The sequence below is a fragment of the Tamandua tetradactyla genome, chromosome 6, assembly GCF_023851605.1.
Source record: "Tamandua tetradactyla isolate mTamTet1 chromosome 6, mTamTet1.pri, whole genome shotgun sequence".
Taxonomy (NCBI): Eukaryota; Metazoa; Chordata; class Mammalia; order Pilosa; family Myrmecophagidae; genus Tamandua; species Tamandua tetradactyla.
The window spans coordinates 62,282,589-62,559,641 of NC_135332.1; the positions used below are offsets into that span (position 1 = coordinate 62,282,589).

At 39.8% G+C, this 277,053-nt stretch overlaps 2 protein-coding genes and 1 non-coding gene across 14 annotated transcripts; 1 reads left to right on the plus strand and 2 right to left on the minus strand.

Annotated features, from left to right (window-relative positions):
- Window positions 1–6,823: 6,823 nt before the first annotated feature.
- On the plus strand, window positions 6,824–65,665 carry NDEL1 (nudE neurodevelopment protein 1 like 1). 9 transcript variants are annotated; one of them, XM_077165949.1, is made up of 10 exons: window positions 6,824–6,991; window positions 15,187–15,284; window positions 18,457–18,610; window positions 19,645–19,793; window positions 21,727–21,863; window positions 24,607–24,780; window positions 28,423–28,514; window positions 33,734–33,885; window positions 41,709–41,779; window positions 65,425–65,665. In XM_077165949.1, exons 2-10 carry the CDS (start codon window positions 15,199–15,201, stop codon window positions 65,604–65,606), a joined length of 1,197 nt encoding a protein of 398 aa, XP_077022064.1. In that variant the 5' UTR covers window positions 6,824–6,991; window positions 15,187–15,198; the 3' UTR covers window positions 65,607–65,665. The 9 variants fall into 9 exon arrangements, with proteins under 9 accessions (XP_077022064.1, XP_077022061.1, XP_077022063.1 ...); XM_077165946.1 differs by lacking the exon at window positions 41,709–41,779 and adding an exon at window positions 64,621–64,797; XM_077165948.1 differs by lacking the exon at window positions 41,709–41,779 and adding an exon at window positions 64,621–64,764.
- Window positions 50,986–227,545, minus strand: MYH10 (myosin heavy chain 10). 4 transcript variants are annotated; one of them, XM_077165945.1, is made up of 42 exons: window positions 227,166–227,418; window positions 220,610–220,985; window positions 200,245–200,401; window positions 172,449–172,476; window positions 151,959–152,061; window positions 146,344–146,436; window positions 136,059–136,122; window positions 134,095–134,193; window positions 133,091–133,234; window positions 132,749–132,844; window positions 130,300–130,418; window positions 129,460–129,612; window positions 116,610–116,783; window positions 110,416–110,589; window positions 110,068–110,182; window positions 105,620–105,682; window positions 95,400–95,593; window positions 95,185–95,306; window positions 90,645–90,714; window positions 90,392–90,552; window positions 86,818–86,926; window positions 86,580–86,711; window positions 85,653–85,859; window positions 81,674–81,811; window positions 81,093–81,216; window positions 79,567–79,738; window positions 78,603–78,815; window positions 74,542–74,686; window positions 73,020–73,226; window positions 70,641–70,745; window positions 69,287–69,439; window positions 68,624–68,872; window positions 68,131–68,343; window positions 66,277–66,489; window positions 63,354–63,515; window positions 60,022–60,150; window positions 57,126–57,214; window positions 56,099–56,222; window positions 55,809–56,017; window positions 54,242–54,350; window positions 53,637–53,809; window positions 50,986–52,667 (listed from the first exon to the last, which is right to left on the minus strand). In XM_077165945.1, exons 2-42 carry the CDS (start codon window positions 220,952–220,954, stop codon window positions 52,523–52,525), a joined length of 5,994 nt encoding a protein of 1,997 aa, XP_077022060.1. In that variant the 5' UTR covers window positions 220,955–220,985; window positions 227,166–227,418; the 3' UTR covers window positions 50,986–52,522. The 4 variants fall into 4 exon arrangements, with proteins under 4 accessions (XP_077022060.1, XP_077022059.1, XP_077022057.1 ...); XM_077165944.1 differs by lacking the exons at window positions 105,620–105,682; window positions 227,166–227,418 and adding an exon at window positions 227,434–227,545; XM_077165942.1 differs by lacking the exon at window positions 105,620–105,682.
- Window positions 202,588–202,694, minus strand: LOC143689128 (U6 spliceosomal RNA). The gene has a single exon (XR_013178595.1). It is a non-coding gene; the product is annotated as a U6 spliceosomal RNA (small nuclear RNA).
- Window positions 227,546–277,053: the final 49,508 nt, after the last annotated feature.

The following is a 277,053-nucleotide window of genomic DNA, read 5'->3' on the forward strand; positions in this document are numbered from 1 at the left end:
CAAACCCGGGTCTCCGGTTTGGCAGGGGAGAATTCTGCCACTGATTCACCGTCTCACTGCCCCACGCATCCTTATTTTTAAAAAAACTTTTTTTCTTACATTTCTGGTAAAAAAAAAAAAAAAAGAAAAAAAAGTAAGAACAAATGAAAAAGAAAGACAGAGAAAGAGAGGATTATCTGTGGTCTCACTTACCAGAGATGGAGACTGTTAATGTTTTAGTATTTATCTTTCCAGGCTTTTTTCTAACCACAATTATGCATGTTTTTTAATTTTACAAAAACAGGACCATAGTATACCTATTGTTGAGTTAATGGTTTTATTCACTTAACCAGATGTTGTGAACATCTTTCATTGTTCAAGTTCCTTTGCAGTGTCATTGCTAACAATCACACGCTATTATATATTTGTGCCGCTGCCATATAATTCCATTTAGCTGATCCTCTCATTTGGGTTGTTTCTAAATTTTTTCTGAACAATGCTCTGCTGGGACAGCCTTATGGATAAATCTTTGCATACATCCTGAATACTTTACCGTGGAAGCAGAAGGAGAGCTGCTGGAGCAAAGGGGCTGCACATTTTTAAGGGTTCTGATACATGCTGCTAAATTGCTTACCAGGAAACACTCACATCAAATGACATCCCTCTCAGCACTGTACATGCAAGTGTTGGTTTCTCTGTGCTCTTGTCTGTGCTTTGTAGTTTGCTGTCTTAAAATCTCATAAATTCACTGGACAAAATGTGGCATCTCTTCTTTACTATTCTACTTTAAATTACGAGCAGGGTGGAATATGATTCATATGTTTGTTAAATGCCTGTATTTAAATTTTTTGTCCATTGCTTCTTGTATATGTGTGTGTGTGTTTATGGGGGAGTTTCTTTATTAGAGCTCTAATCTATGAAGGTGCTTAATGAAAGAAAGAAAAAGGGCAAAGAAGGAGCAACAGAAGAGAGCAAAGAGAATACTCTGAGTTAAAGAACTTTCACTGAATTTTTTTTTATTTGTTCAACAAACATTAAGTGCTTACTACCTGCCAAGTGTTAAGGCTAGAGATTAATGAGTAATGTACTGCCCTAAATGTCACCCTAAGTGTAAAATAGTGAAAAGTCCTGGCTATTTTTTTTCTCTCTAGAGCTCCAAGATACCTGGCATTAAGATAGGTTTTTTTGTTTATTTTGTTTCCCTTCTTTTCTGTGAGATCCAGGAGGGTAGAGCCTTAGCTTCTTTTTTCTTTTTGTTTTGCATGGGCAGGCATCAGGAATCAAACCCTGGTCTTGGGCATGGCAGGCGAGGGCTCTGCCTGCTAAGCCACTGTGGCCCACCTGCCTTAGCTCCTTTTGATAACTGCTCTATCTTCAGTCTAGGACCATGCCAGACACTCCATAAATATTTGCTGAATGGCTGAATACATTATCTTTTAGTCCTGGTAAATTTGACTCATTGGTTTACTTAATAAAATCAGCTCAGCTTGGTAAGAAATATTCCATTTCTTTTAAGACCTGTCATTTCGAAAACTCATTTGATTTGGGAGTAGCTAAGACGGGTGCCGCCTTGTCTGCATAAAGTTCTGGGAGCAGATTTTTTTTTTTCCAGGTACAGTCATACTGTTTATGTAGGTGTGACACCAATAGCCATTAGGGTTGCTAGGAGGTAACCAAATTAGCAATTAAAACTGTTGTGCCATCCTTTTCTGTGCAGGCACTTGTCACCCGGAGGTGTGGGCAGTGACTGGCAAGGGGCCGAGATGGAATCCACAGCTGACTGTGAAGATCAAAGCTTGGGAGAGCAGAGGCTCTGAAGCCAGGGAGACCACAAGGCCACAGATCATTCCAGAACCGGAGGTAGTTCAGGTGGGCTGCTGGGAAAGAAATTAGGACAAGCTCCAAAAGAGTCCATCAGGTTCCACTGGTAGTGAGAAAAGAGGCTGCACATCTTCAGGTTACCCCCCAGATAAGGATGAGGGCTCTTGCCTTCCAGGTACCAGCATATCATGTGCCCCAACCTAAGTTGTCCACATTTTCCTCACCTCCAAGAGCCATCTTTAAGAAAGCTTCAAGGCCTGCTAAGGGTGAAAGCACCTGGCCAGGGCTCCTGAGGTCAGGAGCAGCTGCATTCTCAGACAGGTGCGATGGGAAGGAGGCTTGGAGCCTACAATTCCTCAGCGCAAATTCATCTCTACCCAGTTCCTGAGGTTCTGTTGTACAGCCAACCGGAGTTTGAAATTTATGGGACAGATTCTGCTGGAGGAACCGAGTTTGGGACCCTCGAGGAAGTCACTGGTGAGCGCCATTTGCTCCAGAAGCTGCCGAGGATGCAATAAAGACAACAGATGGAGCTTTGCTTTCTTTTCAAGGTGGTGCAGGGGCAGCCCAGCCTGGGGCTGTCTGGGCCGAGCAAGGGTCAGGGGCCAACCAGAAGTGGGCATTTTAAAACCAAACATGAGGGCGTTGTGGTGGTGGCTCAGTGGTAGAATTCTCCCCTGCCATGCCAGAGACCCCCACTGAAGGCTGTGGCATTCTGTAGCCCACCTACACTCAACAAATATTTGTTGTTGGCCTTCTCTTGACCTGTACTATGATAGAAAGTAGGATGAACCTCTCTATTTAAGGCATCTGCACATATTTTTACATTCTTATTCAATTCCACATTTCTGTTGTATTTTTTACAGCAGACTTCTATTTTAAGGGCCTCGATCCTATTTTTACCGAGGGAGCCGCCCCCATTGGAGCTTAACATGGTTATTTTTCTTCATAGCACTTTCCATGACCTGGCAAAATATATTTACTTATTGCCTGTCTTTCCCTAAGACTCTAAGCTTAGTGGGGTGCTTTTTATGCACCTACAATGGTGCCTATAGCTGTTGAATGAAAGATTTTCCTCTTTCTGTAAAGCTCTTCACACTCACGCCAAGGTTCAAGGTATACAGATTTTTTAAATTAGAAAGAAACCTATTAATACTATCTCTTATGACAAAAACAAAAGATGCTGCACTGGGGACATGGGTTCCGATACTGTAGACTCGGGTTTAGCTTTGGGCTGGAGAAAAGTTGTAATTGCCTGTGACTCTAATGCCTGCCCCTCTGTTACCTGGCATCACCCAAGTTTAGCCTTTCCTACCAGTGAAACCTCATCTGTCTATGGTGATTGTTTTCAAGATTTGGGGCATTCCCTGGAAAGTTCCATCAGTCCTGTATTTGGACTTATAGGCACTAAACCTTCGAGTCATTCTTTTACTTTCATTGAGGCTTATTAAGCGAGTGTTGGCTACATGCCTGTTTCTTGGGGGTGGATATCAGAACAATCAGCACTGTCCCTGCACTCAGTGAGGTTCCTTGGGGGAGAATGGACACCTCCAGGACCAAAAGGCTGTATTCACGAGCCTCCTGTAAACTGTGCAAGGCTCTACTTGAGCTCAGAGGGCTTTGGATATCAGGGAAGTCTTCCTGGAGGAGGTGGGATATGAGTGGGATTTCAACAGGCAGAGGGGGTGGGAAGGGCTAGCCAGGGTGGCAATCAATAAAAGACAGGCCAAGAGAGGAAGGGAACCTCTCTTGGGGAAGGAGGCTGAGGGTCTGGTTGGGCCACAGAGGTGAACTATAGGATGTAAACTGAAGAAGTGGGTTAGTGTCGCTCTGGGTGAGCCTTAAATGACCGACTGTGTGGTTTGTACTTTTTCACAATGGCATCAGGATACCAAAGCAAGTTTTGGAGCCAGGGATGCTTGTTGCAAAGTGGGATTTTAGGAAGATTATTCTGAGGGTTGTTGGTGGACTGCTTGGGTAGAACCCAGAAATTCAAAGAAGAAATTTGAGGGAGAGAAGTTTTGGGAGGGAGAGAAAGAAATAGGAGACTTTGGACTGGGAAGACATGGGGAGGGGGAAAACACTGACAAATGAATGGATTTGTTTGACAGAGCTTATGAAGGGCATTTGGTGACTGTATGAATGAAGTGGGAGCTGGGGAAGGCGATAATTTGGGGCAATTTGACAAGGGCTTTGTGCCTCAGTGACTAGAAGGATGATGCAGTGGCAGAAAATGAAAATCATTTTGGAAATTTTGGATAGGGCAAAAGGAGGATCTGTTTGGGTTTTAGACACAGAGAACTAGAGATGGTGATGGTATAATAGGTGGACATATCCAGCAGGCCAGTAGCAACCAATCAGCCATCTGGTCCCTTGTCCATTCTGATCCCTGCCCTGAGCTGAGGGCTGGAGGCCCTTCAAGCTTAGCAGAAACTACTGATCAAAGGAATATGGAGAGATGAGGCTGAATCAAGCCCTTGATGACTTTGAGGTGTCTGGTTCATCTGACTCAACAGAGAGTTAAATATGTCCCATATCTTCCACGTTTTCCTAACAGGCCTATGTGCATCCCATCACCATTTGGGAATGTGATGTGGCCAAAAGTCCTCATTTGGAGTTTGAGGTTGTATCCAGGCCCAGTTGAGCCCTGCCCCACTCGGGGGTAGTACCTGGCCTCTGTTTCCTATGTCTCAGAATTTGGGGCGGGGAAGATATTGGGGTGCTCATGAATATTCTGAGAGGCTGTACCATTGACTCCCTTGGTTCCAGCCAAGAAAGACCTTTTTCTGGGACCCATGCCTTTGCAACCCCCTTCATAATGGTTTTGAAGGCAGAAAGGTGAGGCAGCCCACTTCCACATTGGCTGATTTTTAACTTCTATTCCCTTTTGAGGCTGTCTTCAGTGTTCATTTCCACTTTATTTTCCCTGGATGGGCATACTGGAGGCAGGGGTAGGGCAAAGGGAGCTCGCTGTTACTGGTCCTGCCCTGCCCCCTGGGTCCTCCTCTCAGGGAGAAAGTCAACCAGCAGGGACATGGAGATCAGTGCAGTGCCTTCGGCATCTCTGAGAACCCTGCCAAGCAAAGCCCTTTAATTAAGATGGGGCCAACACAGCAGTCCTGGCAAACATCAGTTCTGCATCCAGCTAGGTGGGAGGGGCGGTGGCTGGAAGATGATGCCATTGTTTTCTGAGGGGCCTGGCCTGCCATTAGGTGACTCAGTAAGTTTCCCAGCACCTTGGCCAGGAGGCAGGGACAAGACTGCAGCTTTATCTATTTTTTTCCTTTTAGGGTGGGACTGCTCTGCTTTGGCACTTGGTTCACAGGAAAGTGTTCAGTAATCATCCCCATGCCTGTGATCCCTGCAGAGACCGATAGCCTGCATGAGCTTCTATGGTGTCCCAGGCCCCAGACCTTGGGGGTAATACCTGCTTAGGTTTAACCCCCAGCTCCTCTTTACCTCTCTGGACCTCGTTTTTTCCAATATGTAAAATGGATGCAATAAGTCCAGCCTCACAGGCTTGTTGTGAGTGCAAATGAGACAATGTGTGTAAAGTGCTTAGCTCTGTGCTCTAGCCCAATAAATGGCAGTTACTATTATTATTATTATTCTCCTTTCTTGAGCTATTAGATAGTGGTGGTTAATGGTGAGGTTTCTGGACTGAGATGATCCAGACTCAGTGGGTTTGAATCTTGAGTTGTCCTCTTTCTAGTTGAGTGACCTTGGGCAACTTCACCTCGCCGAGTTTCAGTTTCCTCATCTGTAAAATGGGGATAATAACAGTCCCCATTTCACAGGGTCATTGTGAGGATTAAATAATGCAGGTCTAGTGTTTAGCACAATTGCCAGCACATAAAGATTGCACCAAAAAAGTGAACTACCATTACTATGATTATCATTTTTTCAACCCTATATCTGTCAGAGTCTAGATTAAGGTGTCATCTTTCTCACAAATTCATTAACCACTTCTCTGATCTTCATTGATTTGGGCACTTCTTGCAATCCATTTTGCATTGTTTCTGTTCATGTCCATCTCCTTCAAAAGGGCCTCCAGGATCACCTTGCCATTTCCTTGAGGCTTGTCTTACAAATAATTTTTTGGGTCCAAAAAACCTCAAGAATCCAATCCCCAAAGCACTGAAATAAGAATTACACTGTATATTACACAGCAAATGTTACTAAAATTGTTTTTAAAACAGTTCTCTTCCTCCAAATTTTCACTCCCTAAACAGCTGACCATCTCCGTTTTTCCCCTGTCTGAGCTACCTCTCCCTGCAGAATATATATATATATTCTGGGTTCTTTTGGGATCTGAGAGAGATGAATACACATTCATACACACATGACTCAGCACATATTTAAGTAAATATGTGCCCAGATATATACAATATAAAAATAAACATATATATGAATCCTCATGGGACCCCCAACAAATCCATTCATTCATTCAACAAATATTTGAGTTCTCATTGTGTCTGGGACAAAGCTATCAGTTGGGATAAAGAAGGCATAAGAGGTTTCATTTTTCACGGAACTTAAATTCTATTTGAGGAAGAAAAGGACAAATACACAATTTTGCCAGTGGAAGTGCTGGAAAGACAACACAGAGCTTAATGAGCGCGATTACGGGGAATTAGAAAACTATTCTGTTCTATTGGGTGATCGGGGATGGTCTGGGAGGTGAAATATGCGTCGACCTTCATTTTATAAGTGGGGACACTGGAACTTGGGCACTTAAAGGCCTTGGAGGCTAAAAACAGGAAGGCGGCCTCCCAACTGCTCTACAGTGGTGCCACTTCGCCGAACCGCAGATTGTTTCGGTGAACCTTGTCAAGTCCAAGCCGGGTTCCCTGCGGGTCCGAAGCGCTTGCGCAGAAGGACACCACCTGTCTGACGTCAACGCGCCGGGTCCAGACCCGCCCCCCTGTGACGCCCTCCTTGCCACCGCCCAGCCCCGTACGCTCTTGCGCTTGCGCGCATGCTCCGAGCCCCGCCTCCGAGCGTCACAGAATGGCCTCGGACACCCAGGCAATCTCTGACGTGTCGGGGAGGAGCCGGGCGCCGAGGTGCGCGGAGTGGAGCTCAGGGCTGTGGAGAGGAGCGGAGCTGAGCGGCTGGGCGGGCCTGGCCAGGCCAGCGGAGCAGAGACGCGGGTCGAGCGGCGGCGAACATGCGCTTTTGACACATTGAGGTGAGCCTGCTGTGCTCGGGGCGCTCCCGCGGGGGCCGGGCCAGGCTGACGGCGCCGAGGCCTGTCCCTGGGGATCCCGCGGCACCGGGAGCTGCGCCTGAGGCCCCGCCGGGCCGGGCCGGGGCCGGGGTTCGGGACGGCCAGTCCGGGGGGTGGGCAACTGTTTCAACCGCTCTAACTGTCCCCTCCTCGCTCTGGACCGAGGTGCGGCCCGCTAGGGACGCCTGAAAGGGAGCGAGCACAGCGGCCTCTGGAGGAGGTGCCGCGGTCCCAGGGTGGGGTGAGGAACGGAGACCGGACGTGGCCCCGTGGGCCGGGGCGCTGGTGGCGCAAGGAGTAGCCCTGTTAGAGGTGGCAGCGGCGCGCCCAACCCTCCACCCCCCTTAAGAAAAAAAAAGAAAGAAAGAAAAACCTCATCTGGGAGGTTTGGAGCCGGGTTGGGTTTGGAGTCCTCAGCGCAGCTTTCCCGCGGGGGGCGGGGACGGAAGCTGCTTCGGGGCTCGGATGGCATTGCCATGACTCCCCCCCGGATCTGCTGAACATCTCTTTCGGAGATCAGGAAAGTGTTATCATATGGGTTCGAGTTGCTTGTGCTCGTTCCTTTCAGGTTGGTAAGCAACGAGATAACCCTTTAAGTTTTGCCAAGGAAGTGAAGGTTCATTTTTCACGACTGATTGTTACGTTCCATTTCCGTGGCTCGTGTACACCCCTTAGAACCCTCTTGCCAACATCCTTTGATCCTCATCATCCTTTGGTTGTGACTGATTCTGTTAGCGCCTTAACGGATGGGGAAATGGAGCCTGCTGGGGGAGAGATGTTAAGTGATTTATACTTGGGTACAACCAGCTGGTGAGTGGCTTAGCTTGGCTCAGAACTTAGGTCTCCAAGCTTGGAGTTCTGATTTCTTTTCAACTGACTTTGATACCCTTCTCGGCTAGGAAGCGAGGCAGAAAATTTGACTTGTCAAAAGATGGAATACCAGAAGCTAGTAGATAACTTACTGAAATATTTTTGAGCGCACTGAAATGGCTAGTATAAAAACCGCCACTCAGTTATGAGAAAAATCCTACTCTGAGGCTTATTCGTAGGTTGTTGGTTAGTTATTTTGTCTGATTAATTGTGTTGTTTTAAATCGATTTATGAAGTAGGGTAGTATTAGCTGAGTCTTGAAATGAATTAGTTGGTGGGGACAAAATGCAGCTTTAAGTTATGAGTTGAAGAGAAGTAAAGGGGAACTGAGTGAGGTATCTCTTCTGAATTATTATAAAATTATTATTTAAGCAAAAAGACACTTTTGGCTGGCTTTGGTTATAGGTTGGTCAGGTCCGGATTCTATATAGAATTTGCTCAGTCTTTGAAGCTGTAGTTCTGTTTTGACTTTAAATAATTGAAGTTGGATAAGGAATGCTTAAAATAGCTAGATACCTTGGTAGAAATTTAGTTCGTACTTTGGTGACATCTGCAAAATTTATTCTCATTTTAAACCATGCTGAGATAAATTTGATTACTAAAGCTTAAAATTACTTCTGACATGAATTTCTAGCACATCAAACAGTAATAAAAGAAGTTTGATAGGACCGAAAGGGAGGCCATATTTATAATCAACTTGAAAAGTTAAAAATTCTCCAAGAATTCTGGTAAAAACTCACGTATTACCTACAGTGAACTCCAGAAGTACTCTTTCAGCCTCAATAATTCATTCTACAACTATTAGCAAGAAGATAATATGCAAAATAGATTTTCTTACCATTGTGCAGAGTAGTTTCCTTGTAAATATAGCATTGTAGACAGAGTGTTTTATACTCGAATGGGTTGATTTGAGTCACTGAATAGCTGAAGGTCATTCACAGGATGGTAAAGCCTGATGTAAAATTTGTGATACTTTTGCCATCCGTTGAGACATGGTACTAGTGGAAGATTGGGGGGAAGGGTAAGTATATAATTATCTGCCTTCATTTCAGTGTCAGAACATTGTGGATGTACCATTAAAGCATTTCTTTAGCAGTATATTTTTCTGTATTGGCTAACTTTCTATAGCTTTACTATCTCTAGTTACATAGATTCAAATAACATGGTGAACACATCCTCCCACTGTAACTTGAAGCACTTTGAACATTCTGTTTTTAAAGCCCCTGAAACATTCCTTTGAATATCTGCCGTCATAGCAAATTTTTGTCATTTTATGAAGAGTCTAATTTTTAGAAAGGGTAAGTCTGATGAATAAAATTAGAGTGATAAAGCTATATAATACCAGTCAGGAAACGATACAAATGAAATCTGACCGCAAAGTAAGAACTTTTTGTTTAGTTCTTAACATGGCTCTTAAAAGCTATTTCAAAAGGGAAATTTTTAAAATGTTTTCGCTAATGGTAGTATCACTGGAATATGCATATAGTTTCCTGAATTTTAAGGAATTATTTCTATGTTAGAATTTTGAAGCATATTTACTTTGTGCTTACACTTCATAGATTAACTTCTGAATCATCAGTCTACTACTTAACGTACATTTGTGCTGTGTTTACTATGTGCCAGGCTCTATTCTAAGTACTTTGCAAATATTAACTCAGTTTTTAAATTAATTTTAATTATTCTCATTTTACAAGTGAGGAAATGGGGCACTGAGTGGTTGAGTAACTTTCCCAAGTTTGTTGAACTAGTAAGTGAAATCTGAATTAAAACTCAAATTAGTTTTAGAGTTTAGTCGTGTAACCACTATGCTGTCCTGTACCTGTGGTTCCCGGTCAAATGTTTTTACTGGAAAAGAAGGAAGTAATTTAAGTAAAATTTTCAGATGTAGTTTATAATACTGTTTGAGTGGCCAGTAAGCAAGTTTACAAGATTGACTAGAAAAATTGTAGTCAGCTTTCAATTTACATAATAAGATTCAGTAAGAAAATAAAGGAACTTGTGTGACATATGAACACATATTTAAATAACTTTGCTAGAATTATTCAATCTGGGAGTAAGTAGTTGGACAATTAGAATACAAGAGACAGAACTAGAATCTCAAGAGGAAACCTAGGTCACTAGAGGACTCTGATGGAAAACTTAGCTGTATTAAAAATATGGCCTGATTCAAGAAGCAAAAGCCAGGGACAAAGGGATGCTTTGCATTACACCCAGAGGTGTAAACAGTGAGTTCATCAGGGATCACCACTTAGCTAAGTATTCTTCAAAATGACTGCTTGTAGGTCCTTGGATACTTTATAAATGGGTCAGCAAAAAAAGCAACAACAATAATTAAATACCCCCTCCCAGAAAAGTTTCAAAGTGGGCATGTAAATGATAACTTTTATAGATAAAAAAACCCTAAACCTCTTCGAAAAAGGATTGTCTCCACATTCTAATACAACCGAAGAAAGTTATCTAAAGTCTTGAACTTCTATAAAATGAAACTGGCCTATGGACCTTACAATCAGCATTATCATCAAATCCTGCACAGTAACAAAATTCTGAAAACTTAAAAGAAAAATCATCCTGCCAGTGAATGAACTGTCAAAGTATTGAAATAGCACCAGTCACTCAACTCCAGAAAGGCATCTTTGTAATCTGGGAAAGATGTGAAGAATAGCAACTAAAATATTTAAGAAATTGAGATGACTGACAAGTGATCATAGGTTAAAAAGAGAAGAAATGGAACTCATTTTGGGAAGACCAAGGCTGTGAGGTATTTTCGTCAAAGTCTAAAAATCAGAAAGGCCATAAAAAAGGAGACTACAAGCTTGTTTATCAAATCTTGGAACCTTACAAGGGAGCAACATGTGAAATTTATGTGGTAAATTTAACATAAAAAATAGTAACATTGATGGTCATAAAGTTATGGACCTTATCTCAATTTCTTAAAATAATATAAAATCAGTAAATTATAAATTTTAGACTTGCAATCATTGATTTTAATAATGTTTCAAATAAGGATCAGAATTTTCTTAAACTACTTTTTAATTTTCCTGGAGTCTTCATTTGCTTATTGACAAAAGAGTAATGAGCCTTTGCCACAATTTTACCTTTATCCAGCTTCTCAGTCATGCTATCTTTTATGTGGGATTTCCTATTTTTCTTAGGAAAATAGTTTTTCTCTAGGCCTAAAGAGTTAGGCTTTATCCTGGAACTTCTCTTAATTGCAGTCCTGGGTTGGAACCACTATTTCTTGTATCCTGTGCTGTCCTGTTTCTTGTTTCTTTCTTTTTTTTTTTTTTTGCCTTCTTTTGTAACTATTTTAGGAAGTATGTGGGAGGCAACCCTCCTGAGTTCTCCTATGAGAAAAATATTCTCTCATTTCTAGAATTAAATATATTTTGCCTTGGTTCAGTAGATCATGGGATTTTCTTACTCATGCTGCTGGGTTTCTCATTTGTCTGATGGTTCTTGTTTGTCCATCATATTTAAAACTGAAGGACTGGATGATTATTATTTTAGGTAGCTAGTGTGCAGTGATATATAACTGCGAATGTGAATTGGCATATCACACTGATAATTCTGCACAACCAAGAATGATAGATTTAAAAAAAAATTTTTTTTATTAATTTTTAAATTAAAAAAAGACAACAAAGAAACACAAACATTCTGAACATGTGATCATTCTGTTCTACATATATAATCAGTAATTTACAATATCATCACATAGTTGCATATTCATCATTATGATCATTTCTTAGAGTATTTGCATCAGTTCAGAAAAAGAAATAAAAATACAACAGAAAAAAATTTATATATACCATACCCCTTATCCCTCCCTTTCATTGATCACTAGCATTTCAATCTAAGTTTATTTTATCATTTGTTCCCTCTATTATTTATTTTTATTCCATATGTTTTATTTGTCTGTTGATAAGGTAGATAAAAAGAGCATCAGACACAAGGTTTTTCACAATTACACAGATTGTGAAATCTGTAGAATGATAGATTTTTTAATCCTGATTTAATACATGGTGGTGCATTGTGATGAAATCATCCACAAATCTTTTTGCTTACTCCATTCCTGAAATAGGAACTCAGATATTCAAAGTTCAAAGAAATTTGAACTTTAAAAGTAAAGGTTTTTTTTGAAAAACTTTTTTGAAAGAAAGATTGTAAGTCAATTCGACAAATATTTGTCAAACTTCTGCTGTGTTCCATGTTTCTGGTGATACAGAAGGGATTTATAAATAAGACAGAGTTCCTGCTCTCCAGAAACTAGTTGGAGAGACTTAACCTTTTATTCTTCTTCAGATCTTTCTTGAGGTAGTGAGTAACAGCAGAACTTTGCTTCTTGTGCCACTTCTGGTCCTTAACATTTCGCGATACCATAATTTATTGGTTTATATATCAGAGACCCTAAAAATTTGAGCTGCGTATGGATAGTTAGTTGCCAGTGTTTAAATGGCAGTATCTGTCCAAATTTGAGGGCCAGTTCCTGTGAGGATGTAATCAGCTTCTTTAGAGGCTGGGGTTTCAAATGTAATTACAATGATTTTTTTGGCATTTCTGATGAAGACCTTATGTAGAGCATTCAGGGAACACAGGGATTGTTGCCTCACCTCCAGATGTTTTTCTTACATGTCCTGTAATTCTGTCTTGATCAGAGTTGTTAATATAAAGTATGTTCCTCTTCTCAAGGGCTTAGGCAATAAAACAGGAGTTATTGTTACCACATGGTGATTCCTTTAAGGGCTTCTCATCTTCTTTTGAAATCGTAATACCTCTTGCTGCTGGACTAGCTTCATCCTCATTCACACCTTACTACAAATTAAATTACAGTTACAGATAATATCCTTACATTTGGGAAAGTGGATGAGAACCAGGAACTTTGATGGAGGAAGGATATTATAAAATTAATCAGTGTATTTACTAATCAGCATACATATTTGAAGAAACATATGTCATCTAGTATAGTCCTAACCTTATTATATGAAAAAAAACGAGACCCAAAGAGATTAAGCAGTTTGCGTAAGAAATTTAGTGGCAGAGCTGGAACCCTAATACCCAGCCCTGACTCCCAGCCCTATTACTTTACATTTTAATGTGCTACCATATCAAGAGTAGAATAATACAATCAGAAGTGTGCTCTAATCAGATTAGGGGAGGGCATATTTGGTTAATATTTCATTGCTTAGCAGTGTCTCATATATAGTAAGTGCTTAGTAAACATTTGCAAACAGTATATGTTTTCTCTGAGCAAGGCATTAATTATACCTGGTCCCATGAAGGGATGCAATCATGTCAAGGATCCATCTCCTTCAAAAACCTTTCAAGCTAATTGGTATAAGTCAACTGAACAAATGACTTAATAGGTAATAGATGGTGTGGTCAGAAAAGAGTTGGCCAAGAAAGAAAATTTTGCAGTAGACCTCAGAGAAATGAAACTAAGTATAAAAAGTTACATTTTAATTTTATTCATTTAGAGATAACTCTTGTACCTCTTTGGTATACCTGCCCTGAAATTGGAGTACTGAATTTGTTTGTGTCTTTTGACTTGAATTTTTGCTAACCAAACTTTCATAAATAGATTGCACTAGATGAACTCCAAGTTCTCTTCAACTCTAAGTTTTTATTATGTACTTTTATTAAAAAGTACTGTATTAATTACTTTTAAAGCTAATCTCAACTGGTTGTCCAGTATGGATTAGGTTGGATCAGTTTGTTTAATTTAGTAAATAGTATGGCAGATCTGCTATGCCACAGATGTTATGCTGGGATACAAACGAGTAATAATAATGTACAGCCTAATGGTGTTACACAGGTGTAAGACAACGCATGACTAAGTGGGAAGTTTATTAATGAAAGCATGTTTGGGGGTTGGGGTAGCCAAGGGGGGTAGTTTTTAATGCCATCTGGATGAAGGTAGGAAATACTTTCTGGAAAAGATGACAGCTTGATTTGAAAGAATAAACAAGAGCTTTCCAAGTGCACGAGGAATGGAGAGCTATTCCAGCTAGAGAAAGCACTTGCTAAAGCCTCACACCTAGGTTAGTGGGGGTGGGGTGGAGACAATGAATAGGAAGTTAAGGCTTAAAATGTACAGAGATCCTATTTGGAATGATGGAAATGTTTTGGTAATGGATGGTGGTGATGGTAGCATAGCATTGCAAATGTAATGAACAGCCCTGAAATATATATCCGAATGTGGCTAAAAGGGGAAATGTTAGGAAGCATATATGCTAACAACAACAACAAAAAAAATCCATGAAACTGCATTACACAGTGAACCCTAAGTTTAAGCATGGACTGTAGTTAATAGTACAATTATAAAAATGTGCTTTCATCAGATGTAGCAAATGTACCACACCAATACAGTGTTAATAATAGGGTGGCGTATGGTAAAGCCATGTTATGCATGATTGTTCTGTAAACCCACAGCTTCTCTTAAAAAAAAAAAAAAAGCCGTGCCTTAAATAGCATGGTGTGTTAAGATGGTTTTGAACATTATTGCTGGAATATAAAGTGGGATGAATGATTGGGGAGGGGAAGTTAGAACTAAGACTGAACTGCTAGGCAAGAATCTAGACAGATAGTTGGTATTTCATCTGACCTAACAGTCCATTGGGAGTTTTAGGGAGCCAATGTAAATTCAAGGTTAACTAAATTGGTATTTTTCCCCCCTCTCTGAAAGCCTTGGGAGAAGACCCAAGATGAAAGTTTATTGAGTTTGGGGTGTTGGTGGGTTTTTGGAGAAAGCTTTGGACTTAAAAGATAATTGACAGTGGGTTTTTAGAAATGTAATAGTGGGTTAGTGGGAATTTGGTGCCTGATTTCCTAGTAGGGTCACCTGTCATAAAACTTCCAAGCTGGTGTTTTGAAGAAATTGTACATAGCAGGGCATTCAGTGGTACAGCTCTGGCAGTATGCTTGTTTCTGTCACCTGATTTCCAGAAGACCAGTTGGCTATAAACCAACTGCTGGAGCATTGTGTATGGAATGGCTCATCCAGAAACTAGTGCCACAATCAAAAGTGCCTCATTTGATTTTATACCAAAGGATTTTGTTGATCGCATCTCCTATCAATACTGATCCACAATATTGGTGGTCTCTGAGAATAGGGCAGTGAAGGAATTTTACTCCAATTGTATAAAAGAGTTAACCACTATTAAAAAAAAAACCTTTATTTTTAACTTTCTCTGAAATGCTGCACAGTGAATGTTGTCCCAGATTTCATCCTTTAACTCAGACGTCTGTGTTCTTTTTTTAATTTATAACAGTTTGTCTTTAATATTTTATAGGCTTTCTTGATCATGGATGGTGAAGATATACCAGATTTTTCAAGTTTAAAGGAGGAAACTGCTTATTGGAAGGAACTTTCCTTGAAATATAAACAAAGGTAATGTTGAAAAGCACACTAAAATTAGGAGAGGGAATTTGGAATACACTGTGTCTAGCTTGTGCATTTTTTTTTTTTTAAACATAAAGCTAAATTTAGAGTTTCGGTTAGGATTTGGGATTCTAGAAATAGTTATAACATTGCTGTGTTTAAATAGTATAACAATGCCATAAATCTGTGTATTATTCTAATGATTGAACTTGTAAGACAACTACTTAGTGTCATTTGTGCTTTCTTATAGTAGTTTACCTCCTTTTATGCTCATTGTCCATCTTTGAACTGCTGCGTGTGCCCTGATTCTTCCTTATCATCTTGGTCATTTGGGTATTGATAAGCTGCTGGAATGCAATATACCAGAACTGGAATGGCTTTTAAAAAGGGAAACTTAATGAGTTACAAGTTTACAGTTCTAAGCCTATAAAATTGTCCAAACTAAGTGTTGTAATTTGCAAGCTGCCGAAATGTGATACACCAGAAATGGAATGACTTTTAAAAAGGGGAATTTATTAAGTTGCAAGTTTACATGTTCTAAGGCTGTGAAAATGTCCAAATTAAAGCAAGGCTATAGAAATGTCCAATCTAAAGCATATAGGGAAAGATACCCTTGTTCAAGAAGGCCAGTGAGGTTCAGGGTTTCTCTCTCAAGTGGAAAGGCATGTGGCAAACATAGCTTTCTCTCCAGGCTTCTTGTTTCATGATGCTCCTTGGGGGAGCATTTTCCTTCATCTCTAAAGGTCTCTGGCTATGTGGGCTCTGGTTGCTCTTTCCAAAATGGTTCCCTCTTAAAGGGCTCTAGTAAGCAATCCCACTTTGAATAGGTGGAAACACATCTCCATGGAAACCACCTAATCAGAGGTTACAGTTGGGTGGGTCACATCTCCATGGAAACAATCAAAAACTCCCACCCAGCAATATTGAATCAGGATCAAAGAACTTCACTTTCCTGGGGTACACAATAGATTCAAACAGGCACCTAAGGCACCAACAAGAGGTTACCTTCTCTCAAGAAAGGCTCATGGGTCAGGAGGTCAGAAACACCTGTCAGCTGGGTAGTCACATGGCTGGCACCTGCTGGTCCGTTGCTCCTGGGCTCTGTTGCCTTCAGCCTCTGTTCCTCTGGGGGTTCCTCACTTTGCTTCTCCAGGGCTGGCTTTCATCTCTTGGCTTCCCTTGGCTCTCTCCAGGTTCTGGCTTGCTTAAAATCTCATAGAGATGCCTGCTGGGCACCAGGCATCTCCAAACATCCATGTCGCTGTTCTCTGAAGCAAATGTTCTTCAGGTGTCTCCAAGCATCTGTATCTGCTCTCTCTGTTGGCTCTGAGGCTTTTGTCATTATTGTAGACTCTGTTATTTCTGGTTCTCTCCAAAATGTTTCCTCTTTTAAAGGATTCCATAAACTAATCAAGACCCACCTGGAATGGGTGGAGTCACATCTCCCTCTAATCAAATGTCACACCCACCATTGTACATGACACATCTCTGTGGAGATAAATCTAATCCAAATTTTTGAACCTATAGTATTGAATTAGGATTAAAAGAAACATCTGCCTCCACAAGATTGGGTCACAATTAAAACATGGCTTTTCTGGGGTACTTAATACTTTCAAACCAGCACACCATGCAATAGACTCTAGTTCTCCTAAGGCAAACGTCCTCAATGTCTGGCGCCAGTAAAGTTCTGAGGGAGGGAGAAGAACTTAAGAGGTATGGAGCAATTTATGAAGTATAAATTATTTTAGTTAGTTGGGAAAACTTTTGGATAATAACCTTTTAATAAGCACCTTCTTTTTTTAAAGTGGAATCTTTCTAAAATATTTATACATTTCCTACTTTAACAGAGTTCACTAAGCCCTATCAAATCTTTATTGCTTTTTCGTGGTGATCACTGAGGCCAGTTACTATATTGTGCCAGTAGATAAAGAAGGTACATGTCTGTGACAGGGGTTCTTTTTTTTTTCTAATATTTTTATTGAGGAATAGCCACACTCATACAGTCCAACCATATTATACAATTAGCCGCTCACAATGTCATCACATAGTTGTGTATTCTTCACCATGATTATTTTTAGAACCTTTGTCTTACTCCAAAAAAGGAAATAAAAAGAAGAAAAAAGAACTCTTACATCCTATACCCCTTACTCCTCCCTCTCATTGACCCATAGTATTTCAGTTCTATCCAGTTTTTACCCTTTATCTCCCCTTATTATTTTTTTAACCTTATTTTTTTATGCATCTGTCTAGATAAAACCATCAGATACAAGGTTTTCACAATCGCACAATCACACTGTAAAAGCTATATAGTTAATACAGTCTTCTTCAAGAATCAAGGTTTCTGAAACACAGTTCAATAGTTTTGGGTACTTCCCTCTAGCCACTCCAATGCATGATAAAATAACAGGGATATCTATATAATGCATAAGAATAACCTCCAGGATAACCTCTCAACTCTGAAATCTCTTAGCCACTGAGACTTTATTTTGTGTGACGGGGTTCTTAATCTTTTTCTGCTATAGAAGACTTAATAGGTTGGTGAAGTCTATGGGCCTCTTCTCAGAATAATATATTTCTAAATGCATAAAATTAAATAATAGAATCAGAAAGGAAACCAGTCATATTGAGAACAGTTATTTAAAGGATAAACTTATTTGTGGTATAGTAATATGTGTTTCATTATTAATGCATTAAATATCTAGTGGCGAGTGTAATAACTGCTATAATTTTGAGATAGTGCTGTGAATAAATGATATTTAGAGATATCTTCAATAACAATTGTGATATGAAAATATCTGATTTCTATTGAACACAACTGAAGGAATGTCAAATTTCAGTTGTTTTAGTGAAAAAAAGTTGTATTTTTTTTCTCCCTTCTAAGTTCACTGATCCCTCTGAATTCTATGGGGGATGAAGTTAATGATATTAAACTATATAGATTTACTTTTCAAAACTATTGAAGTCACTGATTTGTGAGTTCTATTGGGGCTAACAACTTATTTTCATTGAAACCAAAATATGTAGGGTAAGAGATTCAGAACAGATTACCTTTATTGTTTAGCAGGTATTATAGTAGCTGTTAGCATTCAAGTAAAAATAATTAAATTGGTAAATAATCATCATCAGGATGATCCTTGTGGTTCATATTATAACTCATTTTTCCTACCTTGTTTCTGATTAGCTTCCAGGAAGCCCGGGATGAGCTAGTTGAATTCCAGGAAGGAAGCAGAGAATTAGAAGCAGAGTTGGAGGCACAGTTAGTACAGGCTGAACAAAGAAACAGAGACTTGCAAGCTGATAACCAAAGACTGAAATATGAAGTGGAAGCATTAAAGGTAATTGCAGCGATAAAAGCTGGTGTGTTTTATTAAAATAAGAAATATATTTTTCGGTGGTGCTTAAAAGTAGTAGGTAACAAAAATAAATAAAAAAGAGGATTAAAGTGAATTTTTGAACTAAAATGTATTTTTTTTAATGGAACCAAGGGAAAGGTTTAGAGTTAGAAGTTTACTTAAGAACTTCATAGTTGTCAGTTTTTTAGTTATAATGTTGCTACTATAATATCATATTGAAGTTCCTTTAACTTTCAAAAATGCCTGCTAATCTGTTTTGACAGATACATTGTCTCATTATATAATACTTTAAATTATATTTATATGAACTGCGCATTTATTGTTTACAGACCTGTTAGGTTTAGAGTCTAGTTTGGGTTGAAAATTTCCCTTTTAAAAGGAATTTTTCAGTTGTAAAAGGATTAATGTTTTTTACTATTCTTTACCGCATGCCTTAGCCAAATGCTAAGGGGTGGCATGGGAGTGGGAGTTTCTGTGTCTGGAATGTGGCTGGGTTTGGGAAAGGCAGAGAGAGAGCAGGGAATTTGAAGTCTGAGTGGCAGTCTCCTTCTCTATGCTCAGCCTGATAACATAGAAGTTCCCCTACCAAGTTTGGGGTTTTTGAAATAAGGATTTAATTATTTTACTCCCTTTTTTTTTTTTTTTTTTTGACATGGGCAGGCTCCGGGAATTGAACCCGGGTCTCTGGCATGGCAGGTGAGAGTTTTGCCACTGAGGCACTGTTGCACCACCCTATTTTACTCCTTTTTAAGAGAGCTCTTTATTAGATTTTTTTTTCTGAAACGAAAGTGGTTGACTATCTAAATTTGTAAGTCAAGGCTTTAGAAGGAATGTATCATTTAACTGTTTTTAAATATTGTAAAAAGGATTAGGTGTATCAGCAACTCAGATTGTGTGTGAGTGCCTTGTTTTTATTTTTTTCCCCCTTGAACTTGGGTTACATGCTTTAATGCTTTCTTAAAGAGGAAAGTATATATTAATGACACCTACATTCCTCCCTATCCTCATTCCTTCAGGAGAAACTAGAACATCAATATGCACAGAGCTACAAGCAGGTCTCTGTCTTAGAAGATGATTTAAGTCAGACTCGGGCTATTAAAGAGCAGTTACATAAGTATGTGAGAGAGCTGGAGCAGGCCAATGACGACCTGGAGCGAGCAAAAAGGTGAATGAATGATGTGCATTTGTTAGAATTCCTGAAGTCGGCAGTGAGTGATTAAAATCTGTGTGGTTAGGCTTAGACATTTCCTTTTGGTATGGTATGTCTTGTCACCTGAAGCTCATTGAACTGAAACTAACCAAAGATCCTTTTTTCTCTAGATCATGTTCTTTCAAGCTTTTTTCTTTTCATTTTTCCTTTATCCCTCTTCTTTCATGTATATTTGTTGCTCTTACTGGTTTTTCTTTAAAACATGAGTCATTTATTTCTCTATCTTTCTTTCCATATTCTTAATACTACCTCACTTTTTGTAAGTGCTCATTTCTTATATCTGAATTCTACAGTTATCTTTTAGCTGATTTTTGTCTCTGATTTTTTTCCTCCTTTTTAATTTTCTTCTATTTAATGCTGACAGTTGAATTTTCTCAAAATATTGCTTTCATTATGATTTTGCTGGACAACCTACAATGGCTGGCTGTTACTGTTGCCAAGTTTTCAAGTATCTGTAATTATTTCTTAACCATTTCAAACTTAATTCTTGTTACTTTAGAATTACTCCCTGGTATTTCTTTCTTTAATAGTTGTTGAATGACTCTAAAGTACTGGACGGGATTCTTGAGGATACAAAAATAAGCTCGTCACTACCCTTCAGGGATTGAAGTTATGATTAATGCTCTAGTAAAAAGTGTACAAGCTATCCAGGGTATCAAGAAGGGAGCAGCTAAATTCCCATGGGGGAATTAAAGAAGCCTTTGCAGATATTGGAACTGGGTCTACAAAGAAAAAAAATTAATCACGTGAAGAGAGAGTCAAAGACACGGGGCAGGAAAGTGCATAATGTAATAATATTTCACTTCGAAGTGTATAGAGACATTGTAGCTGAAGGATATGAAACAGGAAGGTGATTGGGTCTTGTGAAAAACTTTGTATGCCATATTTGAAAATAACTCTATAGAAAATAAGGAGCTCTTTAAGATTTTTTAAACAAAGGAGTAATATCAGATTTTGATTTGAGAAGATTAATATTGAAGAATTGGACATAGGGAGGAAGAGTTGTGATCATTTGTATGTAATCCAGATGGTGGGTGAAGAAGTCAGTGGCGGAAGTTGAAGAAGAGTAAATAGATTTGAGAGACATTTTGGCAATTGACAGGACTTGATAAAATTGGGCCTGGCATGTAGAATTCAAATTTGAGGGCAGGGAATTTTTTTTTCTGTAGCAGATAGCACATAGTAGGTGTGCAGCACACACTAGGTGCTTGTTAATGTTTGCTGAATGAATAGGTTGAGAAAGGTAGGAAGTAGAAAAGTAAATGAGTTTACTTTTAATTATGAACTTGAGGTACTAGTAGAACTTTTAAGATTTAGGTTCCTTCCAGGAGCTGGAAACACAAATCTAGTAGTGCTCAGAAGGGAGTTTCCAGTTAGTGGTACACAGTTGGGAGACACCAGTATATAGGCTCATATTACTAAAATACAGTCCACAGAATCGAGTTTGTGTATGTTAGGTAACCTATTAAAAATGCACAGTTCTGGGCTATATTCTAGAAACTTCGGAGTGGGGTCTGGGACTTTGTTGTTTTAAATTCTTAGTTAGTTCTTACATACCAAAAACTATTGAAAAATTTTTACTGAAAATGTGTAACCTTGGTATTATTGTGTTTAAAATCCAATAGAGATCTAAATCATTTAATAAACGGCGTTCTTTTAAGGAACTTTAAGGAATTTAGATGAGGAGATAAGGGAAGAAAATATATTGAATAACCCCAGATGATAGGTTGAGGCACTAATGCCACCGAGGTCAGAAGGGGGTGAGATTATCACTGGGCGAGGCTGGCTAGGTTAGGAAGTGACATGAAAGAAAATAAAAATTTCCTTTTGTATAGCTATTTGCACATGTAATTCATTTAACTCATGGACTCTAATATGTATTTTTTAGGGCAACGATAGTTTCACTGGAAGACTTTGAACAAAGGCTCAATCAGGCCATTGAACGAAATGCGTTTTTAGAAAGTGAACTTGATGAAAAGGAATCTTTGTTGGTATCTGTACAGAGGTTAAAGGATGAAGCAAGAGGTAAATTTATGACTTAAAAAATATTTATCGATTATTGTCCCTAAGACAGTGTTCTAAGTAAGCTTAAGTATCAACTGTTTTTCAAGTTACACATTTATAAACTTTTGTCAGGCACTGTTCTAGAGCTTTAATCTATTAACTTATTTAATATCTACCTCATCTCTGAGAGGTAGGGATAATAAGCTGCTTTTTAATTATATAAAATAATTTTATAGATGAGAAACTGAGGCATAGATGAGAAACTAAGGCACAGAGTTTGAGTTTGTCCAGGTCATATGGTCAGTTTGCTGGGATTCAAACTCTATATTTTTTCCAAAGCCGTAACTACTATCACTGTGTATATATTGCTTGGTTTGTTTGGGCTTTTTTCTTATTTCTTCTACCTAAACGATTTTGTGTTAGGAACAACACTGTATGTGTACTTATTGATATATACATATTTTACATATAATGAATATAATTTTCTTTAAAATTTCTCTTCCCCTCCCTTTTTGCTTATACCTGGTAGAATATCAAATATTATACAGAAAAAAGAGAAATCATTGCCAATCCCTTTATCTAAGGAGAACCCCCTGATAGTTTGGTCTTTTCTATGAGTATACATTAACACAGCTGTGTATTTATTTCTTTTATATATGTGTGTATATATATATAATTGAGACCATTCTATATATATATATATGTTTTTTAACGTACAGCTTTTTATCCTTTTTTCATGCTCCTTAATATAATTAATATAATCCATGCCATTAAAAAATCTTTTCAAACTTTTAAAAAAATTGTATAATACTCTGTTATATAGTTATGTTTTATTTAATGAGTCCTTTATTATTGGTTGTTAATTTTTTGCTATGAGTAGTACTGTGTAAGGTCCTTGTGCATAATATTTAGGATATATTCAATTTCTGTAATAAAAGTTGTTAGAAGTGGCAAAGGATATGTTTTTAATGGTCATAATACATGTTGCTAAATTACTTTTTAGATAAGTCGTTTCTTTATATTCCCTATAACAGTGATTAAGACTGTCCTTCTGACACTCTTTACCAGCATTGTTAATGTAAAAAATTATTTAAAAATCAGTTTGAAAGATGAAGATTGCGCTCTCATTGTTTCAGTTTGTAGTTCTTTGATTACTATTTGTGATTTAATTACTTTTGCCCAATGTTTACTGCCTCTTTTAGAAGTTATTCTTCATGTGCCTTTCCTTTTAATTTTGAGGGAGATGATTTATTCATCTGAAGAGTTGCTCATAATTTATTTAATGCATGGAACATTAACTTTGTTTGTTTTTTTAGCATAAGCAGATTTTCTGTAGATCAGTTGTATACCTGGAAAAAACCCATTAAGTATTTGAAAAATTTTTTCACTGTCCTTACTACTTTCTAAATAGAATATTTCATAGTGATAATTAATTAAAAATATCAACCCATTTAAAATTATGAAAATGCACTTTGATTTTGCAATAATCTTTCCAGACTGCATTTCAAAATAAAGGGAAATGAGTTGATAAAGAAAATTTTTGCATTGCCTGGGTTCATTATGAGTTCTACTTTTCTGCCCTACTTCTTTTTGAATATGAATATTGGCAGTTGTTCTCTTAAGTCATAATATTTTCAGTTTCTAGAAGATCATTTAGATGGTAGGATTGTCATTTTATTTTTTTAAAAGATTATGGAAAATTAAATTTTTGTAACATATCATAAATTTGAGTATTTCCTAGGTTTCTTCTGGGAAAATTCCTTTTTGTATTCAGGAAAAATCTTCACATTTGTATGAAAAACAAAGAGTCAACTAAATTTTTTAAGAGTCAGTATCTCGTGTTGTAATAAATCAGTGTTTTCTAATTGCAAAAGCACGCACTCTCCCACATCTGAAAGGTTTCACTGTCATTTGTGCTGAAGGTGCATCTGTACTCAGGTGTTTTTTTTAATTTTGTATGCAGGTGTTTTTATATTCAAATATTTCCCTTATCAATATTACCTCTCTGTTCAAAGATACAAACATTTTAAGATTCTTTTTTTTTTTTTTAAAGTAAATGGCCTCTTTATTACTTACATATCACAAAGGATCAGAAAGAGCAGATCAGAAGGATCCCATCCTGTCTGGTCCCCTGGGAAAACCAGTTGGTTAAGTCAGGGTTGGTGGATGGCAGCTCCATGTGCCCCACTTTGCATCAGACTTAAGATTACTTTAAAAATAAAATCAATTTACTAAGACAGCTTACAAGAAACTACAAAATTTTTGTGATTTAAAGTTTGGGGGTTTGCATCCATTATCTATATATTTTTAACAGTTTTATTCACACACCATATAATCTATCCAGAGTGTACAGTCCCTGGCTCTAGGTATAATCACCATCATGCCACAGTCAGTTTGAGAACATTCTCTTTGCTCCAAAAAGAGAAATCCCATACTGTTATACCCTCCCCCATTATTGACACTTAGCACTGGTATAATATCTTTGTTATAATTGATGAAAGAATATTACAGTATTACTGTTAACTACAGTACATTATTTGCAGTAGTTGTATTTTTTTCCATATACCATCCTATTATTAACACCTTGTAAGGATTGTCATTTTTATTCCAGTAGACAGCTATGTAAATGAAAGCTATATAGGAAATTATATTTTGAGAAATAGTGATTTAAGGAGAATGTCTTTATGGTATTTCACATGGACTTTTCTTGATCTCTCTGCTTCCATTAGTGAGTATTTATGTCTTTGTTTGCAACGTTTTACAGATTTAAGACAAGAACTAGCAGTTCGGGAAAGACAACAGGAAGTAACCAGAAAGTCAGCTCCCAGTTCTCCAACCCTAGACTGTGAAAAAATGGATTCTGCTGTCCAAGCATCACTCTCTTTGCCAGCTACTCCTGTTGGCAAAGGAATGGAAAACAGTTTTCCTTCACCAAAAGGTTTGTAATATTTTTTCTTCTTGACACATGGTGGTTATCATCTTAAGGTTTATTGATGAAGCAGGGGGTGCTAAGGTTTAAACGATAGCTTTAGTTTTAAAGGTGGTTAAATCTAGCACTGTGTGGAACAGGAGAAGGGATTGTTTTCCTAGGACACTGGTATGTAGGGAACAATGAAATGATGGTTACATTTAAGACAAAGGCAACTTAATAAATTGAGATTTTAAAAAGTTAAAGGCTTTGAAGGGAAGTTTATTTATTTTGTGATTATAGCAGTAATACATGTTCATGTAGAAAAATTTAAAAATAGGAAAGATGGGTGATTTTATGTTGGAATGCTTGCCTGCCATGTGAAAGACCTGGCTTCAATTGCTGGCTCATGCACCCCTCACCTCATCCCCCCCCCCCCCAAAAATGGAAAAAAATCTAGTCATATCAAACTACCTTTAATATTTTATTTTTTCTATTGTATGTGCTTGTGTGTGTATGTGCATACCTCCTTCTCACACACAAGTTTTGGGATCATATTTAAATACAGTTTTATTTCTTGCTTTTACCACTTAACATATCATGAGAGACCATAGGACAGTTCTGGATCTGCCATAGGCTTTCCGACATAGAATCAAGTTACCATTTAGACTCATGTAGGATTGGCTTTGATGAATGTGCCCATTTTGTTACATGCATTATTTAGCTGCCATTTTCAAAGATGACTGAGGAGTAGCACATAGAGAAAACTCCTTTTGCCATCAGCCAGTGTTTTTAAAATTGAGATGAGGAAAAGAACCATTTAGTACCTACTGGATAAAATCTTAGAATGGAGAATTCAGTTCATATTTAGTTTAGTTTTTGTAGCTTGCAGACATATTTTAGCTACTCCCACTCCTCCATACTTCCCTCATCCCCAGTCTCCCAGACTGAAGTTATCTTTCCTCCTGCCCCCTTTTAAAATATGTTCCTATCTTTCACAGTGGTATGAAAAGGTTTTCTGTCTGGGCAGTTGGTGCATTAAGCTGTTTGTATCTGTGCTTCTGATAGGAGCTGCTAGCCACATATGACTATTTAAATTTAAATTTATATTAAAATTAAATTAAAAATTCTGCGAGTTGCATTTAGCCACATTTCAATAGTCAGATATGGTTAGATGCTACTATATTGGACAGTACAGGACACCTCGGTTTTCACAAAAAATTGTATTGAGTGGTAACTCTAGATAATCTCTACATGGAAGAATTTTTGTTTTTTTAGTTGAGGTTAGAATTAGAGACCTTTGATACTGGGACTCAGAAATGAAGTGGATGAAGAGGCTAGAAGTAGAAGTGTCAGAAGTGGTAGAATTCTGTTGAAGGAAGGCCTATTTGTACTTTCAAGATATATGACTTTGATATTTCCATGAGCAGAGGCTAGTGCCAAGTGAACAAGTAGAAGCTTATCAGAATCAAGTGAGAGACGATGTGGAGAAAGAGGAGTTAAAAAATCTTGCAGTAACTGTCCTAAAAGCTGCTCTGTACCAAATCATTGTAGTTTTATGACAAGAAAGTCAGCATGGAAATGATGAAAAGCAGGTTAGAGAAATCAGTGGCCAGCTTGAAGAGCTGATCTCTCTCTGTGAAGTGGTTTATTTTTAATTGCATTTTATTTTTATACCATGTCTGCTTCCAGAAGGCATTTAAAATGAGTTACCATAAAAGCACAGATTTAGTAATACCTAAAATAGAAAATTTGAGGGGAATAGGGAAAAAATGAGATCCAGAAATCCCTGACAAGGAAAGTATAACTGTTTATATCAAATTGAACCCCTCTTACATACCATAGATTGTTCTAGATGTTGGGGGTATAGTGGTGAAATAAGACAAAGTCCCTGCCTTCATGGAGATTGTATTCCAAAGGAGAAGGACAATAAACAACAACAACAACAAAAAAAAACAAAAGTATTTTTGGCACTGACTAGTACTCTGTAGAAAACAAACATAAATAATAATAGCTAATATTTATTGAGTACTAGGCATTTAAAAAGTATATTAACTAATGTAACTTTAGGATCACTTTATGAGATAAGTGGAGTGATTAGCCCCCTTTTTCATAATGGCAGAGTCAGATTTGCATCCAGCAGTTTAGCTCAAGAGCTCTTAAATACTATGCTGTACTATCTTGAAAGTAAAAAGAAAAAGGCTGGCCACGGTGGCTCAGCAGGCAGAGTTCTCGCCTGCCATGTCGGAGACCTGGGTTTAATTCCCGGTGCCTGCCCATGTAAAAAAAAAATAGAAGAAATGTGCATGATTAAAAATATGTAGGATGTGAAAGAAGAATAAAAAATCTTGGTACATGATTCTGAATGGAAAGACTTAATTTTGTTACAGTATCCATTCTTCTCAAGTCGGTTAGTCTATTTTTTTTGTATGCTGTATGGTGGGCTTTATATTTCATTCTTTTTTCCATGAGACTATCCCGTTATTGCAACACCATTAATTGATTTATTTTTTTTTGAAAGTCCATGGGCCGGGAATTGAACCTGCGTCTCCTACATGGCAGGCGAGAATTCTACCATTGAGCTACCCTTGCACCGCCTCGATCTATATTTTAATTGTAATAAATATCTTGGTAGTATTTTTTTTTAATGGCAGATTGATATTAAAATTATTCTGGAGGAGTAAATGTGCAAGAATAGCAGGAAAATTTTCAGATAGACTAATAACAAGAAGTAGCTTTGTCCTTCAAGATATCAAATATAATTTCACTCTAATAAAGTAACATGTATTTGACAGGGTAGACTAGTAATTCAGTAGAGCTGATATGTAGTAATGTATTTAAGGACTATAATGTATGGTTTCAGTGTCATTTCAGCTGAGGTGAATAATCTTCATTAAATGGTATTAGGATAATTAACTATCCATTTGGAGGGAAAAAAATTAGATATCTACCTTATAGATAAATATACATTCCAGATGAATAAATAATCTAAATGTAAAAATAAATAAATAAAAGTATTAGGAGAAAAGATGGGGAACACTTTAATAATACTGACATGGATGCAGGGTATGTATGTGCGTGGAATGAGCAGATGATTTCTACAAGAGATTCATATGACTAGTTATCATGAAAGTAGATAATTAAAACAGCATGCCTGGGTGGGCAACAGTGGCTCAGTGGCAGAGTTCTCGCCTACCATGCCATAAACCCAGGTTCAATTCCTGGTGCCTGCCCGTGTAAAAAAACAAACAAACCAAAAAAAAAAATGCTTTATCAAATTGGAAAAACGATTTTATCCAGTATTATTGAGGGTACTACCATAAAGGTTGCTGATATTGGCATGATCTTTTGGAGAGCATTTGGCAGTATCTATTAAAATGAAAAATGGGCATATCCCCTGACCCAGCAGTTCTGTTTTTAGGAGTCTTCTCCAGAAGTACTTGTCTAGTAGATGTTTAAGGAAGTATGTCCTTGTAGCATCATTTATAGTGATGAAAAATTTTTGTAATTTCAATATCCATCAATTGGAGAATGGTTAACTGTACTTATTGTAGCTCCGCTCTACACTTTATCCATAGTTTGGAATGCTGTATTGTTTTTGTAACATCAACAACAAAACCCATATGTAAAGGGACCTGAAAGTGTAATCATTCACCTGTTATTTTTCTCTAGCTATACCAAATGGTTTTGGTACCAGTCCACTAACTCCTTCTGCAAGGATATCAGCACTAAACATCGTCGGGGATCTCTTGCGGAAAGTCGGGGTAAGCATTCAATTATTTAACCCTAGGTATAAGTACCTAGGTATTATTTCTTGGTATGAAGTGAGGGAAGAAAAAAGGATACCTTCCTGTGATAAAGGCTATAATTAAGCTGAGAAGCAAAAGTATCCACTGATTTGGTGAAACACCTTCAGGGCTTGTGCTTGCCTCTGTCTCTCTGGGAGACTTGTACCCTGAGCTTTTAAGTTATGACTTGGACATTTTTTGTGTTTCCTGTTGCTATTCCTACATCATGATTCCTCCATCCTTATCTAAAATACTTCCTATAAAGCCTGCTATGTGTTTTATATCATCTTCTAATCCTGTTTTTTTTGCAGCTACCTGCCATTTTCATTGTAATTCCCTGATTTTTTTGGTAACATAGTACTTTAGATTTTGGCTCATGGTATTACTTTCTACACTTGGTCTTGTCTTGTACTGTTCTTTGGCCACCTCAACTTCAGTCACTTTTCCTTGGCTCTAACTTTGTATCTTAGAACAATTTGACTTTTGAGATGGTAAATTTGTTTTTCTGCTTATTCACATTTTTACTCTGAATATTACCTACTTTTTGACCTCACTAAGAGTAGTGCTGTTTTTTTTTTTTTTAATCTGCGCTGTTTCCTCCTTTTATGTTCTTCTTACTCACCTATGATTACACCCATCCCTTCTGTCACTGTTGACTTCAGTGGTCTCTTAGGCTATGATGGAAACCTGCAGTCTGGATCAGTCCAGCAATTGGACTTCTCCTTTCTTGCAGCTAAATCACTGGAAATAAGTCTATAGCTATGTGGACTTAAACCACTATAATGTCAGCATTTTAGCATTATTCAGCTTCCTTTCCTTCTTCCTCTCAGTTTTTGTTTTCTAACTTTTTTTTATTGTATAATATAACATATATACAAAGCAAAGAAAGAAAAAGACAATAGTTTCCAAAGGACCCCTCGACAAGTAGTTACAGGACAGATCCTAGAGTTTGTCATGAGCTACCATACCATCCTCTCAGACTTTTCCTTCTAGCTGCTCCGCAACATATATATATATATATATATTTATTTATTTATTTATTTTGTTCTTTTTTTTTGGATGGGCAGGCACCGGGAATTGAACCCAGGTCTCTGGCATGGCAGGCAAGAATTCTGCCACTGAGCCACTGTTGCACCGCCTTGAATATTTTTTATCATTACTTTTTTTTCTTTTTTTTGTGAAAAGTAACATATATACAAAAAACAATAAATTTCAAAGCACAGCACAACAGTTAGTTGTAGAACAGATTTCACGGTTTGGTTTTGGTTACAATTCCACAATTTTAGGTTTTAATTCTAACTGCTCCAAGTACTGGAGACTAAAATAAATATCAATATAATGATTCAGCAATCACACTTTTTGTTAAACCTACCTTCTCTGTATAGTTAAACCCTACCTTCTCTGTATAACCTCTAAGTTAATTTTACATCTCTTTTCAGTAACCTATTCTGCTGCAACTTTCCACTCACCACTTATTTTTTTGAGACCTGTTCTGAAAGAAGTGGAAATTGTACTTTATGTGAAGAAGTGAGAGGTTAAGACATAAAATCTTATGTTTACCTTTTCTGGTTCATAAAATTGATTATTTTCTTACCATCAGATTAACTCTAAATCTGCATTTTGAGGTTATTAAAATTCATTTGCATAAATTAATCATGCAGTACATAGAGTAATCTTTCTCTACCCCCAAGATACCCTATTTTGGGTCCTTTTTGTTTTAAGAGTTGTGGTATTTGCCTCTGTAATTTAAAATAATGTGGTTTTTTTTTGCCTATTGGTTTATCAGTATTACGCAAAAATGAGGAATTTAGCTTACCTCTCAATTTCCTCATCCCATTGGTTATTTTTATAACTTTAAATAACATGCTTAAACTTCTGTTTCTGAATTTATTAGACTATAGCTCAACTCGCTATACTTTCTCTCTCTCATATCCTTTCTTTCTTGTAGTCCCTTAAATTCTCTATTGGTTGATTCTGAGAATAGAAAATTAGTTAACAGGATTTACAATATTATGCCCATGTAAATAATTTTTATTGCATAATCATAGAGGAGGAATTGACATCTTAGATTATTGTATTTCTGCCACTGAGAAGATAATTGTTGCAAATATTTTGTTCCTTATCACTTAGTCAAAATCACACCAAGTTTTAGTTTGCTTCTTATTTATGTCATAGCTGACTGTGTGCCTTTTTCTTTTCCCAGTGTTTCTAATGGTCTTTCTTGTGGAGAGAAATAGTATATAGTTTTTTTGCTATTATCACATTTCATGTCATTCAACTTCTTATTTATACTCTTTATGAATGCTCTAATATGATTCTTGGGCTGTTGCAAAGCTCTCACTTCTGAATTTTTCTTTACTGTACTCTTTTTCTACTTTTCCTTATTCTTGGACCCCTATCATCTTTCTTTGTTCCTTGTTTTGCTTTTGTATATCCTTAAGTAATTTATTCAGAAATAGCGCCATTTGGGGTCCTTGTATAGTTTGTCCGTTCAGCTGACAGTCTGCTAAAATTTCATCAGAATCTTCAGTCTACTATTATCTACCAGCTCTTCCAAGCTTTTATGAATATTTTTATACTTCTTTACAATACTTAGTCCACTGACTTGAACTGGAATCCCTATCCTTATTCTTCCATCCTATGCTAAATCAAGGCCCTTTGATTTAAACTTCCTCTCTCACCTTCTGTCATTGCCCTCCTATTTTCATCATTGTTTGTAGCCATCCTACCTTCTTGTCTCATTGGTAAAAGTATCATATTCCCTGCCCATGGCTAATTTGTCCCTCTGTGCTTTTAGATTCCATTTTTTCTGGCCTTCTCATCCTTATTTCACCTGTGTCATCAGCCTCTCTCTGATTCATTATTTGTATTTATATAATATGTATTTTAATGTTTAATGTAATATTTATGTATTATACATTATATATTATATGCATAATACATATAATTTATATGTAATGTTTACATATTACCTCTTATATGTTACAAAATTTTATCTTAAAAGCAAAAATAAAAGCTCCTTTTCTTTCCTTTTATGCTGCATTTCTCTTTGGCCATCATCCTCTTTCCCTCTTCTCTTCATAGCAAAGCTTTTTGAAAACATGTCTACATTTGTTGTTAGCACTTTTGACTGCCTGTGCCCTCCCCAGTCAATCTAGTTTGGGTTCTATTCCTGCTCACCCCACTAAAACTGTTCACTGATGATCCTAGTGCTATGTAATCCACTGGATCCTGTTCTGTCCTAATTTTGCTTGAAATGTTTAACACTGATCTTTTTTGTTTTTTTTTTAATGCATTCTTTACTCTGCTGTCGGATGCCAGGTCATGGTCTGCTTCCTCCCTTTAAGTTCATTTCTTCTTAATCATCTTTGTTGGTTATCTACCACTACCACCCTCCATTCCAGTATTGGTTTTACTCAGAGTCAGAGTTTTGTCCTTGATTATCTAATTCATTATTTACAACCATGAATTGGCATGGATTTCTCCTAAATCTTTATTTGTAGACTACCCTTTTCCTCTGGGTGCTAGAACCGCTATTTGTACTTGGATGTCTCACTGATACCTTAGACATAATTTATGCCTTCTGTGTGGTAGATACTCAGCATATATTTGAATGAATGAATGACTGCCTTGACTATAGCAAATGAGTAGCTTTCACTTTCCACTATACATGTATATTTAACAAATTGCTGAAATAAATGCTTATTCAGAGGCTTGTCCTACAAGGTCATTATCTCTCTTCCTTCTTTCTGTAGTTATTTTCCTAGCTCATTATACCTTTTGCATAGGAAAGAAGGAAAAGGGAAAGAACTTTCAGTCTGTCTTTGTTGCCATTTCTTAACAGTTCTTTTTGAAATTCTGGGAGAGGAAGGGGGGTTCAAATAGATTTTCAAGGTGAAATACATATTATCTGTGGATTTAACTTATGCATTCCGAGCCCCTTAGTGTCATGTATAATAGGAATGGACTATTTTTTTGTCATATTCTTTTATTTTTGCCTTGATTTGGCCAGAGTGTTTATGGGAAAGGGGGAGTAGGTAATGTCTGTGTATGAGGGAAGTAGATGAGAAACTCCTATTTCTTTGTAGCGCCTGGTTCTAGCATGGTGTAAGGGTGACAGGTGCTGAGTAAGGACAACCAGTTTAGAGGTTGATGCTCAGGGGAGAGTGTCGTTTTCAGGTGAAATTATTTAAATATAGACAAAGGGTATTGGTTAGACATTTTACAGTGTGCTCTTAGAAAGAAAATAGCTTTAATTTTATTTGAGGTACTGTATTAGCTAGGGTTCTCTAGAGAAACAAAATCAGCAGGAAATATCTGTAGATATAAAATTTATAAAAGTGTCTCACATAACTCTGGGAATGTAGAGTCTGAAATCCCTAGGGCAGGCTGTGAAGCTGATGACACCAATGCAGGGTCTGAAAAACCCGAGGCTCACCGGCCAAAACAGGAAGAGATATTGTCTCTTCTGGATCCTCCTTAAAAGCCTTCTAGTGATTAGAGTAAATGTCACTCATTGCAGAAGAGACTTCCCTTGGCTGATTACAAATGTAATCAGTTGTGGATGCAGCTGACGTGATCATGATTTAATTCTATGAAATGTCCTCATAGTAATAATAGACAGGCCAGCACTTGCCCAACCAGACAAACGGTTTGGCCAGGTTGACACATGAACCTGACCATGACAGTTATTATAAATGTTCTTATCCATTCTGATGCAACAGAAAAAAGTAAACTGAAGGACCTCTACAAGAATTGGCTGCACTAAAAAAATTCTTAAGTGATGTTTTGGATTCTTTATAAGTCTTTCCTTGCAAACATACATGGACACACACACACACACACACACACACACACCAACTAGCAAACCAATGAACAATCACAACTCAGAAGGAAACAGTGGATAGGTCCAACAGACCTGGGATCTTTTTTCTAACTATGCCACATTTTTCTTAGTTGTAAGATGAGGGTTATATCTGCATCCATAGTAATACTGAGAGGAATAAGTAAAGTATTCTGAGCTTGTTAGAGAGGGAGTCAGTATAAACTCCCTTTTTTACTACAAAGGTGATTGATTATGGCCAAATAGGCACCATTGTCTAACGATGGTGAAGTTGGAGTCTTGAAATAGAAATGCAAATTTTCATGTGCAACTACTGTTTTGACAACCAAATCATTCTTTCTTCCTTTCATAGGCTTTAGAATCCAAATTAGCAGCCTGCAGGAATTTTGCAAAGGACCAAGCATCAAGAAAATCCTATATTTCAGGGAATGTTAACTGTGGGGTTATGAACAGTAATGGCACAAAATTCTCTCGTTCAGGGCATACGTCTTTCTTCGACAAAGGGTAAGTCCTGGAAATTTTAAATAATTTTTTGAGTAGTAAAGTTGCAGATTATTAAGTGAGTTTTTTGAAGCTTTGAACATGTAAACTCACTGCGATAAACATACTTGAAGCTTGTTTTCATTCCGGGTCTTAGGGGACATGAAATCTGTTGTTGTCTTTGGTCCCTGTGGAGTCTCTTGCCCTGGGAACAATAGGTCTGAGCTGACCTGGGAAGCAGACTCTTGAAAGGCAGTTTAGGCTCTGGAGATTAAAGATGAACCCCACGTAGTCACTGTTCTCAGGGTGCTCTCAGACTAGTAGACTTTCTTGGCAAATATCTTTCAAGAGTAGAAGAGAACACTGCAATTATGTGTACGTGAACTCTGCAACAAATCTTCTGTCTGAAAATTTTAGAAAGATATGAGGCACTTAATTATTTAGATGCTGAGTCTATATTATTTCTGTAAGATATACAGGCGTTTTTCAGGGGAATTGAGAATTTTTAAAAAATGTCTTAAGATTGAAGCAGTCACACATCCTTACTGCAAAAATTTCAGTTGATACAGAAATACATAAAGTAAAAAGTAAAAGTTTTCCCATTCTTCTTGCATCCTTACAGTTTTTCCTTGGCATGTAAAATAATGTTTTTCCACATTTGCTAGAGGCTTTTTAAAAACACAGGGGATTGTACTTTAAATATAGTGCTGCCACATGCCTATCATGCTTAATAACTTTCCATGTCTGTGCATATTGTTCTACCTCATTTTATTTTAATACTGCATGGTTAACCTCGTGCATGGGTGTGCCTTAATTTAGGTTACTGGTTAGGATCTGTGTCTGGGAACACTGTCCTTGTCACCAAAGGTAGCTGTTATTAGAGCAGCAACTGAGGCATGTGAGCCCTTCCAATATCTGTTTTGATTAGTACAGGCAGTTCTTTTTTGTTTTTCTGTAAAAGCAATGCAGATACAGGTTTGGAAATTTTCATAATTTTATAAGGGAGCTTATATTTTCTGCTTTCCTCACTAATTATGACGCAGTCATAGAGGACCTGATTTGATACACAGCTTACTCTAAAAAAGTTCTTTTTTTAAAAAATTAGTTTATTAATTAAAAAAATTAACAATAAATGAACTAAAACATTAACATGTGATCGTTCCGTTCTACATATGTAATCAGTAATTCACAATATCATCACTTAGTTGCATATTCATCATTTCTTAGAACATTTGCATCAATTCAGAAAAAGAAATAAAAAGACAACAGAAAAAGAAATAAAACGAAAACAGAAAAAAAAAAGATTATACATAGCATACCCCTTAACCCTCGCTTTCATTGATCACTAGCATTTCAAACTAAATCTATTTTAACATTTGCTCCCCCTATTATTTATTTTTATTCCATATGTTCTACTCTGTTGATAAGGTAGATAAAAGGAGCATCAGACACAAGGTTTTCACAATCACACAGTCACATTGTGAAAGCTATATCATTATTCAATCATCCTCAAGAAACATGGCTACTGGAACACAGCTCTACATTTTCAGGCATTCCCTCTAGCCTCTCCATTACATCTTGAATAACAAGGTGATATCTACTTAATGTGTAAGAATAACCTCCAGGATAATCTCTCGACTCTGGAATCTCTCAGCCACTGACACTTTGTCTCATTTTCTAAAAAGGTTCTTATTGTCCTTCCTCGGAAGACAGAGTGTTTGGTTTTCTCTGTGCCCTGGAGATTATGCACATTTCATTAAGGGGCTATTTAATTAAAAGCACATTTCTAAAATATCAATATATAATATAAGAACTTTTTTCTGACCTTTGGAGTTCCTCAGATGGGGTAAGTATAAAATGAATTTTCCTCAAATTTAGGAGTTTCACGCAAACTTGAGGACTTGGCCCTATTTTTCCCTGTAATAGTAAATGGAACAGCTATAGAGAAAGTTTAGAAGAGAGTTGTTATGAGTGTTGGAAACAGGGCCTAATTATTTTTCTATGCAACTTATAATCACTTCCAGTGAGTGCATTTGTGAACCATAAATGGATTGGTGGGGCAGACAGCTTTGCATTTAGAAAGTCCTTAAGAATAGTCATGGGGGTGGGGGTGGTGGGAGGGATACTTTGTCAGTTCAGGCTCACTGCTCCTGTCTTCCTTGGAGACTGGCTTCCACTTGACTCCTGATGCAGAGCACTAGAAAAGTGAGTGCCTAGAGATAAACCCATCCTTGGGGAGATGTGGAGAATTCATTGTAACCTGGAGTAAGGAGGGTCTGCTCCAGTCATTTGACTAAACCTCTGTGCCCTGAGCAGCATCCTAGATGCAGGGTAGGCTTTATTTCCAGAACTGAAACTGGAGATATACTTCCCAGTAGAAATAGTTGTATGTATATTTAGGTTTTGCTTTAATAGTACAAATATATTATACTGTTGTTGACCTTTTCCCAAGTGTTTATATAATAATTGAATAATGCACACTGAATTATTAACCTACTATTGCTTGAGTTATTTGTGTCTAGTTGCCGTGTTCTTGAAGATAACTTTTGCTGGGTTTTGTTGCTTTGCTTGGTCTGGCTTCCCTGTGGCCTTCTTGGCTTTTTACTTCTTCCTGCTGACCTATGACTAGATAAAAACCCAGATGGTATGTACTAGCTGCAAAAGGAAATCAGCTTCAGTATGAAATCTGATAGGTTGAAAAGAAAGATAGGGTGGTCAGAGTTCTTGCCTGCCATGCCAGAGACCCAGGTTCGATTCCTGGAGCCTGCCCTGCCAAAAAAAAGGGTAGTTCTTATAGAAATGTGGCTTATAGTTTCAGCATCAGAAAAAGCACTCCATTTACAAAGGCCTTTGGCTTTAGATCTTGCCTGCCCTACCTCTCACTCCAGAGGAGCAGTCATAGCTTTACTAGTACTACTAGAAACTCAGAGGAAAATTGTTCAGGGGAGAGAGTTAAAGTAGGTTAGGGTATGTGCACATGTGTGAGAGTGTACATTATATACCCCATCCTCTCACCCCCCTCATCATCTTCAAATGAAAATGAAACTTTACTAAATATAGCAAAATTACCTTAGTTAAGTTTGTTACTTCATGGGTTTCAAAATATTCTATAAATCCTGGTTATTTGAAAGTTTCATGGAATCAGGATTTTATCTAGTGTGATAACTTTTGCCAGTCCCTAGAAAGTAGGGTTGCTGTGCCTGCTTCCCAGATCTTGCTCTTTTTCTGTCAACCACTAATAACCTTTCATATTGTTCATCTAAAAGGATACAAATTTGTATCACTTGCCCTATTTTTTGTGAGCCATCTGATTTCTTTTGAGCTGTGTGTAGGTGGGCATGGAATAATTTTAGGGCACAGTGTGAAAATACTATTTGCGTTACTGTTTTTTAATGTTTTTTCCTTTTTTTTTCATTAGGCAAGAAAAAGTCATATTTCCCACGTTGTTCATGGGTAACTGAATTTATTTGCTGTGTCCTTTTTTCATTCTTTCTCAATCACGGCGTGCGGTGGAAGACACATTAACTGGCACTGATTTTACTAACTGCATGGGGCTGACTCAGCTTTAACTAACTTACAGCCCATGAGTGAGCTTTCAATTTCCTGTTTGACTTGGGTTTATATCGTTATTATTAGTTCAGTTGTTCAAAACAGAGGCGGATGAGTTGCAGTGGTCCTGGGTCAATTGTGAATAGCATGCTTATTGGCATCCTGACATGAGATGGAGGCTGCAGTGATGACATTAGGAGTCAGGTGGGGGTTGAGGGTCAGTGTCTGGTCCCAGAATCTCATGTGCCTTCTTCATGGGACTGGAGTTCTTCTTGTTACCAAGTCCTTTTTCTTCTCTCAAATCACGCACTAGTGATGGTGGAAATCTGGCTGTGTGGGGTCACCCTCACTCTGCACTCATCCTTTTATTCCCAAATTGGGACGGTAGATGGAGACATGAGTATAAGAACTACCTTACATATCAAAAGTGTTTTCTGGCTTCCAGAACCTGGACCTAGGACTGTACCTGGCTGGAAATGCTCTGTGCTTCTGTTTGTCCATCTGAAAAGGGAGACTGGGAGGTTATTCTTACACATTATATAGATAACCCCTTTTTAGTTTAAGGGGTATTAGATCTGCTAAGTTCTTTTCAGTTAAAATCACCACAAGGAAAATGGGGCTGTTGGTCTTTCCACTACTAGAGCACTGAGGACCCTGCTGAGAAATTCATTACTTTGCCTTCAGTTGATTTCTCATTCCTTTACTTTTTTTTTTTTTTTTAACTTTTTATTGTATAGATAACATATATACAAAGCAAAGAAATAAAAAAGCACTAGTTTTCAAAGCACTCTTCAACAAGTAGTTATAGGACAGATCTCAGAGTTTGTCATGGGCTACCAGATGCTCCTCTCAGATTTTTCCTTCTAACTGCTCAAGAATATAGGAGGTTAGAAGGCTTAAGTACTTTTTTATCTTCACAATCGACTTTCTTTCTTTCTTTTTTTGTGAAAAATAACATATATACAAAAAAGCAGTAAGTTTCAAAGCACAGCACCACAGTTAGTTGCAGAACATATTTCAGAGTTTGACATGTGTTACAATTACACAATTTTAGGTTTTTACTTCCGACTACTCTAACTTCCTTTGCACTTTTATGACAGACCTTAGCACCTTTTCTTAGCTAGATTCTCTATATTTTGGACTTTTTAGGTAGATTTTGGTGGTAAGGCCATGGAATTTCATATTTCTGGGACCTCTTTTACTAGATGATTCTCAGAGCTGTATCTCCACTCCTGCTTATTCTCTCTCCATTCAGTCCTGTGTTGTCCACTGGGACCTCTTTTACTAGATGATTCTCAGAGCTGTATCTCCACTCCTGCTTATTCTCTCTCCATTCAGTCCTGTGTTGTCCACTGGGACGTTTTCCTTAACTGTTCCCTGAAATCAGATGTGGTGAGCATGGAGGTGTTTCTTCTCTCGGAAACCTTTTCCCATTGCACAACTTTATGGTCTCCTGAGGTCTTCAGAACCAGACTTTGGGGTCAGCTTTGTTCTCCCTCTAATCTTTTACTTGCTACTTCTTGATCCAGAAGAGAGGTTCTGTGTGGGACCTTAGCAGATTGTTTATTCTCTCTCTCTTCCACCAATTTTCTAATCAAGAGTTCCCATTTCCATCCACACAGAGACATTACTTATCTAGTTTATTGTTCTTCCTTTGTATCCTGGATTGTACCATTTATTTTTCCCACTAGAGCTTCCTTGTGGAGCACCAGAGTGGCTGCTTGCTAAGGGCTGGTGACCTCCTGGTGACTAGGAGTCTGGGGAAGGGTAATGGGCGTGGGATCTAGGACAGGCTGTGGGCCTTACTCCCTCATTGATAGGCTCAGTGGGTAAGCTCAGGTTCATAACTAGGTTTTCTCTTGCCTTCACTTCCTTATTAGTGTAACAGTAGGAATGAACGTGATGTTCTTTAAAGGTCCATTGATACTGAAATTGCCAAAATCCCAACCCCAAACCCACATATGGAACCATCCTCACAGTTGCTGCCTTGGCATGCCTCTGTGGAACTGGTGCCAAATTCTTCTTGGCTCCCAACAGTGCTCCTTTCCACCGAGCTTGGGCAAGGTGAGGGCATTGGGTATCTGTAGTACAACTTGCAGTGCTCCCAGACTCTGTGAGGGCAGGGAATTTGGATTCACAAGTTGACAGCAGAGGGCTTTTGTGAGGCCTGCCCATCTGCCTTGGGATTTCCAGAAGTAGTAGACATAGAGACTGTGGGACTAGCCAAATGACAGATGACAAAGGGGACTCTATTTTATGAGGGCTTCAGGGGCAACACCTGGAGAGGCACAGGCATGTAGCCTTGGGAGACTTGGGGAGGATGATATAGAGTTTTTAACGTGATAATGCTCAAAAGTCAGACCCCCCCCCCCCCCCAGGTCCGGAGGCAAAGGGAAAAACCTGTGGAATAATCCAGGATGTTCATCCCTGAGATAAGCAAATGTACCACAGGAAAAAATTACATTTGTCAGAGCCACCGTCCTATTGCTCTTGGTCTGTGCGTGGCTTGATTTTAAACTAGAAATATGTACTTTGAGGTTAGTTTTTTCACCCCAGGTGTTTTAGTTTCCTAGATTGCTCAGTGCAGCACCATGAAATGGGTTGGATTAAACTATGGGAATTTACTTGCTCATGGTTTTGAGGCTGGGGAAATGTCTAAATCAAGGCATTTTCTTGCCTAGCTGCTGGCAGTCCTTAGCTCCCCTGTCACATGGCAAGGCACGTGGTGTCATCTGCTGGTCTCTCCCTTCCAGGTTTTGTTGATTTCAGCTTCTTGCTTCTGTAGCTTTCTGCTCATGTTTAAACTCATTCTGTTTATAAAGGACTCCAGTAATAGGATTAAGGCCCAACCTGATTGCGCTGGGCCATACCTTAACTGAAGTAACCTCATCTATAGGTCCTACTTGCAATGGGTTCAATACCTATGCGAATGAATTATACTTAAGAACATATTTTTCTGGGATACATACAGCTTCAGACTACCACACAGGACTTCTGAGTCCCATAGATTTAGACATTTGTTTCTTTAAAATAGGGGTCAATTGTCAGGTCTCTTTGCATGCTTATTTCTCTTTGAGATGGCACTTCCCTCTTCAGTGTACAAAATAGTTGTCTTTGTGGAATATATATATGGCTTTGCTTATTTATTTATTTTTTAAGGGAACCTCTCTATGTGAGTCTATTCAACTCCCTGGACCCTTCACTGAGCAGGTGGGGGTGGGTGTGGGTGGAGGCAGTGATGGGCAGGTATGTTGAAGTGCCACCCTTGCAATTTGCTGCAACCCCCAAATGGCTGGTGGGACAAATTTCCTAGAAAAGATTTCAGTATGGAAAGGCTAAAGTGGTCTCCTGAGAGGGGTTCCAGGGATCATACTCATGCTGTCGCTGCTTCCTGTGGCTGCACTGCCAGTGGCTGGAGCAGGGTGGGGCTCTCCACATTGCTGGGCCCTGAGGTACTGGGTCCTGGCTGCAGGCTCTTGTGCTGGGCTGGTTTGATTGCTCATGACTCTGCAGAGAAGTATATCCATCTGACTTTGCTTGCTAAACAATTCTAAAATGTTATTTTCCCCCTTAAGATATTCATGTAAATTGTATAGGTGATTTGTAAAATAATTAAAAACGTATAAAGAAATAAAATTTACCCACAGCCTAGAGGGGAGAAAATATTGTTAAATTTTCCTTCTGGGATATATATGATTTTATGTGTGTGCACATACTGTATGTGAACATGTATGTATACATACACACCTCCTTTACCCCGTACATTATAGAGATAATAGTAATGTCTGTTTAAAGAAGGGTCTATAGTGTAGAATCTAGAATATATATAACTTTTTTCACATCATTGAACATATATAGTTAGGTAAACTACTACTTTTTCTCCTTAGCATTAACTATGTTCTAAATGTTTTCCTGTTATTAAAAAATTTCTGAGAAATGTGTTTTTAAATAGCTATGCAATGTGTCATCATTTAATTGTACCAGGTCCCTTACTGTGAGACATTTAGGTTTACTCTATAGGAAAAAAATCAGGGCTGTGGCGGCAGTGGCCCTCCAAGTTGCTCAAGTTGCCTAGGAGGGATCACATAATCTTATTTCCAAGGGTTACTAAATTTTCAGTTGTCTGACTGACACTTTCTAGGCAGCCACTCACCCTTGGCTAATTGAATTCTACTGTAGGCCAGGAAGAGGCATAGTTTTAGAAAGCATATGAATTTCTTGCTGTTTGTAGAGTGACTTTAAATGACAGTCTTTTTTTTTCTCCCCCTCCCTTCCCTCTGCTCTGGTCATCCCCACAGGGCAGTAAACGGCTTTGACCCAGCTCCTCCTCCTCCTGGCTTGGGCTCCTCTCGCCCGTCATCAGCACCGGGTATGCTGCCTCTCAGTGTGTGAGTGCCCGGCCTCCAGGTGGGGGCTTTTGCCCTCCCCCAACCACCTAGGACACCCACGCCTCGCCCCAGTGCCTGGGCCCTGCCCTGTGCCCCTCGTCTGCTCTGCCATGGTGGGCAGGTGGTAGGCTGCATGTGGTGGTGGCTGCTGGGCCCTGCCCAGCCCCAGGATTCTGCGCGATATCAATACTGGCTATTTTCTCTTCTCGCCGTAGTGCCGTTGGTTTCACATGATTGCACTTTTGTGGGTCACAAGGTGATACATTCCTGTATTACTTGGTCACTGGATGCAGAAGTACCCATTCATCACACCTGCCCCATAGCCCTACCTTGCTGTACTGATAAGATTTAGTTGTGTTTAGGACATTGCAAATCCTCTAGAGGTTTTCCCCCAAATCAGGTTGATGTGTGCCTTCCTGAGCTCCCACCCAGTATCTTCAGTGCTTATGATCATGTGTTCCCCAACTCCATCCCCCACAGTTTGGGTCTGTTTTTGACAGAGTCAGGAAGCTCACTGAATTAGGGAACATTTTTTGTACCTTCTGATTTTACTTAAACATTTATCATTCCTTAGACTTTCCTCCCATAGCAGCACAGCAGCAAATTCCTATTGAGCCCCAAGATAGCAGGAGGCCCTGTGGCCTGGGCACACACTGGGCTGTGCCACTTGTTTTGTTTCCTCCTCCATATGCTTCAGATTCAAGGGGAGGGAGGTTGGCAACCTCCTCACCAGTTGTCCAGTCCTTCAGTTAAAATGACATCTTCAGAACACTTTTGTTTTGTCTTCTGAGGGCTAGTCCAGTTGTGTTAGGAAGGGTTGAGTGGCCTGATTCTAGGGGCTGGCTGGTGCCTGGCTCCTGGGGGGCAGGCTGACTGTAAGTGGTTATCCCTGTGCATCCTTTGATTACTCTCATGCTGCATTTACTGTTTACATTTGTTTTATTGTACATAGATTTGTAAACATTATTGCCTAAGATATTTGTATATAATACTTGGGCTTTGTAGCTTTTATTTATTCAGAACTCATATGGCATGTTAATGACTTATGATGGTGTCCTACTCTGGGCAGCTGTATAGGATCATCATGTGGTTAAAAAAAAAAGAATACTTCCCTCAAAAAAAAATCTTTTAATGTGGAAACAATAAATTTCACAGAAAAAAATGTTTGAGGTTGCTTTTTTTGGGTTTTTGCCATCCTGTGAGAAACAAGCTGGAACACCCAGAGCCAGATTCAAATATCACATCTGCTCTGACATTGGATATGTGATTGTACAGCAGCTGTGGAAAGGGGCAAAGAAAATTCAGGTGGCTTGAGGAGATGTCTAATGCCCCTCATTCTATGTAGGCATTCTTAGGGTTATTCTTGGTGCTGGCTTCCCCAGAAAATCTCTGGAAGGAAGGTCCAGGGCCTTAGGGGAGGGAGCTTGTGCTCTGGCTGTGCTGCCGTTCATGATTTTTGTCATTCTGGAATTGAGGTTATTTGGATCTGGACTTCTCTTCATACTGCAGGTGAGAGAAGGTATGGATGTTTGGTAGCAAGAAGTAATGTATACTGGTCTTGTGGAATGTGTTAATTGGGGAGTCTGTGTAAACACAGGTTCTTAATACTGTTTGTTTATAACATACAGATTGTTTATATTTTTAAAACTATAAGAATAAGTAGATGAAAATGAAGTAAATGAATTAAATTCCTAAGGGAATAAGAAACAAAAAGTAGGATACATTTCCAAAAGTTTCTTCTGTTAGTTCATACTATCTATTATTAGTTGTTTGTGGAGATTTTAAGCTGACTCACCAAGAGACATGTTGCCTTGGTGTGTGCTGTGCCCAGCTGGGCTGCCTGAGCAGTCAGGAAAGAACCTCTAAATCTCTCAGGTAGCAGTGATGTGTAGCAACACCCAGCATATTTCCTAACTATCATCTAAAGGATTCGGTTCAATCAGACCATCGGAAATAGTCTGCTAACCATTTTGGTCAAATGAAATCTTATGTGAGAACCCCCAGTCTAAGATAAGCAGATCTACTAAAGCAAGGATGAGGTCTGGTTTTGTCTCTGGCATCCTAGTGGTTTCTCCATTTCTTTCCAGCTGAACACTCCTGGGCTCATCTCATCAACACTGTTCTATCAGTTATTGTACAAGCAGTTGATGGCTGGGGAGGGACCTGGTAGAAGGGGTCTGCGTGACACCACAGTGTGTCCAGGAGAGCAGGGGCCAGGCCCATGAAGGGACATCAATATGCAGCAGGGTTCTTTTCCAGACCTTTCATGAGGAGACCTTTTGATTTTTATGGTTGTAGCAGCTCTTGGCATGTGACCCCAAGAGGAAGCTGGTTGACTCCTGGGGCCTCCCTTTCAGCCATGTTTGGATTATCTGGTCAAGATGCTTTGTACTTGCTCAAATGGAGCATTTTCTACCTGGCATACTGCTACACTACGCTGTACTCCTTGCCTGGCTTTTGCTCAAGTTTGCCCATCACCCTCCTGCCTCTGAGTAGTTTTCTTAGGGCTACCCATTGCCAGGATTTCACTGAAACTTTCAGGAATGAGCCCTATCCTGAGCTAAACTAGGGGCTGTCTCCCCTACCTGAAGGGGGCATATCTGCTAGGTGGTGAAGGACGGCCTCTTGTCTCCACGTGTTTTCATCTCACTTACCCAGTCCCATCCTTTCTCTCCTTTTTTCTATAGTCAACGGTAACATTGTAATACACTTCCACTGAATGTAACCAGTTCATTTATTTCTGCTTTAATCTTTGTTATACTGTTCTGTTTGCTTTGTGGTTAGTTTGTTGTTTTTTCTCTAGTTCCTCCTTTATTTTTGCTTTCTTTTTAAATTTAGGCATTTAAGGCAATAAATTTCCCTCTCAGCATTGCCTTTGCTGCATCACATAAGTTTTAACATGTTATTCTCATTTTCATTTGTCTCCAGATATTTACTACTTTCTTTTGCAATTTCTTCTTTTACTTAAGAGTGTGTTATTTAACCTCCAAATATTTTTGAAATTTTTTTCTTTGATGATTATTGATTTCCAGTTTTATTCCACTGTGATCCTAGAAATGTTGTGAATAATTTCAGTCTTTATTAAGACATGTTTTGTGTTCCAGCAGATAATTTCTCCTGGAGAACATACCATGAGCATTAGAGAAGAATGGTGTTTTGGGGTGTAATGATCTATATATACCTATCAGGTCAAATTCATTTATCACATTGTTTAGGCTAGTTGTTTGATCTATAGAATAGAGTCATGTTTCGAAGTCTCCCACTTTTTATTTTTTTTAACTTTTTAAATTGTGTAACATAACATATATACTAAGCAAAGAAAGAAAAAAGCAATAGTTTTCAAAGTAGTCACAGGGCAGATCCCAGAGTTTGTCATGGGCTACCATACGGTCCTCTCAGATTTTTCCTTGTAGTTGCTCCAGAATATAGGAAGCTAGAAGGAATAAATATTTTTTTATCATCACAATTGACTTTTTTTTTTTTTTTGTGAAAAATAACATATATACAAAAAAGCAATAAATTTCAAAGCACAGCACAACAATTAGTTGTAGAACAGATTTTAGAGTTTGGTATGGGTTACGGTTCCACAAGTTTAGGTTTTTACTTCTAGCTGCTCTGAGATACTGGAGACTAAAAGAAGTTATCAGTATGATTTAGCAATCGTACTCATTTGTTAAACCCTACCTTCTCTGTATAACTCCACCATTGCCTTTGATCATTCTATCCCACTCTTTAGGGGTATTTGGCTATGGTCTTTCTAACTTTATCATGTTGGAAGGGGCTGTCAGTAACATGGGATTGGGAGATGGAACTAGCTGATGTTCTGGAGGGGCTGAGCCCTCTAGGTTTCAGGACTTATATGGTCCAGGGACCCACCTGGAGGTTATAGGTCTCTGGAAAGTTACCCTAGTGTATGGAACCTTTGTAAAATCTTGTATATTGCCTTAGGTGTTCTTTAGGACTGGGTGGAATGGTTTTTGAGAACTTATGATAGGTAGCAATGTCTAACTGAAGCTTGCGTAAAAGTGACCACCAGAGTAGCCTCTTAGCTCTATTTGAACTCTCTCAGCCACTGATACTTTATTAATTACGTTTCTTTCGCCCCTTTTGGTCAGGATGGAATTGTTGATCCCACGGTGCCAGGGACAGATTCGTACCTGGGAGTCACCTCCCATGTCACCAGGGAGACTTTCACCCCGTATGTCAAGTCCCGTGTAGTGGGGAGGGCAATGATTTCACTTACAGAGTTGGGCTTGGAGAGATTGAGGCCACGTCTGAGCAAAGGAGGTCCTCCAGAAGTAACTCTTAGGCATACCTATAGGTAGGCTAAGCTTCTCCATTACCTATATAAGCTTCACAAGAGCAGACCTCAAGAACAAGCGCTTGTCCTATTGATGTGGGTGTCCCTAATGTTTGATACAGCATCAGGGAATTCCCTGATGGTAAAGTTTAATAGTTCGTATTTTTTCTCCTAACCCTCCAAGGGACTTTGCCAATACTTTTTGATTAGCTTCTTAATATATTCTGGGATATATCCAGGCATTACATTACGAAGTCTCCCACTTTTATTGTTGAAATTTCTTTTGCTTCCTTCAGTTTGGCCAATGTTTGCCTCATGTATTCTGGAGTTCTTTGATTGGAAGCATCAACATTTATGACTGTTATTTCTTCTTGGTGAATTGGCACTTTTATTAATGTCCTTCCTTGTCTCTTAATGACATCTTCTTAAAGTCTGTTTTGTCTGATATTAGTATAGCTACTCTTGCTTTTCTAAGAGTTACAGCTTGCATGGAATATATTTTTCCATCCTTTCACTTTCAATCTGTACCCTTGTGTCTATAGATGGGTCTCGCAAACAGTGTTTAGATGGATCATGTTTTAAAATTCATTCTGCTAATTTGTATCTTTTTAAAAAAATTTATTTATTTATTAAACATAACCACGTACAAACACATATTCTTACCATATGATCATTCTGTTCTTGATATATAATCAATAACTTACAATATCATCACATAGTTGTATATTTATCATCATCATGATCATTTCTTAGCATGTTTGCATCAATTCAGAAAAAGAAATAAAAAGAAAACAGAAAAAAAACTCATACATACGATACCTCTTACCCCTCCCTTTCATTGATCACTAGCATTTCAATCTACTAAATTTATTTTAACACAAATTTGTTCCCCCAGTCTTTATTTTTAATCCATATGTTTTCCTCGTCTGTTGATAAAGTAGATAAAAGGAGCATCAGGCATAAGGTTTTCACAATCACACAGTCACATTGTGAAAGCTATATCATTATACAGTCATCTTCAAGAAACATGGCTACTGGAACACAGCTCTACATTTTCAGGCAGTTCCCTCCAGCGTCTCCATTACATCTTGACCAGCAAGGTGGTATCTATTTAATGCGTAAGAATAACCTCCAAGATAACCTCTAGACTCTGTTTGGAATCTCTCAGCCATTGACACTTTATTTTGTCTCATTTCAGTCTTTCCCCTTTTGGTCGAGAAGGTTTTTTCAATCCCTTGATGCTGAGTCTCAGCTCATTCATGGGATTTCTGTCCCATGTTGCCAGGAAGGTCATGTCCCATGTAGAGAGGGGGAGGGCAGTGAGTTTGATTGTCATGTTGGCTGAGAGAGAAAGTCCACATCTGAACAATAAAAGAGGTTCTCTTGGGGGTGACTCTTAGGCCTAATTTTAAGTAGGTTTAGCCTGGCCTTTGTGGGGTTAAGTTTCATATGTACAAATCCCAAGAGTGGAGGCTCAGCCTAATGCTTTAGTTGTCCCCACCGCTTGTGAGAATATCAAGAATTCTCCACTTGGGGAGAATTTTCCCCCTAATCTGTATCTTTTAATTGGGGATGTTAGCCTGTTAATATTCAAAGTAATAACTTTTTAAAGGTAGTTCTTGAATCTATAATTCTATCCTTTGTTTATTTGTCAGATCTATTTTTTTCCTCTTTTTATCTGTTAAGTTGCCCTTATTAATAACCCTTCAGTATGTGTGCTCTTCAAGACCTCTTTCTTTTGTTTGTTTGTTTCTTTCTTTTTTTTTAAAAATCAACTGAACTCCCTTTAGTATTTCTTGCAGGGTAGGTCTCTTGTTAAGAAATTCTCTCAGCATTTGTTTGTGAGAATTTTAATCTCTTAACTATTGAAGGTTTACTTTGCTTTATAAAGAGTTCTTGGCTGGCAATTTTTCTCTTTCAGAATCTTAAATATGTTGACCATTGCCAGAACTCAGTCTAATGTGGCTTCCTTTGTATGTGGTGAATTGCTTTTCTCTTTCTCCTTTCAAGGCTTTCTGCTTCTCTTCAGCATTTGACAGTCTGATTAGTATGTGTCTTGGAGTGGGTCTATTTGGAGAAGTTCATTGGGCTTTGATTTGCAAAATTATGTTCTTTGAAAGGCTTGGGAAGTTTTCCCCCATTATCTCATCAAATAATCTTCCTAGCCCTTTACTCTTCTCTTCTCCTGTTGGGACACCAATGATTCTTATATTTGTGCTCTTTGTGTTGTCTGTCATTTACCTGAGATCCAATTAAAAATTTTCCATCTTTTTTGCCATTAATTTGTGTGCTTGAGTTCAACTGTCATGTCTTCTGTTTCCCTTATTCTTTGTTTTACCTCTTCAAATCTGCTGTAGTGTGTCTCTAATATATTTTAAAGTTGATCTACAATAGCTTTCATTTCATAAGATCTGGTATTTTTGTTTATTCTTTCAAACTCTTCTTCATGCTTTTAAAATGTCTTCTTGATATCCTTTATGTCTTTAGCCAACTTATTGAAGTTATTTAGGAGATTTGTATGAACCTCTTTGATAAGTTGTGCCAAATTCTGTGTCTCCTCTGGCTTTTTAATTTGGTTATTTGGCTTGGCCATATCGCCTTGCATTTTCACATGCTTAATGAGTTTCGTTGATTTTTTAGCATTTGATTACCTTATGAGCTTATTTTAAAAGTTGATTTCCCTCACTCGTCTAAGATTTTGTAGTTGCTTGAGTTTGCATTGATGTTCTCCTTTTGCACTTGGTTTGTAATTCCCCACCAAACCAAGGCTGGGACTTCATGCAGGAGCTGCAACTCTAATTGAAGATCAGAGCTATGGTCACCATTGTCATCTTGTTTGTCCCATCCCTTCTTACTCCCAAAATGTCTTCCTGGATGAGAGGAAGGGCTAGCACTCCACTTCCTTTTAGCCCAGAGTGGCCAGAAACTATACCCCAAAAGCCAAAGTTGGAATCTGGAGTCAGCCAGCGAGGCATGTTAGGACTAGTATGTAAGTGACTTGAAAGCAGGATAAGCTAAGTTTAATACCCTTATTTACAGAGGGGGAAAGTGGGCATAGAGTCTGATTGACTTGCCTGAGTTAACACAGCTAGTTAATAGCAAAGCAGGATTGGAAATGCTTGGTGCCATTTTCTGTTATAACCTCCAAACTTGAGGTTGGCCTTTACCTCTGTTTTAGTTTTCTAGGCTTTTCAGGCAAAGACCATGAAACAGGCCAGGTTAAACAATGGAAATTATTTGCTCATGGTTTGAGGCTTGGAAAAAGTCCAAATCAAGCAAGGCATCATCAGAGTGATGCTTTCTCTCTGGAGACTGTGGCATTCAGGGGCTGGCTGCTGGCGATACTCAGTTTGTATCTCAGCAAGGCACATGATGGCGTCTCTTGGTCTCTCCCTTCTTTGGTGAGTTCTGTTGATGTATAGGCTCTTGCTTCCTGTGGCTTTCTCTCCTATGTCTGAATTTCATTTTACTTATAAAGGACTCCAGTAATAGGATTAAGATCCATCCTGATTGAGGTGGGCCATTCCTTAACTGAAGTAACTGCATCAAAAGGTCCTCCTTACAGTGGATTCACAATCACAGGATTGTATTAACTTTTAAGAATATCTTTTTCTGGGGTACAAACCACTGTAACCCCCATGGTTTGTCTTGTACCTCAAGCCTCACTGAGGGGCATCACGTGAGATCAGCAGAGTTGGAATGCTTGGGAATGGTGAGCTGAGGGGAGAAATCCAGTCTATCTACCCTCCTCTCTTCTCCAAATCCTGTGCTTGTTGGATGTATCGACTCTGCCTGTCTTACAAGCTGTCCTAGACATGGCATTAGCTTCTCCCCAGAACCAAGGTGGAAGTTGGTACCTCTGGAAAAAGGAGGTGCCATGGGGTGCGTCACAGCTTCAGGGAGCTTCCTATAGCCAGTTCCATCCTCCTTATACCACATTAACAGAACAAAGAGAAAAAAAAGCCACATGATAATTTCAGTTGATGCAGAAAAGGCATATGACAAATTCCAGCACTTCTTCTGGATAAAAGCACAAAACTAGGAATAGAAGGAGACTTCAACATGATAAAAGGCATCTATGAAAAATCCACAGCCAACACTATACTAAGTGGTGAAAGACTGATATTCAGCATGGTACTGAAAGTTCTAACTGGAGCAGTCAGGCAAGAGGAGCAGTTAGGCAAGAGAAAGAAATAAAAGGCATTCAAATTGGAAAGGAAAAAGAAAAAGTTTCCCAATTTGCAGATGACATGGTCCTATATACAATAAATCCTGAAAAGTCCACAAGAGTCATTGGGTCTAATAAATTAATTTAGCAAAGTAGCAGGCTATAAGATCAACATGCAAAAATCAGTAGTACTTCCATATAATAGTAATGAACAACCTGAAGAAGTCAAGAAAAATTCCATTTACAGTAACAACTAAAAGAATGAAATATCTAGGAATAAATGTAACCAAGGATGTGTAGCTACGCGTAAGAGTTTTACTTCCAGAAAACTTCTTTTGTTGCTCAGATGTGGCCTCAGAAGCAGGGTCTCCAACTCTTAGGCAGTCCTTTCCCTTAACAACAACACATCCACACTACTTTGAGGCCATTGGGATTTCAGAACTTGTAACCATGACTGCCCAGAGTATTGTTCTGTGGTTTGACAGTTTCAGGAAAAGTGGGCCTGGTGCTCATGATGGGACATAGAGTCCCATCATTTTAGGACTCTATCTATAAACATCAAATCAGAGCATAGCTGGGAGCTGAAAACAGGTGAGAAAACAGATTCCACATTCACAAAAAATGTCTGTTTATTGAGTGAGGCCTGTTTATTGTTTACTGAGGCCTGTTTATTCTCAGCGGGTGCTTTTTCTTCCAAGTAAACAGAGCAGGCATAAATATCTATAATGAATAAATTTATTGTCTTACAAAAATCATTGTCTAGAAATAAGGGAATACAAGAAAAGATATTTGCAGTCAGGTGTCTGGTGGTCAACAGCCAGTACAATTCATAAAGGGGGGAAAATCAAAGATTCCAAACCCACATGACAAATTCTTCCTAATAGATGTTAAAGCTTTTAACCCAAAATGTTTTTTCAAGCACATTGCAGAGGATCAAGGATTTATAATTAACACTGATTCATTGTCACTGAATGTTTATAATACCACTTTGACTAGAGAGGTACATGATATGAAGCACAGTCAAAACTTAATACATTAAATTGTTATAGAGGCAAATAATATATTTAACATTGTCTTAGTACTGTAGTGTCTAAGGCACTTTCTGTAATGTCAGTTTGCGTAACTATCAACCCAAAAGAGAATGCTAAAATATTCACTGTAACACTGTCCAAAGGGAAGGGAAAAGGAAGAATGAAAAAGGATTCACATCCACTGGCATGTCAACATTCAGGCAGATGGCATCTGTTCCTGAGGTTCTGAAAACCTCATTGACAAACTTGGAACAAGTCTCGGACACAAAAGCAGTATTCCCATTTTGGGCTCAAAGCAGCGGCTGAATTTGCAAGGTCAGCATGAGCGCCTGGCTGGCGAAGGAGGGTTTTCCATTGCCTCCTGCTTAGGGACCCAGAGCTGTGTGCTTCTGTGAAGAAGAGCACGAGGCAAAGCTGGAGCATTCAGGAGATCAAACCCGGAGTTAGTGTGACAGCTGCCCCGGGGCCTCAGGTGCATAGGCTGCCACTATCCTTTCTATGCACAGACGGGTCCTGGCCAAGGGCAGCTCACAGGCAGTTCACATGAATAGATGTGGGGGTCATCACCAATGCAAGGGGCAGAGCCACCCCTTGGAGATGTGCTTGGTAACCCCCAAATGGATGCTGTTTCCCCCAATCCAACCCACCCCTGCTAATCTTTCCAATGTCCCTTTCACAGTTTGCTCACTGAAAATAGTGTTGATCATTATTTGAAGAAATGAAAGACACAAGTGCAGTTTAGGTTCCACAACGTTTTAAGAGACTTGATGTGGCTGAGGCGGCAGGGGCACATGAACACAGAACTAAGTTACCTGCCTGTACGACAGAGCATGCAGAGCGACTGAGCAACAACCACGGGCTGCTCCAATGACCCAGCAATGGGGAGCGAAGGAAGGGTCGGGAGTTGACTTTTTTAAAAAGGGTTCTCTTCTTAATGTGTTATAAAATGGTCTCTTGATGAATATATGGAAAATAGATGCAATGAAGAGACAATCTGTTTAATATGTGTCTTGTGTATGTGTATATATCTATAAAAGGGAGCAATTGTACCTAAATTTGAAGCAGGATACAGTATGGGTAGGCTGGAGCCTTAAGACACAGTTGATCTTTCCATAAGGAATCCCATAGCTTGCCAATTTCCTCAATCTGTAGGAGGCCCCAGGCAAGCTTGGTGTTGGTGAGTTCCTGCATGTCCCACTGTATCACCTTCACTGGCTTCTTCAGACTATTCCGACTGGGGTGGCTGCGTCTCATTGACATCACTTGTCTTGCTTTCTGTGTCATCGTCGGACAGCTCTAGGGAAGCCCCCTCAATGTGCAGCTGGCGCCGGCCAGATCGGCTTGAAGAAAAGCTGATTGGGCCACCGCGCCTGGAGAGAAGAGTGTGTGGGGATAAATACGTAGGAGCATGTGGGATAAATAGGTAGCACGTGACTGTCAAGTTGTTCAACCACCTGGATGATTGTGAACTTTCCACTTTTACCCCTTCCTGGGATCCATGACTTTGGGACCCATACACCTGTCTGCATGGTAGTATCCTGGCTGACATACAAGCAAGAGGTCCTTGGAGAATTGGGGATGGCTTGATTCAATGTAGGACTGTGACAGAAAGTTCAAGAATTAAGACAAAACTCTACCTGCCAACCCGGAGGACAGCAAACTTTCTATAAAGGGCCAGATATAAAATATTTTTGTTTTGTGGACTATATAAGATCTCTGCCATGTACTTTTTTATTTCTTAAATCCTTTAATAATGGCTGTACAAAAATAGGGCATGGGCTTGTTTGCTGACACCTGTGCTTGATCTTTGGGGGAAGAAAGTTTAGCTTTAGCTCTACTGTGGTCTGCCTTCTCACTGCTGCATGTCTACTCCACTGTGGAGGTGTGGAGGGCTGAAGGTGCCAGTTCATGCAAGCCTTTTCTTTTTGGTGCATGGGCCGGGAATGGAACCCAGGTCTCCTGCATGGCAGAAGAGCATTCTACCACTGAACCACACATTCAACCCTTTCAATGGAGGCAGAAACTTCTCCTGAAGGTGGATGGGACTAGCTCTTGAGCCTCATGCTTTTTATTAGCATGGTCCACTCGTGAATGGCAAGGAAAATGAGTGGGCCTGTTAGTCTTTTGTTCTTCCCATGAACTACAATAAAGGTCAAAAACCTTGAATGATAAATGGGAAATGTTTCAAGAGAAAGAACTGGCCACTATATACGTATCTAAGTAAAATTATCTTTGGGCCAGTCAAACTCTAAGTAAAATTATCTTTGGGCCAGTCAACGCCACTGCATGCAAGCTTTGGGCATGGGCTCCATGAGGCCTGGGGCCTCATGGTCACTCACCTCAGCCGGTTCTTCAGAGTGCTGACCTCACGGCTCAGGCCCTCATTGGCTTCGGTAGCATCATCCAGTTCCCGCTGGAGTTTACGCCGAGATGCATTGGCACGTGTAGCTTCTTCTTCTGCTTCCTCCAACTGGCGTTTCAGCTGCTTCATCCTGGCATTGGCCTTCTCCATCTTGGGGAAGTTATATGAAGCAGAACAGAGCAAATGGATGAATCCAAGTTCAGCATCACTGAGTCAGTCGTGGGAGAACATGTGCATATGCATTTGCACATACAACATGGAGGCTGTTCTAAAGCTCTTTGCTCTGCCTGCTCCTGCAGAAAAGCCAGTATCCACTTAACAGCTACACTAAGAAAACTTTAAAAGGATGTAAACTCCAATTTCACCTGTGAGTTTCTATAGGAAAAGACACCCAAAAAAGATACTCCCATGTACGTACTGGGGGTTCTCTGAGGGATGGGGCTACTGTCTTCATCACCTGTGTCCCCAGCACCAAGGAGTAGCTGGCAGGAACATGGCAGTTTCTTCCCTTAAATTATAACACTTGGCTTGTTTTTCCTCAGTCTCTTTGTGGAAGTCATCCGCCCTGCTTTCTTCACTCACCTGCTCCTTATACTGATCTGCATGTCGACGTTCATCTTCAACCTGCATGAAGATTTCTTTCAGCTTCTTTTCAGTGCGACGGACAAGTTTGTTGGCAGCTGCTCGTTCCCTGTGAAAATGGTCAACATGTTAGTTCTGAAATTCTTGAATTGATATCTTGAATGGGGAAACATGTTTTAAATTTTCTTCAGAGGATTACACATGTTGGTATTAGGACCTCTATGACCATAATAATAATATAATTACTATAGCCCAGAAATTTTTTCCTTTTGGTCAGGACAGAAACTGCCTTTAACATAACCTCAATGCTGACAGGTGGAAAAGGGGCATTATTCCTTTGCACACAGCTACGAATCACTTTATTCGTTGCCCTTCTGAAGAGTAAATGTTACATATAGGCTACCTGCCTGTCCTGCCAGAGCACAGGCTTTTTTGAAGACAAAAATCTTAACTGGTTAGTCTAGCCATCTTTAATAGCCCAGAAAATAAACAAAAAAACTCAATTTATTAAGTGATTATATCAATTCAAAATTTACTGACCACCTTCTAGGATGCTAGGGACTCTATATAGCAGTTAATATTGGGGAAAAAAAAGATTTTTAAGTTAGAAGTCAAACAAATCACCCTGTTTCTAGCTACACCTACACTGTTCCATATGAAGGAGAGAGAGGTAACTTATGGAGAACTTCATGGAAAACAGAAAATAATTTTGTTCCTTCACAAATGTTAAGCAAAAATGGATGGTGGGCCATGGTGGCTCAGTAGGTAGAATTCTCGCCTGCCATGCCAGAGACCCGGGTTCGGTTCCCGGTGCTCGCCCATGGCTGGGGGGGGGGGGGGGAGGATGGCAATGGAGTCAGTTGACCTGGCAAGTCATGTTAATTATACCTAAAAAACCTTGACAAACCCATAGTTGTTTTAAACCCATCAGAGTGCAAAGAGAGGAGTCAGAAGTGCTAGAATGTTGGGTTCTAAGCACAGGTCCTGCTGCTTCTGGGCCTCAATCTCCCCCAACAAGAGGTTGAACTTGAAAGTCCACTCTAGTGCTGATGTCATATGATTCTAATAGTTCTGTATATGGTAGCCAAAAGCTGTATTGTGCAACTCCCCAATAACAAAAGCAATTATGGAAGCTGTCCCTTCCTATGGATAAGAAAAGCTTTTATTTTTCTCATATTGTATTTCTTCTTTGCCCACAAACTGCTTGTTCACACGATATTATCAACTTGGGAAAGTGACCTTGGGTAGTGTTCGGTGATGCAAACCCAGAACCTAGGAGATCAAATCATGGGGCCTGGGGTAAGCTGACAGTAACCCAGCCTTCCATGACTTCTCACCAGAGTCCATATTGCTTCTTCACCTCGGAACACTCTGAGTACTTTGCTTACAGCAAGTACCACTTTCTACCTCCTGCTCTGGTTATTTAGGTTCCTGTCATCTTTTCCCCATGCAATGGGAAGCTGGCGCAAGGGGAGTGTGTTTTGTCTCTGAGTCATGGGCTGAACCTGGAGCCCTGGCTTTAGCAGATGTACGGTAAGTTTTGGTTTACAAAAGCAAAATCTCTTACTTTGCTTCCTGCTCAAGCTGCTCCTCCAACTGCCCAATCTTGGCTTCCAGGGCCGAGATGGTGGCCTTGAACTTGGACTTGACAGTGCCCTCGAGCTCCTGCAACTTGGCCTTCAGCTCCTTGTTCTGCCGCTCCAGCTGCTGGCGTGCATTGTCACTCTTCTGGGCAGCACTGCGCTCGGCTGCCAGCTCTGCATTAAGTGTATCCACCTGGGGAGGACATGGGGTTTAGTCACTTGTGCTGGGCAGGCAGCACAGCCCTCCCCAGTGACAGGTAGCTGTGTGGGTCACCTGCAGAGTAGTTTTGCGGAAGCGGTCATTGAGCAACTCCATGTTGCTCTGCTCCTCCTCCAGCTCCTCTTCCAGCTGTGAAATTCGTGCCTCCAGACGCCGCTTTTCATCCAGAAGTGCAGACCTGGTAGGAACGAGGGGAAGCAAGAAGTGGCTCAACAGCTGCTCAGTACACAATGGGGAGACTAGGGGAGGGCCCTAGTTGCTGTTGGAAACCTGAAACCATTCAACTTCTTTCTCTTCCCTGCACCTCTCCCCCAATTCACCCATAGGCCCTACTGGTTCTGTTCTGACACTCCTACCTGCTCCTTTCCATCCCCATGTCTACCTTTAGTCCAGGACTCATCCATTTCTTGCCTGGACTACTGTGGTAACTTCCACCTGGCTTTCCTGCTGTCTTCCCATTTGTTCTCTCCATATAGCAGCCATAGTCAACTTTTGAAAATGCAAAAAAAGGATCATGATGCTTTAATGGCAAGTGCACCGAGCATAAAATTCCAGCTCCCCATCATGGTTTGCTAGAAAATGTGCTTTGGCCTTCTGTTAATATATTATGAATCCTTAGTATAGTAATTAAACGGAGACATCTTCTTAATGGGGAAAAAAAAAGATGATTCTTAATGAAAAGTTAAGAGGAAAGTCAGGTTGCAGGAATATGCTTGTTAACCTACTGAATTTTAAATTGAATACTTATGCTGGAAGGTTAACCTCCAAGACAGCCAGGATTGGTCCCAGGTGTGGCACACCTATTTTAGGCAAGGCTGCTAGTACTGGCACAGAAGATGGGACCTTCCTGGATTGTGAACTAGTTTGGTGGCAGAGGTGGTCTGGAGACTCAACACCTTGGCCCATTCTTCCAGGACCCCAGATGGCTAAGCAAACCATCTATTCAGTCCTAGATATCCAGTGACACCCTTAGTCTTCTCAGGCAGAGCAGGGGAATGAACTCCAGGCTGCTTGAGAAGAGTGGTGGGGCTGCCACTGATTCGAAAACCCTGCCCCTCCCACCTGTTGCCATGATACTCACTTGCCAGAAGCACTGTTGGCAATCTCGTCAGCCAGCTCATCTCTTTCCTGTTCAGCATGTCGGCGGGATCGCTCAGATGAGGCAAGTTCCTAAATAAGTGTAGGCCATCATTAAGCCCTGGCTCTTAACAGTTTCCTCAAATGTGAGTTCTGACAATGCCCTTTATAGACTGCAGTGACCTGGCTCCATCCAGTCATTCCTTACACGAACAAATTACAACTTAAAGTTGCAGAATTTAAGGTGGGAAGTTTACTAAAGAGGATCTGTGTGTGGTGGATCAACGAGGGGATGTGCTGTGTCAAAGAGGGGAGGCCTACTCTGCATAAGGGTTTTGCTGCTGTTGTTTCCAGTGTAAGTGGCAGCTACAGTCCCAGCCTCCTTGAAAAGCTGGTGTTTTCTTACAAACTGAGCTCAAACTTGATGTAAATCTAGAGCTCTGAAGAAACATGAGCTGTCTCAACTCTTGGGTCTGAAATGTCTTTCTCATATAGCCTAGCCAAAATAATGAGTGAATCTCAAGGCACCAGAACATAAGGTAGCTGTATGTTGTGACAAGGATCCTAGCTTCTGTGGTAGATGGTGGGGTACAGCATGGCCTTGGGGTTGGACCTCTGGGAAACCAAGCCTAACTTCTAGTGACCTGGGCAGAGCAATGGGGATAGCCCTGGGGCTCTGAGGAAGAACTGCCTGATGGATGCTTCTGCACAGATTTCCTTAGAAAGGTGATTTGCCACAGAAAAGAAGAGCCCATTTCTTACCCCAGTTGGGTAAAGACAAATCTTATTCTTAGAATTTGAGAGCTGGTATACCATCTCCCTCCATGTATGGATGAGGCCTGCATGGATTCAGTGATTTGCCTAAAGTCCCAAGGTTGGTCAGCAGTAGGAATTCAGTTTTCTGACAGGGCTCTTCCCACCAGCTGCCCCTTCCAAAAGATGCCCCATTTGGCAAGTGCATAACTTAAAGATTGTGCTTAAAGGCCTACGTAAAGGATGTTCTGGCTTGTGTATATTAGTGCAAAAGACATAGGTCCTCTGAAAGGCATGAGTGCTAGCACATAAGCAGGCAGGAGAGGACATGAATCCAGGAGGTGATGGCAGCAGGCAGAATGCTCTGGGCCTGAGCCCAAGGACTGCTGATTAAAGAACACTGTGTGAACATTAGCTCTGCCTGCTGGCTCCTGGTGTTCTTTCCTCTTGGACCCAGTACAGGGCCGGACATGCTGGAGATATGCTCTGATCTCCTGTCCACTGGCTGGGTATGTTGCAGGCAGAGTAAGAGAGAGAGACCCATAGGAGGAATCTGGGGCCTATAAGCTGTTGAACAAACTGTCTGGGGGAAGGAACAAATAGCAGAGTAACAAAAGGGCAAAGAGACTTTGTCTCTTCTCCCTACTGCAGTATGATCCCTTACCTCAGGGCAATGGAATAGATACTTCCAACTTTCAGAAAAACCTAACCTGAAAGGAGAGTGCTGGGCTGCAGGGAGTGCCACTCGGACACTCAGGTAATGCCCCAGGCACCTCTCTAGTAGGTGGACTCTGAGAGCTGATGTGTTCCTATCACCTTTGGGGAAATGAGCATTTTGGGATATCTCAGGTCAACTATGTGATGAACTACATAGAGCTTGAGCATTCTACTTGAAGAATACACATTCTTCTTAAGTGCATGGAACATTTATAAAAACTAACCAGCCATTTTCTAGGACTTAGAGCTACTCTCAGCCTTCTCTGACCATGTGATAATGTCAGAAATCAATAAAAAATAAAATCACATACCATATGTTTGACAATTTAAACTACACTTTTAAATCATTTGAGCTCAGAAGAAACCATAGCAGAAATTAGAAAAATTAGAATTAAATGACAACAAAATCACTGCACATCAAAACTTATAGAATACAGCTAAAATAGTACTTAGAGGGAAGCTTTAGGCTTCTAGCAAGAGCTCTCTCTTCTAGGACAAGAAAAGAAGAAAACTTAAAAATCAATGAAATAAGTACCTCAAGAAGTTTGAAAAAGAGAAAAAAAAATCCTAAGAGAATAGAAGGAGGAAACAAAGACTAAGAACAGAAATCAATGGAGTAGAAAAAGAAGGTAGAAATGAAAAGCTGGCTCAAGGTAATCTCAGGTGTTTGCTCTGGTTTTCAGTTCCTTCTTCATTCCTGACACCCAAGGAGTTCCTTTCTTTCTTGCAAGTACAAGTTTGCATTTATAATTGTCTTTTGGTAATACTTTATCCAGCATTTCTAGGTGTTTGTATTGGGAGTTTTTTCATATTAACATTTCAACTTAATTCTTATCTTTTGAATAAATTTTCATTGTCCTTTCTTTATATAGAAATTATTTATTCAAGTGTACTTTGCATTGATATAATTCCATACTATAAAGCAACCCTCCATCATTCCCTCCCACCTCATGAGAATTTACAAATAAGAAAACGGAAAGAATAATTGTTTGCTTTCAAGATGATCACTTAGGAATTCAATGAAACATCTCTCCCTTTAAATATCACATATTTAACAGTGCTTCTGTATCAAACAAAGTAATCTTAAATCATCAAGGTTAGAGTTAAATGCTCCTGATGCTTACTGATTCTAAATAAATAAACAAACACAAACTCTTTTCTCACACATCTGAACAAGGTCTGGATGGTGGCTTGAAAAGTTACTAAATGAGCTCCTTTGTCTTCAGCCAGGTAGAGGAATATATATGCACTGTGTCAAAGTATGAAACTCTATTTGCCAAACTGAAGCAATGAGATAGTTCATAATATATATATAAATGGATATTAAAATTATACTAGGCTAAAAATAGTAAAATATATTTATCTGACCCTGGAGAAATTTCAAGAAGAAAAATTTGTTGAACAAACAGATAAATGAGTAAGCAACAGACCTCTTGCAACTGAAGTATTTCTGCTTCTAGACTCTTCAATTTCTTTTCACTTTCTTTGGACTGAGCAAAAATCTCATCCCGGGATGCACGAGCTTCTTCTAATTCACGTTGGTAATCTTTCATCTGAGCCTAAAATTAAACAGGAAGGTTTTGGGTTAGCTTTCATTCTTAGATTTTAAACATGCTTTCTTTCTCCCCTTACAAAAGTAATACACTGTCATTGTAGTAACCATGAAAGTATACAGAAATGACAAAACTATCACAAGAGAAAAAAACTAATAGACCAATATCACTTATGAATTAAGCAACATATGAAAAGGACTATATATCATGCAAACAGGAACAAGTTTGGTTTAACTTCCCAAAAAAAACCAGTCAATATAATACACATATTAATAAAGGACAAAAAACATATCATTTCAGTGACCAGAAAAAAGCATCTGACAAAATCTACCACCCTTTCATGATAGAAATGTTCAGTAAACTATAAATAAAAGGGAACTTTCTCCATGATGAAGGGCATCTATGAAAAACCCACAGCTGATAGCATACTCAAAGGTGGAAGACTGACTACTTTCTCCCTAAGATCAGGATACAAGATATAAGGATGTCAGATCTCACCACTTATATTTAACACTATAGTGAAGAATCTAATCAGGACAATTAAGCAAGACAAAGGAAAAAAGACATTCAGATTGGAAAGGGAGAAGTAAAATTAGCTCTATTTGCAGATTATATGCTCTTTATAATACAGTTTATAGTGGGATCTTTAAGGAACCCACTAAAAATTATCATAACTAATAAGTAATGATAGTGCTATTTCTATACACTAGCTTTAACATTCTGAAAATGAAATTAAGAAAGCAATTACATTTATAATATCATTTAAAAAGACTTGTACACTAAAAATTACAAAACACTGAAAAAATTAAAGATCTAAGTAAATGGAAAGGCATTCCATGTTCATAAGTTGAAAGTCAAGATGGTAACAGACCCCAAGACCCCAAGCTGACCTCAAATTCAGTGTAATCCCCAACAAATCCTTATCAAAATCTGAGTTGGACTTCTACAGAGATAATTAGGGAAATAATAGTCTTTTTCAACAGATGGTTCTGAGACAACTGGGTCTCCATATCCAAAAGATAAAAGTAGACCCTTATCTCAAACCATCTAACAAAAAATTAATCTAAAATAGACCAGAGACCTAAAAGTAAGAGCTAAAAGTATAAACTCTCAGGAGAAAACACAGGAGTAAATCCTTATGACCTTGGACCAGGTAATGGTTTTATAGCTTTGACCACAAAGGACAAGAAACAAACAACAAAAAAACTGCATTTCATCAAAATTAAAATCTTTTGTACTTCAAAGAATATTATCAAGAAAATGTAAAGATAACTCACTGAATGGGAGAAAATATTTGCAAATTGTGTAGCTAATAAGGGACAAATATCCAGAATACACCATGAACTCAATAATTAAGGGACAATTAAAAAATGATTTAAATAGACATTTTTCCAAAGATGATATTCAAATGGCCAGTAAGCATATGATAAGATGCTCAACATCATTAGTCAAATGCAAATCAAAACTACAAAGACTATATCTGACATGCAGGATGGCTATATAATCAGAAAGATGGACAATAAATGTTGGCAAGAATATCAATAATTGGAACCTTCATATATTGCTGCTAAGATAATAAGTGGCGAAGCCACTCTGTTAAATAGTATGGCAGGTTCTCAAAGATAAAAACAGGTTTATCATATCCAGCAATTCCACTCCTAGGTGTATATCCAAGAAAATTGAAAATATGCAGCCATGGCATACACAAATATTCACACAACATAATTCACAATAGCTAAGAAATGTAAACGACCCAAATATCCATCAACATATGAATGGACAAATAAAATGGTGTATACCCATACAGTGAAATATTCCTTGGCAATAAAAAAGAATGAAGTATTGATTCATGTTGTAAAATGCATGAACCCTGAAAACTTGCTTGTAGGTGAAAAAGCCAGTCCCCAAAGGTCCCCACATTGTAGATTCCATTTATAGGAATGTCCAGTACAGGCAAATGTATAGAGATGACAAGCAGGATGCTGATCGATTAGCTCTGGGTATGGCAGAGTGGCGGATGGGGATTTTCAGCTAACAGGTACAGATTTCCTTTAGGGGCACTGAAATGTCCAAAACTATATTGTGGTGATGGTTACAAAACTTTGTGAATGTACTAAAACACACTGAAAACATGTTAAATGGGTGAATTGTATGGAATTTGAATTATGCTGACTGAGCTATTAAAAATAAATCATATCATGCTAAATGTAATTTATATCTTTGTAACTGGCTTAATAACTTTCGTAATTAGCTAGCCTGAATAAAGACTAAATAACGTTGTATTTAGTTTAACAGAAAAAGTATGAGGGAGCAAATAAAAGTTAACTCATAAACTTATTATTCAGTGCTGACCACCTTGTAATAAGTTGATGTATTTCTTTCTAAACTTTTCCCCTTAGTATGTATGTCTACATGTCTATACATAAAAATATTCACATACATACGTGTATAGTTAAAAATTAAATAGGCTCTATAATGTATCTTCCTTTACTCATTTTAAGTCCTACTGTAATTCCTAAGTATCTCTATCACTTTAAATGTCTAGCAGCCCATTTATGTTGTTTCCATTTTTAAGTAACACTTCAGCTAAGATTTTATATATAAATATTTCTTCTGATCTTTATATTTTGCTATAATAAATTCTCAAGACATGACATCACCAAGGTCAAAATGGAAAAATTTTAAAGCTTTTGTTATATAATTGTCAAACCACCCCATCCCCATCCTGCCCTGGAAAGCTGTGTTTGCATATATGGTATATGAGAGAATCTGTCACACCTGCCAATATTGCAAATTATTACAGAAGATACCTATTGTCACTGTGATAGCGAAAAGTTGCACCTCATCTGGACAGCAAAAGCAGTGATTAAAACAGACTGAAAAGACTGCTAGAGCTCACAGCACTAAAGGACAAAAAGTCGACAGAACCTTCCTCTCTAGATGGCTTAGTCAAGCATCACAGAGGCTGCTCTGAGCCACAAAAGCATGTTCCATCAGATAGTCCACCTGGGGACTCTGTCCCTAGCTCTGCTGAGACTCTGTAAGTGGACCAGGCATAAACTTTGAAATCTGTACGTGTCACCTTTAAGGCCTCCTCAGTGCATTTTCCTCCTCATCTTCACAATGTGATTTTGTGTACAAGCCACATGCTCATGTAGCGTCTGGTCTCAGAAGGGTCAGATTAGAGCATAAAAATTGGCTGCACGTACCTGAAGTTTGCGAAGCTGCTTGATCACTTCATCTCTTGCTTTATTTGCAGCCTCAATCTGAGCTTCAAGGTCCTTCAAATCTATTTCCATTTTCTTCTTTGAAGCAACAGCAAGAGCCCGCTGTTTACGCTCATCCTCCAGCTCTGCCTCAAGCTCCCGTACCTAAATGGAAAGCACTGGGTTACGTCTGCTTAAATCCAAACAGGCTCTTGTTATCCATGGGCTCTGGCTACTTGAGTGAGTGGGACCTTCTGTTACTCTGCAGACATGCTCTCTGCTCCTGAGAAGTCATTATTAACAGAAAAACTGCAGTAGCTGTTCAACGGAATTTTAAAAAAACATCAACAATACATGGTACAAAACAATTCCACTGACTACTGTGAGGGTGCATATCCTCATAAATTTATGATCCAGGTGGTGCAAGGAGACTGAAAGCAGGCAAAAGAGAACAATTTAATACACTAAGGACTGAGATAGGCACAGAATGGGGTGGAGTACCTCCTAAGAGGCCCTGAGGCAAAAATGGGCGTGATTGTTTTCAGGAGCCCTGAGGAATGAGGCCTACCGACTAGTGCAGAGGGCTTGAGTCTGGAAGTACTTGGGAGTACCTAATGCACAGAGAAAGAGAATGGTGCACTGAAAGCCGCCCAATGCAGGAGTGACAAAATGAAGGCCAAGTGTAGAATAAATTGACTGTAAAGGGAGGATAAAATGAAATGAGAGAGATGTGAGCTGGAGCCTCAGGATCTCCTGACAGAACGCCAGCAGTCCCTCACCTTGCAATGTTCTTCTTTCTTGAAGCTTCCTATCCATGTAATGGGATGGAACAATATTGTTTTCTCATGTCCTGTGTGAAGGATGTTAGTCACTTAGACCATCTACTAATGCCCAAATCACCGATGAGCTAAAGATAAGGACCAGACATGAAGTTCTTAAGCTCTAAATTTTATCAGCTCATGAGTTTATTGGGACTGTTTGCCAACTTCTTGGCATGGTCTCCCCAACCTTTCCTACTCCATCCATTCATTCAGAAAGTATGTATTAAGGGCCTACTAGGTTCTGCTCTAGGAGGTGGGGCATGGAGAGCGAAGAAGGTCCCTGCCTTCACAATGCTGACGCTCTCCATGAACTGGATGGTAGCTGCTGGAGGTTGCAGTAAGGGAGCAGGCATTGCACTGCAGTGTCCTGTAAAAGTGCTGGGGTGAGGGGGATGGTACAACTGGTCTTCAGAAGAGAAATAAGGCCCTCTTTGCTTCTGATTTTTCAGGGGGTTAGGTGACGAGAGATGGCAGAAGAGGAGCATGGGCAACTGTTTGCACATAATGCAAAGAGGAATTCATCATCTACCTGCTTTATTGTGCAGAGACCAGGGTCTACACTTCAGGGTGCAGGAAAGCAACAGAGGCTCACGGTGTATATCCACTTATATGACATTTATAATCATGTAAGGTTTAGAGTATTTCCATAAATTCTTTGACACTCTTCCCTTCAAAAAAGAGTTAGAGCCTAATTTCTCTCCCTTTGAATGTGAGCTGGACTTAGTGACCTGCTCCTAACAAAGAGAATTAAAAGGAAGTGGAAGCCCAAAAGAACACATTTTTGGGTCGACTGAAAAAATGGAAATATATCCTGCATGCTTAACATCAATGTTAGATTTCTTAGAGTTGATTTTTGTACTTAATATGGTTATATAAGTGAATATCCTTGTTCCTAGGAAATATACATGGAAGTATTAAATAGTTAAGGAGCATGATGTATGTAATTTACTTTCGTATGTTTAAAGAATAGATCAATTGCGGATGGTTAGGATACAGCAAATACGACAAAATGTTAAAAGTTGGTATATCTGGGTTTCTGGGTGGCGGGTATATTGGAGTTCTCTGTATTGGTTTTCAATTATATTTCCAATTTTCCTGTACATTTGAAATTACTTCAAAATAAAAAGTTAAAAAGAAGGAAATGAAGCTGTGTGACTTTGGAGTCTAGGTCATAAAGGCACAGAAGTTCTCTCCTTGTTCTCTTTGCTCTGTCTCTCTTGGATCATTCGCTTTCGGGGCTGGTGCTTCCACAGGACACTCAAGCAGCCGATGCACAGACCGCGCAGCAGGGGAGCTGAGAACTCCTGCCAGTCCTATGTGGGAAGCCAGCTTGGAAGCAGCAACTCCAGCTCTAGTCAGGCCTCTGGGCAGTGTGGCCCCACCCAGGATCCTGCTACACCCACGTGAGACCCTGCACACGAACTACACACAGTGAAGCTCCTCCCGATTCCTGCCCCCAGAAACTGTGAGATCAATAAATGTTTGCTATTTTAAGTCACTAAATTTGGGATAATTTGTTATCCATATCCAGCTTTAAATGACTAATATAATAAACATCAGAATGAAGCAAAATAAATATATCCCAAATCTAAGATTTGATACCATGAACACCAAAGAACTGTCAGAATATTCAGAGTAAGTTTAGAAGTTTAACACATTCAGAAAAGTATACAAATCATAAGTGGCTCTCAGCTTTTTTAAATAAGAAAATTTAAATGTCTTTCTTTCTTTTAAAGAGTGGTTTAATGAAGGAAGGCATGTGATCTGAACTACAGAAATCTGCTGAATCACCTTATCAGGTATGCATCAATTCTTTCCTGTACTCACACTTTTGAGACTCAAAGAACTTGAACCTAACTACATATCCCTTGAGGTTCCATTTAGGGCTTTTCAACTGGTAAGTTTCCTGCCTTGTAAATTTGTCTGAGAGATAAAAAATCAAACCCAATTATAATAAATTTGAAAGGATAAAATTCTCAATTGACCAAGTAAGTTCATTCTACTCTAGCTGATGTGTCTACCTGAATGAACAAGATACTGACCCATACCTGGGCCTTGAGAAAAGTCAGATTCTTCTTCCCAAGGCCACACTTCCTCCCACCCACCTGTTTAATCAGCAGCCGCTTTTTTTCTTCATTCTGCTCATCTCTGGTCTGCAAGTCTCTCTCAAACTGGGCCTTCATGGCTTGCATGTTGACCTCCAGGCGAAGCTTGGCATCTTCCGTGGCCTGAAGTTCATCTTCTAGCTCCTCCAGTTGGGTCCTCATTTCCTCCACCTGCTGTTCTAGGGCCCGTTTGGATTTTTCAAGTTCATGAACCTAAAGCATGGGAAGTATGAGAGCAGGCCCTTGGCTGAAGCACAAGTAAGGACCGTAGCTACCCGTCATATAGGCCTGCCCACGACATGCTGAGCATTCAAGGTGACCCCAAGATACCTCTTAACGCACACCCATCTTTTCCTTTGCCCTCCCTAAGGCAAAGGAATGCTCATCGTCATTTCAGAGCATGCCATTTAAAATGATAGTACTGATTCATTTATTTCACAGGTGCTCTGAGAAATCTTAAATAGCCAAAGAACAAGGGAAAGAGCAGAGTCAGAGGACCTGTCTGTTGCCTGGCTGCCTGCCTGCTGTCTGTTACAGGTATCCCAGGATATCCCTTCTTGCCATAGAAAAGATAATTTGTATTGAAAATGTGTATGTGGAAAGTTTTCAATATTAAGGTGTGTACTAGGCCTTAGAAACAAGCACAGCTACAGAGAGAGGCCTTATCTTTCTCTGAACGAAGATCCTACAGCAAACATTTACCTGGTTCTACATGCCAAGCACTGTACTGAGGTCTTTGTCTCTCTCATATGCCATTTGATCCTCATAGTAACCCTTGGAGATGGGTGCTCTTCTCTGTCCCCTTTGGAGTTCTCACAAAAGACTTGGACCATAAAGAGGTCCCGTGTCTCTCAGCAGTGTCTACCACTTAATAGGCATGACAGAAATGTTTGTGGAATGAAAGTATGGTGACTGATTATTCTAGAGAAAACTAATATAGGACAAGAACTCACCATCGAGTTCTCACCCTACAGTAACTATGTAATCATGGCCACTTCTATTCTAGGTGGCCTCTTTTCAGTTATGGAGCTGGGCCCCTGGGTACCAGGCTGTAGGAGAAGACCCCTGTTGGATGGTAGGAAAGTCTTTCGTCCCTCCTTTACTATGGATAACATCCATTTGACACATGAAGAAACTCAGGCTTAGAAAGGCTGAATGGTTCCCATGGTCAGATGGATGCTAGTGAAGAGCCAGGCCCATAATCTGTTCTCTTAATCCGAGGCCTGGGCTTGTTGCACCTTCATGTACTAAAAGGAGGGTGAAGGGTAAATAAGACCATCACGGTTCTTTGTGTATAGAGTAGAAGGATAGATGTGTGACAGAAATTTCCAGAGTGAATAATTCCCCAAAGAATTTGAAACCTTCAAAGAAAACAGTGATGACTTCTCAGGAATACCCAGGTCAGAAAGGGCTTCATTTCCCACCTTACTCCACTCTAGGGCCCCATCCATGCTGAGACAGATCCCACTATTCTCAGTCTGAAGGGACTCTGTGGTACTTAATGCTTGACAACTACCCGTGGCTGTAGGAACAACGAAATCCTTTTGAAGGCCCCCCTGCCAGGATGTAGGTTGGGGAAGGGAGGGCATTATTATCACCTACCAATGCTGTTTTAAGAATCCTAAATTTGCCTTTGGCACAAATAACTGAAAGCCAACTTCAGAATACCTGGTAGCTTATCCCAGAAGACTTTAACCCCCACTTCATATACAGAAATTCCTAAACATGTCTGTTGTTGAGCTATGCATTCCCAGGTCCTTCCACCATCTTCAGGAACATCTGGCTCCCTTTTTGAAGATACCAGCCACTGGGATAGCCCTTCCATGCCAAATGTGAGCCACAGAGATAACTTACATTCTTTCCCACGTCATCTTTGGAACTCATCAGGTCTTCCATGTCTGCCCGTAGCTGCTTATTCTGCCTTTCGAACTCTTCCTTGGCTTCCAGGGCTTCCTCAAGGGCCCGGGACAGGGACAGGGCTTTGGTTTCTTTCTCTCTGGCCTCTGCTTCAGCACGGTCCCGCTCTTCTGCACAGCGAGCAGAGATGGTCTTCTCTTCTGCTAACAGCTATCCAGAATGGCAGAGTGAGCATTAAAAAACAAAAACCAAACAAACATAAAAACTCTTCCAGGTCACTGCACATCTATTTGAATACTACCACTAGATTACAGGTGCTCTTATTTCTCTCTTTTATTTCTGCTTTTTCCAATTGTACTATAAATATGTATTGCTTTTTAAATAAGAAAAGATTCTTCTCAATGATAACAAAAAGAAGAGCCTTGCTGCGAGGGAAACAATATGTGGTTTCTGGCCATCGAGTTTGGAAGGAGGGACACAGGAAACCCACCTGGTCAAATTTCTTCTGCTTTTTCTCCAAGTTGGAGACAATCTGGCGTTGATGATCCAGATCCACCGTCAGGTCGTCAAGCTCCTGCTGCAGGCGGTTTTTGGTCTTCTCCAGCTTGTCATAAGCCAAAGCCTTCTCCTCCAGGCGCTGGCTCAGTGCCTCTGCGTCCTTCAGAAGCTTCTTTTTGGCTTCTTCCAAACTTTCGATTGTTCCCAAGTCATCATCTACTTTCTTCTTGGTATCAGTCAGCTAGGTTTTATATAAGGAAGAAAAGATCAATATTAAAGAATTCAACTGGATTTTGCATTTGAAGAATAAAGAAAAGACTTTTCAATACTTTGTGAGGAGAAAAAATATTATAAGTCAAACTGTTTGATTTAATTATCAATGAAGTTTTGACTGTGACTTACATTTTCTTAGTTATCTGTAAAATGACTGGATTGAAAACTTTTAGTCTTCTGTCTCTGAGTGCTTCCAACATTTTAATCACCAAAGTATATTAGCATTTGCTTGGTCAAAGAAAGAACACTTACAGGATTAATTTAGTATAACCTAATTTTTTGTTGTCCTAAACAGAGTTGAAACAGTCCAGCAGAGCAGGGATGGTAGCTGGTAAATGCCTACATCTAGGCTCCCGGAGCTTCCCACCAAGGGAGCACACACCTGGGACTGCAGGGCCAGCACTTGTTTCTCCAGGTTCTTCCTGGCCTCTTCCTCCTCCTCTTGTTGCTCCTGAAGACTGTTTTTCTCCTCTTCTAGTTGCCGAATCCTACTGCTCAGATTCAGTTTTTGGCGTGTCTCCTCCTGAAGAAGCTCCTGTTTATTTTTTTAAAAAGCAAACACTTATATTCATCAACAAAACCCCTTCAATAAAACAAAAATTCATATCATAAAAAGAGAGGCTTAGTGTAGGAGAGACAGTGAGTGACATCAGTAAGCACAAATGACTTAAAAACACTCATGATAATTCTGTAAAAGCTCTCCACACAAATACAGCCTCACACTCCTCCTTGGGGACTAGCAGCACCTTCCCTCCACAGGGGGACTTCCCGGGCAGAAGCCTGAGAGTCATCCGAGGTGCCTCCCTTCCCTGCAGCCCCCACATCTCAGTCACTTCTGGAATCCCTTATCTTCACTACCTTAGTTTAAAGCTCTCGGTGTTTCTCACTAGGATTACCTTCAGTCTTGGGCACCCCTTCAAGTATTTGTCCTTTATAACTTCTGCCTGATTAATTTTTTAAAATAGAAGTACCAACATTTCCTGGCTTGTAAAAAATTCAAAGTCATATATAAAGTTTTCTGCAGTGTGGCACTTTCCCTCTTCCTTTAGTCTCACTAAGCAGGACAAATCTTATCATAGCGCTCACCCCAAGCACACTGAACTTGTCCCCCCACTGCCTAATTTAGCCATTTTTTGTTGGTCTGAGGTTTTTACCCTTGTGTCACCAGCACCTAGTATAGAAGCTGACAAATCAACATTCATAAATATATGCAAATTTAATAAAAATAAGATGTAAAACTTCAAGAAAAAAGTGCTTAATTATTTTCACATACCGAAGTCATTAACCTAACTTCTACCCAACTTAAAAACATCCCTAATGAATGGCTTAGCACAAGTCCTAACAGTATGATAAAATCAGACTTCAACCCAGCCTCTAAAACGGACTGTCAGCATAATGAAATTCCAGCCACAACGAAGCAATTTTATTTAAAATGGCCAGCAACACACATGTGGCAGGTCCATCGCCTGGGTAAGCCACAGCTCAGGCAGTGCCCACGGTGGCAGCCAGAGCCATCGCCTGCAGGCCTGCCAGACACAGGGGAAAATGCACTTCAGTGGAGAGTTCCTGAGCACCAAGGCTGGGCTCCAGGACGAGATGGCTCACAATACAAGTACGGTATAAAACTAGAAAGAGGTGATACAGAAGGTAATTTAGGGACTAGCATATCCCACCAATTTATGTATTATACAAATGTTAGAATTATTATTGCAAGCCCCTTGATCCCACTAGAATACCTGTGTATCCTGTAGTTGAGACTCAAGACTAGCTGCATCTTTAGCAAATTTAATACCTTTCTTCTCTGCTTCTTCCAGTAAGGCTGAGATATTATCCAGCTCATTCTGCAAGGAAGAGTAAAAGATTAAATCCAAATCCACAGTAAGGAAATAAAAAAGCGTCCAGAATCATTCTCAAATGCACACAAATGACCAATACTTGGGGATAGGGGGAAACTCCCAAATTCAAGGAAGACGTTTTGACACTGAAGTTTATATGCCTCCAGATGGTGCCCAGACAGGTCAGGCACTACGCCAGCTGTGGTAGAGAAGTTAATATGGTCTCCGTCTTTGGACAGGAAGAGTTATACAGACCCCATACAAGGAGGAGTTCCCAGACCTTAAACATAGCTTTGGGGGCAAGTATAATTCATATTTGTACAGAACTTGGGACATTATTTAGCTCATTCTTAAAGTCATATTTTATAAATTATATGGTAAATTTTTTCCTCTTCTTTTTCCTCAGTTAACAACAGCTTTAAAATATTTTCCGAAATAATCCCTAGGATATAAATTTTTTGGTGGGGATAGTAGGTATTAGAAAGGAGTAGTGGGGCTTGGAAGGGATAGTAGGACCCCCCCTCTGTTACTAGTTTGTGCTCCAGTCATGTTAGCGAAGGAGGGTATAGAGAAGGCACAACTATACACATAACACAAGTGAATGGCGTTTCTATTTAGCAACATTCTTCAGAGCACTCACAATTCATCAGTCTTGGGGATAGTATGATATAGGAGGGCTCTGGACCTTGAGTCATGAGAGACCTGCCTTCAATTCTAGCTCTGGAAATTGTCAGGTTTATCACCAAAAGGAGGAAGTTACTTAGCTTCTTTGAGCCTGAGAGTCCTCACTTATAGAATGGGGATAATACTCAGCCCAGGGGACTGACAGAAGGACTAAATGAGAAAGCATACATGTACATGAGGAGCTTTCGGATCCTTGGTGCAGGGGCTTAGGGGCCCTGTAAATGTCACTGTCCTCCACCCACCGTATGATTTCTAAGACTTTCTCTTTTAGGAATATCTTTACATATTTGTTAGTGTGCACATACACAAACACACTAAACAGAGTATTTCAGTACAGGCATGTGCTGAAAAGGGTTAACACAGGAGTCCTAAAGCTGCTGTCCTTGGGAAGGCCTGCCTGCAAGGCTGGCCCTTGGCTGGTGTCTGGGCATTTAGATTTGGGGCAGGTTCCCGTCATTTACTGAATGATACAAATGGCTCCCTGTGCCTAAATGTGCCTGTGTGGTTTATGCTGACACCTGCTTGCCTACTGGGAGCCTGAAATTTTGGTACGTGTCAGGCAGAGGGTGTCTATATGACCAGCTCCCAGTAAATACCGGGGCGCTGAGTCTCTAAGGTGCTTCCCTAGTAGAAATTTCCTACTTGTTGTCACGATTTCTTGCTAGAGGAATTAAGCGGGTCCAGTTCAACTCCACTGGGAGACCAAGGAAAGGACTCTTGGAAGTTTGTGCCTGGTTTCCTCAGGACTTTTTTCCCTTTACTGACTTTGTTTTGTATACTTTCACTGTAATAAAGCATAGATGAGTATGATTATATGCTGAGTTCTCCGAGTCCTCCTGGTGAATTGCAGAACCTGGGGGTGGCTTTGGGGACCTCCAGCCAAACACTGCTCTGACATTTTTTTCAATGTAGTAAACATACAACTTTTAAAATAATAAATACTTATCTATGTCATTTTTACTGTTGCATTTAAGTCTATTATTGAATATTGAAGTTATGTCCAATTATATGCCTTTATACACCCCTCTGCAATGTATTCTTAAACTCGAATCTGTATGTACATCCTTAATTATTTCCCTAGGATAAATTACTAGACATGGATTTATTGAGCACAAGAAGGGTATTCCATATTTTTGAGGCTTGTGAATGAAACAGTCACACTATCCTCTAGAAAAGACCGTACTTTGTAATTCATATGTTAACCAAAAGTGTATTAAATTTTCATTCTCAAATTTTCTTCAATACTAGGTATCATTATTTTCACTCATTGTTCCTACTCTCTTATTTGCTAGGTCAGTGGAGAAGTTGAAGTTGTTCTTATAAACTACATAAAATCACTTATAGAACTATAACCATCATTCAAAGTGGAATTTATTAGGCTTCAGGCCAGTTCATCCTGTCTTATTTTTAAGTAGTAACTTCATCAAAGTGCTGAGCATGAGGGGCCTAAGATCTGACGTACCTGCTTGTGATGGTAATTTTCAGGTACTAAAAGTACATCAGAGTGGGTCTTCTGTGGCCACGGAGGATAAAGTGGGTATAAACTCTAGATGTGTTACTGGGGACAGTGTCCAGGTAGAGGTATCCCAGGCTTACCTGTAACTTGTTTGCTTTCTCAGCCAGTTCCACCCTGAGTCTATCTCCCTCAGAGACCTTGGCGTGGAGTTCCTGGACCTGGGCATCAAGCTTCTTCCTCTTGTGCTCAGACTCGGCCTTGACCTGCTGCAGGACCTTCACCTCACACGCCAGCTCCTTATTGTCTGTCTCAAGGCCCTGCTTGTTCTTCTCCAGATTTGCTTTGAACTAGGAGAGGGAGGGAAAAAGCAATTTATTAGTATTTCTATAACACTTTGACAGCACCAGTTTTTGCATCTGTAAAAGTGTGCCTGACACAGTGAGTCGGCAATAAAACACCTGTTGAATGAATGAATGAAAACAGCTGTTCTCTGTGTGATGATTTCTACAAAAAGAATAAACCTGTACACACCGAGAATCTTCTCAAGATTTTACGCAAAGCGATGTTTGGCACTGGCCACACTGCTTGGGGTTGTAGACAGAGAGATTTCGAGGGCTCATTGCACTGTGTAACTGACCCTAGCCTATGCAGGAGGGAAAGAAACAAACTGAGAGCACACTGCCTGAAGGGGAAACCATTCACAGAGTCTTTCATATAAAACAAAGTTTCTTTCTTTTATGTATTTTTGAATGAACAAGAAGCCAAAAAGATTAACCCAGGGGACATACGTGAGTGACACCAGGCTAGTGTGTGACATATGTAGGTTCTTTCTGTTGGTGTTAGGCTGATCATGATGGGATAGCTCTCTGGGCTGCCTTAGGGGATGGTGGGACTCAGGATGGGCTCCACGCAAAGCAGAGCAGTACAGGGCCGCACAGAGCTCTGGGTCCAGGTTGCCCAAGTCAACCTGATTCTTCACCTACAAGCTGTGTGACCCTGGCTTAATTGCCTAATACTGCTGGACCCAGGGCCCTTATCCTTTAAATGGAACTGACAGAAACTAGCTCATATGAAAGAAGGCAAGGTCTGTAAAGGACTTTGCAGGGTGATCGACACACCTGAATGCTCCGTGTCAATAATGCCATTATATAAACAATAAGGTGGCTTTGGACAGGCAGAGAAGAGAAAGAATACTTCAAGATGGGGAAATAAAAGCAAGAACAAAAAGCCTGAAGGTGAGGACAGTTATGGGAAACATGCCCGGGAGCATGGTTTGAATTGGAGGATAAATGAAATCAGGATTATCAGAATGGAAAGCTTACATATGAGACACAGAAGAGGGAACAATTTAAGGCTTTTTAAGGAAGTCTCTTGAAGAATGATGTTATTAGTGAAAAAAACTGGGGAGGAATGATGGTTAGATTCTTCCAGTTCTTTAAAATATACACAGATCAAGGGTAAAAGACTTATCCATCAAAGTGGGGCATGTACTTTAGACAGCAGATCCTATGTTATGAACAACTGGCTTCCTACTTAGCTCAGAAGTATTGTTCAAAGGCCAGAATTAATCAGTACTTGAATGAATGGAAGGGTCAGGTAAGAAGTTATCTGTCTGAGGGCAGTTTTCTCCAAGACGTGGCGATATGAAGGTATTTCCTTTACCCTTTTAGCCTGTTCCAATTGTTCTGAGAGCTCCTCCAGAGCTGTTGCGTGCCTTTGTCTCATGTCCTGGATTTGAGCTTCATGGTTCTTAGTTTCTTCCTCGAGAGCCTTCTTCAGCTCTGCCACTTCCTGTTCACGTTTTGTACTAGAGAAACACGTTTAAGAAAGAAATTTAGAATTTGTCTGATCAAGTAAAAAGTACATTTTTTTAAGGTGCTGTTCTGTTTTCAAAGTTACATCAGCTCCCTTGATAAGTACTAGATGTGCTATTTTCCATAAGGCTGGTGTGTCCATTATTGTGATTTCAGAAAATCCATCTTGAACCAGCACAACTTCCATTCACTAGCTGACTTCTGATCAAAACCAGTGTAGTATCCCTGCAGGTCTTTAATCTGCTGAGAAGTCTAGTTTCATTGTAGATCAGGAATTGGTTAATACAAGGAGCCAAACTACCTCTGAGAACATCACAGCACCAGCAGAGATTTCAATAAAACTTAAGAAAGGTAAGTCCTTTAGAGCTTTCCAAAGCTAAGGGGTGCAAAACCCCCAAACAAAAAAAGCCTACAAAAACCGGTGGTTCAGTGGTAGAAGCTGCAGGAGATGGAGACCGGGGTTTGATTCCCAGACCATGTACTGCCCCCCTGCCACCGCTACCCCCCAAAAAGCCTAAAAGCTAAGGGGTGGTAAGAGCCAAATATGTTTTTGTATCAGAACAAAAGTAAGGCTCTTTCTTTTTCTCATCACTCATGAAATAGCTACTTTTAATATACTCCCAAAACCCTAGCAGGAAATGTAGGTAGTATGGGGGTGGGAGGGAGTTAGTTTTTGGATACACAGGAGAATGAGAAGGCAGGTTGAAGGGCTGCATTTCAAGCCCAACAGGTACAAAAGACCAGAGAATTTGCATATTCTGAGATAAACCACGGTTTTATCTAACCTGCAGGTAGCATATGAGCATCACATTTGTGTTAAACATCTTTTTTCTTTTTAACATGGGCAGGCACCGGGAATCAAACCAGTGTCCTCTGGCATGGCAGGCAAGCATTCTTGCCTGCTGAGCCGCTGTGGCCCGCCCTGTTAAATATCTTTATGTAGAGTTCTAATATCTTTATAAGTTCTTCTAACATATACAGAGTAATGTGAATAGCCCAAGTTATTTTCACTAGGTAGGAGAGCTCACCCCTATGATCAGTCATTCTTGAAATTTGTCAATTTTAGCTCCATCTTTAATTCCTTACAGAAAAAGCAGTAAAGGTAAAAACCTCGCTCAGAGCTGTATTAACAGTAAGAATTTAACCTTGCAGGAGTCCCAAAGCACCGTGAAGGCAAACTTGCTTTATGCTTTAAAAGATATAATCTGTCAGAACAGTGACTCCCATGCTGATTCCCGCACAGGCACATTTCCTCTCTTTACCACTGGAGTCATGAGACCTGGAGGGCTGAGATAAGATGCTAGGTCTGTGGTCAGCATGTAGCTCCAGCAAAAGGAATCATTAAAGTTTCTCTGAGATGAGGTCCAGCCTAGCTAGGGCCTTGCGCTGGGCAAGTCCTCCTAGAGGAACCAGGTTGGACGGGGGGGCTGGTGCAGGTGCAGGGATCCTGGAGCTGGCAAGCTGCCACCAAGGTTACTTCTGTTGACCCTAATGACATTAAACAAGTTCTGCCATCAGCTCTTTCTCTTTTGGATGCATGCTTCTGTTTACAATCCTTACTTGAAACTAATAACCAAAGGAACCCTTCACTTCCCTCCAGGCTGACCTTTTGTCTTTCACTGTTAAGTCCTAAAGAGAACTGAAATGTCACCGAGTCTGCTGAAGAATATTTTTGATTAGTATAAAAGCAACAGTTCCTCTAAATATGTGATACACAATTCAGGGAAGTACCAGTGGGGATCCCTGACTTTTCTAACAGTCCTTAGCAAGTGCCTGGTACACATGAGTGCTAACACACTGGAGTTCACAAAGCAGAATCAGTGTGTGCGGTATCTGAACATTCATATGACCTCTCTGACCACGAAGAAAACGGTGTGACCAGAGGCTCACAGGAACCTAATCTTTTTTTTTCTTACATTTAAATTTTGTTAATGTTTTTTCTTGAAACTAATATATCTTAAATTTTCAAGTAATGTTAAAACACTTGTAATATTTCACACCCATGAGAATGGCTTTTTATTTATTTATTTATTTATTTTTTATTAATTAAAGAAAAAAGAAATTAACACAACATTTAGAAATCATTCCATTCTACATATGCAATCAGTAATTCTTAACATCATCACATAGATGCATGATCATCATTTCTTGGTACATTTGCATCGATTTAGGAAAAGAACTAGCAAAACAACAGAAAAAGATATAGAATGTTAATATAGAGAAAAAAATAAAAATAATAATAATAGTAAAAAAAAAGACACAAACAAACAGACAAACAAAAAAAACCCTATAGCTCAGATGCAGCTTCATTCAGTGTTTTAACATGATTACTTTACAATTAGGTATTATTGTGCTGTCCATTTTTGAGTTTTTGTATCTAGTCCTGTTGCACAGTCTGTATCCCTTCAGCTCCAATTACCCATTATCTTACCCTGTTTCTAACTCCTGCTGGACTCTGTTACCAATGACATATTCCAAGTTTATTCTCGAATGTCGGTTCACATCAGTGGGACCATACAGTATTTGTCCTTTAGTTTTTGGCTAGACTCACTCAGCATAATGGAGAATGGCTTTTTTATGGTAAATAATAAGTTTTTTTCACTTCTGTTTTACTTCTTCTGTTTTACTGCAGGACTTAGCACTAACTCCTTAGAGTGATGGGCTCCCCTACTGGAGTGGCTGGCCAAGGCAATTAAGGCTCCCTTAATGTTGGAAGGTCACAGTCGAGTCTCACTATTTCTAGTAGTTAGGGTCAGTAAATGCTGACCTAATGCACACACAGATGGGAATGAGTCCTCAGCTACCAGGGGAGATAGAAGATTAGGTTCCTATCAGTGTGCAAATACCTGTCTGAGTCCCGGCTTTCAATTATTTGAGGTATAACAAGTGGAATTGCCAGGTCATACGGTAATTCTATACATGGCTTTCTGAGGAAGCAACAAACTGTATTCCACTGGGGTTGCACCATTTTATGTTCCCATGAACAATGCATGAAGGTTCCTATTTCTCTGCATCGTCTCCAACACTTATTATTTACCATAAAAAAGCCATTCTCATGGGTGTGAAATATTACAAGTGTTTTAACATTAGTTGAAAATTTAAGATATATTAGTTTCAAGAAAAAACATTAACAAAATTTAAATGTAAGAAAAAAAAAGATTAGGTTCCTGTGAGTCTCTGGTCACACCATTTTCATCAACCAATCAATATATAAACTTAAATTATGTTTGATTCTGTTTAAAGACACCTCATTCAATAAATATTATTGATTCATTAATGCTGACCTCAAACCCAACAGTACTAAAACTCATGCCTGAACAAAGCTTATCTGACACACGTATTTTCTCCATAAGGCACATCACAGCCTGCGTAAAGAACACTAGACTTTAGCACTATGCTTGGGGGCCATTTTAAACAGTGAAATCACCAATAAACCCCACAAAAACACAAAAAATGTGGCACTAACATACTACAACAGGAAGGCAGAATGTGGCCTTCTTTGACCTCAGCTGGAAACATGCATATTAGGCAACAGATTTTTTGCTACTAGGAGCCTGTCAGCTAGTGACTGTGAAATCACTGGGAGTATTGTTTTGGAGTTACAAATAGGAAGTAGGCAAATTTGCATATATGGAATTTGTAAATACTGAGGATCAAATGCATTTCTATGTGTAGGCTGGTTTCTAACCATTCCCATCTCATCACATTCCACCTGCCCATCATTTCCAGGAGGAGAAAGGATACTAAAAAACAACACAAAGAAATACACACCCCCTCCCAGAAAGGGTAGGCACTTCCAAAGCATTTTTGCCAGACTTTGTTGGAGAAATCATTAATATCACATGATGATATATGTACCTTTCCTGAGGAGCAACACGGACAGCGTCTCTAAGATTCAGACTCACTCACCGGAGCTCCTGCTGGGCTGCAGTGGTGTCCAGGGTGTCCTCCAGCTCTGTCTTCAGGGCTTCTAGTTCCTCACTCAAGTCCCTCTTCTGTTTTTCTGCCTTGTTCCGTGATGCCTTCTCAGATTCAAAATCTTCCTGAAGTTCAGCAATTTGAGCTTGCAGTTCTCGTACAACTTTAAGTGCATTGTTCTTATGAAGCGTCTCATCGTCGCCTCTGTTGAAACATCCATTCATGAGCAGCACTCAGAGAGGGGACCCGATGGACTGTGACCACCCCGTGGGCCCAGCTCCTCAGGAAGGAGGACACCCCCGTGACACCGCCCTCCTCATGTGCACGAGGTGGGAGCAAGCACTTGGGGCGGATGGGGCAGGCGAGAGGCGCTTGGTTGGAGGCCACCACGTCAGAACTGGAACCCAAAGCTATTTTATCTCAGTTCAGCCCCCCTTTCCAAATCATGGCAATTAATTCTCCATTAAAAGACAGGAGACTCTCATCCTAACAATTAGAGTATAAAAACAGTTCCTTTGCAGTATAATGTTATTATAACACCGCTCAAAATAGCATCTGGTCCATCAAATGGGCCCTTAGCCTACAGTGATGAAACTGGGTGGGGGGATGGATATCATTTCTGAAAACTGTATCCTCTCACCTTCTAAAAACAGGCTGGAATTAATCTGCAATGTACAGAAACCAAAATACTTGATAAAATTTGTTCTGGGGTAAATTTCCAAGTGCTTCATGAGCTAAGTACTGATTTTAAGTATAAATATTGAGAATGGTTTATGAGGTTTTTCTGCTCCCTGACACGAATTATACAATGTTGGTTTTCACTTTTTACATGTCATACTCAATAACTGAACAATGTTTCACGCTCCCAGAGGTTCCTTTCTCCTAGACATGAGGAATTCTTTAAAGACTAAACCCCAGAGTGACACGTGCAGTTGGCAGCCGTGCCACGGCAGACCTGGCCAGGGCGCCCTGCAGCTCCTCCTCCTTCTTAGCCAGCTGGATCTTTAGCTCATCTATCTGCGCCTGCAGCTCAGCAATTTGGTCTTGCAGGTCAGTGGTTTCACCGTCAAGTTTCCTTTTGGCCTTTTCAAGTTCTTGCCGAGTCTTCTCCTCCTTCTTTAAGCGTTCTTTAAGGCAAGATGTAAGAAACTCTTCAACATAGCGAATGACACGCCATATGATAAACTCCAAGTTTTATTTTTTTTATTAAAACTTAAAATAAGCAATCTTATTTAAAAGTATGCCATTGCCTTGATAACATGGGTCAGATGCATTATTATGAAGGTGAAATTTTCAGAAAGAAATTGGGCAAACTCTAAAGATGTCCCTTCCTGGTTAGTGAGACCACACGACTTAGAGCCAAAGTGGTTTGGACCCTCCCATGTCAAGACCATTGCAGGTTTTGAAATCGGCTCAACAAGGATCAAGGCAGTGTTTGGAACTGCCTAATGCTCTGTTCCCTTTCAGCAAGGAACCCCCATTTTGAACCACGACTAGTTCTCAGGAAGGAGGGAAAGGATAGCAGGGCTGTATATCTTTCCTACCCTCTCCACAAACATTTTGTAGTGATTTCTTAATTAACACCAGTGACCCATTCCTCAAGAAAAGTGCTCAAATGCTTTCTGCATGGCAGTGTGACATGTGTCCTTTGTGATCTCCAGCAGGAACTGATCTGCTGAGAGGACCAGAGAGTAGCTCAGGCTGATTAAGCAGGTGGGAAAAGTACAGGCACACGCTACTCTGTGGGTACTTCCCTGGCAAAAGAATCATACACTGGTTACAATGCCTTAAAAACATTTTATACCGGCTTTCCCTGTGTGGTCTATAATAATAAAAATAAATAACAAACACAATAAAAAATTCTTTTTTCCCTTCCATTAGAAAAGTAAATGCCTTGGAAAGAAAGTAGCCCCCTTTGGGTGCCAGTCCAGAGCTTTATGACATTGGAGAGTTATTTGAGAGCTGTGCCTCTAGCAATGACACCTGTCTCTAACAGGAATGGCTTCATATGCTCTTTTCAACTTCCAACTTCTTATTTCTTTCGCAGAAAGCAATCACTGTTACCCTTAGCAGTTTCTTCCCTGTCCCTGCCTGTTTTGATCTCTGTATCTAGTCCCATGTGAAGTAAAACCTCTGCACTGTAATACGGTTTGGAGATTAAACACACGGAAGGTCCAATGGCCCATACAACTCTAACCTAATTTAGATCCTAACTATGTCCAAAGGGCAGTAACTTCTTCCATAGTACCATATTTAAAAAAGTAAAAGTTTAAAGGATATTTTAATGTCATTCCTTCATAAATGCTGAGTATCTAGGCATTAAAAAAACCACTTCTTACAGGTCTGTTTTAAATAACTGAGCCCAAACAGAAAGCCCTCGGTAGTTATCACCATGTACACTGTTATTGCATGTTCTGATTCAAGTAAAATCTGAACATTTGCATAACCTAATCCTGTGTTTTTCTAGGCCCAAACACTAACCTTCTAAATCTGAGATCATCACTTCTTGCTTATTCCGGATTTTGGCTAAGTTTTTTGCCTTTTCTTCCTCTTCAGCCAGCTGAGAGGAACACTCAGCAATGCGATCTTCCATGAGTTTCTTTTCCTGAATAGAAAAAGTTGACTGCTTCAGAAAAGAAATCCAAAATGACAAGTTTGGTTTGGTATTACTTGTAACAGTCAAATTTCACTGACTAGAGAGAAAACTAGCAACATTGGCATTGTCTCCCCCTAAAAGGCAGAATGAGCATTCATCTTGGCACTGGCTCCTAGCTCCTGGGTCCAGCTGCCTAACATTCAGAGCTACACAATTAGTACTGAATGAAGTAATGCATGCACAGATGGGAATGAGTCACTAATGCACATGGGACATATAGTTAAAGATTTAAAAATTAAATAGTTTCTGTGTCTCAGAAAGCTGTACAGGTAGAGAGTTAAAGGAAAAATTAATTAAGTGAACCTGAAATCTTGAGAATTTTTTGATGTAAACTACTTTAGTGAGTGCATTGATAAAAATACTTCCCATATTTTAAAATCAATTTTGTATGCTACTGTTCTCTTACCTTGATAAATTTGGAATTTTGGTCCTCTAGAAGCAGAATCTCCTCTTCCATTTTCTTGATTTTTGCCTCTGCGGTCACCTTCTCCAACTGCAGTTTCTGCCTGGCCCCTTCCTCCTCGTCCAGCTGCTCCTCCAGGTCCTGGGGGAAAAGGAGTCAGTGACACCCAGCACCCCCGCCTCCTCGGCCAGACAACCATATGCTAAACACCAAGAGGACAGGTTAAAACAGGATGCCAATTTTTTTTTTTTTTCACATGGGCAGGCACCAGGAATCGAACCTGGGTCTCCGGCATGGCAGGTGAGAACTCTGCCACTGAGCCACCATGGCCCACTCTGGGATGCCAATTTTTTTATTTTCAAAATGAAAGGATATTTTAAAAGCATGAAATGCAGTTATGGGAAATGGGCATTCTTATCCACGATGGGGTGAGGTACAAACTGGGTCAATCTTTCTGGAAGCCAAAATGGCAAACATTCTGAGCTCTGAAAATGACTTATCTTTTAAACCAGTAAGTTTCTGGAAATAAGCACAAAGATGCGATTTATATAAAAACAGTTCCTATTGAGAAACTATGAATGTGCTACAAAAAAGTATTGGTAGTAAAATTCTGGTATAATCGTAAAATGTTGCATAGTAATTAAATGTTATTGGGGAATAATAATTAGTGACATGGAAAAATGAACAATACACTAGCATATCAAAGACATTTCTCTGAATTCAAGTATAAATACTTGGCCAAAAGAGAAGAGAAAGAGAATAAGAAATAATATTTAAACAGCATACAGATCAGTGAGAAATGGACAGTCTCAGGCCAAGCATGTCTTTCACAATATGAGCATGTCACCAAGCTGGGGGCTTCCTAGTGTTCCAGCGGAGTTCTTACCGTAGCATGCTTATCTGTATTTCACATCCTACACTAGTGTGTGTCACATACATAGATAAATATTATTGAGCAGGGTGGTACAAAGAAATCAATGTGTACTATTTTATGGTCAACTTTCAACATAACTTGAGCTAAATTTGTTATGGTTGATTTTAGAATGAAACCCTTGCAAAGGGTGAACTTTTTGTTGTCAGAAAGTTCAAACATACATGTAAGAGTGGGTGAGAAGAGAATAATGATCCCTACCCAGACAGACCCATAACCCCAACCTGAAGCATCAGCTCATGGCCAGTAGCATTGCATTTACACCCTACTTTCTCCTTTCCCCAGATTATTTTGAAGCAAATCCCAGACTATCTGTATTCCTTCCACTTGTAAAGTTTTCAGGCTATACCTCTAAAAGATAAAGGCTATTTAAAAAAAATACATTTGTTTGTTTGAATCAGAACCAAAATAAGGGTCACACATTATGACTGATAAGCCTCTCAAGACTCCTTTCTTCTCTGGGTTCCCCCATATTTCTTCCCACTCACTCTTTCGCTATTTATTTACGAACAAACCAGCTCATGTGTCCTATAGTCTCTATAGTCTGAGCTTTGCTTAGGGCTTCTCTGCACACATCTGAGGTGACAAAAGCAGGTAACATACCACTGTGATCAGTATAATTTCAATTAATAAGTGAATCCACTCGGTCTGTATAGAATAATGTGCAAGAAAAAAGAACAGAGGCAATGGGGATGAAGGGTGGGAGGAGATTATAAATGCTATTTGATACTTTCTAGGCTTTCCATAATAATCATTTAGTATAATACTGTAATCAGGAAGTTAACTTCAAAAATCAAACCAAACCAAAAATAGCTGTAGTGGTCTTGGTTGAAAAGAGCACACCAGAACTCCTCCAAGTCTCAAAGGCAAACAACAACAACAACAAAAACAAGGGACCAAACAAGGTTGGCTTTTCCCAAAGGCCATGCAGATCATAAGAGAACAAAAATAAATACTTAATAATAATTTAATAATGTCATAAATATTTTTAGAATGTATTTGAATGAATTTACCCTATCACAAAGGGAGGTAATAAATTAAGCTGACAGTGCAAAAATTTAAAGTGAAGATAAAAGCCTGGAAAAAGCAAACTGGGCAAACAGAGAAATGCAAGCATTCATGTGAAGCTGTTAAAATCTGGAGCTTAAAACAATGAGTTTTGGAGAATTGAAGATGAATTTGGGCATCCTTTTCCTACCTGAGTAAAATATTCTTAATGTAATGAGCAAATGTTTTGAACAAAGAAAAGAAAATGAAAACAACTCACAGTAGCATCAGGATAACTTAGTGGTGTCTGTGAACAACCTGCTAGAAGAGTGTCTGGACATTCTCATATAAAATCATAGACATAAGTATATAAGTTGTACAAATATCTCCAATTTCACCATATTGTATACACACTTTCACAACTATTTTAGTGAATACATTATGAATAATCATGAAAATAAACATCTTTTTATTTATAATAGCTGTATAGCCTCTCCATGGTTTAATAACCCATATTGCTAGGTAATTACATGGCTTCCATTTTGTTATCCTCAGACTAAAGTCCTAGAATTAGACCTGCTGGATTAAAGGGGATGCACTTTTTAAGGCTTTGAGAATATTCTGCTAACCTACCATGGGATAGTTGAAAGCTGTGTGCTTTGAAGAAGAGAAGAAAGGTTAAGCGACAGGGAGACTTATGGTGTGGGGTGTTTGCTAAGGACTAATTCATCTCTGGTAGTTCTGACAAACATCTGAATTGTCTGTGTTTTGTAATGTTAACCTATAGAGTGAGAAAAATATTAAGGGAGAGACATGGAAGAAAGTTTGGCATTGCACCCATGAAGCACCGAAGCAAAAGGTGGTGGTGGAAGAAAAGGAGGAAAAGAGGTGGGTGTCACTAGTGTGCAAAAGAATCACTACTGTCTGTGTTCTGTGTCTGGGAGCTCAGCCACGATACAGTTTGTGCTTATGTGGGTACAGCTTTTATCAGTAAGAAATAAGTAGAGGGAGAAGCTAAGATTTTTATTCTGATTCTTGGCCACCTCCTATTCAGTGCTGAGCACAAACCTCTTAGTAGAGGCCAATCTGGTAAAGGGAGTGAGCAACAGAATTATTAATGACAACCTAAGTTAAGTCTCCACAGAATGCTACACAGCCTGGGAGGCTCCTGACTTTAATTCCTCTGCATACTGAAAGTGCCTGTGCTGGTTTGAAAGGATGTATGTACCCTAGAAAAGCCATGTTTTAATCAAAATCCCATTTCGTAGAGGCAGAATAATCCCTATACTGTATGTAATTAGATCACCTCCCTGGAGATGTAACTTAATCAAGAGTGGTTGTTAAGGTGGATTAGGGGAAATGTGTCTCCACCCATCTGGGTGGCTCTTGATTAGTTTCTGGAGTCCTATAAAAGAGGAAACATTTTGGAGAATGAGAGATTTGGAAAGAGCAGAGAATGCTGCAGCACCATGAAGCAGAGAGTCCATGAGCCAGCAATCTTTGGAGATGAAGAAAGAAAATGCCTCCCAGGGAGTTTCATGAAACCAGAAGCCAGGAGAGAAAGCTAGCAGATGACACCGTGTTCACCCTGTGCCCTTCCAGCTGAGAGAGAAGCCCTGACTGTGTTCACCATGTGGCTTCTCACTTGAGAGAGAAAACCTGAACTTCGTCGGCCTTCGTAAATCAAGGTTTCTTTCCCTGGATGGATGCCCTTGATTGGACATTTCTAGAGACTTGTTTTAATTGGGACATTTTCTCGGCCTTAGAACTGTAAACTAGCAACTTATTAAATTCCCCTTTTAAAAAGCCATTCCGTTTCTGGTATATTGCATTCCAGCAGCTAGCAAACTAGAACAGTGCCACATCAGAATGCAAAAAGATCCCTATTCAAAATAATCATCTGCATTTGAAGAAGATATATTCTGTGTGTGGTTCAAAGGAGGGCCACCTTTCTAAGGATAAGTATTTATAACTGAGACAAAAGAATCCAAACACAGAACTTCTATTCATTCAATGGATCTTTTGGGAAAATACAATCCTAAACAAAAGCTCTCATTATCATACCTGAATATGTGCTTGCATTTTTTTCTTTTCATTTTGGAGGATTTGATTTCTTTCTTCTTCTTCTTCAACCCTAGACTCCAAATCATGTAGAATCTCTTCTAATTCCTGCTTTTTAGCAGCAAGTCTTGCTCTCATCTCTTCTGCTTCAGCAAAGAGCTCTGTCTCTGCTTGAAGTTGCTCTGCAAGGATGTTCTTTTCTTCTAAAAGCTGCAATCATAAGAAAGTGTCTAGTACTATGATTTGCCCCCAGGGCACAAAGTTATATTCACCATGATCTCAACAATCCATGCACCAAGCATGCTACCAAAGCAACAGGGAGTTAGAAATATACATCCTTGCTGGAAAAACTTTCAAATCCATTTTTAGCTACAGCAAAAGAAACTAGATGAAAATTTTTCTTGGCTGTTCCTGTTATCTTGAGTAATATATATTAAATTTATTCTATTTTAAGAACTATAAGGTACAGAAATATAGGTGGGTAAATATTCAAATGTTCTAAAGCTAATGGTCAGTACTAAAGTCTGGGAGCAAGTGATATTTTTGGCCCAGAATACTACAATTCTGTTACAGTCGCCACAGACATTTCCCAAACCTCTGCCTGAGAAAGGGATGCTGATTCAGGACCAGTGAGGACAGAAAAGAGGCAGGTGGTGGCCTGCACTCAGTATCTCCTCCCTTCCTTTTTCTCCCTTTCCCCTAACAACCTCGGTCATCTACAGCCTGAAGAATGACAAAGGCCATAATGGAAGAGGTGGGGCTTTGCCTGGCAAGAGGAACCTGTTCCCTCTGCTGTCTCCTGAGGACAGTGACTGAAATGACTGAAAATGCCCCTCATGTAGCTATTTATTTATACTGAGAGTTCCTATCAGTGGCTGATCTCACAGTGATTCCGGGCAATGCGTGTATTAATGAAGTCAGTGTGCACACCTGCTGATGCTTCCTCTCCATCTCCTCAAGCTCTCCTTCCACTTTTGTCTGCTTCTCCTTTACCTTCAGAAGCTCTTCATCTTTGGCCTGAAGTTCTTCCTCTTGGCGGGTGACTTGTAGAAGAGGCTTCACCTATGACAAAGTCAACAGTTTATCATCACATCTCTCTCCTAGGGGCTTCTGCTGACCAAGCCCTGCTATCCGGAAAGGCATTTAAAAACAAACAGCGGAAGCCGACCTTGGTGAAGACTCGCCACCACTGCCAGTGCCTTAACTTCAGGTAGGCGGCACAGTTCCGCTGCAAGACTTTTAAGGCACTGAGTTGCTGTTGCTTCTTGGCAAAGGCCCTGAAGAATAGTAAGAAAAACTTATTCTGTAAAAAAAGCATGTCTTAAGACATGGTTATAGCAAGACTTTCTAAAACAGATGTTCTTATTTGGCTGGGACAGGGAATGGGGATATTGATCAGTCCTCAGGCAAACCCAGGACATGGCCTGCTCTGCCACCTCCAGCACTCTCACTGGGGGCCCCACACTTTCTTCCCAGGTGCTGTCCTGCACATGCCCCCTTCTGTCATTCACTCAGACATGTCAGTGAGCCAAGCACCCTACTTTCCCAAGGCAATTGAAGACAATATGACAGAAAGCCCCTCATCTCTTCCCTGTGCTGGGTTCTCATTAGGTAGTGACTCTCTTCTTTTTCTTTTCATCTGTCACAGGGGCCACATTCACACCCCTTTCTAACGTAATTTTTCTCCTCCTTCCCTCCACACGGTCAAAATATAGGATAACATCCTGCAGCTGGGATGGACTCATTTTACAGGTGACGGCTCAGAGAAGTCATAGGACTTCCCCTAGGACACAGAATTGTCTGTGAGCTGTGGGGACCTCGTCTCCTCGTTATCTCACTCGGGCTCTTCCACTACACTGCGCCATCTCACCCCTTGAGGTGGTTCAAAGCCCACTTGCTGTGGTACTTTCAGTTCCTCACTCTCCCTTTCTGAAACCCCTACCCACCTTCCGCCTCATACAATCCCCAAACCCAAACAAAGTTCACCAGCCTGCTGTTCCTTCTTCCTCCTGAAAGACAATTTATCTATTTGCTATCAGACTTTCAGGATCTGGACAGCTTTGTTGTTACTACGGCCTGGCTACCAGCAGTGTGGTATCCACCCCATGGCTACCAAAGCTGCATGCTCCATATCCACAAAGGACTCCTTAAATTCTGAGTTGAACAGCTTTCTCCCCAGGCTTTGCCTTCTGTGCTGCGTAACTCTGGGTACCACCCACTGCCCGAATGCCCCTGGATATGAGCAGTGACCTGCGTTGTGCCCGTCTTGTTCTAGCACCTGGGCTCCGCTGACAGGACTACCTTCCCCACCGGCCTGAGAGCTCCTTGGGGGCCAGGTCACATCCTGTTTGTTTTTGTGTTGCACCCAATCAAGTGACCAACTAACTCAAGACCGCCTCAAAATATGTTTGCTGAATGAATGAATGAACAACGCAGCCCTTCTACATCTCTGATTATTTCTCCTGCGCCCTTTTAAAACCTGCTTGCAGGAGTCTCCTGGGAAGAAGTAATTGAAGGAGATAGAAAAGACAGCAAAAAAAAATTAGAATGATTCACTTACTCTAGCAAACATCCAAATCAGGATGCATATGGGAGGGTCTTGAGAAAAGACCTGAAAGCTATAGTTTTAGCCCACAATGGCTTTCTTTCACCTTCTGTTTCCTTGCTGATCATACTTTCTTACAGGAATCCCAGATCCTTCTGGCTGTTTAGACTCTGACCTTAGTTTACTGCTTCACAACTGACATTCTTCTTGCTCCCTACGGAATCTTCTACCTTCTCACGTGTTCCTACTGGTCAAGATTTGGCCAAGCCTTAATTCTGTAGTTTTTACTATAAAAAACAAGTTTCAAAAATGCTTTTTGAAACAATTCTTGTAGTTTCCTTCAGGAATGCTGTGAAAATGCACCCAATCTTCTTATTAAAAACCACTGCCCTATTTGTTTCCTTGACCCTGTGGGAGACAAAGCTGTCAGCATGATAAGCCAAGAGCATGTCAGGCAACTTGTTCAGCTGGTTGGGGTGGCTGGCTCTGCCTTCTCTATAATAGTTAACTGTTACTAACCACCAGGAGGACCTATCTGTGTCAGGAGCTGGCCTGGATGTTTTCGTGGGCATTCTGTGTCCTGCATCTGAAGCACAACGTCCTGTCTACAAGTATCCGGAGAGCATAAGTGATCATGATCACTGTTCCATCTTTTGATGTTTATCCAATGTCCTCTAGAGCACTTTGGCCTCAGGTTCATGGATTTCCATATAGACAGGTATCTTCTTTACTCTTCTAAGCTCTGCTCTGCCTTCTTCCACATTATAAGCTGGTTCTTTTGAATACGTTATCTTTCCTTTATTGATGTATCCTAATTTTAAGCCCCATCCCACCATATATATAGTGACTAAATATATGGGGGAAGGGGCCTCAAATGACAGACATGTTGGCGTGCACAGATGAGATAGTGTGGGTGTCATATCTTTGTTTTTGATTTTCTAATGCAAAGAAAATTTTGCGTGGTATGGATGTCAATGAAAAAGCTGCATATCCTTGCACAATTTATATACCTCATTTCATGGACAGTTGGAAAACCTTCTTTTGGCACTGAGACTTAGAAGGGCGCACGTCCACACCCACTCCTGTCATATAGGCATGCCACTGTCCAGTGGATACAGTGAGGATCTGGCGTTTGCTATAAGCAGGTTTGCTTTATCATTGAAACATGCTGTAAACCTTAATATAAAAGATTTATCTTTCATTCTTCCTTTCTTAGCAGGAATCACCAAGGATAACATCCTTTCTTTTTCAAATTTCCACGCTACTCTTTTTCCTTGGTGTCCTACACTATGTGCACAGGCACCCAAGAACTGCCCCGGCCTCCTTTGGCATAAAGCCCTAGGGACCCACACCTGGGCTGCTCTCTGACCCATGCCCGGAGCACATTACTTTAGGCTTCCATATCCTGTTTGTCACACTGTCTGCATGGCAAACCAGTCACCTGTCTCAACTCCTCTTCCTCCTAAGGTCCAAGTCTTCTGTAGGAAGAAGTTAAGCACTACCCTCTAAATTAAACCATTTTCTAAGTTCTTTTGTCCTATCTCAGACCCAACGTTTCCCCCCATCTCCACCACTACCTTCTTGGGCCCATCTGAATCACTACAGCTTCCCAACAGGCCAGCCCACGTCCACTCTTGCCCCATTTCCAATCCACTACGTGCACGGCAGCCAGAGGACTTTAGAATACAGACAGCCCTCAGTGTCGCCCCACAGACCTTCTAATACCCGCCAAGGGCCTGTTTATTAAGCTGCTTGCCCCCTAGGTTGGCCCCACTCACAGGCTCCAGCCACACGGGACTGCTTCCGCTCCTCGCCTGATATCGTGTCTCTGCACCCCTGCTAAGGACCCAGGTTGAAGGGTCCTCCTAATTCTTCACGGGCCAGTGCCTTCTGATCCTGGAGATTTTGGTCTCAAAGAAGCCTGCCCCAAGGACTCAAGCTGAAGTAGGACTCCCGACCTCTTAACTGTCGGGGATGGCCTATTTTTGTTTCCTTATTACAAAACATGTCATTATTTAGAATGTGTGCCCTTCACTTGACTGTCTCTTCCACAAAATGCAATTCTCACAAGGGCAGGGGTCTTATATGTCTCATGCATTCCTGCAGACCTAGCAGAAAACACAGTGCTCAGCACATGCCACATGCAGAGCACATGCCACATGCTCAGCAGGTATTAAATTCAGGATTACCCACTTACTTTCTAGCGAGATAACCTCTGCAAACAGCCTGGAAGAAGATAATGATATCGGTAATTTTTAAATCTCTTTCTTCCTCTAAGTGTGCCAGAACTCCAGCTCTGAAAAATATCTTGCTCTGTCCAATTCTATACAAGTTAGGGTCCAATTCTAATGCTCGGATCTAAGAGAGAAAGAGTCCATTTATTTTTTGCTATAAGAAAGCTCATATCTATAGTTCATATAGTTTATATTTCTGAATATAAAGAAGCTTACCATTCGTTCACACGCCTGTTTGCCATCCATAAAACCTTTAGGAATAGCATTTGGAGTTAAGATTTCATACCTGTAAGAAAAGCATCCAATAAATCTTTTCTAGAAGCTTGGGAACATATTTATCCATTAACTGTGAATATCATTTTTAGTAAAATGACTAGGTAATATACATTAAATAAAGAGAAAAGAAATGGCCAGGTTATAACTCAAAGTTTTCTACAGATTTAGTTTCTATTTCTCATAAGAAGCAACGTGAAAATGAAGTTAGTTCACCCAAGTCAAAGACTAGGAGGCTGGGGCAGAAAACACTCAAAACCCATTTGTTTTTCCTCATTTCCCACAAAATATTCACATCCTTAAACTACAAGGAGAAACCGGCTTCTCGTGCTTTATGTCACTGCTAACTTGCAGGCATGTATGAGATTACAGAAAAGGGTGTAAGAGTAGTTAGTTTTCACAGGTTTCCATTTAGAATATTCAAAATAACAGTCAGTCATGTTCAGCAGAGTGAAGCTCAAGGTGATCCTGAGTCTGTCCTAGGTCTTGTCTGCCTCCTTGGGGCTACTGAGTACTTGCTATGTGGCTGAGCTGACTGCGAGGCAATAAAACTACACACCAGATTTCCAAGATTTAGCATGAAAAAGAGGTGAAATGTACCTTGAATTAATTTTATATGGAATAAATGTTGGAATAACGATTTTTTTTATATAATCAGGTTAAATTGCTAAAATTAGTTACACCCAATTCTTTTTATTTTTTTGTGTGGCTTGCATTACACTTCCGTTGGATGGTGCTGTACTTGACAGCTGGCCAGTGGCCAGCCAGGCCACCGTTGCCCTAATCTCTCTACCACTTGGGGGATCCAGACAGCATTGGCTCAGCACGAGGTGACGGTAATGTGAATACTGCACCAGCTGTGGAAACACACTGCCAATGGAATGCTAATGACTGTTTGTCGCCATATTCCCTGACCGGAAATTGCCATGCCTAGACTCATTTCTTTGTGTTACATAGCTACTATCCCAAGAATACATGGGGCATCGTGGAGAAAAAGGGCTGGGCTTGCCTTTTCTAACGAGTTGTAAGAGGAAAGTATTAGTTGCCAAATGATTATCTGGAATGCAGTCCAGTCCAGTGGTTTAGGCACCCACCGTGCAAGCCTCTGCCTAGGTTCTAATCCTGGCTCCACCGCTTCCCAGATCAAAGTTGCCAAACTCATAGTATACACTAAGTATAGCTTCTGAATTGGTGGGAATTAAGTTGTAGAAAAGGAGTAAAGGTTATTCCTTCCACATTTATGGAAGGGAAAAATGAGGCACAGATAATGAAGGAAATAAAGTGTGGGTGGACAGAAGTTTAGAAGAATGAATCTCATTATCCATACTCTCTCCACTAGAGAAAAAGATACCCCTTAGATTAAGAATGGTGCTGTAAACTATTGATTTTATCAACCCTTCTGTAAATTCAATTCTGAGCTGAGTTTACACAAGCAGAGCAGTAAAAGGCATGGGTCATGGAGCCAGGATACCTGGATTCCAATCCCAGCCTCACATCTCACCAGCTGTGTGATCTCAGGAGGTTTCTTAAACCAACTCTTACATATTACTTCATGATTCTGCCCAGGGGCCGGCTCTGGGAGTGAAAGATGAAAAGTCCAAGACAACGACTAATACAATAAATGCTGAGTGGAAATGCTGAAAGTGGCACCTCTCTCCAGTTCCCAAATTCAGGGGGAAAGCCATTGGTATTTCACCTGTAAATATGATGTTAAGTTTAAGGTTTTTTGTTAGAAAATGTATATCTGATAAAAGAAGTTAATTTGCTGAGAGCTTTCAGACTGTTCAATTTTATCAAATGCTTCTTCTGCATCCATTGAGTGGATCATATGGTTTTCCTCCTGTATTCTGTCAAAGCAATGAAATTATATTAAGTTTCTGCATTTGTGTTCATGAGAGAAATGTAGTTTTGTTTTTCTCTAATGTCCAGGTTTGAGATGAAGGTTAGGCTGGAAATGTTCTCTACTTCAAACTGGGTGGTGGTTACGTGGATGTACACATATGTAAAATTTTACTGAGGTTTAGATAAGACATCAAAAGCACAAGCAACAAAAGAAAACTCATCAACTGCATATTATCACAATTAAAAACTTTAAAGGACACCGTCAAGAAAGTGAAAAGATAACCCACAGAATGGGGAAAATTTTTGCAAATCAGATATCTGATAAGGGACTTGTATCTAGAATCTATAAAGAAGTATATATATTCCAACTCAATAATGAAAAGACAATCCAATTTAAAAATGGGCAGGGTGGCTCAGTAGGCTGCGTTCTTGCCTGTCATGTTGGAGACCTGGGTTCGATTCCTAGTGCCTGCCCATGCAAAAAAACAAAAAGGACAAAGGATCCAAATAGACATTCCTCCAAAGAAGATACACAAGTGGCCAAAAAGCACATGAAAAGATATTCAATATCACTAGCTATTAGGAAAATGCAAATCAAAATCACCGTAAGATACCACTAGGACAGCTATAATAAAAAAGATAACAGCAAATGTTGGTGAGGATGCGGAGAAATGTGAACTTTGGGTATTGCTGGCGGGAATATAAAATGGTACAGCTACTTTGGAAAACAGTCCAGCAGTACCTCAAGAGGCTAAACACAGAATTACCATATCACCCCAAAATTCAACTCCTAGAACTGCAGATAGGTGTTCAAACACCTGTATCCTAATGTTCATAGCAGCTTTATTCACAATAAACAAAAATTAGCTGATGAATGAATAATTAAAATGTGCTACAGCCATTCAATAGAAAACTATATGGCAATAAAAAGGAATGAAGGACAGATACATGCTACAACATAGGTGGACCTTGAAAACATTTGCTAAACGAAAGAAGCCAGAAACAAAGGACCACATATTATAGAATTCCACTTCTAGGAAATGTCCAGAATAAGCAATGCAGAAACAGAAACTAGATTAGCAGTTGCCTAGGGTCGGAGAGTAGGTATGGAGGGCTGGGGTGACAACTAAAGGGTTTCATCTTTCTGGGCTGATGAAATGTTCTTTCTAAAACCGATTGTGATGATGACTGCACAATTCAATGAATATATTAAAATCCAGTGAATTGTACACTTTAAACAAATGATGCAGGTGAATTAGATCTCCATGAAGCTGTTACAAAAATTCACTGAGCTGTACACTTGAGAATCCTGTGCACATTATGCACAAATAAATTTTAGCAAAAATAAAATTCTCTAGTGGCTATATTACAGAATGCATCTTTGTTACATCAATCAACTTTGTATCCTAGATGCCAATTATGTCCCTTCTATACCTGTCAACAAAAAGTGAAAATCTACCAGGCCATTTAATCATACAATGGCCCACAATGAGGCTTTCCCAAAAACCCACGGGGAATGGAAGAGCTTCTCGACTGGATTCCATCTGGAATGGTGGGGAAAGGGAAAAGGGCCAGTCTTTGACCTGTTGTCCTATTTGTTTCATGGAACAAATGCTGTCATACTTTGAAATCTGATTTCCAGGAAAAAGAAGACAAAATCAAACCCAATTAACTATTAAAGAAAATAGCGGGCGGGCCACGGTGGCTCAGCAGCAAGAACGCTTGCCTGCCATGCCAGAGGACCCGGGTTCGATTCCCGGTGCCTGCACATGTAAAAAAAATAAATAATTAAAAAGAAAAAAAAAAAAAAGAAAATAGTTCAACAAACTTTAAAAATAATTATTTCCCATCACTTGTTCTCATTCATTTTTTTTTTCCTGGCATGGGCAGGCTCTGGAATCAAACCTGGGTCTCAGGCATGAAAGGCGAGAATTCTGTCACTGTGCCACCATTGCACCACCCTCTCATTCATTTTTATTGCACTCTGAACGTCTCTCTGTTTTTCTTAATCGTTCTGTTCTAATCTATCCTAGCCCCTATGCTTTTTTAAAGAACACATGTGCACAGTTCTTGCCTGCCATGCTGGAGACCCAGATTTGATTTTCAGTACCTGCCCATGCAAAAAAAAAAGAACATACGTGTATATATATATTAGGAATATATGTAACACCTGCACACACATACATATATTTATAGAAAAAGCAGGAAAGAAATATCCCACAAATTTTCAGGAGTCACTCCTAGATCATTTTTATTTACTTCTTACATCTCTCTATGTTCAAATTTCCTAAAAGGAACATACATTACTCATATACTAAAAACCAGTTTTTAAAATAACTATGTTTAAATGCCAGCTAGAATTGTCTAAATGAGTAAGTCTTCTGCTTTGTATGCTACTAACATATCAGCGCCTTGAGGACAGGGGCTATTTCTCTAAAGCACCCACAGCAGTTATTCGCATACTGTCTTTTTATAAAGCAGACACTTAATATTCTTGACTAGTAATATTTTTTTCCCCTAAAGTATGGAAAACTGGATTATCCAGGGAATAGGAAAAATCCTTCCTCATTAGCTCACCATTTTGATTAACATCAAGATAAGGTCTGACACATATCCAAAAACACCTGAAAGTGAGAGGTACCTCTGCCTGAACTCCTGGAAGACAATGCGGTTGGGGAAGCCCTGGCGGCAGATGCGGATGCCCTCCAGGACGCCGTTGCAGCGGAGCTGGTCCAGCACCAGATGCGGATCCAGTTTTCCAGCCTAACCGGGAACACGACAGTTTTACAGTCTAATCTTTGTAACCCAACACAGATTGATTTTATATACCAGCCAGACATTTTGCTTGCCACGTACCCGCTTCTCATGATTTGGAATGATGCAGCGAACGAAGTTTGGGTTGGTGTTCCGGAGAGTTGCCATCAGCTTGGTGAGGGATTCTTTGTAGAGCTGCCCGACGGTACGGAACATGCCCTTCTTGGTCTTGTAGGCGGAGCCAAAGGCAGTCTCAGTCATACCAGTGACTTGATCTAGACCCACAATTCGGTCCACTGGGGAACATGAACGAGAAGAGGGAAATAAGGCCAATCCGACTCATTCGCGGAGAAAGAAAAGACAGTGATAGTGCAGCAGCACAAGCTTTGTGGGACAATGATAAGAAGTGCCATCTAGGTAAGGCAGTCAGCATATTAGACACTGCACAAGCCGTGGAACCAACAGCCAAACACTCTTATGGCAAGATCTTGTAGTGCTTTGATAACTTCAAACTACACATACCAGCAGATGACTTCCACTGTGCTAGTTACAGGAATTCACTGGCTTTGATAACCCTTTGGACTGCTACATATACAGTTACTTTGTAAATGAAAGATCACTGGCTGGCTTTACTGATACATGGACTATGTGACAATGTGACAAAGTCTCAAAATATGCATAAAAATATTTGAATGAACAAAGTAAATCCACTTAATGAATATGCCCAGGGATTAGGGACCAGAGGAATCTCTAATTAGTCATTAGATTTTCAATAAGAAAAGGCATTAAACATTCAGGAACAAATGCTGGAAGATTAGATTATATCAGCTCAGAGTTTTTTTTAGCAGTATGTATGTCTTCTGCTCTTTCCTTAAAGCATGAAGAACACTTATGAAAGGGCAGGAACACAATGCAGGGGGAACTTTCTGCAAAGAACAAATGCCTAGGCTTCCTATGTGTTCGTTCAATGGTCAAACTTTTCAGATGTTACTCTTTTATTAAAGCAGCTAACATTTTACATTATCCACATAGACCGAATTCTTCAAATGATGAGATAATAAACAAGGCCAGCCCGGCGCACGCACCAGTCACACATGTGGTGCATAAGAGGCTCTCATTAAAAAACTGTGTTAAATGAATGAAACCCATGACTGAAATATTTTTAAAACAATCAGACTATCAGCTGAACTATCCTTATTAGTGACTTTTCTACCTAACAGCCCCTCCAATCTCCATTGGTTCTGCACAACAGAAAGCACATGGGGACCTGGCACTGTGTGGAAGGTTTTAAGAGCAAGATCTCATTTAGTTCCCAATAATCAATGAAGTTTCAACCGTGGTCCGGGCAGGTCTTAAATGGAAGTTGGGACAAGGTGGTGCAATCTGGCTAACTTCCAAGCACTGCACTCCCCTGCAACACATTCTATAACAACCTCTCTCCAGCAAAGACATAGCTCAAGGGTTTAGGCCAAGCTATCTCCTGCTTGTACTCCCATCACCCACCTCACTGACCATCGTGCTCTCCTGTGCCTTCACTTGCTCCGTACTTCAGCAGAGAACAGCACCAATCCCATGCCTGCCCAACCCACAAATCAAATGAACTTCCTTTAACCCTGCATGCACCCAAACTTCCTTCTGCTGTCATCTACACTCGCCATTCCATATCCTCACCCACTAATTTCTCCCTCTGCAGCTAACTGGCTTCCACCCTCTCCTTCTGTCCTGCCCAATACTACACAGGCAATGACTAGCCGATTGCCAAGACAATAACACCATCCAGTTCTTATTTTTCTAGACACCGTACACATAACTGATGACCATCACGTCAGCATTCTGAGAATTCTCTCCACTCCTGGCTTCTGTTATGAACCTCACCTCCCTGTTTCTCCATCTTCCGCTCAAGCTACTCTAGTCACTCCTCGGTGACTGCACTTTGGCTCTGGACATATTGGCACTCACTAAGGATCCAAATTCAACTCATGAAATACTTTCTAGAATAAGGGAAGATGCAAGTACAGACATCCATCACTTGACTGCTTGCTTTTTCTCAAATGGTAGTCTCACCCTGAACGATCTTGTTTATGACTTTCACTAGATACACCTGACTATATCCTACTCTCTACAAGCATCTCCACCCAGATGTCCCCAAAGTGCCTGCCTTCCACAAATTCTCATCATGTGCCTAGTGTGTCGTTCTTCGCAAACACTGCAGCCCTTGCATCTGGCATGATGTTTGGCAGGTAACAGAGGCTTGATATATGTATGTCAGTGAATAAATGAATTAAACATGAAATATAACTTATAACTTAAGGTAGCGAGAAATGCCCTGAAAGAAGAGAACAGAATGCTGAGAGACAGGTGGGTGACTAGAGAGCTCCCAAGGGAAGTGACATTTAATACCTAAAGGATAAGAATAAGATAATGACACAATCTAACTCAACCTGTCTGGAGTTGAGTTAGATTTAACAACCCAAACACATGGAGCCCAGAATGGAAACAAGAGCTTGTAATTCTGTATAGCTTAGTGTAATACCCAGATACATCCCAGTGTATGTTTGGCAGATAAATAAAAAGTATTGGCAAAGTCCCTTGAGGGACTGGAAAAAAATATGAAACTATTAAACTTTCCCACCTGGAAAACCCCTGATACTCTTTCATATGCTAGGGACTCCTAAGTTAATTGGCCAACCCTGTGATCTTTAGGCTTGCTCTTATGAAGCTTATTTCTGTAGCAGAGAAGCTTAACCTACCTATAGGCATGCCTAAGAGTTACTTCTGGAAGACCTCTCTTGTTGCTCAGATGTGGCCCCCCTCTCTCTAAGCCCAACTCTGCAAGGAAAATCATTACCTTCCCCGCTATGTGGGACATGACATCTAGGGGTGAAAGTCTCCCTGGCAACGTGAGACATGATTCCCAGGGATGAGCCTGTCCTGGCACCGTGGGATCAACAATGCCTTCCTGATCAAAAGGGGGAAGAGAAATGTAACATAATAAGGTACTAGTGGCTAAGAGAGTTCAAATAAAGTTGGGAGGCTAATCTGGAGGCTACTCTTACACAAGCTTCAACTAGATAATGCTAATTACCATGGTTTGCCAAGCCCCAACCAACATCATCCCTGTTAACCTAAAGAACACCCAGGGCTCTATGTGCGATTCTACAAAAGTCTCATGCACTAAGTTTACTTTTCAGAAATCTAAAACCTTCAGATGGTTCTGAGGCACAATAAGTCCTGACACCCAGAGGTGCCAGTCTCTCCAAGAACATCAACCAGTTCTATCCCCCTATCCCATACTGTCAATACCCCTTTTCAACAAAAAATATCAGAATGGGCATAACCCAAATATCCCTAAAGACTGGGAGAAGGAGGAGTTATAACAAAGAAGACAAGATTTAACAAATGAGTGACACTAAATCATTATATTGGTATTTCCTTTTAGTCTCCAGTGTCTTGGAGTAGCTAGAAGGAAAAACCTGAAATTGTGGAACTGTACCCCATACCAAATTTTGAAATCTTTTCTATAACTACTTGTTAAAACGTACTTTGAAATTTATTGCCTTTATATAATATATATATGGTATATTTTGCAATTTAAAAAAAAAAAGGAAAAAAATAAAAAAGAATGAGTCAGTGGAAAGCAGACCAGTCAGTGTGAAGGGACAGGGGTAGGATGAAGTGAAAGAAGGCTGGTGCCGATGAAGCAGCAGGAATGAGGAGACAGCGTAAGGAGGAAGGGTGGGGGAAGAGATGAGGGGAGAAAGAGTCCCAAGTGGGATGGCACTGGGTTCTCATGGACCAACCTGGGGTGACGAGAAGGCACAGAAGGTGGAAGCTCACGCTGGCTGGACTGGGTAAGTGAAGGTAGGAAACGGACGGACAACCACTGCTGTGGTCCAGGCTCTAGGACAGATGGGGGGAGCTTGAACTAGTGAGATTACTGAGAAGACAGAGTCAAAACACGGTTTGATGTGGGAGAATCAACGTGCTTTTCAAGAATAACTCCCAGGATTTTGGCTTCAATGACAGAGTGGCCAGTAGAAGTGGGTTTTGTGGATGGGAAGACAGAATTTGAACTCTAAGTTTGGGATGCCTCCTGTGAGATACTGAAGTGGAGATGAGATGAAGTCGATGACTGAATATTCCAGTCTGTTGCTAAGAGAGAGCTGAACTAAACAGACAGTTTGGGAGTTGTTGACTCATGGACAGTACTTGAAGCTATGGGATTGGATGGGACCACCGAAAGGAAGAGAAAGAGATGAGGGCCTGGGACCAAGCCTCAAGGAGCTCAAGAGAGAAGGAGCTGGATAAGGAGGAGGAGAAGCGACCAGAAACAGGAGGGAGGTAGAATGGAAGAAGGGACGGAGGGTCCGCCTCCTCAAGCAGAGCACATTCTTTACCCCGCCCTTCTTCCTGGACCTCCTCCTGGATTTCCTATCCAAACACAACCCCTGGCAATGCAGGCCAGAACCAGGGGTCAGCTGGGCCCCCTGGCTCATGTCTCAGTGATCACCACACTGGCCAAGCTAAATTCCCAGATGCCATCACCTCCTCTCCACTGCCCTACTGTGGGCTCCTCCTTCCCACCTGGATTCTGCAATAACCTCCTCCCTTCCTCGGACCCTGCTCCCCCCACCCGAGCCTTTGATGCGTGCCTTCTGCCCCAGGGTGACGATGAGCAGCTCTCACTTTCCCCTCGGAAATGTCTCAGTTAGGATGATAAATTATAAGGTCATCCCATTTCTGGAAGATAAAACTAAGAAGTCATTTATCGCTATACTGACAACCTTTTGATTTCTCCCAATGTTAGTGGGTGGCCACTCATGCGCTCATGAACTGTGAGACCTGGGGCAGTCGCCAGTCCTCAGTTTCCTTCTCCGTGAGATGGAGCCAACATGACCTCCCTCTGGAGTCGAGGTGCCTGAAAAACGGGCTCAACAAACGTACCTGGTACACCACTTATCCACACACACGCCAATCATACAAAAAGTCGTGTTTTCTCAGACATAATAATGCCCTCCATCCTCTCCTTTTTGTCAGGAAGGCCCACCCCCCAGCCCCAGTCACCCCAGTAAACTCCTTTTAAATTTCCATTCCTTTGCTTCACTCTCTCAGGGAAGTCTTCCTAGGCTCTGGTTTCTTCCCTGTCCTAGGTCAAACCAGCCACTAAAGATTCCATGATAACCTTTCCACACTCCTGTGGTCTCGTCCCCACTGGACTGAGCTTTTGCGGCATCTGGCAGGCGCAGGGCCTCAGGGGCTGTTCCCATGGCTGCTAGCCCCTGCTTACCCTCAGCACAAAGGGTATGTACGGCCTCCCCACCTCCCAAGACCAGCCTGAGCACAGGACCAGGCACACGGCAGCCATGTAATAGTCATCCACTGAAAGAACACAGAATTTACCAGAAGAACAATCATGACCACCACGATGGAGAGGGCAACATGTTTACTCTGCAGGGATTCGGCTGTGTGGGGTTTTGAGGACCCTGGGCAGCAGGGGTGGTTGTGACACACGACTCTGCATCTGTGACTAATGCAGTCCCCGGCAGGGTTTTCTGGGTAATAAACAAAAAAATGTAATGACTCTGATCTTCAGGTTCAATTTTAGTAGGGTAAAGTTAAATTTCCTATTTTTTTTTAAATTAGTGCTTTAGACTTTCAGCTTCCTAAAAAAATTAGCACTTTTAGTTCTTTTAGCTATCATTCAAAAATTTAATTTTAAACTCAGGGTCAGGTTGCACTAATGAGCAAAACCGGTAGGTAAGAGAGAAATGCTTTGGGAAATTAATTAAATGATTTGGGCTACACTAATAATATACATGATTTTATTCGATAAAAATCAAAACACAGGAAAATCTCTAAGAGGGTATTTTCCTCTTAGAAACAGTTAAAGCAGGAAGCAGAGAAAGGCAAAAAAATGCAAAGACAAGACTCCAACAGTTCCGAGAAATGAGCAGTGCCACTCCTTCTAGGATCTGATGTGCTAAAAATGAAAGTGTCTTCAAGTCATGGTTTTGGCATACAGACTGGCTCTTTATCCTCTGGTTGTTACAAACAGCTTTTCTCCAAAGTGTTAGGAAAACCTTGTTAGGGTTGTCAGTAGGCATTTAAATTTATGATTCTGTTCCCTCCCCCACTCCCCCCAGCCTGAAAAGAATTCAAAGTATTTTATGCTAATAGCCAATTTATGAATCTATAAAATCTGATCAACTAATCTGAACAGTCAGAAATTAGTTGTGCTCCACAGACTGGAAATCTATAAGTTACAGAGAAAAGATCCAATTTTTAATCCTGATTTCATCTAGCCATTAACAGTTTTCAAATAAAGAATGATATCATCTAGTGTGAGAATGTTTACTTGGCTCTTGTTCTAGGGAACAATCGCAGGAGACAAAGGTCTACGAGGTTTTTATGGTTGTCAAATCTGCATATGGGCCAAAATACTAGTACTAGTCAATTTAATTCTGAAGTATTTAAGCCAGTTCTACTGAAACTCACTCTAGTTAATACAGCTAGAAACCGGAAGAAAGGGGAGAAACCTCACAGGTTAATTGTGACAGCCTTGCAAAAGGCCTCCAGCCGTACCCCCTGTGCCCAGCAGATGGCGGGCTCTCCATCAACACCCATTTAAACAAATCAAGACAGCTCTACCCTCACCTAGACAGAAATGCTAAGGGATAAAAAAATGACTTGGAAATGAATGTGTAGCTGCTATGAATTCCTAGAAACAATCTTAACTTCAGCTAGTCCATCTCCATGCTACCCCTATCACAGAGTAAAAAACAAGGACAATGGGTACATAACAGCTGGTAGAACCAAGCTGTTTAACTGTTTTGGAATATCTGGAAATTCTCAGAAAAATTCCAGGAAGTCCAGAGGGTGAAAGGAAGCATGTGATTTAAGAGGAAAAAGCATGTCCTTATCCCAAGCACTTGGCTGAATTTGAACACTGTGCCCTTCCCTGGCCCTCACCTACACGCTCCCATCCCTTCCAGGGGCCACCAGGAAGCCACTCCTGGGGGCTTCCGCTGAGCTCAGGCTCTTGTTCTCCTTCTTGGCAGGTCCCAATGATTCATGCTGGCCTTGGACAGCACAGCACAAATGCACATCGCCTGGTCTGTGGACTTACACTAAATAAAAATCTAAGAAATACACACCTGCTAGGTTTCTCAGTAGCACCAATGGTGCAGGAGTGACACCAGTGGCGGAGGTGGTCGTGGCCACCGCAAATCCAGATACCACGTTTGAATGGTTCCCACACACCAGGGACACACTCTCACTGCCTCATCTAAAGCACACAAGAACCCAAAGAGCTAAGTACCATTGTCTCCCTCATTCTCAGAAACTCAAGTGGCAGACACTGAAAGCTGCTCTGCCTTGAGCTCCCAGGCATTGGCATGGCTCATTTAAAAAAAAAAAAAAAAAAGTGAAGAAACAGAATACTTTGCAAGGACAACAACAACAACAACAAAAAATCTACTGAAAATGTTGACAATTTAACTAAGGATATAAATGGTGTCAGACCTAAACCAAGGGTTCTAAAACAGCACTTAAAATTGAGCTATGACCACTGGGTTATCATCTGTAAGGAGATCCAATGGTTACTTTCAACAGTCATGCTTTTTGATTTTAAGTGGAGCTACCCTTAATGACTTACTGGGAACCACAACGACGACGACGACAATGACAAGAACAAAACCATGGTTCAAAGTTTCTGTGGCTAGAACAACCTCATTTCTATGCTTCCCCTATACCATGGCAAGAAGGGACTTCAGTGGTTATGGGAGGGTGACTAGAGAGCACTGAGTCTCCAGCTAGGTGCTGCTGTCCCAGGGGCTGCCTCTAAGAAAGACTGAAAGTTTGGTGATGGGGTAGAATTTCTCTATCAACAATGAAATTCTCACATTTTCCTTTTTCTTCTAAATTTTTCAGCTGCAATCTGGCACTCACGGAGGTTCAAAGAACCTAAGTGGTACTACTCTGCAAAGGAAAATGCAGAGATAAGCTAAATAGCATTAAGGCAGTCTGTACATAACTCCCCCCCCGCCCAAACACATCTTGGATCGGGTCGACAGCCATCGACAGTCCCTGTTACCATAGGCTAATCTTCAGTGCAAAAGCCCTGACTGTAAACCGAGGTTACAATCCTTGCGTTCACCCTACTTGCATCTTCCCTGACTGGTTTATCTCACAGCTCTAGACTTTGAAAATATATTTGGAAGAAGACAGTCCTTTTGTGTATAACAGAAACTGGTATGAACTCTATTTTCTGTCTCTAGGAATCTGCTTCTCCTCCTGGTCCCTTCTCTTCTACCCTGGTCCTTTAATACTTCTGGAAACCAATGTTTATCCCAGCTGTTAGTTTTATTCTCAAAAACTGCATGCCCTTCATAATGCTATTTTCCCAACATTAATGTACCTGGCACAGCATGCAAATGAGCTTTGTGTTATCTCCTTTAGAGAGATGCTCATTACATATCAGCATGTCAAAGGCAATCAAAATCTGGATCCCTAAAAACTCCTTCATCCACTGTCTCCGGAGAAATCACAGAAAATGCTGAAGCCCTGACATTTTTAGACACTGCCCTTTCCTGAGACCTCCTTTGAATCCATATGTACACTGTGAGGCAACAGACATTCTGCTGTAGAATTAATGTACATCATTTCAAAGAGCAGATTATTTCACCATGAGGGATGGCTGGACCCCTAAGGAGAAGAAGAGATTGAGACCCCTGAGACTTGCTTCAGCTGAATGGCTCAAACAAGGGAGCCCTCACCAAGAAAGACGGCACCAGGGACATTTCCAGCGCTGAGGTGAGGGAGCTTGCTCCTGGACAGACTGACGTCACCTAAGACATCATCCAAAACACCTGCACAAGATGCTGCTGTACAGAAAAAGACCTCTTCTCTACACTCAAAAGACAGCAATCCCACGGGGAAGAGTATATGCTTTGCAAGAGGGAAAGGCAGGTGAGAGCGTTAAGACAAAGCTACTGCATCTGAAAACTGGGTGTACGATGCCACCTACCCAACCATTCCCTCACTCAGCAACTCATTCCTGCTGAGCCTGTTTGTGTCAGGTGCTGAGGAGACAGTGAGCAAAGGCAGGGACTGCCCTTCTCCCGAGCTCCTAAGAAATCAGAATTTCAAAAAAGTTGAGGGGAATTAATCTAAACAGGGCACCAGATAATCTATTTAGGGAGAAAGTCCAAAGGACCAAGTGCCAACCTTACAGAGCACGAGTCCCATGGAGACTATAAAATTTTTCTTTCTCCTTGATTTCTCCCCAAGCCCAAAGATGACTGTGTTTGAAGATACCTTCCTTTGGAGTTCTATGAAATCTTCATTCCAGCTCAGGCTTTCTCTGGCATATTTCTTCTTTTTTTTTTTTTTTCCTTAATCCTCATGCTGGCAACCTACTTTTGTAGTATGTGAGCTAGAATATGATGGCAGGAATCGTAACTTGGGATTAAAGTGGGCACATTCCTTTAAAACTATACTTTTGTGATGGATTTGGATCTTGGCATTTTCATGTTCCAAATCAAAATATGAATTTGACATTATCTTTGAAATCTGCTACCTGCCAATTTCACTGAACAGCTAGAAGGTTGGGTGACCTTCATTTTTAGGCTGAGCTTTTGGGGCCTACTAACCGTGGCTGGGCTAAGGATTTAGACCTCAGGGTCCAAACCCCCTGAGTTCAATGGGCAAATTCAAACAACACTTCCCTTTCTCTTAGCATGCCTTGTAGATAGTTTCAGTACCTTCAGTTCAAAAGAAAAGACCAAGTAGCTAGATATATACACAAATTCCAAACAAAAGGTACAATGATGAGACCCACATGCCTGAGATAAATTATGTAATTGTTTGTTCACAACATGTTAGTGTTAAAAGAAAAAAAATGCCTTGGAATTCCTTGGAGTTGAAAAATTTAAAGGTGACTCAAAGACAAAGGAAATATTTAGCAGATCAATTCCTAAATTCCTTTAGAGAACTGTGTATCAAAAAGGTATTCTCGGGAAAGGCAATGACGTACCTTCTGATGTGCAGTGCTGTAAGTGCTATGCATAAAGAAGCAGCAATGTGTAGGCAGTAGCGAGTGAATTGTTTATGCACTAAACAGTTACCCTGAAGAATAATAAAAGTGAGCATGAAATGAAAGGTTCATGCAGGCCTGTGAGCAAAACAAAACAGAAACCAGAGACCACCCCACCTCCCCACTCTACCCTGCCCTCCCCAGCCCCCCGGCCAGCACCCCACACGGCTTTCTTGTGGGCTTAAAGCCCTTCTCTTTTGGAAGACCTACAGGCTTTCCATACATTCACCTGGTGGCTCATGAAGACCAGAAACACTGTCATAGAAAGAAGCTCTCTGAATATTCTGAATCTCTAAAGCAGAGAAACAGCAAAAACAGAAGGACAGAAGAGCAAATACACAAACACTTCAGTTAGTGTGCAAGACATTCGACATCACAAAAGTAGTCCTGAGCAGATCCCATGCAAACATTACTGTTTAGATAGAGAATTTGCACATTTGGACAAGGTTCTTTATAAAACAAATTTAATCTGGCTCAAAAGAACACACCCCCAACTTCAGGTATGAGCAATATGGCGTATCAATGTTAAATGATTATCCCCATGTAAATGAAAGATGAAATCTAAGAATAACAAGTTACTATTTGAGTTATCTATCATAAAATTATCTTGCAATCAGCAAATTAGGACAAGACTGCAGTAAGAGCACTTTGATAAATTTAAGTGTAAGTAGCTATTATCATCAAAAATTCAAACTGCTGTGTAATTTTACTTCCAATATAGATTCTGTAAGACAATTTACTTCAAATATGAATTCCTGTAAGATAGGTTAACTATCATTAAGGAAGCCAAAATTCAAGTCTGTTACAGCAAAACGTGAAAATCTGCAACCAGATATACAGTTTTTTTTACATGGTTTTGCCAATTAAATTTAAAATAATTTCAAACTGTAAGTACATGATACTTATCGATCATACTGTAACTCATGAAAAATCCTAGGAGGCACATTTACATGAAAATGCAGTCTTTAGTTTTTGCTTTACATAAGCCTCAAAAAGTGGTAAGAAGTCCTTTGCAACTAGTAGAGATCCCCAAACAACATCTTTTAGCAAAAAGTATGGCACTATGAATCTCTAGGGCAGGGCTGCCACCAATAAATTGTATTTTCCTGGTTTGGCCTTGAGCAAACTCTAAACTCTTAGCACAATCTCTATTTTAACACAAACTGTTTTATATTCAAGATATTACATCTTCACAGGCAAACTACATTAAATTAATTGTCTACATGTCAGTGGCTTTTGCACTTAAGTGTATAAAAAGGGGAAAATAATTCCATGATTTTTAAGGGCTAATTTATTTCCTAGAGAGAAAGCTCCTCTTTTATCAAGGGATCTCTATATCCAGAGTGAGCAGTGAAGACTTTTCCACCTTAGAACCCTCTTCAAACTTCTGTGCCTGCACTGACGTCATGTATGAAACATACAGTCCTTGAGACTGGACAACAGGGGCTCAGTCTCCCTGCCTGCCTTCCGCTCTGAAGGTCAGCCCTCCTGACAGAGGGACCTGTGAGATCCTCTCTGGAGCTTCAACTGAGTCCCTGTCCAAGTAAGCAGAGGGACCGCAGTGTTTCCTGGTGTTAGCAACGTTATCAGGATGGCAAACACATAGGGCTGTTTTAGAGCAGAAGCCGGAAGAGTCAAATCAAACGCAGGGTGAACAGGATTTTTCGCAGTCTGTTTTGACAAAAGTGGGCATATACCCCCCCAAGCTGCATATCTTTAGAAAGCCAGGGGCTATAAACAGTGGAGTCTGAGGGTCAGTGTTGTGGACAGGGACAGATGGAAGGGCTCGTGCCAGGACTGAAGCTTGCAAGAATGTCCTCTAAGCACACATATAATGGACTAAATAACTTTTTGGTATCTAGTAAGTGGAAAGCACAGAAATTCAGTTAAGGAATCTGCTTACGTGCTTCTATTTGTAAGACATCTCATCTGAGATACAAAGCTGCCCAGCCCCCACCTCCACCCTTGCCTGCTGAGTCTTCCATTCCTAAAACTCTGAACCACTGCTGTTGAAGGCTTCTCTGATATCTGGGGATAGTGAAGTGTGAAGTGAGAGAAGAGTAGAAGAAGCCCAGGAATCTGGGAGCCAAGATGAAGATCCCTGTGTGTGCATACCCTGATTTCTCAATGGGATTACAGGCTCTTGAAGGGCAGGGATATGTCTTTCATTGATTTTAAATCCATCTCACAGATTATTACAGTGGTAAGCACATGATTAGACACAGAGCATTGAATGAAGGGGTCAAGTGCTCAAGATGTGTTTCTCACAACACTATTTTTAGTTAAGGAATGAACAAAACAAGGCAGTCGAAAAGCAGTAAGTCAGAACAAGTGTGTAAACCCAAGACCTAATTCCCTTTATCATACTCTCAGTACTCTCCAAATCCCTGCTTTTCTTCTCATTCAAAACGAAGTTAAGAGGAAACCAGTTTTTGAGCCATCAATGGCCAAACTCCCAACTCTTCTGCTCCCTTTTCTCAAGAGTTCCTTCCATCCCCCTGGCTGTCACCTCACATGCTAGCCCATGAACTCAACGCCCCCTTCTGGAGTCTCTCATGCTCATCCACTGGACAAACCACTGTCAGTTTTACTTCCTTGAGTTCAAACTAGGTGCCCACCCTAGCTCACAGACCTTCGGGGAGCTTCACACGATTTAGTTACCAATGTCCAAGTTAAGCTTGAGATGGGCAAACAGGGTTTCTTACAGTCTGGTCTCAACCTACAATCCCAGCCTCATTTCCTACCCCCATCCCCTTTGGCTGTACAGCCAGAAAGGCACGTCACATCACCCTTGGGGGACTCCTTGCTGGGTAATCCTGGGACCACGCTGGGGTCATTCTGCTGCCCAGACCACCCGTCCCCTCTACCCCCATCAGCTGCACTTACGGAAACACTCTCATTGCTCAGTGACGTCCTCAATCGTGCCTCTCACCCCCCCTAGGGCTGAGGGGTGATCACCAAGTAAATGCTTGTCAACTGGGGCTTAAAACACTGGCTGGGAGTCAGTAAGTGCCCACGAAGTGTGACTTTTATTCAATATCCTTCAAAGATACGAAAAATCACCTTATTTTTCATGATATTTTACTTGAGCACCTTAGGAAAAAAAAAAGGTCAACCCTTCCTTTGTTGTATGTCTGGCACCTCCAGAAACCTCTGGCCCTCAACAATCTGTCTATGTCCCTTACTCCCTTTCCTGCATTTGAGGAGCTTAAAAGAGACCTGGAAGGGACTGAGTACTGTGTTGACCCTGTAGCCTGCAGACTGCCCCAGACACTCTGAATTAATTCCTAAAGAAGGTAAACATCCGTCACTGACTACATAACCCATCTCCTCTTTTGTGACATGTGCTGCCTGCATTCACACTGCTGGTCTTTCTAGCACTGTTGTCTTCTGGCATCCAAAGCTCAGAATCTTTTCTGCAGCTTTTGTCCTGTGTCTATATCCCATTCTAATGTTTCCTAGCAATAATGGGGAGAGAGGACTTCATCTCTGAAGGACTGCAAACTCTACATGGGGCCTGTTCCTCTCTTGGAGTTCAGGAAGCATCACCAGTAGCAGGTATGTGGCAGGCAGCTGAAAGTTCGCATTTACAGGTTCAAAGATCAGAAGTTTCTGCTTCACCTGGTGGAACCTACCCTTTTTGCTTACCCCTCCCTTTCAATCTCAGGCACACAGTTTCTTCCTAGGACACCCACCTGTCTGTGTGCAGCACCCTCCAGCACCCTAACGTTTACTTGATCTCATGCATGTGGCCAGTCTGGGGAAGATTATCTTTTGGTGGTGACGTCTCCTCCGCTCATTTTCTCTGTGTTTTTTTTTTTTTTTAGGTCTCTCTCTTTTTGTCCCAATTGCCCTAACCCCCTTCTTTGGTGCTTTCTGTGTTTCTTCCCCTTTACCTCTGGAGAAGGCAGCCAGATTAGAAGGTCTAGAGATGCTACATTAAAAGCAGAAGTGAGCCAGGCCACCAAGACAGGCCTGAGGCCTGGGCAGAGGCAGCTCTAGGGCTGAGGGGCCTGCGTGGTCGATGACCATAAAGAATGTGACGGGACCAGGACGATATGGAGCAGGAGCGCTGAGCTCTACCGGAAGGTACTGGCTTCCACAATGCATGAAAACACAGACATTTTGTTTTTCTGCTACTAGTAAAGCCTGCTAGCCTAAAACAAAATCACTGGACTTTTCACTGGAGGTTGATGTAACCAAAAGAATGACAGAGTGATGGAAATAAAAGCAAATGATGTGTATGAGCGTACCTGAGAGTCACCAGCCACTCTGTATGAGTCCAGGGGGCCAGGTGTGGGGAAGGGGATGCAGCTGAACTGGGTATCTTCAATACTGGGGAAATGCACACGTACGGCCTTCTCAGGCTGTGTCCCGGCACCCTTAGACTCTAACTGCATGGGGGTAGGGTGGTCTGAGGCCTGCGTAGTTCTCTATGGCCTGGGCTCAGGACATTCCCACACTCCCTGTAGCATCTGACCCAGAAGGCAGACTATCTCGCTCTCCCATTTCTCTACCCAAGTATACTTAAAACGGATAAATTCCGATAAACCGGCAGCCCTGCTCTAGGGAAAAAAAGTTTTTAAGTAAAATATACACATACATAGGAACCATACGTAAACATTAATTGTAAAGGATTCCAGCCAAGCTGAGTTGCAAACATGAGCGCATTCTTACCATCCTTCCAGAGCTCGGCCACAAACCGGTCGGAGGACTGGTGCAGGAGGGTGGCCACGTTGTCGTTGAGGGGGTCCATGTTCTTCATGAGCCACTCGTCGGCCTTGTAGTCCACCTGCGCGCTCAGCCAGGCGGGCGGGAAGCAGAAGCAAAAGCAAAAATGGTTTAAGCCTTTACCAAAAACCTTCCTAGAATAACCCCCAAAACTGGTCGTCTTAAAAGTGATGCAACTGTAAGGCATTTAAGCAGTTATAAATGCTTATCAGCCCTTTTGTAACGCTTTCATAAGATGCGGTAAAAATGTCAAACAGCAATTTTCATGCAGCTCTTTAGCACAAGGACTCTCACCTTCCCTGCGTAGTGTATGATGCAGAAATCAGCTTTGTCTTTCAGTTGCCGAGGTTTCTGGAACTTGGAGTGGGAACCTTGCTCCTGAACCAGTTTTTCAACGAAGGTTTTATCTGTAGCTTTAGGGAACCAGCACTCTTCATCCAGAAGGGCCAGGACGCCAGGGGGGTTGGCCTGATAAGGAGAGGTGAGAGGGGTGGACACATTTTGCCTGTCACTTAAAATATGAGCTTTCCCAAGGGCGTTGGAAACTTAACTTCGTAAACGAGTTGAGTTTTATGAAGATCCATGGTACATAAACTGCTAGGATGAAAGGTGATCTCCAAGCAATAACTAGTTATAATTGGAAGACTGAGCTCTCAAACTGCTGAGTAAGTACTGGTAAGGAAATGAACAACTCATCTCATAAACTTACCAATATGTGGGTTCTAAGTAAACTAATTTCAAGTAGATGGACCCACAAAAGCAAGTAAAAGAAGCCAGAAAGGAACTGGGGGAAGAAGCGATGAACTTGAATGTTTCTATTCATTGTCAATGACTGGCTAGATAAATTAGAATAGAACCTCAACTAACTGGAATGCTTTGGACATTTTATAGCCTAATTAACATTTTATAGCTTAAGTTTTTGTTTCAGTGATGATTAAATAAAATGTCTCACTTCATATTTGGTGAAATAATTCATCAATCACTTTATATATTTGTTTTAACAACCATTAGTGAGTCTGTAACGTCACTCCATTAGAGCACTGAAAAAAGCCCAGTGATATTAAGTAGATTAGTGGGTGGGTCAGGAGCTGGAGGGAGTGACTGCTAATGGGTATGAGGTTTCTTTTTGGGATGATAAAGAGTTCTAGAATCAGGAGGAGAGTGTTTAGGTGAACATGGAGTCAAGAGGTGCGAGTGAAAACAGTGGGACGGGGCACAGCTCTACATCTTCCCCTCCCACCCCGGAGCACTTCCGGGGCTGCTCCAGGCATTCTGGAGGCCAGGGCATCTCTATGGTCCCTGGCCCCCCCCCGTGTCTGGATGGCCCCAGGATCCGGGTCCCCTGAGGTGGGCCGGGGGCGTGGCTGTGGATGCAGCTCTGTTTAGCAGCTTGGCTCAGCACTGGTAATGGCATCCAGAGCGGTCACCCAGCCCGGGTTTGGCCCTATACAGATGTGCAAACTGTGTGTGCTTCTGTACCCAGAGAGACCTTCTCCCTTCCACTCCCTCATCACTGCAGAACAGCTGTGGGACCCCTGCAGCACTGATGAGGCCATCTCAGTACTTGCCCACATGAGTTTTTACAAGAGCCCATGTGTCCAATTCTCAGACTCTAGGAGCAAAGATGACAACCCCATCTGCTGCTCAAAATTCATCATGACTTCAACCTTAAGACATACCACTGCTAAGTGAGAGGCACACTCAAAGGTGAAATCCACTAAGCTGCCTGAGTTTCTCAATGCTGTAAATGAAGAAGAGTCTGGCAATGACGGGGGGGATTTTCATCTCGCCTCCTGTGAATGCTGCAGGGGACTTCACCAATGAGGATGCAGGTGATGAAGATGGCCAGCAAGTCGCTTACCTGCCTGCAAGCCTACTGCATGCCTCTGTTGTGTCTGAGGACTCTGGCACTTGGGAAAACAATAGCAATCTGGAGTTGCAGCCAGCGAGGAAGAGGCAGAAGACAGGCATTGGATCTCACAGCGTGTTTGGACCAAAAGGGATATCTGACCAGACTTTGGCAGTTGGACAGTTTCAGATCCTCATATCAAGTGTCTTAAAAGCCAGAACTGAGCTTCTCTAAATAGTTTTTTTGACAAAGGAACCATTAATTTCATTGGTTATGCTTGGCAGAAAAATTTCAACCTGGGTCTCACAGCCCAGGAGTTAAAGTGTGTTTTGGGCATTCTAATTTTAAGTGTACATCTGCTATCCAAGGAGAAGAAGAAGAATGTTTTGGGACATATCTCCTGATTCACATCACCACCTTGTGGCTGATGCAATTAGAAGGGACAGATTTGAATCGATCTTCTCATAGCTGCATTTTGCAGATAATGATGAACTGATGGGTATGCCAAGGCATCCAGTTCATCTGGATACACTGCAATTTCCAAAAGCATGCACGCTTGGAAGAGTTCTACAGCTTTGCAGAGCCATGTGTGATTACTTTGAAGGGGTTGGGAGGGTCCAAGGAGCTGCACATGGGAAAGCCTTCCCACTTGCCTACAAGACCTGGTGTGTGACAACCAGCAGAAGCTATTTAGTGTGATTCTAGCCTTCTCAGGGCATGTTGTTCACCAAGCCAGATAAGGGTTTGGATTTAGGAGGCAGTATGGTGATAAAATTTGTGGATGCACTTCAGCAGCAAGGCTGCCTGCCATACCACATATCTTTTGAATTTTTTTTTTTTTCCCCGCACGGGCAGGCCTTGGGAATAAACCTGGGTCTCTGGTATGGCAGGTGAGAAATCTGCCTGCTGAGCCACCATGGCCCACCCCATACCACGTAGTTTTTGACAAGGTTTTTACAAGTGTCAAGCTGATGTCCCTTTTGAGGAAAAAGAGGGTAAAGGCCACAGGAACTATCAGTGAGTACAGGACTAAGACATGGTCCCTTCAAGATTCCAAGAAGCTGAAAAAAATGAAGAGGGGCTTATTTGATTACAAAGTGGGTGAGGGTGAGGAGATCACTGTGTGCTGCTGGCATGAGAGCAGTGTGGTCAACATCTGCTTCAGTGCAGTAGGCACAGAGCTGACGAAGCCGATGAGTCGGTACCAGGGAGCAGCCAACACATGGACCCAGGTCTACCAGTTGTCACTGGGAAGGCTGTACCGGGAAAAGGTGGGAGGTGTCAGCTGGATGGATCAGAACATCGCCAACTACTAGGTGAAGATCCGGGGCATGAATCTGTACTCGAGCTTCACTGGCTATGTCATCAATGCCACCCTTAATAACATGCGGCAGCTGCACAGGCTTTGCTGCCAAGACGCCCAGGTAGACCTCCCTGCATTCCGGAGATACATCGCCTGTGTGTATCTGGTGAGCAGTGCTGACACCTTCTCAAGGGAGATGAGCAGGTGGCTGGAAACTGAGAGCTGCTTTGATATGATCAGTTACTGGACCATCCACCAGGACAAGAGGCCCCAGCGTGCACTCTGCCACTCACAGACCAACATGTGTTGTGAGAAGTGCCAGAAGGGCATCCACGCCGAATGCTTTAGGGAGTACCATACCCAGTGATGTCTCAAGGGAGGGTGTGGGGCAGGACTGCCTGGAGGGGACACTGAAGGGCTTCTTCGTTCATGCCCAGTAGGGTATTTTGGTTTAAAAAAAAATGCTTACAAACTAAAAAAAGAAAAAGAAAAAAAAGTTCTGGAATCATTATTTAGATGGCTGAACACTTTTAAAAGGTGAATTCTATGGTATGTGAATTATATCTCAATCGCAAAAAGCTAAATGAAGTCTTTAAATGGTGTGGTCTATTTCATAGTGCCTTTGGGCCCTGTTTATTGCCATATTGCAAACACGGCAAGTTTGTGAGATGAACTTGCACCAATTTCAGGCCATACCTAGGAAGTCAGCTTTTTGAATAAATCTCTAGGATCAGTTTTCTATATCTTACAAAGCCTTTATATTTATTGAAGAAGACATGGCTATGGACAAATATGGCTTAAAAAAGGAACTAGTGGTTTTAGTTAAAAATAAAGAAAATATTATAGTAATGTGGTCAGAGAAAGGTGGTGGCAGGCAGAGTTCCAGCAGGGAGAAGGTAAGAGAGCTACAGTGAGCCCAGTTGAGACCCTTATTGCATGACCAGTCCTGCTGCGGCTCCTCCATCTAAAAGAACCTGAACATTTTGGTCAAAGGTAAGTAGGATAAGGTAGTCCTAGAGGAGGAGCAAATGTTCAGAGTGGCAGATAGCTCAATATACCCATTCATCTGACAACTTTGAGAAATTAAGTTCCATATTATGACAACTGAAACTTTCATCTTTCTATCACAATTTTAACATTTTCATCTTTCTATCATTATTTTAACCTCTTTAATGAAAATATTCTGTATAGGATTTCAAATACAATTTAGTCTTTTCTAAATGACTCAGTGATGGCATGATTATGAATGTCCTTTATTACATGGTGTCTCCTTTTCAGTTATTCTATCTTGCCCTTCGACGCCAGGATCTCAGCTAACCATGCACCTTTAAACTGGGTACTTTTAAGTAGCTATCTGCTGAGGAGACTGGCTTTGCATAAACTAATTCATAAATGAATTAGTTCTATTTACTGTTCTAAATATCCAGGCACAAATCAGATGCCCCCCCATTCCAAGTCTTTCCTAAGATCCTGGTGGAATCATTTTCCTAAAACACCATTTGCAATGTGTTGCTCATCTAATTTCTATTTCTAAAACTTAGCCCCGGAATGCTCCAAAAACATCCACGTCTTCGACACCTTCTATGACACTGCCATGACCGGGCCAGGCAGTCCCTTCCACATCCCCCCACTGTACCCCTAGTCTTTGCATTTCCAGGTATTTAATAAATTCTTGCTGCCTCGATCTTTTCTTGCATCAACAATTTTTAAACTTAATGTCTGCAAAATAATTGAAAATGTACACATCAAATCCTTTTGGCCTCATTTGTTTTGTGAACTAACTATTAAGGATAAAATTACCAAGTGAGAGGGAAGAGTATGAAAAACAATATATGATGTATTTTGTCCTAAAAGATAAAGCCAAAGAAATGCAATGAGACTCATGTAAAGGTCACAAAAACTTGAGATTTTAAACTTTCTAAAAATATATTTAAAAAATAGGGTTGACAGTCTTCCATTTGGGAGAATTTAGGCACAGTGATGCCTACAGACAAACAGAATGACTTAGAAACTTGAACGGGTTCTCTTCTACCCTAAAATATCGGTTGACACACAGCCATCACCTTCTTCCACTGCGGGACTTCCAGTGTTACAGGGACACACAAACACCCATCTCAAACAAGTCACAGTCACCAGCATATTCCATCTCCACATTTATATAACTCCCAGACAATTTTTTGTTTTGGCAACACAGCAGCTAGGAGATGTATTCACGTGTTTGTGCAGCAATGAAAGTGAACTGGAAGTTCCTACTGGTCTGCCCTGAAATGCTGCTTCTAAATAATACCACAGGTACCCAGAAGCAGGTCTCCTCCCAACTGCAGGCAATGTGAGAGACTCTGTCTCTAAATAAGCAGCCACAGTACCTTGAAAGGTAAAGTGATCACTTAAGCATGAGTCAAAGGAAGAGGACCTGTTACTTCCCTTAAATCCCACATTTCTAAGGTGGTGGAACTATACCTCGAACAGCAGTGGGTACCTTCTAGACCACTCTTTCTCTTTCCAATCCGCCTCCCTTCCTTTCTACCTCCATGTACTGATTACAGCCAGTACTTCTAACACCTTCAAATATGTGAGATGTAGGTGAGAACCAGAGACTGAGTAGCAAGAAAAACACCTGAGAAGACAGCCCTGAGCTGTTGTGGAAGCATCACTGATGTGCCCAAGATTAGACCTTTATGTAAATCAAGCACAGCAGTGCTTAATTATGCTTGAGTTTTCACTACATGTCTGCATACAGCAAAATAAATGAAGCTAACACCTTGCTGAGCAAAAGCTAAGCCAGGGAACACACAGCCAAATCAGCAATGTTTGTTTGAGATCATTTAGGGTTTCACATGTGAATGAATTACACAGTTCTGTGTTTTTCCAAAAACACCTGTCCCTAAAATAGTAAATACAACCGAAATTTCCAGTTAAAATCATTTGTACTTATGAGGTGTGAGGATTTAAGTGAAATGTCTTTGCACTGCCTTAGAAATGTGGCTGGTTCCCCCAGCACCAAACCCCATGACAGGTGCTGGGGGAACGGTGCCTGTGACCGCCACGTGTACAAGTCGCCCCGAGAGGCGAAAGCCCATTCTTCAGTCTGTCATACATGCAAATATCGGAAGAAAGCTGAAAGAATGGAGAGCTAGAGAAGACTCTTACTGGAGTGCTACCTGCTTTTTAAATAGTTATTTCATCAGAGTATCACCTTCCTAGAAAACTTACACTGAAAAATCATCTTAACACTGATTAGGCAGGATGGTTTCTGTCTCAGATTATGCCAAGGAATAAAGGACAGGCACTACTTGAAAGGGAACTGGGAGCCAGATATCAAGAGGATATTCTTACGGGCCTCTCTATGAGGTCGATGCAGGGCTGCAGGTCGAGGCCAAAGTCGATGAAGTTCCACTCGATGCCCTCGCGCTGGTACTCCTCCTGCTCCAGGATGAACATGGTGTGGTTGAACAGCTGCTGCAGCTTCTCGTTGGTGTAGTTGATGCAAAGCTGCTCAAAGGAGTTCAGCTACAAAATGCAGAGAGGGCCATTTTCCACACATGGAGAGAGAAGAGAAAATAGGGATCGTTAGTCATCTAGTTATCAAAAAGAGTCCATTGAAAGTATTAATTGGGTGCCTACTACATTAGTGATTCTATCGAACGATGGTGACTGCTGGTTTGAATCTGTGGTGAACCCCAGATAAGCCATGTCCTTTAACCCTCATTCAGTATTGCTGGGTGGGACCTTTTTGATGGTTTCCATGTGATCCACCCAATTGTGGGTGGTAACTTTTGATTAGATGGTTTTTAGTTAGTGCTTTAATTTGGACATTTTCATAGCTTTGCCTTTATTTGGACATTTTCAAAGCCTTAGAACTGTAAACTTGCAACTTAATAAATTTCCCCTTTTAAAGCTGTTCTGTTCCTGGTGTATCACATTTCAGGAGCTTACAAACTAAAACAGTGACTAAACATACCCCTAAGTGTTTTGGAGAGAAAGAGAACCATGTGGCTGGGTCACATGACTGACATGCTAAAAGGAGCAAAGAATAAACATAGTATGTTTTAACTGAATTATCTACAAATAAAACATAATTCAATTTTTATAGTGAATGGTGAAAGAATAGAAATGAGAGGGGAAATGAGACAGAGACAAAAAGAAGAGAAAGGAAAATGGGGGACCCAGGCAGGTGGGGCAAGGGGAGGCAGGAGTACTGGAGGGCAGAGCAGCCAGCCAGCTCTGGTGGCGGCAGAAACACACTCAGCACAGTCGTCCCCCCCCCCCCCCCCCAATCAGGTTGCTGGTGAGCCCGCAGCACAGCCTGATGCAGGCCAAGTGTAAGACTCCGGGAGGTTGGTCCACGAACTCCTTTCCTCCATCAGATTCCTGACCTTGGCCAACTCCCAGGAATACTATTCTGTTCTCGGGAAGCAACCTGGTCTCTCATGCACAGGAACCTCTTCTGTTTTCTTCTGTGAACTCTGCCCTTTTTACTATTATGCTGCTGATTGGTTGAGCAGATGGATGGATGATGAGTAGGTACAATTTTCTGGAGTAAATGTCCTATGTACTAGAAGTTCTCGACCTTTTTTCTGCCCCTATGCTGTTCACGTGCCTAGTACATGCCCATAAATAGCATCCTACATAACCTCTTTATAAAAAGTGATTTCAATTAAGGAGTGTTTAAGCAATCTCCAAGGAAGACGTGTACAGTCTGAACAAGCCACTCCCACATACCCCCCCCACACACACAGGTGCTGGACTCACTATTTTAGAACGAGGCCATGCTAGGAGGCAAGGGCAGTGTCTGCCTCATTAGCACTGTATTTCTAGGGCCAGCACAAGAAACACTCGTAAACTTCCTGTTTTATTTCTGTTTATATAAATGGGTTTTGCTTTGCCTTGAGATTATGAGATTTTAGTGCTCTATTTAGCCTGGACTACCATTTATAAACAATGATACATTTAAAAAAATGAATTTCTACTTGTCTCCCATCTTTAAACCGCCAACTATATTTTTAAATAATGATTGGTAACAATATAAAATTCAAAATACACAGAAGCATTGAAAAGTAAATCTCATCTTAACCTTCTACTGGTTCTCTTGATAGTCAACCACTATGACCTATTTTTTGTAATCCTTCCAGAAATATTTTATACATTTACAAAGTATTATTTTATACATTTACAAAATATGTTTGGGATGGGGAAGGGGATGCTATCTTCTGTTTTTTTTCGTTTAGTTCACAATATATACTGGAACCTTTCCATATCAGTATATAAAGACACCTCATTCTATATAGAGGCTGCACAGTACTCCACCGTTTGGCTAAAGCTTAATTAATTTAACCAATTTTTAACAGCGGACATTTAGGCTTTCCTCATTTCTTTTCAATGACAAATGTTTACAAAACTACTTTGCATGCTTAGCAAAACACATTTTCTATTGTAACATTCATATGTCAAATCCTACCTCTTGAAATTCAATAGTATTTACATTTAAAATTTTCTACTACTCCTTTAGTTTCTTTTTTTAGATTTTACTGATTACTTTTTATTTATTTTTACTAATTTATTTTTCAAACTAATTTTAGAATGAGGTTGCCTAGTTCTCCCTCTCAAAACATTTGATGGTGGGAAGATGGCAGAGGAGGAAGCTCCAGGAATCAGTTCCCCCAGCAAAGCAACTGCTGAACTGGCAGGAACTATCTGAATCAACTATTTTGGAACTCCAGCATCTCGTGGAACACTGTGCAGCATCCAGAGAAGACTGGAGGAAAAGGCTGGTAAACTGCAGTACATATTGGTGCACTTTCCCCTCTGTGCAGTGGCACCACCCCTACACCCCTCCCCTATATGGCAGGCAGCAGTGGGGACTGCTACCCAGGCTCCTGGTGCAGCTTGCTCATGTCAGGGTGGGCTATAAGGACCTTGTTCTCCAAAATCCCAGAGTGTGTGGTCTCATCACAGACCATAGTTTTTGATCAGCTACTTCAAATCTCTGAGGGGCACACACTGTAGGTAGCAACTGTGCCAACTCCCCTCAGGCAAAAGTGGCAGAGGACTCTTAAAGAGCTGGTACTTATTTATTTTTCTGTTTTCTCTTTCCAGCCCCTGTTTTGGGAGCAAAAATAATTTTAAAAAGTAAAATTGATGGTTCCAGCCCTCAACAACAACAAAAAACCCAGCAATTCCAGAAGAGTGGGAGAACTATAGTTCCAGAGTTATAACAAGATAATGTTCAGAATGTCCAATTCTCAACAACAAAAAAAGAATTTGCCAGAAGCCATCCCTGAGGAAGCTCATACACCAGAACTATTAGTAAGATTTTAAATCAACCATCTAATATTTGTTCAATGAGCCAAAGAAATCCACATACAACAAGCTAAAGGAAATTAGAAAAATGCTGCCTGAATAAAATAAAGAGATGGAAATTATAAAAAGAAACAGAAATTTTTAAGCTGCAAAGTACATCATTTGAAATGAAAACCTCAGATGGATTCAACAGTAGATATGAATAGGCAAAAGAAAGGATCAGTAAACTTGAAGACAAAACAAATAAAATTATCTAGTACAAGAACCAGAAGGTAAAAATAATGAAGAAAAATGAATCAAGCCTGAGGGACCTGTGGGATACCATAAAGCATACCAACATACATATCACTGAAGATCCAGGAAGACAAGAGAAACAAAAAAGGGACAGAAAAAGCATATGAAGGAACAATATCCCAAAACTTCTCAAATCTGATGGCAGATATAAATATATACATCCAGAAAGCTCAATGAATTCCAGTCAGGACAGATTCTAAGAGATCTACACCAGGACACATTATAGAGAACTCATCATAATCCAAAGACAAAGGGAGGATTTTGAAAGCAGCACAGGAGAAGCAACTTGTCACAAAAAAGGGATCCCCCCTAAGAGTAACAGAGGGAGGCCAAAAAACAGTGGGGTGAAATGTTTAAAGTCTTTAAGGGAAAACAGTCAACCAAGAATTCTATATCTGGCAAAAATTATCCTTCAAAAATGAAGGAGAAATGAAGGCATTTACAGAAAAACAAAAATTGGAAAGTTCATTACAGGATGACCTGCTCTACAAGTAATGCTATAGGGAGTCCTTCAGACTGGATAGTAACTCCAAGTCATATGAAGAAATAAAGAACATTGGTAAAGGTAACTACATAGATAAATGTATTATACTTTTGGTTTGTAACTGCTTTTTACCTCCCCTATATGATAACAGGCAAATGTGTAAAAAAAAAAATTTAAAATCTATGTTAATGGGCATACAGTGTATACAGATGTAATCTGACACAATAACCATAAAAACAATAAAAATGGGGAGGTACAGAGGTATATAGTAGTAGAGAGCTTTAATACTACTGAAACTAAGTTCATTTAGTCGAATGAGGTTATCAGTTTAAAATGTTCATTGTATTTACAAAGGTAACCACTAAGAAAATAACAAAAAGCATGTAAAGAAAAAGAAAGGAGGGAATCAAAATGGCACACACTACAAAAAAAAATAATACATAAAAAGGCAATAGTGGAGTAACTGAAGAACAAAAAATATATAAGACATACAGAAAACAAATAGCTAAATAGCCGAAGCAAATCCTTCCTTCTCAGTTATTACCTTAACTGTCAGTGGATTAAATACATCTATTAGAAGGCAGAAATCGTGACTGGATGAGTAAGTGTGATTCATCTTTATGCTATCTGTGAGAGATTCACTTTAGGTACAAAGACACGAAGAGGTTGAATGCAAAAGGGTGGGAAAAAAGATAATGAAAAGAGAGCCAGAGTGGCTATATTATTGTCAGATAAAATAGACTTTAAGTAAAAAAAGATTAAAGAGACAAAAAAGGATATTACATGTTAATAAAGCATTCAATCCTGAAAGAAGATATGATTATAAACATACATGCATCTCACAACAGAGTCCCGAAATGTATGAAGCAAAAATGGACAGAATTCAAGGAGAAACAGATAATTCAATAATAGTTGGAGACTTCAAAACACTTGTTTCAAAAACTAATAGAACATCTAGACAGAAGGTCAATAAAAAAACAGAGGGCCTGAACAATGTTATTAACAGTTAGACTTAACAGACATACAGAGAACTCTCTACCCAATGACAGCAGAATTTACATTCTTCTCAAGTGCACAGGGAACATTTTCTAGGATAGACCATATATAAGTTCACAACTGGAATCTTAACACATTTAAAAATATTGAAATCCTACCAAGTATTTTCTCAGATCACAATAGAATGGTTAGAAATCAGTAACAAAAAGAAAACTGGAAAATTTACAAATAGAGAATAGGAAAATGGGTAAATGAAATAAATTAAAAAAACAATAAAGGATCAACAAAACTAAAACTTGCTTTTTTTCTTTTGTAAAGATCAAAATCGCCAGACTGACAAAGAGAAAGATGACACAAACTAAAATAAGGAATGAAAGTGGGGCTCATACTACAAAACTTACAGAAATAAGAAGGATTAGATGATGGCACTATGAACAACTATATGCCAACAGACCAGAAAAGCTAGATGAAATGGACAATTTCTTAGAAACATACAAATCATCTAATTAGAAAAAAGTAGAAATAGAAAATCTCAACAGATTAGAACGAAGAGATTTGAATCAGTAATCAAAAACCATCTCCAAACAAAGAAAAGGTGGTTTCACTGCTGAATTCTACCAAACACTTAAGGAAGATTTAACATGAATGCCAGAGCAAGCACGCAAGGGAAAGAAATAAAAAGCATTCAAACTGGAAAGGAAAAAAGTCAAATTATCCCTATCTGCAGATGATATTATCCTATACAGAAAATTCCAAAGCATCCACAGGAAAGCTACCAGAACTGATAAAAAATTTAGCAAAGTTGCAAGATACAAGGTGCTCTAGTTTGCTAGCTGCTGGAAAGCAATATACCAGAAATGGAACAGCTCTTAAAGGGGGAATTTAATAAATTGCTAGTTTACAGTTCTAAGGCCGAGAAAATATCCCAATTAAAACAAGTCTTTAGAAATGTTCAGTCTAAGGCATCCATGGAAAGATACCTTGGTTCAAGAACGCCGTTGAAGTTCAGGGTCTCTCTCTCAAGTGAGAAGATACATGGTGAACTAGGGTCAGGGTTTCCCTCTAATCTGGAAAGGCATGTGGCGAACACAGTGTCATCTGCTAGCTTTCTCTCCTGGCTTCCTTTCACGAAGCTCCCCGGGAGGCGTTTTCCTCTGTCATCTCCAAAGGTGATGCCTCTCTGCTGGTAGACTCCCTGCTTCTCGTGCTATGTCATTCTCTGCTCTCTCTGAATCTCTCTCATTCTCCAAAATGTTTCTTCTTTTATAGGACTCCAGAAACTAATCAAGATCCACCCAAATGGGTAAAGACATGCCTCCACCTAATCCAGCATAACAACCACTCTTGATTAAATCACATCTCCAGGGAGATGATCTAATTACATTTTCAAAAATACAATGCTGAATCGGGATTAGAAGAAATGGCTGCCTTTACAAAATGGCATTAGGATTAAAGCATGGCTTTTCTAGGGTACATACATCATTTCAAACTGGCACACAAGGTAAACATGCAGAAGTCAATTGGGTTACAATACACCAGTAAAGAACAATCTGAAAAGGAAATAAGAAATATTCAATTTACGATAACATTTAAAAGAAAAAAGACATAGGAATAAATTTAATCAAGAAGGTTAAAGATTGTACACTATAAACTACAAAATACAGCTGAAAGACATTAAAGACCTAAATAAATGGAAAGATATCCCATGTTCATGGATTGGAAGACTTAAGCTATCAATACAGCCTAAGGTGATCTACAAATTCAATGAACTCCTATTAAGAATTCAAGCAGCCTTTTCTGCATAAATGGAATAGCCTATCCTCATATTCATATGGAATTTAAAGGAGTCCCAAATAACCCAAACAATTTTGAAGAAGAACAAGTTGAAGGACCCACACTTCCTGACTTCAAAATTTAGGACAAAGCTACATTAGTTGCTCCAGTGTGGTATCGGCGTAAGATTAGACATATAGGCCAATGTAATATCAAGACTTCAGACATAAATCCACACATCTATGGCCTGCTGATTTTCAACAAGGATACCATTCAATGGGGAAATAATAGTTTCTTCAGCAAAGACTGCTGGGACAACTGGAAATCCACATACATAAGAATTAATGTGGATGCTTATTTTTCACTTCTCATATACAAAAATTAATTTAAAATGGACCAGAGACCTAAATATGTTTAAGAGCTAACAAGAAAACATAGGAAAATATCTTCTGAACCTTGTAGTAGGCCATGGACTTTTAGATTTTACACTAAAAACACAAGCAACAACAACAAAAAAACATACAAAATGGACTTGATCAAAATGAAAAACTTTAGGGGTGCACGGGTGGTTCAGTGGTAGAATGCTTGCCTTTCATGCGGGAGACCCGGGTTCAATTCCTGGACGATGCACCGCCCCACTCCCCGAAAAAAGTTAAAAACTTGTACATCGAAGGATTTTAGCAAGATAATGAAACAACAACCACAGAATGTGAGAAAATATTTGTAAACAACGTATCTGAAAAGGATTTAAGTCAGAATTATAAAAACAGCTCCTATAACTCAACAAAAAGACAAATAACCCACTTAAAAAATTAAATTTTAATTGAACAATCCAATTAAATTATGGACCAAGGATTTGAATAGACATTTCTTTAAAGATGTTCAAATAGCTAATAAGCACATGAAAAGATGCTCAACATCATTAGCCATTAATAAATGCAAATTAAAACTTCATACGCACTAGGCTGGCTATTATTAAAAATCTGAAAATAACAACTGTTAGTGAGGATGTGGAGAAATAGGAGCCTTCATACATTGATGGGGGGGATGTAAAACGATGCAACCACTGTGGAAAAGTTTGGTGGTTCCTCAGAAAATTAAACAATTAGCATAGGACCCAGCAATTCCACTCCTTGGAACATAACCTCAAAGAATTGAAAGAGGGGACTTGGACAAATATCTGTACACCAATGTTCACCACAGCATTATTCCCAGTAGCCAAAAGGTAGAAGCAACTCAAAATGTGATATATCCATACACTGGAATATTATTCAGCTGCAAAAAGAAATGAAGCGCCGACACATGCTACAAAGGGGATGAAACCTTGAAGATGTTGTGTCTAGTGAAATAAGCCAGACAAAAAAAGGACAAATATTGTATCATTTCTCTTATATGAAATACTCAGAGTAAGCAAATTCATAGAGACAGAAAGCAGAACAGTTGTTACCAGGGTTGTGGACAGTGGGAATGGGGAATTATTATTAAATGAATGAGTTTTAATTTGAAATGATGAAAATAGTCAGGAAATAGACAGTGGTGAAAGTCACAGTTTTGTCAACATACTTAATGTCAAAGAATTGTCCACTTAGAATGGTTATGATTTTTATATATATTCGACCACAATAAAAAAGAAATTTTAAATATTTATTAATAGATTTTAAATTATATTCAATTTATAGATTAATTTTGGTGAGATACACATTATTATGGGGCTAAAATTTTCATTGGAGAATAGGGTGTTTATTGTTTGTTCAAATCCATTTCTGTTTTTCTCAGTAGCATTTTGAAGTTGTCTTTGTCTAAAACTTCCCCATTTTTTTATATAAATTTATCCCTAAATACTTCATCTTTTTTTGTTGTTGTTGCTGCTGCAGTTGGAAATGGGGGTTTTTATTTTCATTATGCCCTCTGATTATTTCTATAGGAAGGCATGGATTTTCTTAAATGCAATTTGTGCCCAGCCACCTTTCATGATTTCTTAAATTCTATATAAATCAATCAGTTTTAAAGCAATTTCTTCTAGTGGTCAGTTAATGGATGAAACTGTCTGTAGGAGCAACAGTTGAGATTCTGAGAGTAGATTTATAATTTTTTTATTATAACCATCCTACTAGTGTGAAATGCTATCTTGTTATAGCTTTAATTTGCATTTCTTTAAGGTTAATGATGTTGAGCATCTTTTCATATACTTATAAGCCTATTCAAATCCTTGGCCACTTCTTTTTAAAAATTTTTATTAATAAAACCAATCAACATACAATATGAACATTCTTTTTATTTCATCACACAATTGTATATTCATCATGATCATTTCTTAGAACATTTACATGAATTCAGAAAAAAGAAATAAAAAGAAAACAGGAAAAAAATCATATATACCATACCCCTTACTCCTCCCTTTCATTGATCACTAGCATTTCAATCTATTAAACTTATTTTAACATTTGTTTCCCCTATTATTTATTTATTTTTAATCTATATGTTTTATTCATTTGTCCAAAAGGTAGATAAAAGAAGCATCAGACACAAGGTTTTCACAATCACACAGTCACATTGTGAAACCTGTATCATTATACAATCACCTTTAAGAAACATGGCTACTGGAACACAGCTCTACATTTCCAGGCAGTTCCCTCCAGCGTGGCCCAATTTTTATTTTTCAACTTTTTTTTATTAATTAAAAAAAAATTAACAAACAAAACATTTAGATATCATTCCATTCTACATATATAATCAGTAATTCTTAATATCATCACATAGTTGCATATTCATCATTTCTTAGTATATTTGCATTGATTTAGAAAAAGAAAAGGACAACAGAAAAAGAAATAAAATCATAATAGAGAGAAAAAAAAACTATACGTACCATACCCCTTATACCCCTCGCTTTCATTTACCACTATTTCAAACTGAAGTTATTTTAACATTTGTTCCCCCTATTATTTATCTTTATTCCATATGTTCTACTCTTCTGTTGATGTAGCTAAAAGGAGCATCAGACATAAGGTTTTCACATTCACAGAGTCTCATTGTGAAAGCTATATCATTGTTCAATCATCATCAAGAAACATGGCTACTGGAACACAGCACTACATTTTCAGGCAATTCCCTCCAGCCTCTCCACTACATCTTGAACAACAAGGTGATATTTACTTAATGTGTAAGAATAACCTCCAGGATAACCTCAACTCTGTTTGGAATCTCTCAGCCATTGACACTTTGTCTCATCTTACTCTTCCCCCTTTTGGTCGAGAAGGTTCTCTCAATCCCTTGATGTTAATTCTCAGCTCATTCTAGGATTTTTCTCTGTCCTTTGATGCTGAGTCTCAGCTCATTCCAGGATCTTTGTCCCACGTTGCCAGGAAGGTCCACACCCCTGGGAGTCACGTCCCACGCAGAGAGGGGGAGGGTGGTGAGACTGCTTGTCATGTTGGCTGGAGAGAGAGGCCACATCTGAGCAACAAAAGAGGTTCTCTTGGGGGTGACTCTTAGGCCTAAATTTTAAGTAGACCTGACCTATCCTTTGTGGGGTTAAGTTTCATGTGAACAAACCCCAAGACTGGGGACTCAGCCTATAGCTTTATTGTCCACACTGCTTGTGAGAATATCAAGAATTCAACTTGGGGAAGTTGAATTTCTCCCCACTCTCACCATTCCCCGAAGGGGGCTTGCAAATTCTTTTCCAGTCACGGATCAAATCACTCTGGGATTCATCGGGGGATCACCCTGGACAAATCAACAAAATCTCATGTGCTACCTGAGATTCCAAGTACTTATGACATTCAATCAAACTATCTGCATGAGTTATATTAGGAAATGCTCTAGTCAAAATCTAAATTTTGTAACAAACATTTTTTGCTTTAGTCTCACATATAAGGTGACATTTTAAAGTATTGATCAGCATCTATTTTCAGCACCCTGCAATAATGACATTCCTTTGTTCTTCCTTATGCCAAAACATTTTAAAAATTTGTACATTGTACATTTCACTATTATTATACACTCTAGGCATTCCTAGATTATACCATCTTGATCTTTAACATCTATCTTTCTTTCTGATTTCATTTATGTCCCCAGCCCTCTTCCCTCTATCATTCTCACATGCAGCTTCACTCAGTGTTTTAACATAGTTACATTACAGTTAGGTAGTATTGTGCTGTCCATTTCTGAGTTTTTGTATCCAGTCCTCTTGCACAGTCTGTATCCCTTCAGCTCCAATTACCCACTATCTCACCCTATTTCTATCTCTTGATGGTCTCTGTTACCAATGACATATTCCAAGTTTATTCACTAATGTCAATTCGTATCAGTGAGACCATACAGTATTTGTCCTTTAGTTTTTGGCTAGTCTCATTCAGCATAATGTTCTCTAGGTCCATCCATGTTGTTACATGCTTCATAAGTTTATTCTGTCTTAGAGCTGCATAATATCCCATCATATGTATATACCACAGTTTGTTCAGCCACTCATCTGTTGATGGACATTTTGGCTGTTTCCATCTCCTTGCAATTGTAAATAATGCTGCTATAAACATTGGTGTGCAAATGTCCGTTTGTGTCTTTGCCCTTAAGTCCTCTGAGTAGATACCTAGCAATGGTATTGCTGGGTCATATGGCAATTCTATATTCAGCTTTTTGAGGAACCGCCAAACTGCCTTCCACACTGGTTGCACCATTTGACATTCCCACCAACAGTGAATAAGTGTGCCTCTTTCTCCACATCCTCTCCAGCACTTGTCATTTTCTGTTTTGTTGATAATGGCCATTCTGGTGGGTGTGAGATGATATCTCATTGTGGTTTTGATTTGCATTTCTCTAATGGCCAGGGACATTGAGCATCTCTTCATGTGCCTTTTGGCCATTTGTATTTCCTCTTCTGAGAAGTGTCTGTTCAAGTCTTTTTCCCATTTTGTAATTGGATTGGCTCTTTTTGTTGTTGAGTTAAACACTCTCTTTATAAATTCTGGATACTAGACCTTTATCTGATATGTCATTTCCAAATATTGTCTCCCATTGTGTAGGCTGTCTTTTTACTTTCTTGATGAAGTTCTTTGATGCACAAAAGTGTTTAATTTTGAGGAGCTCCCATTTATTCATTTCTTTCTTCAGTGCTCTTGCTTTAGGTGTAAGGTCCATAAAACCGCCTCCAATTGTAAGATTCATAAGATATCTCCCTACATTTTCCTCTAACTGTTTTATGGTCGTCTTAGACCTAATGTTTAGATCTTTGATCCATTTTGAGTTAACTTTTGTATAGGGTGTGAGATACGGGTCCTCTTTCATTCTTTTGCATATAGATATCCAGTTCTCTAGGCACCATTTATTGAAGAGACTGTTCTGTCCCAAATGAGTTGGTTTGACTGCCTTATCAAAGATCAAATGTTCATAGATGAGAGGGTCTATATCTGAGCACTCTATTCGATTCCATTGGTCAATATATCTATCTTTATGTGGCCCATTTTCTAATTGAGCTGTTTACCCAATTAAAATTTAATTTTAAAGAACCTCATCTTACAAGACAATTCAACACCCAATTGGTGGCCACATTAGCACACTGACCTCAATAAGTTTGAAATTTAGTATTTTGCCTTACTACATAACGAATCTATTAAAGGAGTCTATTAAAGAAGGGTCTCATATGTTTATGAGACCAAAGTTTTATACACTTCTTTGTAAAACCATCGCACATATGTGACTACAAACCTTGGCTGTGATTTATAGTGATGGTGAATCAGTGCTTGGGAAAATCTAGTCACATTCACAATAAAACAGTTTTAATTTATCATGAACACCCGTGGGTCATTATCTTCAGAACATAGATCCTGTGCTCTCCACACATCCTCCACCTTGTGCTGCTCCCCGATTCCTAGCTGAGACGCCATCACCTAGCTCCTGGTCTATGACAATGGCCTCCTCCTCCCTCTGCTCAGCTCTCAGTGCTGGCACTGACTTTCTAGCAGTCTCTAACATTTGACAACTTTTTTCTCAGGCAGGGCCATGGGACTGGCTCTTTCTATGCAAGAAAAACTGCCTGAGGCTGGCTGCTTCATCCTAGTAGCATGCCAGTTATTCCTGCGGAGAAGCCTTCCAGGAACAGGCTCCAGAAAGATAGCCTCCCCAGTTCTTCCACTGACCGCACCTCATCTGGTTCCTTCAATCCATCCATTCCCACACGTCTGTTACTGTCTGACTTTCCCCAAAAACAGGCAGGGCCCACACCTGTCGTGTTTCTCATCCTATCCCTGGTGCCCAGTGCTGTGCCAGGCATGTGGGCCATAGTACAGAATTAGACAAATTAACAGAAGAAAGGGCAGGAGGGAGGCAGGGAGAGAACAGTACCTCAAAAATTTCAAATCCAGCAATATCCAGGATTCCAATGAAAGATGCTCCCTGACGTTTGGTCCTGTCCAGGGCTTTATTGATACGGTGAACCAGCCAGCGAAAGAGTCGCTCGTAGGTAGCTTTTGCCAGTGCTTCTACTGCAAAGTCTGCCTATAATTAGACAACATCAACCTTTTATCCTGGAAACAATCTCAACAAAGCATTAACAGCTGTCATATGGAATTTCATCTAATGCAGAATTCAACAACTGTGAAACAGTCTTTACTGCTTAACCATGTCGGATACATTAAAATTAATCAATTTTGCACAGCAACAGAGGGCATTATTGGTACAATTCCAGGAAGACTGTGGATAATCAATTTTGGGATGAGTGAAGATGTCCAGTAAAATTAAGTTCCTCTTGATGCCCCCAGGTTCTCTGCAGAGGTTCTACACAGTTAGAGGAACCCTCTCACAGGAGAGCCACCTTCTAACCTTCTCATTTAAGCCATCAGTGTATTTCTTAATGCAATAGCACCATAAAATGGGTGAACGCAATTCCTACATTCTTGTCACTGTGCCACCTACCACAAGGGAAGGTAGAGGAGCCACCTTTTGCTGGACTGGTCCCTGAAGGGCGTGGGTCCATTCTACTGGATTATTTATCTACCTAGGGAAAACTGGAGACTGCCTTTCAAATGCACTTGTTCTAAAAATCACCTTTAAAAATTTTTCTGAAAACGAAAAAATGATACTAGGGAAAACACAATTAGCAATCAGTAACCAAGAAACACCCATAGAATAGAGAGTCTTGATGATTCAACTGTCGTGTGTCAGAGAGCCAAATATTAAACTTACTTGTTCTTTGGTCTGGGCTTTCTGCACGTAGTCTCGGCCGACTTTGATCCGGGGGGTGAGGATAGCCCGAGTAAACTCCATCACGTTCATCCCAAGAAGATGGCAGAGTTTCTGTGCAACTAAAGTTCAAAAGTCTTGTTATTTTCTTAAATACTAGATTTTTATTTATGATGTAATCACAATAATCAATAAATACCTGAAAACTTTAGTAATCATTAAATTACATTAAGAAATAAACTATTAAAAGTCTTGCAAGTTACAACCTGCAACCACAACCGTTCTAATAAAAAAAAAAGGGAAAAAAAGTGTTGCAAGTTAGATAAGCTTTAAGCCTGATGAAAAATATTTTTATCTTTTCAAATTAATAAGAAAAGACTCATCCTTAGAGACTGTAAAAGATGGTTAGTCTGCATTTACTTATTCTGGATAGAATTCCAAGTTACTATGTCTTAGAATTCATGGATAATGGAGAGAATGAGAAAATGATTGAAATTATTGAAATCATCAATATTGTATTACCAATACAACTGGTGATGTCCCGGTAATAATATTTTAGTAGGCAGGAGAATCTAAAATGCTTTAAAAAGGTAATTATTTGATTACATGCCAGGCATAACACACTCATTAAATAGCTGCTAATTTTATGATTTGCTGATTGAGGCTCATCAGCCTCAGATTCACCATCTCACGATAAGTGCACCGTCCAGTATCATCAAGGTCCAAGCAAATGGAACTATAATTAATTTCTGATTATGTTAAAATAGAAAAAAAACTGTATAGGGCAAGCATATTTTAAATTAACTGAGAAGTATAATCTACACAAAGTTCTCATGTCAAAGACCTGCATCCTACCAAGGTGACCAGGCTACTCCCTGTACTGATGACTTGGCACAGGGCAGTCTGGACCTCAGGGGGTGGGGGTGTGGGTGGGGTCTGTTTCATGACTCTTCCCACAGCCCAGTTTGTCTACTTCAACCTCTAGGTCCTGGCTCCATACATAAGTATGTTTGTGTGCATGCAAGTTATGGGAAGTTGAAAAATACGAAGAAGTAGAAAAAAAGCAAATTGCTCACATTCCTTTGCTTCTTATCATAATAAACATCATTTTAACAGGCAAAAGAATACTTCAGAATGTGGGTCTATTGTGGTTTACATCATTCCATTAAACATATTAAGGTAGCTCCCAGTGCTTTATCATTAAAATGTTCAGACATAAACCTTTTTGCATGATGCCCATTTTTCTGCCTGCCTCCTACTCCCCTTCCTGAGAATCTTCACTGACTTCACATGTTCAGAATTAGTCAAAAAGTTACGGAAGTGAAATAAGTACAATCATCAATTAAATCTAGAGAACTGAAAACTTTCTGTTGACCAGGTTACAACTTTTACTTTATGGTGCAATTATAAAGAAATACAGCTACATGTTTAAACAGACATAACCAAACTTCTATTTATCTGGTGGAGAACCAGCACCTTGGAATGACATGTCCTCACTGCAGAGCTGAAAAGTACACCTCCACGTGGAGGGTGTGGGTGGAGACAGGGCAGAAAGAATGGGGGAATGGGAACAGGGTAGAAGAGATGGAAGAAGTAGGTCCTTATGTCAATCAAACCACCTTCACTGAACAATACATTTAATGGTCCTGGAGATCAAAAGCTCTAGGATGTGTAAAGGTCTTGGTCAGGAAATAAATGAGGCATCACAAGAAGCACAAGTCCCTTAAAAGAGTTACACAGAATTAAATTAACAAGCATAAATGGGTTACCAAAAAAAGGACTATTTCAAGAACAGGGAATGTGAATTTATGTTAGCCTTCGCTGGCCATGTTGGATTGGTGATGCTCATGTGAATGAAAGAAATTTACTCAGGTAATCAGGCATCCTTGGCAATGTAGGTTTCTCTCTCTCAATCTCTCTCTTACTTTATTTATTTTTTTTGTCTCCAGAGAAAGGGAAACAAACTGACAACTCTTAAAAGCCTAAAAACACATTTTTCTGGTTCAAAAATTTTTATTCCTGGTGTAAATTTAAATGTTTTCATCATTTAAAAATTTAAAGATTTCATATTAAAATTGAGATTTCCATCTTCCTTTGAGAATTCAATGAATTTGGTAACTCTGGGCCCATATTCCTGCAAGATAGAAACTGGGCAGGACTCAGCAGCTGTTGCTCCCCTGCAGTTAAGCCATTAGTCTCCTGCAGCCTACGCCCCCTCCAGGTCCTCCTGCCACAGTGGTGCTAGGACAGGATCCACTGACCTATCATTGCACACCTGCCCTTTTCCCTCATTTACAGAATCATCTAGGTCCTCACGTAGGCATGTCAGGTTGCTGCTCTGCTCTCAAGAGTTGTGGAGAAGAGTGCTTTTATGCTTGCACTGTAATATGTTCTCGGAGAACACAAGAGCCCATCATCTAAATAGAAATAAAATCAGTATTCAACAATTTACCTGTATTTTCTGGCATGGAAGCTTGATCGGTATTCCTCTCTTTTTTAAAAGAAATATTTCCAAACTGTAGCACTGAAGATACTACTTTAAGCATTGCTTTATATTGATAAAAAGAAAAAAAAAATTAATGAAAACATTGCATCCAAATGTAGCAGAGAAGTATTCAAATGTACTTGTGCTATAAATTGGTAAGACAAAACTTTTTGGTAAGGTATGTCTCAGGATTTCATAAAATTATGGGCAGTTCTCATCAATTTCTCAATCATTTTCTAGTTAGGTTATTTGACCCCAATTTAGAAGTGTGATATAGGTAAGTATCAGAATCTTAGCAAAGCCACATACACAGAATCTCCTCATGAGAGAAGCCCATTATGTGCATTGCCTCCATGGTCTCCTGAAAGTTATCTTTGTCTTGCTGTCCCGGAATAGGAATATAGCCATTGGAGAGGAATCTGTAGTTATTAAATCCTTCAAGGAGCAAATCAGCTAAAAGAAAACATAAAAGGAATACAATTTAATAAACACTCATAAATAGACCCAAACATGCCCACATGCAAACTGTCCTGCTACCACATCATAACAGAGACAACTACTCTATATATTTATCTGTTTTTTTTTTTTCCTTGCAGGTCTTTTTCAAAATAATTTCTGGGACAGGATCTTAACTGATGCCTACAGTTAACAAAAGCTTAGGCTCCAGATGAGAAAATTATTAATGTGTATGTATCTACTGATATCTAGATGACATATATACTCATTATTTAGAAGGAACACTGAATTTGAGACTCAGAAGAAATCAGAAAGGAGTCTGCCTTCTCTCATTCACATAATTCTGTGAAAATTCCGACCCAGACCAGAGCTCTCCTTCTTATCCTGCCTAACCCTAAATTTCTAGTCCTTATGATTCATGCCAATAAGCAGATAAACAAAAACAAAATCCCATCATAGGCTCTTTTTAATACTAGTGGAAGTATAACATATATATTCAGTTATAAATCTAGTAATAAAAATACCACTTCTACTTAATTTTATCTTGCAATTTTATTTTCTTGCTTTTATACTTATAGATTTGAAACAATTGCAGACAAATGCATCATTTGTCTTCTAATTTAAAAACTTTCTAAAAGAAAAGACAAAGTGTCAAAGGTAATACGACAACACTCATACCTGCCACTTTAAATAATGTGCCTATCTCATGACAAGGAAATTCATTTTCATGATTTAACCAGTTTGAATATGTGTCTGCAAAACCATTAGTTATTGCAACTGATCTGTTATTAAAAGATTTAATATTTAAAAAGATATTCAAATGAATATAAAATAGTAAAAAAAACTTTGTAACTTACACTTCAGGTGTTCTCCTGCTCCAGATAACAACTGGTAAAAGATATGAAAAGTACGCTCATCTTTTGCTTGACGAACAGCACGAGACTTTTCTAGAAGGTCTGAGCAAAGAAGGTTAAGGATTAAACTATTTATAAAGGTCTCTGTTCAGTGTCTATACAACTTAATTCATAATACATATTCTTTTTCTGCTATATATCTGCTATCCTGCGATGAAAGAGTCTAAATTATTGTACGTACAAGTGAAAAAAAAGAGAATTTATACAATTTATGGTTCTCATTAATCTTCCAGAATCACTATACTGGAAGGGAACTTAGATTACAGAGCACTCCCCCAGACACCCCACTCCCAACTTTCTGGATTACATTCAGTGAACACAGTACTATGCCAGGAACAGTAAGCTATTGAAAATGAAGTTTAAAACAGGATAGGTCCAGAATTATCATCACAATTTTACAAACAAGGACACGAAGGCATAAGGAAATTAAATTAGAAAACAGCTATCAAGCAGTAGTGCTAGGAATCAAAATGTGGTGTGTCTCCCAAAGGTCAGTGCTTGGCAGCATGCTACCCATAAGTGCTCCTGCGTAGAAAGCCCCAGGTGCAGAGTGCTGGCCACTTTCCATTCACCACCACACTGAAGTTTTCCAGATGATGCTTCTAGGTTAGCAGCCACTGGCCTTCCCTTCACTGCTCTGGAGAGTCTAAATTATTGTATGTACAAGTGAAAAAAAAGAGAATTTATACAATTTATGGTTCTCATTAATCTTCCAGAATCACTATACTGGAGAACCATGCTGCCAGGATCCAGAGCCCCAGGGGCCACAGAGCAGGCCGGCCAGCTCCTGCATTTCAGGGTAACTGTCCACTCGGGGCTCATGTCTGAGTTCTGGCTGTGCCCTCTGCCGTGATGTCTTCAGGCTCACAGTGCGTGTCTGGGGCCCCTACCACGCTGGGCTCTCTCAGAACCTGAGAGCCACTGCTTTGGAAGATGATGGTCTCTTTGGAGACAAACCTTCCCCAGGGCCAGCAAAGTGAATTAATTCCTTATATGCCATCTGGTCTATATTTTATATCAGAATATCTCAAATACATCCTCTGCATTTGGTGAAAATTACATTCATATGAATAATGTGGTAACAGAGAAAGAAACTTAATGCGATGCAAAGAATACAAAGAAACTTAAATGTGAGATTCATTTCCCGTTATTTTCAAGAGTTTCTGAGCATATTAGAGACATAAAATATGATCCTGAGTTAACATGAAAATGTTGATCTGTCCCTCACCTGAGTTTACTTACCCTTCTGAGAAACAGACACAATATATTTCTATCACTGAAGATTATTCTAACAAGTATTATCATCTGTACCCTCATTTTTAATTGACACACTATCAGAACATTTGTATTTTATTACCTCTAATCAAATTTCCTTCTTTTTTAACTGTCATTTCTCAAGACAATTCTGTATATGTGACATTTCTTGGGACTAATTCTACATATTTGACATTTTATTTTCTCCTCTGGCTTCCTTCTTTTTAATAACAAAAAATATCTTAACTGTACTTTCCGAAGGCTTGTTTCAATGTGTACCTGCCCACCCTCCTAATACCAGAAATGGCGGTAAAATGAGAGCTAATAAGCATAAGCGAAGTGCAGCTTAATGTGACAGATTCATCTAAACGTGGTCATACCACACAGACATTTCCTGGGTCGATGTACCAGGGAATTCTCAGTCCAGTGAATGCTCCAGTTTGCAGCCATGGGAATACATTACAGCCTGGTTTTAAAAATAAACAACAAAACCCACTATTTGCAGTTAATATTCAGTCACAATATCTCCGGGCTTAAGAGTCATCATCTAGATGATAGGAGTGCTATCACCTGTCACAGAGGCTTGCCATGAGGAATTAGGAAGGTTCAACCCTTCTTTATTTGGGATTATGCTGTTATGAAAAAAAGGATACATGTTTCAATGTTGGCCCCAACGATATAGCCAGTTACATCAAAGTTGATCCGAATAAACTTGCCCTGAAAATAAATTAAAAAGAGAAAATTGAAAATAAATAAGGACATAGAGGATCTGAACATTCTAATAAGATAACGAGTATTCATGAACTGGTTACAAAAATGGACCTTATCATATGGCCTGAGATAAAAAGAAAGGTAAGGAAAAAGAAAAAACATCAATAAATTTCAAAAAGTAGCAATAGGACAGGCCACAGTCCTAGACTATAACATGATAAAAGTAGAAATTATTAACAAAAGGAAAGTAACAAAACTCCAATCAGTTAGAACTTATAAAAAAAAAACCTCTTCTAATAATCTGAGATATAGGGGATTTTAATAGCTTTAAAGGAACAGTATATCCAGCACTATACTAACAGAAAAAAAATCGAATAATATAGATGATTTCCAAGGAAAACAGAAATCCATTTAAAAAAAACAAGTGAAAACTTGAACAGACCATAATCATAACAATGATGAAAGAGAATTACTTCTTTTACAAAATGCTAGATTGGTTTTATGTGGAACAGTTTTCCAAATTTCTAAATATTTAATTCCCTTACAATATAATCTGTTTAGGGAAGCAGAAAATAGGGATTATTTCATAATTTATTCTATAACATTCTCATAACAGTGATACTTGAGCTGGTAAAGACAGAATAAAAAGAGGGAAAGCAAAATAAAAGCAAATATGGTTGTCTTATTACTTATAAATATAAATGGTCAAATTAAACAGTCAGCAAGACAAAGAAACAGTGATCAAGAAGTATTTATCCAGAATTGCTTAAAAGGACTGAAACCTCCAAACATACTACTATTATTCATCATCTAAACAGTCAAGAGTCTGGAGGGCTTTTTTATTTTTTTGTGGAAATTGATGAGTTGATTCCAAAATTCACAGGGAAATGCTAAAGACCTAGAATAGTCAAAAACAATTTTGAAAAAGAGAAACACAGTTGGAAGACCCGCCATGGATTTATCAGCACAGTGTAGTACTGGTGAAAGGACAGGCACAGATCAAAGGATTGAACAGAGTTGGATGCAGACCTTTGCATATTTGGTCAATTCATTTTCAAAATGATGCCGAAGTTATTTAATAGGGAAAGGATAGCCTTTTTGACAAATACTGCTTGTAAAATACACAAAACAAAACAAAAAAGAACCCAGACCCTTACCTCACACCATCCATACACACCATATACTCTTGGAGACACTGCAATCTGATTATATCTCCTAAATTACAAGGAAAACTATTTCCATTATTTCCAAGAAGCTATAACATCCTGGGCTAAAGGTATTCAAAGCAGCAACCACAGGTAGCTTTCTTCTCTTCCGCCCAGAAAAGCTCTAGTCCCTGGCTGGGAGCTGCACTCCTGAGTCCTGGTGGCCCCCCCCCCCCCCCCGCGGAGGGAGTGTCACCACCATTTTCTGGTTATACTAAATAACACCTAAGAACACTGTGAAACCAGAAGCCTTTGGATTTTTGAAAATGATTACTTTCTATTCTGTATTATCCAAAAATTGCTTTTTAGAGTCTATGCTCCAGAGTGCCATAGATATCATAATAAATAATAGTTCTAATTGGGTAAGGAAGTGACAAAAATTGAGCTAGCTCTAACCAACCACTTCTGATGGGAAGTTATAGCCTAATCAAACAGGTCTCAGGGTTAAGCTCATCACCTTAAATATTTTTATAAGAAAAAAATGGTCTGTAGTTTTCCTTTCTTGTACATCTTTATTTGGCTTTCTATGAGGGCAATGCTTGCTTCACAGAATAAATTAGAAGGTGAAATTTTAGGTTGTATATGCTATTAGAATAAAAACTAAAAAACAAAAAACACAGAAGTATACAACACAGTGAACCATACTGTAAATGATGGTCTATAGTTAATAGCTCAGTTATAAAAATGTTATTTCATGGACTGCAACAAATGCACCACATTATTGTAAGGTTTAATATTAGGGTGGTATATGGGATTTGTGTATCTTATGCATGAAATTTCTGTAAACCTACAACTTCTCTAATGAAAAAATGGGAAGAAAAAAAAGTAAGCCAACTATGGAGTAAATAGACAAAGCAAGGAACCAGAGGGAAGGCAGGCGGGTAAGGAGAGAGATGGGCAGAGGTAGACAGTCACAAGGACAGAGAGAAGCTGAGGCAAGAGTCTGGGCTGAATTGGTGGAGAAGAGGCCTGAATCTAGGGAGTGCCAGAAGGCTGCTAGCATATAGAGGAATTAGGGCATGGTTGGACTTGAATAGGTAAGAGGGAAAAAGTAAAGGGATGAAGACACAGGGTTCTGATCCTCTACTGCTAAGAATCAGAGATCCCAGCCCAGGCTAGAGGCCAGATACAGGCTGAGAAACAAAGAATAAGGAGGTTTACGTGTGTATACTGTTGGAGGATGAGCCATAGTTTTACAGATGAGGAAATAAGAAGTCTTTGAAAGAGTTCATTACAAGCTCAGACTGTGCCAGCAGGACTGACATAATTTATAATACCTCATATCCTTTTATCTTAGCACTCAGACTGCAATGAAAACTGTATTCTGTGAAGCAGCCTTATAAATGGACCAAGCTAGGAGAGTCTTAAAGAGAAAGGAGAATGCTGCTGGAGCCGTCGTTTCACAGCCACAGGTGGGGGAAGGGGAAAGGCTTCTATGGGTAAAGGTCTTGATATGCTTTTAATTGTGCTCTTAAGCTAAAGAAGTACCTTGATACAATTAACATTTCATTACAGATGGAGAATCATAAGAAATATAAGCAAGGTATAAGTCTTGATAAACCAGTAAACATGGTCATTATTATTTACCATCTGGGTCCAATAATCTGCACCCCCCCACCATGTTACATAATTTTATAAATAATTTACAGAAGACCAAAGGGATGTTGAAAAATTAAAAATTTATTTAAAATTGTATTAAGAATTTAAATGCAGCAAATACAGGTTTTAAATCCACATTACACACTCCTGAATTGTCATCATCCTTTGAATGTAACCAACTGTGCATGAACCTGGAACACACCTATCTTGCTAACACTGACTCCAGAACCCAAAACATCTCCTATAGGTTCTGACCTATTACTGCCCTCACTTGTTGGAATGTAGTACCTGAAAAAATATGAATCATCTGGCAGCTCATAGTTTTGTTGTAAAAGGGAAGGCCTTATTTTTGGCTCTGTAAGTATAAAACCTTTTCATTTATAGATTCATGAACTCCAATTAAAATGATCAATGAATTTTTTCATCTCTACATCATCCCTTTCCAATAACTTTCAAATAAACACAATCCTGCAGCATTTGTCCCTTGATGAACCATCGGATAAATTTTAGTGCATATCTTTTTAGCAAAATAAGATTGTCCAGATTCCCATTACAAAATACTGAATGGAGGGATCCTTCCTTTTGAATGACTGTTTTTTTTTTTTTTTGCATGGGCAGGCACTGGGAATTGAACCCGGGTCTCCGGCACAGCAGGCAAGAACTCTGTCTGCTGAGCCATTGTGGCCTGCCCCTAACTGGTTTTTATACCATATTTCCTTTAGAAATAAATTGTTTCTGAATTTGGAGAAATTCTAGGCCATCGTCATCTGAAGACTCAGTCTGATATTTTGCATATAGAATCCATCTTGCCATCATCATTAGACTTATGGTGCCTCTGCCTCCTTGCACACATCTCATGATTTGCCTAACATCTGTGAAATGTTTTCCTCTGCCATTATGTGCAAAAAATTAATGACTCGGACTTTTAAACTATACTGATTCAAAGCTAAAAGCAGACTACAAAGATAGGGTGTCTCAAGTTTTCTTTCATACCTTCTTGAAGGATAATGCAATACTTTGAGCAATACAATAAGGAAAATTAAGGATGATACAAATTGTGACAATTTATTTCACTATTGTAGTAGCCTTCTAGGAAATTCCATCTTTCTTACAACTTTAGTTTTTTTAGCATAGTTGGGAATAACTGATTAGTAATGTTAAAATAATTCCTAGGATGATGAAATAGCAACGTGTTTCAAGATATTGAAAAAATAAGATCATTAATACTCTATAATGCATCTTAGATTTGTAAAAGGATCCAATGAATCTGCACAGTAATTACAAAAGAGAATCAGTTTTATTCTAATTAAAAAGCAAGTATTAAGGAAAGATCCTTAATAAAGAATATATATAAAAATACTTAAACCTGCTCAAAAAAGAAACTAAAAGTTAAGATCATTATACCAAGGGTTAAAGTTCTTTATATATTTTAAATAGCTGTATTATCTATGCAATTCCTCACTGAATTAATAAAAATTGCTATTTTAAGAGACTGGTCAAAAGACAATGTTATTATTCCAAAGCAGCAAAGGATACTTTGCCAATATAATCTGCCCAAGCAAATACTCTCTTAAACTTTTCATTTTAGTACTGCAGAAAGACTAAACAAAATCATACGGTATCACCTAATTCTTATAAGAGAACTTTTCACTTATAAAAAGTCATTATAACCGGTAATACAAATTGCAGCTTTCACCAATTCTGTTTAACTTATGCAAATATACACATGCTGTTTAAGCTTTCAACTCCTTGTATTATTTCCAATTCCTTTTTCTAAACCACCTCAGATAAACTAGAAGTTCTAAATTCAAACAAAAGAAATTCTTCATTTGTGCCATAAGACAAAGTAATTATGCTGATAATTTTGAAATCCTACAAATTTTAAATCTAAAATTGAACACTATCCATTTTATATTTAGGGAATATATTTTCCCCTTCCTTCATAAGAGGTTGTAAAACTGAAAAGGAAGACAGAATCAAATTAGACAAAAATGGAAGAGAGTAAAAGTTTTGGCCTTCCGAACAGATAACCAAAAAAAGAAATGTCCCCAACCAATTCACACATGTGGTCACTTAATTGGAGAGATAAGCAAAGTCACCAACATAAAATCTATCTCATTTCCTCAGCAGATCCCCAACCAAATTTCTGTTTCATAACTGGGGCCCATAGTTGTTAGTTATAACGTAGTTGTATAGGTACAAGTAGTGCCAGAGAAACAAATTCTGGCTAAATGAAAAGGGTCAGGCAAAGAGCAACGAAAGGAGGGGACGTGATTAGGAAGACTCTGGGTTGCCCCCTATCCCCCCATCCCCATATTCTAGGGATACCCAAAATAAATCAGTATCTTTGAAAACAGCATATTTAGTAACTTAAATCTATGTTCTGAAAGCCAAAGCTCTAGAACTTATTTCATTTTGAAAATACTTTACAGAACAAAAAATCTTAAGTTGAAAATTATCAACTCTTTAAAACTAAGTGACATTCATATTCAGACAGTGTATAAGGTATACCCAAGCATTTTCATACAAGATAAAAAGAAATTTCAGAACCAAAAAGGAATACTTAGCTGAAGATACCCCAGATATTCTAGAATTTAAATAGTTCCCTTAATGTTGAACAGCCTAACAAATTAGTTAAGAAGCAAGCTTCGGGTTACATCATGTCACTGTGACAGTCAACTACAGTGACAGGTAAATAGAGTCTTTTCATTCCTTCTGGGTGGTGGGGAACAGAAAGGGAAAAAAATTTATCAACTTAAAAGCTTCCTCCTTCACATACATAATAAATACCCTTTCAGAATTAATGTTTTTTATTAAAATGCACATCTAGACTAAACTGGAAAAGAGGTAAGGAATTTTACTTTTAAGTGGGTTGTTTCACACTTTAAACAGTATGTGAAAAAATGTGTGCTGAAAATGCTCATTTCATATTTGAGCTTCCTATAGGTCAGATTATGGCATTCAATGTGCTCAAGCAGAATTTCACCAAAAACAAAAATGACAAGTACATTCTGTGTTAATTATGGAGTTATACATTTTGATGCCATCCACTTGCTATCTCCTAGGCCATGAACATGATTTTACACACTTATTTCTAGAGTTTTAAAAAGCAAAGACCACAAGAATTTCCTCTCTTTCTAAGGTAAAATATAAATAAGAATTTTATTTAAGTTACGATAGGATAACTTAGATATTTTGATATTGTAAAATAAAAAGAAGAAAATCACTTAATTCTTAAAATTTTGCTCCTTCTAAATCAGCATTGTTTTCTAGGAACTTTTTTTTGTTGTTGGCTATAATGGATCTGTGGTAAAAGTTGGCAACTTAATACTGGAACAATATAGTATTCTTCCTCTTTTAATTTGGTTCCTATGTGGCTCTGTAATTTACATCAGCACAGACAGTGGACTATGTGCGTGTGTTAGTTTAGTTTTGATCTCCACACTGGAGGCAGCTATGTGGCCTACACGGGGAAACTCAGTCTAGGAGTAATTAGTAAGCATTTAATCCCAAGGCCAGGTGCCAGTGGTGACTACTTTAAGAGCTCCAGCTATCTTCATCTCCCAATGACACCAGAGACTTTAGAAAAGTGAATTTTCATTGGTGAGATGAGTGGCTGTGTTAGTACAATGGACATCAGAAATACTACGGTAAAACAAGTGGCATGAAGATGCCTGGATAGAGGTGTGAGCAGGTGTTAAGGCACCTTGCTGGGAGATGTCCTGCAGAAATGGAGCCCAGGGCTGAGTCGACAAGTGCTGTGGGCAGCCACCGCCTTGGAGGACACTGGCTGCTGGCGCAGACCAGGTCCCTCCTCTGGATCCTGTCACCTTTGCCTAAGTAAATCTTTCAGAACAAAGGTCTGGCCAGGGTACCTGAACAGACAGAGAGAACTGGGATTGCATCCAATCTCCCAGACTGTATAGCGCTTGCTTGCTAATAAATATATATGAGGGTGCAGAATCCTGACTTGCTTTCAGGGTAACTGGATAACCGAGTTGTAGGGCGGAGACCTAGGGCCTTTACCCAGCTCTAACATTTGGAAGCTTGTCATTTACCAAAAGAAACATAATAACTGGGAATTGCCAAAGTGGTTTAAGTCACTGTACAAACAAACAAACAAACAAAATAATAATAAAAGGATTTGTACAAAGAAAGTGATTCTTAGTAAAACTTTCTGAGAAAAGATGTATCTACTGATACAAACGATCATTTTGAAATCGAAGCCCATTTTTAAAGTTTCATTACAAGATTCATTTTTACATAAATCTCCTCCATCTGGAATGCATTTTAATTCTCCATAAACAGAGAACTGGACTAACTGTGAATGATTATTTTCATAAGGGTAATGCTCTCCTAAAGAATCCCCCTTTAACACAAACCATATGCTAGTATCTTTGAAAGAAAAGATATCCTTCTGGAAATTGGTTGTCTATATAAAATCAGAGAAATGGAACCAAATGGATTTTAAGGTTTTTACTTTCAAATATTTTCACTATAAGCCTGTTGCTTGCAAATAATGACTGAAATTTCACTGTATACCCAATTCATTTTTCTTTTTAAGGACCACATTCCTCTTTCAGTATGGTGTACAAAATCAACCTCAACTCAAGGCCTGGCCTACCCCAGGAGTCACTGCCTCCTACACACCCACTACAGTGCTTCTCAAGCTGGGCACACATGCTCTTGGAGGACCCTGACATTGGCTACCTTCTCTGAGCCCAACTGCAGAGCTTAGCATGTCGCTGAGAATACCTGCGACTGAAAACCAAACTGAAGGGAGCCCTACAAAGCCAGGGATGTTTGTTCAGCCTGATAATATATTCTGAGGGCCTAGAAGAGTGGCTGGCACTTGGGTAGGCAACCGCATTTGAACTGAGTCCATCAATATGCCTCTTTTTTTTTTTTTAAAGGAAAGACAGAGAGAAGGAAGGAAGGATAGAAGGAAGAAAGGGAAACATTTTTAAACATTTTCTTGTTTTATTGTATTCTGTTTCTCCGTTTTTGTTACATGGGCTGGGGCCGGGAATCGAACCGAGGTCCTCCGGCATAGCAGGCAAGCACTTTGCCCGCTGAGCCACCGCGGCCCGCCCCAATATGCCTCTTTATCATGTGCTTACATGAGCAAGGCACAGGGCTGGGAACTAAGGCTACTGAGGGGAACCAGGCAGGCAAGGTCCCCATGGTTAAAGAGCTTACCTTCCAGAAGGAGAGAAAGATCAGACACAAGCAAAGTAATTAACTATAGACTATGAAAAGTGCAACGAGGGAAACAATTAAGACCCTCAGATAAAGAGTAACAGGCAGAAACCTCTTCACAAAGAGTTTTAGACAAATGAGGATGGTATAGGCCAGAAAAGGGAGAAATGTGGACAGATTCTAAATACATTCTGGAAGTTGAACCAGTTGAATTCACTCCGGCTTGGCTACAAGCCATAAAGAAAAGGCTGATTCAGGATAATTCCCAAGTGTTTTGTTTTTCTAGGTTTTTGTTTTGTTTTAAGCTTAAGCAGCTAGGGATTTCGATGGTGCTATTTAGTGAGATAAGATGAACAAATTTTGAAAGGAAAAATTTAAAAACCAACTGGGAATATTATAAATCTATTAGCCAACCAAATGGTGATATCAAGTAAGTAGTACAGTAGCTGGCAAGAGTAGGTTCTGGTGGAAATATATAATGGCAGGTGGATGAATCCTTACCCCTCAAGTACAGGATCACCACATGCTTTACCAAGGACACAGATAAACCCAGCAGCAACTGATCTTTTCTGTGATCAGTGGGCACAAAACTGTTCCTCCTGAATTGAGAGTATGTTTTAGTGGGTAAAAAATCAGAATAGATTTGCTTCACGTGGTAAAAATGAAGCATTTTCCTTGAAGAAGTCCTTGATGAACTTCATGGAGAGTCACATATCAAAGCCGGTCACTCCCTGTTCCTTTAGCTCGTGACATGGCCTCTAAACACGGGACTTTCAGTAGGAAGAATGGAAGATTTAGCTGTGGCTCCAGTTCGGTGCTGATGATCCTCTAAGAGAAGCTCAGTTTCCAAAAGTCGCAGATATGTTTCCTATTGCTATGGGCACACCTGCTAACCTACTCTGTGCATAAAAAACTCAAATAATTACTAAGGCAATTTGGGTAAAGTGAACCTTCAAATTTTATTTGACTAGAAATAAACAATATTCCAAGCAAATAGATCCTTCTTTCTTACATAATTTGGAAAGCCTCTTGCACTTAAATTACCTCTGAGGGCTTCCTGGCTACCATCGTGTTTACTGAGTCCTCTGAGATCCTGGTCTAGTCCTTTTCACCACTCACAGAAAACATGCCATCGAAAATTAACATGCAGTGTTATTTTCCCAGCTAAATAAAAGAGAAGCATGCCTCAATAATTCTAGATTCCCCAAAATTACCCATCAAGGAATTGTTACAATTGGATTCCATTTTATTCTGTTGTTCTTGATTTTTACCAACACTTCTAGTGTCAAAGGAGGGAAGAAAAACAGAGTTCCTTTAAAAATTTAAGCAAAAATACTTGTAAAGACCATTCTCCACTGAATCCTGATGACTATAATCCAGGGCAAAAGATTTATTGAAAGAATGCCCATTTTGTTGAATACGGATTTAGAAACTATTTGCAATTAACGTGTCGATTCTGAGTAGCTGGAGCAAGGAGGGGCTGTGTCCTTAGAGTAATAAAGTAATACTGACCTGGCTGTTATTTAGGACATAACCTCAGGCACACTGTTATAGCTAGTCAAACAGGGAGAAAGTAAAGCTCTGAATGAACTAAAACAACTGAATGGCTGAGAAGAATTTTTAAAGACCGGCTAACAGTAGTGAGAAATTATCCTAAAACTGGAAGGTATGAAAAGGTCAAGCAACCGTAGCTAATATTAACTTCAGAACTGAGGCCTCTCCTTCTGTATTTGTCTCTTTTTTTCTACCAATACCATGTTTCTCTCCCTCCCTCAATGCTTTCCTTCAGCCAAATGTAATGTTATTGTAGTTAAATATTTATGGCATGTTTCCTATGCCTGGTACTGGGCTAAAAGCTCAACATGTACCTTGTCTAATTTCCCCATCAACCCCACAGCACAGGTATTATCATTAACCCCAAAAACAAAGAAACAAGCTCAGAGAGGTTATACCGTTATATATCTATACAAAATAACAGATATTATACAATATGTTTAATAAAATATATTATTAAAATTACTTTTTTTTTGCTTTCTTAAATATGTCTACAAGAAAATTTCAAGTTACACATGACTTGCATTATATTTCTACTGGATATTACTGTTCAAAACTATATTTATTAGTCTCTTAAAATTCAAGAAGGAAAGGAATTTATTTGCTTAATCACAGTAACATCTCACTAGAAGTCTGAGGAATAAAAAGTTTCAGGTGTTTTGAAACTTACAAAACGAGATGAGTTATCATTTTTCACAGTCTTCGCATTTCCAAATGATTCCAGAATTGGATTTGCTTGCAAAAGCTGCCGTTCAAGTTCCCCCTAAAAGACATTACACATACACACACATAAATAAAAGCAGATGTATGTTAATATAATGTCTTTACTCTGGGCCTCAGGGGAAAAAAAACTGCCTCAAACTTCTCAGTTCTTTTATCCTGTTTACTATCCAGCAACCTTTGTGAGCTTTTTATTTCTGGTTATTGTAATAAGCTCTGCTAAAGGAAAAAATATTAATATATAAAGTGATCACAAGGAAAAGAGACGTTCACACTGAACAGAGAAGATCAATTTAAGGACAGGGCATAAGAATTGGGCAGAGAATTTTGAAAATGAAATTTAGCTTCAATTAAGAACATATTAATACTTATACTTATTTTATTTTTATTCTGCCTTGCTTCAAAGATCAAAGGCAGCAAATTCTAATAATCACCACTTGCGTGGGCACAGGAATTTCATTTTTCCATGCGTTTTCACATATCATCTCAATGATGTAGACAAGGTAGATGTCGTTCTCTCCACTTTCAGAGGATGACACAGGTGACAAGGCTATTAACTTCTGTCTATAGAATACCTGGTTAAAGCATGCTTTGCCAGTATCTAATTTATATGCAAACTAGCCATAAAACATATTTTACAAACAAAAGGTGTAAGTACATTAACCCATGCTGTAACCCTGCATCAAGAGAGAAAGCTCCAGAAGGCAAGATGCCTTCTCTGGCCGGGAAGAGTACTACACAGCGCTGTGACCTTTCTGGAATGTAAATTCAGAATTAGATTTTCTGACTTAAATCGTCTGCTTCTTCTAAACACAAATCTTACCCCTGTATTTTAAAATACTCACAGCATTCCAGACCTAAAACAAACAAATAGGAAAAACACCAGCAAATAGAATTCTCTAAGCAAAAAAATAAGGAACATAAGGAATCTTGTGTTAGTTTTAAATTAGTGACCTTCCTGTGTGCTACACTGGACCATCATCAAATAAAAAATGGGGAACAAATACATGCTGGGCTACAATTCTGACACTCAGCTGAGAGGGTGGGGAAGTGTTCCTTAGGTACCACATGCAGGGAGGGGACCCGCTCCTCACACATGTACCCTCAAGCTGTTTATCTAATATTATCCAGATTTTCACACATCTTAACTATAATTACATTCAATCAAAACCAGTCACCACCAAGTCCTATTAACAATTTTGAGCCATGTGAATTTGCAGAGTAACCCCTTACTTTCTTGGCACTGAATAAGGTACTCCCTGCACAGTGAAATCTTTCAGTTCATTTACCTTGAAACACCAGACTTCTAACGGAAATTTTAGTAAAACATTATATGCTGCCCGGATTTCTTAAATGCGGTAACCCAAACTGAATGACCCAGAGTCACCATCAAGAATGTCAGCTACCATTCTGAATTATAACACACTGCCTCTGCCCTTAAGGCAGGATCACTTCTACCAGTGCCAGTGCATGACTCTTGCCCTCAAATGTGCTGCTGAGCAGGGGTGCATGCACAGCTGCATTAAGAACCTAGATAATGATTAAATCTAGATAACGGATAAATGCAATACATTTGCATTTACTATAGAGATTGCACATATCGTACACTTGCCATGTTACAGACACAGGTTAAGTTTGAAACAGGTAAAAAGTATACCTCCTCCAAGTCAGCCAGGGAGCTCAGGTTGGGATCATGCTGTGCTTTGAGACCTGGCAGGTCAAAGCTGCAGGGGTCTTACTGACCCCAGGACAGGGTTAAGGCAGGCAGAGGTGAGTGCTGAGCAGAATCAAACTCTAATCTCAATGGTAGGCTCTAATTTCTGTACCTGCTACTTTGCTATCCTTTTTGTCTTGGTTTAAGTCTGTTTAGACCAGGCTGAGTAAGGGTAGAGACCAAGTCAGCCTGAAGTTGCTGTCTGGAGGTGGACAGCCTGAAAGGCAGTGAGGCAAGTGGGCCGCTGGACAGTAGCACTTTAAGGAGACAGTCAATTTCAGAGATTAGCCATTTTCAAATCTGCTCTGAAACTGCCCTGTATTCCGGCTTTGAACAGTACCAAGTACTAAGCCAGACTCTGAGTGGCTTCTAAAAGTAACTTTTAGTGAGGGAAATCAGCAATTGAAACTGGGCCTTCAGTTGGCTGGAGGATACTACAGGAACAAGCCAAATAAGACTTTTAATTTTGTTATAAATAGCACATCGAAAGTTCATAAGGTAAATGTTCACTTAAAGCTGGCTTCTTAAATACTGTGACTTTCATTTTGACAAATTGATTCTCCTTATATATTTTCATACTGAAGACTAAATTTTAAAGATAAAATACAGACAGATTGCTTCATATGCACTAGGGTGGCATAATTAAAAAGATGGGTAATAATAAGTATTGGAGAGGATGTGGAGAAATGTGCACCATCGTACATTTCTGATAGGAATGCAAGATGGAGCTGTTGCTTTGGAAAACAGTTTGGAGGCTGCTCAAAATATTAAATGTAAAGTTACCATATGATCCAGTAATCCCACTCCAAGGTTATACTCCCAAGAGAACTGAAAATATATCTCAACATTAAAACTTGTAACGGTATATTTATAGCAGCATATTCAAAATAACCAAAAAGTGGAAACAACCCAAATGTCTACCAACAGAAGAATAAATAAAATGTGATTTATCTGTATTATGGGATATTACTTAGCCATAAAAAGGAGTGAAGTAATGATAATTGCTACAAAATGGACAAACCTTGAAGATATTAAGCAAAGCGAAACATGTCGGTCACAAAAAACTACATATTGTTTGGTTCCATTCATATGAAATGTTCAGAATAGGCAAATTCATAGAAACAGAAAGTAGACCAGTGGTCTAGGCTAGCCTAGAGTTGGGAGGGAAGGGGGAAGTGATTGTTGGTGGATAATACAGGGTTTCTTTCTGGGGTAATGAAAATGTAAAATTGATGGTGGTGATGGTTGCAAAACTCTATGAAAACAATAAAAACCACTGAACTGTATACTTTAAATGGCTTAACTGCATGGTAATGTGAATTATATCTTTATAAAGCTGTTTCAAAGAAACAACAAAAAACTTGGTGAAATCAGGAGCCTGATTTCAATTCAACTGCTGTCTAGTGATAAAACTCTAGAAATGTATACAAATGGTTCCCATAACCCTGAAACCTGTAAATTCAGAAACCAGTGATTATCAAACCAAAAGAAACAGTGACCATAAAACCTGTAATGCACAGATTTCCAATATTACAACTATTATAAAAGGCAGTCATCCTCAAAGTGGGATGAGGACATCGGGTTCAGAGCACTGTGAAGGGGGAAGGGCACGGTGGGGGAGGGGATTCTGAATAGGACCCTCTCTAGAGCGAGACCATTCCCCACTCTGCTGGTGAGATATTTCTCAGGATGCTGGGGAAGAAAAAGTGAGAGACCGTGCTCGTCAGGTGCTTCTTAAAGCATAACCACAGCTGTACAAGACCTGAATGCTACTGAAATAAAACTGGAAAAGTGCACTGAAGACACTACGTACAGTGAACACATGCAGCAAGACATGCACGTCAACAAGAGCTAAGCGCAGCCCTGAGAAGCTGTTGCCTTTTTTTGAGGGAACTCGCTTCCCAGGGATCGATCTGACCCACAGTCAAGTCTGGAGTAGCATGCTACTCTCATAATAATGGGGAGCCGCTCTCTAGTTTAAAATGACATTGAAACAAAATGCTAACAGTGATGATTGATGCATTCCGCTGAGGATCTGGGCATCAATTATTGAGCACTTTTTCACTAGTGATCCAAGTGTATAGGAAACGTTCATTTAGCATGTACCTCTAAACCATAAAGAAAAGTTCATGTCTGGTTCAGAGATACCTTCTTTAATTGGCAAAAAAGCCTTTACTATTCTATTTTGTGAGGATAATCCATTATTTCAGCAACCCTCCCATTTTACATCACTGGTCTGGGTCTACTGCTAAAGGGGCAAAAGAATACCCCAGGCCTTTACAGGTACGGTACGGCTTTGGTGTCTGGGAATTTCTTAAAAATCTTAAATAAAGTATCTGAAAATCTCCACATCTGTGATAATTCCTTTGGGTATTTATGATTATTTCTTTATACTAACAGATTCTTTCCTTAATTCAGTGTTATAGCTTCTTGCTTTACGTTCGATTTCCATCACTGTGCTTATGGAAGACAGACAAACCAAAACAGTTATAATGCCTGGGAAAGGATTAAGCCTAAGTAGAAATGCCTCAACCTATCCACGGAAACTGGCTCAGTTCTGCCCTCCTGCCTCCCCCCAGAAGGAAGTGGAGGTCCTGTTCAGGCCTGTGGCTCCCTCATGGCTTGCTCACTGCCTTGCTCACTGCTGTGCCTTGGGAGTGGAAAGGAGGGCACTAGGTGATCGGGAAGAATGACACAGCTCCACTACTCACCCAGGAAAAAGAAAATTCTAATCTTATGTACTGAACACAATGAGGCCTTTGGGTTAAAAACACATACAGGCCTAAACTATACAATGCCACAAAGTTTTAACAGATTAGGAGTTTGTTATTCCAAAAGGTACAACTTTTAAAGTTGCAGCCCCAAATTCAAAATTTAGTGCATGGCACACAAAGCTAGGTTTCCAAGTGTTTAAGAAATATTAAAATAATCTCGCGTAGTATTTGATATATGAAACCATATAAGTTTATAGGTTCCATAAACATGCAATATGAAGTCACGATAAAAGGGCAAAATAAATATTGAAACATTTAACTTTATATAGAAAACAAATGTAAAGCAAAATGGCATGCTTTTTGTCACAAAAGAATAAGGCTCTAAGCAATAAATTTTCAAAACTATTTTTTCTTCATTGATTTCACTCAGAATTCATGGTATTTGTTTCGAATAAAGACTCACTCTAAAGACAGATATTAGTGCAAACACTCAAGGCTAAGAAGCATAAAGAAAAGCACTTGCCTGATGTTTCACTGGTTTAGGCGATTCCTGCTGTTTGTCACAAACAGATAAATGCAAAGGTTAGCAAGTTGTCTCTCCCTAGCAGTCAGCCACATCAAGTCAAAATGCAGGTTAGAACTGTGAAAGCAAGTTTGGCCGGCATTCTCTCAGGCTGAACTAGCTACCATTTCCGCAGAGCCACAAACTAAGGTTAGCTCACAATTTATGTTCTCACCCTTTTCTATCACGTCCCATATTCCCTCCCCTCAAGATGCAGCAACGACAGGCAGCTCTGACAGTTCAGAAAGGGCTCAAAGTTTTAGGACCTTCTTTGGGGGGAAAATAAGACAAGCCTTCATAAGCACCACTCATGAATTTTTAACAGCTCTCACCACATCTTTGGGAGAAATTAGGCCTCACGTCACAATCATAATTGCAGTTTGCCCTGAAAGTAGTAACTATTTCATAGCAATTTCCTTCTATCCCTTGAGTGGACAGAGAGCTGCTGGTGGGAAGGGAAGACGAGGGAGCTATCAATTTTAGCAACACATGGAGTAAGTTATCTTCCTCATTCTTGTTTCTGAAATTATGAAAGAACAAAATAAGGTTTAAAAAACAACAAAATGTAAACTTACAGGAATATTGTGGTCCTTTCTTCCTTTATGTGAAGAAGCAACATGAGCAAGGTACTGAATAACTTTCTTTGTATTTTCTGTCTTCCCAGCACCTGATTCACCCCTGAAAGAAATATCAACATCATCTGCTTTAAAGAAAGCACAGATGTATATTCCAAAATTAAAATCAATACAGTTACACTGAACATGGAAGAAGATAAAAAGTGAGTTGGTAGAAGGTTAAAAGAGAATGGCAGAGTAGAAAAAACAAAACAAAACACTTATAGTAGTTAGAAAAGAAAGTGATTTTTTTAAAAAAGGGACTAAATAAACCCACATATTTCTTGGTAAATGCCCTTAATAGGACTCAGAAAAATGTTCACAACACACATCCCCTCCCCCCTGGGGTGTGGAGGGTTCTGCCAAAGAAGTAAAATTTATTAGGACATTAAAAAACAACTCATTTAAGATAATTTAATCTCAAGAAACTGAATTTTGGAACACCCACTGGTTATTGACATTCATCTTCAAAGTCACTGAGTCTTCCCCGATCAAACTTCAAACCAGACAGCTGGTGGACCTCTCCTGTGTACAGAGCTGTATTCTGTGCACCTCACTGGAGGTCCTCGCACTAACTACACCTGGCACACGTGGGCCTTGCACACTGACCATGCAGGCTGCAGTCCTAGCGTGCATGTATTTGTGTTCGGATATTTGTGGCTGTTTTTTTAATCCACATAATCCTGCAGAGTATCTGACAGAGCTTGTGCAGAAATTTGTTGGGCAAATGAATGAACATTATGACTTTTGTTATGAACTGGGACAAGTGCCATTGCTTTATATGATTCATATGCACAAACAAGGGTAGCATGTTTCAGAGGTGTTTTTTTAATTTCTACTCAGTACTCAGCCTGAAATCTGGGTAAGTGGCTAGATATATAGTGGTTCCTAAATTATGACCTTTCTGTTCAAATTCTTAACATTTCTTTTAGATGGGACCAAAACAAACCTACCTCTAAAACCAATAAAATAATCTATTTGTATTATATTTTATTTTGTAATATATAATTAGATGAATTTTTCTTAAAAAAAACACAGAAACTCAAATATGTTCCATACATTACCAACTAATCATCAGTTGCTTAATCTAAGCCTGCTTTATCTAAGGCTTGAAATTTTTTCTAACAAATCCTGGCTATTTCTTAGAATTGTACTGTCTGAATTGTCCACACCTTAAATTCTTTAGTTACCTTCCTAACTCCCTGCACCCAGATACCTACGATCTCAACCATAGGGAGGGGTGGGCAAAGGAAACCTATTGGCTGTTTTATGGGCTTGAGAAAGAAAATTATCCTCTCCGGGTCTTGATATCCCAGTGTAAAATACAGAAACTGGATTAGATCCACCTTAGTTCCAAGAGCTGATGATTCTATATATTACTCAATTATCGTTTTATAAAAATATTCTCTATATTAAACTAACTAAGCACCATCTATCACTATCTTTAAAATAGCCCATTGAGTTGTTTGGCCATCCAAATTTTAAATTTATGGTTTCTGCCTACTATCTGTGCTTAAAAAGGCCTTTTGTGTGCTAAGACCAGAGGCATCTTCATTACCTTCTTTTCCCCATCTACCCATATCCCTCCCAATATTTATTTATCCATATTTTTCTACTCATCTTTCCACACTCTGGATAAAAGAGGCATCACACACAGGGTTTTCACAGTCACAGAGTCACAATGTAAAAGTTACATCTTAATACTTTTATACTACTCATCTTCAAAAACCAAGGCTACTGGAACAGCTCAACTTATTCTCATTTTTATATCATCTGTAGTATTAAACCCATCGATATTTTCTTCTGGAATTTTTATGGTTTTGCTCTTTTTTACAATTAAATACTTTATTGGCCAGAAGAAAATAATTTATGGTTTTAGGCATAAAAAAAGTTTAATCTAACTTTTTCTCAAAAATTACTAAGCCCGTGTTCCAATATTAATAGACAAAGACGTTCATTACTCAGTGATTATACACACCATCACTTTTTTATCCTTAATTCTTATATCCATGATCTATTCCTGGACGGTCAAGTCTATCCCAATGCCAACACCGTATACAATAGCTTTAAAATATGACTAATCAGAGCACTCATCATTGTTCTTCTTACAAAAAAAATTTAAACTGAGGTTTATTTTTTCAGATAAACTTCAAATAATTGTGTTGTGCCAATCTTCCCCATCTCCACAAATAAAAACATAACAGAAGAGTTTTGAGTTAAATGGCATCAATGTCTAGTCCATTTTTAGGAGAAAGATGGTTCTTTTCCCTGTGTCTTTCAGATACAATGTTTCTGTTTTTCCTAAGTACAACAAAAGGACTACATTCATCATATTCATCTTTGAAATCATAATCCCCAGCATAGCAGGTTGAATAAATGAAAGAACAGAGACCCTATGAGTTTTCTGTGAAGTTTATTTCCAGGTTCCTTTTTTATATTTTTGTTCCTGTTATGAATGTAATCTCTGTCATCCCTGTTATGTGTTCTAACTGGCTATCACTGGCTCATAGATAAAGTCTCGCTCATTCATTCATTCATCCATTCAACAAATATTTATAAATCAACTTCTATGTGTCAGGTGTTCTTGTGAATGCTAGGTTATAGCTGTGCCCAAAGTCCATGTACTATGGTACTCAAGTTTAGGGGGGAGGCATACAATAAATAAGATGGGTATAGGGTGTGAAGAATGCTATGCAGAAAATAAGAAGGATGCTGAAAGAAAAGGCCAGGGCAGGGGAGGACAACCTCCTTTAAATGTAGGAGCCAGGGAAAATCCTCCTGAAAACTGAGTAAGAGCTGCCACAGAGCACCAGGGGAAGGGCGCCCAGGCAGAGGAAAAGTTAAGTAAGTGCAAAGGCCCTGGAGCAGAAAAGAGCCTGGTTATTCCAAGAATGGCATGCCAGTGTGCTGGGATTTGAAATAATGAGTGACAGAAAGCATGGCAAGAGGTATGGTTGATGAAGTAGACAGGGGTTGGATGCTTGCACCCTGTAGGTCGTGGTAAAGCATTTGAGCTTTATTCAAATTTAATTTCTTAGTATCTTTGAAAGGAGTACTCTGTTTTGCTCTTAGCTTTACTTGAAATACTTAGTGTTTTAGTCAGTGTTAACCATACTAGTGGCTACTGCCTTCAAAGATAATTTTTTATCATGACAAGGAATGAGTGGCTCATTTACACTGACAACTTGTCTCAAAAATAGTCATGATTGTTGCTTTTCAGCTCCATCTGCTTCTGTAGTTTCCTGAGAACTCCTCTTCTTGGACAGGCTTCAGTATATCCTTAGCACATTTTTTCCCCTGCCTGTCATACTTACAGCAGCTGCACTTCAACAACTGTTTATGAACTCTGCTCAATTCTACATATTTCATGTCTAAGGTAACTTTGCTATAGGAAAAATTACTTTAAAGGTAGATATATTTCAGTGTCTTCCTGCTGAGCTCCCACAAGGGGAGATACGGATAATAGCTTCTAACACACAGGGTGGTTGTGAAGGGAAAAAACCAAATACTCACTAAAGCACATAATTAGGATTCAGTAAACATTATCCATTCTTGTCCATGCAACTATTCATCTAAAATACAGGAGGCAATTTGAGTTACTCAGCTCCTAATTACTTCATAAATCTGTAGCGTTAGCATAGTGATTAAGAGCCAAAATCATCTACCTAGATTCAAACAGGGTCCACCCTGTAAGCCCCAGTTTGCATTGCTTTAAAGTGGGATAAGGTCACTTTTCAGGACTGAGATAATGCATGCGAAGGGCTTAGTGCTGAGCCTGGTCAAAAGGCTCTTAATCGGCAGTAGTGCTAGTAACTAGCTACAATGATAACGAGGGCTGGTGATGATGGTATTTACAAAGGCAAAAAAAATCCATGACTCAAATTAAAAGGAGATGGGAAAATCAGAGTCATATGACTCTTGAGGAAACAGGAAATGGCATGTCTGTCCCAGATGCGAGCAGAGTTAGAAACAAGCAGCCAGAACAAAAGGAAAGTGGCAAAAGAATCAAAAAGAAAGCCTAGCGGACTTCACTGGAAAATCCTTGGAGAAGTGAACATGCCAAGTCCTAAATCAGTCAAGACGGCACAAGGAATTGGACTCATTTACACACACACACAAAGTTTCTAAGCATAAAGGAATTTAAACTTGAAGTGGCTGACTGCTTCATCACTGATCTATGATGGGACCACAATTAAAGGTGAGGGTCCTGTCATCCATGCTCTTTTGGAGAAGAAACCCTTGAACTGAGAGTGGAAGAAGTAAAAAGTTATCACAAGAACAAAACAAAGAGTCTTTGCTTGGGGGCACCCTGTGTCTTCTGACACAAAAGATGGAGAGTTTTTAACCTGGAGATATTTGCATTTTTCTTGAAGTATGAATGTAGCTTTCACTGGACTCTCAAAGGGATGTGCAATAAAAACAAACAAAACAACAGCTGTAAGAAGCAGAGAGGCAGGTGATCTTCATGGAAATACCTGGCCAATACCTGACACCCTCCTCTGAATCTCTCCTGGACGGTGGGAATTGCTCCAAAGAAAAATCCCTTTCCAGATCTATATTGGTTTTGTTTTATTTTCTCTGGATATTTCTAACATTAAATATAGTCTAGCTTCAAAAACACTCTTTCCCTGAAAGTTCTTGCTTTGGATATCCTCAATTTGAAAAAGAACACATATTTAATATCTAACATCATCATCATCATCATATATATATAAATATGTATCTATAACATTAGTAGATGATCTACAGTTTCAAAACCCTATTCCTTTAGCAAACAGCTCACTAGGAAGGGCACAGACTGTGAGCAAGATAGGTTGGGTCCAAGTATCCTCCTTTCACACAAGCACTAGCTTGCATCACACTCTGGACAATGTCATATACACTTAAGGATAACAGTGTTGTCGGAAAAATTAACGGAGATTCTCTTTCCTACTCTACTTGCTTAGGACATTTTAAACTTCTATTTCCAAGCTAATCTGCACACTTCTCATACTTATCATTGAAAGAGAGACACGACTACACCAGTGTAAAAATTTCCACAGTTTTAAGACTTGAGGATATCTAAAACAAACCAAAGAGTTATTTATTAGAAAAGCAAACTGAGGTCTAGGGAGGCTGACTGACCAACCCAGGGTCACGGAGCTGGTTCACAGAAAGGCTGGGACAAGAGAGTATACCAGTTCTGACAATGCACTTGTATCTTCCAACTCCAATACAGTTGCCTCAACTATTTAATTAATCCTAGTGATTTACTGACCTTAAATCTTTTAAGGTATGCTACTCACAGAAGGAATCAATTGTTTTAAATTCAGCTGGGTGGCCATCACTGCCTAATGCAGGTATGTATACGATAGATAAAATCTCTTTATGAAAAAATCTGTTGTCACATCTTGATGAAAGACTGATGTGACGCAACCACAGTTTTACAATTTCTAGGGTGCACTCAAACACACTTAAAAGGAGAAAAGTGTGGGTAAATGAGTGAGGAAGCATAAAAAGAAAACAGACTATTCTTAGGAAAAGGAGACTTAGGAAGCAGAATAATTTCCTCAACAGTGGTGTCTTGTAAATTTCAATTCTACTGAGGAATTGAAGCATGAAGACGACACCCTTACAAGATTTCAGTCCTAAATACATGAGGTACAATGAACAAATCTGCTTCCTCATCATAAGAGAAATCCTGGGTGTCTTTACCAAAGAAGTTCAGAGGGACAACAGAATGAATAATGGCTAAACAAGGGGCTCCAGATCCGTAAGTCGGGGCTCAGAGGGCACTGGCCAGAGTCTGCAGAAATAAAGACGAGGTGAAGGTGTGAATTAGAAAGTTATTCTTTTAAGGGAAAAATAAATCTGAGAGACAGTGACTAAAAAAGTAAAGCTTGAAGTGATGCTATCTAACAAAAGTATTGGTTAAAAAAAAAACATTGCTTCAAACTGTATTTTCTCTTTGTGATACTAGGTAAACATTGGTTCTTAATAGCAAAAATAGCATATACAATTGACTAAAGTTATTCTCAGAGAAAACTTGATTAGCTCAACTCTGTGTTAAATGTAGTAAGACCCCAGTTATACATTCTTGGAGTACTTTATTTGATATTGCTAAATATATCATATCTTCTAAAATCTAGGATACACCGCTTCACATTTTAGTATTTTTGAAACCACAATGGAGCTTATAAAATATACATCCATTATAATCCATTACGATGGACATTAACATTTAGTAAAATTGCACCCCTCCTCCCATAAAAAGTTATTATTAAATATCATCATCAAGATAATTTGGATTTAAGAAACTGTGTTTTAGATGAAAGGACTAGGGGATGAAGTGGAGATTTGCTGGCAGGAGACAGGCAAGAACTTTCTGGTAATGTTTTATGTGCTGGTTTGAAAGGATTATATGCCCTAGAAAAGCCATGTTTTAATCCTGATCCAATCTATGGGACCAACCATTTCTTTTAATCTCTATTCAATAATGCAGTTTGGAATCTTTTGATTAGATTATCTTAATGGCAGCACGACGCATGTAATTGTGGGTATTAACTTTTGATTACATGGCTTCCACGGAGTTGTGACTCCACCAACTCTAGGTGGATCCTGATTAGTTTACTGGAACCCTTTAAAAGAAGAAGCATTTTGGAAAGAACCATGAAGCAGAGAGCCCATGTAGCCAGAGACCTTTGGAGATGAAGAAGGAAAATGCCCCCAGGGGAGCATCATGAAACAAGAAGCCTGGAGAGAAAGCTAGCAGACATCACCATGTTCACCAGGTGCCTTCCCACTTGAGAGAAAAAACACTGAACATCATCAGCCTTTCTTGAGTGAGGGTTAGTGCCTTAACTGGGACATTTTTACGGACTTGCTTTAATTGGGACATTTTTATAGCCTTAGAACTGCAAACTTACAACTTAATAAACTCCCTTTTTAAAAGCTATTCTGTTTCTGGTATATTGCATTTCAGCAGCTAGCAGCAAACTAGAACGTTCTGTATCCTCATAGAGGTTTCGGTTAATCAGCAAATAGATACTCAAAATTTGTATACCTCATTCTATGTAAATTTAACCTCAAAAGAAAAATTGTGAATAAATACTGGACTTTAGTTCATGATATGTATGCTGAAGTATATGGGAGTTATGAAGCAAACTGACAGCCTGCTTAACTTATAATACACCAAACAATAAGATGTATTTGATGGCTGGACAGAGGAATGAACAGATCAATAGATATAACAAAGCAAGTGTGGATGACTATTAATGGTAGAATCTAGATGGTGGACAGGACTTAGAACAACCAGACAAAGGATCAACAAGAACCTAAACAACGGGATAAATGATTTAGACCTAGTAGACATATGTACATCATTATACCCCCTAACATCAGGACATACATCCTCCTCTAGCGTACATGGAGCATTCTCCAGGACAGATCATAGGCTGGGTCACAAACTGAGTCTTTATAAATTTAATAACACTGAAATTATCCTAAGTACTTTCTCTGATCACGATGGAAAAAGGCTGAAAATTAAAATCACCAAAGAACCAGAGCTTTCACAAATATATGGAGATTAAATAACACACTCTTAAATAATCACTAGGTCAAGGAAGAAATTGCCAGAGAAATCAGTAAATACCTGGAGATCAGTGATAATGAGAATACAACATAGCAAAACTTATAGGATGTGGCAAAGGCAATGGTGAGAGGGAAATTTATTCCACTAAATACCTATATTAAAAAACAAGAAGAAGCAAATTTTGAGGATTTAACTACTCACCTGTAAAATTTAGAGAAAGAACAGCAAACTAACCCCAAAGCAAATAAAAGAGAAATAATAAAGACTAAAGCAGAAATAAACAAACTGGAGAACAATAAAACAAGGGAAAGAATCAACAAAACCAAAAGTTGGTTCTTTGAGAAAATCAATAAAATTGACAGACCCCCAGCTAGACTAACAAAGAATAATGAAAGAGGACACAAATAAAATCAGATATGAGGGGGTTTGTTACCACAGACCATGAAGAAATTTAAAAACTCGTAAGAGAATATTAAGAATAACTATATGCCAACAAACCAGACAATATAAATGAAATGGACAAAGTCCTAGAAACACGCAAACAACGTATATTGACTCAAGAAGAAACAGAAGGTCTCAACTAACCAATCATAAGTAAAGTGATTCAACTAGTCATCAAAAATCTTCCCAGGGCCAGACAGCATCACAGATGAATTTTATCAAGCATTCCAAAAAGAACTAACACCAAACCTGCTCAAAATCTTCCAAAAAAAACGGAGTCAAATGCTACCTAACTTATTTTATGAAGCTAATATCACTCTAATACCAAATTCGGATAATGATACTACAAGAGTGGGACTTCCGGGAAGATGGCTGACTAGCTTGAGATTAGCCCTGCTCGAATGGAAAAGTTAGAGAAGGGACTGGAGGGCGACTGAGGCAGCAATACAGGAGTGCAGCTGACCTGGGAGAGTCTTCCACACCTCATGCGGCAGCCCTGACTGCAGAAGCCGAGGAACTGAGAGGCAGAAAGCTGGAGCCTGGCACGGAGGCGTGGAGCCCACAGGAGTGCACAGACTGGAGCGCAGCACTAGGAAGTAAGCCAAGCTGTGTTTCTTGGGTGTGCTACCCTCACCAACGCAGCCCCCTGACCAGCGACTCACCCCACACCCCACACACCTGAACCCCATCATCCTCTCTCATTCCCTGTGTTCCAGGCACCCCCACCACACCAGACCTCAGCGCACATACCTGCCCCCCCCCACCCCCAACCCAAGTGCAGCCCAACCAACCTCTCCTACACCCCTCCTGAACACTACCTTTCCCTCTCTGTTTTCTGCAGGCTATTGCCAGTGCATAATGGCTGTGGGCACTAACCTCCGAACCTAGGCTACCCCTGCCCCCTGCCCCTTGCCCATAGTGTTGCACAGCCTCACCCCACCCTCCCTGAGTTCAGCGCATCCATTTGTAGCACTTCCAGATCCAAGCCATGCGCACAGGCCCCCAATCATGTCATTCAGCTCTGGGAACCGTACTTTACAGCAGTCCTAGAACACACATGCACACAGTCTTCAGCCTCACTTCCCCGCTCTGAGAAAGTGCCAACCTGTGTAGCCAGGTCACACCTGGCCCCGATCCACAAAGGCGCAATGCTGACCTACTGCCACAGCTCTATGCATGTGCACAAAGGGCCCTGTGCCATAGACCAGCGCACACCCTCCAGACCAGTGCACCCGCGTTCATAAGCATCAGTGTAACATCCCCAACCTGTGTTCATACCTGCCCTGAAACAAATCACCATACTGAGTGCTCCACGGAGCACTTAACTGAGTGCTCCATGTACAAACATCCCACAAACACAAGGCCTTAGACTACTAAAAGAAAGCAACTCCCAAAGTAAATCCATCAAGATATTTACATGTAACAAAGACAGCAGAAGATCACTAAACATATCATAATGCAGACAGAGATAGCCCTGCCTAATGACCAAATTAAAACACCAAAGGAGACACAGACGTTGGAACAACTAATCAAAGATGTTCACACAATTCTACTTAATAAAATAAGTGGGACAGCAAATGACGTAAAGGAGCTCAAGAGCACAAAGAGGATTTGAAGAATAAACAGAAAAATAGCGGATCACAAAGATTAAAGACTCTGTTGACCAAACAAAAAACATACTGGCATACAAAACCAGATTTGAAGAGACAGAAGAAAGAATAAGTGATATAGAGGACAGGATAACTGACTTCGAAGACTCGAAACAGCAAACTGCAAAAAGGATGGAAAAAATTCAATGGGAACTCAAGGAAATGAGAGACAGAGCACACAAATATAAGAATTGTTGGTGTCCCAGAAGGAGAAGAGAGGAGTAAAGGGCCAGGAAGAGTAGTTGAGGCTATAATGGGGGAAAACTTCCCAACCCTCATAAAGGACATAAATACACAAATCAAAGAAGCCCAAAGAACTCCAAACAGAATATATCCAAATGGGCCTTCCCCAAGGCACATACTAATCAGTTTGTCAGATGTTGGAGAGTAGAAAATTCTGAAAGCGGCAAGAGAAAAATAATCTACTATACACAAGGGAAACCAAATTAAGACTCAGTTCAGACTACTCAGCTAGTTCAACTACTCAACTTGTATCCTGGAGGCGAGATGGTAGTAGTACGATACATTCAGGATCCTGAAAGAGAAAGACTACCAGCCAAGAATTCTGTACACAGTCAAACTGTCCTTTGAGGGAGTTGAGGGAGAGATTAAAGCTTTCACAGACAAAGAAGTCCTGAAAGAATCTGTCAACAAGAGACCTGCCCTAAAAGAAATACTGAAAGGTGTTCTGCCGGCTGAAAAAAAATAGACAAGAGAGGGAAGTCTAGAGGAGGGCACAGAATTGAAGAGTACCACTAAGGGCAATTTAAATAATACAAAGAGAAAGAGGGAAAAGAATATATAGATCTGACAAATAAGATAAAAAAGATAAGATGGTGGAATCAAGAAACACCTTTTCAAGTGTGAGTCAGTGGGACAAAAGAAAGAAAAAAAAGTTGACTGTGATGATAAAAAAGTATTTAAGCCCTCTAGCTTCCTATATTTTGGAGCAGCCAGAAGGAAGAATATGAGAGGATCGCATGGTAGCCCATGACAAACTCTGGGATCTGTCCTGTAATCACTTGTTGAAGAGTGTTTTGAAAACTATTGCTTTTTTATTTCTTTACTTTGTATATATGTCATACTATTCAATAAAAAAAGTTAAAACAAACAAACAAACACAAAAACAGCTCAAAATCGAAGGAAAGTTTCTCAAGATCATAAAGGGCATACATGAAAAACCTATAGCTAGCATCATACTTAATGGTGAGAGACTGAAAGCACTTTCCCTAAGATCAGGAACTAGACAAGAATGCCCATTTTCACCACTACTACTTAACATTGTGCTAAAAGTCCTAGCTGGGGCAACTAGACACGATAAAGAAATAAAAAGCATCCAAATCTAGTGATCAATAAAAGGGAGGGGTAATGGGTATGGTATGTATACTCTTTTTTTTCTGTTTTCATTTTATTTCTTTTTCTGTTGTCTCTTTATTTCTTTTTCTGAATTGATGCAAATGTTCTAAGAAATGATCATGATGATGAATGTGCAACTATGTGATATTGTGAATTACTGATTATACACGTAGAACAGAATGATCATATATTAAGAATGTTTTTAGTTCATTTGTTGTTTTTTAAAATTAATAAAAAAAATTTTTTTAAAAAGCATCCAAATAGGAGAGGAAGAAGTAAAATTTTCATTTTTTGCAGATGACATGAACCTATACTTAGAAAACCCTGAGAAATCTACGTATGGCAAAGCTACTTGAGCTAATAAACAAATTCAGCAAAGTGGCTGGATACAAGATTAATGGACAAAAAAACAGTAATGTTTCTATACACAAGGAATGATCTCTCTGAGGAAACAATTAAGGAAAAAATTCCATTCAAAACAGCGGCCTGAAGAATCAGGTATCTAGGAGTAAGCCAAACCAGGAATGTCAAGGACTTACACACAGAAAATTACAAAAAACTGCTAAAAGAAATAAAAAATGACTAAATAGAAGGAAAGACATTCCATGTACATGGATAGGAAAGTTGAATGTTATTAAGATGTCAATTCTACCCAAACTGATCTACAGATTCAACATAATACCAAAGTCCCAACAACCTACTTTGAAGACTTGGAAAAGTTGGTTATCAAATTTACATGGAAGGGAAAGAGACCCCAAATAGCTAAAGATAGCCTAAAAAGAAGAACGAAGTGGGAGGACTATCACTTCCTGACCTCAAAGCTTACTAGAAAGCCATAGTGATCAAAATAGCATGGTACTGACCCAAGGATAGAAGGATTGAACAATGGAGCAGAACTGAGACTACAGATAGACCACCAAATTTATGACCATTTGATCTTTGATAAGGCCCTCAAATCCGCTGCACTGGGACAGAATAGTCTTTTCAATAAATGTACATAGGAGAATTGGATATCAACAGCAAAAAGAATGAAAGAAGAGCCCCAGCTTACACCCTATACAAAAATTAATTAAAATTGGATGAAAGACCTAAATGTAATAGCCAGTACCATAAAACTTCTAGAACAAAATGCAGATCTTCAAGATCTAATAATAGGAAGTAGCTTCTTCCTATACCTAAACGTTATACCTAAAGTACAAGCAGCATAAGAAAAAATAGACAAATTGGGAACTCCTTATATCAAGAGTTTCTGTGCCTCAAAGGACCATGTTTCAAAGGTCTCTCACCATTATTAAGTATGATTCTAGCTATGGGTTTTTCATATATGCCCTTTATGACCTTGAGAAACTTTCCTTAGATTTTGAGCTGTTTTTGTGTTTGTTTGGTTTTTTTTAACTTTTTTTATTGAATAGAATGACATATATACAAAGTAAAGAAATAAAAAAGCAATAGTTTTCAAAACACTCTTCAACAAGTGATTACAGGACAGATCCCAGAGTTTGTCATGGGCTACCATGCGATCCTCTCATATTCTTCCTTCTGGCTGCTCCAAAATATAGGAAGCTAGAGGGCTTAAATACTTTTTTATCATCACAGTCAACTTTTTTTTCTTTCTTTTGTCCCACTGACTCACACTTGAAAAGGTGTTTCTTGATTCCACCATCTTATCTTTTTTATCTTATTTGTCAGATCTATATATTCTTTTCCCTCTTTCTCTTTGTATTATTTAAATTGCCCTTAGTGGTACTCTTCAATTCTGTGCCCTCCTCTAGACTTCCCTCTCTTGTCTATTTTTTTCAGCCGGCAGAACACCTTTCAGTATTTCTTTTAGGGCAGGTCTCTTGTTGACAGATTCTTTCAGGACTTCTTTGTCTGTGAAAGCTTTAATCTCTCCCTCAACTCCCTCAAAGGACAGTTTGACTGTGTACAGAATTCTTGGCTGGAAGTCTTTCTCTTTCAGGATCCTGAATGTATCGTACTACTACCATCTCGCCTCCAGGATACAAGTTGAGTAGTTGAACTAGTTGAGTAGTCTGAACTGAGTCTTAATTTGGTTTCCCTTGTGTATAGTAGATTATTTTTCTCTTGCCGCTTTCAGAATTTTCTACTCTCCAACATCTGACAAACTGATTAGTATGTGCCTTGGGGAAGGCCCATTTGGATATATTCTGTTTGGAGTTCTTTGGGCTTCTTTGATTTGTGTATTTATGTCCTTTATGAGGGTTGGGAAGTTTTCCCCCATTATAGCCTCAACTACTCTTCCTGGCCCTTTACTCCTCTCTTCTCCTTCTGGGACACCAACAATTCTTATATTTGTGTGCTCTGTCTCTCATTTCCTTGAGTTCCCATTGAATTTTTTCCATCCTTTTTGCAGTTTGCTGTTTCGAGTCTTCGAAGTCAGTTATCCTGTCCTCTATATCACTTATTCTTTCTTCTGTCTCTTCAAATCTGGTTTTGTATGCCTCTAGTATGTTTTTTGTATATATACCAGAGGCATGTTTCCCTTTTGTATATAAGGAAAATGCAAATTAAGATGACAATTAGATAATACCTCCACCTATAAGAATGTCTGCTATTAAATAAACAGACAACTACAAATATTGGAGAGGATACAGAGAAATAGGAACACTTATTCCCCGTTGGTGGGAATGTATAATGATGACGCTTGGTGATTTCTCAGAAAACTACATAATGAATAGCCCTATGACCCAGCAATACCAATACTTGGTATATACCCAGAAGAGCTGAGGGCAGCAACACGAACAGATATTTGCGCACTGATGTTCACAGCAGTACTATTCACAATTGCCAAGAGATGGAAACAATCCAACTGCCTATCAACAGATGAGTGGATAAACAAAATGTGGTATATACGTATGGTGGAATATTATGCCACAGTAAGATGAAATGACATCCTGAAGCACATGACAAGATGGATGAGACTTGACATAATGCAGAGTGAAATAAATCAGTCACAAAAGGACAGACACTGCATGATTTCACTATTATGATTGTGGTAAGGTAATCGCAGAGGTTACACTGTAGAATACAGCAGGCCTAGAGGTACACAGAAGTTAGAGATGGAGGGAAGAGCCCCAACAGGTTGCATTTAAAATTACTGGGTTTGTAAGTTAACATTGTCATATTGAAGGTGAATATGAATGAAAGGGGATGTATAGTGCTATATATATCTCAATACTTAAATTTATGATTATAAATAAATTCTTGTATGAACAATTTCAATGATTCAGTAGTGGACAATGAGTCAACAGTAGAAGAATATAGGGAGAAAACTAAAAAGGCATGCTATGGCCAATAGTTAATAGGAAAACATCAACAGTACCACAGCACTATCAGGGCAACTAACTTGTAGGGGAGAGGTATGGACAAGTGACAAGGGGTAGTTTTAATTCGATAGTGGGTCATGTTATGTTTGCTGGTTCTTAGTCACTATGGACCAATGAACACTGCCTAAAATTGAGAGTGTTGATGACTGTACAACCAAATGAAGATACTGTTTAAGACAGTTTGTTTATTTTGGATATTATCCATGCTGCCCAATAGATGGAGGGAGCCAAAGGATACAATGACTGAGTAGTACAATGATGAACTGTGATACATTAATATGATAGAATTTGGTGTGGCTACAAAAAAGGAGGGACAACAAGGGGCACAAGATGGACAGAATAAACCTTAGGGACAATGTGTTGTGCAAAATAAGCCAGACAGAAAAGAACGAATATGCTAAGGTCTCTCTCTCTCAGAAAATATTTATAAAAAATGGAAGCCTAGACTGTAGACTCTTACAGCAGCCACATTTAGTCTGAAGTTGTGGAAGTATTTCTGGATTCTGAGATACTGAGCTATATGTGCACCAGCTGGTACAGAAATCTGAGTAGCTCTGTGACATCTAGGTCCCAGAAATGGAGCACTGCAGCCCTGAAAGTTAGTATAGCCATATAACAACAGTTAAAGTAACCCAAAAAGTGATCAGGCCTCAATTAGAGTTTAAAATGAAGCCCATCTGGTGGGTCTAAGGTAAATTAGAAGGCAGGGTAAAATGTGGTAGTATATGTACTCTAGACCTACAGTTACTGTATGAGACCAAAGGCAGATAGGTTTATTTTGTCTAGAACCTACACTTTCTGTAACGTAGTTTAAATTAACCTCTCTGGATAGCTCATTTAAGCAACCCAAACTCCTGGAGTCCAGAACAGGACAAGGACTTGTAATTCTCTATAGCTTAATATAATACCAGGATACATCTCAGACGATGGTGAGCTCATAATTAAAAAGTATGATAGAGTTCCTTGAGGATCTGAAGGGGTGGGGTGGGGAATATATATGGAACTATGTTAAACTCTCTCATCTGAGAAACCTTGGGTACCCTTCTCAGCCATTAGGGACTCCCAAGAAAATAGTTTAAGCCCTGGATTTCAAGGCTTGTTCTTATGAAACTTATTTTTATAGGGGAGAAGCTATGACTACCCATAATGAGGCCTAAGAGTTGCTTCCAGGAAGCCTCTCTGTTGCTCAGATATGGCTTTTCTCTTTCTAAGCCCAACTCTGCAAGGAAAATTGTTGCCCTCTCCCCAACATGGTACAAACCATTCAGAGGTGAAAATCTCCCTGACAACGTGGGGCATGACTCTCTGCGATGAGACCGGCCCTGGCACCATAGGATTGACAATGTCTTCTTAACCAAAAGGGGAGAATGAAGTGTAATAAAATAAGGCATCAGTGGCTAAGAGAGATCAAATGAAGTCAATGCTATTCTGGAGGCAGGTCTTCTGCAAGCGTCAGTTAGATAGTGCTAATTGCCATGGTTTGCTAACCCCAATCAACATCACTCCTGAAGACTCTTGAGAATACCCAGGGCTTGAACTAAGACTCTATTAAGGTTTTATGTACTAGGTTTGCCTTCCTGGAACATATAATTCCCAGAGGGTTCCTAGGTCAAAGAAACCTTGACACTCAGAGGAACCATCCTCTCCAGGATTATCAATTAATTATATCTCCTTATTCTTTAATGTGGACACTCCTTCTCAGCATGAAAAAGTAAGAATGGGCATTGCCCAAAGATCCCTATAGACTGGGAGTAGGATTAAAGGAGGAGGAGGAGGTGTAACAGAGAAAATGGGATAAACAGATGATTATGGCTACTGAATCACTGTATTAATTTTCCTTCCAGACTCCAGTGTTTTGGAGCAGCCAGAAGGAAAAATCTGAGATGATGGAATGGGAGCCCATGACAAACTCTGGGATCTGCTCTGTAACTATTTGTTGAAGAATTGCTTTGAAAATTGTTTTTTTTCTTTGCTTTGTATATATGTTATATTGTACAAAAAAAAAAAACGTTAAAAAATCATTTCAACTTTGCTCTATATTTGAAAACATCACAATACAATGTTGGGGAAAATTGACAATTCAAAAAAGGAAAGAAAAAACAAAACAGACATGGTACTCAATGACTGCTACTCGAAGGGCAGGCTCTGTACCCGAGAAGAGAGAAGTCAGCCTCCAGAAGACTTAAACTCGTAAATAAATGACAGGACATCAGCCTAACATGGCAGACCACCTAATACAAGTGCTAGGGTCAATAATGGTCACTTTCAGTGACAAGGGTCTATTAATGCCTGCTGACCTTTTGTTCTGCCAAACAGCTGTCATTTCATCCCCAAAAGTTTCCTGCTTCCAGACATTCCAGAAAGTCCGTATCAAAATGATCATCTGGACGAGGGTCTAGAAACTAATCTAGTTGACTGACTGCCCACTGGAGCCACAAACCCTCTGGAAGCCCAGGAAATCCTGGCCAAGGCTGCTGCCTTCCTCCTCCACCCAGCAGGGACCACGAAGAGGCTCACTCTGGGAATTCCTTCTGTCCCACACTCCTGCCATCCTTGCACAGGTTCTCAAAGGGGAAGTTCTGAGGGAGGGTTAGAATTAGGGCAGTGGCTGGCAGATGAGCAAAGGGTAAATTCCAAGAAGTGCTCAGACCCCAAGGAGAAAGATATCTCTGAGAATAGCAGTAAACAGCACCTGGGGCCTACTGACCCTGCCTGTGTGAGTCATCTAGGATTTAAGCATCAACAAAGGAGGATGGTGGGGAGGACAGTAAAATAGTTAATAAAAATTACAAAAGGAACAAAAGTCTATTAAAGCAAGCCCTTCCCACAGTGTTGCATGTCTCTTGCCTCCTTGCTCTTGCGAGAGCACCCACATGCTTCTCTTTGCACGGGCACTTAAATTTTCAGTCTGCTTACTGCATCTGTGCTGTGGCCTTGAATTCTTCCTGGTGTCATGGCCAAAAACTTAGGAACTCAATAATGGGAACAGTTCCTCTGGTCACCTTTCCAATCTTACACCTCTTTTTCATATTGTACTTTCTTTGTCCTGATCCCAAACTCCATTATTTTCTGCTCCCCACAAAACATTTACTCTGAGCCCTCTGGAACCTCTCATTCCATGGTAAGCAAAGTCACCGATATCCTCACTGATCACTCCTTCCTGCTGTGGCCTTAACTGAACACCCCCACCCCTACCCCCAGGCAGCCTTCTCAAGTGAAGACCACTCTCTACACACACACACACCACAAGAGTTAGGAAGAGGGTCAGTTGCATCCTTTCTCTCCACAATGCTGTTTCTAGACCTTCTTACCCAGTGGAGGTCTGAGCCATCTTTGACTACCCACATCCCCTCCTCTGACATTACACACAGCAGGGGCTCTTACATTTGGATGTATTTTGCCTGGTAAGGACATTAAAAACAAACAAAAACTCCTATTCTTGTTTCATTAAAAAAAGTACTTTTTGTAGTGGAAAGAATATTATCTTAGAATCAAGGACTCAGGCGGGCCATGGTGGCTCAGCAGGCAGGAATGTTTGCCTGCAATGCCAGAGGACCTGGGTTCGATTCCCGGTGCCTGCCCATGTTAAAAAAAAAAAAAAAAAAAAGAATCAAGGACTCCTAGGAATGAAATGATTTAGCCTTAAGGACTGTCTCAGTGGCCATTGTTCTCATGTACCTGTAGTCTCCCAGCCACTCCTCTCATCATGAGAATGGCATATCCCAAGTCCCTGGCTCTTGGCTCCTCGACTCCCGTATCTCCAATGACCTCCTCAGACCTCTATTTTTCAGCTACCCATTCCAGTAGTCACACCCCAGGTCTTATCATTTATCATTTTCAACCACAACTGCCTACTTTTCCTGCTCTGACACTGCAGTATCCCCAGTGTTCTCTGTTATACTTTATCAAGACCTCCATTTTGGGGGCCCATCTACTTTCTCCTATCAATTACTTGTTTTCTTTGTCAATATCCCATGATCCATCATGAAAAAGTTTCTCTTAACAATATTCTTAATTTTTTTGCCCCACTTCCTTCATTTGTACACATTGCAAAAAATACCACTGTTCTACCTTCGCCATTCCAACACCCTCATGCTGGACTGATTGCAGTAATGGACCCAACTCTTTCATGCCCCACTCCTTTGGTAGTATTTTCCAAATTGACTTTGCTCTTGGCCATGTATTTTGCTTAGAAATGGGACAGCAGCAAATGTGACACATGCAGAAATTTGAACAAAGCTAACATACTGGAGCTTGCCCTCTTGCTGCTCTTGGAACCCTGCCACCATGCTAAAAAGCCAGGACTGGCCTGCTGGAGGATGACAGGCCATGTGGAGCAGAACCAAGGCACACAGCCAATCCAATAGTCAGCCAATCCCCAGCCAACCCAGCAGCTGACTGCTGATGCACTACTGAGCCCTAGGTGAGGTCAGCTGAGCCTGGCCCAGATGAATACAACCACACAGCAGATCCCAACCCAACTGCTAGGAAACCTGTACAAACATGCTGCTTTATAACACTAAGATTCTGGGTGGCTTGTTGTGTGGGAATAGTTAATTTACCTAACCCAGAAAAAAAAAAGGTAAATAATGCCAGGAGAAAATTCATACAACAGAGCAGGTAAGTGCCAGCTATTTCTCTCTTCTCCTCAAATCTCCTATCCTGCTACTCCTCTTTCTTATTAAATAACCAAATGTTCTATTCGGTAAGGAAAAGAAAAACCATTAGATAAGAACTTCCTCAATTCCCAGTCTCCTACCTCAACTTCAACACCTCAGCACCTACCTGCCTCCTTGACCTGGTGACCCAGGAGACTGGTATCTCCTCCAGCCCTGCCGAGACATCCTGCCCCTGGGGTCTGAATCTCATCACCTTTCTCTCTTTCCTTCCTGCCCCATCTCCAAACACTCCCATAGTACTGTCTCCCTTTCATCAGTATTTAATCCATCCCACTTTAAAAACACCAATTAACAATAAAATGTCTATCTCTTACCACCATCCAACTACTAATCTCTTTTCACTTTCTCAAACCATTTGAGAGTAGCAGGTCTACACTTAATCACTTTTTTCACCTTCCCTTCATTCCTCAGCCAATTGCAATCTGGCTTCTCTCCCCCACCCCAAACTCACTCCTACTACCCTCTCTTGCTATACTGTTAAATCCAATGGATATATTTTGTACATCTCACTTCATTTCCATACACTTTTGGTAGATTAGATACTTTTTAGCCTTTGCAGACTCTTCTTCCTCTACCTAACCCTTAAATGTCTGGTTATCCTCAGGATGTCACGCTCTGCTTTCTCTCTCAGCACATTCTTCTAAGGCATCCTGATTTATCAGCATGGCTTCCATTACCACCCATGCTGGTGACTCCTCGGGATCTGCATCTCTTGAGCTCTATAGTCAATAATCAATGACCTAATGGACAGCTCCACTTGGATGAACAACTGGCACTTAAAACTCAACATGTCCTAAACCAAACGTGTCATCTTCCATCCAAACCTGTTCTCCCACCCCATGTTTCCTTGTCAGGAGATACTCCGATCAGCCACCTATAGTACAAGTCGCATATCATCCTCAGCTCCTCCTTGCCTGATTACTGAATAACCTCCTAATCGGTCTTCCTGCTTCAACTGTCCCTCCAATCCACTGTTAACACTGCAGCCAAAGTGATTCTTCTAATGTGCAAATCTAATCAAATCCTATCATGGACACTGGTTTATCTGATTGTGAATCGCTAGTATTTAGAGCACAGTACACCAAGCACATGAGAGTAAATCAATATATTTTTATTTGGTAAATTAAATAATAAACTACTGAAATGTACAGGACAACATGTGAACAAACTGAAGATATAAGGTTCACAAATTACCAACATTATAAAATGTATGACAAACCCAGGTTGGTAATCAAACAGTAACACTACATTTAAGCAATTTATATATAATCTCAGTTTTAATATGACAGCTGCAAGGTTTATATCAAGTTCTTAAAAATTACTGCTCGACTTCCCTGACTCTCCAAAAAATAATTGTTCTGTTTCCCAACAGAATAAAAAACAATTCTAAACATCCAACATTTACTTACGTGCAAAGAATTGACTGGTCCTCACGATCTATAAAACAAAACAAAACAAAAAGAATGTGACCATTTGGCTGGTTTTTAAATATTTGACATAATAAAAATTGCATAAAATATCAGTAACTCTACTCCTCTCAAGACAAGTTACTCCTCCCAATCCTATTTTACAACCCCATATCTAGTCACATTCTCACATCTACTCCTATTTTTAAGCCAGATTCTCTGGGGACAAATAAAAACAACCAGACTTACTGCTCCATACTGTTTGCCTGTATGATTTTATATACTTAATCAGCTTGGATTCTCAAATTCTGCAGCATATCAAATTCAATGGGAAAGTTTTATAAGAATATATTTTGGGGCACCCCATCCTCACTCACTAAATCATTCTTTCTGAGGATAGGAATTGGTAATTTTTCTTTCTAAAAAAGTTTCCCAAGCAATTCTGATGCATAGCTGTGTTTGGAAACCATTACTTTTCTGGAGGCTTCAAGAATGTCCCCAACCAGACAGACCATTATTAATTAATATTTAAGGAGAAATAAAGAGTACCAAACACTGAGTGGAGTGGAAGGTTGAAGTATTGATAAACATCCATATGAATTCTAACCACTATCAAGTCAAATGATATATCACAAACTACGAAAGAATGCACAACAAATACTATCTAACATGATTTTAAATAATAGTGATTTATGATTATAATATTGAGATAAATTTTTCAAATGAAAAACTGAAATTCAAACCCACATCTAGCTCATGGACAAAATTACCAGTGCAGGACACATATGACTTCTCACTTTTTAGGATAATTCCTCCTAGTTTACAAATGAACAAATGCTCCTCAGGGGGGCGAGGTGACCCTTCCAGTCACACAGCTAATAAAGGCCAAGGACAACGGGATGTGAGCCGGGGCCTGCCTGCTGCCTCTAACACCTGTGCTCCTCACACTGCTAAAGGAGCTTGCCCCTGCTTCAAAAGCAACCGCGGTCATGGCATCTGACCTGGGCATCTGTTTTGCCTTCCCTGTGTTGTGCCTGCTTTTCCCTTGGTGGATGCCTTCAGATGCCCAGGAGGATCTCAGACACAAGTCATGTTCACGGAAGAGGGAAAAACAGTCCTCTCTATGTCAGACTTTCTATACAAAGAAATTTCTAAACAAATCCATTCAAATACTCAATGTATAATCTGAGTTAGAGAAAGAGCACATTACTGCCCGGTCCCTCAGGTCTAAATTAATTCTCAATAACTCATAATCAGATTTCCCCTTCCTTCGGGTGCTAAAGGCCACATTCCTAGTACCTTGTCCCTATCTGCCCACTTTTTCATTCACTTTCCTAGAGGTCAGGCCACATTCCTTCTTGTGACCTGCTGCTTCCTAGCTCCACTCAACTCGGTGTCTCCTACGTGCCCTCTCGCACTCAACTTAGCTTCTTCTCCCCTGGGGAAAACTTCCCAGATGCATGCTCTCAGTTCCTAAGTTCTGCTTCTTGTAGTCATTCCCAGGAGTTTGATGATGTAATCGACTGTCCACTGGAGTGTGCTGCTTAAGATCAGAGACTTTCCTGCTGCCTCTCTATGCTCAGCATTGGCTCGCCGCAGAGAGCCAGAGTGGGCAGTAAGGATGATTTGCAGGGAAGAGCCAGGCCCAGGCCCAGGCCCTACACAGAGCACGGCCAGGTGGTGCCAGCTCTGCACAATCTGTCTAGAGACAGGGATGTGTTCTTTGCTGGATCCAAATTCTTCATCTGTAAAGCTCTACTGATTTTAGCAAGCCTTTGTTTATCCCCTAAATTCTGGTTTGAGAAATTCTATAGGACTCCATTACACCAAGGTTTTCTGTGGCTTTTCTGAATGGGTTTATACGTTAAAGAAATTGAAACTTTACAAAATCAAAAAACCAAAATCACATCACCTCCTAATTTCATTCAGAATGCCAGAGGCCCTGTTAGACTCTTTCTTCGTGCATCTCTACATGCTGTCTTTGTTTGTATTTTGAGATCTCTAAAGCCACGCTCTACCCTTGAAATCAGCTCTCTACTTCATGCCCCTGCTTCTCCAAACACAACACAACACACTGGAAAAACAAGCAAGCCGAGGTCATCAACTCTTTTCATCTGCCTGTAGGAACGTGGGCTAAGCTTGGGCCTCAGTTTCTTCATTAGCACCAGGGGGATGAGCTTGGCAGTTCCCAAAATCCTCTCCAACTGGCTCCCTCTGCTTGCTGAATCCTAGTCATCCTTCAACTTACACAGCAGCTTTATACTCCAGAACTCTACAACACAGCCAGCCACATCCTGGGAGTGATATTTAAGGGGGAAAAAATTTTTTTTTTACTTTCAAAATGCAACTAGACTTCTGAAAAGTAGAGACTCATTCGATATCTTAGTATTTTCCAAAGCACTTCCCAAAAATAACATAAGGAGGCACTTCGATAAACCCTTGTGGAATTAAATCATATTTTCAAAAGCAAGAAAGGTTTCAAATGAATGATTTTAGCTTTTATTTTAAGAAACTCAAAACAGAAGAGCAAATTAAACCTCAAAGTAAGCAGAAAAAAGAGCAGAAATCAGTAAAATGGAAAACAGAAAAAAAAAAAAAGTGAAACCAAAAGCTGGTTCTTGGAGAAGACAAAATGAAATTGTAAACGTTGAACCAAAGTAATCAGAAAAAAGAAAAGACCTAAATAACCAGTATGTAGAATAAGAAAGGGAATATTGCCACAGATCTCACAGTTATTAACAGGATAGTAAGGAAATATTGGGAACCACTTAATGACAATAAATTTGGCAGTTCAGATGAAAGGGACAATTGTCTTAAAAGGTACAAACTACCAAAGCTCAATCAAGAAGAAATGTAACCAAAAGCCCAACTATCTATTAAAGAAATTGAATTTGAATTTAAAAATCATTCCACATTAGAGATGAATGAAAATGAAACACAACATTCCAAAATATATGGGATACAGCAAAGACACTGCTCAGCAGGAAACTTATAGCTGTAAATGTCTATATTAAAAGAGGGATCTCAAATAAGTATCCTAACTTTACATCTTGAGGAATGAGAAAAAAAAAAGAGCAAAGTGAACCCAAAGTTAGCATAGGGAAGAAGTAAGACTAGAGTGGAGATAAACAGAAAAGCAATGGAGAGAATCAGCAAAATTAAAAATTGGTATGTAAAAAAAAATGTATAAAATTGACAAGGCTTTAGCTAGACTGACAAAGAAGAAAAGACAAAAGATCCAAACAACTTTTGGAATGAAATGAAATGAAAACGGTGACACCACGGACCTTATAGAAATAAAAGGATAAGAGAATACTATGAAGAATCAACTGTACACCAACAAATTAGACAATCAGAATAAATGGAAAAATTTCTAGAAATAAATGACTTAAACTGACTTGAGAAAAAATAGAAAACATCAAAAGACCTACAACAAGAACAGAGATTGAATTAGTAATCAAAAACCTTCCAACAAAGAAAGCTCAGGGCCAGCAGGCTTCACTGGTGAACTCTACCAAACATTTCAAGAAGGATTAACACCAATCATTCTCAAACTCTGCCAAAGAATTCAAGAAGAGGAAGCATTTCCTAATTCATTTTATGATGCCAGATTTACTCTGATAACAAAGCCAGATGAAAATATCACACAAAAAAATTACAATTTCCCTTATAAATACAGATGGCAAAAATCCTTAACAAAATATTAGCAAGTTGAAAACAAACAGCATATTAAAAAGATTATACACTGTGACTGAATGAGATTTGTCCTAGTAACACAAGCATAGTTTGACATATAAAAATCAATCAACATGCCCAGATAAATCCCAGAGCGATCTGAACAGTGAATAGGGAAGTATTTGCAGAGTCCCCTAGGGGGAATGGTGATAAAGGAGGAAAATTCAACTTCCCCAAGTGGAAAATTCTTGATATTCTCACAGGCAGTGGGGACAGCCAAAGCAATAGCCAAGCCTCCAATCTTGGGGATTGTTTTATGAAACTTAATCCCACAAAGGATAGGCTAAACCTACTTAAAATTAGGCCTGAGAGCTACCCCAAGAGAACCTCTTCTGTCGCTTAGATGTGGCCTCTCTCGGCCAACACAGCAAGCAAACTTACTGCCCTCCCCCTCTCTACGTGGGACACGACTCCCAGGGGTGTGGACCTTTCTGGCAATGTAGGACAGAAATCCTAGAATAAGTTGGAACTCAGCATCAAGGGATTGAGAAAACCTTCTCAACCAAAAGGGGGAAGAGCGAAATAAGACAAAATAAAGTGTCAGTGGCTGAGAGATTCCAAACAGAGTCTAGAAGTTATCCTGGAGGTTATTCTTATGCATTAAATAGATATGATCTGTATAGTTAAGGTGTAATGGAGAGGCTGGAGGGAACTGCCTGAAAATGTGGAGCGGTGTTCCAGTAGCCATGTTTCCTGAAGATGATTGATAATGATATAGCTTTCACAATGTGACTGTGTGATTGTGAGAGCGTTGTGTCTTATGCTCCTTTTGTCTACCTTACCGATGGGCAAGTAAAACAATATGGATTAAAAATAAATAAATAATAGGGGGAACAAATGTTAAAATAAATTTAGTAGATTGAAATCTGATGATTGGTGAAGGGGAGGGGTAAGTAAGGGGTATGGTATGTATGAATTTTTTTCTGTTTTCTTTTTATTGCTTTTTCTGAATTGATGGAGATGTTCTAAGAAATGATCATGATGATGAATATACAACTATGTGATGACAGTGTGAGTTATTCATTATATAACAAGAACGGAATAAGCATATGATAAGAATGTTTGTGTTAGTATGTGGTTATGTATCATACATAAAAAATAAATTTAAAAAAATCTCTCAAAAAAAATCAATCAACATAATATACCATATAAATAGAACAAAGGGGGGAAGCCCACATTATCTCCTCAATACATACAGAAAAGGTATCTGACAAAATCCAGCACCCTTTCTTGATAAAAATATTCAGAAAACTAGAAATAGAAGGGAACTTTCTCAACATGATAAAGGCCATTTATGAAAGACACAGCTAACATCATAAATAATGGTGAAAGACTGAAAGCTTTCTTTCAGTTTCTAGGATCAGGAACAAGACAAGGATATCCACCTTTCATCACTGCTATTCAATATTATACTAGAAATTCTAGTCAGAGCAATTAGGTAAGAAAAAGAAATGAATTGTTGGTGGGAATGTAAAATGGTGCAGCCACTGCAGAAAGTAATATAACAGTTTCCAAAAAAAAGTTAAATAGAAAATCACCATATGACCCAGCGATTCCACTTCTTTATATATATATATATATATCTTCTTTATATATGTATATATATACATACACCCAAAGAAAGTGAAAAGAGTCTAAATGAGACATTTGCATGCCAGTGTTCAGAACAGCATTATTCATAATTACCAAAAGGTGGACACAACCCAAATGCCCATCAATGGATGACTGGATAAACAAAATGTGCTACATGCACCAATGGAGTATTAGTCAGTCATAAGGAGGAATGAAGTTCTGAGACACATCACAGCAGGAACGAACCTTGAAAATATGCAGAGTGAAAAAAAGCAAGGTATATAAGGACAGATTTTGTACGATGTGACTTTGAAATATCTAGAAATAACAAAAGTAGACACAACATAGAGTAGGTGCTCCCAAGAGATAGGGGAGGGCAAGTTTTGCTTGGTGGGTATAAAGTATTTGTAAATAAAAATAAGTTAAATAGATAAGAGGATTGTGGGAATATGGCAGAATAGGCAACTCCAGGACACAGACCCTCCATCAGAACAAGTATTAAACAAGCAGGAATTGTCTGAAACAACTATTTTGAAACTCTAAAAACAAGAAGAACTCCCACATCCAGGGAACAGCAGGAGGAAAAGGCTGATAAATTACAGAAAAGAATAGTAAATTGCTCCCTCTGTGCAGTACCCAAGCCCCTCTCTCACAATAGGTTGCCATGGGGTCCAGTCCCTGGCTAGCTCGCTGGTGACAGAAAGGGATGAAAAATCCTCTTCTCCAAGACCAGGAGTGGGCACAGCTGATCACTGATCACTGCTTTTGATTAGCAATTTGATTATTGGGATCAATGGGAGTCCAGCTCTGAGGACAGCCATTGTTTCAACCCACCTAGACAGAGGCTGTGCTTCAAGGCTGTAGGGGACAGCTGGCTGAAGGGCTGGCCAAGAGAGCTCAGCTCTGGGGAGCAGTGGAAGATCTTGGCAGCCTTCCTGATGGCCCCTTCTGGGCACTACTGAGCTGTTCTCTGCCCCATTCATGTGCTTCAGCAGGAAAAGACATGCCCCACCCTCGAGAATCTGCCACCCTGACCAATACTGGTTCAGACAAGGAAAGGAGTGTAAGAAACTACAGGGGTGGGTGGTGCCAGCATGGCTCAGTGGCAGAATTCTTGCCTGCCATGCCAGAGACCCGGGTTCAATTCCTGGAGCCTGCCCATGCCAAGAAAGAAAGAAAGAAAGAAATTACAGGGGCAGATAGTCTGAGGCAAAGACCTGCCCTGGCAGCCTCAGACACCTACCTGGGAGACGGAAGAATGTCTCCTATGAAATAGGGGACAACCAAACTCCTATAAACATGGAAACTCCAAAACAGTTAATAAGCAAAAGCCAAGGACAAGACAGAGGCCCAGAAAGACAGGCAAAACCTTGCAGACTGCATTCGCCTCAGGCAAACCTTCCTGAGAGGAGGGCTGAAGCTCAAGAAAATCTCTGTTATCACCACTGGTGAGAAACAAACATCTCAGGGAATAAATTCCAGAGCTAACATTTTTAAATATTAAAATGCACAGCATGCAGCAAAAAGAGTACAAAACAAAGAAAGAAGAAATGATTGATGGCCCATCCACAGGAAGAGAATAAAAATCCAGAAAACACCAATAAAGACAACCAGAATGTAGACATACCAAACAAGTCTTTCAAAAAAGGGATCTTAAAAATGCTCAGGGAGATGAAGGAAAATACAGGGAAAGAACTAAAGGTTATCAGAAAAACAATGAATGTGCAATATCAGAGTCTAAGTAAAAGAGACAGAAATTGTAAAAAGGAACCAAACTACTGGAATTGAAGACCACAACAACTGAAATGAAAAATGCCCAGGAGGGTTTCAAGAGCAGATTAGAGCTGGCAGATGAAAGAATCAGTGAACTCAAAGACATGACACTTGAAAAGAAGTTAGGCTGAGGAGAATAAAGAAAAAAGAATTATAAAAAGCAAAAATAGCCTAAGATACTCCTGGGGCACCATTAAGCATATCAATATACATATTATGGGAGTCTAAGAAGAAGAAAGAATGGGGCAAAGGAATATTCAAGGAACCAATGACAGAGAATGTGAATGCGCACATCCAAGAAACCCAGAGAACACCAAACAGTATAAACACAAAGAAAAACACACCTGGTCATATACTGATCTCATTATCGAATACAAAGGACAAGAAGAGAGTTTGTTTTTGTTTTTTTTTAAATTGTAAGCTTTTTATTTTACAATCATTTTAGATTTCCAGAAAAACTGTCAATGGAGTATGGAGAGTTCCCTTATATCCCATATCCAATTTACCCTATTATTAACATCTGACAATAGGATGGTATATTTGTTACAATTAATGAACCAATATTGATACAGCATTTATAACTAAATTCCACATAGTATTCAAAATTCCCTAGTTTTTCCCCCCATGGACTTTTTTCAGTCCCAGGATCCCATCCGAGACAGCACAGTTCATTTAGTTGTCCTGTCCCTTCAGGCTCCTCCTGGTTGTGACAGGTTCTCAGACCTGGGACTACAAGGGAAGTCCAAGAAGAGAGTTTTGAAAGCTGTAAGAGAAAAGCAATGTGATATGAACAAGGGAGTCCCAATTAAATTGAGAGAAACTAGGAAGGCAAGAAAACAGTGAGCTGAAATACTTGAAGTGCTGAAAGAAAACAACTGCTGACCAAAAATTCTATATCTGAGGAGACTTTCTTTTCAAAACGAGAGATTAAGACATTCCCAGATATTCAAAAGCTGAAGGAGTTCACCGCCACTAGACCTGTCCTACAAGCAATGCTAAAAGTTCTTACTGAAAAGAAAAGACACTAGATAGTGGTTCAAAGTGGCATAAAGAAATAAAGACCTGTAGCAAAGGTAATCATTTGGGTAATTACAAAAGCCAGTATTTTTTTTTTGGGGGGGGGAGGTTTAATCATGAACCTTTATGCGTTAGTGGTCACCAGGATTTCTCAACAGATTTGGATTTGAGACTCTCCATACCTGAGTACTACAGAGATTGCTGAAGGCCATGTCCTTCCTGGGTTATAGAGATCCTTGTGGGGCAGCTCTGGCCCACACAGCTCTGCGCTTCTCCCTCCTCACTAAAAGCCAGTATTATTGTAGTGTGTTGTTTGGTGTGTAATGTCACTTCTTACTTCTTACAGGTGCAAAAATGAAATTGCATAAAAAACTGATAAATCTATGGTTTTGGAACATACGATGTACAAAGATATAAGTGGTAACAAGTACAAAAAAAAAGACGGGAATGGAAAGATAAGAGAAAAGTGCACGTATATGCTATTGAAGTTAATTTGTTATCAAACCAAATATGACTGTTATATTTAGTATGTTAAATATTAATTCCATGATAACCACAAGGAAAACAGATGAAAAATATATCTGAAAAGAGGTATTTTTTCAGATATATCTGAAAAAGAGAAGGAACTCAAAATGTTACAATACACAAAAAATCAAACAAATATAAAAGCAGGCATTAACAGAAGAAAGGAGAGACAAAAAAGGTATAAGACATACAAAGGCTAAATAGCAAAATAGCAGAAGGAAGTCCTGCATTATCAGTAGTGATTTTAAATGTAAATGGATTAAATGTTCCAGTCAAAAGGCACAGATTGGCATAATGGATAAAAAAACATGCCCCAACTATATGTTATCTGCAAGAGACAGGTTAAATTCAAAGATACAAGTAAGGCGAAAGCGAAAGGATGGAAAAAATATATACCATGCAAGTAGCAACCAAAAGACAGCTGGGTTAGCTATATTAATATTAGATAAAATAGACTTTAAGTAAAAACAGTTTCGAAGGATAACGGTCATTACATACAGCTAAAGGGGACAATTCAACAGATACAACAATTATAAATATATGAACATGAAGCAGATACTGATAGATTTGAAGGGAGAAACTGAAAGGTCTACATTAATAGTAAAAGACTGCAATATACTACTTTCAATAATGGACAAAACATCTAGTCAGAAAATCAAAAAGGAAATGCAAAACTTGAACAAAATTCTAAATCAACTATAGCTTACAGACATATATAGAACACTTCCCCAACAAAAATAGAATACATATTCTTCTTGAGTGCAGATGGATCATTCTTCAGGATAGACTATATGTTAGGTCACAAAAAGTCTCAATACATTAAAAAATATTGAAATTATACAATGTATGTACATTCTCCATCTACAACAGAATGAAGTAGGAAATCAATAACAAGGGGAGAAATAAACTCACAAAAATGTAGAAATTAAACACCACACTCTTAATCAATGGGTTAGAGAGGACATCACAAGCAATAGTAGGAAATATCTTGAGGCAAATGGAAATGAAAATACAACATACCAAAAGTTATGGAATACAGTGCAGAGGGAATTTTATAGCTCTAAATGTTTACATTAAAAAAGAAAAACTTGGGCGGGCCGCGGTGGCTCAGCGGGCAAAAGTGCTTGCCTGCTATGCCGGAGGACCTCGGTTCGATTCCCGGCCCCAGCCCATGTAACAAAAAACGGAAAAACAAAATACAATAAAACAAGAAAATGTTTAAAGATGTTTCCCTTTCTTCCTTCCTTCCTTCCTTCTATCCTTCCTTCCTTCTCTCTGTCTTTCCTTTAAAAAAAAAAAAAAAAAAAAGAAAAACTTCAAATCAGATATCTAACCTCAAAATTGGAAGAACTGGAAAAAGAAGAGCAAACTAAATTCAAAGCAAACAGAAGAAAGGAAATGACAAAGATAAACTCAAGATAAATGAAATAGAAAAAGAAAGAGAATCAACAAAACCAAAAGTTGGCTCCTTGAAAAGATCAGTAAAATTGACAATAAAATAGTTCTTCACTAGACCGACAAAGAAAAAGAGAGGCTATAAATAATGAAAATCAGAAACGAGAAGGGGGGCATTATGACTGACCTGGCTGAAATAAAAAGGGACTATAAGAGAATACTATGAACAAATGTATTCATTATCTAATAAATTATATAAACTTGATGAAATGGACAAATTCTTAAAACACATACCTACCTACATTGACTCAAGAAGAGACAGAAGATCTCAACAAAGCAATTACTAGCAGAGATTTAATCAGTATTCAAAAATCTCCCAACAAAGAAAAGAGCAGTACCAGATGGCTTCACAGGGGAATTCTACCAAACAGTCCAAGAAGACAACTTCAATTCTGCTCAATCTCTTCCAAAAAACTGAAGAGAACAATACTTACCTCATTCTATGAGGCTGATATCACCCTCATACCATTCAGATAAAAATACCACAAGAAAACTATCGACCAGTATTTCTTTAAGAATAGATATGCAAAAATTCTCAACAAAATACTAACAAACTGAATCCAAGAGCATATTAAAAAAATTATACACCATGATCAAGTGTGACTAATTCCTGGTAGGCAAGGTTGGTTCCCACATGATCATCTGAAATGATGCAGAAAACACATTTGACAAAATCTGGCACCTCTTTTTGATAAAAATACTTGTACACTTGGAATAGAAGGAAACTTCCTCAACATGATAAAGGGCATATATGGAAAGGCCACAGCTAACACCCTAGCTAAGTGAAAGACTGAAAACTTTCCATCTGAGATCATGACTAAGACAAGGATTCCCACTGTCACTACTATTATTCAGCATTGAATTGGAATTTCTTGCCAGAGCAACTAGGCAAGAAAAAGAAAAGACATCCAAATTAGAAAGAAATAAAACTTTCCCAGTTCACAGATGACATGATCCCATATACAGAAAATTCTGAAAAATCCACAACAAAGCTCCTAGATCTAATAAATGAATTCAGCAAAATGGCCAGGTAAAAGATCAACACCCCCAAATCAATACTTGTGTGTGTGTGGTAAACAATGAACAATCAGAAGACGAAATTAAAAATATTCCATTCACAATAGCAATTAAAAGAATGAAATATCTGGGAAAAATCTAACCAAGGATGTAAAGGACTTTTACACATAAAAACTATAAAACACTGCTAAAAGAAATCAAAGGTCTAAAAAATGGAAGGATACTCTGTGTTCAAGGACTGGAAGAATAAATAGTGATGTCAATCCTAACCACAGCAATTTATAGATCCAACACAATCCCAATCAAAATAGCAGCAGCCTTCTTTACAGAAATGGAAAAAACGATCACCAAATTTATATGGAAGGGTAAGGGACCTCAAATAGCTAAAGGCATCTTGAAAAAGAATAATGAAGTTCAGTATAAAGCCACAGTAATCAAAACAGCATGATACTGGCACAAGGACAGATATACAGACCAATGGAATTTAACTGAGAGCACAGAAATTAACCCTCATATTTATGACCAATAGATTTTTGACAAGGGGGAAAAAACCACTCAAATGCAAAAGAACATTTTCTTCAATAAATGATACCAGGAAACCTGAAAATCCATTTGTAAATAAAAGGAAAATGACCCTTAGCTCACATTTACACAAAAATAAACTCAAAATGGATTAAAGACCTAAATATAAGTCCCAGAACTATCAAACTCCTAGAAGAGAATGTAGGGAAGTATCTTCAGGACCTTGGTTGGGCAATGGATTCTCAGATGTTATAACCAAAGTATAAGCAGCAAAAGAAAAAATGGAAAAATGTGAACTCACCAAACTTAAAAACTTTTGTGCCTTAAAGAACTTTATCATGAGAGTAAAATGACAACCCACACGATGGGGAAAAAAATATTTGGAAACCACATATCTGATATAGGCTTAGTATCTAGAATATATAAAGAAATCCTTCAACTTAACAAAAAGACAAACAACCCAATTTAAAAATGGGCAAAAGACTTGAATCTCTCCAAAGAAGATATACAAATGGTCAGAAAGCCCATGAAAAGATACTCAACATCATTAGCTATCAGGGAAATGCAAATCAAAATCAAGACCACAATGCAACACTATTCCATACCCATTAGAATGGCTGCTATTTTTTAAAAACAGAAAACAACAAGTATCGGTGAGAATGCAGAAAAACAGGGACAATGATTCATTACTGGCGGCAATGTAAATGGTACAGCCGCTGTGGACCTCAGAAAGCTAAGTACAGAGCCACCATACAGCCCAGCAATTCCCCTACTAGGAATACACTCCAATGAGATAATCCAATCAGTTGACGACTTTTAAGGGAGAAGAGAGACTCTCACTTCTTTAGCCAGCGAGCCTCTCCTATGGAGTACATCCAAACCCTTCATTGGAGCCACCAGCTTCACAGCCTGCCCTATGGATTTTGGACCCTTCCATTCCCACGGCTGCATGAGACACCTTTATTAAATTTCGTATTTACAGATCTCTCCTGTTGTTTCTGTTTCTCTAGAGAACCCTGACTAATGCAATAATGGATGGTGATGATGGTAGCACGACATTGGGAACATAATTAACAGCTCTGAAATATGTATATATGAATGTGGTTTAAAAAGTAAAGAATTAAAAATGTTCAAAAAATCCATGGAAGTATACTACACAGTGAGCCCTAAATTAAATCATGGATTATACTTAATAGTACAATTATAAAAATGTTCTAACATCAATTGTAACAAATGTTCCACTCCAATGCAAGGCATTAATAATAGGGTGGTATATGGGAATTCTGTATTTTATGTATGATTGTTTTGTAATTCTACAACTTCTCTAATAAAGGAAAAAAAATAGTAAAATAAATGAAAGGACTTGTGAATTCACAGGTGAATTCTACCAAACATTTAAGGAAGTAATAATATTAATTCTATAAAATTAAAAGGAGGAAACATTTTCCAATTCATTCTGAGATGAGCCTTTCTCTTATACTAAAACTAGAAAAAGACATTGCAAGAAAAGAGAACTATATACAAATATCCCTCATGAACAAAACAAGTCGTAATGAAATGTTAGCAAACTGAGCCCATTAATATATAAAAGAGTATTAATATTCGATTCCTGGACCATGCACCCCCCCCCCCCCCAAATAAGAGTGTTAATACACCATGAGTAAGTGATGTTTATCCTGGAAATACAAGGCTAGTTTAATATCCAAAAGCGAACAATCTAAGTCACCATATGAACAAACTAAAGAAGAAAAATCCTTATGATGATCTCAGTAAATTGAAAAAAACAAACAAAAAAAGCATTTGACAAAACTCAATATCACAGGCGGGCCACGGTGGCTCAGCAGGTAAGAGTGCTTGCCTGCCATGCCCAAGGACCCGGGTTCGATTCCCGATGCCTGCCCATGTAAAAAAAAAAAACTCAATATCACTCACCAAACTAGACATAAAAAGAAACTTGATTAAGTTGATACAAAAAACCTATAGTTAACATCATCTTTGATGTTGAAAAACTGTATCTATCCCTCTAAGATCAGGAACAAGGCAAGGATTTGTGTTCTTACCATTCTTATTCAACCTTATAAAAGAAGTAAAAAACAGATTGGAAAGGAAGAAATGAAAATGCCTCCATTCCTAAATGAGATGAGTCTACCAAAAAAAAAAAACCTCCCAATTTAGCCAGGTTACAGAATACAACATGTGTATATGTGTGTTTATTTAAATCATATTTCTACATACTAACAAAGAAAAAGGAAACTGTGTAAGCTATAACGAAATATAAATCTAATACAGCATGTACAAGATCTCCATGCTGAAAATTACAAAACACTGTTAAAAGAAATCAAAGAAGACCTAAATAAATAGAGGTAGAGCTATTATAATGAAGACAGTGGTACATTAGTGAACGGATAGACATATTAATCAATGGAAAAGAGAGCCCTGAAATAAATCTTTGCTGATTTTTAGCAACAGTACAAAGGCAATTCAATGGAGAAGTAACAGTCTTCTCAGTAAGTGGTGCTGGATCAACTGAGTATATGGAAAAAGAGGGCTGTCAATCCATACCTTGTGCCATATATAAAATTTAACTCAAAATGGAATACAGACTGGAGAAAAACTTTTCAAATCACTTCTCCCATAAAAGACTTTATTCAGAATGTAAAAAAAAAAACCCCTCAGAACTCAATGATAAGAAAACAAACTATCTCATTTAAAAATGGTCAAAAGATCTGGACATACCAAAGAAGATACATGGGTGGCAAATAAATGCATCAAAAGATGCTTAATAACATAAGTCATTATGAAAATTCAATTTAAAGTTATAATAAGATACCACTACATACCTATTAGAGAGTCTACAATCGAATAAAAAATTGACAATACCAACTGCTGGTGAAAATGTGAAGCAACTAAAACTCATACACCGCTGCTCAGAGCATGAAACAGTACAGCCGCTTTGGAACAGTTTAGTAATTTTTTAGATAATTAAACTTAGAATATGACTTTGTAACCCTATTCCTAGGTGTTGACTCAACTGAAAATTTACATTAACAATTTGTATATGAACCTTTACAGTGTCTTAACTGCCAACAACTGGAAACAATTTAATTCCCTTCAAATGGAAAGTTGATAAATTAATTATGGGACATTTCTACAATGGAATATACTCAACTAAAAAGAAATGAACTATTGGCAAATGAATCTCAAATGCATCGTGTTAATGAAAGAAGCCACATTCCAAAGGCTAAATTGTGTACCATTCCATTTATATGACATTCTGGAAAAGGCAAAACTATGGACAAAAACCAGATCAATGGTTGCCAGGGCCTAGGGGGAAGGGGAAAGAATGACCACTACAAGAGGCATGTGAAAACTGTGGGGGTGAGGGAACTGTTCTAAATCCCAACTGTAGTTGTTGTACACTGTATGCTTTTGTCAAAAGCTACATAGTATATACTAAAAAGGTGAATTTGGCTATATGTACTTTAAGCATACCTTAAAATACACACACATATATATTTTTTCTATCCTCTATCAGGAAATTTTAAAACCTTACATTTCTTTAAGACTTCAATAAACTTTCACAATTTTCTTATTCACGGTCCACATACTTTTGTTAATTCTTAATATTTACTTATTTTTGGCTTTTGTAAAGGGTAACTGGTGATTACCCTTTACGAAACAAAGCTGATTTTTACACATTGTTTAAACACACACCATGAAATAAGCATTTTTTACCTCCTAATTCTTTCACTCTGTATACTCTAACCTGTCTTTTACTTTTCTACATAGCACTCAGTGTTGTATTTATTTATTGTATCCCCAGTGAAAGAGCTCCCTAAAACAGTCGGTAGGGGAGTTTACTACATTTTACAGCTTCTCAGAATGAGGACTTGTCAGGCTCCTGTATCTGTATTTCCACATTTTAAGATTCATTACATAGATCAAGACAACTGTAACTTATTATAAAACGCTCCTTTTCCTGACGTAAAATAATGCTCTTTGTCCCTATTTTTGCCTTGAGATCTACTATATGACCTTGGACTCGTGCTCTTTTTGTTTTTGTTTTGGTATGCATTTAGTTGAGTATCTTTGCCCATACTTGCACTTTCATTATTTGTTACCTGGCTTGAGATTTCTCTCCTGTAAATAGCATATGGTTGTATTAGGCTTGATCTCTATTTAATAGGGATGTTAAAAGTATTTATAACTGCTCTACTTGGTGTCACATGTTTTCTGATTTTTCAAAGCCTTACTTATTAATTTCTTTTTAAAGATGGATTGTTGTCTGCTTTCATTTCTCCTAATGCAGGAAACTTGTATCTGGTTTCAAAAATTTTCAAAAAACAAATACTTTAACTTACATTTCAATGTTTATCAATCTTATTCTCATACTATTTATTCTTAAAACAAAGAGGTGGGATGTAAAATATATGCATATTCAAAATCACTTGAAGGACTTTGAGAAAACCCTGACACTCTCTCAAACATTAGGGACTCTCAAGTCAACAGGCCAAGCCCTTGATCTTAAGGCTTGCTCTTACGAAGCTTATTTTGGGAGCGAGAAACTAAACCCCACCTATAGTTATACCTAAGAGTTACTTCTAGAGCACCTCTTCTATTGCTCAGACGTGGGCCCCCCTCTCTCTCTAAGCCCAACTCTGCAAGGAAAATCATTACCCTCCCCCCATATGGTACATGACATCCAGGAGTGAAAGTCTTCCTGGCAATGTGGGACATGACTCCCAAGGATGAGCGTGGCCCTGGTACTATGGGATCGACAACACCTTCTTGACAAAAAGGGGGTTATATAAGGTATCAGTGGCTAAAATCAGAGTTCAAATAGAGTCAAGAGTCTATTCTGGAGGCTACTCTTACACAAGCTTCAGCTAGATATTGCTAATTAACAGTTTGCCAAACCCCAACCAAAATCATTCCTATTAATCCTAAAGAACACCTAGGGCTTTATCCGAGATTCTACAAAAGATTCACGCACTAAGATTACCTTCCAGAAAACTATAAGTTCCAGATGGCTCCTAGGCCATAAAAGTCCAATAGGGCCAGCCTCTCCAAGAATATCAACTGGTTCCACACCCCTGTTCTAGTGTGCTAGCTGCCAGAAGGCAACACACCAGAGATGGATGACTATTCCGTGAGCAATCACTGATTGAACTAATAACTGATGGTTTCCAGTGTTTCTCAGGATAGTCTCCACCTAAAATTATAACATGAAGTCCATAAATTAAGGAATGCCACCCAGAGAGAAGCAAAAGGAATTGTGAGAACAATAGTGAAGACGAGTGTAAAGAGCAACAGGTACAGAATGCGGGAGGACAAAGGCTCCAAGACATCTGTCTGGGATCAGGAGACACTGATACGTTACTCAAGATGTTTCTATATATTGAAGAAGAGTTATAGTTCTGTTGAATTAATGTCGGTCACTGCAAAATGGGAAAATTACTACCTCCAGGGAAAATAAATTATATAAGGAAATGTGATCATAGAGTAAAGTAAATACTGAACACTGATATGACAAAAAAAACCCACGCTGGTTTAATTTCTATTAGAAGATGAGAGAGCATTTAGATGAGTCAAAATGTGTCTTTTCGTGGCCTCTCTCTCCAGCCAACACAACAAGCAAACTCACCACCCTCCCCGTGTCTACGTGGGACATGACTCCCAGGGGTGTGGACCTTCCTGGTAACATGGGACAGAAATCCTAGAATGAGCTGAGACTCAGCATCAAGGGATTGAGAAAAACCCTAGAATGAGCTGAGACTCAGCATCAGGGGATTGAGAAAACCTTCTCCACCAAAAGGGGGAAGAGTGAAATGAGACAAAGTGTCAATGGCTGAGAGATTCCAAACAGAGTTGAGGTTATCCTGGAGGTTATTCTTATGCATTAAGTAGATATCACCTTGTTATTCAAGATGTAATGGAGAGGCTGGAGGGAACTGCCTGAAAATGTAGAGCTGTGTTCTAGTAGCCATGTTTCTTGATGATGATTGTATAATGATATAGCTTTCACAATGTGACTGTGTGATTGTGAAAACCTTGTGTCTGATGCTCCTTTTATCTACCTTGTCAACAGACGAGTAGAACATATGGAATAAAAATACATAATGGGGGAACAAATGTTAAAATAAATTTAGTTTGAAATGCTAGTGATCAATGAAACGGAGGAGTAAGGCGTATGGTATGTATAATTTTTTTTTTTCTGTTTTCGTTTTATTTCTTTTTCTGAATAGGTGCAAATGTTCCAAGAAATGATCATGATGATGAATATGCACCTATGTGATGATATTGTGAATTACTGATTATATATGAGGAACGGAATGATCAAAATAAGAATGTTTGCATTTATTTGGTGTCTTTTTGGTATTTAAAAAATTATTAAAAAAAAAAATGTCTTTCCTTCCAGGGATGAGCCTGGTCCCAGCACTGTGGGATCAATAACACCAACCTGACCAAAAGGGGAAAGACAAGCATAACAAATAAAGTATCAGAGGCTAAGAGAGTTCAAATAGAGTCAAGAGGTTACTCTGGAGATCACTCTTGAGCAAGCTTCACTTAGACATTGCTACCTCTCATAGTTTGTCAAACTCCAACAAAAACCATTACTACCAATCCTAAAGAACACCTAGGGCATTATATAAGAGTCTACAAAGGTTCCATGTACTAGGGTAACTTTCCAAAAACCTACAACCTCTAGATGGGTCCCTGGACCAGTTAAGTCCTGAAATGCAGAGGGGCCAGCTTCTCCAGAACATCAACTAGCTTCATTCCCGTATCGCATATTATCAACAGCCCCTTCCTACGTGAAAAAGTTAGAATGAGCATAGCCCAAATACTCCTAAAGAGTGGGAGAAAAATCAAAGGTGATGGTGGAGTTACACAGAGAAAGTAGGGTTTGACAAATGAGTATGATTACTGAATCATTATACTGATGTTTCTTTTAGTGTCCAGTGTCTTTGAGCAGCTAGTAGTAAAGACCTAAAAATGTGGAACTGTGACCCATACCAAACTCTAAAATTTGTTCTACAACTAATTGTTGTGATGTGCTTTGAAATTTTTTGTTTTTTTTGTATACGTTATTTTTCACAAAAAAAGAAAAAAAAGTGATGATAAATGCACAACTACATGTTGATATTGTGAACTACTGATCATATACTTTGGACAATTACATGGTATGTGAATATACATCAATAAAAATAAATAATTTTTTTAAAGTGTCTTCCATAGGAAGTCTACAGATAATACTTGAAGAAAATAAAATAAAGAAATAAAGAACAGCTTAAGCTTGTCATTTATTAATATATAAGAAGAAACAGATAAAATGTGATTTCCTCCAGAATGGGAAGGAGTAGGACAATTATCTCAAACGTTGCTGTACTATATCATTTAATTATATTTTCCAAATACTTTAATAAAAATTTTAAAAGTTTCCATAATCAAATGTCTGACAATTTCTGATCCTGATATTAAACAGATTATTCTGCATTATTTAATGGTCTAAACCATTTAGATAACAGGAATTATCTAGTTCTTAAGATTTGATAGACTTCACCTGTAAAAATTATTTGGGCCTCACGTCTTTGAGAAATAAAGGTTACACCTGTCAAACATTTATCTATTTTACGGGTCTTTTCAGAAAACCAACTTTTAGTTTTATTTAACAGTTCTACGAGAATATACTTCGTTCCAATACATTAACTTCTTTCACTTTCTTCTTATTTTAGCTCATTTTGTTGCTGTACCTTTAAAATCCTTTTTGTTTTCAAATTATAAAACGGCAAAACAAAAAAGTTCAAAAGAAAATATACAGCTCAATAAATTATCATGAAAAGATGTCATTTATTTACCTTGTTGAGTAAAACACTTAACTCAGCTATCGATTTTATTAATAAAACATTTATAGCTGTGAATTATTTCTTAAAATAGTTTTTCCCAAAACCCATACATTTTCATATATGACATTTTGTTGTGGATAATTTCCTTTGTTTCTTTTTTTTAAATGCCTTTTTGTGAAAAATAACATACACAAAAAAACTGTAAAATTTCAAAGCACATCACAACATTTAGTTGTAGAACAGATTTTACAGTTTTGTATGGGTTAAAAGTCCATCATTTTAGGTTTTTACTTCTAGCTACTCTAAGATACTGGAGACCAAAAGAAATACTGATATAATGATTCAGTAATCATACTCATTTGTCAAACCCTATCTTCTCTGTATAACTCCACCATCACCTTTGATCTTTCTCCCACTCTTTAGGGGTATTTGGGCTATGCCCATTCTAATTTTTTCATGTTGGAAGGGGCTGTTGATAATATGGGATGGGGGATGGAATAGTTGATGTTCTAGAGAGGCCGGCTCCTCTGCATTTCAGGACTTATCTGGTCCAGGGACCCATCTGGAGGTTGTAAGTTTCTGGAAAGTTACCTTAGTACATGGAACCTTTGTAGAATCTTATATATTGCCCTAGGTGTTCTTTAGGATTGGCAGGAATGATTTTTGTTGGGGTTTGGTAAGCTAAGACAGGTAGCAATGTCTCTAACTGAAGCTTGCTCAAGAGTGACCTCCAGAGTAGTCTCTCGACTCCATTTGAACTCTAATCTTAGCCACTGATCCCTTGTTACACTTCTCTTTCCCCTTTTGGTCAGGTTGGCATTGTTGATACCACGGTGCCAGGGTCAGATTAATCCCTGGGAATCATTTCCCACACTGCCAGGGAGACTTTCACCCTTGGATGTCATGTTCCAACTAGGGGGGAGGGCAATTATTTCACTTGCAGAGTTGGGCTTAGAGAGATAAATGAGAGAGAGAGAGGCCATATTTGAGCAACAAGAGGTCCTCTGGAAGTAACCCTTAGGCACTCCTGTAGGTAGGCTAAGCTTCTCCACTACATGCATAAGCTTCACAAGAGTAAGTCTGAAGATAAAGGGCTTGGCCTATGGATTTGGGTGTCCCTAATGTTTGACATAGTATCAGGGGTCTCCATAGAGATAAAGTATAATAGTTCTATATATTTTCTCCCATCCCTCAAGGGACTTTGCCAATACTTCTTGATTATCTGCTTAGTATACTCTGGGATGTATCCAGACATTACATTAAGCTATACAGGATTAAAGGCCCTCATTCTTATTCTGGGCTCCATGTGTTTGTTTGGATTGTGTAAACAATCTGTCCAGACAGGTTGAATTAGGTCATGTGCTACAAAAATTTAGGTTCTGGACAAAATAGATTTTTCTTCTTTTGGTCTCAAAGAGTAGATGAGGTTCTAAAATATAAACATTATCTTCCTTACCCCTGCATTCTGAATTACCTTTATTCCAACCTAATCAGCTTCATTCTTATCTCTAAATACCAGGTTATACATATATGAAACAGCCTCTCAAAATCCAAAAATAACAATTATCACTTTGGACTAAATGAAACTGCTATAAGAGTTCACGATCCAGGCCCCTGTTTTCTTATAAGTATTTTCTAAATGAGACCCATACAATATTTGCTCTTTTGTTTCTGGCTTATTTTGCCTCACCAAATGTCCCACAGGTTCATTCATAACGTTGCATGCCTCACAATTTTGTTCCTTCTTGTAGCAGTACACTATTCGATCATTTGTATACACCATCGTTGGCCAATCTACTTCTCAGTTAGTGCATCCTTCGGCCACCTCCATTCATAGGGCATCATCTATAATGTCCAAGGTCAACAGTCCATCAATATTCTCAATTTTAGATAATTTCATTGTTCCCAAGAAAAAGACAGCCAATAAACATACCCTCACCAAACAGAAAATCTAAACCTCCCCTTAACACTTGTCCCTCCCCCCATTATTTACCCCTGGTGTTGCTGTGGTACTGTTGATGTTTCTTGTTAAAGATAGCCCTTAGCATGTAACAGCAGTATTCCCCCATTCCCTGAACTTATCTTTGTACAAGATTCATACCTTTGTAGTAGTTCAGGAAAGAACTTACTTATATTTGTAGTGTTAATCAGTGGGACACATGGGTCTATACAACCCCTTTCAATAATATTCATCTTCAACATGGTAATATTACTTATAGGCCCACTAGTGAACTGTTACAGATAATCTCCAAAGAATCTATAATATAAATTTGGACTTCCTCTTCCACAAAACATCCACATAGATGAATAGTTATTAATCAAAACAGTAAGAAGAATTCATTAAACACACCCCACAAAAGCTAATCCATTTGGAAATCTTTTTATTGTCAATTACTTGTCTTAACTGCATTGTGATCAAAGAATGTAGCTTATGATTTATTCTTTTCAGACATGAGATTTTTTTTGGTGACAATATAGAATTTACAAATCAATTCTGTAAATAGGCTTTCAGATATAATGGGAACTAGTACTATAAATGCATTTTTCAATTCAAATTGGCTAAATTGTATTAATCACATATTTATATTTATGTACATTTTTCCTTCCAAATTCCTATTGTCAAATTCTGAGAGAGGCATTCTCCTTGTATTTCTAATAGCTTTTTTTTTAAATAGTTGAGGCAGTGTCAGTGGTGTGTGTGTGTATATATATATACATATATATATATATATATTATCTGTCCCTCCTGGATGACTGTTTCATACTATTTCTCTTAAAACCTCATATCTCTCCTCTCTCCTCACTCCCAGCTGCTATCTTGCTTTGCATTTCTCTGAGAAAACAGAAACACTGTCACAAGCTCTTTCTACCAACCACAACTACCTACCTGCAGACACTCAAAATCTGCTTGCGAACGGATAGAGAAATATGGAAAAAGAGAACTTGCTTTCTCTCTCTTTTTTAAAGAAGTGGGAAAAACTTTGGCATCCTTAATGCTGATGATGGGAACCTGTAAAAGGGGAGGGAGAAAACTCACTCATGACCTGAGAAAGCCAACGCTTTAAGACTCCTGAGAAGCTTGGAAGAGATGTGACCTTCCAAGGAATCAGATGTGAAGGAATCGGTAACTCTGGGCTTTGAGGGAGGGTGGGCACAAGAGAAAGGATGGCTGGTAAATTAGGTTCAGGGAGCTAGGGCAGTTCTGATGGCTTCTGATGGCTCAAGCTGTCAGCAGAGGCATAAAGGGTGGCTTAGGGACTCAGAAATTTGAACCATGCGGAAAAGGTGTGAAATAGTCATTGTGGAGAACAGGGTGATAATCTCACTAGGGAAACAAGGTAGGACAGGGAAGTAGGGTTAAGAGTAGCATCAAGGCTTGTGGTCACCAAAGTATAGTAGTACCAATCTGTTGTGATGTGTGACCTCTCCAGAAGCACCAGCAACCCAAGAAAGGGCATGGAAACAGGTAAAATCCTGATGCATCCACAGACGCATCTTTATAACAAAAGGGACCAGGGCTTTAGGATGTTGACAAGAGAATATGGAAATGACAGACCAAGAGAGCTAAAACTATATGGGGAAGAAAGAACAAGGAGTATTGCTAATGTGCAGGGAAAAGTAGAGCTAATGGGGTGGGATCCAAACAGGATCCAAGAACCTGTTCAGTAGAGTTACTAACTAAACTAAAAAGATGAAAGCGCACTACTTTCATACTATTAGAATTTCTGAAATACTATTTGAAAACTAAAGTAATTTCAAAAGATGGCAAAGACCAAGGGGGTGGCCACAGGTAGAGGTGGCCAGGTGAGAAAAGGTTAAAGACTTATGAGATAGAGCTGCTGGACTGTCCAAAACCAGGGTTATGGCAAGGCTTGAGGCAGAGAAGCAAAGGGTGTGTCAGGCACAAAGCCATCTAGGAGTGAGGAGGGAAAACAAGAAGAAAGCTGCTTAGAGTGATGGGGGAGGCAGAGGAGGTGCCATTTTTCCAGGGGGCAAAGGAGTCCTGGGGTTTGGCAGGTACCCTGGGAGTAAGGGCACAGATCCCACCTTCCAGTACAGGATTTGATTCATGGAGCCTATGATGGTTTGAAAGGATGTATGTCCCCTAGAAAAGCCATGTTTTAATCAAAATCTCATTTTGTAAAGGCAGAATAATCCCTATTCAATACTGTATGTTTGAAACTGTAATCAGATCATCTTCCTGGAGATGTGATTTAATCAAGAGTGGTTGTTAAACTGGATTAGGTGACGACATTTTCCACCCGTTTGGGTGGGTCTTGGTAAGTTTCTGGAGTCCTGTCAAAGAGGAAACATTTTGGAGAATGAGAGATTCAGAGAGGGCAGAGCAGAACGACATAGCCATGAGAAGCAGAGTCCACCAGCCAGCGACCTTTGGAGATGAAGGGAAATGTCTCCCAGGGAGCTTCATGAAACAGGAAGCCAGGAAAAGAAGCTAGCAGATGACGCCGTGCTCACCATGTGCCCTTCCAGATGAGAGAGGAACCCTGACCGTGTTCGCTATGTGCCTTTCCAGATGAGAAACTCTGACTGTGTTTGCCATGTGCGTTCTCACTTGAGAGAGAAACCCTGAACTTCATCGGTCTTCTTGAACCAAGGTATCTTTCCCTGGATGCCTTAGATTGGACATTTCTATGGACTTGTTTTAATTGGGACATTTTCTCAGCCATGGGACTGTAAACTTGCAACTTATTAAGTTTCCCTTTTAAAAAGCCATTCCGTTCCTGTTATATTGCATTCTGGCAGCTAGCAAACTAGAACAGAGCCACCTCCACTTCAGCAGGCTCAAACCCCATGCTCAGTGGAAAAACAAGTTTCAGTTAAAACATGGAGGAAAAGAAAACATTTAATGAAGACACTGAACATATAAGGAATTTTGTACATTATAGAGTGAAGGTTACCCAAGACAAATGAAAAGGGGTACGATGGAAAGAAAGCACTGAGCATAATAGAATTGAAAATGTGACTAGCAGACAAAACAAATCAAAACATGGAGAGGTGGTAGGCTTCATTCTATGACTTCTGGAAGATGGCAGCCTGCAGTCAGAAGGCAGAATCTGCCTTTATGCCCCTATAGGTCAACAGCAGGGGTGGATGCCTATGAACAGACAGAATCTGGCTGGGTAGAAAGTCATGTGAGGCGGGCACAGGAGGCATCAGGAGCAAAACAGACGAGTCATGTGGTGGAGACGAGCCCAGCCTACAAGCTGTAGCCTTTGCATCACGTAGTCTCGGGTAGTTACATACAGGGCACAGGGCAGAGGTCTCAATGTAATTGCACTGGCTTTCTAAGGTGTCATTTTGCAAATGAGAAAAGTCTGATACCAGTGACTCTCTCTCTATTGAGGTCATCTAATTTTACCCTATCCACCAAGTTATGTAAGAACATGCATATGTCTCTTTTCAATATTCCTGTCAGGCTCTGAGTGAACCCCTTCAGTCTGAAGATTCGAGACTTTCTCCAGCTCAAGTTAACTGAAAAAAATATTATTTCTTTCATGGATTCTGACAGATCCTATACATACCATGTTTCCTGTGCTTTCTCTCATAATTTTCAACTGTTTCTCTCTGGTTCTGCATTCTGGAAGACCTCCTTGAGGGGGTCTTCCAATAGTGTCAATTCTGTCATTTCACACTCTTATTGAACTTATTGAATTTTTGCAATCAAGTTTACGTCTCAGCTTTCATTTACTCGATCAACAAATATTTACCCAGCAATTATGTGCCAGGTATACTCTGCATTTTACTAAAGCAATATCCCCTAGAATCTCAAAGACAACATAAAAATTTAGAAAAAATTAAGCTCCCTGCTGTTTTCTGCATTAAAAAAGCAAACATTCCTGGAGCTTGCAAATGCCAAAAAAAAAAAAAGCAAATAAACTGTTCAGTGGGGTCGTATGCTCTGAATTCTCTTAAGCTACTGACTCTGTTCAGAGGCTGGTGACAATGGGTTCTCTGCTCACCTTTATAGGGAGGCTCTAGTCAGATCAGCAGTAGTGGCTGGAATGGGACTCCACCCACCCAAGAGTGCTCTGTAGTATCCCAGTGGTAGCCCTACTTACAGAATAGAAGCTGCTGAGTGTGCGTTTTTTTGTTTTCACTTATTGTATCAAATTTTTTAATATATGTGCAATCAAAACTATCAACTAATTCTTTTTAACATTCACATGGAAGCTTATTCTTGTGGTTAAGAATGTGTCACACTGCTTGGTTCGGAATCCTGGCTTGGCCTTCTTACAATCTATATTTTCTCGGACAAATTATTTAATCCTTTGTGTCTCAATAAAACAGGGACAGTAACTCTTTACTTTACAGGACTATTTGTGGCTGTGGATTAAGTAATATACGTAAAGCATCTAGCCCAGTGCCTGGCATTAATAATGACAATATCAGTAATGACAACAACAATAAGAACATGACATGCTGATAAGCCACAGCCCTCTCCTGCCTTCCTCTGTAGCTGTACAGTTGGTTTGGAAACCCAGTAATGGGACAACATTTATCCCTGTTAATAGATTCAGTTCCTCATTTCAACCTGTCAAGGATTTCAAGAATCGTTTCTTTTCAACAGATTCTGATTTGCAATATTTATTTTCCCTCCCAGTTTCATAGCATCCACAGATTCTACGTGCATGCACCCCACAACTTCATACGCGGTGATCGACGTGTTAAAAAGGCACATGCCCACTGGTGTGCACACTTGCAGCACACCCTGACAAATCTAACTAACCCCAACATTAATCGGTAGTCCAGACAAATTTTTCCGTACACAGCCACAAGGATATCCTGGAAGACTACAGAAGGCCCTGTGGATATCCTAATGCTCTGTTAAACACAGTCTACTCTATTTCCTTTTATTAAGCCTAAAGTAATACGTTATTCTTAGACTGCTCTTTCGACAACAGATTCTAGAATCTTTTGTGGCATGTATATTAAGTTCAGATGTATGGAGTGTTTTCCTCTTTTTAAACTTAGAATTATACACGTCAGGTTGTCCCCAATCTTCTGGAATCCCCCCTCCTATATAATACTTCAAAGATATCAATTAGGCAGAGAGGCAGCAATCTCAATTTTGAGCATGTCACTTGTTTGGATGAGGAACTTCGGATTCAATTAGAGAAAGAGGGTGCTTTCTCCAATTTCTTCACCTAGGGAGAGAATGCTTTTCTGCATCTAAAGATCACTTTTCTTAATGGAGACAGAACCAAATACAAGAAAAAAAAGTTGATGATTCTTCTTTCTCCATCACCCAACAATTTATCAATGGCCCCAGCCATTTCTTTGACTTTGAACCTAAGAAAAGGTTATAAAATTTAAACTTTAAACCTGAGCACATTTTGGATTTTGAAACTGTCCCCACAGATAGATCTATGACAATCTTCTTTTTCGCTTCAGAGGACCTAGTATATAATAAATATTTAAACAAAACTGTAAGGAGCACATGGATAGTATACCTTTTAATTCCTTCACACTACCCTTCAAGATCCAGTCACCAAAAGAGCCTTTTCATGATCTGCAATTTGATGAAAAGCAGATACAGCAAATCCTCTGATTTCTGAAGATCATGGAACTATTTCATAAGAACCTTAATAAAAATTATTCAAAAACAAGGAGAGTGGGCAAGTTATTATAAAAGTGATTCGGGTTCTCACACAGCACTAAGAACACTCAAGTTTAAATGTAGTCTTGTGGTGCAATAATGCTAATGCATTCAAAACCAGTATTTTCTGGTTTTCAAAAAGAAAAAAAAATGTCTCTCCTTAAGCCACTGTGTCTAAAGCTACGGGTCAAATGAATGATGCTTCAAATATTTATTTCATTCCAACCCACAGAAAATAATCTAAACAAACAACTCAATACATCTTTTTACTTTTGTTGTTTCCTTTTGCAAAGCATTTAAATCAGAAATATTTTATAACCTTTCTTTTCCCAATGAAGCATCCACTTTTCCTATACTTTCTGTTGGCTTTTCCTGCTAGATTTAGAATCTAATGTAATAGAAATCTGATTATACTGGCTTGTGGTGGAGATTAAATGTAGATAAAAACTAAATGCTTTCTAACCTAATAACATGAATTACTGTTATAAAGCAACAAACATACTTATCAACTTTCAATGTAAAAGGGCCACACTTTCTATTCCAATCTTAAAAACTCTTAATTGTTCTACAATGATTTACTATTTTTATTTTTTTATCTTTTCAGAAAAGAAATGTAGAACAGATTGAGGTATTAAATACAGAACAGCTGAGGTATTAAAAAACACTCAAATCCATTTAAGAAATGCTGAGTATTTTGTGTTCTGACATTTCCAATTACCTTGAAGCATGCATCTGTAAGCAGATTCAGATATAGCATAGATGTGTGGAGGCATCTCATGACGTTTCTTCCCTCTGTACATTTCAATAATATTTTCAGAATAAATTGGAAGATTCTTGTAAGGATTTATGACTACACAGAAGAGTCCAGAATAAGTCTAGAATAAAAATAAAATACAGTGTTAAAAAAAGCACAAAACTGCAGGTGTCAGTCGAAGGGTCCAATCACAAGAGAAAAACTATGTAGAATTAGAACAGGGGACCTTTTTCCTCTGGATAATTAATCTATGCCCCAAATTAAATCTAGCCTGAATTGGGCAATTTTCTATTGTGAACTATAGTCACGTCTCCCACAGATAATTTTATTAAGTGGCACTATCCTGAACTCAGTTCTCACACCTGTACCATGGAAATAATGATATATGCTTCACGACTTAGAGGGTTATTCACCTTTGACATTCTCTCATGTACACACAAGGCATAAAAAGTTCATTAAGGCAGTTTAAGACTCCACATTGCAATTAACCTTTAAAGTTGACCTTTATCAAATTTGGATGTAGTAGACAAAGAAGAATATCCACATTTATCTGAAAAGGCTATTAATACATTCCTTCCTTTTCCAACTAAATACGTTTGGCTGAATTTACATCACATACTTCAACCAAAGCTATATATTGCAACAACTGAATGGAGAAGCAGATAAGAGAATCCAGGTATCTTTTCTTAAGATATTAAAGAGATTTGTAAAATGCAAACTATTTAGTGAAATAAATAGTGTATTTATTTTTTCTCTCTCTCTCTTTTTTTTTGGAAAATACAGGTTTCTTGTCTTTTCTGTTTTTTTTACATGGGCAGGCACCGGAAATCGAACCCGGGTCTCTAGTATGGCAGGCAAGAACTTTGCCCACTGAGCTGTGTGGCTCACCCCTGGTTTTTCATCTTTTATAAAATTATCTATGTTAACTCATTATGAGTTTACTGTTATTTTTTAACAAATTAATAATATCAATAGATATAACCTATATAAGCAGAAAGCTCTCTGGGGTCCTCAATAATTTTTAACCAACACTAGTCTAGAAGATAGAAAGGAAACCTTCCTGATCAGTAAGTGAGTCATTGCTTAGACTATGACTACTCATGACTTTTTTTTTTTAATTTACATTGAATAATTTTTTAGAATAACCTACAACACTGACTCTGGGAACTTTGGGAAAACAAAAGCAGTTACAATTGCTGCCAGATGCCCCAGCCCTCTGAGGGATGAAAGACATTTTGAAAGGATCCTCAGGAGCATCCCTTGTATTTAAGGGGCCAAGCAGAACAAACTGAGAGCAGGAAGGCCCTGGAAAGGCTGGAGGGCTGACGGTGTTCACTCCGCTTCATGGTCTGCTCCCCAGGGACCATGGAGGAAGCTCAACAGCTGTGGTTCATGAGAACTGAACAACTGGCAACTGCCACCAGAAGGCACTCTAGAGATCTTTACATTGTGACTACTGTAGTTACTGATACTGAAACAGAAAATGAAGGGCAGCCCCCCAAAAAAGAAAGTTAAGTCATAAGAACCTCTCTAGCAGCTCTCCTGGCATCTCCCTTCACTCACAGGGGTTGAAAGCACTTCTTACCTAGAATAGTTATTTGCCTCATAAAAGTGAAGCACAGTGCTCTCTTTGGTAGCACATATACTAAAATTAAAATGATACAGAAAAATTAGCATGGCCCCCTAAATATTCATTGAGATGTATAGTTAGAATTTTTAAACTTTACTATATATAAATTATCCTCAGTAAAAAAGAAAAATATTGTGGTTACCTCTCTTCGGTTTTTATATTAAAAAAAAAAAAAAGTGAAGCAATAGCCTGTGATTTAAAGGGATTAAAAAAAAAAGAGAGAGCCCTGCCCTGGGCTCACTGATTTGGGCTCTGCTAATGTCTGATTTGTGAACCTGGCCAGATGGACGTCTGTCCTTTGCTCGCCTGAGGCCAGATGACTTGCCCTCCCTTGTTGACCACTCAGACATACGGTGTATCTTAGGGAACCCTGCCAGCTCCTGGGCTTCTCTGATCATCCACAGCATTTACTCCCAAGCAAGTCTCTTGTCTATTTACTCCAGTCTCTCTCTGCCATTCAAGCAGTAAAAAGGCAATGAGAGTTAATAAAAATAAAGACTTTACTAATAAGAGTGAGAATACTAAAGAGAGGTAACCACAATAATCTTCTTTTTTGCTGAGGATAATTTATATATAGTAAAGTTAAAAAATTCTAATTATACATTTCAATGAATATTTATGGATACAACCTCACTTTTTCATTTTAAATCACAGGCTATTGCTTCACTTTTTTTTTTTTTAATATAGAACACTTCACAAATTAGCGTGTCATCCTTGTGCAGGGGCCATGCTAATCTTCTCTGTATCGTTACAATTTTAGTATATGTGCTGCCGAAGAGAGCACTGTGCTTCACTTTTATGAGGCAAATAACCACAGGCTGCCCCTCCCAAAAAAAAAGCTTCAAGAAAGTTCATATATGCAAACATCCCACACCATGTATACCAGTCAAAAGTGACATTTTTAATCAGAAATAATTCCAACATGTATGTCTACCATGTCTCAGACTCTTGTATAAGGAGTAGGATTACCAAGATAAATAAGACTCACAAACATGAATATGTCGTCAAAAAATAAAAGTTAATCATCAGTATCCTGGCTAGCTAAAGAGGGGAAATAATAAATGTTTAAGGGGAAACAGAGTGCTTAGAGGGCCAATTTCTAATCACCTAGAAAAGAACTGATATTGTACTGCTTCTGTCTTTCCCCAAGGCACACGGTAGAAGGAGGGCAGAATATTGTTAAAATAAGCTCTCTGAAGACTATAAAGTTCAAAATTAAACTTCACTGAGCATTTCAATGTGTATACAAGATAGTAAGCACCCATGAGAAATTTAAAATTTAGGCACGAAGAAAATAAACAAACATTAAACAAGTTACAATATAAGGCAGTAAAAAGAGAGTAGCACAAAAAGGGAAAGAAGGTGAACAGATGAGATGACTGAGTAGAGCGAGCTCTGGGACCGAGCATGGAACAAATTCCAGGTATGGGAAGTCAGGACCAGGTTGTCAGAAACTGTAAAACCAGGTAAAAGAAATTCAGAACCAGATGGTCTTTGGTGTTCTTTGTAAAGGAGGAATACAGAAATTCCTATTAAAAATAGTAACAGCATGAAACTTGGTGGCAGGGTGTAACCCAGGGAGAGTCAGACCAGTCTAGCTGAAAATAGAGCTTGTACCAGGGAATGTGCGAGATAAGAGCCTTGAGAGCCAAACTCTGCAACTGAGAGTCTGTCCTCTATAGATGATTGGGTATTTGAGGAGAGAAGAATATGAGGAAAGAAGTACTTTACAAAAAGTATAAATCTGCCAGCCATACGGATAACAAATTGAAAGAGCAGGAGGTAAGAAGCAGGAAGACATGTGGAGTCTGCTGTAACAATCCCTTCTCCAGTGCAAATAATAGGAGCTAGTTGAGAGAAAAAGCAACACAGAATTAGAGAAGGGATGAGTCACGGAGAAAGCTGGAGGGAGAATTAACAGTACTCAGAAACTCTGAACGCAGAAAAACCATTAAAGACGTAAGTCGATGATGACTCCGCGGTTTTTAAGCTTCAGAGAGTAGAAAAGTTATTGACAGACATGGAAAATAGTCTGATTTGTGGGAAAACATAATGAATCCCCATTTAACATACCGAGATGGTGGTTAAGGAAGGTGAGCCAAGGAAAATGCCTGCTGAGCATTTAGAAATATGAGAATGTTAAAGCCTTGAGAAAACTGTGAAAAACTGCAAAGCCTTGAGGGATAAGTTCATGTAGCCTTTAGGACATTGAATAATGCACTTATATTCTTCATCTGAGAGAGACATACAAAAATATTTGCATTGTTTCAAACACATGCTGCTGCTTAAGCCTCCATGCTTTCATATATGTGGATGGCTCTGCCTGCAATGTCCAACTTTCCCTGTTGATTACTGGGAAATTTTACTCATTCTCTAAAATGCCAATACATCTGTTTAAGAAAACAGGAATGAGTATATACATCATTTCATAGATTCAAAGGATCGAGAACCAGGAATGGGGGCAGGTGCTGATGCCAACACAACAGAGCAGAGCAACAAGTCTCCGATTGGGAACTGAGGAGTGACCTGGGAGCACACACATAGATGTATATGCACTGTGCCTCCAAGAAGCCATCACCCAAATGGAAAGAGAGGCTGGGAAGAATTCACCCACACCATCTTCAAACACTGCACATAAATAAAATCATATAATGTATCTGTATTAAAACAAAAACACAACATACGGATTAAGGAAAAGATCATCATCCAAAGAATTCAGAGAAAGAAAGTATCTATGTTAATAAGCTAAAAAAAAAAAAACTTCAGGAGATATATTTATATCTTCAACAGAATGTAGTGTGACAAGACCTCCACAAATTGGAACAGGAATGCTTACAGGAAAAATAGGTGACAAAGGTAAGGAAAGATTGCAGGGAATCATCGAGATAATAAAACTAAAATCCATGATGGAAAAAATAAAGAGCAGAATGGATACTTCAGGAAATCAAGTGATTGAGTGGCAGGTTTATTCTGGGAGAGCTTCCTTCTTAGAGAAAAATATCATTCACAATGGTATAATAAAAGAAAAACAAGGTACAAAGATAAAAATAACAATTATTATTAATTATTAGAGAACAGAAAAAGGAGGACAGAGTAAGCTCAACTAGAATATTAATCATTATTGTTTCTTTGTGGGGAAAAAAGGCCAACGGGCTATAAAAAAAGCAACACTCAAAATAAGCTTGAGGAAATTTTGTGTGAAAGGGTTCTAATACATTGAGTTAAAAAGAATTCATCAACCTAATAAACACAGAAGGAGTGATGCCATTAGACTCTTCTCATTCTGCAAATCTCACTGCAATAACGGACTGGGACAATGCTCATCACTGGCTGCTAAAATCATTAGGTGGTAGCAGATGAGGACACTTAGAAAAAATGGAGCAGGCTGACAAAACCTAAACTGACTCACTGTTCAATCTGAACACACAAAATTAAAAGGCACGCAGGCATTTATCAAGCCAAATACCAATACATAGGAAATAACAGGGCACAGAAAAATAAGGTAGACACTATAGGAATGAAATCAGCAAAATCCAGATGATGAGAAATTTTTCGGCACAACTGATCCATTTCTTCAAATAAAAGGAGGGAAATCCTATAGATTAGAAGAGACATAACAACCCACTACAATTTATTGACCTTGTTGGAACCCTGAATTGAGCAGAACTACTGCAATAAATATCTATGAGATGTAAGGAAAATCCGAACATTGCCTGCATATTTGATGATGCAGAATTATTATTTCTTTTTTAGGTAGATAATAGTTATAAATTCCAAAAACTGTTGCTGAGAAGAGGCTGAGCAGAATGTTCAGCAGCATAGGAGGCTAGGAGAACAAAAATTAGAGAGTTCCAGCCCATCCAGGAGGAGGGCGTGTGGTAAAGACCCTGGGCTTCCCGTTGGAACCCTGAGGGGTCCACTCTACAAACCACTGGGTAAGGGTGACCTACATTTTCTCTAGCTCCCCTGAGCCTGCCCAAAGCAAGACTCTACACTACAAGCCAAATGCCATCTGTGACGAATTATCTTCGCCATTTCTTATACACAACTGGGCACATCAGGCAATGAGTTGTAAGTACAATTCAAGATACTATCTGGATCCCCTGTGAGTCTATTTTTATTAACTTGTACTATTATCTTGAATAATAACATGTTCAAGCAGTTAAAAGACAAGATTGAGAATTCTGGCAGAGAATGAGAAAAAGAAAATCCAAATGAAAAATTTCAAACTGAAAACCACGTAATTGAAATTATGAATTCAATGGATGTATTTAACAGTCACTTAGAAACAGCTGAAGAATTAGTCACCTGACATTTTTAAAAAAGCAATTTTATTGAGATATATTCACACACAGTACAATCCATGTAAGATATACATGAGTGGCTCAGTGTCAATTCATAGTTGTGCATTCATCACCACAACAAATCAATTTCAGAATGCTTTCATTACTCAAAAGAAAAAATACAGAAGAAAACCCAAAACATCCCTCATCCCTTTTATGCCCCACCCCCAACCCCACTGCTAACCCCTAGTATTGGTGTGGTACATTTGTTAGAGTTACCTGACATTTTTATCAGAAACAAATATCTTAAAAAAATGGAAGACAAAATGCTGCAATGGTATCTTCATCATGCCAAAAGAAACTAACTGCCAGCTTTGGATTCTAAACCCAGCAAAGAAAAACAAAACCAAAAAGAAAAACTTCAGAAGTGAAGAAGATAGGGCAGGCCACGGTGGTACAGTGGCAGAGATCTTGCCTGCCATGCTGGAGACCCAAGTTCATTTCCTGATGCCTGCCCATGTGAAAAAAAAAATGTGAAGAAGATAGTATGCCAAGTTCTAACCAACAGAATTCCTGAAAACCCTAGGGAGTACCCTGGACTCTATCTAAGTCTCTATAAAAGTTTTACTTAGTAAGCTCATTTTCTCAGAAACTTAAGGCTTCCAGATTGATCTTTGTCAGATAAACCCTGAAACCCAGAGGTACCAGTCTCTCTAAGAACATTAACCAGTTTCATTTCTTTACTGCTTAAAGTCAACACCCCTTTCTAGCACGAAGAAGTTACAAATTGTCATTGACCAGATATCCTGAAAATTGAGATAAAAGATCAAGTGAGAAGGAGGAGGTATGGCTAATAAATTAGGATTTAACAAATATAGGTATTTCTTTTTAGTGTCTAGTGTTTTAGAATAGCCAGAAGGAAAAACCTGTAGTTGTTGACCTGTAATCCAGTAGCCCTGATCTTTGCAAAAGATATTACAAAAAAAAAAGTCAGTTGCCCATGTCTGTATGGATATATATTGGTACAATACTACACTGTTTTAGTTAACCTACCTCTATTTAAAGTCTTAAAATTGGGCCGTACAATACTAGTAGCAATAAGAGGGAGGGATAAGGATATGGAATGTTTGGGGTTTTCTTTTAGATTTGTTTTCCTGGTATGATACAAATGTTCTAAAAATGACCATGGTGATGAATGCACAACTATGTGATGATACTGTGAACCACTGATTGTATACTTTGGATGGACTGCATGGTGTATATTTATCAATAAAATTACATTAAAAAAAGGGAAGAAGAAATAAAGACACCGTAAGACAAATAAAAGAGATACCCTTTCTACAAGAATAATGGAAGCTAAGAGATGCAGAAATAAAGGAAAAAACAATAGAATGAGTAAATGAAAAAAATTAAATGAATATTGACTACTAAATAGTAATGAGTGTCTTTTGGGTTTAAACTATAGAGAGAAATAATACAAACAACAATAGCATATAAGTTTGGGGGCAAGAATAAATGGAATTTAAGTGTTCTAAGATCCTTTCATAATCCAGAAAGCAGTAAGAAGAATTCTAATAGAAATCAGCCTTTAAGAAGTCAAGGATGCACACTATAAAAGTAATTACTACATAACTGGCCCTGGCATCATGAGACATAAATTCCAAAGATGAGCCTGGCCCTGGCATCATGGATTAGTTGACCAAAAGAGGGTAAAGAAATAGAGTTTCAATTGCTGAGAGATTTCAAATCAAGTTGCAAGAGGTCATTCTGGAGGTTACTCTTTTTTTTTTTTTTTTTTTAATTAACGGGAAAAAAGAAATTAACCCAACATTTAGAAATCATACCATTCTACATATGCAATCAGTAATTCTTAACATCATCACATAGATGCATGATCATCGTTTCTTAGTACATTTGCATCGGTTTAGAAGAACTAGCAACACAACAGAAAAAGATATAGAATGTTAATATAGAGAAAAAAATAAAAGTAATAATAGTAAAAACAAAACACAACAAAACAAAAACCTATAGCTCAGATGCAGCTTCATTCAGTGTTTTAACATGATTACTTTACAATTAGGTATTATTGTGCTGTCCATTTTTGAGTTTTTGTATCTAGTCCTGTTGCACAGTCTGTATCCCTTCAGCTCCAATTACTCATTATCTTACCCTGTTTCTAACTCCTGCTGGACTCTGTTACCAATGACATATTCCAAGTTTATTCTCGAATGTCGATTCACATCATTGGGACCATACAGTATTTGTCTTTTAGTTTTTGGCTAGACTCACTTAGCATAATGTTCTCTAGGTCCATCCATGTTATTACATGCTTCATAAGTTTATCCTGTCTTAAAGCTGCATAATATTCCATCGTATGTATATACCACAGTTTGTTTAGCCACTCGTCTGTTGATGGACATTTTGGCTGTTTCCATCTCTTTGCAATTGTAAATAACGCTGCTATAAACATTGGTGTGCAAATGTCCGTTTGAGTTTTTGCCTGGAGGTTACTCTTAATGCAAGTTTTAACCAGATATTGCAAACTGCCACAATACGGCAAACCCCAACCAACAGTGTTCCTGGAAACCCTGAAAGACATCCTACACTCTATAAAATTCTGTTAAATTTGTTTTTCAGAGATTTGAAACCTCAGAAAATGTACTTGAAACAGTACAGTTCCAATAAGAGAGAAGCTATGAAACTCAGAGATACTGGACTCTCCAAGAATAACAAATGATTTCATTATTTCATTCTTCTGCCCCTTAATAACAAAGCCCCTTTTCAGCCTTGAAGCTATGAGACAGTCATCACCCAGATATCCCTCAAGATTGAGAGATAATTGTTAAGTGAGAGGCTAATTATCAAATGAGAGGAACTGCAACTAAGAAATTAGGATTTAAGGGATGATTTTGATTACTGAATCATTATATAGATATTCCTTTTGCTTTCTGATATACTGCAATAGACAAAGGGAAATTCCTAAAATCTCTAAATTGTAATCCAGCTGCCTTGATCTCTGATATTGGTAGTATAGCTCTTATCTTCTGGCCCTGTGATTATAAAAACCTTGTGATTAACCTTCATTTGTACCTACTTATGCAGTTTTTCAACTTTAGTATTATAATCGCTAAAGACTTCCTCTAATGTTTATAAATGAGGGGTCTTCAGTCAGCCCAGAACTAACCCACCCCAAATCTAAAGTTATCTTGATGATCGAGATTGGTTCTAACCAGAGTGGGCCCGTCTGACATGTGCAGTACCTTAGAATTGAACCTACAAGTCACCTATACCTCGCTACGCCATTTTCTTTCATACATTCTGTGACTAAGCATGTAACCAATCTGCGCATGCTCAATCACCAGATTACCTCTAATTACATCACCTAGGGCCACTGCACTCATCATCCTAAACCCTGCCTCTTTTCTCTAATAAAACTACCTGAATTACTGCAGTTCAGGGAGACAGGCTTGGACCGCTAGGCCATCTGCTCTCCTACTACACATGCTAGTCATAAACAGCTTCTCTCTTTGAAAAACAAAAAAGTAACCACTAAAAGAATACCTAAGAAAACAACAAAAATGTTTAACTGACAAGGTAATAGTTGTAAAAAAAGAATAATTTAAAAATTATCTAGGGCAGTTCAACAGTGGCTCAGTGGCAGAGTTCTTGCCTGCCATGCCGAAGATCTGGGTTTGATTCCCAAAGACTGTCCATGCAAAAAAAATCTAATCCCCAAAGAAGGTCAGAAGGAAAGAAAAAGTAATACAGAACAGACATGACAAACACAAAACAATGAGTCAGATGGAAGTTTTAAACTGACATAAATCGGTCACTACACTAAATGTATATAAATTAAATATTCCAATTAAAATACTAATATTTTCAGATAAACTAGTATAGGAGATAAGAAGAAAGACACAGAAAAGTTAAAAAGTATAAGCTGGAAACCAATGAACCATGCAAACACTAACCAAAAAAAAAAACTAACTTTAGTGAAATGTATAGCCTTTATAGCACATACTAAAAAATGAAGGCTGAAAAATCAATATCTAAATATTAATCTCAAGAAGTTAAAGAATGAACAACAAATTAAACCCATAGAAAGGAGAAGGCAACAAATGTCTGACAGCTAAATAGGTAGCTTGATAATAGATATAATACAGAGGACCAACAAGGTCAAATGTTTGTTCTTTATAAAGACTAATAAAATTGATAAATCTCTGGTAAGACATTTTTTTTTAAAGAATAGATTGTTAATGTCAGCTAGGAAAGAGAAAATCATTACGGATCCTACAGGATATAAGGTATTACAAACAACTTTATGCCAATCAATTTGAAAATTTACATGAAATATACAAATCCTTAAAAAAAACAAAACAAAAAACACACAATTACTAAAATAAGACCAGAAATTTAAAAATCAGAAAAGTTCTGTATCTATTAAAGAAAAACTTCCCCACAAAGAAAACTCTATTTTCATTTAAATAATCATATCAGTACTATTCAAATTCTTCCAGAGAACAAAGATGAAATAGTCCCTAACCCATTTTATAAAACCAGTGTAACTTTGATGGCAAAATATGACAAGGACATTACAAGAAAGGAAAATCACATGTCACTCTCACTAATAATTACAGATGCAAAAATAGCAGACAGAATCCAGGGATCCAGCAATAAATTAAAAAATGCTTGGTCTTAAAATTTATATTTCGACTAGAGCATTTCCTAAAACAGCTTATGTAGACAGCTTAGTTGAACATCATAAGTACATGGAACCTTGAGTAGGGCACGAGATTTTGTTGGTTTGTCCAGAGTGATGCCTCAATAAATCCCAGAGTGTTTTGAACAGTAAATAAAAAAGTATTTGCAAAATTCCCTTTGGGGAATGGTGAGAAAGGGTGAAAACTCAACTTCCCCAAGTGAATTCTTGATATTCTCACAAACAGTGGGGACGACCAAAGCAATAGTCTGAGCCCCCAATCTTGGGGTTCGTCATATGAAACTTAACCCCACAAAGGATAGGTCAAGCCTACTTAAAATTAGACCTAAGAGTCACCCCCAAGAGAACCTCTTTTGTTGCTCAGATGTGGCCTCTCTCTCCAGCCAATACAACAAGCAAACTCACTGCCCTCCCCCTCTCTACGTGGGACATGACTCCCAGGGGGTGTGGACCTTCCTGGCAACGTGGGACAAAAATCCTAGAATGAGCTGGGACTCAGTATCAAGGGATTGAGAAAACCTTCCCGACCAAAAGGGGAAAGAGCAAAATGAGACAAAATAAAGTGTCAATGGCTGAGAGATTCCAAACAGAGTTGAGAGGCTATCCTGGAGGTTATTCTTACACATTAAATAGATATCACCTTGTTAGTCAAGATGTAATGGAGAGGCTGGAAGGAAGTGCCTGAAAATGCAGAGCTGTGTTCCAGTAGCCATGTTTCCTGAAGATGATTATATAATGATATAGCTTTCACAATGTGACTGTGTGATTATGCAAACCTTGTGTCTGATGTTCCTTTTATCTACCTTATCAACAGATAAGTAAAACAAATGGAATAAAAATAAATAATAGGGGGAACAAATGTTAAATTTAGAGTGAAATGCTAGTGATCAATGAAAGGGAGGGATAAGGGGTATGGTACGTATGAATTTTTTTCTGTTGTCTTTTTATTTCTTTTTCTGAATTGATGCAAATGTTCTAAGAAATTATCATGATGATGAATATGCAACTATGTGATAACACTGTGAATTACTGATTATATATGTAGAACGGAGTGATCATTAAAAAAAATTTTTTTAATTAAAAAACCTTAAAAAAAAGCTTGGCCCTTACAAGGTTGGTTTAACACCAAAAAATCAATTTAATTCACCACGGTAACAAAATAACAACAACAACAACAACAAAATGTCTTATTACCATCTCATTAGATTCCAGAAAAACATTTGATAAATTATTAATTTATCAAAGATTTATCTGGTCAGGATAAAACAACAACTAATCCATTCAGGATAAAAAGTAGGATTGGAAGGAAACTTCCTGTAACCTGATAAAAGATATTTTAAAAATAATAATAATAATAAAAATCCTATAGCAAACATCATTCTTACTGATGAGATGCTGAAACTTCTCCCTCAGAGAACAGAATGATACAAGGATGCCTCGTCATCACCTCTATTAAACAAACATTGCACTAAGGGTCCTAGGTAGTGCAATAAAGCAAGTAAAAGAAGTGCGTGCATATTGGAAAGGAAAAAATAAAACTGCCATTATTTTCAGACAATATGAGTGTATTAATTTGAGAAGATGCTGGAAGGCAATATGCCAGAAATGGAACAGCTTTTAAAGAGGGAATTTAATAAGTTACAAGTTTACATTTCTAAGGCTATAAAAACGTCCAAACTAAGGCATCCAGAAAAAATACCCTAATTTAGGAAAGGCCAGTGGGTCTGGAATACCTGTCAGTTAGGAAAGCATGCGACTAGCATTTCTTGGGGTCCTTGGTTTCTGGGTTCAAACAGCTCCCCAGGGGTGTTTCCTTTCTTCATCTCCAAAGGTCTCTGGTTATGTGAGTTCTGTCACTTCTGCTCTCCAAGCATCTGCACTGGTGCTGCTACCTCTCCAAAATGTTTCCTCTCTTAAAGGACCCCAGTTAATGAATCAAGATCTATCTGAAATGGGTGGAGTCACATCTCCATCTAATTAAAAGGCCACACCCACAACTGGGCACTCTACATCTCCATGGAAATAATCTAATCAAAAGCTGCCACCCGACAATATTGAATTGGGATTAAAATAAAAGACTGCTCCCACAAGATTGGATGAGGATTAAAACATGGCTTTTCTGGGGTACATTACAGATTCAAACCGGCACAATGAGTATGTTTAGAAAATCTAAAAAGAATCTTCAGATAAGCTATTATAATCAAAAAGTGAATTACAGTCACTGAATTTAAAATCAATATATAAAACTTAATTGTAAAAAAATACAGCAATTGTATTTCTAGATAATAGTAACAATTAAAACAGCATTTACAACATCATCCAAAAAAAATAAAATCAAATACCCAAAAACAAACCTAACAAACCATGCATAAGACACTCGCACAGAAAATTATATATCATGGAGAAAAATCAAGAACTACATAAATGGACCTACCCATGATTCAGAAGATTCAATATTGTAAAGATTTCATTTCTCACCCAAATTGATCTGCAGAACCAATGAAATTTCATCACAATTTCAACAGGATAATGACAGTAACTAAATGTACAAATTTAAAAATGTTTTTGCATGAGGGAGAACAAAGGAATGTCAATACTGCAGGATGCTGAAAATAGATGGCAATTCATATTTTAAAACTTTAACTTACGTGTGGACTAAAGCAAAAAACGTTTACTTGGTACAAAATTTATATTTTGACTAGTGCATTTCCTAATAAAACTTATGTGGGAAGTTTAATTGAACACCATAAGTTCAATTAAATGGAACCTTGAGTAGGGCATGAGATATTGTAGGTCTGTCCAGAGCGATGCCCTGATAAATCCCAGAGCGATTTGAACAGTGCATAAAAAAGTATTTGCAAAGTCCCCTTGGGGGAATGGTGAGAAAGGGGAAAAAATTCAACTTCCCCATATGGAGAATTCCTGATATTCTCACAAGCAGTGAAGACAACCAAAGCAATAGACCAAGCCCTCAATCTTGTGGTTTGTTCATATGAAACTTATCCCCTCAAAGGATAGGCTAAGCCTACTTAAAACTAGGCCTAAGAGTTACCCACAGAGAACCTCTTTTGTTGCTCAGATGTGGCCTCCCTCTCTCAGTCAACATGACAAGCAAACTCACTGCCCTCCCTGTCTCTACATGGGACATGACTCCCAGGGGTGTAGACCTTCCTGGCAACGTGGGACAGAAATCCTAGAATGAGCTGGGGCTCAGCATCAAGGGACTGAGGAAACCTTCTCGACCAAAAGGGGAAAGAGAGAAATGAGACAAAATAAAGTGTCAATGGCTGAGAGATTCCAAACAGAGTCGAGAGGTTATCCTGGAAGTTATTCTTACACATTAAATAGATATCACCTTTTTAGTTAAGGTGTAATGGAGAGGCTGGAAGGAAGTGCCTGAAAATGCAGAGCTGTGTTCCAGTAGCCATGTTTCCTGAAGATGATTGTATAATGATACAGCTTTCACAATATGACTGTGTGATTGTGAAAACCTTGTGTCTGATGCTCCTTTTATGTATGGTATAGACAGATGAGTAAAACATATGGATTAAAAATAAATAATAAGGAGAACAAATGTTAAAAAAAAATGCAACAGGTTGTATGTGTGTTTGTATGTGTAGGTTAAATTGACAAACTGACTCAAAAAAAAAATCCTGAAATGCAAAAGGCTTAACAGTCAAAATAATCCTAAAGAATAACAAAGTGAGATTTACCACACTAGATATATAAGACATATTATTATAAACGTCTAATAATTAGGATAATGTGATACTAACCCAAAGATAGGCATGAAGACCACAGACCCATGAAACAGAATGGTGAGTCAAGAACTATTTATGAACACCTGATTTATGGCAACGGCAGCACCTCAAAGTAATGGGGAAAGTAAATGGCACTAAGTCAAAAAAATAATTTTTCCCTACCTCAAACCATGTACAAAATTCAATTTCAAATGGATGTGAGGTTGACCCTAAGAAATAGATCACCAAATCCCGTGTCCTCAGGCTTTAAACAGAGTCCGGCCACAGGGAGACAGGGAGACAGCAATAGGGATTGAGGTGGGAGGAGAGAAAGGTCAGAGTATGTATCCCCCAGACTCCCTTCCTGCCAGTTGTCATGAGTTGCCAGCAGCCTTCTAATGAAGGCCACAATTCCTATCAGTTGCCCTGGTCACACAGCTACTCTCTCCCAGTTGAGGTAACAGCTCTTTCCTACTGTTCCTTTAGTGATCAAGATCCACCACTAACCCTGGGGAAATGTACTATTCCTTCTTTGTTGAACTCTGCCCATATGTTTGTAAACAGTCCTTTTATTTATGCCCAGTTTGAAGGCCATCTGTTTCCTACCGGGACTCTGATTAAATCAGGCATTATCTAGGAAAATATATGAGGATATGCATATCCCATCACTTGAGAATTCCACGCCTAGTTATTCCCTTAACAGAAAGGCACCAGGTACATGGTGAAGGCCATTCATTGAAGCATTGTTCATAACAAAAATGAATGAACTTTTTGATTTCAGGTCACTTTAACCCTCATAGAAATTAATCAGGACCCAAAAGACCATTTTTGTTTTATACACACACACACACACACACAATTAAATGTATGTATATATTTATATACGTATATATACACATAAATGTATATATTTCATATACATGAAATTAAAACTGAGTTTCTAAAATGTATATTTAATCCATTTTAAATAATAAAATATACTACATATTACATACTATCACATTTTATGAAAAATATATTTTCCAAAATAAAAGTGAGAAGAACTATTCAGTATTTTAAAAAGCTTTTCCTTGAGTTAAAAGAAAACAGCTCAATTTTCCCATTTGATTCTATATTCAGTCTGCTATGATATGTTGTTTTGATTGAAGTACATGAAGAAAATCTGGACTTAAACAGATATTTAGTTGGAAAAGGAGATAATTGTAGATATTCTTCTTTGATACTATACCTAAATTTGACAGGTGGTATTATTTTAAAGATTAGATGTAATGTAGCATCTGAAATATAAGTTTAATACATATGCATTTTTCATATATCAAAATCTACTGTTTTATCATGCACATTGAAAGAATCTTTTGCCCATACCATGATTTTGTAATACCATGTATACATCACTGGGGAAATACTGGTTCACTGAATTATTCAAACCTTACAAATGATGACATTTTACTATATGGTACCAAAAATCACATTCATTAACATTACCATCTATCTCGTCAGAAAGGTTTTTAAGTATTGACAAGCTGTCTAGTTCATCATGGTGAATATGTTTTTCAAAATTTTAATTTTACTAGAATTTAATAAAACCCAAATTTTATTACTGGCAACAAATGTAGTCAGTTGTTTCCTTGAAAAGGCTTACTTTGTGCATTTTTGAGAAAATGTCTGTCAAATATCACAGGTTAAGCAACCACAGATAACCTATCAGTTATTCTATAAAATAAAAATAGCATTCTATTTTTTTTAATGGTTAGTTTTGCTTGCAACTCAAATAACCACTCATATGGCAATCATCAAACCATCATACTTTGGTATGGAGAGGTACTTTATGACTACTCAAGAGGTCAGATCTAATAAAATCAATACTTTTCCTACTTCATCAAGGACATTCTTGAATGGAAGGAAGATTTTTCTTTAGCTGCCAGTAAATGGCAGTAAAGAATAAAGTAATTGCTAGCATGACTTAGAGTCACTGCCTTTATTCATGATAAGGTGTCAGGAGTTTTATCTATCCCTGTTTTTATACCATCAGTATAAAAGCCAACAGTGAACAGGGCACCTAATGTCTTTGTATTATTGGTTTTGACTTCATAGACCCCTCCAAAAGGGTCTTAGAGAAACCTGGGCATCCACAGACCACATTTTGAGAACCAATGATCTAAACCAATACAAAACCACATACAAGAATCTTAAAAACACAATACTGTGCAAAAAAAAAAAAAAAACCACAAAAGGTAAGTACTATGTGGTTCATTTAACATAAAAATTTTAAAACAGGCAAAACTATATTTTCTAGGGCTGTGTCTTCAGTTAGTAAAACATACTGGGAGATTTTAAATATACTTTGCCTAGTAATTGATAGATCAAATAGACAATATTTAGTAAGGCTACTGAAGATTTAAACAACAAAATTAAAAAGCTTAATCTAATGGCCACATATAAAAGCCCACACCCAACAAGAACAGAATATAACCTTCTTTGTAAATACAACATATGCAACTTTCATAAAAACTGACAATATACTAGAAAACACAGTAGGTCTCAATAAAAACAAGGAATGATATTATACAGACTATATTCTTTGACTGCAGCACAATTAATTTAAAAATCAGTAACAAAATAACTTTTAAAAACCCACATTTGGACATTTCAAAAGTATACTTTTAACTGTTTCACCAGTTAAAGAGTAAATCATAAGAGAAGTTAGAAAATATTTAGAAATGAATAAAAACAGTACATATCAAAACTTGTGAAATGACCTAAAACAGCATTAGGAGACACATTTACAGTTTTAAATGGTTTTATTAGAAAAGAAAATGAAATCAACTACCTAAGAGGCTGGGGGTGGGGGAAAAACAATTCCAAAGAACATACAAGAAAAGACAGCATAACTAAACCTATAAGAAACATAATTTGTTTAACAAGCCTGTTATATCTTTAGAAAAAATGTCCAAAAGAGTCCACAAAGGCCCTACCCAAGTTATTATATTGTTTAAATCACACACTTCAATTGGTCAGTTTCAACTGGGCAATGTCAAAGCCTAATACAACATTTGTCACAATGCCAGCAATTGTGGCCACCCCTATGTCCCATTCTCTTAACAGGATTTCTTTCAATTTAGTCAAGTGCTTTTCCACTTGAATCTTAGGTAGAACTTTCTTTGGCTCATTAATAGAAGATGAGATCCTCCCACTCCCCCACTTCTGTGTGACCTTAATACTTTGAAAAAAACCTAAGATACTCTTTATATAAAGGCCTTGCTTTGAAAAGAGATGGAGAAATTCTCTGGTTGATTTGAGCCAAGTTGAAAAAAAAATCAAACTCAGTAAGATTCTTGAAAAGCCTATCATGAGAAATGGTTACAAATAAAATAAACTGTCCTTTTTTTCCACTCTTCTTTTATCCACAATCTCCTCCTCTCTTCTATTTATCGCCCTTCTCCCTCCCATGTACAGCTATCTAAAATGTCCAATGCCGAGAATCAAGTGAAGACTGGCAGAAAAACAGCCTGGCTCCCTTCTGCACTCTGGCTCTACACCACTTCTGGTCCTGATAGTACATTTTCCAGCCCTTCACTACTCACTGCACCAGGCAGCACCCAAAACTGAGTCACCTCTCCAACCTAGATGTCAACATTATAATCTGAGTAGTCTCTTAATTTTCCAGTCTTCTCGCTCCCTCACTTGTAGTAACCCCATTCTCCAGTATCATTCAACCCCCCAGTTCTTGATCCATCAGTTCCATCTGCCCAGACTCCAGAGACAACCACTGCCCTACTCTTACGTCAGCCTCTTCAACTTTCTGACGATGGAAGGAAGGAAGGGAGGAGAAAGACGTTCATGTGTCTATTACGTGCCAGGCACTGTGCTGGTGTAAGCGAGAACTAACTGCTGGTGCCAACTAACCTCTTCATATAGAGAAGAATACTGAAATGTAACCCAGCTGCCTCCCCTTGTTACTGTGAAGGAACAGATCACCTTGTGACCTTGTACCCACCCCTCATCCTGTGGTTAACATAGTGGTCTTAGGATCCTGCTAACAATTCCTCATGTCTAATAATGCAGAAACCTAAGTCACTCCACCCCAGTTCTGGTTTTTCTTCTCCAAGATAAAGCCCAGTTTCAGTCAGAATCGGCCCTGTAGACACGGGCAGTTACACAGCCATAATCTATAGTAACTGCACATCATTATATACTAAAAACCATGCCCATCATCATGTCAAGGCCGCCATTTTCGTACATGTGCCCTATGACTGGGCAGGAACTGTCTTACAGATGCAACTCAAATCCCACCGCAGATCCTGTCACCTCAGACCACTGCATTCATTATCATAACTGCGCCTTTACCAGAATAATATAGGGCCCTCAAAGTCTCTTCAGCTCAGGGAAACAGATTTGAGCCTTGCCTTTTTTGCCTCCTGTTTCCTTACACAGTGATCTACAACAAAGCTCTTTCTCTCTTTGAACCCCTGGTGTCACAGATTGATTTTTATGCCCATCAGGCAGCAAACTCGATCAGCAACATTAGCACTGGAGATCCAGCGGTGAACAAGTATCCTCCCCTGCCTTCACACATCTTAATACCACTCTGGGGAAATCCCATGAGCTGGCCAGATCACATAGTCAGGCAAAGATGTGGTAGCATGATACATTTTATCATCAGTGTCAGCTGGATTCTCAGTGCTTCTCTCCAATCTATTTCTTGTCCTTGGCTTTCCATCTTTTTCAAATCTTTTCCATTCTCCTCAAGCTACCTTCCAACCTGGGGCTTCTTACTCTCTTACTTTGCACCCTACTTGACAGAGAAGGAAAGATAAATAAATAGAGGGAAAGACCATCATGTTGGAAACTACTCTGGCAAAGGTTCACGTCTCAGATCTTCCCATGGCTAGCTCCCTCCCATCAGTCAGATTCCAGTTCAAATGCTATCTCAGAAAAGGTTCTGATCCCCTGGGGGAACCCATTCTCCTGCTGACTCTAACTGACAGCCCCGGTTTCATTTTCTTATAGGCATATCACTTTCTGAAGTTCTCTAAATTGTGGTTACTCACGTGTATAACAAAGGAAGGGACTTTGCCTATCTTCTTCAGCACAGTAGATGCTCAGTAAATATTCATTAAATAGAAGAATTTCTATGAGAAAGCCAGTTCTGATTTACTGTTACTAGCTTTAGTAGACACATCCCTTTTCCAAATACAGACTACTATTCTGTCAATTTTTCTATTTCCCATCATCCTAAATCTGTGAACCACCTATACCACCCTCTTTAAATCATTGCTACCTATCATCCCCTCATACTTATTTGGCATTCTAGACTTTTTCAGTGTCTGGCTAGCATTTCTCCTTTCTACTTCACTCCACATTTTCAGCAACTTCTACACAGTCAGTGACACAGTCAGTGCCTGCAACACACATGCCAGCTGCTAACCACAGAGCAACCCCCAAGCCTCAATCTTGCTCCAAAGTATTTCCTCTTAGAGGACACACTTAGGGGACACTGAGGTTTCCGTCGCCCCCCATTTCCCGGTACCCAATGAACCTGCTCTTCCTCTTCAATGAGACCTGGCAACTTGCAGTCCCACCATTCTACACTACAGCCCCTCCACATCTACACAAATAAACTTGACCTTCTACCAACCTGCCATCTCTATCCTCCTTTTAATGTTATTCTTATTACCAGATTAAACTCCCTGCTTTCTTTCATTATGACCCAGAGCACTGCTACAAAAGTCTTCAAATGCCATTTTATTATATCTTACCACTGACTAGAAAGTTTTAAATTATGTACTAAGATTTAAAGCAAAACAAGACTTGGATAAGCAAGAGACAATCTTTCTATCTTTAATAGGAACAGTAATGCTAAACAGAGAATGGGCATATTCCTTGTTCTTGTTTGTTTGTGACAATGTATATACTCTTCAGTCACCACTTCACATGATTAAGAAGGAATACTTACGTAGATCAGTCCTGAATAGTATCGATCTTTCAGATTATGTAAAACAGAAGCTTCGTTCAAGCACGTCAATTCTGCCATATCCTCCACCTTGGAAAACTTGGGTGGGTTCATCTTCTGAATATCATCTTTGTTGACCATTGCTTTCTTTCCATTCTCTGCCAATTCCACCATAACCTCGTCACCCCGCTCTTCTTTGATACTAGCTGCCTCAAAACCATGGCGCTCTGATGGAATCCACACCAGCTTCTTAGCCGTCCAATCAGCTTGAGTGGCAGGGTTGTAGATGACAGCCCTATCCACAAACAGATACCTCTCGGGGTCTTCAAGTCCAGTTCTCTGTGCCATTGTAAACAGAAGGACCCAAGAGCAATCACCTCTGAGAGAAGAGGAGAAAAAGTTAGAGTCTCAAAAACAGGGAATGACCCACAAACTTTCGTTTTCTAAGAAACTCGAAACCAAACCTTTGGTAAACACAAGAATATAAATGCTGAGTTAAAGACCCAGGGCGACCCTCCTCAAAGCCACACTAACTGAGCTTCCAAGGTAAATTTTGAAGGTGGCCACAAATTATGACTTTGGTTGTATGAGGACCACTCAAGATTTGCCCTCAGTTACTGAGAGTTCAAAAACCAGCAGGAGAAAAAACCAAAGGCCAGTTTGACATTTTCCCCCCTTCGTCTTCTCTTTTACCCTCACCACAAATTAAACAGGGAGTTAAGAAGGGAAAGGAGAGAGAAAAACAACAGCAACAACGAAGATTCATAATAAAAGGCCCATGGAGTAGTACTGAAATTAGTGTGACCACAAGGATACAGCTATAAAAACTTGTGGGAGAGTTAAGTAAGAGGTCCAAAATGTGCCTCCCAATCTACCTCACTCTACCTCTAGACAACAAGTTCTTCCTTAGAAATTCCTCTGGTCACTTTCCTGGAGCATCCTTGGCCCCTATGTGGTTTTGATGTGATCAAATGGGGTCACAGAGGACAAGTGCAATTTGGCTTCATCAAGGCAGCCTTCCAAGTATGTAATGGGAACTATTCAGGTCCCCACTCCCATTTCTGCAGCTGCTCCTACCGCACCCCCCCCCCATGGTTTCCTCTTCAGCCTAAACATTCCATCATTCATCAAGACTCATTTCACTGCCCTGATATCTCACCTCTAAACAGACTCCAGAGTGCTTATGTACCTTCATTGTGACCCAGAAGAGACCATTCTGACCAATGCTGAAGGAAACAGGCTACGCTGAGGGAAGTTCTATTTCTGTAACTTCTACTATTAATGTATCTCAAGTCCTAATTAGCTGGGTTAGTGTTCATTTACTCTTGGCTCCTAATGAATGATCAGCCAAAGCTCTGTCCATATTGCTGTTAAGTTTCCTCTCCTCCTCTACTTGTGCAATCATCTTTTGGATCAAATGACAGGATTTTACATTCATTGCTCACCTTTCTGATCTGAGTCATTCTTCCAGCCTGACAGTATCTTTTTGGAATCTGATACCATCATTAAATATTTTTGCTATTAGTCCAAAATCCAGATTATTACAAACTTCATAAGCAAGCTTCTATGACTTCACCCAAATCAGTGCAGAAGCCAAACAAGTACCTATTCTAGCTCCACTAAATCTCCCCAAACCCTGCCAATCTCACCACCCCCAAAATGCTAGTTCCTTGTAAGCAAGAGGACAGAAGGCTGCAAGGGAAATCATAAAGTAATCCGAAGTTGTTAAGACACTTCTTAATCTGAAGTTCACACATGAATTTCAAACACCACGAAATCCCTGAAATGGTATAAAAATATTGTATACAGAATGTATGCATATGTCTGGTTTTCTAAGAACACACATAACTTTCTTCAGAATCTCAAAAGGATATGCTGCCTGAAAGGTTAATCACCAACAGGTAAGTAGAGATACTAACCCTTTAGCCCCTAATAATAATTTACTAGAATCAAATAGATAGTAGTCTTCAGAAACTATTACAATGTAACACATTCCAAACATCAGTGCCCTGGAAAGGTGGTTCTCAAACTTTAGGAGCTTTAGAATCACACGGAAGACTCATAAAAACACAGAGAACTGGGCCCCATCTCCATCGTTCCTGATACAGTGGTCTGGGGTGGAACCCTGGAATCTGCATTTCTAATAAGGTCCCAGGTGATGCTGAGGCTGCCACTCTGGTTCCCATGGTGAGCCACTGTGACTAGTTTTTCATATTCCTGAAGTACCCTGGGGTAAGAAAAACAGGTAGACAAGAAATATTCTGGACTAATTCATATCTGATTTATAGAATATGCAAAAACCACAAATTAAAACACTGGACAAAACAAAAATCACAAAACAAAATGAAACAAAGAAATCACAAAAGATGAAACAGTGAAGCATACGCTAACACATTTTATTACTAAACTTGTGTTTCACTTTATAGGGATCCACTTAGGAGAAAGCAACACAGAAAATATTTCATGGGCACACACGTACATTCTAAAGAATGGTTTCAAAAGCCCTTTTCCTCCAGGGACGGTCTCTTATACACTGCACTCTGCTAAGAAGGCAGGCATGGCTCTAATCCTAGATTCTAGACAAATTTGGACACGAATCATAGGACACTCACCCAGCCTTAAAGAAGGACAGAGTCTATTAGAATGCCCAACTATAATCAAATATGATAATAAGTCATTATTATACATTTTCCTCTGAATAGAGGAAGAGTTAAACTATTTGCAAGCCTTTTTTAATATCCCCTACAGCACCTAGGAAAGCTAGAAGGCACACACACATTTCTTTAATTTTACACGGGTGTGTAATTGATATGCTTAAATTTAATGGGCAACTATAAATTAGAATAAATTTAACAGGTCACTTCCAAAGCAGGTCTTCTTTTTTAAAAGTAAGTTATCTATTTAAAAATTATTTATCAAACTGGTACATTTTAAATTTAACTGTACTTTTTTCTAGCTTCTTCATAACTGTTAAATTAAATGTTGGTAAAAACGCCTGAAATGTAACATTAAGGAAAAGCCAGATCACCAAACTATAATTTCAAAATGTTCCCCGTTTCGTGAGGAAAAATATTATATGCATGCAGTAAAAAGAACCCCACTGAACAGATATTCAAGATATTAACAACCGTCTTCATCGGGTAGAGAGTTACAAATTAGCTTTTCGTTTTACTTTTCTAGATTTTCTACAACCAACTAAACACCATGAGGATAGTTTCCTGTGGCTTGCAGTACCTCAAGCACTTAACCTTGGACCCCTGGCATGTAGTAGGAGATCCCTGCTCTCACCGTGAGCTTCAACTTCTCCACAACCCAAAACCTGTCATTCCTCCAAATCCTGACCCAAATGCCGCCCTCTCAGGAGTTCTTTTCAGGTCAATCTGGCAATTTAATCCGTATCCCTCTCCTAACAATTTGTGCTGCTCTTCCGGCATTCTTCTTGCTCTACCTCGCATTAGGGCAGAAGGCTTAGCAGACAGTAGGTGCTCAAATTGTTGCAAAACTGATAAAGCTAATCTTAACTCTTCAACCTTGATTACCAAATACGTCGTGATTTTTTTCATTCTAGTTGTACACTGGGTGCACAATCTTGATAATCCTTGTAAATAACAAGTGTGCCACTCCAAAGCAGCATAGGGATGCAAGGATAATAGTGCAATTCTAAAAACAGCCAATACCGTGGTTATCCATTGCAGATCTGGGCCAGGCACTATTCTAAGCCGTTCACATGGATCAACTCTTAGTCCTCACCACAGCCCTATGAGATAAGTACTATTAATAGCTCCATTTTACAGATGAGGAATCTGAGGGCCAGAGAAAGCCAGCAACTGGCCCAAGGACACACAGCTAACAAGCAGCAGAACTGGGACTGAACCCAGACAATCTGGCTCCAGGGTGCAGGCGAGGATGATGGCTGTGAGAGGAAGGAAATTTTGAAGGGCAGATAGAGTGCACGATATACTGCCTCTCTACTAAAGAGAAACTCTGTCAATTATGGCTTTAGCCAATGATCATCACCAAGTTCGAACATACTAGAAAAATGTGGCAAAGGCTCCAAATCTTACAGGAAAAAAAATGCCTATTCTTAGGATAAAAAAATAAACAGGAACCTCTTTTCAGCAGACATAAAAGTAAACTGAAGGTTCTTGGTGTCACTTGAAATAGCCACCTATTTCCAATGAACTCAATTATCTGTGTATGCATTCCCTCCCTACACAGCCAAAACCCCCATCATTCTTAGTTTTAGATACACACACCCCTGGGGTGTCATCCATTACTGCCCACCCTGCCTGGGCAGTTTTTAACTCCAAAATGAAATGCCACACAGCAAACTTCTTTAAGTATGAATACAGAAAAACATTTCCATTTTATAAACATCTTACATGTAAAAAGCAAAAAGGATGGTTATCCATGACATAGCATCCCTTCAAGACAAATCTCTAAAATATAACTGTCCCAATTTGTGTAACACTACAGTGGAAGCCATTCAAATTACCAGGATGTGTAAGCCTGTTAATTTAACAAATTCTGCTTAACCAAACGATCACAAACACAAAGAAAAAAGCACAAGGAAACTATCACTATTAATGGTCCAGACTATCTTTCAATTAATATCTTTACACTGTGTTAAATATCTTCACAACTTGGACTTAACCCCAGGAATTTTAATTCTTTGTATGTGAGGGGAAAGAATATACAGGGCTGAAGCGGATCGTCTTTCACCATACAACCTGCCCTTCAAAATTTCCTCCATCTCACCTTTTATCTACTTGCCTTCATTGTAATGATGTCCCTAAGGAGCCCAAATAAAAAGCCAAGCTCTCACAGGTCACATCCCTTTGCTGCAAAAGCTTGTGCTATATCGCTTCACTGCACCATATGCTTTCTCCAGATAAGGACCAGGAAGAACTGAATTTAAGGTGCAGAAGTAAGGAGATGCATAAAATGGCCACTTTTCCAGAATCTGTGACACACAAGGCATACTTAAACATCACAAGCATGGGACTAAAGGAATAATTAATAAGGGCAGGCTGATGAAAGAGATAAAACGATAAATAGCTTAAAGTTTTCCAGAGTGAGATAACTATCCAGAATAATTAAGCCTGACTCAAAGAATCCTTAGTTTCAATGTTTAAAAAAAAAAAAAAAAAAATCTCGGCAAAGCCCAAGTATTATATTTAGTATTATATTATTCGGCGAAAACAGCAGTCTTTGTCTCATTTGCAGTCTGGATCTACCCGCCTGCTTTCCCCTACCCCACCCCAGACCACCCCACCCCCTTCCAGGAACCGCAGTGATATTGAGGGGAGCTGCAAAGGCCCTAGGAAAGAGATAACGGTCATAGGCAGAGGCCACGTTCCCCAAACATCTCCAGACCCGCCGAATCGCTAACCTAAGGCCCTAGATCCCAGGAAGGCCCGGCTGGGGGCCTCCCGGGTCCTTGGGCCGCATCCGCCCACCGCAGGCCCACAAAGCCCAGGCAAACGCCAAGACTCCGCGGCTTCAACTTCCCTCCGACCCAATTTCCAGTCCCATTTTATGGTATCAGGGTGTGACCCCGACTGCGGAAGGCAAGCAAGAGACTCTGCGGCGCGTCCTTCCCCGATCACTTACACAATAAAGGGATCCCGAGGCGAGCGCTGACCCTCCCCCCGGCCGCCCTGCTGCAGCGCGCCCCCGCCACATTTCCCGCCTCGTCCCCCTTCACCGCCCCGGCCTCGCCGGGCGGCCCGGGGCTTCCACCCTCGGCCCAGGCGGTCTCTGGAGCGCGTTCTTGGACGTCCCCTGCTCCAGTCCTCCTTCCTCGGCACCAGCGGAGTCCGAATGTCCCCACGCTCGCGGCCGGCTCCTCAGCCCCTCGCCCGCCGCGCGCTTGCTTCCCGGGCCCGCAGGGGGTCCGTCCTCCCGCCCCTCCACCCCACAGGACCCGGGCGCGCCGCCCGCCTTTCGAGCCCCTGGCGAACCCTTCTACCGCGCCCGGGGCACCCGACCCGGCCTAACCCCCACCCTCCCAGTCACCCACCCCGGGGCCCTTCCTGTCTAGCTCCCCTAGCCCCCAACACCGCCCCAACCGGGATATCGCTTGAGAGCCTTGACCCGGGTCCCTCTCCCCTCCTGGGGGGAAGACACTGACCCGCGGGACCTCCCAGGACACCAACCCCCCGCTCCCACGCCTCTAGGGGCCCCCCACAGGGAGCACCAGCACCCCAAAGCCCCACCCCCAGATCTCCATCCCCAGCTCCCCAGGGGTCGCCCTCCCACGGACCCAGGCCCAGATCCCTGCAAAGGTCTCACTCTCAAAGACTTTATTCCCCGCCCCTCCAGGGGTCTCTCCACCCACAGAGGTGCCTTTACCCCCGAGGTCCCTCCGCGCAGGAACCAACGGCGACCAGCAGCATACACCTTCCCGAGAGCCCCCTCTACCTCCCCCAGCTCTCGCTTCATTCCTGCCCTCCAGAGTCACCCCGGATTCCGGGCCCGGGGTCGCCCGCTCCTCCTCCCAAGCCGTCCCCCGATCCCCCGGCCGCCGCGCTCGAACCCGGGCAGCCGCACCTCTCACCTTCAGCCGAAGATGGTGGCGCCGGCGGACGTCCCCAGCCGCGACCACAGATCCAGCGCCTCAGTCCCAAACCCACCGCTGCCTCCGCCGGGCTCCTTTAGCACTGCTGCTCCGGGCTGCCCCACCCACTCCCACCCTCATTGGGCCAGCTCCACGCCCATCACCGCCGCCCCCAGACCCACTGGTCGGTTTGTGCGCCCATCTCCAAGGGAAGACGTTAGCAACCCGAACGAAGCTACCTTCCCAAGGTCTGGCTCCCTCCACCCACCTGAAATGATGCTCATTGGCTCCCACTCCTAGCCCTGGCAACTGGGGCCCAAATCTTATAGGCTACCCCTCCCGTCCATCACAGATTCCAGGAGGTGCGGCCGGGGGAGTCGCGGGCGATTGGCCGGCTCGCGCGGAGATGGACAGCTGAGGCTGGAGGGGGTGCCCGGCGACCGCGCGAGGCAGCGGGTGCGGACTGTGCAAGGGCCAGTGCGCTGCCGGGTCGCCAGCTCTGCGCCCAGCGGTTCTGGTGTGCTGCGGCAGGAGCCTTCCTGCGCCCCGAGGCCCGAATGGACGCACGTCGCCCTGGCGTCAGGACTCCCGCTACAGCCCACTGGAGCGCCTCTCCGCCCCCTGCGTTTGCCGCAGCCGCTCGGGCTCCCACAACCAAGCCTCGGGCTCCCGGCGCTCCCCGCAGGGGCGGGGCCGGAGCGCGGTCCAGAGGCCTTACGTCACCCCTGGGGCTGCGGGGGATGGGGGCCGAGGCTCTGTGGCTCACCTGCAGTCGGGGAGGGAAGGCAAGGTTCGGGGTGCAGCTTCACCCTTGCGCACGGGCAACGCGGGGGGGCTCCGGCTGCGGTCGGCGCGCTCCAGCCACCGTGCGAGCCTGGATCCCAGGGCTGTCTCAGCGCTGGGCGCCGGACTGCGTCCTGAGCTGCCGCAGTTTCGGTGTGAGCGAGGGGAGGGGCTGCTCTACTCAACGTCCAGGCAGGACTGAGATTCTAGAAGGAACAGCAAACTGGCTTTGCAAAGATAAAACGGGAAGAGGTCTTCATTAATCTCATTCATTCATCAAATAGAGATCGCTTCGTGAGAGGGCTGTGAGGGCTTCATAAGAAGGCCGGACCTACAGGGCTGTCTTATCCTCTAGGGCCTGTGAGCTTTTTCAAGCACCTTAGAAAACATTTGAGAAAGTCTCTAAGGACGGAAACTGGAAATCTTCGAAGCTAATAAATATTTAATGAAATAGCTGAAGAATCCAGTCAACTGCAGCGCAACTCGCAATTATATATAAGTATACTAAAGATTAAATCACATGAACAAAATTATTCTTATAAAAACTGAAAATTGAAAAAAAAAACCACTTTGAAAAATTTTACATCAAGATGTAGCTACTTAACATGGGGAATCACATTTTACTATATATGATATGATGTAAGGGTTGAAGCTTAGGAAGCTTCCAGTCTAGTAAAAAGCGAATTAGGAAAAAAAAAAAAAAAAGAGAGAGAGAGACAGGAAATGATAAGGAAGGGCTGGTAGAATTCAGCGAAGGCCCCAAGGCGGCTGAGTGCAGAATCATTCCTGGGGAAGTTCCTATCAGGTCCTATAGTGTCCTTTGTACTAGTACTTCTGGTTCCCCACCCCCACCTGCCTGCTGGGGTAGGTGCCCCTTGTCCGGGTGTCTTGTGACTTGGCTCCCTGCAGAGGTTTGTTCTTAATGCAGTCTGCACGTAAGAACCTATTAGCCATATAATGTATGTGAATGAAAGGAAATTTCCTCTTCTGAAATTTCAAATGAATTTAGAAAAGACCAAAGACTCCATCCTCAATGTTTGCATCTCAGCTCTATCAGTCATTTGAAGTCACTTAAGAATGCTGTCTTCCATGCTTAGAGAATCTATGTGCAACAGCCCTGAAAGCCACCAGTCCGTGGTTTCACATAGTTTTAAAACTTTCAAAATCTTTGGATCATCAGAAGAGGGCAGGAAGCCTTGATGAGAAATCAGTGATAAAGAATGTCCCCAAATGTATCTCTAGCCCAGTCCTCTCTAGCGCTTGTATCCCACACTTTCAATTGTCTGCTCCCTGAGTGGGGGGGAAACCACAAAAGCAGTGGGCCCTAACTTGTTTTCTTCCCACTCCCATTTCATCCTACCACCCAAACTATCTCTCCATCTGCTAATGAAATCAGTCTTGAAACCTCTTTAATTCCTTCCTCTCCCTTGCTCCCCAGCTCTAGTCTACCTCCACCTCTCTCATCCATTCCAGCACGCTCCTCTGACTCAGTTCTGCCCGGTGTAGCTCCATTCCTGAATCTGTTGCCATTTGAGGTCCAAAGCCCAAAGACAAATGAGTCATTTCTCTGGAGAAGGGATAGATAGCACAGTGTGAAAAACAATGGGATTTAGAACTAAATAGACCTGCTTTGAAACCACTCTGCCCCTTACTAGGTAATTAACCTTTGACAAATTACTTGATGTCATCAGTAAAAACAGGAATACAAATATAAGCCAAAGCGCCCATTCAACAAATATGTAAGAGGATGATTTACTGGAAAAAAAATTTGGAAAATCTACTTTTTTCCTAGTTTACAGGTTCGTTACAAAAAAAGTGAGAGATTCTTCCCTTCTCCCTTCAAAGTAGTTTTTGCTGCAGGTTTAAACTGCTTTCACCCCCAGAAGAGTTCACAGACCATTGTTTTCCAGAGTCTAGGTCAGAAGTCCATATTTACTCCCTCGGTCAGTTCCAGCCCATGATCCCATTTCATTATAACACGTTTTGTTCCATCTGTGCAGTGCTGATATGCAGGGTTTTCAAAATTTGAATGAATTCCAACACTTAAAAATCAAGCAAAATTTGAATGAATTCCAACACTTAAAAATCAAGCAAAATTTGAATGAATTCCAACTTTTAAAAATCAAGAACAACAACAACAAAAAAAATCAAGAACAATCCCACATCATTAGCCATTAGGGCAATGCAAACCAAAACCACAATGAGATAACACTTCACACCCAGTGGAATGGCCATAATCAAAAAAATTCATAATAACAAACATTGGTGAGGATGTGGAGAAAAAGGAACCCTTGATCATTATGGTGGGAATATAAAATGGTGCATTCATTTGGAAGATAGCTTGGCATTTAATTACAGAAGTTAAATACAAATTTACCACATGACCCTGCAATTCTACCCTTAGGCATTTACCTAAGAAAAAGGAAAACATATGGACATAAAGACTTGCACACAAATGCACTTAGCAATATTGTAATAGCCAAATAATGGAAATAACCTAAGTGTCCATCAACCAGTGAGTGGATAGACAAAACATCTTAATATCTTTACAGTGGAATACTATTCAGCAATAAAAATAAACAAACTATGATATTTGCAATGACAAGGAGGAATTTCAAAAATATCATGCTCAGTGAAAAGAGCTGTATACAAGAGACCACATATTATATAATCCCATTTATATAACAGAGTCAAAAAAAGGCAAAGCTATAGAGACAGAAAGTACATCAATAGTTTCTGGGGTGAGAGCTGATGGGGATGGGGGTGGGATTGGGCAACACAGGGATTAGCAGTAAATTTGGATAAGAATCTTATTGGGGTGATAAAAATGTCCTAAACTGACTTATGGTAATGACTGCACAACTTAGTAAATTTACTAAAAAAGTCACCGAATTGTTCTCTTGAAAAAAAAGTGAATTATATGGTATGTAACATGCCTCAATGAAGTTATTTTAAAAAACTAAAGTTCACCTCAGCACCAAAAAAATCAAAAATTTTCTTGTATGAAAAATTCAAATTCCCAGCTTCCCTCGAAAAAACTGGAAGATCTGAGAATTCATCAACAAATTGTTGGCTGATAGCTGCTGCTCTTATAGATTAGAGACATAGTCTCTAGTTTTCCTCAGTCGCCACCACTCTCCCTTGTCTCTTAAAACCAGCCTGCTTCACTCATTGACCTTATTTGCCGGGTCTTTTTTTTTTTTAATTTTTTTTTTATTTGCATATGGGCAGGAGGCACCAGGAATCAAACTCCAATCCTCCAATATGGCAGGCAAGAGCTCTGCCTGCTGAGCCATGGCATCCTGCCCTTGCCGGGTGTTTTTGAGTTTTCCGTCCCTGCTCTAGGCTTGTTGAGGGGAATCATGTCAGATCATTCCAGAAAGATGAGAAAAGTGTGGTGTGTCTGAGTTGTGGAGCTGTCTCCCTCTGCAAGTGATAAAGGAGTCGGAGGTTTAAGGTGTCCATGAGAAGTGTTTCCTGATGCCTGGAAACAGTGGGCCTCAGGAAAAGAACTACTATGGTAGCAGTCCTGCAGCCCAGCCAGGACCAACATAAGGGACCAACGCTCGACTCAGTTGTGCTGTCTTGAAACAGAAGGAGTACCAGTCAAAACGGAGATTTCACCCCCTACATGGGACATGACATTCAGAGGTGAAAGTCTCCCTGGTGATATGGGAGAGGACTCCCAGGGATGAATCCAGACCTGGCACCATGGGATCAACAATTCCATCCTGACCAAAAAGGGGGAAAGAAGTATAATTAATAAAGTATCAGTGGCAAAGAGAGTTCAAATAGAGTCAAGAGGCTACTTTGGACGTTGCTCTTACACAAGCTTCAGGTAGACCTTGCTACCTATCATAACCTGCCTACCCCCAACCAGGACCATTCCAGCCAATCCTAAAGAACACCTAGGGCAATATATAAGATTCACAAGGGTTCCAGGCACTAGAGTAACTTTTCAGAAACCTACAGCCTCCAGATGGGTCCCTGGTCCAGATAAGTCCTGAAACCTAGCCCAGCCTCTCCAGAACGTCAGGTAATTCCATCTCCCTACTCCATATTAGTGACAGACCCTTCCAATATGAAAAATTTAGACTTGCCATAGCCCAAACAGCCCCAAAGAGAGGTATGGAAAGATCAAAGGTGATGATGGAATTATATATAGAAGATAGGACTTCACAAATGAATATGAATGCTAATTCATTAAATTGATATCTCTTTTAGTCTCCAGTATTTTAGAGCAGCTAGAAGTAAAAATCTAAAATTGTGAGATTGTAACCCATGTCAAAGTCTGAAATATGTTCTACAACTAATTGTGGTGCTGTGCTTGGAAATTTATAGCTTTTTTGTATATATGTTATTGTTCAAAAAAATAGAAGGAAAAAAAAACTCAATTGGATGATAAAAAGTATTTAAGCCTTCTAGCCTCCTATATTCTGGAGCAGCAAGATGGAAAAATATGAGAGGATCGTATGGTAGCCCATGACAAACTCTGGGATCTGTCCTTTAACCACTTTTTGAAGAATGCTTTAAAAACTATTTTTTTTTATTTCTTTGCTTTGTATATGTTATACTATACAATAAAAAAGTTTAAAAAAAAAAAAACACAGATTTCAATGGGCTGAAAAAGAAAAGACCTTCCAGGTTTTTTTTTTACCAAGCGTGGTGGGGAGGCAGGGAGAGTGAGGGACGTTTTAGGAAGTCTTTGTAGAGAAAGATGTGGAAAATATAATCTGAAGAATAAGAAGTTAACCAGACAGAGAGAGGAAGAAAATTCTTTCAGAGAAAACAGTATGCAGAAGAAAGAGGGTAGGACTCCCCAAGCCCAGAAAAAAATTCAGAGTCGCTAGAGCAAAGAGAACAGGCATAGATGAGTGGTGAGACATGGCGCCGAGGTGGGAGGTGAGGGCAGATGGTACGTGAACACTGTCTTATGTGTTATAGCAGCCTGAGCTGCTGTTTGAGCCAACAGTCTAGTTGGCTTAAACATCAGGAATTCATTGTCTCACAGTTTGGGAGGCTAGACGTCCCAAATTAAGGTGTTAGCAGGGCTTGTGTTCTCTATGGTCTATGGCATTCTGGTGGGAGTTTGCCAGCAATCCCAAACTCAGGCTCTGCTTCTGTCACATGGCCGTCTCTCTCCTGTCTGTCCCCATCTCCTGCTACCTCCTTCTGCTGACTGTGACCACATTTCCTCTGCTTATAAGGGCTCCAGTATTAGATTAAGGCCCACGCTGATCCCATTTGGCCTCATCTTAATAGGTAACATGTTCAAAGGTCCTATTACCAAGGGATTCACGTCCACAGGACCGGGGGTCAGGACTTGATCATGGCTTTGTGGATTGACACGAGTCAATCCACAACATATTGCAGACGACGATGGAGAACTATAGGAGAGTTGTAAGTTAGGGAATAACATGGCCTGGTTTGCGTTTTTGACGGATCATTCTGGCCATAAAGTGGAGAATGGATTGAAGGGGGACAAGTAGGGAAGGGGAAGAGCAGTTCAAAGGCTGCTGCAAGGATTAAGTGAGATATTTGCAGTGCAAAGCCAATGCATGAAGATATTAAAAAGTCCAGCACAAAAAGCAGAAATGAAGAGACATTGAATATTCAGAAGACACTCTTTAATGTTATAGTAAAATATAATCAGGAGAGGTTGCCTATTGAGTGATGTGTATTTTGATGGTCACAAATTATTGAACTTCTCAGTAAAAGGATATTTAACTTTAAATTTCTTCATCAGAAGATAGTTTTAAAAAATTTTATGTATTTTAATATTTTTCTTCTGTGGCATCAAGGTACTTCATCGAGTCTTTTTCATATCCCTAATGGTAACTGCATGTAAGTTGTACTATCAAATGTAACTAATGTAGTACAGGACATCATATCTAAGATACAGTATATTTCAGGGACATTCCATAGAACATTTTCATATAGTACAGATATTAGAGAACTGAGTTACCAGGAAACATTATTTTCTGATATATTAATTTGGTGAACTTATAGATAAACAAAAAGTTTGAGTGACAATAACGTCACGTTTTACAGCTAGGTAAATGGCCATATAATTTCATGTTAAAAAAGAAAACACTGGATGTAGTTGAACTGGTATTTGGCATGTTATTCTTTAAAATAAATTTCTGTGTGTTTGAAAAAAAAAAAGTCTAGCACAATGCTTGGCGTATTATAAATTGAATCCTTTCTCCTTTCTTCTCATAGCCTCCTGAATTAAAAAGATTCCCCCATTCTACCGTGTGCATACTTTCATAAAAGCACCTATAAAAACTCCTTACACTTTTTAAGTTCCATACCCATGTTTTCCTTCTAAATCAGTGCTGTTCAATAGATATACAATGGAAAGCACTAAAGCAAGCCACATGTGTGATTTGAAGTTTTCCTGTAGCCACGTCTTAAAAACTAAAAAGAAACAGTTGAAATTAATATTAATTTATTTTGTTTCTCCTAATACAGAGAAAATATTATCATTTCAACATGGTAATTGATTTTTAAAAAATCATTAATAGGATGGCTTACCTTCCTTTTCTCATGCAAAGTGTTTGAAATCCTATATATTTTAGATTTATACACATCTCCATTCAGACTAGCCACATTTCAAGAGCTCCACAGCTGCACATGGCTAGTGAATACCACATAGGACAGTGCACTGCTAGACTATAAACTCATTCCATGCAGGGCCAGTGTTGTCAGCTTGTATACTCAGGAATTAGCTCAGTGCCTGACACGTAGTAGATGCTCAATAAATGTTCCAGCTGTGAGAAAGGGATGTCATTTAGCTGAGCTTGAAGGTGTGTGGGGTTACAAGAGTTGAGGATGGTGCACTGGCAAAGACAAGTAAATAAGAAACCAAAGCATGGTCAGAGGCAAGGAAAAGTGATACAGGAAATGATGGGAGGCCAAAATATGGAGTACATAGCACAGAAAAGAAGGTGTTAAAGGAACCTGGAGATTCCTGAAGGCTGACAGCAAACCCTACACATCTGGGATTCTACACTTCCAGGGTGGTTTCCTTCTGTAAATACTTGAGCAGCAAATGAAAAGAGAAGTATGAGGGACAGTTAATATAAAGCAGAAGAATATAAAAAAAAAAAAAGAACACAAAATGAGAGCATACGGGTAGCAATTGCTGGTGTTAAGATTGGCAAATGCTGGGAGCCACTGATGGAGAATGGAAAAGGCCACTGGAAGCAAACGGTCTAAGAAGTCTGGATGGTTAGAAATGAAAACAAGGTTGTTGGTCTCAGAGTTTCCACTGGTCCCTGGTCCATCAGGCCCAGTGGGAAGATGGAGAGCCATCGCTGACACAGAGAGCCTGGGTTTGAAATCAAGACAAACCCTCATCCCATGACAGTATTGTCACTGCTTCATCTTTAAGGAGCCAGAGCTGGTTTGCTTTTCTTTCCGTCAGTCCTACACACTAGCTGTTAAAAAAAAAATCAAGAAATTTCCCTGGATTTGCTGAAAATAGATATGATTCTTCAGGCAAAAAAGGTGTGTGGGCATCTTTTATGAGATTGTTTTGAAAATCCAAATCATCTTCTTAAAAGATATTTTTAACAAAGGCTTTTCTTGTCTAAAACATAAGCAAGTTACCTAACCTCTCTGAACTGAATTTCCTCATCTTCAAAGCAAAGACAGAAATATTTACAAAATTAATTAATTAACAATATTTACTTTGTAGGGTTGTTGTCAGGATTGAATATAATAACGCTTGTAAAGGTTACTGAGCACAGTGCCATACACAAAACAAGCAATCAATAAGTGTTACTCTTATTTATTACTATTATATTCACCATCATTATTATCCCCCTTTTGAAAGGACTTATACCCCAGCCTTCATGGGGAGTTTATTGGACTCTTTCATTATTTTCCACAGATGTATTAACTAGAGTGTGGTCCCCAACGTAATATTTTAAATGATGCATGAAGTATACAGAACCTGCAGAAGAAATAATGTAAGGCTTTCAAAGGTCTTGCAAAGAAGCAAAGAAAAATATAAGATAGAAATACAATGCTAAGTAGAAGTTATATATACCAATAGGCCATACAAACAGCCCTAACACAGTGTATTATGCCAGGGTTCCCTAGGGAAACAGAACAAACAGGAGATATCTATAAATATTATAAAATTTTATAAAAATGTCCCATGCAGCTGTGGGGATGCATGAGTCCAAACCCCACAGGGCAGACTGCAAGCTGGCAACTTAGATGAAAGTTTTTGAATTCCCTAGGACAAGCTGGCTGGCTGAAGTAAAGATGAAAGTTCTCTCTTCTGATGGCTGAAGTCATCACTTCTCCTTTTAAAGCCTTACTGGATTAAACATTTCTCATTGCTGAAGACACTCTCCTGAGTTGATTGTAGATATAATCAGCCATAGATGCAATCAACTTACTAATGATTTAATCCACAAAATGTCTCTATGGTAACAGGCCAGGGCTTGCTTGACCAGACAACTGGGCACCATCACCTAGCCAAGTTGACACGTGAACCTAATCATCACAGTCCCCCCCTTGTCAACTTGGCAGCTGTACACAAGACCTTAAACCATACTTAGTCTCTAAATAGAAAAGCAATAACAAATATTTTTCACCTAACAATATTCGACTGTCTTGTATATAACCAGAAATGCACTAAATCTCTCCAGAATAGGGTGCAAGTCCTTGGGGAATATTCGCTCTTAAACATGATATCCAGAACTTAAATACTACTACATGAACAATACAACTTACATCATATGATGAAAAGATAAGATAGAGGAGAAAACAAAAATATTTGCTTTATGTACAGATACGAAATACTCATAGCAAAGCAAGGAAGAAATATTCAAACCATTTCAGTCCTCATTTCGATAACATGGTCATAACTCGTATTTATGACTACCTTCTTCTACTATGCATTCCATCTTCCCTTTACTCTCAGCAAGCACTTCAGCTGGCCATGGTTCTTTGCCTGGTGGGGTGATCCAAACCTTCATTCCTGAAGTTTCTGGGCCATTGGTAGTCCTGCCTGGATTGGATTGTTAGTTTTCCACTGACTTTAATCACGGGGTATGGTAGTACAAAAAGATGCCCTAGGGGATCACCTGTATTCCAGGCAAACTCTTTCTTACCCCCATTGTGTAATTGCCATGTTTCCTGTCGTGTCAAAGCATCTGAATTGATATTTCACCTTGATAGTTAGGTCATTCACCCCAGACAGCACTGTAATCCCCTTCCTTGCCTGTTGATTCAGAGACATGATCAGCCCAAAGTGGCCAGGTGGCAGTTTTAGCTTCCACTTCAATGGAATCATTGTTATAAGTCCTCATGGAAGCACTTCTCCTCTTGGAACTAAGCCCTATAGACCAGCAGAACTTAAGGTGACAGGGACAGGAACCAGAAGTTTTTCTAGTGGATCACTAGGGATAATAGTGAGTGGTTCCACTCCCATTTCCAGCCCTTGATACCAAGACCTGTGAATTCTGGCTATGGAAGACACAGCACCATAGAGTAGATGTACATTCAGAGCATACACAGCCACCTGGAGAATATTTCCCCAGCCCTATGAAGTATTACCATCAAGTTGGCACCATAGTTGAGTCTTCAAGAGGCCATTCTACTGTTCTATCAATCTAGTTGCTTCAAGACAATGGAAAACATAAGACCAGAGAATTCCTCACGCTTGTGCCCATTTCCACACTTCATTTGCTGTGAGGTGTGTTCCTTGATTAGAAGCAATGCTGCGTGGTATACCATGACAGTGGATAAGACATTTTGTAAGTCCATGGATGGTAATTTTAGCAGAAGCAAAATTATTCCAGTTAGAACAAATCACTGCCCCTTCCCTGATGGAAGTGGTCCAAATAATCAACCTGCCATGAGGTAGCAGGCTGATCATCTAGGGGAATGGTGCCATATTGGGCACTGAGTGTGGGTCTCTGACACTGGCAGATTGGGTACCCAGCAGTAGTTGGTGGGTGGAAGTCCACATTGCTGAACCCATGCATAACCTCCATCCCTACCACCTTGACCACTTTGTTCAGGACCCCATTGGAAAATGACTGAAGTGGCTGGGGAAAGAGGCTGACTGATATCTACAGAATGGGTCACCTTATCCTCTTGATTACTAAAAGCTTCCTCTGCTGAAGTCACCCTTAGGTGAGCATACACATGAGACACAAATATCTTCATGTTTTTTGCCTGCTCTGAAAGGTCTAGCCACATACTTCTTCCCCAGACCTCTTTGTCACCAATTTTCCAATAATAGCCCTTCTAAATCCCTGACCATCCAGCCCAAACCATTAGCAACAGCCCATGAATCAGTATACAACTGCACCTCCAGCCAGTTCTCCTTCCAAGCAAAATAAACAACCAGGTAGACTGTTTGAAGTTCTGCCCCTGGGAGGATTTTCCCTCACCACTGTTCTTCAGTGACATCCCAGAAAGGTGTTGTAGTGCTGCAGCTGTTCACTTTCAGGTATTCCTGCATATTGCGCAGAACCATCTGTGAACCAGGCCCAGTTTTTCTCTTCTGCAGCCAAGTGATTGTAAAGAACTCCCCAAGAGGCCACAGCTTTGGGCTGGGAAAGAGAAGGTAATGTGGCAGGAGTGGGGGCCATGGATATTTGGCCCACTACTTTGTGTAACTTACTTGTGCCTTCAGGACCTGCTTGAGCCCTTTCTTGTATGTACTACCTCTGTTTTGTGATGGGGTGCTGCTATACGGGTCCAACTTTATGGCTTGGTGGGCCAGAGAACACTGAGCTCATGATAGACAATTCAGGTCTCATGGTAATGAGGTGGAACATGGTTAAGTGTTCAGTCTCTACTAAGGCCCAGTAGCAAGCCTAAAGTTGTTTCTCAGAAAGAGAGTAGTTATCTGCTAAGGATGGCAAGGCTTTAGTCCAAAATCCTAAGAGCCTGTATTATGATCCTCCAATAGAGGCCTGACAAAGGCTCCAGACAACATTTCTATTTGTCACTAACATTTCCAGCACCATTGGCTCTGCTGGATCATAGGGCCCAAGTGACAGAGCAGCTTGCACAGCAGCCTGGACCTGTTGCAGGTCCTCTTCTTGTTCTAGTCCCCACTCAAAACTAACAGCTTTTCTGGTCGCTCAGTAAATGGGCCAAAGTAGTATACCCAAATGAGGAACATGTTGTCTCCAAAATCCAAAGAGGCCAACTAGGCATTGTGCCTCCTTTTTGTCATAGGAGGGGCCAGGCTCAGCAGCTTATCCTTTACCTTAAAAAGGATATCTCTACATGCTCCACACCACTGGACACATGAGGTGGAAGGCCCCTCTATTTTAGTTGGATTCATCTCCCATCCCCTAACATGCAAATGCCTTACCAATAAGTCAAGAATAGTTGCTACTTCTTGCTCAATAGATCCATTTATGCTATATGATATCCTTAATATAATGGACCAGTATGATGTCTTGTGGGAGGAAGAAATGATAAGGTCCCTGTGGACGAGAGTATGGCATAAGGCTGGAGAGTTGCTATACCCCTGAGGTAAAGACAGTACAGGTATACTGCTGGCCTTGCTAGCTGAAAGCAAACTGTTTCTGATGATCCTTACCAACAGCAATTGAGAAAAAAGCATTTGCCAGATCAATAGTTGCATACCAGGTACCAGAGGTTGTGTTGATTTGCTCAAGCAGCTGCAGTTGGAGTCACTCCCTGGTTCAGGTTACAATAATCCACTGTCATCCTTGGAGACCCATCTGTTTCCCGCATGGGTCAAAAAGGAGAGTTGAATGGGAATGTGGTGGGAATCACCATCCCTGCATCTTTCAAGTCTTTAAGAGTAGCACTAATCTCTGAAATGCTTCCAGGAATCCACTATTGCTTCTGATTTAGTATTTTGCTAGGTACAGGCAGTTCTAGTGGCTTCCACTTTGCCCTTCCTACCATAATAGCCCTCACTCCAAAAGTCAGGGAACCAGTGTGGGGATTCTGCCAGTTGCTGAGTACGTTGATTCCAATTATGCATTCCAGAACTGGGAAAATAACCACAGAATGAGTCCAGGGACACACTGGACCATCTGTGAAACGGACCTGAGCTAAAACTTCATTAATCACCTGACCTCCATAAGCTGCTACTCTGACTAGTGGACGAGAGTGACATTTTGGGTCTCCTGGAGTTAATGTCACTTCTGAACAAGTATCTAATAATCCCCCAAATTTCTGATCATTTCTTTTCCCCGAATGCACTGTTTCCCTAATAAAAGGCCATAGGTCTCCTTAGGGGAAGGCTGGGAGCAAGATTAACAGTATAAATTTTTGGCAGTGTAACAGGGTCCTTCCCAAAAGGGACCTGGCCCTCCTCTCTTCAAGGGGCTCTGGGTCCATAAATTGTCTCATGTCTGGGGATTGATTAAGGGGATGTAAACTCTCTGTTTTTGGAATTCAAGTTAGGCTTTTGTTCACTTGACCTAGAATTCTTCTGCTTATACAGATCAATTAAGAATTTAGTAGATTGCCCATTGATTTTACGTCTAGGTACTCCCTAGTCTACTAGGCAATGCCCTATGTCTCTGTAGGTCAGGTTATGTTGACTTTGAGTCTGCTGTCCATTATGGTAGACATGCTGTGGAGAGCCAGGGCTGAAGCTCCCTATCCATACTGAGAGTAAGTTGCTTCACATAGCTGCCTACGTGACCAGGTCAGAAGTTGAAGGTCAGTAGAACTCCTCCAGGAGGAAAAGAATGTACCGATGTTATCATAAACAAAGCATTAAAACTCTCCTCCCTTGATCACTGTTGATAACAAACCTCCAGACCCCTGTGTCACAGGGCCCTGCAAAACTGTTTTCACATCCTGTGGAATGTCTTTGTACCTTATAAGCTGCCCTTTGCACTGCCCACCTTTGCGGAGCCCTGACTTCCATTTTCCGACAGCCACCACTGGGAAAGATCGTCTCCTGTTCCTAAGTCCCAAATAAAACCTACGTCTAATTCACTGCCTAGCATGTTCTTTGGTCTTGGGGCTGTGCTGGGTTGGAACAGAAGTCTACCTTGTCTTTGATGATTAAGTGCTGCCACATGGCTTCTGCCAACTTGAGATCCAATCATCCTCACTGTGTTGAAGGATTTCAGCTCAATGACAGCAGTTTCCATAGTAATATCTGACCTACAGAGAAAGGTAGCTACAGAGCTCTTCAGAGATAATGGAGTTGGTCTCACAAATATGTTCCTTTCATTTCTGGTGAAATGTATATTCGCTGGATGAATGGGTCTTCCATTATAAATCCACTCTAACATTCCAATCTCTCTAAAATTTTCAGTGAATTCCCCAGGAGAAGCTGAGTGGGTGAAGTAGAGATGAAAGTTCTCTGTACAGACTGCTGAAATCATCATTTTTCCTTTTAAAGTCTTCAATTGATTGGATTAAATATGACATTGCTGAAGGGACTCTCCTTAGTTGATTGTAGATGTAATCAGCCATAGATGCAATCAACTTACTGTTTATTTAAGTCCATGAAATGTCCTCACAGCAACATTTATGCCAATGCTTACTTGACCAGATAACTGGGTGCCATTACCTGGCCAAGTTGACACATGAACCTGACCATCACACAAAGCAAGTTCCACTTTTGCATACATAGAGACACTGGTACACACCTTGGAGCATCTACTCTATCTTAGCAAGAGATGAAAGGGATGAGGAGAGTCTCAATATTCACAATAAATCTTGAATACACAGAGGTTATCTCAGTTTTCAGGCTGCTATGACAAATAGCACACAATGTGTTGGCATAAACAATGGGAATCTGTTGGCTCACAGTTTCAGAAGTCAGAAATCCAAATTAAGGCATTAGCTAGAAGGCTTACTTCCTCCCAGGGTCAGAAGCATTCTGGCTGGTGGGCAATCCTTGGGTTTCTTGGTTTTTCCATCTCATGGCGATGTCCCCTCCTATTTCTTATGAGTTCCATTGACTTCCAGCTGCCAGCTTCTCCCCATGGCTTTCTTTCTTAACTATGCCTGAATTTCTTTTACTTATAAAGCAGTCCAGTGCTCCAGATTAAGGCCCACCCTCATTCAGTTGAACCACACCTTAACTAAAAATAACATCTTCAAATGCTCACCTACCATGCGGGAGACCTAGGTTCAATTCCCAGCCCATACACCCAAAACAAACAAATCTTCAAGAGATCCTATTGACAATGGGTTCAGGATGTGAGTTAAGATTAAGAACATGTTTTTTATGGGGTACATAATCTGCCACAGAGACCTTCCATATGATCAGTATGGCACAGCGGATAAACCTCTGGACTCTGAAATCAATTAAATTGGCTCTACTACTTAGAATTATGTGACCTTGGCCAAGTTATATGACCCCTGAAGGCCTTGGTTTCCACATCTGTAAAATGGCAATGATGATAGCACCAACTCAATAGGATCACTATAAGGAGTAAACATGACAACATATGCAGAGGCTTGGCCCAGCATTTGACTCTAGAAAATCTCTCAATAAAATGAGGCTATTCTTAATGGTCAAATTTGTAATCTGATCAAGCCTCTGGACCCAATTACCAATTCATAGAAAATACAAAGGACAGAGGAGCATATCAATCTATATCAGAAAAATACAATCAACAAAATCTAGACCGTGGGAAACAACATAGGACAAGCAACCTGGTTTCTTCAACAAATAAATTGCAAGAACAAAACAAAATGCTACAGATTAAGCAAGATTTAAAAGGCATATCGACCAATTGCAATGTGTGCCCTTTTTTCAGATTCTGATTCAAACAGTCAAACAAACTGTAGTTAACATATTATATTATGTGTACTGTATATAATATGTAACATTTATGAAACAATTAGAAATTTGCATGCTGGCTAGATGTTGAATGATTTTAAGGAATTACTGTTAATTTTCATATGTGGTGATGGTATTGTGCTTATGCAAGAATAGAATCTTTTTCTTCTTTTCTTTTTGGCCTGGGCAGGCACTGGGAATCGAACCTGTGTCTCCAGCATGGCAAGCGAGAACTCTGCCTGCTGAGCCACCATGGCCCACCCAAGAATCTCTTTCTTTTAGCGATATATAGTGGAATATTTACAGATAAAAGAACATGGTATCTGGGATTTGCTTCAAAATGGGACGGAGAAGGTACAGACCAAAGGAATTTGGTCATAATTTATTGAATTTGGGTGAAGGATACAAAGGGATTCATTATGTGATTGCCTCTACTTTTATATATATTTGAAACTTTCCATGCAGAAAATTAAAAAATATTTATGTTGATATGATTTTTTTACTGGGTGTCTTAGTTTTCCAGGCTGCCATGACAAATACCACACAATGGGTTGGCCTAAACAAAGAGAATGTATTGGCTCATGGTTTTGAGATTAAAAGAAGTCCAAAATCACAATATCAGCAGAGTTTACTTTCGCCTCGAGATCTCCTTCTGGTGCAGACTGCTGACTGTCCTTGGGGTTCCTTGATTCCTATCTCTGCTCCTTGAAACATGGCCATGTCCTCTCCTTTTTTCTGCTCTTTTGTTTTGTTTCTTTTCTTTTTTTGTTTAATTGACTTCAGGCTTCTGGTTTCTTATAAGGCCTCTGGTAATCCAGATTACAACCCACCCTCATTCAGTTGGGCCACCTCCTAACTAAAAATAACATCCTCTAAAGGTCCTATTTGCAATGAGTTCACACTCTCAGGAATGCAGATTAAGAAATAACATGTCTAAATTAGGGTACATAATTCAAACTACTACACTTATAGGGCTGAATTCTAGGGGAAAGGAAATGAGATCTTGGAGAAAATAAGAAATTCCTCCAAAAACCTGCTTTCCCTTCCCTTCCCAAATTCATGTCTCCTGCCTCTTCAACACTGCTGTTTCACTCAACCATCTCCTCTTGGTCTTCTCCACCTGCCTTGTCTCTTTCTAATCACCTTCTCCCCTTTGCTTGCACTATTCCCCTACCTCCACGAATTCACCTGGCCATGTCCTCCCCACTCATCAGACCTGAGCTACAAGCCCATCTCCTCCTTGAAGCTTCTCTGAATACTCCAGCCAAATTTAAAAAAAAATTTCTTTGGCATTTCTGATCAGTTTGTTCCCTGCCTCTTCATATTTTCCCCTCTAAACTAAAATATGATTTTCCTCAGGATAGGGACCCTCCTACCTGAAAGCTATGCAGAGCAGGCTTTTAAGAAGTATTTGAACCATAGCAAGCATTGTTTCAGCTTGTCATCCCAGTCTGCCTCAAATACCTTTGCACTCTCATCTCACCTTTGCCCTGGGTGTCGTGCAAGAAGGAGTAATCCTAATTCCTTGAATGTGTCCTGTGCATTATCATCACCCAGATTTCAGACATTCTACTTTTTCCATCTATTGAAATTCAATCCATTCATCAAGGCTGAGTTCTCTGGTGTGAGAAACACTGCTGGGGAGCTCAAGCAAAATTCTTCATCCCCCCAAATGTTATATTCAAAGTTCCATAGTTAGTTGGGCAGAGTTTGGGGTAGGAAAGGACAGCTTCTACTCTGTCCTTATGAATGTTCATAAAAGTAGATTCCTCAATTCCCTTCTTTGAAAAACATTGATGGTTATGAGTCCATTCTAATAAGACTATTTCCCAGCACCCACAGTATATGGATGGTGGCAGAGACAGACAGGCCCTTGCCCAGGAACCCAGCTTTCTCAAAGGGTGTACAGATCCTACGACTTCCCTGCAGATGGGCATGTGGGAATCACCGAGTCTTGTCTTCTGCAGATAGACAAGGCCTTAGAGGCTACCCAGGCATCAATGAACAGAGGAGCTGCTCAGCAGGAGACTTGTCCAAGAGCACACAGAGGAACAGTGCGGAACTGGGCCTCAGCCTTCAATCACGGGCCTCCTCTTGGTCCAGGGCCCTTTTCGTCTCAACATTGTCAGCACAGCAAATTTAAGGGGTACCTATTGTATGCAGGGTGCTGTGTTCCACACTGGGAAAATAATACAGAGTATCTCAGTAGGGGTGGCCAGAATTCAGAAGATGTAAGGACGTTTCAGTGAGGGCTTGGGGGTTGATGGAAAAGAGGTGCCTTAGTTTGCCCGAGCTCCTGGGACAAAATAGCACAATGGGTTGGCTTAAAAAACAAGCATGTATTGTCTTATGGTTTTGAAGGCTAGAAGTTCCAAATTAAAATGTGAGCAAGGTCATGCTGTCTCCCAGGGTTGGCAGTCCTCTATCACGTGATGGATTTTCTCTGTCCCGTCTGCCTTCTTTTAACTGATGGCATCCAAATTTCCTCTTTTATAAGGCCTCTACTCATACAGATAAAGAACCCCTGACTCCAGTTTAGTCACACATTAACATCTTCAAAAAGTCCTATTTACGAATGGATTCATACTCATAATAGTACTGATGAAGATTTGAACATGTCTTTTGTGGGGTACATGATTCAATCCCCAACATGGGGCTTGAGCTTAGCTTGGTCAGAAGCCTAGAGAAGAGGGCACAGGTTGCCTGTGATAATGGGGTGCCAGACCTAGAAGCCTGAAGGAGATTTACTTAGAGGCATGCCCTCTCTTCCTCCAAATCATGGAGACCTCCTGTTGTTTTTTCTTCCCCTCAAAGCCAGACAGCCTATGAAAATGCCTACAACTTTTCCAGGACCCCAAACTGGAGATCCAGAGGCTCTTTGTTCATGCTTTAAATAAGTAATATCCAATAATATGTAGTGCAATAGGTAAAACATAGGTGCTTTGGAAACAGCCTGAGTTCATATCCTGGCTCAGCACTTACTGTGTGACCTTAGGAAAGTCACTTAACTTCTCTGAGTCTCCATTTCTTACATGTCATGGTCAAAATGGGGGTTAAAGAGCTGCTGTATATAAAGTAGTTAGCACAAAGTAGCCTAGCATGTAGTAACTACTCAGTAAATGGCAGGTGTTATCTATCATTCTGGTATTTGCTCATCTCTCTCCCTGATCCTCATCCCTGAGTCAATGGGAAGTTTGCTGATAGATAGATGAGCTCTCTTGCTGCATACCTGGAGTTCATACCTACTGAAAGTTTCCCTCTCTCTCTCTTTGTAGTCACATCTTTCATTTGGGGGAATATTTGGACCTGCTAAATTGGGAATGGAAATTTTGCATCTGACAAAAGGTATGTGCAAACACATGGTTGCAAATGAGGTCAGGGTTTCGAAATACCCCTTCTCTGACAGATGAGTCAAGCCCTGTGCAGTGGTCTTAGTATTTACCATGTATGACAGCACATGCTCTCAGCGGTTGATGGCCTCTGCTGCCAGGAGTTATATTGGAGACAGTTACTCATTGGAAAATGTGGCTGCATGGCTCAGACTGAGATCTGAACTTGGACTTCCAGGGATTTCACCCCAAATAAGCAGAATTCCTGTTGTAATTGTCAGAGACGCACAGCCAAGGACTCCGTGTGCCAGGCAGGCCAGCCGGCTCCAACTAGGGCAAATGTGCATCTGTGCTGGGAGGGTCGTGACTGCCAGTGGGAGAACGTGGACATCGTTCTTCTAGGACCGTCACAGTGCTCACCGTTACTTCTGAGGACCATTGTCCTTTTGTTAGTCAGTTAGTCATTCACTCCTTTAGCAGTTTTTTTTTTTTTCTCATGGGCAGGCACCGGGAATCGAACCTGGGACTCCAGCATGGCAGGTGAGAACTCGGCCTGCTGAGCCACCGTGGCCTGCCCTAGGAACTGTGTTTTGATCACCTAATAATAATAGCTGACATGCATCTTAGTGTCTAATATGTGCAAGGTGCTGTGCTAGGCATTTTCTATCTATTATGGGGGGGGAGGGCCCTTCCCGCTAGCCCTATGAGACAAGCACTATTACATAACAGCGTCAAACAATTTAATTTACACTGTTACTGAGATGTGCGCAGGAAATGTAAGCGCTTTCTTCCCGGCCCTCCCACCCCCCAACTCACATGTTGTGGGGGTGGAATGAATGAATTGGCTGATCCAATTGAAATCTTTGTCCGATCTGATCGTTTTGGGAGTCCTTTTGGGACATGCTCGCTCTCCCTAGGAAAAATGCTCAGTCTGAGAGAGCACCCTTCCTGCTCTCCCACCACCCCCCAGCTTCTCTCCCTTGGATGATGTTGGGTGTATCTAGAAAGGGGGTGTGGCCTGGTAGAAGGAAAGTGTTGGAGTCACCGCATTATTGTCTTCTGGCCTCTGCGGCAATGGCTCACGTTCTTTTATTTGATATCTCAGCAACAAGTCCTTCTCCTCCTTCTGCCACGCTTCAGCCCACGCTTCACGGCCTGCCTTTGAAGACTCTCCCCACCACACGTTTGATTCCCAGCTGTCTCTCATATGTTTTCAGCATGTCCCTTGGAACCCAACTTAGATCCAACCCCTCTTTGGTGACCTTCTTAGGCACCACAGCCTGGTCACCCCCTTTCCTTGAACTTCTGGAGTCATTACACTTGGTAAGTAATTCTGTTCTCCTCCGAGAGTTCTCTTTTCTTATTTCATATCACTTACGTGTCTCATTGTTTAAGTTTTAAACTCCTCTGGGGACATAGATAATGTCTTATATATTGTTGAGTTCCTAATCCAGAGTTTAATGCAGAGAAGGAGCTTAGCAAGTGTGTGTTCAGAACAATCCCTATATATCCTTAGTATATAAGGAGCTTCCAAAAGGAGAGAAGAAAAAAATACCAAGAATGCCACAGAAAAATGGGCTGGAGATATGAACAGATAATTCACAGAAAAAGGAATGCACGTGGTCCTTAATCATATGAAAAAAATGTTCGACCCTGCTCATAATAACAACAATGAAAATTAAAACTGCACAGACACGACTTCTAACCTATCAGATTGACAAAAATCCAAAAGATTTACCACGTACTCTTGGCAAGGCTGTAGAAAAACAGACACCTTCTGTATTACCAGGAAACCAGACTGTGTTCTTCAAGAATCTATGGCATTTATGCTGAGACGAAGGATTTGATGAGTTAGTTTCTTTGCCTTTACTCTTTTTCTTTTTCTTTCTTTCTCTCTTTCCTTCTATCCCTTTCTTTCTTTCTCTTTCTTGTTTTATTTATTTTTTTGTTTTGTTTAAGAAAACAAGCAGTACACTTAAACCACCAACAATGCATATCTTAGTTAGCTTAACCACAGGCAAACTTAAACAAAGCTTCCATATAATCATTGTAAAGCCTGTGTTTGCACAGCAAGTTTCATAAACCAATTTAAAGGTAAGGCAAAGTGGGAAATATTCAGATAGCAAAGTTCTTTAATTCTAAGTATTAATAAACACTAACTTGGATATCATTTGATCAACTGTCAAAACTGTGAATGTTCTCAAAACATCAAGTAGAAAGTTCTTACAAATATCTGCACTGCTATAGTAATGAGCTACGTTACTAAATATTTTCCTGATTTCAGGAAAATATGAATATACAAATATTTTTACAATTACCATATGGAAATCTTAAACACCTAAAATGCACATCTTAGTTAGCTTATCCATAGTTTGCCTTCACTCTTGCACTTCCCTTGTTCACACCCTTCCCACACCTCAAAGCTGTGCCCATCTCTAGTGCTGGCAGTGGCACGGCCATATCCATTCACAGTGTTAGACTCAGTCATTGTTGTTTCTAGGCCACAGCCCAGGAGATGGGGAAGAGTGTTTCACTGGGGTCTGAACAGTGTTAGTTACGAGCGAGGATGTTTAGGGCCCTGCCTTGCACCTGTGCCAGTGCTCAGGGCTGAAGGCTAGTGTCCCAGGCCCCCAGGTGTTCTTTAATGTATGGGCTGTTTGTGCTGGTGACGTGTGGGGCCCTCTAAAGCCAGACCAGGAACCTCTTTGGCCAAGTTCTAAGGGAAATTCTGCTTTGGATTCATCTCTAGTGAATAGAGCAAGGTGGAAATAAATATGTAAAGAAGGTATGAGTGGGGGGTGGGTGCAAGAATATATATATATACATACATACACACATTTTATTTTTTGCAAAAGGGAAGGGCAAGTCATAAGTTTTCTTTTCTTTTGTTTAAGTTATCTGTAAGGAGAGAGAGGAGATAGGATAGAGAGAACAGAATATAAGCTGGACTTCTCTGAATACACCCTGTTTTGTAGATATTAAAGTTTTAGAAAAGGATCATGCTAAAAAAGCTAGAGAAAATGAAAAAATAAACAAATCTTTTATCCAAATGGTGGCATAACCACACAGAAAAAGACCATTCCAAGTGAACTTAAGCATAGAAACTTGAGTGTGCATACCTGATGGGATCTACCCTAAGAAAAAACAAAAGTGTCGGAAGGAAGGGAGAGAGGGCGGGCGGGAGGGAAGAGAAAGAGAGAGAAAGAGAAAGAGAGGGTAGGGAAGGAAAAAAGAAATCTTGAACCATTTTCAGGAATCATTTGAATCATTTGGTGCTGGTGTTGGTTTTGTTATTCTGAGATGGTTTTGTTATTCTGTGAGATAAGACAAATGAGTAATTCTGTTATATTGTCAAGAACCAGGATTTTCGGTGTGGGAAATAGATTCAGGTGTAGGAAAAATGAGGTTAAGTAAAAACTTTGAGGTGTGGAATTTGAAACGAAAGTTTCAGGACGAATTTTGTCTTTTTTTAAAGAACCCCACTTCCTAGTTCTGCCCAAGGAAAAGACCCAGGAACAAGGAGCATCCCTAGGGCAATAAACAGCCTTAGTGGCTACAAACCGTGGTCTACAAATACTGTTTCTCGCTAAAAGGAACAAGGGCTTCTTGGAGAAATGGCTCATCTAGGTCTGAGGCAGGAAATATATACAATGAACTTGGATCTTATCATAACAGAAAGCAAGGAAACGAAATATCAAAAAGTACTAAGTTGTGACAAAAAGACTCTGGAATTAACTCCCACTGGTCAAAGATGGGAAGAACTGTTTGAGTATACTAAAGATAATAATGGCAACGAATTGAAGTATGTTAAATATGTTTAAATACATGAGTTCATAATGATAAAAACAAACAAAGCAAATTCATTGGTTGACTTTGAAAAAGATAAAGGAATGATCTTGTCGTTTTGAAAACAGGCAAATAGGAGAAAAAACAATCAAGCATTTATCTTGCCTTTCCTATATAAACTGTACCTCTGGGTAACCAAATAGTGGAAGAGGGCGAAGTTTCTCTTTCTGAAAGTATTCCAGCTAAATAATCACAAAGGAATCAGAATTGGAACAGTATTGTTCTTACAATCCCTGAAAATACTGGATCTAGGCAATAATCATCAATACTAACGTCACAAAAAGAAAGTCAACCCAAAGGAACCATATAACACATGAATTATTCTTACAAAAAAACAACTCTATAACTGATCCAGCCTCCAGATCGCACCACCAATTTGTCAGAAAAACAGAAGAAAGAGAAACAGATTCAACTTCATCACAGGAAGGAAATCTGCAAAATTCAGACACTGGGAAATTCTATAGGACAAATAGCATGATTTCTTCAACAATAAATTACAGGGAAGATAAAAGAAAGCGAGATGCAAGAGAGACCTGTAGATTAAAAGAGACTGGAAACATATATCAGCAAATCATTAATAATATGAACTTCATTTGGAATTTGATTCAAGCAAATTGTAATTATCTATCTATCATCCTTCACGTGAAAGAATTTAAACCCTAACTAGGTATGGTTAGTTTTTTTAGGTGTAATAACGCAGTCAAATTTTTAAGGAGTCCTTATCTTAGAGATGTATGCTGAAATATTTAAGACAGAAGAATACGATGTCTCGAATTTGCTTCAAAATAATTTGGGAGGGGCAGTGGGTAGAGCCATGGCTGAAACACGATTGTTCATGAGTTAGGAATAGCCAGAAGCTGGGTGATGGGTTTTGGGGGTTCATCATACTATTCTCTCTCCTCTTGCCTACATTTGAATCTTTCCATAATGAAAAATTAAAAATAAATAAGATCTTAAAGGTATTTTTAATTTCAAAATGTGCACATGCTTTTAGAAAAACATTCAAATCATACAGAAGGGTGTGAAATAAAAGGTAAAATCTCCTCTTCCCCGTTCCTCTTTGCACCCCCCCCCCCCCACACACACACACCCGATCCTGGGAGAAATCACTATCAACAGTTTGGTTGATGTTCTAATTTGCTAGCTGCTTTCCTACTCATCTCCAAAGCTCTCTGGCTGCGTGGGCTCTCGTGGGTCTCTCCAAAATGTTTCCTCTTTTTAAAGGATGCGGGTAAACTGATCAAGACCCACCTGGAATGGGTGGAGTCACATCTCCCTCTAATCAAAGGTCAATACCCACAATTGGGCGTAAAACATCTCTGAGGAGATAATCTAATCAAGTTTCAACCTACAGTGCTATAGATAGTAAAGAAACAGCTGCCTCCAAAATACGGCTTTTCTAGGGTGCATGATCCTTTCAAACCAGCACAGTTGATATCTGTGGGAATATTTTGTATTATTGCTCACACATACTCACTGTGTTACCCTGAGGACAGAGTATACTCACACACCCACTGACTCCAGGCTTAGCCACGTGTCTTCCTTGACCAAGGACCATGAGCAGAAATAACTAGTGTCACTTCTGAGTAGACGCGTTAGGAGCCAGTGTGTGGTTTGCCACATTCACTTTTCTTTCTGTCCTGAGACCAGCAACATTCCAGAAAATAGCTGGATCCCAAAGTGAAGACCAAAAAGCCATACGCAGTACCTGATAGCCAATGCACTCCTAGCATATGTGTTAAATAAACCTTTATTGCAGCATATATAGAGATTTTTGGTTGTTTGTTAGTTTTTTATTAGCACAGTGGTAGGTTTACAGAAAAATCATGAAGCATGGAGTTCTCATATACCACACCCCCACTCACAGGGTTTTCTCTATTATTAACATTTTGCCTTACTGTGATACCTATGTTACTGCTAGTGAAACAATATTATTATAATTACACTATCAAGCATATGTGGAGATTTTTGAGGCCATATTTTCTGCAACCTAATCACTCCCATCCTGATTGCTACAATTAATGGAGAGGCTCTTCAGAAATAAGTTCAAATGGGAAGGTGGAATTCCAACACTACAGCCCTCCTGGTTACTGGAATATAATTGACAGTGAACTGTGGATTTGCATGATTCCATATGCTTTCCTGCCCAAGGAAGGCAGAAATTCTTCTGGGTTGTTATAGCACCTTTCTTTATCTTTGCAATCTGTGCAGGCACTGCCTGTGGTTGAAAGCGAAATCCTGGATTTCCCCAATAGCTTAGATTTCCTTAATAGTGTGCAATTATGATTATGGCACAGAGTCCCAGGGGAATTGAGCACTTAGTTCTCCATCAGACCTGAATTCATCACCTTCTTTCCAGAACCAAATTGGCTCCTGGGCACCCTGTATCTGCTAATGACACCACCATGCTGCCACTGGGAACCTCAGTGCCATCTTTCACTAGCTTATGAGCTGCATGGGAGCAGGGATTTTTGTTTGCTTTTTTTCACTGTTGTATCCTCTGTGCCTATAACATTGCCTGACACATAGTAGACAGGAAAGAAATATCTCATGAATGAATGGATCCAAGCAATTGGCAAGTTGTCTTAGTTTGCCAAGGCTGCTATGACAAATACCATCCACTGGTTGGCTTAACACTAGGAATTTATTGTCTCATGGTTTGGGAGGTTAAAAATACAACATCAAGGCATACTCTCTCCCCCAAGTCTATAGCATTCTGGAACTGGATTGCCATAATCCCTGGGTTCCCTGGTTTGCACCTCAGCCTCCTGCCACATAGTGACTTTCTATCCTTGTGTCTTCAAACATACACTACCGAATAGGGATTAAAAGAAACGACTGCCGTTACAAAATGGGATTAAGATTAAAGCATGGCTTTTCTAGGGTACATACATCATTTCAAACCAGCACACCCAGTATTAGCCACAACAGGTCAAGGAATTCAGAGTAAGGTTTAGTATGAATCCCACAGCCAAACCCTAGAAGAACACCAGGTATACCGGGTAAAACCATGACAATGCAAGCGACCCCAACTCTAGCCTCAACTTTGTTCTTAACACAACGATGAGGTGAGGAGGAGAAAATGGAACTCCACAGCTTTCTGCCTCAATTGCTTAGAGATGCCATGTACCAAGGCCAGTTTGGGGCTTTAGCTGCCTGGGGTCCATTGCAAACAAAGGTTGGGGTGCCTTAGAGTGGCAGCCGGTGGAGTCTGGGCTCTTGAGGGAACTCCTACTCAAACCAGGCTAAGCAGAGAAGGAATCTATTAGCTCCTGTAATTGGAAGTGTGAGGGAAGATACTGCTTCAGACTCGACCAGATACATTTGCTCAAGCCATGCCACCCAGCCTCGGAGTCTCTCCCTCCACTTCCCAGCTCTGCTTTCTTCTGTCATAGTTTCCTGCAGATTCAGGCTGTGGTGGCCCAGATGGTCCCTAACAGCCTCACAAGTACATTATCGGTTTAGCAACCCCCGCAGAACGAACACTTCTCTTTCCCAAGAAGTCCAGAAAAAAATCTAATGATTAGGATGTGTTAGATACACAGGGAGGCATTTCCCTGAATCAACTGCTGTGGCCCAGGGTATGGACTCTCCTGACTGCCCAGCTGTAGGGTTATCTGAAGACCCCAGGGGCTGGCACTGGAGGAGGTGGGAGGGGAGATGATCCGAAAGACAAAAGGATGGTGCTGTTACTGGAGGAATGGGAAATGGGAGTCCGATAGGCAAAACCACAGATTCCTCCTCACCCATCCTTGTAGAACGTACCAAGCGCCACAGAAAAAGACTGCTTCTCCTCAAGCCTGCTGTTGGGTGTCTGTTTTCTTTGCTGGACTTTTTTTTTTTTTTTAATTTTTTTATTAATTTAAAAAAAATTACAAGAAAGAAACACAAACATTCTTGATATATGCTCATGCCGTTCTACATATATAATCAGTAATTCACAATATCATCCATAGTTGCATATTCATCATCATGGTCATTTCTTAGAACATTTGCACCAATTCAGAAAAAGAAATAGAAAGACAACAGAGAAATAAAATGAAAACAGAAAAAAAAATTTTACATACCATACCCCTTACCCCTTCCTTTCATTGATCACTAGCATTTCAAACTAAATTTATTTTAACATTAGTTCCCCCTATTATTTATTTTTATTACATGTATTCTACTCGTCTGTTGACAAGGTAGATAAAAGGAGCATTAGACATAATGCACAATCACACAGTCACATTATGAAAGCTATATCATTATACAATCATCATCAAGAAACATGGCTACTGGAACACAGCTCTACATTTTCAGGCAGTTCCCTCCAACCTCTCCATTACATCTTGAAGAACAAGGTGATATCTACTTAATGCGTAAGAATAACTTTCAGGATAACCTCTCGACTCTGTTTGGAATCTCTCAGCCATTGACACTTTGTCTCATTTCACTCTTCCCCCTTTTGGTGGAGAAGGTTTTCTCAATCCCTTGATGCTGAGTCTCAGCTCATTCTGGGATTTCTGTCCCACATTGCCAGGAAGGTCCACACCCCTGGGAGTCATGTCCCACATTTTGCTGGACCTTTGAAGGACACCTGTCCCAAGTAGTCAACAAGGTGACCAGGGTCCGTTAAATCTCCATTCCACTGGCACTCCCCTTCCCCCAGCTCTGCTCCTTGTTCACTCTTTCTGATTTGCCCTTCATCACCAATATGCCTTGCTCTCATCTTTCCTGGCTCTCCAACGCTCTTGGTATCCATTAGCCTGAAACACAGGAGCTGTTTACTGCCACTTCCCTGCTGAACCCCACAGGTACCACCCCACATAGGTACCTCTTTGGGTTACTCACAGCTTTCAGGCCCAACATTAGCATGGAGCCTATCTGAATAATAGAGAGACACAGCCCTGATGATATTGTTTGAGCCCCTGGATCCAGCCATACCTGAAGCCAGCTATTCCTTAGATTATTTTTCTTTCCTATTTTGTAGGCCAATGAATTCCCTGGTTGCTTGAGCAAAATTATGTTTCTATTACTTGCCGCTGAAGTCCTGAGTAATGCATGTATCAATTAACTCTTCTCTTTTATGTGGTGAGGATGCAAAGACAAACTAGATCTTCTCCCCACCTTTGAGTCATTCATCCTGGTGGTACTTAGCCCAGCACCATCTAATATTACTGGAGCCAAAACCAGTGAGAAGGATGAAAAGAAACTCATCACCGTACTGGGATGGCAATTTCTTATACCTGGTTAACAAAAGTAATTTATTTCAAACACAGTTCAGACTCTACTCTAAAATATTGATGGTTTCTCATTCTGCACAGGATGAAGTCCAAAGTCTGTACCGGCACTAAAGGTCCCAACCCCCATCTCCATCATTATTTCCCAATATACTCAACTCTAAATTCCTCTGTATTTCCTTTGATCCGGCCACAACAAATTACTAATTATTTTCCCAAAGACTCCATACACTTTCAAAAGTTGTTGCATTCTCTTATAGTATCTCCGTCTACATACTCCTTTTCTCCATCTCAAAGTCCTATCTGTACTTCAAAGCCCAACTCCAAGGCCACCTCCTCCAAGAAGCCCCCACAATCTCCCTATAGCATGAGTATCTAGTGCCTCTATGCTCTCTTCCAGCCTTATCACATTTGGCCCTGTAGTATAGAGACTTGTGAACTTATTAACCTCGAGCTTGTAAGTATTAGGACTGGGATTCAAACCTAGTCTGTATGTTCCAAAGCCCTTAGTCAGAACCTATTTTGCGAGTCAGAAAATAATCTGCAAATGTTTGTCATTTCAAATTAAACTGAGAACCAGAAAAGGAGACAAGGTGGGGGACAGACTAGCTGTATATCCAGTAATGGTTTTCCAGACATTAGAAGAAAGAAAATAAAGTTAAAGCTGTCCAAATAGAAACTAAAATGCAACCACACTTCTTTCTATCCTCCTCAACTCATCCGCCTTGGTTCCCATTCTTGCATAAGTCAGAGTTTTGGCCCCTTCATCTAAATGGGAGGGCTGTGAAATAAATCGAGGTGCTGAGAAGAGTCTTTGAGACCTAAGAATGACTCCTGTCCGGTGGCCAATCCAGCCTGAAGGCTCCACGACAGTGAAAAATCCTCCCTTTCTCTGATTCCATGACAGCCTCTGGGTCTACACTCTGACCACCCAGTTGAAAACCCCAAACCAAACACACACCAGGAAGATATTCTGTGTCAAATCCACCCCCCAGGTGGGGCCAGTGGGAGTCCCCACCAGCTTGCCAGGAAAGGTGACAGCCAGCGGCTGTTCTCAGGCAATGCTGACCCCATCAGGAGGGGAAACAGGATGGCTGGCCCAGAGCCCAGCCTCACTCCCAGCGGTCCCGGCACTTGTCAGAAGTGGAGCTATTGCAGTCTGCCTTGGAGGCAAGCGAGTTAAGAATAACATTGCAGAGGCTGAGATTTACAGGCCTTGTCATCCCGAAATAGCTGAGAAAGGATTGCCCATCACCTCGCTGCCTGTCTCTCAGAGAGAGGCTTCCAGAGAACATCCCAGTAAAACAGAGCTCTCTTTCTCGTCATCAGACTGTTTCAATTCTATCCCAAACCAGGCTTCTGGGTCCAGTTCCAGCTGCCTCCTGGTCAGGCTCCCTCTCTGGTGTTTTGGTGGGTCTCACTGAATTTGGATGGTCCTGTTTAGGGTCTGTTCCTAAATCAGTAGCTGAAAGCATGTGGCCTCTTTAGGGAAACCACTGAATAAATGGAAGAGAAAAAGGAAGAATTAGCAATAGCCCTTATATAGCACTTTCTTGGCCTTATCAGGCACTGTTGCAAGCACTTTACACAGGTAGTACTGCAGGAGATTGTAGTCCCTGCCTCTCTTTGCGGGCAGCCTCCCTGCCCTGCTGACATCAGGCTTAGCCATATAACTGGCTTTGGTCAAGGAAATGTGAACAGCAGTGACGTGTCACTTTCAAGGAGAAACTGTGCAAGCTATTGCATGGATCCACTTTATTTCACTGTCTTCCTGCCACCATGACTCCAGCAGTGACTCAGATAAGGGCTGCTCCTCTGTCCCAGTGGGGCAAGCCAAAGCCAACCTGCAATGGACATGCAGTGTAAGCAAGAAAAAAGCCTTTTTTTGTTGCAAGCCAATGAATTTTTGGAGTCGTTTGTTACACAGCACAACATAGCCTGAGCTGACTATTGTCATCACCCCATTTCACAAATGAGGGAACCAAGGCACCAAGACATGGCTCCACTTGTCAAAGGTCATACAATCAGGAACCAAAAGAAGCAGGATTCAAACTCAGTGTTCTGGTTTCCCAGTCCATGCTCTTGACCAACTCACTATACCGCCTCTGAAGCAGCAGTCTTTGTTGTATCCATTCAAAACTCCTTCAGCTGGCAATGTCTCCACATCTGCTCTGCTTTTCCTCATTCCCCATGATGATAATTATGGCTAATCAATAGATCATTTGATCCTCTGTAGTTAAAGCAGACCATATAGACAGACTTTGTACAACACATCTGGTTATTGAATGAGTGAGATTCACTGGTCTGCAAAGCAGGAAACAGCTTGATTTTTTCCACATCACGGTCTTTTGGGAATTAACAATTTCATCATTAGAGATTTAAAAACTGAGATCAAGTTGACATCAACACTTCACTCCCTCAACTATGTAACTTTTTTTCCTGTCCCACGTTTGGAAATTTGCCATAGGGAAGTCATGGTTGGCTACCTCTTGGATTCCCTGTGGGACTTTTCCAGGCCTGCAGAACTGGGGCTGGGGGTGGATGGAGGCTAAGAGGTGGGAAAAGAGTCTTACTTGGATTTAGTGTCCTCTGTGTGTGGCAGATGATCAGAGGTCAGCTTTTTAGGGATTCCCCAGAGCATCTCCCCTGGAGATATCCACTTTCTGGCCCCGGCAAGGTAATATCTGCCTAATCGCTTGTGACCCAACCCTTCTCACCTCCAGATAGTGCATCCTGCATCTGTCTGCTGGGGAAGCCTGGCTCCTGGCAGAAAGCCCTCCTACATAGGGCCCTTTTGTTTATTTTTTTTTGACAGCTTTATTGAGACATAATTGGCATACATTAAACTGTATACGTTGAAAGCATAACTGTCTGCAAAGTTTTGACTTTTGTATTGGCCATGAAACTGCAATCGGGATCACGAACATATCCATCATTCCCCAAAGTTTCCTCCTGGCCCTTTGCACTTCCTCCTTCCTGCCCCTCCTCCAGCAGGCAGCACAGATGTGCTTTCTGTCACTATGGATCAATTTGCATTTTCTAGCATTCTAAATACATGGAATCGTATGGTATGCATTCTTTTGTATCCTGCTTCTTCTGTTCAGCATAGTTATTTTTAGATTCACTATGGGGTCCTTAGAAGAGTAAGGCTGACTTCGGCTCAGCCACCTTCTGTGGGTCCGTGGGACCCATGGGAAAGGTCACTCATCCTCGTCCTATAACACACAAGGCAGGGGCAGCCCATTCCCAGGCCGCTGCCACGAGCTGCTCCAGCCAGCCAGCACTCACCTCTATTTTCCAGGTGTGGCAGGCTCTGGCCTGAGGCTGCCCCACTCCAGGGGACCTGCCCAAACTTCCTGCCATTTCTCCTGCAGGCCCCCTTGGCATGAGGATGGGTCCCCCTTGCACAACATCCTGATGACTTTTAAGAAACCCTCCCTCTCTAAGTTACTCTTCTGGTGAGTAACTTAGCTCCTTGTACACCTGTCAGTGGTTGATGCTATGAGAGCCCCCAGACTGTTTCTTTCTTCCTTTCCTTCCTTCTTCCTTCCTTCCTTTCTTTCCTTCTCCTTCTCCTCCTTCTTCTTCTTTTCTCTCTCTCTCTTTCTCTTTCCCTCTCTCTCTCTCCCAAGTTCTGCATAATGTTCTGGGATTTTTCTTTAGACAGTGTGGGCACCCAGCATCTTATGTCCTCAGCAGGGGGCCTCAGCTGCAGCAGAGACAACAGGATACATTCTATGCCTGTGACTTTGATGCCTTAAGTTGCACCTGTAACCCAAGTGTCACCTGTTTCTGAGGTCATGCTGCCCTCTTGTCTGAATCACAGTAGCCCAGGTCCCCATCCTCCCTGACCACATATGAAGTTCTACAGGTTCTCCTCGGCAAGTTTTCTAGGACTCTGTGAGACGTGCTCACCGGAGCTAGAAATCTGCCCTCACTCTCGCTTCCACCTCAATCGGCCCCGCGGGTCTGCATCTCTAAACCGCCTGCTTCTCTCCAAGGACCTCTCCTCAGTCTAGAGCTGTTCCCTTAATGACCGCCCTTCCCTTCAGCATGGCTTCATCCCAAGCACAGGCCCCTCCCTCCATTGCCCACAGCAAGCCTGGGCCAGGCTTGAACATTTCAGGAGACTTCACGGAAAGGTGTACACACAAAGGGCAGTGTGGAGAGTCTTCACAGAGGGCCATGGGGTTGCCAGATTTAGCAAATAAAAACACAAGATGAGGTGCACGGGTGGTTCAGCCGTAGAATGCTCGCCTTCCATGCACGAGACCCCGGTTCGATTCCTGGAGCATATACCGCCCTCCCCACCCCCCACCCACCCCCCCAAAAACAACACAGGACGCCTGTTAAATTTGAATGTCAGATAAACAACAAATCATCTTTTTTAGAATGTTTGTCTCCTGATCCAGGGGATACTTGAAACTGTTCAAAACTTAGGACACTAAAATATGCTAAAATATTTGTAGTTATGTTAACGGACAAAGGTGGTGAATATTCTGCCCTAAGTACTCAATGACCAATTCCTGAGACACCAGGGTTTCAAAGAAAGCGTTTATTGCCAGATGGGAAGCAGAAGATCAGATCTATCGGCCCAAGAATGTTTTTCCCTAACTGGAGTAATTTTGATAGTTTTATACTATAACTGAGAAATTAGGGTTTAAGGGTGGTTATGGGTTGCGGAATCATTATATAGATATTCCTTTTTGCTTTCTGATACATTAAACAGTGGGAAATAGCTGAAATCCAGCCGCCTTGATCTCTGAGAATGACTATATAGCCTTTATCTTATGCTCTTGTGATTTTAAAAACCTCATGGCAGTGGTACAATGGTGGCACAGTGGCAGAGTTCTCGCCGGCCATGCCGGAGACCCGGGTTCGATTCCCTGTGCTTGTCCATGCAAAAACAAATAAACAAACAAGCAAACCTTGTGACTGACCCTCAATTAATTGTACCCATTTATCAGGTTTTTCAACTTTGGAGTCTTGAGATCACAGCCTCTAATGTTTATTAATGAAGGGTCTTGGGTCAGCCCAGAACTAACCCACCCCAATTCCAAAGTAATCTTGATAACCCAAGCTAGGTCTAACCAAAATGGGTCCACCTGACATGCGCAGTAGCTTCTACCTTACCTGTAAGTCTCCTACACCTCATTATAATATTAAAAGTCATGCCCATCATCATTTTCTTACATACGTTCTGTGACTAAGCATGTAATCAATCTGCATGTACTCAATAATTAGGTTATTTTTTATTACATATTCTGGAACCATTGTGCTCATTATCCTAAAATCTGCCCATCTTTGGATACTATAAAGTTATTAGAATCACTGCAGTTTGGGGAGACAGATTTTGGGGCTGACAGGCCATCTGCTCTCCCACTTTGTGCCTAGCAATAAACTCTTTCTCTCTCTGAAGCCCCTGGGTCTCAGGAATTGGTCATTAAGTGCACTGGACAAAGAATCTGCTGCCTTTGTCTGGTAACAATTTGATGACCCCTGGGTGGGACAAAGATTCCTAAGGAATTCAACTGCCCGAAGTTCTTGGAGCCCCAGCAGAGCAGGGGAATGCTGAAACCAAGCCCTTTGTGGCTGCTGCACATCCTTTAGTCCAGAGACATGGCAATCTCTGTTCTGCAGGCACTCCAGATCCTTTTGGCATCTTTAAAAGCTTCATAGAAGGAAACCGTTTCCAGGTCCAAATCTGGACCTCTGACTGGGTGAGTGGGTCACAGGGTTAAAGGGATCAGGGAGTTAGTGCCGTGGGTCCAGTTTCCAGAACGACTGCCCTCGTCCCTTGCTCTGACATCTGCACCTTTCTATTTTCTGGGCACCGTTGTGTACGGGGTTTGAGGTCCTGGCCGGTGTTTGTCTGTACAGGCTTTAAAACCCTGTCCTGAATGTGCCTGTTGATTATACTCCTGGAGAATAAGTCATCCAACAATGAGTTGGCATTTAATGAAATTAAGTATGCTTGTTTAACTGTTAACTGGTCGTGTTACCTAGGTAAAGAAAGTGTTTAATATCTGTTCAGTAGTTAAACGTTATGTTTGGTCTAGTTATTAATGCATGTGTGACTTACATATAGAGTGAGTGTTAAGTGTCTTTTAATTTGTTCGTTGGTGTCTTGCTGCTATTGCATCGGTCAATTAATCCTAATTGGTTACTGATTATGGAAATTCTTTAAAATCTGAAACCTTTGGGCTGTATTGAAAAATTAGAAAGATTTTAGTTATGAGCCTATGTCCAAAAGGTTTATTCTGTAGCACAATCTGGCCTCGATATGATCTAGAATCAGGGGAGAAATGGCCTGAGAATGGCTCTGTAAACCATTTCCACCAAAGGGCAGAAATGGGATAAGATTATTCAATCCCTCTCAGTAGGATTTCTGTGTTTCTGTTTCATGTGACTAATTTTCTATTTGTGTCCGTCTGCCTGTTTAATGTAAAATTCTCATACCTCCGGAGGGTAACAGCAAATTAACTAAAAAAATCTTAAAGAGCTCTATTCAAATAGTTTAAAGATAAATAAGCACTTTTATATAAAAGTTAGTACCCCTGGAGTCCCAGAGGGGGTGAAAGAAGAAAACCTTCTTGGTAGCAGGATTCAAAGCCTTAGTCGTTGTAATTACTGTAAACAAACCTGGACATTAGAGAGACACCACCCCTGGAATTTGCCTATAGCAGTGAAGGCTATCTGAGTGCTTGCTGCCTCTGGAGAAAGCAAAGCCCTTTTCCAATTATCCAGGTCACAGATTGAAATGAAACAGATCTAATAACTGGAAATTAGTAAAAGAAGGGAATAGAAACTCTCAAATCCCACCACTCTCATTTAAAATTTGTAATAGCAAGTTCAACAGCCCAGACTTCATTCTTTCTGCTTTACCTATCCCTGCCCCCAGGGCCTAAGTACCTATAAGGCAGGTATAAGGGAGGGGCTGGGTGCAGAAAGCTGGGGAAGGTGTGGTTTACCATTCTTTCTCCTGGGCCTGGAGATCAGAAATGGTAGGCATAGAAATAATGCTGTGGAATAGGCCATGTTTGCTAAATTATTATTTTTTCAATAATACCTTTGCAATGGTAACCATAGTAATAAGATCATTATTAAAATATGAATAGCCTTGGGACAGGGGTAATTGAATAAGATCTAATTGCTAAACTTCAGTAAGTAAAACGAAAGGTCCTCGAGAACTATGGGTACGTTTTCCTGGATTTAGGCTTAAGACAAATTAAACAATTATGGTATATTTCCAGAGCTTGACAGTCAATATACTCTTAAGGTGGGTCATAGTTTTAGGATCTTATGAAAACAAAGAGATTGTTCTAACTTTCAATAGAAGGAATAAAAAGCAAATACAGCTGCAAAATTGCACTGACAAAGTCTAGCTTGATTTCTGTTTTTATGATGGCTTTTTGAATCGAAGAGATGCAATTTTATTCTGCTTAGGTATGTTCTCCCTAAATTTATGCAATCTTACTGATAAAATAAGCTAGTACTATAAGTACATTCTCAAAATTCCTCTTAAAAATAGCCTAACTAGACAGGTTGCTTAAATTGAGGAATGTGCATGATGATGATGACACATAAAATAGAATAAAAATAAAGATACGCTGATGCTTCAAATATATTCTATTTAGGAAATCAGTTAAGTTTAATAAGAAATATAAATGAGATTTTTTTTGTAACCTTGATTACTTGGATTTCAAAGAATCTGTCTCCTTAATTACTTTGTCATTTATTACCCCAGCATGTGGAGGAATTTGGATTTGTAGTGGCTTTGTAAATATCAAGCAGTATGCTTTGTGAGTATAATACATAATCAGGTTGGGAAGTGCTGTCATGAACGGGAAAGATATAATTCTTAGCTTCAAAGAGTTTATATTCTACTTGAAATGTATTTGTACCAGGGTATAGTATAAGACAGTAGTATTTAAAGTACCTGGCAATTATCTTAAAGGTATAAAAATGCTGGAAAAATTGTTAAAGGCAGATAGATAAAAATGACCTAAAAAAACCTCATAGAAAAGATTACACTTTAAGACCTTTAAATAAGAAAGTAGCATTTGAATAAATAGAGCTTTGAAGTAGTTTTTTTTTTTTTTAGAAGCCATAACTTAATTTTGTGAACTTACATATTCCTGGTATTATTTAGCACTTGGGAATATAATGTTGAGAAAAATTTGAGTATTTTTTTCCTGGATATAAATCACTTAATTATTGAAAAGCTGATTATATTTCAAACGTGGGCTCTTCTAACCTTTGAAGGTAGTGCTAGATTGACTGACAGATTTTAGGCATATCGTAAAGTAATCATTCGTGTGTGGTGAATGTAAAGTATATAAATTTCTGGCCATGATCCAAACCCAAGCATGAATTTTTCCTTCCTCTGTTATTTTGTAGTATTTCTGTCTCTTCTCCTGTTTTGAATACTGGAAGAAAATATGCATGGTCAAAGAGCTTTGCGAATTTGTTATCAAATTTATTTCTGATTGCATGAAGTCTGGATAAATAAAAACTATAGGTGGGATGGATAATATTTTTATTATTTCCATACTAAGATGACCATATTTTCTGATTAAAGTGAATTTGGTGTATATCTGACTACAAGCCCTGAATGGATATAGAAAATTGTAGAAGGTTTGAGAAAGTGAATTTTGTTTGTTGTAGTCATTGTTGACTACAAGCCCTAAATGAATATGGAAAGCTGTAAAAGGTTTATAATAGTGAATTCTGTCTGTCATAGTCAATGGTGACCACAATTGAAAATATTATAATAAAAAAAAACAACTTTTGTGACAAACTGTGTATTCATACAAAATCAGAGTTTATTTTGCTCTCTGTTAAAATAATGTGAATTGTTCGTCTGCTCTTGGTGAAAAATTATAAAAAGTTTGTCTTAACCATTTGAGTACTCTGTCTAGAAGACAAAGATTTTATATCAGAATAACATCCTTGTTAATATTTGTAATATTGACCTTATACTTTTTATTTCAGAAAACAAGTTTTCTAAAGGAAAACTGTTAGAAAGGATTTGTTCTCTCAGCTTGTGAAAGTGAGGTGCCAGAATAGTTTAACATACTATATAGGAGGTGTTTGGAAATTGTTACAGTGGTTAAAAGGGATTTTCTGTCCTTTTGCTAGCTAAATTTGTATGGATGATATGTTATGCACGTATTTAAAAATTGTATAAAATTTCTAAAAACTTTACAATATTTTCATTGTCCATGTTATATCCTGATACTGATCTGCATGTTAGACAATGGTATGATATTGCTAGTTATGGTTTTAGTTGTTCTTACAAAAAGGCTACAGATCATGGAAACAGACAAATTTCCTTGTCATTTGCACTGCTTTGCTCTAATGAGACTCTAAAAGTATGTATGGTCAGCTACAGGACAGAGTGTCATCTGCATCAAGGAAAAACTTTGAAAAATAAGCTATGTTTTATCTGTTAATTAACACACACATAAAAATGTGTGTGTTAGTTTGCAAGCTGCCAGAATGTAATATACCAGAACTGGAACAGCTTTTAAAAAGGGAAATTTAATAAGTTACAAGTTTATAATTCTAAGCCTATGAAAATGTCCAAATTAAAACACCATCAAGAGGTTACCTTCACTCTAGAAAGGCCAATTGGTCTAGAATACCTCTGTCAGCTGGGAAGGCATGCTGGTCCCTTGATAGTCCTTTGCTCCTGGGCTCTGTTGCTTTCAGCCTCTCTTCCTGTGGGGATTCCTCACTTTGCTTCTCCAGGGCTGGCTTTCATCTCTTGGCTTCCCTTGACTCTCTCCAGGTTTGGCTTGCTTAACATCTCAGGTCAACATCTGCTGGGTTTCAAGCATCTCCAAACATCTGTGTCTCCATTCTCCAACTGTCTCATCTGTGTCAGTTCTGCTCTGAAGTTTCTATTGGCTCTGTCATTTCTGACTCTCTCCAAAATGTTTCCTCTTTTAAAGGATTCAGGTAAACCAATCAAGACCCACCTGGAATGGGTGGTGTTCTAGTTTGCTAGCTGCTGGAATGCAATATACCAGAAACAGAATGACTTTTTTTTTTTAACATTGGTTCCCCCTATTATTTATTTTTATTTCATATGTTCTACTCATCTGTTGACAAAGTAGATGAAAGGAGCAGCAGACACAAGGTTTTCACAATCACACAGTCACATTGTGAAAGCTATATCATTATACGATCATCATCAAGAAACATGGCTACTGGAACACAGCTCTACATTTTCAGGCAGTTCCCTCCAGCCTCTCCATTACATCTTGGTTAACAAGGTGATATCTACTTAATGCGTTAAGAATAACCTCCAGGATAATCTCTTGACTCTGTTTGGAATCTCTCAGCCATTGACATTTTGTCTCATTTCATTCTTCCCTCTTTTGGTCGAGAAGGTTTTCTCAATCCTTTGATGCTGGGTCTCAGCTCAGAATGACTTTTAAAAAGGGGAATTTAATAAGTTGCTAGTTTATAGTTCTAAGGCCAAGAAATGTCCCAATTAAAACAAGTTTATAGAAATGTCCAATCTAAGGCATGCAGGGAAGGATACCTTGGTTCAAGAAGGCCGATGAAGTTCACATTTTCTTTCTCGAGTGGAAGGGCACATGGCAAACACAGTCAGAGTTTCTCTCTCATCTGGAAAGGCACATGGTGAACATGGTCAGGGTTCCTCTCTCATCTGGAAGGGAACATGGTGAACACCACGTCATCTGCTAGTTTCTTCTCCTGGCTTCCTGTTTCATGAAGCTCCCTGGGAGGCATTTTCCTTCTTCATCTCCAAAGGTCACTGGCTGGTGGACTCTGCTTCTTGTGGCTATGTCATTCTATTCTGTTCTCTCTGAATCTCTCACTTTCTCCAAAATGTTTACTCTTTTATAGGACTCCAGAAACTAATCAAGACCCACCCAAATGGGTGGAGACACCCCTCCACCTAATCCAGTTTAACAACCACTCTTGATTAAATCACATCTCCAGGAAGATGATCTAATTACAGTTTCAAACATACAATGTTGAATAGGGATTAGAAGAAACGGCTGCCTTTACAAAGTGGGATTAGGATTAAAACATGGCTTTTTTAGGGTACATACATCACTTCAAACCAGCACAGGTGGAGTCACATTTCCATCTAATCAAAAGATCACCCCCCAAATTACATCTCCTTGGAGATCATCTAATCAAAAGTGTCCAACCGACAGTACTGAATCAGGATTAAAAGAAACAGTTGCTCCCACAAAATTGGATCAAGATTAAAACATGGCTCTTCTGGGGTACATAATGCTTTCAAATTGGCACAATGTGTAAAAGGTAGAATAGGACAAACTTCTGCTATGGTTTGTGGTTGACCCCGATATAAAACAACCGTCAAATATTTTTTATCTCTTAAAGTAGCTTCATTTAAAAGTGTTTATAAGAAAGTTGAGGTTTAAACTATAAACTGTTACAGCAGTCACATTTACTCTTAAGCTTTAACTGTTATTTCTAAAATCTGGAGTGCTTTGTTTTGTATAACCTGGTAGTTCTCTGACACTTTAAGCATCTGTGTGATGCCTGAGACTCAGAGTTAGAGTTTTCCAGCTCTGAAAGGCACCCTTACTCTATACAGTGACTGTTAAAAAGCTGAAAAAGAAATCAGACTTTAATTAAAGTATGAATGAAGCCAATCTGGTTAAGACTAAGGTAAATCATAATACAGAGTAAAAGATGATACTGTCTGTATTTTAAGACTTTAACTTCTGCGTAAGACCAAAAGAAGAGATGTTTATTTCATCCAAAATTTAAATTTTCTGTAGCACATATCTAATTTAACCTATCTGGTCAGTTTATTTATACAGTCTAATTCAGCTTTATTTGACAAGAAAACAAGAATAAGGAATAAAATCTTGATATTCTGTACAAGTCAATGTTATACCTTAATGCATTTCAAACTATTTTGTGGAAAAAATGAAAACTGTGAAGTCTTAAGGGACTGGAGAAAAAGTGTAACTATTAAACTTCCCCACCTGGGGGATTCCTGATATTTTCTTAAGCAATAAAGGCTCTCAATTTAATAAGCCAAGCCCTTGACCTTGAGATTTGCTCTTATGGAACTTATTTCTGTAATAACAAAGCTGAGCCTACTTATAATTAATGCCTAAGAGTCATCCCCAGAGAACCTCTTTTGTTGCTCAGATGTGCTCTCTCTCCAAGCCAGACTTTGTCCCCACCCCCACCCCATGTGGGACATGACTCTCAGGGATGAATTTGGTCCTGGCATTGTGGGATTGGTTGACCAAAAGGGGGGAAAATAAATAGAGTTTCAGTGGCTAAGAGATTTCAAATCGAGTCATGAGGCTATTCTGGAGGTTACTCTTATACAAGTTTCAGCCAGATATTGCAAACTGCCACAGTATGGCAAGCCCCAGCTAACAGTATTCCTGAAAACTCTAAGGGATATCCTGGGCTCTATAAAAGTTTTACTTATTAAGTTTGTTTTTCAGAAACTTAAAGCTTTCAAATTGTCCCAATATCAGATAAACTATGAAACCCAGAAGTACCGGTCTCTCCAAGGACAACAACCAGTTCCATCCCTCTGCACCACAATGTCTACTCCCCTTTTTCAGTATGAAGAAGTTAGAAGAGTCATGGCCTTGATATCCCACAAGATTGAGAGATATTTATCAAATGGCAAGTAGTATTGTAACTGAAAAATTAGGATTTAAGGGATGATTATGGTTGTTGAATGATTATATATAAATTCCTTTCTGCTTTCTGATATACTGAGTAGGCAGAGGGAAATACCTGAAATCTCTGAAATCTTTTTATACTATAATAAAACTATTAGAATTACTGCAGTCCAGGGAGACAGATTTTGGGTGAACAGGTCATCTTCTCTCCTGCTTTGTGCCTAGCAATAAACTCTTTCTTTGAAAGCCTGATTCTTAAGAATTGGTCATTGAGCACACTGGGCAAAGAATCTAATGCCTCTATCTGGTAACAATAGTATTAGAAGATGGGCAGGTTTTAGGAAAATGAGCACAGTGGCCCCAGATGATGTAATTAGAGGTGCTCTAATTATCAAGCATGCACAGATTGATTACATGCCTCATCACAGAATGTCTGTAAGAAAACAGAGGCCTTAATATGACGATGGGTATGATTTTTAGTGTTATAATGAGGTATAGGTGACTTATAGGTTAAGGTCTAAGCTACTGCACATGTCAGGTGGGCCCATTTTGGGTTGGCTTACCAAGGTAACTTTGGAATTGGGGTGAGTTAGTTCTGGGCTGACCCAAGGCCCTTTATTAATAAACATCAGAGGCTGTTTTTAGTGTTCACAAGACTTCAAAGTTGAAAAATCTGATAAAATGGGTACATGGGAGGGTCAGTCACAAGGTTTCACAATCACAAGGGCACAAGATAAAGGCTACACAGTCATTCTCAGAGATCAAGACAGCTGGATTACAGTTCAGAGATTTCAAGTATTTCCCTCTGTCAACTCCAGTGCACCAGAAAGTAAAAGGAATATCATATAATGACTCAGCAACCAAAACCATCCTTTAAATCCTAACTTCTCGATCACATTTATGAGAAATTCAAATCTGACTTTCTCTCCAGCGCTTAATCTGAAAATCCCTTCCCTTCTGGGTGCCTCTCTCTGTAACTCTGTGGCCCCGTCCTGCTCCCAGTTGCACAGTCCAACTTACCTCCTACAGTGGGAGTATCCCGGAGAAACCCTCCCTTCCCCAGTATCAGGGCTTCTCATTCCACAGGGCTGCAAGAACAGGAAGCCCCTTTCTCCTGGGAGAGTATAAGGCTCCTCCCAAGTCTCTTCCTGGCCCCAAGATGACAAGTTTGGAAACACCCATTCCTTTGGTTGGAGGGGGGGAATGCTACCCCACCCACAAGAATGTGGTCTTGCCCTCTGGCCCCTAAAGGTATCAGAGCAATGCTCTGGAGTCTGCACATTCCTGAAGTTGAGGCTGCAAGAGTGGTTCTAGAATAGCTGGGGCTGGGGGATGGCCAGGGGAGAGCCCGGGGCCCTGGGCAATCACTGATGGCCTTGAGGACACTCAGTCAGCTAGAGCTGGGGATAAGCTCTGACTCTGCATCCTTCCTGGATCTCCCCATCACCATCCCCAGTCTTGGCCAAGAACACATCACACATCTCCCCAGAAGAAATAATAATTTTAGAAACAGGGGAAGACAATCTTTTCATTACTATGCAAAGCAGAAAATCCCCCCATTTCAGAACTGGACTTTTGCCTTCACAGAATCAAAGGGCCATTCATTTATTTCCCTAGATCAACTCTGCAAGTGGCCCTTAGCCTAAAATCCCAGCCCCTACCTAAGCAGGAAGATTGCCTGTACACCAAAAACGGTAGTTTTTCCTTACATAGAGCCAGTGAGTTCAACCAAAATCAAGGGGTTCAGTGTCAGGCAGGACACTACCCACTTCCTGTCCCCATATTCATCATTCCAGACCCATCTGATTGATAGGTGCTAAGTATTTTGATTCAGGACATAGTGATACCAAAATCATGCAGCTCTCCTGGCCCTGAATTCTTAAAAAACAAATGCATTTTCCAGAAAACTGAAGTTTATTGCTACCAAAGCCAACTTTGTTTATTTTAGCCCTTCTGATTGGGATCTTTTGAAAATGTCACAGCATAGTTCTAGGGCTACTTTTCTTAAAATTTTTTTTTTAGGTTTCCTATCTCCTTTGTCAAGTTACCCACTGGTTTAATGCTGCATTAATGTACCTGCCTCCAGCAGCCCCCTCCATTTTTCCCTCACTGTTGATATTGGTGTGTTTAAAAAGAGTAAACAGAATCTCAGGCCCTGACAACTTTTCTTACAAGTAAAGCCCTTGTCTTTATCATGGGACTCTGTGAAGGTTATTCCCAGAGCTCTAAGGGTTTTGTGTTGCCTTATGGCTTAGTTTTAGATTTTCATCATTCTGAAAGGTTAAGATTTCTTCCTTTCCGGATCAGTGGGATGTTATTGTAATGAAATGTGCAAGTTCCTTTAGAACCAGCTATGGCAAGCTATAAAAGTTAAAGCTGTTGCTAAGGGAACCAGGCAAAGCTTGCTTAATGTATAAACCTGGTTATGATATTTAAAATTCAAGTAGCAGCCGGAGATTCCTAGCGGGAGAGGAAAGACTGCTTTTGAAGAGAAAAGTGGAAAATTACTCCTCTCTCAGGGAAAAGGGCAATTCCAGAGGATGGTCCTTTGTGGCATGGAGACAAACATATGGGACTAATCTTTCTTTTGTGTTTCTAACGGTGGAAGAAGAGGGAAGATGTCTCTTCTAACAGTAAAGTGGAGAAAGAAGCAGAGCTACTTTTCCCTCCCCAATCAGCTGAGGGAGAAAAATGAATGATCAGTTAAGCCCATGGCTATCAGACCAGTTCTAGAGACTTAAAGAACAACTCTGAGATAGAAACAACTCACCAAGAAGTGTTTGGATCCTGAAGCACACAAATGGAGGAAGAATTACGATTTTTTTTTTCTTTCTAAGAGAAAAGAGGTAAAATTATTAAAAAGTCAAGTTTGAGGGACAAAGACGTGATATGGTCCCGAGCTGCAGATTCCTTCCCAGGCTCCTCTCCCACCATTCTCCATTCACCCCACCCTCCAATCCTTCACCCGCCCCCCCCTTTTCTGCCTGTAGGAGGGGACCGCATTCCATCAAAGGAGCTTAGATTTCAAGTGATCATCTGGTTTATCATATTTATTTAACCACTGCACAAACTGAAGTCCACAGAGGCTCCAGTTAAGGAGTAAAGTGAGTCCTACCTCCTTACCCAGGGTGTTTTCCAATGCACCACTTCAGGAGCAGGGATATCTCTGGAAAATCCAGAAATGATCCCATTTAGCAGTGCCCCCTCGGACCTGTAAAGTGCAGTGTTTCCAAAGCCCAGGAGATGTTCCACCAGTTAATGGTGCCACCAAACAAACAAGTCTGGGGTTGCCTTAAGGCTCCATTCTGCCACCCCCCGACCCCTACCCGTGGTGAGTCACAGCACACGTTCAGTAAGAGACCCAGGGAAACCCTAAGTTAAAGACTGCTGAATTCAATTTAGTCAAGCGTTTCCTCCACTGAGGACAGAACCCTTTTTATTTTCATGGAACACAGTTAAAAGCCCACAGCCATGGTGTACCCCTTGGGAAATGCTGATTAAGAGCTTTCAACTGCTCAAAGCACTTCCATCCCTGTTCTGCAGACACTTCTAGCAGGCTTACGAGGCAGTCCTTAATGGACCTCAGGGCTTATGAATTGTCCCCATTTTATAGATGAAGAAACCAGGGCCCAGAAGAGGTAAGGGCTGGCTGAGGGCTTCCCCAGAGCTATGCTTTTAAATTCAGCTGTGGAGTGTCCGTCCCGACCCCATCTTGCACTGCTTTCCCGCTGCCCCCTCTGGGTACCTGGAAGGGCAAGTTAAGTTTATCGGAGACCCTGGATCCCTGGGGCTGCTGAAGGGCAGGGCCATGGAGGGGACAGAGGATGGACATTGCAGGCTCTGGGAACCAACCTCCCAGTGCTCCAAGCCTCGGTCTCTGTTCTCAATTCCATTCTCCAAAATAGTGCCAGGAGATTTCAGAGATTCCTGTCACCTACCAGAATTCTTGCATTCGGTGGTAAGACTCACCTGGCCTGCTTATTAAAGGGCAGATTCCCAGGCCCTTGCCCTGGTGCTACTACTTCAGTAGGTCTGAAGCAGGGCTTAGAAATATTTGTTGGTTTTTCTTTTTAAACAAGCATCATGGGTGATCTTCTCTTTTGGAGGGGGTTTGGGTACCCCTAGACTTTCACACAGAAAGGGACCGTAGACGCACATCCTCCATTCATTCAGTTCCCTGTTTCACAGACAAGGCAGCTGAGGTTCAGCAGAACTGAAGGGATTGCCACGTTCACACGGCCACTTTGTCCAACTGCTTTTAAAACAAAAACAAAATGCTCATTTGCTTCGGGAAAGGTCAAGACAAGATGTGTGTTACTTTGAAAATAAAGTGCATTCTCTATGCACCCCTCTATTTATCCCAGCAAACCCTTTCCCATTCTACCATCCCATCCCCTCCTGCCTAGTACATAGATAGGGTTCTTCTCTGGGTTTCCCTGCCCTTGTTCTGTCCCTTTGGGCAGGTCCAGACACCCTGAAAAACTTCCTGGCTGCTGCCCGCCTTGCTTACAAGACCCAACTCCGACTGCCATGTTGACCCAAGTTGCTTCCTGAGTCGTGATGGAGACCAAATGTTGTTTGGTTTTCCCCGCCTACCCTATTTCCTTCTAAGCACACAAACTATCTCAGGCCCCAACTATGCTGCAAGAGGAAGCAGCAGCCTCCAAGTTCTGCCGACCCAAGGAGTTCACCCCCGTCTACCCCAGCTGAAGAACCTGCTGCCCCAACCCAATGCAGGAGATGGATGAGCCAAGAGGAGGCTGGGCACACGCTCAGCATTCCGTCGTCACTTGGCAGGTCCTTGTCAAACAACAGATGGAAAAGTCTGAGGACACTCAATTCCCCAAATTCCTTTTCTGAGAGCTCTACCCTGTCTCAGCCCCCAAGAGATTGGATTCTTTCCAAGCTAGCTGAAACCCAGCTAGTTAAAACCTAGCTCCTCCCACCTGCATATTCACCAATTTTCTTTGCTTCAGGTCCCAGGAGGAGAGCTTCTAAGAGATGAAGAGGCCACTGGGCATATTGTGGCTCTTTGAGGGATCTGCCAGGTTTCACTCACCCCAAGAGGGTCTCCATATGAGATGTGGAGACTTTGGGAGGTTGCCTTGTGAATTCAATGAGAGGGTATCTGTAAGGTGCTTTGCACATAGTTAAATGCTCTGTGAATGGCAGTGATTTTATCTCCTTGAGCTCCCAGGGCAGCCCCACCTTTCTGTGGCTCTCACTGAGGTCAGTGAGATGGGACCTGGGATATGTTCTTTATCTGGACTCATTAACAGCCGTTCAGGGATCTTAAATTGTCAGTTTTATGGAAGATAAACATAGAGGGGATATAGGAATGACTGAACTTTGATCCAAGAATGTGTAATTTAAACTCTGTTGCTAAACTGCTCTCCAGAAAGGTTGCATCAACTTATCCTCACACCTACAATGTAGAAGACAGCCTGCTTCCCTACCCACTCACCAACATTGGGGTCAGTAGCGTTGTTTTTTTGTTTTAATTAGGGCAGTTGTAGGTTTATAGAAAAATCATGCAGAGAGTACAGAGTTCCCATATATCCCTCCCCCGACCGACATACATACAGTTTTCCCTATCATTTGTTACAGTTGCTGAAACAATATTTCAATAATTATATTATTAACTATAGTCCATAATTAGAGTTCACTCTTTGCATTGTACAGTTCTATGGGTTTTTAAAAATTTTTATTATGGTAACCTACATATAACCTAAAATCCCCTATTTTAACAACTTTCAAGTATACAATTCAGTGGTGTTAATTACATTCAAAATGTTGTGCTACTGTCACCACCATCCATGATTAAAACTTTTAGACAATATTTCCGAAGCCGTGTTTTCTCTTATGATTTCTGCTTTTGCTATCAAATTAAAAAAAAAAAACCTTCTTTACCCCAAGATTATGTAAATATTTACTTATATTTTATTCTAGTACCTTTATATTATTTTTATAATATTGCTACATTTATGCTTTTAGTCCTTCTAGAATTGTGCTGCTCAATATGGTACTCACGAGCCATGAATGGCCATTTAAATTCCAAATTTAATCTATTACAATAAACATTCAGTCCTTTAGTCACACTAGCCACATTTCATACGCTAAGTTATCCCATGTAGCCACCATGTTGAACGGTGCAGGTATAAAATATTTCCATTATCACAGAAAATTCCATTGGCAGCACGGATCCAGAATTTATTTTGTGAATGATGGGGAAGGGTAGAGAATCTAACTTTTTTCAAAATGGTTTAGGTAGTTATTCCAACAATACCTTTTGAATAATCCATTGTTTCAATCCTGATGTGAGATGCCACATTTACTATATTTGTAAGTCTAATAATATATATTTGGGTCAAAAAATTTTTATTCTCACACTTATTTTTCCAAGCAAACTTTAGAATCATACTATAGTTTGGGATTATATCCATACAATAACTCAGCTCATGAAGGGCCTTTATTTTACAGCTGTTTACTTAATCTCTTCTTCTTCCCATCCAAACCCCACGCTCCAATTATGTTTAACCACTTGACCTTCCAAGAACATGCTCACCTCTGCCCCTTTGTCACTTGTGCATGGTTCCTCTGCCTAGAACTTGTTCCCATGACTGGTCCACTCAGGACTCGGACTCATTTTCTTTTCTGATGCCCCTGGGCAGATGTAGGTGCATCTTCTGTTAGCGTTCTTTGTACATTCCTACATTGAAACAATCTTCTTATTTTGCTGCTTTTTCTTTTTTTCTTTTTTTGCAAATCTGTCTCTTCACTATGATAAACAATTTGAGGGCAGGGACTATGTGTTTTCCACTTTGAATTCCATAACTTACCATAGTACTTTGGTTCAAGGTAGTCACTCAGTAAAAATGTGTTGAATCAAAGAGCATAGGGTAGAACTCAGGTGGGGCTGGAAAAGTTAGCTGTGGATGCCTTGGAGGGCCTTGAATGTGGATTGTGACAGGCTCTGAGCTAGCTAGAGGTAGGACGGAGCTGTGCTGTGTACATCTAATCTAGAAGTGATGTCAGAACTGAACCGGAGTGGGAAAGCAATGGGAAGCCAAGAGCCTAGTTAAGAGGCCATTGCAAGAGTTCAAGGGCACAGCGGAAAGGCTTGAATAGGGTAGTGGCTGGAGCTTGGAAAGGAAGAGACATTGTTGAGGGAAGGTGCAGGATTAGAGCTGTCAGGAAACTAAAGGCAGACAGAAGCAAAGTGACAAGGAGTCTATACAAGATCTTTCTGCAATTTGTTCTCACAGACTTTTCACTACCTATAAGTGTTTTGTACACTTCACACAAACATTCAATGGAATTTTTATGACAAAATCTCAATGAATTATTAGAATGTCTTGGGGATTGAATCATGTGCCCCACAAAAGGCATGTTCAGGTCCCAACTGTTGGTTCTACGGATGTGAACCCATTTGTAAATAAGGTTTTGAAGATCTTATTGGTTAAGGTGTGTCCAAACTGAATGAATATTCAATATGGTTGAAATCCTTATAAGCAAAGGAAAATGGACACAGCAGGAGAAGCCATGGAAGAAGCAAAAAGCTAGAAGTCAATGGAACCCATCCAAGAAAGGAGAAGATGCCCCCACTTGCATTGTCATGTAGTGGAAAAGCCAAGGAACCCCAAGGATTGCCAGCTAGCCAGAAGTCAGCAATCCTGGGAGGAAGTAAGCCATTTTTTCACTTGGCTCTGGGGTGGGGTGAGCCTGGCTGCTTCCATCATCTTTGGGGAGAGGGGGAGTTGCTGCAGGTAGAGCTGTGATGCCCAAGTTAGCCAGAAATTTCAACTGCCAGAAGATCCCCAAATCACAAGGGTTCAGGTCAAGGATGGCTCATCTTAGACATTGCTTTGTAGGCTTTACATCACCCATTTTAATCATGAATCCTTGCCCATAAAGAAATTGAGATGTGTCAATGCATTAATTATAGCTTATATCATGTTATGAGAAGAAAGTGAGTCATTCCAGAGAATCTGCTACAGATGGCACCATCTTGCTTGCAGCAAAAATGAGGCATGCCAATGCTTATCATTGGTGCTGTCCACTTACCCAGAATGAGGGAGAGAGGTACCACTGTTTTTATCGGAGCTCTTATTGGTCCTCCTAGTGAATGGAAACGAAAGACAATTTGCCCAATGCCCAATGCCAAGTCTGCTGGCTGTTCTGGAGCTCCTTCTCTCCATACATTCTGCCCTTGCCTTGCCTTCACACTTGCCTATCCCAGTCCTCCAGAACAGAATTCTTGATGCTTCAAGGTCTCTGGTGAGCATCACCATGTTTTGTGAGGGGTCACACGAACAATTAATGCCTTTGTGCTGGAACAAGGTCCCCACTGTGCCTCTCTGGGTGAAAATAAAATGCTTGAGACATGGAGTTTACTTCCAGAAAAGGCTCCCGTGCTAACTCAGCCAACAGACTCCAGAGTTAATGGGAACCAGATGTGAGTTCTTTCACTTAAATATATTGCAGGTCGCAGATTTATTTTTTGAAAGCACCTATAATAACAATTAAAATCATAAAATGTGTTTTCCCTAGATATTTCCTCCAAGGCGACTAAGCAATATAGTCTGATAAGTTGGGGCCAACCTATGCCAAGATCAACATATTTGCTTTGTTAGAAATCTGCAGGATGTGTCTGTCTGAGGAGATGTGCTCTGTTCAGGCCAGGGACAGCAGCCAACATACAGACAGTTTCCTAAAATATCCCGCGCATACAGGAATGATAAGCAGACTCTTGTAGATTTGTGCTGAGAGGTGGAGAGAGAAGAAACTGGGGGAGAGGAACAATATGAGTGGCGTGAAGCATAATTCACATAATTTGGCAGATACTTCCTGCATTTAAAAACTGGATCCTACAAAGGGTTTAGCAACCACCAACTTTCTCCATCCCCAAAAGTTCAAACACTGGGCTGATATCCACCTCTGGGAAGAACTACTAGCAAATTCTTAAGTTGTTCTTTCATTTAAAGTCTCTTACCAAGACAGATTATTTCTTGGAGAAGTTGTCTGGACTTAGTAGGAACTGATGCTCTTCTCTGAAATAGCCCCCTCAGCCGGGGGGCTTGTCCCCCCACCTGGGTTCCCAACTCCACTGAACTGAATGTGGCCTCCCTTGTTACATGCCAGCAAGCAGGGTCCTCACTGCCACCATGCTCACCCTCGGGCTTTGGGGCTTGTTCTTTTACTTCCTGGTACCCATTTCCATTCCAATAAATCCCCTATTTCCCAACACTAGATGCCGAATACCCTCTTGTCATA

What these genes read in the sequence shown, in the direction of transcription:
- NDEL1 (XM_077165946.1), top strand. Translation starts at nt 15,199, where the DNA reads ATGGATGGTGAAGATATACCAGATTTTTCAAGTTTAAAGGAGGAAACT. An exon ending in TCCTTGAAATATAAACAAAG is followed by an intron (nt 15,285 to 18,456) that starts GTAATGTTGAAA and finishes GTTTCTGATTAG; the next exon opens with CTTCCAGGAAGCCCGGGATG. An exon ending in GACCTGGAGCGAGCAAAAAG is followed by an intron (nt 19,794 to 21,726) that starts GTGAATGAATGA and finishes TGTATTTTTTAG; the next exon opens with GGCAACGATAGTTTCACTGG.
- MYH10 (XM_077165945.1), bottom strand. Translation starts at nt 220,954, where the DNA reads ATGGCACAGAGAACTGGACTTGAAGACCCCGAGAGGTATCTGTTTGTG. An exon ending in CTGGATTTGAAATTTTTGAG is followed by an intron (nt 116,784 to 129,459) that starts GTACTGTTCTCT and finishes TGCATTTTGTAG; the next exon opens with CTGAACTCCTTTGAGCAGCT. An exon ending in CAGATCAGTATAAGGAGCAG is followed by an intron (nt 53,810 to 54,241) that starts GTGAGTGAAGAA and finishes AACTTCCCCAAG; the next exon opens with ATGGAGAAGGCCAATGCCAG.